Source organism: Tenebrio molitor, chromosome 1 (assembly GCF_963966145.1).
Source record: "Tenebrio molitor chromosome 1, icTenMoli1.1, whole genome shotgun sequence".
Classification (NCBI taxonomy): Eukaryota; Metazoa; Arthropoda; class Insecta; order Coleoptera; family Tenebrionidae; genus Tenebrio; species Tenebrio molitor.
Genome location: NC_091046.1, coordinates 36,762,570 through 36,987,660, shown reverse-complemented (window position 1 = coordinate 36,987,660; position 225,091 = coordinate 36,762,570). Strand labels below are relative to the sequence as shown.

General features: G+C 34.4%; 23 protein-coding genes, 1 long non-coding RNA gene and 1 pseudogene across 33 annotated transcripts; 10 read left to right on the top strand and 15 right to left on the bottom strand.

The window, feature by feature from the left end:
• Positions 1 to 3,748: 3,748 nt before the first annotated feature.
• Positions 3,749 to 6,035, bottom strand: LOC138122107 (E3 ubiquitin-protein ligase rfwd3.S-like). Its single transcript, XM_069036244.1, has 2 exons — positions 5,704 to 6,035; positions 3,749 to 5,635 (listed from the first exon to the last, which is right to left on the bottom strand). The coding sequence occupies exons 1-2, from the start codon at positions 5,729 to 5,731 to the stop codon at positions 3,894 to 3,896; spliced, it is 1,770 nt and encodes a 589-aa protein (XP_068892345.1). The 5' UTR covers positions 5,732 to 6,035; the 3' UTR covers positions 3,749 to 3,893.
• A 2,487-nt stretch (positions 6,036 to 8,522) lies between these two features.
• Positions 8,523 to 10,368, bottom strand: Ubc4 (ubiquitin conjugating enzyme 4). Its single transcript, XM_069036271.1, has 5 exons — positions 10,039 to 10,368; positions 9,605 to 9,757; positions 9,472 to 9,554; positions 9,256 to 9,419; positions 8,523 to 9,200 (listed from the first exon to the last, which is right to left on the bottom strand). The coding sequence occupies exons 1-5, from the start codon at positions 10,099 to 10,101 to the stop codon at positions 9,064 to 9,066; spliced, it is 600 nt and encodes a 199-aa protein (XP_068892372.1). The 5' UTR covers positions 10,102 to 10,368; the 3' UTR covers positions 8,523 to 9,063.
• Prps (phosphoribosyl pyrophosphate synthetase) lies at positions 9,804 to 16,641 on the top strand. 2 transcript variants are annotated; one of them, XM_069036266.1, is made up of 6 exons: positions 9,804 to 9,948; positions 10,558 to 10,762; positions 10,900 to 11,083; positions 14,325 to 14,390; positions 15,409 to 15,966; positions 16,467 to 16,641. In XM_069036266.1, the coding sequence occupies exons 1-6, from the start codon at positions 9,933 to 9,935 to the stop codon at positions 16,557 to 16,559; spliced, it is 1,122 nt and encodes a 373-aa protein (XP_068892367.1). In that variant the 5' UTR covers positions 9,804 to 9,932; the 3' UTR covers positions 16,560 to 16,641. The 2 variants fall into 2 exon arrangements, with proteins under 2 accessions (XP_068892367.1, XP_068892368.1); XM_069036267.1 differs by lacking the exon at positions 14,325 to 14,390.
• A 171-nt stretch (positions 16,642 to 16,812) lies between these two features.
• On the bottom strand, positions 16,813 to 18,325 carry LOC138122123 (metallophosphoesterase domain-containing protein 1). Its single transcript, XM_069036269.1, has 5 exons — positions 18,180 to 18,325; positions 17,752 to 18,116; positions 17,429 to 17,702; positions 17,150 to 17,376; positions 16,813 to 17,067 (listed from the first exon to the last, which is right to left on the bottom strand). Exons 2-5 carry the CDS (start codon positions 18,026 to 18,028, stop codon positions 16,940 to 16,942), a joined length of 906 nt encoding a protein of 301 aa, XP_068892370.1. The 5' UTR covers positions 18,029 to 18,116; positions 18,180 to 18,325; the 3' UTR covers positions 16,813 to 16,939.
• A 148-nt stretch (positions 18,326 to 18,473) lies between these two features.
• On the bottom strand, positions 18,474 to 19,239 carry Cypl (peptidyl-prolyl cis-trans isomerase-like 1 Cypl). Its single transcript, XM_069036273.1, has 2 exons — positions 19,032 to 19,239; positions 18,474 to 18,973 (listed from the first exon to the last, which is right to left on the bottom strand). The coding sequence occupies exons 1-2, from the start codon at positions 19,109 to 19,111 to the stop codon at positions 18,526 to 18,528; spliced, it is 528 nt and encodes a 175-aa protein (XP_068892374.1). The 5' UTR covers positions 19,112 to 19,239; the 3' UTR covers positions 18,474 to 18,525.
• Positions 19,240 to 19,313: 74 nt separating this feature from the next.
• Positions 19,314 to 22,620, top strand: alpha-Man-Ib (alpha-Mannosidase class I b). Its single transcript, XM_069036245.1, has 7 exons — positions 19,314 to 19,574; positions 19,632 to 20,121; positions 20,173 to 20,321; positions 20,372 to 20,560; positions 20,614 to 20,801; positions 20,849 to 21,140; positions 21,190 to 22,620. The coding sequence occupies exons 1-7, from the start codon at positions 19,497 to 19,499 to the stop codon at positions 21,547 to 21,549; spliced, it is 1,746 nt and encodes a 581-aa protein (XP_068892346.1). The 5' UTR covers positions 19,314 to 19,496; the 3' UTR covers positions 21,550 to 22,620.
• A 578-nt stretch (positions 22,621 to 23,198) lies between these two features.
• LOC138122127 (uncharacterized) lies at positions 23,199 to 32,833 on the bottom strand. 6 transcript variants are annotated; one of them, XM_069036276.1, is made up of 3 exons: positions 30,539 to 30,632; positions 23,896 to 24,373; positions 23,199 to 23,371 (listed from the first exon to the last, which is right to left on the bottom strand). In XM_069036276.1, exons 1-2 carry the CDS (start codon positions 30,595 to 30,597, stop codon positions 23,908 to 23,910), a joined length of 525 nt encoding a protein of 174 aa, XP_068892377.1. In that variant the 5' UTR covers positions 30,598 to 30,632; the 3' UTR covers positions 23,199 to 23,371; positions 23,896 to 23,907. The 6 variants fall into 6 exon arrangements, with proteins under 6 accessions (XP_068892377.1, XP_068892378.1, XP_068892380.1 ...); XM_069036277.1 differs by lacking the exon at positions 30,539 to 30,632 and adding an exon at positions 32,460 to 32,833 and having other exon boundaries at positions 23,199 to 24,373; XM_069036279.1 differs by lacking the exon at positions 30,539 to 30,632 and adding an exon at positions 31,364 to 31,489 and having other exon boundaries at positions 23,199 to 24,373.
• Positions 32,834 to 40,993: 8,160 nt separating this feature from the next.
• LOC138122116 (juvenile hormone epoxide hydrolase 1-like) lies at positions 40,994 to 43,819 on the bottom strand. The gene is made up of 4 exons (XM_069036259.1): positions 43,430 to 43,819; positions 41,811 to 42,555; positions 41,526 to 41,757; positions 40,994 to 41,472 (listed from the first exon to the last, which is right to left on the bottom strand). Exons 1-4 carry the CDS (start codon positions 43,604 to 43,606, stop codon positions 41,274 to 41,276), a joined length of 1,353 nt encoding a protein of 450 aa, XP_068892360.1. The 5' UTR covers positions 43,607 to 43,819; the 3' UTR covers positions 40,994 to 41,273.
• A 1,029-nt stretch (positions 43,820 to 44,848) lies between these two features.
• LOC138122115 (juvenile hormone epoxide hydrolase 1-like) lies at positions 44,849 to 47,487 on the top strand. The gene is made up of 4 exons (XM_069036258.1): positions 44,849 to 45,298; positions 45,993 to 46,731; positions 46,783 to 47,017; positions 47,225 to 47,487. The coding sequence occupies exons 1-4, from the start codon at positions 45,116 to 45,118 to the stop codon at positions 47,433 to 47,435; spliced, it is 1,368 nt and encodes a 455-aa protein (XP_068892359.1). The 5' UTR covers positions 44,849 to 45,115; the 3' UTR covers positions 47,436 to 47,487.
• Positions 47,488 to 57,098: 9,611 nt separating this feature from the next.
• On the bottom strand, positions 57,099 to 59,692 carry LOC138122410 (juvenile hormone epoxide hydrolase 1-like; annotated as a pseudogene).
• Positions 59,693 to 61,577: 1,885 nt separating this feature from the next.
• Positions 61,578 to 64,089, bottom strand: LOC138122409 (juvenile hormone epoxide hydrolase 1-like). The gene is made up of 4 exons (XM_069036672.1): positions 63,754 to 64,089; positions 62,962 to 63,703; positions 62,673 to 62,907; positions 61,578 to 61,864 (listed from the first exon to the last, which is right to left on the bottom strand). The coding sequence occupies exons 1-4, from the start codon at positions 63,937 to 63,939 to the stop codon at positions 61,648 to 61,650; spliced, it is 1,380 nt and encodes a 459-aa protein (XP_068892773.1). The 5' UTR covers positions 63,940 to 64,089; the 3' UTR covers positions 61,578 to 61,647.
• Positions 64,090 to 69,545: 5,456 nt separating this feature from the next.
• Positions 69,546 to 71,470, bottom strand: LOC138122413 (juvenile hormone epoxide hydrolase 2-like). Of its 2 annotated transcripts, XR_011156486.1 has the most exons (4): positions 70,970 to 71,470; positions 70,353 to 70,916; positions 70,175 to 70,302; positions 69,981 to 70,119 (listed from the first exon to the last, which is right to left on the bottom strand). XR_011156486.1 is itself a non-coding variant. In XM_069036675.1 (3 exons), exons 1-3 carry the CDS (start codon positions 71,153 to 71,155, stop codon positions 69,881 to 69,883), a joined length of 1,167 nt encoding a protein of 388 aa, XP_068892776.1. In that variant the 5' UTR covers positions 71,156 to 71,470; the 3' UTR covers positions 69,546 to 69,880. The 2 variants fall into 2 exon arrangements, 1 of the variants encoding a protein (XP_068892776.1); XM_069036675.1 differs by having other exon boundaries at positions 69,546 to 70,119; positions 70,175 to 70,916.
• A 192-nt stretch (positions 71,471 to 71,662) lies between these two features.
• Positions 71,663 to 73,706, bottom strand: LOC138122411 (juvenile hormone epoxide hydrolase 1-like). The gene is made up of 3 exons (XM_069036673.1): positions 73,423 to 73,706; positions 71,985 to 72,961; positions 71,663 to 71,932 (listed from the first exon to the last, which is right to left on the bottom strand). Exons 1-3 carry the CDS (start codon positions 73,597 to 73,599, stop codon positions 71,716 to 71,718), a joined length of 1,371 nt encoding a protein of 456 aa, XP_068892774.1. The 5' UTR covers positions 73,600 to 73,706; the 3' UTR covers positions 71,663 to 71,715.
• Positions 73,707 to 77,763: 4,057 nt separating this feature from the next.
• Positions 77,764 to 79,910, bottom strand: LOC138122412 (juvenile hormone epoxide hydrolase 1-like). The gene is made up of 3 exons (XM_069036674.1): positions 79,508 to 79,910; positions 78,083 to 79,059; positions 77,764 to 78,030 (listed from the first exon to the last, which is right to left on the bottom strand). The coding sequence occupies exons 1-3, from the start codon at positions 79,682 to 79,684 to the stop codon at positions 77,814 to 77,816; spliced, it is 1,371 nt and encodes a 456-aa protein (XP_068892775.1). The 5' UTR covers positions 79,685 to 79,910; the 3' UTR covers positions 77,764 to 77,813.
• Positions 79,911 to 83,761: 3,851 nt separating this feature from the next.
• Positions 83,762 to 85,941, top strand: LOC138122408 (ran GTPase-activating protein 1-like). Its single transcript, XM_069036671.1, has 7 exons — positions 83,762 to 84,067; positions 84,120 to 84,307; positions 84,358 to 84,672; positions 84,727 to 85,156; positions 85,204 to 85,412; positions 85,463 to 85,666; positions 85,725 to 85,941. Exons 1-7 carry the CDS (start codon positions 83,956 to 83,958, stop codon positions 85,869 to 85,871), a joined length of 1,605 nt encoding a protein of 534 aa, XP_068892772.1. The 5' UTR covers positions 83,762 to 83,955; the 3' UTR covers positions 85,872 to 85,941.
• A 7,943-nt stretch (positions 85,942 to 93,884) lies between these two features.
• Positions 93,885 to 97,491, top strand: LOC138140075 (uncharacterized). The gene is made up of 2 exons (XM_069060817.1): positions 93,885 to 96,510; positions 96,568 to 97,491. The coding sequence occupies exons 1-2, from the start codon at positions 96,100 to 96,102 to the stop codon at positions 97,327 to 97,329; spliced, it is 1,173 nt and encodes a 390-aa protein (XP_068916918.1). The 5' UTR covers positions 93,885 to 96,099; the 3' UTR covers positions 97,330 to 97,491.
• A 545-nt stretch (positions 97,492 to 98,036) lies between these two features.
• On the top strand, positions 98,037 to 98,791 carry LOC138140207 (uncharacterized). Its single transcript, XR_011162458.1, has 2 exons — positions 98,037 to 98,074; positions 98,637 to 98,791. It is a non-coding gene; the product is annotated as an uncharacterized lncRNA (long non-coding RNA).
• A 645-nt stretch (positions 98,792 to 99,436) lies between these two features.
• Positions 99,437 to 102,056, bottom strand: LOC138140138 (phytanoyl-CoA dioxygenase domain-containing protein 1 homolog). The gene is made up of 5 exons (XM_069060952.1): positions 101,915 to 102,056; positions 101,227 to 101,376; positions 100,230 to 100,494; positions 99,743 to 99,988; positions 99,437 to 99,689 (listed from the first exon to the last, which is right to left on the bottom strand). The coding sequence occupies exons 1-5, from the start codon at positions 101,933 to 101,935 to the stop codon at positions 99,514 to 99,516; spliced, it is 858 nt and encodes a 285-aa protein (XP_068917053.1). The 5' UTR covers positions 101,936 to 102,056; the 3' UTR covers positions 99,437 to 99,513.
• A 780-nt stretch (positions 102,057 to 102,836) lies between these two features.
• On the bottom strand, positions 102,837 to 108,026 carry Sugb (Sugar baby). Of its 2 annotated transcripts, none has more exons than XM_069060620.1 (8): positions 107,821 to 108,026; positions 107,637 to 107,730; positions 105,841 to 106,196; positions 105,370 to 105,781; positions 105,077 to 105,264; positions 104,552 to 105,022; positions 104,019 to 104,202; positions 102,837 to 103,834 (listed from the first exon to the last, which is right to left on the bottom strand). In XM_069060620.1, exons 2-8 carry the CDS (start codon positions 107,698 to 107,700, stop codon positions 103,749 to 103,751), a joined length of 1,761 nt encoding a protein of 586 aa, XP_068916721.1. In that variant the 5' UTR covers positions 107,701 to 107,730; positions 107,821 to 108,026; the 3' UTR covers positions 102,837 to 103,748. The 2 variants fall into 2 exon arrangements, with proteins under 2 accessions (XP_068916721.1, XP_068916798.1); XM_069060697.1 differs by having other exon boundaries at positions 104,034 to 104,202.
• A 133-nt stretch (positions 108,027 to 108,159) lies between these two features.
• Positions 108,160 to 110,597, bottom strand: Mys45A (SDA1 domain containing protein Mys45A). The gene is made up of 3 exons (XM_069060495.1): positions 109,824 to 110,597; positions 109,531 to 109,774; positions 108,160 to 109,481 (listed from the first exon to the last, which is right to left on the bottom strand). The coding sequence occupies exons 1-3, from the start codon at positions 110,457 to 110,459 to the stop codon at positions 108,223 to 108,225; spliced, it is 2,139 nt and encodes a 712-aa protein (XP_068916596.1). The 5' UTR covers positions 110,460 to 110,597; the 3' UTR covers positions 108,160 to 108,222.
• Positions 110,598 to 123,035: 12,438 nt separating this feature from the next.
• Positions 123,036 to 125,577, top strand: mtDNA-helicase (mitochondrial DNA helicase). Its single transcript, XM_069040067.1, has 7 exons — positions 123,036 to 123,589; positions 123,640 to 123,860; positions 123,916 to 124,343; positions 124,398 to 124,548; positions 124,597 to 124,746; positions 124,801 to 125,310; positions 125,364 to 125,577. The coding sequence occupies exons 1-7, from the start codon at positions 123,316 to 123,318 to the stop codon at positions 125,496 to 125,498; spliced, it is 1,869 nt and encodes a 622-aa protein (XP_068896168.1). The 5' UTR covers positions 123,036 to 123,315; the 3' UTR covers positions 125,499 to 125,577.
• A 30-nt stretch (positions 125,578 to 125,607) lies between these two features.
• Positions 125,608 to 148,359, top strand: LOC138124893 (glycosyltransferase 25 family member). Its single transcript, XM_069040078.1, has 7 exons — positions 125,608 to 125,923; positions 126,022 to 126,250; positions 126,586 to 127,238; positions 146,329 to 146,397; positions 146,728 to 146,785; positions 146,838 to 146,962; positions 147,768 to 148,359. The coding sequence occupies exons 1-7, from the start codon at positions 125,745 to 125,747 to the stop codon at positions 148,135 to 148,137; spliced, it is 1,683 nt and encodes a 560-aa protein (XP_068896179.1). The 5' UTR covers positions 125,608 to 125,744; the 3' UTR covers positions 148,138 to 148,359.
• Positions 134,573 to 205,298, bottom strand: LOC138124901 (melanocortin receptor 5-like). 2 transcript variants are annotated; one of them, XM_069040091.1, is made up of 3 exons: positions 205,119 to 205,298; positions 144,876 to 145,927; positions 134,573 to 137,069 (listed from the first exon to the last, which is right to left on the bottom strand). In XM_069040091.1, exons 2-3 carry the CDS (start codon positions 145,914 to 145,916, stop codon positions 136,863 to 136,865), a joined length of 1,248 nt encoding a protein of 415 aa, XP_068896192.1. In that variant the 5' UTR covers positions 145,917 to 145,927; positions 205,119 to 205,298; the 3' UTR covers positions 134,573 to 136,862. The 2 variants fall into 2 exon arrangements, with proteins under 2 accessions (XP_068896192.1, XP_068896201.1); XM_069040100.1 differs by lacking the exon at positions 205,119 to 205,298 and adding an exon at positions 148,699 to 148,795.
• Positions 183,283 to 195,560, top strand: LOC138128136 (uncharacterized). Its single transcript, XM_069044345.1, has 3 exons — positions 183,283 to 183,366; positions 191,395 to 191,518; positions 191,782 to 195,560. The coding sequence occupies exons 1-3, from the start codon at positions 183,283 to 183,285 to the stop codon at positions 195,558 to 195,560; spliced, it is 3,987 nt and encodes a 1,328-aa protein (XP_068900446.1).
• Positions 196,293 to 196,865, top strand: LOC138128039 (uncharacterized). The gene has a single exon (XM_069044267.1). The coding sequence runs from the start codon at positions 196,293 to 196,295 to the stop codon at positions 196,863 to 196,865; it is 573 nt and encodes a 190-aa protein (XP_068900368.1).
• Positions 205,299 to 225,091: the final 19,793 nt, after the last annotated feature.

Sequence of the window (225,091 nt, the reverse complement as noted above, 5' to 3'; positions counted from 1 at the left end):
ACTTATGAATCCATTTTCGGCAACACTCTCGCGATAAATTAGTGCCAGACTCGTCATTCCATTGGGCAGTGATATCCCGCAAAGTATTTCTTCGATTTTTTTTTTAAATCTTAATTAAATTTCTTTGAGAACGCTGGGTAACAATTCTCGGTCTTCCTGGACTTTTTCCTTTAACCTTCAGTTCTCCAGTTTCGGCATAATTTTTTCCTACTGTAGACTTGGGCACGTCCAAATCATTTGCAATATTTCGAACAGTTTTTCCTTGGCAGTATTTTTTAATGATAATTTCACGTATTTTAATGTTTGTTGCAAATCCACGACCCATTACAGTTCAAAATTCTCAATTTTTTACTTAAACTAAATCAAAAATATTATAATTGTTAGGTACGCAAGAGATACCAGTTACTTTAACTGTCAAAATAAGCAACTGTTTTCCAGAGCCTACTAAAAAAAATACAAATATGCATTTTGTCCGAACATTTAGTTGCCAACATTTACTTGTCAAATTTAAACATTTTGTTTTAAAATATGAGATGCATACGTAATACACAAGTAAAATTGTCTTTTTGTAACAGAAAAATATTATCTTTATCCTCTACATCAATTCGTAATGCATTATTAAATTTCTACTAACTACAGCAATACTTTTTGTGTCTTTAGTATATTTGTCCGAACATTTAGTTGTTAGGGCTCGTATGAGATGCGCAATTTGGGCGACGTAAACTACAAGATTACCGAAATTTTAAATGAAGGAGTTGATAATTTAAAATCATTAGTTGAGAAAACAATAATGACGTGACCCATAACCTAACTTTTTAAAAGCCCAAATTCGCGGTAAAATGGTGTGTTCACAAGACAAAAGTTAGGTACTAAATTTAGTAACTCTAGTTCGTCATTATAAAAATGAATTTACTATACATAGGTTGCCATAAATTTGATTAGGTTGCAGGCTATGTGGTTTCTGCTGACAAACAAAATATGTCGTAAGGCAGCGAATTCCTTGTAATTTGGCTCAATTTTTCGCTAAGTGATCGATGTTTTTTCGTTTCACAATCAATTTTGTTTTCTGGCGGCGTATTTAGTTGGACTTAGGCCCGGTTTCTGGAAACAATTTTATCGGGCCAGTTAGTTAACTCTCCCATAAATACAAAAATCACGTAATGTGATTGGTTACTTTCTAGATTTAACTAGATTTAACCGGCCAGTTAGTTATTGAGCGGTTCCGGAAACCGGGCATTAATCTCTCAATTCATAGTAACCAACCTTAGGCATTCAAAATTACTTCTGAAAATTCTAGTTACACACAACATGAAAAACGTTATTTCCCCAAAAGTTTGAATTCTAGGAAGTAATTTATTTTTGACACGATTATATGTTATGCAGTTATGCTATGCTATGCTACTAAAACATGACTAAAACGCCTGTCCGCTCTTTTTGACACACCCGATATAAGTACTGTGGCGGACAAAAAATTTTGAACGACTTGTTATTCCTTTGACATATAAATGTAAAACTGGCTTTATGGTCAACTAACCTCATTTTTTATTTTTGCCTTTCTTGTCATGTCACCAGTGACAGATTAGTCAATCATAGATTAACACAAAAATGTTGGTGTGCCTATGTCGGCTCACGAATGGTGAACGTGGATGAATCTTAATCGTTTCGTCTTTGCCGTCGAAATTGCGAAAATCGCTGCAGCCCCTAGGGTATCGAGTGGTGTAGAATGTAGATACGTACCTATCTAGTTCTTAGAGGTTTAGCATCAACACAAAATCAGGAATGTCTTCATCATTGATGAAACCAAATTTAGTTCTATTTACGTCAAGACAGAACGACCCAACAGGTTGTATTTTGGTACGCAAATATCAAAAAATTCAAAGTACAGATCAATCCACAATACTAACAAATTATAACATTTATTTATTAAACTTAAAATTAAGAGTTTAAAATAAAAAAAACTTTACAACTAAAACTGAAGAAGTCAATATTTGATCATTGCTCCATTTTGTTGTACAACCAAGAGCAATCTATTCCTCATGGTCAGGCACAGATTTCGGTGATGGTTCGGGGGTACCTCGTTCTGTTCCACGGAAGACACCCGCCTTCTTCCAGAACCTGGACGCCGAACCACCGTCCCAGTGTGTTCCCACTTCCGCATAATGGCATGGATAGTGCCCTTCGATAACCCTAAATTCGTCGAAATTTGCCCATACGACATACCCCTCTGGTGAAGGGTTACTATTTTGGCTTTAGTAAATTCAGATACGGCTGGCATTGTATCACTAAATTATTATGTATTATAAACTTGAGAGACGTTTACTTCAAACCGTCAATTTTTCGATTTAATTTATAAACGTCATAATAACAGTAAAGGGCAGCTTACATTGACATTTTTTGATATGCCAAAATTTGATCGTTCAAAATTTTTTGTCCGCCATAGTACTATTGCGGGCAAAAAAAGTGGGACATCAAATTTCTATCAGTTTTGAAAAATTCGATGTAGTTGAAGCTTTATTGTCATTTTTTTTGACACTTTTCCAGCTGACAGTTTAAAAATTTATTTTATACTCCTATTTTTCTTTTCCAAATGCCCTCTTCTTTTGATAAAGGTAGATTTTGATTGGAACTTTGCATTAAATAAATATTCACTACGTGGTTACTTACAATCATTCCCTACAACCTACAATACTTAATGACAACGTCAATCAATTCAAAGTAGGGTTAGAATCAGATAAGGGTTATTTCACATTAAAAGTCAAGACGATGACGTTGATGTCCCACTTTTTTTGCCCGCAATAGTACACGTTCTATAGTCTACCAATTCTAAATTTCCACCACCTGTTGAATTATGTTGGCAAAATAAAAATACATATTGTATTTCTAAATTGGAGATTGTTATAACCAAAATTGGCAATATAATTATTTTATAAACCTGATTCGAAGACAACATAATTTACTTGACGCTAAAATGAAAAATGCTCTTATAAAATGTTTGGAAGAGATAAAAAGTTTAGCACCTTTTTTTTCTTTACTCTAAAATTTTGAGTTGTAAAAACGGAAATTGAGACACAGAGAATGATAACCTCACAAATACAACCTGACGCTTTTTTCACCAAACAGTGTTGCCGATTGTATTTCTAACGTAGAGTCTGGTAGAGTGCAGTGTTGGTGGAAATTTAGAATCGAGACACACTATACATTTAAAAATACAAATTTGAGGATGAGGACGTAATCTAGCCTGTACAACTATCTAAGGGGGAGATTCACGAAACTTTGCAAATTTGCAAATCGTTAACGAAACGGCAAATACAATACTTCAACAATGTCGGTTGCCATAGTTTTGAATTTGCAACGCCTTATCGAGCCTTACCGAGTTTCGTGAATGACCCCCTAAGGCGTTTTGAAAATATGCATTATTGCATTTTAAGTCTAAATTGATTTTAAGGGGTTAAGGTAAATATGCGTCTGGGGGTGTATTCTTCAATCTCGATTAGTTCATGTCGCATACGACATATCTCGAACGGTTGTTGTCGCACACTACAAATGTTTTCCATTCTTGAATACCACGCGAATAGTAGTTTATTTAACGAGTTCGTGTGTAAATTGGACTTTTTTTGGCATGATTGGGCCAGTTTAAAACGCGAATGAAACGAGAATTGACAAATGTCGCATGCGACTCGAGATTGAAGAATACACCCCCTGGAACGCAATTTTTTTTGTTGGAGCACTTGAAAAAAAAATGTAGGTATATCATAAAATATAAATAATTTATTGGAAAAATCATCATCAAAATATTGAAGTGACATGCAATTATTTGAAAATCGAGGTTCACTGATCAGATACGGTAAGTACTTATTACGCTAAAACAATTAACATTGATGGCACTAAGAATATCAAACGAATTTAAAAAATTCCAGCTTTTTATCAGTCAAAGAAACCAAAAAACTTCCGTGTTGATTTTGTAAACCTTTAAGATCTAAAACACTTTCATGCGCTGCTAGCGAACAAACTTTCTGCCCTGTATTAATACTCCACAAAAATACACTTCTACAATTTTCCTGATGTGCGGCTACGTAATCGCTAGTATGAGAAAGAAAACAAGATTTTGATAATAATTTCTGCATCCCTCCACCTTGGAAAGAATGTACAATATTGCAATCAATCTTATCTTGGTCCTTTTTCTCCAAATTACAGAGAGTATGTCTGGCATACATGATTCGGCTGTTAGGCCTAGAAGACACCAATAATTGCTTTGTGTTCGGTTGGTATTTCATTGAAACAAATGGTCCCTCTAAAGAAATTGAATGTCTGTTATGTTCAGAATTCACGTTTTCATACAACCAAAGTGAATTTAATTTACATGAAACAACACCTCCTTGGGGCAGAGCATCTCCCGGAGATGACGGAATGGAAGCTACCGAAACTACCGGCGACATATCTCCTTCAATAGAAAGAGTAGAGATGGGTTCAGTCAACTGCCTGATGTCATATTTAATCACAGATCCGGACTGGGTCCCTACATAGAGGATAAAGGAGTTGTTCAAGTCCCAGCAGCAAGACCATAGCGGCATCTGGTGATTAAACTGATAAATTACTGTATTGGTGTGATTATTTATCACTTTAAAAGTTTTATCCATAGAAGCCGTGAGAACCCAGTTATTTTCTTGGTGAAAGCAAATGTCCCTGATTTGCAAGCTGTGAACTGGGATGAACGCAATTGTTCTATAACCAGATATATTTATTTTTTTTAGCCCAAAACCATTGAACAAATTTGTAGGTGACTTCATGGAAGCCATCAATAAATCCAGTTCACATTTAGCATCAAAAACGCGACTGCCCCCATATTTACATATTTCCATTGCTTTGTCCATGTAAAGTCTTACTCGCTCTGATACAGGAGGATTCATAGGAACATTAACAACTGCATGTCTAGTGAGACTATTAAGTTGCGATTTTAAATGTGCAATTTCCTGGTTTAACATGTGCTCACGGCAAGCGTATTTTGCAAGGTCAGATTGAGCTTTATTTCGCTCTTCTATGACTAACTCTAATTGCTTTTTCATATTGTCTAGTTCTGTGGTATCTATTGCTGTTAACTTCTTAGCATAAATAAATCTAATATCATCTTTGCCCACACGCTTTTTGCATGTAGGACAGGTCTTCTTCCTTTGTAAATTTAACCATCGATTAATACACTTTTGACCAAACAAGTGACCACATTTTAGAGCACAAATTCTGTGTTCACCCGTGTTAGTCCAGTCATCAAGACATATGGGGCATAAAGACCCATCATCCTCTTTCTCATCATCACTGTAGGTACGTTTCTTGGAAGATTGGTTTGGTTCATTTATATTAACATCTTCACTTTGATTGCTTTCCTCTTCAAAATTTGCAGGTGAAATTGCTCTGCTGCTTGCTGCAGATTCTGTAGGAGAGATTCTCTCACCTCCATTGTTCGAATCATCTATAACTTCTGGATTTACATGTACAAGTGGGGCTGCTTCCACAATGGTGTCAATGTTTTGTGCGTGAACGTCAACATTTATTGCTACTAATGCCAGCGGATGTATTTCTTCTACTGGCCGTGTAATAACCTGAATTGAATTTTCTTCCACTTCCATCGCATTTTCGTTGTCTGGAAAAATTGGCATGTGCCAATAAAATTTTAAATGGCATTAAGAGAAAAAAGACGCCTTCAAGTACCTGTTTCATTTTGGTCATGCTCGTTCATTATTTTATCCTCTAATAAAACCTTTCATGGCAAAAAATTAAATTTGATAACTCAGTTTCACTTAACCTCAAACCCTACTTTACTTGACAATTATCTGACAACTGTCAACATAAAAACAAAAATGACCGTAAAGTTAATCGTCACGGTCAACCAGGCGTAAGGGATGGGTGTCCAACTTTTAAACACTGCTCCATACTTTTAAGATTTTCATTTTGTTATTTAAAATATCGATTTATAATATTAGTCTGAAACGTCTACGTTCAGCTGACTGAAATATTCAATTTAAAGAAGTTGGAATACAGAGGTCGTCTTGCGGCGCTGCAGTACTATTGCATTTTTGAACGCACCCTCTCTTGCCCGCGACTTTTTTTACAAATTAGAACCACATCATAACGGTTTCTTAGTTTTTTCCCTCTACGGTTATTTTTTACTTTTCTCGCACAAACCACGCGGTATAAGTTTGTAATTTATTAAGTGGCGATGTAGAATAACTATGAATTTAAGGGAATAAGATAATAATTGTGGAAATGGGCAGTTTAGATACCCGCATCTTCAAAAAAAAAAATAGAACGGTTTAGGTCAAGGAAGTTATTTCTAACTTCCTTGGTTTAGGTATAATATACAAATCTAAATAAATGGGAAATTTACATACACATATATCTTTCCCTTGAGTATGATGAATGTAAATCTAAAAAAATCCACATATCTACAAGGACACATCTCCTAGGTATAAAAAAAAAGGTTTGTGGGATTCGTATGAACGCAATGCCAAATAAAAAAAAATTAAAGTGCACATACAGAACACATTTTAAGTAAATTATTATGGAGCGACTATTGTAAGGCAATAGACAGTTTAGTTAGATACTAAAGAAAGTAAAATGGAATAATTAATAATTAAATTTAATGATTTCGCAAATAACCGCATAGTTTTTCGATCCTTTAGTTGTTTTTTTTTAACTATACATAAGTAACAGGTGTTCAGTTAAAAAGTTCATCGAATTGGCTTTGATCTTTATCGCTATCTTTGTCTAACCAACATAATTTACGATGTTATCTTTTAAAAAATAAAATCAAAGTAAACTCGATGAACTTTTCAATTGAACACCTGTTACATAGTAAGTATAGGGTGTTATAAATATGCCATTATGGAAGAAAAGTCCAAAAAGAGTGTTTAAAAAAAAAGTCATACCAATTTGAACAATTTGGGATTTTTGATATGAAAAATTATTATCTAAAAACGTTCAATGTTTTCACAAAATGTCAATAATAATACAGGGTGTCCCCAGAAAAAAAGACGAGTCCATAGCTCCCTTATTTATTAGCGGATTTTAATTATCTATACAGCAAATTAAATGGTTGTTAATAGGCTACAAAATGGCCTAATAAATTCAAGTATAGCCCTATGGGCTTCAAGGGTAAACTGTCAAAATATTTTTTTTCAAATGGGATTACATACCTTTTATTAGTAATTCTGATAGAGATTTTAATTTTGAAAACAACAGTGTATCACAAGTATAACTTCACATTAAAAAAAATAACACTAACTTTTGAAACAAATGACGAGCATTAAGCGAAAAGCTATCAAAATGCACTGCGTTACAGTGTAATAACCAAATTAAGGTAGCTGGAAAAACAAATGATAAATAATAACATGTGGGATTGCGCAGATATACCGCCAATGTTTAGCGGAAAATGGAACATAGACGATAGTAGCGGTTTTTTACATTTTTTTTTTGTAAATTTTTGGTATTTAAGTGTATATTTGTGATACATTGTTGTTTTCAGAATATAAATCTCTATCAGAATTAGTACAAAAAAATATGTATTCCCATTTAAAAAAAAATATTTTGACAGTTTACCCTTGAAGCCCATAGGGCTATACTTGAATTTATTAGGCCATTTTGTAGCCTATTAACAACCATTTAATTTGGTGTACAGATAATTAAAATCTTCCGATAAATAACGGAGTTATGGACTCGTCTTCTTTTTTGGGGACACTCTGTATAAGTACTATTTTTTATTTATCAACATTAAATCACAAACTTCCATGCATTATCATATTTTGATTTATGCAGATAAAATATATTGTAGCTTGAACATTTTTCAAATTCTTCTTCATTAAATTTAAATTAATCTTCGCAATTTTTGGAGCTGCGCGATCAATTCTCGTTCTCGCTCTCCCGCGCAGTTTACAACTTACAGCGCTGATCTGACCGACCGTTCGTTTCACTAAAAAATTCATATTTCTAAAAGTTATGAAGATTACATGAATTCAATAAAACAGAATTTTCAGTAACGTTCAGGCTACATTTATTGTTTTGTATAAATCAAAATATGAAAATATAGTAACAACATAAGTTCGAAGGAACTTTATGATTTTACTTTTATAAATTAAAAAAATTACAACAAACTTGGATCGTTTCTAATTAAAACCTTTTATGCAGGGTTTTCGTATCTTGAATACGATGTTGCACATTGAAAAAAAAACACGAAAATCTCAAATCGTTATGACTTTTTTATGACCAATCTTACTTAAGCTCTTTATTTGAAAATCGCATATTTTAATTACCTTATGCATATGTACAATTTAAAAAAAGCAGGACTATGAACGAAAAACTTGCACTTAATGCAAATCAACTGTGCTATAAATAATAAAAAGGAGGCATTAATTAATAGGTTAAGTATGATCAGATATTACATACACGTTAGAATTAAATGTAGAATCCACAACTATGTTATATAAATTAACGTTATCTATTTTTTACTGGTTCAAGTACTTTTTGTCACATGATATAGTAAAGATTAAATTTTTATTCAACAGTGTTCAATCGCCAATTTACAAAACAAAAACTAGGTAATTAATGAAGATTTATTGTATAAAGTGTTTCATCCAATTGCAGTGATCCAAAGGTGCTAAACAATTTGACTGCACTGACAACTGGTGTTTCAAACTAGCAATGTACACACCACCGTAATTTGACGAAAAACCTTATACACAACTAACTGTAAGCAGATATTTTAACATCAATAAAGTTCAAACACCAATATGACAAAAGTATAAATCGCAATTTTTTTGTTTTATTCACTATGTTCTAAAACTGATATATTCTTCATACTTACAGAAATATCTGTTTAAATTAACAATTGTAATAAAGTAAATGCAAACACTCCTTGTTTTATTTAAAATTTAAACTGCAGTGAGTATGTACATATCAAAATAATTTAAATGAGTAAACAGCTCCTGCACAAAATTTATGTTCTGGAAATCTTAATAAATCCGTTTCGAAAAGTGTAGAGAGATTATAGTAAAATGGCAGATTAAAAATGGTTCACTAACTGAATAACTGTTCAGTTGCCCTCTCTATATCCCAGTTATACGAAGACAATGCGACCCGCGCTTGATGTTCTTCTACCCCCATATCTACTAGCCTTTTAATTTTGTCGTCACATTCTTTATTTACATGAGGACCTACAAATAAACATGGTCAAAGTATTTTAAGACCATACAGCTGTGAAATATATACCGCCTGCATAAACATTCGTCCAATGTCTGGCAGTCATTTGGAACATTTCTATATTTTCCTTAAACTGTTTTGCTACAACAGCATCTTGTGGATCATCTGGTTCTGCTGCAGATAATAAAGCTTGAAGCGATAACAGAACTGTTCTCAAAGTCATCGCTGCCGCCCTACAAGTGTTACATTAAAGACACACAAACCAAAATTATTCCGACATGTCACCATTGGTCCTTTAATATATCTAGGCAGATTGCTCCTGTTACAGATGATATATTTGGGTGCCATATTTTTGTGATGAATCTGACCTACACGAGAAATATGTAGTGAAGATTTTAATCACTATTTTCAAAATTACCTTGGGAGGATTGAAGGGGTATGTTTCAGGTACTTTGATCTCTAATACAAAAGTTCCCCCTTCGTAAGCTGTATCTGGGGGGCCCGTGATTTCTCCTTTCAGTTCTGTGTAGCTATCATTTAAAAGTTCCACTTTGATGGCACATTTTGCTACCTACATTTAAAGTATACAGCATCATGTTAGCTGGATCTGTTTGTTATTATTTGTTACGAAATGACGTTATTGTCTGATAACCCCTTCAGATTTAATTTGTGTCAGGGGGCATTTTCAATACTTGAATCAATAATCTTACTTTGAGTACTGACAATTTTAAGTGCGAAATTCGAGCATGTCTGATGAGCAAGGTAAGACTCTTTTGGGTGATCACAATTACGAAATTAATTAGTTTTAAAAATGACATAAGATAAAAATTGTATTTTAAAAGTGTTTCCTACCTCTTCACTTTTAATAACCTCTTTAAACTCTCGTCGTATTCTTTGTGCTGCTATGTTAGCCATTACCTATCAGAAGGTTTAAAAATTCAGAAGAAGGAATAAATCAACATAACAGTTAAAACTGTAACTTTAAAAAATAATAATTTTTGACAAAAGTAAAAAATACACTGACTGAAAATCGACTTTCACACTTTTAATTTCTCACTGAAGTTAGGCAAATCATGAAATGCTAAATGAAATGTCACTTGTTTTCAATGACATTATAGCCAACTTTATAAAATACTTGCACCTGTATATTGAGGCAAATTCTTCGAAATCCTTCGAGGATTCGAGATTAGCCTTCACGACAGTGACGTATGTGGCCTCCCAGGGCGATCGTTGTTGATATTGATAATTTCGAAGATATTTTGAACGGAAAGCTTCGATAACAGGGAGTATTTCGTCAGAAGGTTTATCATTCTGTAGCGTTGTTTGCCGATAACATTAGACCCCGAACCTGATTGGTCGATCGTTTTGCAGTTATGCCCGTATCCCAGCCCGTGCGTGCTAAAAGCTTGTTGCGGGCAAAACTAGAAAAGTCGTCACAACTTCTCCAGAGCAGAATGCCGAACATTAAGGTCTTCAGCGGCACCTCTCACCCCGACCTTGCCCAAAGGATCGTCGACCGGCTCGGCATCGACTTGGGCAAAGTGGTAACCAAGAAGTTTTCCAACTTGGAAACATGGTGAGTAGCGTTTGCCGATTGTTTAATTAAGTTTTGTTGTCCATTCCCGATGTTTGCCGGTTTGCTAACTGTATCGGCACCTGTTGAAACTCAGAACGCACCCTCGTATCAATCTAAGGGTCGCTATTGATTTTCAGCGTCGAAATCGGCGAATCCGTTCGTGGCGAAGATGTGTACATTGTGCAATCCGGCAGCGGTGAAGTTAACGACAACCTGATGGAACTTCTTATAATGATAAATGCGTGCAAAATTGCATCAGCAAGCCGGGTTACGGCTGTCATTCCTTGTTTTCCCTACGCACGCCAGGACAAGAAGGACAAGGTGAGTACGAATTCCGTCCTGCACATGTGCAGATAACCTACAAAAACACGTGACATTGTGTACATCTACAAGTGTTCAAGAAACTATTTTCGTTCCTTAGATCATATGATTTCGGTGTCGTTTTTGACTCGTTCAAAAATGTAGAAATCCAAATTGCATGATCAAACAAGCGATCAACTTGTGTTGACAAGTGTATTTAAGAGATTAATTTTGCACAATGTCGTTTACCGTTACGTGACTTTGACAGTTTCATCCTGCACGTGTTGGTGATGGCGCTAGTTGACGCACACGGCAGCGTTTTATGTTTAACAATTTAAATGTTGTTTGTTCTCGATAAACGTCTATAGACGATAAGGCCTTCTGAAAAATCTAGACGCACCACAAAAATTGTTTAGTTATTAATTATTAAATCTACGAAAAATGTCGTTCTTGTAATGGTGATTTATTTCAGTTGAAAGCACTGAAATCAGCAGTCATGTGACTAATAGGGATCGCGTAGATAGTGTGGTAGCAAAAGTTTCGTTAACAATAGTGATATAAAGAGTATAAAAACACATTTTTTGTAATTTGCCTCCATTTTGATTCTCTAATAGACATATTAACGAACGCGACGTCATCATCTGGGATGTCCTTATAGCCATTATTTCACGGAACATTTTACGAAAATTTTTAGGTTGGCAAAGCCTGATCCGTCATGCGTGTCAGTTTAAATTACAAAATGTGCAAAGAATTATTTATCAGGATTTATCAGGCAACAAATTTGCGACCGTATTTTTGGCAATTTCACTTATTTCAGCGGGCGTACATGAAAGATTATCTTTCATATTCGTGTTTTGTGATAAAATTTGAATAAAACAAAAGGCGACTTTGAAGACTTGATCAAATTTTCACTTTTAAAATAAGACATTACCAACCGCCACAAAAATCCCTAAATCGAGGAAAGTAAACATTTTTGTTTAAAAACGGCTTAAAAAGGGCAAATTACAAAAAATAGTATAAAAAACTCGTTTCATAAGACCATGAGGCACTCATTCTTTAAATAATTCGTGGCTAAGCCACTCGTTTTTTAATCTTGAATTCGTGCTTCAAGGCTGGTCTTATGAAACTTGTCTTTTAATATACAATTACGCCACAAATAGAACCATGTCCTGTAAACTTATTTAAATTTTCTCATAGAACTGTATAGTAGTAGGAAACGATATTTGGAACTCATTATAAAATAAGCCCATTGCCTCTTACAATAGTTTATGGCTTCTCCATAGAGATGTCGTAAATACTTCCTGATTTCGGTCGCTTCGGCACGCTCTGAACTTTTGCAGCATGATTGTCCGTACTCGAAATTTTATAATGTGTACCAGGAATTTTGACTGTTTCGATAACAGATGGATTATTGGATTTTCCGGGCCCTTCTAGGTACCTACGTAGGACCACTAATTAAAAATGACCCATAACATTTATGTTACGCGAATCTACGTTGAATACTAAACAAAAATTTTAATGTGAATTTGGTCTTTGACGAATAATTTTTAAATTATTATTATCAAAAGTGACATTTATGATGACAATCCAGATCGGTACGACCTTCAATAATTCGAGTAATTTATGACGGCCGACAGCAACGGGCTGTCCCAACCGTTCCAATCTTCATAAATATATTAGTACGTTATAAAAACCTGCATAAGCTGTTCTACATATCGTTTCCTACTACTATATCTTAGTAAGCTTCATTAAAAAGTAATTTCGTGTTCGTAGGTATATTTATATTTACAGAATTGTAACTGAGAATTTTGCGAACCGAAAGTGGGGGACGTGGAACCCCGAAAAGGTTCAAGCCAAGACCGTTCAAATTGTACCTAACTTGTGTAACATTACATTAGAACACTTGCTAAGGGCAATACAGCTGTCACAAAATTTTCGCTACTCTCTTAAATGCATACCAATACAATAGATTTAAATTTAAAAAAAAAGACAATTTATAATGTGTATTAATACATAATATTTTACACTTCTTTATCTGAATACATAATTACATAGATCGGTTAAAATGTCAAATTGAACAATTAGTAACAGTTGCTGTTTTTTGCTTAATTTTTTGGCAATTCTAAATACATAATTTAACACCACAATCTTTGTCTGAATTATTTGATGAAATTATTCCCATGTGTTCGAGTTTTTGTAATAAGTGCTGGAGTTAACTACATATTTATGTGTATTGGACAGTTAGACGCAATTTTTTTTGAAATATGTAGTTATACCGTTCTAACATAGGCTTAGTTTAGAAAAATTTGAATTTATTACTTACCCAAGTAGTCGTTGCACTTAATTTGGATTGCTTGAAAGCTTGTAATTTGAGTGCTTCCAGAAAAGCTTAACGGCTGCAGAATAAGTATTTAGGTCAACTTGATTATCAGAAAGAAGAGAAAGGAATTCGCTAACGGATTATTATTTTCTATTAAGTACATACTATTGTTAGCTTAAAATGGAATATATAGAAGCAAATCGTGACTAAATGCAGCCAACTTGCACATTACTAAAATAAAATGCGTAGATTGTATTTAAACAGTGTACGGTAAAACTTAGTTTAAATAAAAAATACCAAGATTTTGTGAATATTATGTATGTACAGTTGCGGAATTAAAATTTCGGGCAGTTTTGTCAATGTCATGATATAAATTCTAAAACAACCTTTACGTTAATAACCTTATTTTTTACTCTTGTCATGTTTTTGTCTTTTTGGCATTCAAAAATTGTCATTTGTGGCATAATAATGGGTAGGCAACATATCAAAGCGATGATTTAATTACACTCAGTGCAACTAACTGAAATCTCAAAATTCAAAATTGATTGGGTGACTGACACAGAAAAGTTTAATTTTTGAATGTTAGTCATGATGACAGTAGAGATTTTGTTGAAGTGACAGAAAAATAGTGGCCGAAATTTTAATTCCGCAACTGTACAACTGTACACGCAGAACTTTTTGTCATTATTTTAATTAACTGAAAAATGCTTAAATGTACAAAATGCAATGCTCAATTGGCGTTAAATGAACATTAATTAATCAACAAAGCGTTACTACGAAATATCTGTCGTAATTTTTAAGTTTCTTAATAAATTAATAACTCGGCAATTATTCGTAACGAAGGTCAAATACGGATCAATAGAATCACTCATTATAGTTTAGTTAGTTTTAAAAACAAGTTTTCTTCCCGAGTATATTTATTTTATTACGAAATCATTTTAGCCAGCAACTAATACCGATGTCGAACGCAACGTCGAAAAATGGAAGTCTATCGAATGGAAATTCAGGGTAAAAAAAGATACAATTATGTGAATGTTGCAGGGGCTTATTGGGAAAGTGTCGTCTGAATCTAAGAATATCGTTTTTTTAACCAGTGTGTTCAAGCATAGCATTAGATTAGTTTTCCCTTATTTATTTAACCGTAATACTCTTGAAATTTGTTGTTGAAACTTTTAATTATCAGGTGATCTCAAAATACAGTTAACTAGGTTTAATTTGGTTACGCTGATGTGAAAGTAAATTCTTTACTACTTGTTGAAATAATAGCAAGTTTAAAGGGCAAAAAGTATTTTTTTTCTATCAACCTAAATCTAGAAGTAATTTGTTCAATTTAATTATTTCACAGTTTTTGAAAATTCAGTCTCGTACCACTTAAACCTACAGGTTTTTTAGAAAAAAAAAATCGTTACATGATGAATACTTGAGTGATGACAATGAACTACGGAACAGGCCATATATCATAATAATTTAATCAATGACGAGTATGTTCGTGATAGTGCATGTAAACATTTAAAAATTGGTGGCGTTTTAATATACATTTCCAAAAAAATCTTTCACAATCAAATTGACGACATCAAAAATCATTTATCTTCTTTCATGTAACAAACATACACAAAAGTCAAATGTTAATGTCTACTACTTATCTGTTTATTGTTTTTCTCCATGGTAATCGAGTAAAAATTAGCTTATCACAAAAGTGGGTGATGAAATTATTTTAATTATAACCGAAAAATATGTTTTTCATTTAACTCATCTTGCAAATTTTTACACCGATATCTTCCGATAAGGGGCAAATAATAATACCAAGTCTTACTAACATGCCATTAATGCGATTACTAATTGGGTTCCATTTCTTTTTTGTGAAAATTTAATTGTCACTCGCTTGGGTCTTTCTTGTTTTTTTGTTCGGCTTCTAACATGTTGGTGCATTTGCAACCCCACCTCCGGTATTAATGTTTGTCCCTTACACCTACCTGCCTGTTGCAAATGAACCTGATGCATGTCGTTCGAATTTTTTCGTCAACAGAGCAGGGCGCCAATCTCGGCCAAACTGGTGGCAAACATGCTGTCAGTGGCCGGGGCGGACCACATCATCACCATGGATTTGCACGCGTCGCAGATCCAGGGCTTCTTCGACATACCAGTGGACAACCTGTATGCGGAGCCGGCGGTGTTGAAATGGATTAAAGAGAACATCGTCGAGTGGAGGAACAGCATAATCGTGTCGCCGGATGCAGGTGGTGCCAAGAGGGTCACCTCCATTGCGGACAGGCTCAACGTGGAGTTCGCCTTGATTCATAAAGAGAGGAAGAAGGCCAACGAGGTGGCCTCGATGGTGCTCGTGGGCGATGTGAAGGATAGAGTTGCTATTTTAGTGGACGATATGGCAGATACCTGCGGTACAATATGTCACGCGGCGGAAAAACTGACAGAGGCGGGGGCGACGAAAGTGTACGCCATTCTAACTCACGGGATATTTTCGGGACCCGCGATTACGAGGATAAATAATGCCTGCTTCGAAGCCGTGGTCGTCACAAATACCATACCACAGGATGGACATATGAAAGATTGTTCCAAAATACAGGTGGGTTAGATAATAGTAATTTATTATACGAGTTATATAAGACACCATTTTGTCGCACGGGTTTTTTAGAGCAAGAGGAGCGCAGCGACGAGTGCTATAAACAAATAAGTGAGACAAAATGGCTTATAAAACGAGTATAATACAATATTTTTTCTATTTTGCCCCTTAAATTTAAAAAAAGTTCAAAACATAATGCTAAGAAAATTATATTTGGCAAATATAAGGGTTGGTAACGCTGTTAAATAGACGAACAAGTTTTGAATTTAAAGTGTCGTGAAGTGCAGTGATCACGTAGCAACAATTCAGTATAAGTCACTGCCAACATTAAAAATTTAAGTAAATGTTCCTGAAACGCGTATCGAAAAGAGCTCCTTTTCGAAACCCGTTTGAGTTTTATACTGTGTTATAGGTGCAAAATAGAAAAAAATCATGCAAGGTAGATCTTTTTCACTTATTGTTTGCCCAAATTTGAGTGAAAATAACTGTGTTTTTATTTACAGTGCATAGACGTATCCATGATGTTTGCAGAGGCTGTGAGGAGGACCCACAATGGCGAATCAGTATCGTACTTGTTCTCGAATGTTCCCTATTAAATTAAATTTTTCTATTAAATCACAAAAATTATAGGTTGTATTGTAAATCTGCAACAATAATAAATAAATTCACTTTAAACTCTTGAATATTTTTAGTGAAACTTGTAATTTTGAGTTTTATATTTTTTGGAACTTTGTTTTATAAACGTTAGTATATTTTGTTAGTTTATAATGATATTGCCATATGACGGCCATGATGTCCATTTTTTTTAGAACTTTGATTTTAAAATGGTATTGCAATAAAATCTATACACACATGTTCAAGTTTTATTTCTCCAAATAAAAAATTAAATAACAGCATCACATATTTTTGCAAATAATTTTGTATAAAATGATTGATATAAATAAGAATACAAAAGCTGTGTATGCTAGAGTACAATTTAGTTTTTACTTTGTCCCTCAGGTAGTGGCACATCAAAAACTATTGGTAAATTTTTAGGAATATAATTAATATCACATGTTGAAGCGTTGATATAGATAATTTTTCCATCAGAGAATACACCATAACCTGGAGGCAAAAATCAACAATTTAATTGATCTATACTTAAAAAATAATCAAAAGATAACTTTGGGCAATTACAATTTGTTACCTTCATGTATATGCCCGAAGACATGATATTTGGGCTTAACTCTCTGTTGTACTGTTGACAAGAGCTCAGCACAGCCAGCTCTCACTCCTGAGCAAACCAAATCCCCATAGCCTAAAGGAGGGGTGTGTGTAATTAATATATCTGTATCATTTGGAATTAAGTTCCACTTTGAAAGACATTCTTCACCTCTTTCTAAATTAAATGCCCACCCTCCAAATTCTGGTTGCCTGTATAAAATGAGTTAATTTACTACTTGTTTATCCTTAATTCTTACATTACCAGGGTGTGCCATAAATTTTAATACCATAAATTTCAATACTGGAATCTTCCAAATAAATACAGTTTGTTAAATACTGTTTTATGTTGTTAGTATACACTGCATCACTAATGTTATCTTTTGTATTTCCGTAATTGGGAACTTCATCTTCCAAGTCTTCTAATGAACTTGTATGTCTTGATGTTACAGTTTTCTTAAAATATTCAGAAAATTTTTTATCAAAACTTAATTCATGATTCCCACTTATCACAATTTTATGCTTATGAGGTAAGGACACTACAACACAGAATGGTATTAATTATCCATATTTCTTGAGTTAACATACTTAGCCATTTATTAAATTGTGTAACTTCATCTTTCTGACCACATTTTGTAAAATCACCGGCATGTATGTATACATCCCCATCTGGCACATCAAATACAATATTGCGCATTAGAGAGTGTGTATCGCTCATACACACAAATCTTACTTTATTTGGTTCAACTGGTTTAGATGGTATTTTTACATTCAGTTTGATAATTTTTTGGTTCTTCGATATTTCTTTCCAGGCCGCAGTAGGGTTGTTAGTCAATGCATGGACTTTAATACAGTTATTATCCATTTGTAAAACTTTATATTACGTATCTCGTGTTACTAAAACTGTAAGAGTTGCCCAATTGCCAAGGTCTGGATATAAATACACGCTTACACTACAAAAATTTCAGTTTAAAGCTTTATTTGTGTTGCTTATGAATTACTAGTGATAAAAATACTTTACGATCGCGATATGGTGCATATTATACAATAAGAAGTAAAATCTCTGGCATCATAAAATAATTAAATTCTCGCGATCAATTGTGACAGTATTTTTGACATGTGTTTGACATACGTCACATTTATTATTTTAGGGAAATTCGTTTCTGTGATCTCACTCACCACTGATCTCGGACAAAAATATCCCTAAATGATGTCCTTTTAAAAATGTTGTTTACAAAATTAAACCAGTTTTCCAGTTTATACTAATACACAAATCACAACTACTTACTTTTCTTCTTAAATGATAACAATATTGTACTTAATATATTTTTTTTATTGAACTTTATTACAAAAAAAAAAAAATTAATTCTTTATTACTTTTCCTCTTATAATTTTCACTTCATCAACTGGTCGATCATTTTTATCTGTTTCCACTAAACCTATTCTTTTTACAACATTCATTCCAGAATGAATTCGTGCAAAAATTGCATGTTTACCATCTAACCACTGTGTAGGCGCCAATGTAATGAAAAACTGTGAACCATTGGTATCTGGACCAGAATTTGCCATAGATAAAATTCCTGCCCCACTATGTTTCAATTCAGGATGTATTTCATCTTTAAAAGTCTGCCCATAAATTGAAAGTCCTCCTTTACCTGTACCTGTTGGATCTCCACCCTGTATCATAAAATCTCTTATAATTCGATGAAATATTGTGTTATTGTAATAACCTCGTCTGGTTAATTCTGCAAAGTTTCTACATGTTTGTGGGGCATGCTTCCAATAAAGTTCGATTGTTATTTCACCCATTCTGAAAAATTACGCATTTTATGGTCAACAGTTCAAATTAAAGACCAGTTACAACTTACGTAGTTTCAAAGGCAACAAAAGGTGGTTGCCACATTTTATCTGGAATTCCAGATTGATTCATACCTTGAACCGCCAACATGTTGAAAAAATATGAACGATAGTAAACAATAAAACTCTTGATCACGGTAGAATGTAGAACCAGAGAGAACGAAAATATTTCTTTTAGGTTAGAATACGGTTCGGATTGTTGGGAAACAAATTCAGTAACTTTCGTTTTCGTTCTATTTTCAAATTTCAAAAGTTTATCTAGGGACTTTTTGATTTTCTCCAATTGAGCAATTGTATCTGAAATCTGACAGTTCTGACACTATTGACAGCAAATTAGTTCTTACACTGCATATCTTTTCAATTTTTGTAGTTCGTAATGTGTGGCAGTTAACGTGTGAAAAATTGCCCCTTACGCAGCATGAGTTCTTGTGAAAAAATTTAAAACAATAATGTTAATGTGTTAAAATCTCGGAAAGATGGACCATGTGACCCTTGATGTTTCTGGTGGCAACGAAAATATTCACGATAAAAAAAGAAGCAAAAGCTTAAGAAGGGTACATTAAGACATGGTTAACTTCAACTGAGCATTTCCACTGTGCGTTATTTTTTAGCACTGGAATCAACTTTCAAAATGTCAAAGGAGCTGTATTTACACTGTAGCCACAGTACTGACCCTCACTGTATTCTACTTAGTTTCAACAGAGTCAGAAAAAACACAGTTAAGTATAACAGAAAACTTAAGTGATAGCAAAAAGGAAGTGCTGAGCAATATAAGGAATGACCCGAGAGATGTTGACACAGTTTTTAATGAGCTTGAGCATGAGGGCCAAGTTCTGGAAGAACCTTCAGGAGTTGAAATTGAGAGTAACAGGAATCAGGTACTGCAGCCTCCTAGAGTTATAAAAAAATTCACTGGTCCTACAACACCAAGACAAGAAGCTGTGGTGAAAGCATTTAAACATGCTTGGCAAGGGTATAAACAATTTGCATGGGGTCATGACCACTTGAAACCAATCACAGAAGGATACAGTGATTGGTTTGGACTAGGCCTGACTATTGTTGATTCAATAGACACAATTTACATAATGGGACTAACAAAAGGTAATAATGGTATTTGTCAACATTCCTTTTTAAAATTAACATTTTCTGTAGAATATAACGAAGCACGAGAATGGATAGAGAAACACCTTCATTTTGATGTAAACCGTGATGTAAATTTGTTTGAAGTAACAATAAGAGTTTTAGGGGGCCTACTTAGTATATATCATCTCACTCAGGACAAAATGTTTCTTAATAAAGCTGTAAGAACTAATATTTTAGTTTGTTTGTCATACTTGTTTATGTGTTTTAGGTGGATCTAGCTGATCGTTTACTGCCAAGTTTTGACTCTGAGTCAGGTGTACCTTATTCAGATGTCAATCTATTCACGAGAAAAGCTCATGCACCAAAGTGGTCCCCAGATAGTAGCACTTCAGAAGTTACTACAATTCAGTTGGAGTTTCGAGATTTAAGTAGAGTTACAGGGAACCTTAAATATGAGGTAATGTTAAATTTTAGTATCAGCTCTATTATTAGGGTTGTACAATTTTGTAGAATGCTGTCTCTAAGGTATCACTCCATGTACATAATTTAGAGAAAAAAGATGGTTTAGTTCCTATTTTTATAAATGCCAACACTGGACAGTTTAGATCTTATGCAACAATTACCTTGGGAGCTAGAGGAGACAGTTATTATGAATATTTACTTAAACAGTGGTTGCAAACTGGTAAAACAATTGATTAGTGAGTGTAATGAGTTTTTAAAAATGTTCATTATCAACTTAAATTAGTTTAAGAGATGATTATGTAACAAGTGTTGGGGGAGTGGAAAAACATCTGATGAAAAGAACTGTACCAAATGGATTTCTTTTTATTGGTGAATTACTTGTGGGTGGGAAAGATTTTAAACCGAAAATGGACCACTTGACGTGTTATTTACCTGGAACTTTAGCACTCGGAGTACACAATGGTCTTCCAGACAATCACATGAAGTTGGCAGAAGAGCTGCTTGTCACTTGTTATCAGACATATGCCCAACAGCCTACATTTTTAGCACCAGAGATTACCTATTTTAATATTCAAGTGAGCTTTACATTCCGGTGAAACATCACACTCATACTTTTCGTTGTAGGGTGAAAATTCAAATGATATTTATGTGAAAACAAACGACGCTCATAACTTATTGAGACCTGAGTACCTGGAGAGTCTCTGGTACATGTACCAGTTCACAAGTAACAAGACTTACCAAGATTGGGGCTGGCAGATATTTCAAGGATTTGAAAATTACACAAAAGTGAAAAATGGTTATACTTCCATAGGGAACGTCAAAAACCCACTGAATGTTAGACCAAAGGACATGATGGAATCATTCTTTCTTAGTGAAACCTTAAAGTATTTATATTTGTTGTTTAGTGATGATCCAAAATTGATAGATTTGGACGCATATGTTGTAAATTCTGAAGCGCACCCATTACCTATATACTCTTCGTGATTTTTAAAATTAGGAGCATCTAAAGTGCATCTAGTCGATTTTGAAAAATAGATTATGTTAATCGTGAACTTCGATTTTTTCAAATTTTATCGGTAATTCAGACTTAGTTTTCCACAGGAACCCAATTTTTTAGAAACTTACAATGAAGACAAATGAAGATTAAATGCCATCACAGAAGCAGTTATTGTGAAGCATGGAAACATAATTAAGGACGGGCCAGTATTTTTATTAAGGGCTTATAAACGATGATTATTAGCAAATCAAGTATTGTCTATATTTACTTAGTTTATCTGTTCAAAACAAGTACTTAAGTGACATTTTGTACTATATGATTATGAATTATTACTCTACAGTGGGCTATTGATATATGTTCATTTATAAGATAACAACCATTTAATTAAACATGAAGTAAACAATCTACAAGTTGTAATTGAAGTAAACCGTTGCTTCTCTAAACCGTTAAAGACTGATTAAATTTTGTTTGTGACGGAAAATGTTATTTTTAATTTTTGTTCTTTGAAACGTGATTGCCGGAATTTGATATTAAAATCTGATTCTTGACTTACTCAAAAATGTATACTCTACATACGAAAACAGTAAATTTTGAGTATTTGTATTAATACTAATAATCTGTTTCGTCTGTACATCTGTTTGAGGGTGTGGTAAAGAATTGTCTTGCCAAATTCTCTCAAAACGCCAATTTTGATGTAACTTTTTATTGTAGAGCGCTGATTTCAAAAGTGGTTCGATTATTTTCTGTGAATATGTAGGAAACGTATATGAATATCGAGGATAGTTAATTGTTGTAAATTGTGTTATGTATTTAGTTAGGTCAGACATGTTATTTTCACTGTTGGATATGATGTAGGTACTCAATTTAGAATTGCACGCTTCTAAGTGTATGTTACTGGAGATTGTTCTGTGCTTGTCATTTTCTATTGTTTATACTTAAAGTTCAAATTCGGATTAGCTGTCTAGGAAGAATTATGTTGATTTATAACACCTATTTTTATAAGTGGGTAAATCTATTTCACATTGTAGAAGCAACAAATATACAGGTTTTTACTCACAGTTGGGATTTTCCCATTTTGAATTTGCCTCATTATTCCTCATTGAATGGTAGAACTTGAGTTAAAATGTTTTGTGAGGTCTGGAGGATATCAGTCAGTGTTGAAAATTTATTTCAGATAGTTCAGGAGTTGGCCATCAAATAGCTTTATTGACGAATTATCACTGCACCAATAAATATTTCCAGTTTACAATATAATGCACATAATATTACGTACACGGCAAATAAATTTAAGAAACTTTATTAGTAATTAATTCGCTTAAAAAGTGTTGAATACCAAATTTAAATTAACCTGGTGTTAAATTTACTAAACTGCACGTAATGTACGTAATTAATTTTAATGTTTTTACATAATGATTTGAACTAATAGGGGATGTAAAATAAGATATTTTCTTATAAATTTATTAAATACTTCACTTTAACTGTTCTATTTGATAGTTGAGAATTTTCCTATATGCACACTGCTTTTATGGAGTAATAAAAATTTTCACATCTTGCAGATGGGTACAAAATGCAAATCATGTTAATTACACAATTTAAAGAAACACTAAAATCAAGGTCTACCAAAGAACAATGCAAATTTATTTTATTAATCTAATTTATTAGTCTAAAAAATTACTTTACATTTTATTAATTTAAATAGAAAAATATTCTACACTAATAAAATACAATTATCCCTCCTATGTAATATTTAATTAATACTGCAATAAAATCCACGGTGACACTGTTTCCGTAGGTTTTACAATCACTTTTCTAGAACAATAAAAACAAATTCAAGATATTTTTATTACATTCAGTACCTAACAATAGTGACTTTTTGACAAGCTGCAAAAGCTCCAAATGAAAAATGTGAAAATTTTTATAAAGTTGCACTACGACTTTTATACAATGATTTGGCACTTATTTGCAAATGTAACGTGGTCGGAATATGACAACAAACATATCTACAAGGAAATATCTTTTAGTATCTTGTCATATTCGTCGTGCGACTTTTTGTAATTATTAATTCATTAATTATAATTGGTATTGTTATTCTCATGGCGTGGCAAATAACACGTTACGATAGTTAATTGGCTATTAATAGAAACTTTATTCCGAAATAGCTTTGTAATGGAACGCTCACATTTGCTAAGTTATACAATAAAATTTGTAGGTACCTTCCGAACGTACCTAAATGACGAAGACTTGTTTGTACACAATTTAACATTTTTCTTATTATATTAGAAATGAGGCACGGACGCATTTTACGAATACAAAATATCACAAGTATCAATTACCTATACAATGCACTAAACTATGGAACATTTGCAGCACTCCATCGTGTAATATATGCAATTGACAACGCACGTGTCGTCCTCACTCTCCTCTTCGCCGTACTCCTTCGATCGGGCGTACGGGTTGGGCAGTCGATCCAACCCACCGTTCAGCAAATTTTGATCTTCCTTCTTGTCTTTTCCCTCATCCCCGTACTTATCATCGTTCATTTCGAGGGTCTTGTCCGCGTCGGACTTGTGTCGATTTTCCTTATTCGTTTCCGGATTGAGAATCGGTGAGGAAAAATCTGGCTGGTCTTCGTCGCCCTCCTTCTCTTTTTCTTTGCCTTTTTCCTTTTGAGGTTCGACGAGGACCGATGCGGTTACGACGCTCTGGTTGTGGTCTTTGGACGTCGTCGGGGCCGGCGACGAGCGACCTTCCTTAAAATCGAATACATTTTCGTTTGTAAAAGCGTTCGGCGAATCTCCCGACATAATTGAACTGAAACAAAAATTCCACTGTAGACAATACCGCCTTTCAGAATGATTCTTTTGTGGTAGAACCTTTCACCAAACGAAAAACAAAGCCGTCCGGTGATCGGTGTGTTAACAATGTTTTTCAAGATGCAATAACCACGGAAATACTTAACGATTCATAATCATTGCGTCACGCCCGATAACTTCACGAAGCAAAGACAAAGTCTGTTGAAGACGTATTGGTTAACAATTCAAAAGATTTCGATTAACAAACGGACAGTGGTTTGCGGTATCATTGTCAAATATTTATTCTATTCTTAAAATTCCAGCACTTATCTGAACTTTTAGAACAATGTTTGTTTTTTGTAAATTATAATAAAATTTATTGACCACTTTTCTTCAAATCTGATAGAAATGACGAAAATAAACATAATACTGTCCATTACCTTTAATAGGACTACATCAGCATGTAGGTATTTTCATCTATAATATAATAAGTGATATAATTACCATCTACAATATCTATGTGTGTAGGACGAGTTAAATGTGCTCCTCCGGTTTTACAAGTCGTATCGTCGATTGTTAATCATATTACGATAAAAACAATATGCAAAACAAATTCAATGACTAAACGCTGTGCAAAAATCAAAAAACCATTGTGGTGCAAATATCACACATTTTTCATGACATTTCCTATTACAGTTGCGGAATTAAAATTTCGGGCACTATTTTTCTGTCACTTCAACAAAATCTCTGTAAAGCAGCTTCTACTGTCATCATGACTGACATTCAACTTTTCTGTGTCAGTCACCCAATCAATTTTGAATTTTGAGATTTCAGTTAGTTGCACTGAGTGTAATTAAATCATCGCTTTGATATGTTGCCTACCCGTTATTATGCCACAAATGACAATTTTTGAATGCTAAAAAGACAAAAACATGACAAGAGTAAAAAATAAGGATATTAACGTAAAGGTTGTTTTGGAGTTTATATCATGACATTGACAATACTGCCCGAAATTTTAATTCCGCAACTGTACATACTTATCACAGTGACAAATAGGTTTTTTGGTTTTTGAACAGCGTTTATGTCACAATGACACGCACAACTTTCCAGCGATTTTTTTTTTATCTGGGTTACACCTGAAATTTCAAAGAGATTACTGTATCAAAGAATTGTTATTGCTGAGTTAATAATTATCGCACAACGTTCCGTGGAAAAAGCGAACGTAACATCGGTTTTTTCGATGTGTGGAGTAGGCGTTTCATAATTTATCAGTAGTAAAAAGGAGAAATGAATAAATATATGCAAAAAGTGGTAATTTTACAATGAAATTAATTAAAATCACGTGTTATATGAAAAATCTACAATACCTAGGTATACTGCACTCTGTTTAGCAATTTACACTAACTGCTCGCACGTAACTACAACTAACTGGTTCAAACAATTGCAAATTTTCCGCTTAATTAATTTTGATACCCAACAATTTTCAATGTTGACTTCAAACAACGACCAACAATAATTTATTGTGGAATGGAAACACCATGTGTAAACGACACAGGCAGATTAAGAAGTTGAAAGTTTATGACTAACGTACGATTAAATTCCAGTTCAACACGGTGCATATTTCTTGAAAAAAATGACAGAACATTTCCACCTAAATATTTTTGATATTGTGGTGAGTCAGTGGAAGTTTGAGGCACTTACAAATAATACTGAAGCACGTATAGTAAAAGAATCACGTCAAAGATGCAACTTTCCAAAAAATCACACATTTTCAAATGTTCCTTTTCAACACAACTTTCATGCTTAACGTATAGACGTCAATTTTTTCATGCATGCGGGTCTCAGAGGTACAAATCTAACTACTCAATGCTCCCGTTATTTACAACGAAACCTTTTCAATTATCAGTATTATTATTATAAAGTGGATGAATAAAGCGACGTTTATTGTATTCTACCCGATAAGCTCGCCATCTGAACGTTTCAAATTTCAAAAGCCACGCAAACTGAAAGTAATTTTTTTTGCAAGAAATGTCTGAAACGAACAGCTGAATTGTAAATAGTGTCGTCATAAGTTACTCACTGTGAGGGCATCCATTTAGACCATTCGGATGCAGGTACAATAATTTTTAGCACCGACATTTGGAAGTTAACTTGAGTTAAAAGAAACTAAAGATTGAAAACTACTATCTTCGTTTTATCTGAATTACGTACCGAAGATTATTAATTAAAATAAGTGCAATAAATGTAAAAAACCTCCACTCAAGCGGACGGCAGACTAAACACACACCTACCTCCACTCAAAAATACCTACTTGATGAATTCACCTTCGCAAAATGAAAAATACTACTAAGACAATGTGTTGTAGGATTAATATGAATCGGAAGAAATAACTAAAAAATGACTAACCTTGATAATGCTATGGCAAAAACTGCAACAACCATAATATTTATTTAAATTAACAGCTTTTCAAAGGGTTTCTTGTGCATACATTAGTCAAAATTAAGTTTAAAATTACAATTTTATCCTATTGACAAAACTATGTATACTAGTCCTCGTCAAATCAGCCCTCATTAACCCTTTGGCCCAATGGGAAACTATAGGGTTTTTCGGACGCTATACGAGTATAGTATAATCTTATTCGACGGGGAATGATAGGTATATACGTACGAGTATATACAAGGTGTAGAATGGATTTTGGTGCATAGGCACTTTACGTGCAATGGTGAAAATTCTCTGATATTGGCTCCCCAAATTATTTTCCAACAAAATCTTCAACACAAAAGTTTTAGACTAAAATAAATTGTACCTAAATCCTTTTCTAACACCTTCTGGTTCTGTTAGACAAGAAAAATTAAATATTAAAAATCTACCGATAAAATAGTATAGCCATGACTCCCGACAGCAATATAGTTCATTTTTTGACAAACGTAACGAGTTTGCTGATTCGTCAAAGAATGAACTCTTTTAACAAAGAAGAAAAAGTTAACTTCGTAAAATGGTATTACTCCGGATTGTCTTTTAAAAACATGCAAGCAACATTTTCTGTATTCTATCCCGAGCGACCAATTCCAAGTTTGACTTGTCAAATATTCATATTAATCATAATTATTATACATTGTCATCTTTGGTTATCACCTCGGTTACACTTCCCAACTATTACTATTTTGACAAATTCTTTTTTCCATTGTTCACAATTGTACTTCCGGATTTTCCTAAAACCGTTCATATCTCCAAAACTAAGCTACCTAAAAACGTGAAACAACCAGATTCTTACGAAGTGGATTTTTTGCTATACGGGTAGATTTGTTTGAATTTCAATTTCGGCGTTAAAACACGTTTTCTGGATGAAAATGAACGCTTTTTTCATATTAGCGCTGATCTCAATTAGCCATTGCAGCATTTAGTGGCGTAGGGCTATTTTAGTGAAAAATCTCTCCAATTTTTTTTTGGAATTAAACATCGTTTTTCGGCAAAATGGTAGATATAAAAGTTGTTCCTTTTGACGAGTTCTATTACCAGTTAAAATTAATGCACCTATTTCTGTTACACCCTGTATGTATATGAAGTATAATTTCATATTACCTAAGTTATTTAACATCAATACAGGCTGATTCACGTAGCCCGTTCATTAGAAACTTTTTGATTTCCCAAAATCATATTAATATAAAAATTGGTAGTTGACTATAATCGACTACTCCAAGTTCAAATGAAATATTTTCAAAATGGCGACACTTTCGGAAATACCGGAAATCGATGCCATCTTTGTTTTTTTAAATAGAAAGGCCCCATTTTGACTTCACATTTCGATTCAACTTTAACTTTTGAGTTTAGTACGTCTTTTTGTCAATTGTACTTATCTGTCATCGTTTTTGACCTATATCATCTTTTTTGAAAAAAAGTGAGGTTGCAGGGCTTCACTAAAAAATTTATAATTCCTGAACCATCAGAAATAAATAATTTATTTTTACTTTACTGACTTGCCAAAGCTTTGGCCGCTTTTTTGCGCTAGCAACGACATTTTTTTATGTTTCATACGCCTACTGCAGTTTCTTAAAATTGATAATCAAAAAATGTCGAAAACTTTATTTTTTTAAATGGCAACTACCATTTCTGATACTAGATATAAATGTAAAATTAAATTTTAAGGCCACTTTTATTAACATTATGTATGCCTATTTGCAGCCGTTTAGGCGTAATTTCAATTTTTTGAATAAAATATTTTTTTTATAAGCAATTGTTTTATTTGAATTTTTACTCAAAAATAACATTGCAATAAATATTAGATAACAACAAAACAATAAAAAGTAAGCAAATTAACAAAAAAATATTTCAATGTAAATGATTTCATTGAAAATATGGTTTTGTTAATATGCCTATTTTTTATTATTTCGTTGTTATCTACTCTTTATTGCATGTGATTTTTGAATAAAAATTCAAATAAAACAATTGTTTGATAAAAAAAAAGAATATTTTACTGAAAAAATCGAAATTACGCCAAAATGGCTGCGAATAGGCATACACAATGTTAATAAAAGTAGGCTTAGAATTAAATTTTACATTTATATCTAGTGTCATAAATGGTGGTTGCCATTTAAAAAAAAATAAGTTTTTGACATTTTTTGATTAGCAATTTTGAAAAATTTCAGTAGGCGTATGAAACATAAAAAAATTCACTAATGGCGGAAAAGATCGGCCAGGTCTTTAGCAATTCAACTAAAAAAAATCAATTATTTATTTCCGATGGTTCAAGAGTTATAAATTTGTTAATGAAGCCCTGGAACTTCGCTTTTTTGCAAAAAAGATGACATAGGTCCAAAACGATGACAGATAAGTGTTGATAAAAAGACGTTCTAAACTCAAAATTTAACGTAGAATCGAAATGTGAAGTCAAAATGAGGCCTTTCCATTAAAAAAATAAAGATGGCGTCGATTTCCGGTATTTCAGGAAGTGCCACCAATTTGAAAATATTTCATTTGAACTTGGAGTAGTCGATTATAGTCAACTACCAATTTTCATATTAATATGATTTGGGGAAATCAGAAACTTTCTAATGAACGGGCTACGTGAATCAGCCTGTATAATATACATATTTTAAATTTGAATACCTACGTATTTGAATTAGGTATGTGATTTTCTTCTGATTGTGAAAAAATCACTTTTTGTTGAAAATAATTGATTATAGTTTTAAAGTTATATCAAAACGATTTTATTGGAGGATATGAAAACACAACCTTGTGAGACAATAGTGATTAATCAGCATTTCCCTTATTTTTGTAAAAACTATATGTATTGCTTTTATCCTTTTAACTCTGCTGTTGCAACAAATGTATAACCTGTTCAATTCACCTACTCAGCAAAAATTGACAAAGTTTATTTACTTATGTCGTTTCCGTGAAACATTACAAGACAACAGTTACAGTTAAGACATTTTGTGCTTTACATTTACTGAAGTCTCACCTTTCATTTGTTAACGTATTGGTAGTCATATCTTTAAATCACCAACAACCTGCAAGCACTGCTTTGTTCTATTTTTTATGCAAATGAAATTCCACATGTATTCTAAATTACTTTGCTGGTTTATATACTCAGTGGCAAAATTAGCCGCCCACCAAAATTGTATGAACTATTTTCAAATAAATCAAAGTTTAGCTGCGTTCTTATTTGATTTATCTCATTTATATATTACAATAGATTGAAAAACCAATATGTTTGATTTTATTTCTTTAAAACAGAGAAAAACCAAAAAAGTCATTTAAAGCGTGTGGGCGGTTAATTGTGCCGCTGAGTATATATGCAAGACCATTTACTTAGAATAGTAATAGCATTTTGTTACATTTAAACGGTTCTACTTTTATTTCAAACTAGAACTCTCTGAATACAAGTAGGTACATAATAAAACAGGAAGATATTTTAGCGAAGAGAAGGTAGGTAAATTCTTTTCGTCGAACAGTAATTGCAGAAAATTAAAAAATGGCAGGTGTTTGGGTGTTTGTTGTTTTTTATAATTACATATATCTACTTAGGGAATTTTTGAAGCGGCCTCTAATTACGTAAAAATTAATATGAATTCGTGGTCATTTTATTTAAAGTGTTTTGTGCTCCATCATGATTAAGAGTCATAATTACTATTATCAATGGAATTAATATAAAGGTGCAAATTACGATAATGAAATTCCAACATACCACACGAATTTGGGAAAGTACGGACACTCTTTTACTTTAATTTTTCGTATACACAACATTCTTACAGAACTACATAGAAGTGACAAAATTTTTGACTTACGATTTTGACTTTTGGATAGGCTGATCGATTTATCTTCAATTAATTCATGAAGTTGCGACTGTTTGATTTAATCAGAATCTCTCAAAGTCTATAAGGGCACGATGGTAAGTTGTACAATTAAATTTTTAAACGACCACATGACTGACACCAGATCCGTTCTCACTTAACAATACAGTAATTATAACTGCTTAACAAAAACTTCCTGCACTGAAGCATAACCAATATGACACTGATTTGATTGGTAAACATTTCGTTTGTTACTCGAAAACTATGGTGTCCTTGTCATTTTTAAGTTCAAGTTAGTTAAAACTAGGCTGCGAAACAACTGTGGTAACAATGTGCACATTTTTTGGATCACGTGCTAAGCAAAAACAGAAAGAACTGTTGTTGACCTGTTGCTCTTACCAGCAACAAAAAGTCTTTGTACAAAATGTATATTAAATGGTTAACTGATACGTGTAAAACTCCATGTAAATCAAAAGTCTAAATTTAGGTGCCGGAAAGTGATGTCACAATTGTTAAAAAATATTATCTTTATGTTTCATCGGTCTACCGTAAGAATAAATATTATTATATTATTCAATGAAGTTGAAGAGTGTCCAGATAGGTTCGATTTTAAGAAATGTTAAATGATTCATCTATTATTGGAAAATTACATGACGTACAGCGTACACCAAAGAACCTGCACAAGATATCGCATTCAACAATGTGAACATAAAACTTACGTTGTTTTTTAAATGTGATTTTATGAATTATTTCAAGCGACTGCGTTAACATTACTTATAGAAGTATGTATAAGATGGTTTTATTACTTCGTAAAACATTACACAGACAATATTTAACTGATGATAACATGTGATATCATTTTATTTCTGACATGAATGTCATCAACCTATATACAAAATTTAACCAATTCTTATATCGACAAAGAATGTTTGTTTTAAGTTAAAATATGTATAAATGTAAAAAGACCTGATCTTTTATAATAAACAAGTGTACCTATGCTTATGTGTAATTAAAAGCTTGTTTATTGGTAATCGATTAGATAGTTATAGGTAACAAAATTAATTACTGAAAACCTAAAAGTTTTAAGTTGAATAAAAGTTGTCAATCCACTTTTTGTCTGTACCATGATAAATATAGATATGATCTTTTTGAGTAATCTTGTTGTTAGACATTCTGTACAAATATTTGAAAAATTGTTGATGTCAAAATGGTGACATTTTGAATACCTAGGTATTTCTTAAAAAAAAAATCTCATACAGTTTTTCATTGCAACAAATAAGATTTAATAATTTGATAACATGTGATTTTTAATGTTGTTTAAAATCATCACCCTACTTATAATACTTATGTGATCTGCAGTTGCGATAGTATTTTGAGGTTATGTTATTATTTCTGTTCAAATTTCTCTAATGTACCTATTTATTGTTACAGTGGTTATTATTGTTTTTGAATTAATTAAAATATATTCATTTCAAGATGGAAACATCTGCAGATTGTCTCTTAGATGAACATAATGAAGATGATTAACCCAATAGCTGTACCTACGCACAGGTAAAGGTAGATTCTAAACCGATCAAAAGTACTTATGTCCGAGTATGTAGTTTAGAATATTCAAAGTGAAGACTAGGATGAATTAACGGTGAACTATCTATGTATTACTTTATCGAAGTTAAATGAATATTATTAGGACAAATAAGCGGCAACTATATTTACTGTAATGTACTTATGTACGTGACGCACATTTTGGACAATGACCGCAGCTGTCTGTGTAAATATTGGTGAAACAAGAAAAATTGACTTTTAATTGGCACTTACCGTGAATCCGTGTCCACGTGTGACACGTAGTATTTGTTCTTTTTCTTCTTTTGTGATCTTGGGATCCATAAGACCCGAAGGCCACGGTGGTTCTTGTGTCTTCCTGCCACTTTTGTTTCTTTGATTTTAACAGGTGGTTAGAGACATCATGGATGCTTCGCTATACGGACATTACGAACTAGCACTGCAATTTTCAACGGAATGACGTAGTCGTAATTTGTAATTTAAAACCGCGTTAAAGGAAGCAACAAAAGAATTCTGCCGCTTACATTGCACAATACGTAGGTCTGAAACGGTGCAATGATCAACATTGTACGAACACAAGATACGGATGAATGTTATTCATTTAGGTACGTCGGTTGTGTTCGCACCCAACATTTTTTACCTGCATCCGTCCTGTTGCGGTATCGCTTTCGGTTGACTTCCAATTTCCAAGAAACGAAAGAGAAAGGTAAAGCGAGACAGACGGCAGACAATGTGGCACGATTTGATTAGACGTTCGATTTGATTATAACTCAAAAAGATGGATATTCACATTCGTGATATAATAAGGAATTCGTGCGGTCGCAATATTGTTTATTATTATAAATGTCTTTCGTATCATTTTTAAGAGACAATCATGTCTACTCGAATGAATTATAATTGTTAAATTTTGTGGTAATTACTGACTACAATGAAATTGAAAATTATGAGTACCTACCTATGCATCCTAGCAAGAATGAAAAATTAAAAAATCGCTCAAGCTGATATTTTTTAAACAGATATAGGCAACCAATATTTACGTATTTTGTAGTAATTTAACTAAATAACAGTAACATAGCAACCGTCCATAAGTTAGTATTAAGTTAAATTATTATTATCACGAGAAAAATAATTAAAGACTTAACAATAAAGTTTATAGTGTGCAAGCAAGTAGATTGGTAGGTTTAGAGTTTCACAGTTTATGGTTCACAATAAGTTTACATTGCAGTTATTGCACATTTCCAATAGTAATACTAATTTTAACAATAAAATTCACAGAATTTTTGAACAAAGGAAGAAGTCGTGTTTACAATTTAATTTTAAAAATTCTCAAGAGTGGTTATCGTTACGTTATCCTCTAAAGAATACGATGGAAAAAAGAAAAGTTTATGAATCATTTGTTGAAAATCGTGAACATACATAAATCTCATCATATACAGAGTGATCACAAAAAAACGCCTCAGCTTATATCTTTCTTATTTGAAATGCAATTTCAACGAGCGCTACATCAAATTAAAGGGTTCTAAAAGTACTATAAACTGGATATAAAATATTGCCCTTAGCAACCCTACCTTGCAACTTAATTTTTTTAAATGGCAACACCTAATTTTTTTGGTGGGGTTAGATTCATTATGTTTTTCTGAGTTCAAAAATATAGCACACTCTGTATACAGGGTGGTCCCGATATAACCTGCCAGAAGAAATCCAGTAATAGGTGACGATGAGTAGAACTCATACACAAAAAAAGTTTCTAATAAAAGTCTTTTCGTTTTCGAGATAAAAATAATAGAAAATTTGGTCAAAATTTGCTGTACGCTAATGAGTTAATCGGTTTTAAAAAGGTAATTCTGGTTACTTGGCTGCGATTTCTTTAGCAACGATACCTGCAACACCTATGACATTTGTCAAGTTTAATTTTAAATTTGCGAATCCTTCAAAAAGTTACGAAATTCACGAAACAAGAATACGCCGATTTGCATTTACTCTATGGCGAAACACGTGGTAATTCAAGACCGGCAAGGCTACCATACGGCGAGCGTTTTCCTGAAGGAGTCCTTCCGTCTCGTTGTACTTTTGTGGAGCTACATCTGCATTTATGTGAGGTTGGTTCTGACTGATTCCAATACGATGGCGTCCTCGATCCTCCATTTAACCCCTCTGGATTTTAATTTTTGGGGCCACACGAAAGATTGGTATACGAAGTTGAAATAAATACAAAAAGCCAACTCCAGAAACGCGTAACAGACGCCGCGAACCAGATTCGTAAAAACCCAGAAATGCTGAATTCTGTTTATGAAAATTGGTACCAGCGTACTCAAATGTGCTTAAATGCCAACGGAAGGCAAATAATGTTTCTAGTCTAGTTTACCTTTCATTATTTAGTAGATATTCTCAGTTAGAGTTGAAAGTACGAATATGTAAAGTATAAATAAATTTATTCAATACATTATTTTGGCTATTTAACCACAATTAAGACGATACTCTTATTACACAGTTCTTCCACAATTTTGCACACACTACTTCTACATTTATTTACACATAGAGGAACACCACTTTATTTATTACTCATTCATCTCAGTCTACAAAATCAGCTTTTGTACCTAAATAAGCTGGTGAATTGTCATTAATTTGATTTAGTTTGTCAGATTTGAAATTTGTCATAAACGATACAGGTACCTATGTTGCTTAGATACTGTCATCCTTACAAACACCAACAATTAATTCCTGAGTAGGTACGTATTTTTGTTGTCAGCAGCGTCGAATGGGTGTGGATAGGGGTTAATTTATCCCCATTATTTTGGACCTAACGAAGGGGGGTTTTTTGGACTTGTTAGATCCTTCTAATGACCCAGAATTTTTTTGGCAGGTTATATCGGGACCACCTGTATTGAAATGTTATTCTAATTTAATAAGAAATAAATAAATGTCAATTACAAATTATCTGGAATAAGTAGAACTTTATTCGTAACAGGCCATTACTTGTAGCCGTGGAAACACAAAAAATAAAAATTTATTTTGAAAATAATAGTATATTATGTTATGAGAAGCAAAAATGAAGTTTTATGTGCTGCGGCTGGTAGATTGGCTGCCGAACGCAGTGAGGCAGACAAACCAGCCAAAAAAAAAAAAAAAACATAAAACCATTTTTGCTCCGAATAACATACAGGGTGTGGCACAACTCACGCCCCAGAGGAAACTGACAGCAATAACATTTTTAATAAACGTAAATTTTTAATAAAAGTTGTCATCGTATAGCCCGCAACTATTAATACAAATTTATGATTGGGCGGAAGTCGTAAAGCAAACAAATGGTGATTCTAAAAAGAAGCGAGATTAATAGAACGAAAGCAAATAATAACAAAGCGAAACACAAACAAAACTCAAAGAAAGAAGAATTAAAGGAGATGTCCACCATTCATTTCGAGACACAGTTGTGCACGCCGTAGTAATAAGTTTAATTTAGAGGCTCTGACCATTTCAGGTGTAATTGTTCCAAAAGCTTCTTGTAATCTGTTTCAAAGATCCTCCTCGTTATGAATGGGTCGATTGTAAACAACGTTTTTCACGTACCCCCCATAAGAAAAAATCCAGAGGATTGAGATCCGGAGATCGTGCAGGCCAGTGACGTAGACCACCTCGTCCGATCCAACGATTAGGATACATTCGATTCAAAATACCTTGCACATTGCGACTGAAATGGGGTGGTGCCCCGTCATGTTGGAACCACTGATTTACGAGAAAAATCAATGGAATATTTTCAAGTAAATGAGCCAGTTCCATGTTTAAAAAGTTTTTCGTACACAGCTCCTGTTAAACGCATAGGGAATTCAAAAGGTCCGATCTGAAAATAAAGAAGACCTAAACACGCTTTCTTTATTTTTTACAATCTTGACTTACCACTGAATCTTCCACTAGTCCTGACCACAAATTTACGGAAATTCGACGCTGAAGTGCACGCGGATAAGTAGTCCTTAGATTATCGTACGACCAGACATGCAAATTTCGATGGTTGAAACATCCCTGCCGACCAAAATTTGATTCGTCCGAAAACAAGATCCGTGAAATAAAATTTTCATCTTCTGCCGCTTTATTAAGCAACCAAACACAAACATTTCTTCGAGCAGGGTAATCTTCTGGTTCGAGATGTTGCACACGAGAATATTGGAAAGGATGAAGTCTGTTCTCATTCAAAACGCGATGTACCGATCTGCTGGAGATATCTACCTCTTGGACAATTTCTCTTATACTCCTAGTTCCATCTTCTTCAACGATATTCAGTATTGCCTCTTCATTAGCCAAGGTCCGTGCGGTTCGTGCACCTCCGGCAATTTCATTTCGATTCGGCAAAAGTTTCCGTGTTTCTTGAGCCCTAGCAAGTACTGTTAAAATTGTTTTGTGACCAGGAGAAGGTCGGTCAGGAAAACGATCAGAGAAAATTCTTGCTGCCTCCCTAGCGTTCCGTCCGCATTCTCCAAAGATAATCAACATCTCAACATAATCGGCAGCTGAATACATCTCGGCAGAGTTTTGCAACACGATTTCAGATCTTGAGAAAACACAATGACAAATTAAAATGTTTAAATTGTCAAGATGACACAAACATCTGTCAAAAAAAGCAGTGGACCATTTGATTATAAAAAGTTTCGCGCGGTTCGATAATATTCGATTGCGTAGCGACCAATTAAGTCCTCGATGGTATTCTCGTCTGATTGGTCAATTTCGCAATGTCTTTTCTCGCTTATTTTGAGAGTAAAAAAAAATATAGTTTTTAATTTACGTTTCAGCGTAATCCCACGAACTTGCCAGTCTTCTGTGGGGCGTCAGTCCTGACATTCCCTGTATTATGTTATGAGGAGCAAAAATGAAGTTTTATGTGCTGCGGCTGGTAGATTGGCTGCCGAACGCAGTGAGGCAGACAAACCAGCCAAAGCACATAAAACCATTTTTGCTCCGAATAACATACATATATTATTTTTTCTTCAAACCTTCATAACAAATTATTTAAGACATGTTAAGAAACCAGGTAGGAATTTCAAATGATTTAGCTAGTTTACTTTACTGCCGCTCATCAGCGGAGATAATTAAAACTCTCTATCAGAATAACTAAAAAAAAAGTATGTGTTCGTATTTGAAAAAAATATTTTGACAGTTTAACCTTGAAGCACTTTGGATTGTACGTGATTTTAGTACGCCATTTTGTAGCTTCCCAACCATTTAATTTGGTGTATAAATAATTAAAATGCTCCGATAAATAAAGGAGCTATGGATTTGTTTCTTTTTTTGGGAACGCCCTGTATATTATACATAAATTTTATCTTTCTGCACTCCTTCCCCACATAAACTTTAACTATGCCAAATCTCACACTCCTCCGTGCGCGCAATTTGCTTAAAAAGGGGTACAAAGGTTTTCCTTCACGTATTAATATATAGATTCTGCACTCCTTCCCCACATAAACTTTAACTATGCCAAATCTCACACTCCTCCGTGCGCGCAATTTGCTTAAAAAGGGGTACAAAGGTTTTCCTTCACGTATTAATATATAGATTAATAGCATAGTATATGCAGTAGCGCCATTGGCTTCAATAACAAGCTGCAGTCATGATTTAAGAACTGATTGACAAACTGCAGTCTATTTCGTTTGTTTACATTATGTAAGATAGGGCTTTTTTTTAGCAGCAGCATAATTTTTTAAACCTGCTCTTTTGATACGGCGTTGAGCTGTTCTGACGGTTCCCGGAAAATATGTGCCTTGACAAGCCATTATGGCTGTGGCAAAAGGGTTCACTCGTACAAAATTAACCAAATTGTTATCTTGTTGAACATTAGAAACTCTTTGTACCCCTGCCGCACTGGCCTTTGTACTCTATTTTATTGCCATCATCTTTTTAATTTAAATATACAGTGTGGAACAAAATTATTTTCATCTAGTTTGCTTTAGTTTGCTTTACCCCCCCAGTTTCTTTCCTGTTTGGTAAAATGTGGCCTGTCTCGATGGTTCGTGCGATAGCACTCAGAATCACTTTGTGATTGGGATGATTCCTGTTAGGAAAGTGTTGGGCATACATCCTTGCCGCTGCCCTAGCATTTCGTCCACATTCTCCGTAAATTAACAACATTTCCACATAATCCTCGGCAGAATACATAATTTAAAAAGCACAGGTGGTACTAAATCGATTTGAAGGAATTCGAACGAAATCTTGACACTGGCGTTTTTCAAAAGTTTCATAGCCAACCAGTTTATTGAAAACGTAATAAAACCAATCACCTAGCAGCAATGTTGAGAACTACACCTGGATGGCTTACAACGCTCTGATTTGTCAAATAAAAATGTTCTTATTTTGAATACCGTTCAAGCTACAAATTTTTATTTGTGTTTTGATGAGGATTTCTCCTTTTTTCTCTGGAGCGCGAGTTCTGGGACACCGTGTAAGTTTGTCCAGCGAGACACTGGTTGACATCAAAATCACTAAATTCTACGTAGAGGAAGTAGATAGTACCTAGCGCACGTAAAATTTGAAATATATTCTTCAAAAAGTAACATTATTACCCTGAAATTATGCTCTAATTAATGTATTCTAGTGCATTTTGTATGAAGGTGTAAAAATGCTGAATTTTTTTAACTCGGGGACATTTTTTTTACCAATTTTTAATGATCTGCCTTGTTTTTTGGTCATCATTTTATTTATTGTCAAATATTTTGAGGAAAACGCCGTGAAAAAACAGGCTACAATGTCTAATTTTTAGTCAAATGTCCTATATGGAGGTACATATAAGTATTACTTTGTGATAAATATTTATTAAAAAAATATAATTGCTTCACGTAATATGCATTTATTCACGCAGTAAAAAAATGTAGATATCATGGTTCAAAGTCTTTGTAAAGTTGGCAATGTTGGCATGATTTTATAAATCAGTGAAGTGCTCGACCATACTCCAAGGATTAAAATATTCGCAAAGGATGATGAATAGGCATTTTTCCAAAAACAGAAGTTAAGAAGAAAGTAATGATTATGCGAAATCCAGTGGTGGCTCGTCAGGATAGGCAAGGTAGGCGCCGCCTACCCTGACTTTTTCCAAAGGCATAAATTTATTCAAGTTTTAAATCAATTACAACTCCAATTATTGTTAAAATTAATTTAAATATCAAACTATTTTTATATATTTTTAATAACTCTGAAATGTAATTTTTAATATTTGTTTGTCTACATTAGATAATGTTTGATTAATTAGCAGCCCGCAATGTGAGAATGAGTCTCCGAAAGCATTAACTTTGCATTGCCTATACTATACCAATAAACTAACTCTCTTATAATTTATTTTTCATTCTCAATATAAGTATTTATCATTAAATAAAAAGATTGATCACAGTAGATATTAGTGAAGCATTCTTAACTTGGATACTCCATTGCAATAACCGCGTAATGTTCTGCCAAATGACTGGAATAAATCGGTCTAAATACCTAATAATTACGTTCTAGACATTTTATGCACCAAAAGATTTATTGACGAAAGTATAGTAACAATAACATTAATACCTAATTGACAATAAAAAATCGGTCAGCCTAAAATAAGTTGAAATATTTAAATGTAAATATACGTAGTTCCAGCTGAAATTTATTTTTAAATATAGTTTTTATTTTTCACTTTAACTGTACAAATAAAGCATCAAATTTCGCGATTTTGAAAATTGTTACTCATAATTTAAGCTTTTAAACATTTGATTGTTCAACATAATTTTCATATTTTACTGTGATTTACAGTGCTTAAAATACACTTTCATTTTAATTTACAAAATTCAAAGGTAACCAATGCCTGACAGACATGAAAAGATGAAATTCACCTTTTATTGCTGTTGTTAAGCAACCAGGACTACATTTCATTTCGTAACCCACTGGAAATTTTCAACAATGTTTTAGTTATTTTTATCTCGAAAACGAAAGAATTTTATTATAAACATTTTTTGTTAATGAGTTCTAACCATAGTTACTAATTACCGGTTTTTTGTAAGCGTATTTTAAAAACAATCTGTAAAAATCAATAGTAATAAATAAGGTAAGATTTAGGGTGACATCGTTTAAATTTGACAGTTTTAAAATAATAAGTGGTTACTTTATTCAAATGTTTTTAAGGAAATTGTAAATTCGTAATTACTTTCATTCCAATGTTTTATAGGTTCTTATATGTCTGTTAACTATTACTACTAAGTATACCTAATTCAGCAAAAAGTAAAACATGTACAGATTTGAAAAATTTTAATGTTAATAATAATAATAGAAGTATCAGACATTATTATTTTAAATAAACAACAAAAGCAAGCATATTTTTTAGATATAGCTGTCCCAAATTCACACAATATAACACAGACATATAATACAAAAATTAATAAATATTTAGAACTCTCCGTTGCTATGAGAAATCTTTGGTGTTTAGAAAAAATTTCGATTTTACCATTTATAATTTCAGCAACAGGAATAGTACCGCAATCTCTTTTTAAAAATTTAAAAATTTTGGACTTAGAGAACACAGGTTGAAATTCAAAAAGGTATATTACTATACTCATGTCATATCGTGAGGAAATTCCTTAACATTGACACAGAACATAAAACACAAAAAAGTCAAAATGTGGAGGCGAGACGCCGGTAATTATGTTGATAAGCACTGCACTATTACTTGATAGTATTATCCCTAATAGTGTATGTACTCCGGCAAAATTGCCGTGTCGCCGGGTGGAGGTGGGATACGAAATCAAAAAACAACTGCAGGAACTCGAAATTAAGAATGAAAAACAAAAAACAGTTAACCAGTTTTATTCAACATGTTTTCCATTTTACAAAATTTTTAGTTTAGAGTAATGAAAAATTAAAAAATCTTTTTTACATTTAAGTAAAATAACTAAAAAACAAACACCCTTCCTGATTATTTCTTAAACAACAATAAAACAAATACAACGCAACTTATATCGACTATATATTGACTACTTAAGTCTTTGTTCAGAATTATTCAAAAAATGCAAATCCTTTGAATCTTATAATTAGAACTAAATTGTCACATAGTCTTTTTTATTTTGGTGGTTACGAATTTTCAAATTTTGAAACAGCTAACCATATATCTTTAGCAAGCGTGTCAGGGACTTCAAAAGCTGCAAAATGTCCTCCATCATATGCATTAACTTGTACTAATTTTCGGTATCTATCTTTGAAGAGAGACGGAGGTTGATAGACTAGTTCACTGTCAAAAACTGCACAAGCTGCTGGGATCGTAACAACATGTCTATAAAAAAAAAGTAAAAAAAAAAAGAAATATGTATTAAACTACATACATACCTGTCATCAAAAACATTTTCATCTTTATTCATAGCTTCCGAATAAAGTCTCATAGATGTGGTAATTGAATTTGTAACCCAATAAATCATCACATTATCTAAAAGTTTCGTGTAAGTGTACCTCTCTAGTAGACCACCATCAGCTTTATTCTTCCATGCTGGGTTTGTCCAAGTGGTAAATTTTTCTAAAATGTATGCTGCCAGTCCCACCGGAGAATCGTTTAAGCCCACACCTAATAATGTAGGCACAAAATAAAAAAAATAATAAAAAATCAATTTTACTCGCCAACGGTGTCCGGTTTGGTTGCTTGAATGTGCATATATCCAAATTCTAACAGCATATTTGAAACATAATCAGATAGGGGATATACCTTATGTTTACTTTTCTCTTCAATAATCAGACTAGGCCACAGGCTACCCGCCAATAATTTTACTTTTGACAAGTGACTATTTGACATGCACATGTTCGAATGAATCCCTTTCACCTTGTCCGGGAAGAAAATTGCCATTGTCGTTGTAATAGCCGCCCCCCAGTCTCCCCCCTGAACATAATAATAGTCGAAACCTAGTCGTCTCATGAAATTTTTGAATACCACAGCCATAGGACCCACTCCTAAACCTGGTTTGACTGCCGCTTCGGAGAAACCGTATCCTGGTAGCGATGGTGCGATCACCTCAAACACAAAATCTTTATCTTTTTGTACTGTTGTCAGCAAAGGAATCATTTCATAAAATTCTCGCACAGAGCCGGGCCAGCCGTGCAAAAGTAAAAGAGGCAATATTTTTGTCCCGCTTGGGACGTTCTTCGGTTTCACGTGAATGTAATGGATGTTGAGGCCTTGTATGTTCGTTTTGAATTGGGGAAATTGATTGAGAAACTTCTCACGCTCTCTCCAGTCATACTTGGTAAGCCAGAAATTGACAATTTCTTTTAGTAGCTTGGTGTTTATGCCGTATTGTTGTTGAATTCCTTGCAGTGATGGAACAAAGTCACGCGCATTTTTCAGTCTATATTTCAGATCTGCCAAAACCTAAAATAAAAAAATTGCATTTCAATGCATAATTTTATTGTCAAACTAATTTACATAAACAGTTGGAGTAGGTACTTAGTTATATCGGGTGTTTTTTTAAATTTCACCTCGTAGCAGGCGTTAAAAAATCGATTGTGAACGCACCACTCGTGTAAAACATAATCCGTGATCGGTAATCTGTTTGGTGGTTTTTTGATTTTTGAATGGACTTTATAGAATTTGTGCTAAATTAAGGTTTGTAGGTATATTCCATCAAGTAGAAACATTTTTGAAGCAGCATATATGTATATCTGTTCTTTAACAAAGAGTGAATTAAAAAAAATTAAATTTAGTGAGTTAATTTTTTTTTAACTCACTCTACCGAATAAACAATTATTATAATTATTTACCTTGGTTGTTATGAAGTAGATAAATACGGTTTAAAACGTCAGAATTGAATAAAAACATTTTATAATAAAACGAAACATCAAAGTTTCATAATTCAAAATGATGAGTAAGAGGGAAAAGATTCGAGAATAATTCCTTGCGTGTTTTAATATTTTTCTCTATTGTTTTACTCAAAGAAAACAAGTCTTCCGTGCAGCAATAATAATAATAATAATAAATATTTGTCAAGTGAAAATTAAAAAGAACATAAGTATGTAATAATTTATAGTTTCTGATTTAACATATCGCCTACGTGTCCTTGTTTTTGTTTACGAATATTTAAATTTAATTGTAAAAACCAGTTAAAGAACACATACACGTTGCTTAAAAAGCATAGGCGTGCACTGCGATAAGTGGTCTAAACGAATCTGCGAACATAAATATGTATGTACTAAAATCTACAGCAACACCAACGTTTTAAATGAATGAATTTGTCTAATGGTCTTACCTCATTGGACACGTTGATTTTAAACGGAACGATGCTTTTGTCTTCTTTGGAAGGATCACCGGGACCCCACCAGGTCTCGGGAGGCACTTTTACTGGCTCGTTAATATTCGCCTTGTAAATAACGTTACCTATTGCCAGTGCGAGGATCAGGACGATAAATTTAACGAAGCCGTTCATGATGTTTTCACAAAATACCTTGGTTTACTTTATACACTTCTCACAGATCAACCGAATGGTGTAAATGCGTAAATTTTAACAGAAAATGTGACTATTGATTGGAAGACAAGTTTATCTGTGTGCAGTGTAGATATGTGAACAGACTGGTAGCAGCTATTGTAGCATGATAGAACGAATAATTCTCCTGCCAATCCGGCTACCACGTTCAGGGTCTTCCGATTTCGATACAGCTTGATGGATAATGAACGATAAGGCTTGGAAAGGATGCAACACACAACACAGTATTGGAACCAATACTATAGCAATAAAAAGAGTAGATCCAGTATTTTACATTTACATCATTTAAAATTTAAATAGAATTAATTTATTTAGTCGACAAGCTTGTGTTGGGTTACACAATATTTTTTTAATAAAAAAAATATTTATTAGTCTTTTCTAGATAGGTAGGTACATATTACTATGTAACTGAACGATATAATTGCATGAAATGTAGTCTCGTTATGTCTTATATTTTCAAAGTTCAAGATGACGACTTGCTGCATGAATAAAAAAAAGAAAATTGTACTCTTTTGGCGTTGATTACACTTTATTCCACCCAGTGGCGGTGCAAAGGGTAACTTATTAAATTAATTAATGCAGTTAGTTTTCGTGTTGTTGGTAAGAAACAAACAAGCACTTTTTTCGTATTTATGGACACAATAATGTCTTTTATTTCGTGATTGGTCAAAAATTCAAATTTTACAGGTAATGGAGATAATTAACTGAATCCAAATTAAAACATAACACAATAATACTCGTATCAAAACATTTTATACATTATTACATCGATGATACCTTCCGTTATGGATTATGGGCAATCATTTACCTTGTCCAATAGCAATAAAGATTTACTTATGTTATGTTACCTATTTAAACCAGTGTTAAACAAAAATTAAAGTAGGTAGGTACATACCTACTTCACAAAAGTAAAATAATATGCATTGTCATACCTAATTATCAGTTATCACACATAGTACATGATTAAAAATGTATGATGCCTATTTTAATTGGAAAGTCATCTAGATTCATCTCTGTATTGTGGGTCCAATGCTCCAATGTACACAAATATTATGCAATATGATAAAAAATAATTTTATCTAATCGAATTGATTCATTTCTTTAACCTTAACTACATAACATTAAAAAAATGCAAAGTCATGTCAAAGATAAGAATAAGGTGATTTGTTTTCTTAAATTTAGACATAACAAAACCAAAAAAGTAAGAGACTAGCCAGTTTTAATAGTGATGAGGATTGAGGACAAAAACTGGCTTTTTAATGTTATTATTAAAGAATATATCTTACTTGAGTATAAATAAATAAGGTTTAATATAAATAGGTAATGCTGCTAGTCCCCTGAGGTGTATCGTTCGACATATATCGTTGTTTTTCGTACTTCACAATCAGCGCGTTAAATTTCGAAGTTAAATGATAAGCAGTAAATTCTGTACAAAGAGTTCGACTTGTCAACATGGCTCTGCTATGGAAATTGTTAATATTCGTTGCCGGAGTAGTTGTGTTAATAGGGTACAAATTAAATAATGTGATGAAGCCTCCGCCTGTGCCTAAATTAGAAGAAACTTGGTGGGGAAGCGGAGATCCATGGAGAGAAGATAAAACAATTCGTTCGTTTCAAATTAATGTTTCTGACAAGGTTTGTACCTCCATGATTTAAATTAGTAAATAAACAAAAACAAATCTATCTGAGGAAACTCGAATTACCAATTAAGTAGGTACGGTCGGTGGACAAATAAAACTGGGACACTTAAAATTTAGTCTATGTAAATCAGACCATTGAATTGGCAATATATTTGTCAGTGTCTATATAATATGTCATACCAAAATTAACCTATTTGCGATAAAGCCATAATTAAACAATGCAAATTTGTAAAGTTTGACTTATGTAATTGTCATTTTTGTCCCAGTTTTATTTGTCCATCGACTGTACCTACATGAATTATTGGTAAATATTTTTTGGTGTCAGTATCTTTATAACACAATTTTATTTTTAATTGTCCCAATCTTTCGCTGGACGAAGTATACCTACCAGTTTATATGTATGTTATAAGTATTATTACATATTTATTAAACTGCACATTTATAGACTTCGGTATAGTGTGAGTTTGTAAACTTTGTACAATAATTGCTTATTTATCCTGTCAGACTTTGTTCGATGATAAATCAATTGTATTGCATTATATTAAACTTTACCCTAATGCATTTGACATTGATATAGTAAGCAACTTTGTAGTATTACATTTGAACTACACATATTAAATATTTTGGTATGAATTTTAACAAACCCACAATTTTTGAAATGCTTGAATTTCTGATATCTATATCTGAAGGAATTACAAGACCTCAAGTACCGCTTGGAACATGCAAGAGCTTTTACTCCACCTCTCCAAGGAATTCAACAACAATATGGCATGAACACAAATTTATTAAAGGAGATTGTAGACTTTTGGAAAACGAAGTACAACTGGCGAGAACGTGAAATATTCCTGAACAAATTTCCACAGTATTTAACTAGTATTCAAGGACTTGACATTCATTTTATTCATGTGAAACCGAAAACTACGAAGGTTAAGGTTTTGCCACTTCTTCTGCTTCACGGATGGCCCGGTTCAGTCAGAGAGTTTTACGAAACTATCCCTCTGTTGACGACACCTCAAAAAGACCGAAATTTTGTATTTGAAGTGATTGTAGCGTCCCTTCCTGGTTATGGATTTTCTCAAGCTGCTGTACGACCAGGCCTAGGGGCGGCCCAGATGGCCGTTGTTTTCAAAAACCTGATGAAACGTCTAGGTTTCGAAAAATATTATGTCCAAGGTGGAGATTTTGGCGCAATAGTTTTACAACATTTGGCGGTTTTGTACCCAGAGTCATTGTTAGGTTTTCATTCGAATATGTGTACAGTGTACACTCCTCTATCATATATAAAAACGTTGCTTGGTGTCATTCATCCAACGTGGTTTACAAGAGCAGACCACGTGAATAGAGTTTATCCCTTATTGGAAAGTATCGGGTTTAGATTACAAGAAAGTGGGTATCTTCATCTTCAAGCAACCAAACCTGATACTCTCGGTAATAATTCAGTAGAGAAGGAATTGTCATTAAGTAAATAATTAATTTTAGGAGTAGGTTTAAGAGATTCACCGGTAGGATTGGCAGCCTACATTCTTGAGAAGTTTACTACAGGAACCAACAGAACGCATCAACGTCGTGAAGATGGTGGCTTGAAAATGTATTATGATTATACTAATCTCTTGGATAATGTGATGATTTACTGGATAACCGGATCGATGCCAACTGCCATAAGATTGTACTCTGAAACGTTTAATAAGGCCCATATAGAACTGGGAATTACAAGGTAAAATTAAAGTTTGCAAAATTAGACGAGAGTTGTGTACTAAAGATCAAGGCTCACTCTTAAAGTATGAGAAACAATATAGTCAGAACAATTCATTGCAATTGATAGTTGCTCTTTATAATCGTTATAACTTAAAATTATTTTTTCTAAATTGTTTATAATTAATTCTCTTCTAAAATATGTTTTTATCGTTTGTTGTTGTTTTAGGAGTCCCGTTCAAATTCCCAGTGCATGTGCCAGATTCTCCAACGATTTCTATGCATCAGACGGTGTTCTTGGGGAAATATATCCCAAATTATTGCACTTGTCTGACTACGAGGGTGGCCACTTTGCAGCTTTCCAGCTTCCTGAAGTTTTTACAAAAGACGTTTTCATCGCCGTAGAAAAATTTGAAAAATATCACGCCAGTCAACAATAGTCCTTGTACTTTTCGTTTTGTTTATGTTTTTAATAAAATTACGATTTTTAAAGTTTTTTTTTTTAATTTGTAAGTACTTTGGAAACGCCACAAATAGACACGACTTGCTAGTCACCCCGACACACTCGTACAAACGGGGTAATAGTTATTACCGCAACAAGTTTACAAAGCACTGCACCATTGTCTCTACAAAATAAAATTACATATTACCATTCCTCTATAATTAGTTTAAGTATATTGGGTGTGTCAAAAAGGTCGGACACCAAAGAAGGTACACAATTTAGGGTAATTATGGACCATGAAGAAATTTTTATTTTGGCCTTTCGTTGACGCCCAAGAGATTTTGGAAGTTACAACTAAACTATCTACCTATAAAACTAAAATAAATGATCCTGTTATTGATGTGGGAACATAATTGCGTGTGTCAACTTTCAAAGTTGTCCTCAACAGAGATCCAAAAATTCCTTTCACGAATATGTTTGAAATGCGTTTCTTCGTCAGTGTTAAATATGATGAAACTAGCTGACCCGACAGACGTTGTCTTGTCCAAATTTCAATATCTAAATTTGTTTGTGATTATTTTGTGAATTTGTGAAAAGCTACTGGAAATGTGTAAACAAAGTAAAAATTTTACATGGGAGATAAATTCTATCGGCAGTATTCTACACTGCTGAAATGCTGGAAATGTGTGATGTGCCTGGAATGTGATAGAGTTGGAACCATGCGGTTTTGTTCCAGAATTTAAGTCACAATTTAATTAAGTCAGAATTTCATGTCCAAACAAATTATTTATTTTCTTCCATTAAATTTGAAATCACAATTAATCTCAAGCAGTTTTATTGGGTGATTCAAAATGATTGTGAATAAGTATTGCAACTATGTACGAAAATGTATGTGGAAACTGTGTGAATGGAATAGAGTTGACATTTGTATGACATTTCATAAGCGTGCATTTAATTTTTTTTCCGTTGACCGCTTGTTAATTTCAATATTAATGAATTATTTTGTCTAAAATAATATAGTGTATTAATGAACCTCATTAATACACTATTTTTCATTAATCAACGATTTTTGCGATTTTGACGTTTTGATGATATTTTGATGTATAAACAACCTTGAACATGTATTGTTTGCACTTACCAACACTGCAGCAGGTAGTGCAGCAGGGTTTTCTATATTTTATAGCTCCATAACTGCACAATTACGAATTTACTTTTTCAAAAGCCGACCTTTTTGATTGTCATGTCATATTTTTCAAAGGTAACTAGGTTTTCTCAGCAACCATGATTTTTACGTGAAATTGAATGTGAATGGAGTTGACGTCTTCTGACACTCTTTGTGGAAAAGTGATTATAAAGTGTTGAAAAATTTTTAAATGGCCTACCCTGAGGACGAAAAAAGGATGAAGGTATTTTATAACGTCCCATCTTTATCGAAAAAGATGAAATTGGTTTTGATTTGGCTTTAATTGGAAATTTTCTCACAAAAAAAAAGTTTGCGGTCAACGAAAAATTTTTGTAATCAACTCGTTTGTTAATGGGCGATTAATAATCTCAACTATTAAAGGCACTCACTCGCTACACTCGTTCGTGCTTTAAACAGTTTCGATTATTAATCGCCTTCATTAACAAACTACTTTATTAAATAACTATTAATTCCATTACACATTGATTTGACAACTTTCAAAATTGCGCGACTATGAACTGTCAAAAAAATGTCAACTCTATCCTACCCACACAGTTGCCACATAAATTTTCGTACATAGTTGCCAGATTTATCCACAATTATTCTGAATCACCCAATATTTACATTTCGATTTCGATTGCAAGATGGATGTTCAAGTAAACAATCCGATATAGGCAAATAAATTGGAATAGAAATAAAACAACTACTACTATCGCGAGCAAAAAATTCTGGTCGTCAATGTCATTTCAAAATTTGGTTCGTGTCACAAATTAAAAAATTTCCCTGTCTGATTATGCCCATGTCAACAAAGTGTCAAAATCATTGGACCGTTTTACAATAGAGCATTTTCCATTGCGTCAAAGCATGATTTTGACGACCAGTTTTTTTTGCTCGCAACAGTACATTTGTTGGACAGATCGCGAAACAACACAAAAGTAAAAGCAAATTTTATTTTAATTTACTGGATTGCGTTTTTCCAGATTTTTCCTCAAATCTTCCAGATTTTTTTTTCAATTGAAAAAAAAAGGGTCAAGCAAATATGTAGCTCCTATTGTCAGTTATGATTGAGAATGCATACAAAAATTATAATTTTTGCAGTTTGTCCGAATTTTCCGACTTTCCTTTGTAATTTTCCCGATTTTTTTTCCAAAAACTTATCCATAAAACCAAAAAAGAATTAGGTACGCAAAGCCATCGTTCGAATCCTGATTTATGGTCTTGAGTTCATACAAAAAAGCACTTTCAGTTTTTTTAATTTAGCTTTTCCAGATTTTTCTCCAAATCTTCCAGATTTTTTTTTTCTATTGAAAACATTCAATTGAGTAATTTCATCCCGGGGCATATGAACAAAAAAAAAAGAATTAATCAATCACATATGTCGTTCCTATCGTCAGTAATGATTAATGAATAATTATCGAGAATGCATACAAAAATTATAATTTTTGCAGTTTGCCCGAATTTTTCGAATTCCCTTTGTAATTTTCCCGATTTTTTTTTCCTGAAAACTTTTTCACAACTATAACGAACAAAACAAAAAAATAATTATGCATATACATCACAAAAAAGCACTTTCAGTTTTTCTCGAATTTTCCAATTTTCCGGGCAACTTTTCCAATTTTTCTTTACATAAAAACCTCATACGGATTATTACGAACATAAAAAAAAATTAGCCAAATCGTTCCAGCCGTTCCCACAGAAAAAAGCACTTTCAGTTTTTCCCGAATTTTCCAATTTTCCGGGCAACTTTTCCGATTTTTTTTTCTTTTTAAACCACCCCTGAATTAAAGCGAACAAAAGAAAAAATAAATATTCAAATCGGTCGAGCCGTTTTTGACTTTTGGCGAGACTAACGAACGGCGATTCATTTTTATACAACGTGTAACAGAAATAAGTACATTAATTTTAACCAGCAACAGAACTCGTCATGATGAACCATTTTTCTATGTACCACTTTTTCCAAATCGGCAATTTTTTTTACATTTTCCCCCCCATAAATTAACGAGCCGTTCAGCCGTTTACTTAAACCTTCTAAGCACAGCGACCAGGTAGCGTGGTCTCCAGTGGCGGGTAGCGAAATTTGTGAAAAATTTTAACTCATTAACAAGAACGTTTACAAAAAAATTGTATTTAGAAAAGTTGTTGCTCTTGATAAGTTTTATTACCAGTTAAAATTAATGTATGTACTTATTTCTGTTACACGTTGTATACACGGTGTCCCAGAACTCGCGCCCCAGAGAAAAAAGTAGAAATCTTCATAAAAGGACAAATAAATAATTCCAATGAAAAATTTTTCTATCTTGAACGGTATTCAAGAAAAGAACAGTTTAATTCGACCAATCAAAGCATTTTAAGCCATCCAGGTCTATTTCCGTAATTGTTGCTAGGTTGCATATTTTATTACGTTTTCAATAAACTGACCGGCGAGGAGACTTTTGAGAAACGTCAGTGTCAAAATTTCATTCAAATCACTTTAGTACCGCCGTCGTGGTCAACCGTGCTCTTTCATCATGTATTCTGCAGCGGATTATATGGCAATGTTGATAATTTACGGAGAATGTGGAAATGAAGTAAATCCACATGCTCTATTTTCAAGAGCATTTCAGCAACGATTTTATATAAATTTGTGGGTTGGCCTATTAGGGAATCGTGTGGTATGTCTTCAATAGAAATTAGTTTACATGTCAGCTAACTTCCCTCTTTAGGTAGGATTGATAAGTTGTGGTGGTCCACCACATTGGCCTGTGCGGTTCTGTTGCCTTATTGCTACAGGAGAACAATTCAGGAGTTGCCTTCAGGAAGCTTTTGCCACAATTACTCCTGAAATGGTTACGAATTCTAAACTGAATCTTTTGCTACTGGCACGGTTATGCTTGCAAATGAATGATGGCCACTTTGGGCACTTCCTCTGATTGTATTTTTTTTTCGTTTCATAATCCCTTCTTGCTTGTGTTATACCTTTTCTTCCTGTTTTGTACGATAAGCTCTCGTGCATTAGAATAAACAAGGTTGTTTTCAGAACCGCCATTTTTTGTTTTAATTAAAAAAATAAAAATACATATAGATTCATGTGATCAATGGCGAATGTGACATCTTGAATGACATCTGCCTTAACCTAACATGTTGATGTTGACACTTTAGCTGACATGTCATTCTGACATTATTTAATTGTGACAATTTATAAACTTAGCAACCGATTTTATTCACATTAACACCTCAGAGTTCCCTTTCTGGAATTGGTGGATCTTAGATGTCTCACAACTCTCTTATGCAAGCCATTAATTGTTGTTCGTTTGCATTTTTAGAATCGAGATTGTCGTCGGCTTTTGTCTGTTTTCTCTGGGGCGCGAGTTCTGGGACACCGTGTATACAGTCTGTGCATTCTCAAACTCGAACATATAATAGGAATTAACATTGTATTGAACGTTTTTGCTGATTCCTGCTCGCCAATTGAATTTACAGGTAAGGTAATGGTATCAATAGATAGATAAAATTATTGCGCTTGAAATGATACTAATAATAAGATTAAAGGTGCTATTTTTATTTTAAAATACTAATTTAAAACTTGGCGATTTTTAAATATGACATGCCATGATTTTCAAATTGGACAGCATTTGTCAAAAAATTTAGCAATTTGTTGGGTTAAGTCAGCGAATTTTGGTAAATTACTGTCAAAATTATTTACGGAAAAATGAATAGTTACTCCATACAGATTAAGACAAATTTCTCTTGAAGTAAGTTTATGTAAATCACGGATACTGAATATCCTCAGGAAGTATAAATATCATCCCTACAAGACACAGTGTCATCAACAGATTTTTGCTGTTGATGAAGAAAGTAAGAGTAAAATCTGTTATGAAATACAGGAGCGTGCTAATGATCGTGGCTTTCTGTCGACAATTTGCTTCACAGACGAATCTACTTTTACACTAAATGACGAACCAAATGTTCAAAACACGCGATATTGGGCTCAAGAAAACCCTCGAGTAAATATTCCTACTAGAACTCGGTATCCTCAAAAAATTCATATCTGAGCTGGAGTTTTTAATAACATTTGAAATAAAGGGAAATTTAAATTCAGCAAATTATTTAGATTTATTATTAACTAAGGTAGGAACTGCATTGTAATTTTTTCAAAGAATTTATAATAAAATCTGCTTAAACTATTAATTACTTTAATACACTCAAGAGCATAACTATAGCACCACCCCCGATTTTCCAGATTTTTTCCCTAAACCTTTAGTTAAGATAATATGGCTCTAGAGACTCATAAAAGAATCAAAAAGAATAATAATCAGCAAGTGTAGTGCCAGTTGTAAACAATTTGTGTGATTTGCAGAAAAACTGAAAATTCAAATGTGCATAACTATAGCACCACGCAATTTTAAATAACATGCCAATTTTTTTTTACAAAACGTTCTTTTAAGTCAGTAATGGTGGGTTGCCCCCCCCCCCCCATTTTTCCTAATTAGCTTAAAGATTCTAGAGTTCACGCTGTCTACCAAATTGTTATGTGTTTCAGGCTCTAAATTGGTCCAACCATTTAGAGCAATTTTGAGTTCATTTATGGTTTCGTAGTGTTTGTTATCCTGATACAGTCGACGAACCAAGGTGCCCCAAAGGTTTTTAATTGGGTTCATGTCCGGGGAACCGGAGGACTACTCTAATAAATCGATATTTTGAACTTCGAACGACCTGATCGACTTTCTGCTGACGTGTTTCTGGCCGTTATCTTGTTGGAATAGCAATTGTTGATTGTTGTTGTTGTTTAAAAAAGGTATCAAATCTTCTTCGAGAACGTCAGGATATTCCCTGCTATTCATTTGTGTTGACAGGTAAGCTAGCGTTAGAACCTCTGTTTTGGTGAACGCTCCCCACACCTTTAGAGTGCCACTACCAAAGTTTCGTTTGGAAAAGTATTGCGGTTCTTTTCTCAAATCTCTCCAATAGCAATTAAATCCGCCTGGCCCATCTAATTTAAACATTTTTTCATCAGGAAAAATTATCTGAAAAGAATATGCTTCAAAAAAACTTAAATTTTTTGAAAATTCTTAGGTTGAATTCTCCTAGTGGCAGTTCATGTTCTGATGGACAAATTCCAACCTAGCGGTTTTGTGTCTAAAAAGGAGTCTTGGAGATTATTTCAATTTTTGACGTACGATATGTTCATTTTTACTCAAAATCCTTCTTATTGTCCATCGTGAGACATTCGCTCCACATTCTTGGGCAACTTTTCAAACTGTTGCTTGCTGTGACAATTATTCTTCTCACAGTCCTAGGCGAAACCGCTTTTCCTTGGGCTGCCCTTTTTGTTTGTGCCATATTCAGCAGAGTTGCTTAAATAATTTGACACAACTTTGCGGAATCGTTCAATTAATTCTTCAAGAGATTTCGCCCTTCATTTTGAAAAACCAAAATTTTACCCTTTTCCAACTCAGAAAAATAACAACCACGAGGCATTTTGAACTTGACTCTAACGAATTAATGACTATTGTTGATAACAATTTATCGATTGTTTATGTTAGATAGTCGTGGCATGGCCCGGGCCACAGTCATCTTTCATTTTATTTACTTTTGTTATTTAAAATTGCGTGGTGCTATAGTTATGCACATTTGAATTTTCAGTTTTTCTGCAATAAATCACACAATTTGTTCACAACTGGCACTACACTTGCTGATTATTATTCTTTTTGATTGTTTAATGATTCCCTAAAGCCATATTATCTTAACTAAAGGTTTAGGGAAAAAATCTGGAAAATCGGGGGTGGTGCTATAGTTATGCTCTTGAGTTTATTATAATTTAATTCTTTAATATTATTGATGTATCGAAATAATGGCATAATATCTATAAACTGAATGCACAGTGTTAATTGCCTATGTTCGACTTTGAGAGTGGACACCCGGTATAGATTTGGTGTGGGGGAGTAGTTTTCAAACGCGGCAACATTGCTAACATATCATAGCAACAAAAAAAAAACACCTTTATAACATAATAGTATATTTCAAACCAAGGTAAGAAAGTGCTTTCTTGCAGACCGCAGGCAAAGATTATAAACCGAGCCCTAGGCGAGGTTTGTAAGTGCCTAAGGTCTGCAAGGGCACTTTCTTAACAAGGTTTGAATACTATTTTTTTCCCTACCGGCACAACTTCGTTGAAAAAAGCCAAAAAAAGATTGTTATATTGCTGATTAAAACGAAAATTTTGAGAATTGAATAGTAGGCTGGGTTATTTGTTTAATTAACTTGTCATCGCATTTGAAGATTTGACGTTTGTTCGAAAATTTGAAATAAACAGGGTAAAGTAATCTACATACCTACCTAGCTTATCTGTTTATTTTCCAGATATTATATGATTGATCTACCAACTTGCTTTATTGAATTTGCTTTGATTTATCAATAACTTATTTCACTTTTGACACTTTTGACATTTGTATTTTGGTACAGTTTTACCATAAACATTTCATGATTAACTTTCTTACCTTAGCGAGAAAGTTGAATTTTCTCACCTCAAATGAGGTATCCACAGCTTACATTTCTAACCGGTAGGGAAAAAATGAATTTTGTGATAGTTTTCAAAATGAGTTTTACCGCAGATGAATATTGTAACATACACAATGTGATCAAAAAGGACTGTTTGAGTTGGCAATACAAAACATTTAACTGTACACTTGCTTTCAAAACTTTCGCGTATACATTCAAAATCAAGTAACAACGATTTTGCAAAATTTAAGCAGTGTGAACGAGTAATTTTGAGATTAGGTTAAAGATGACATTGACAGCGTCTTCTACTCACGGTCCCTTCTTGTTCCACCTCTTCTTTACTTATTACATGTACTATCGCGGCCATCCAAAAGTGAACGTTTTTTTTTAATAGTTTGATTTTTACTTTAAATCATAGGCGTCCTAAAACGTCAAAGTTTGACACTAGCGATAAAAAAATTATTGAAACTATTTTTTTAAACGCTACATCAGCCACATCTCACTCCGATGCAGACAGCTAGGGCTATTGCAAAGCTAAAAGAAAATTGGTCGTTGGCTGCTGTGGCGAGAGAATTACATTGCAGTAAGACTTGCATCTTCAATATAAAGAGGCAAGAAAACAGGCTTGAGAGGCCAATGCGAATAGGTGTTGGAAAGGTTTCTTTACTAAAGTTTACTTTCACTTTAATAATGTATTAATTACTTCTCAGTCTCATTTTTATTATTACAACTTTTTATTATTAAAATAGTAACGCCTGCTGCACGAACGCCAATGAATACAGCCTGATTTAATCTAACGAAAAATACGGAAATTTTCTCAAGCTATCGTTCACTTTTGGATGGCCGCGATTGTACATAGAACAGTGCTTTTATTAACCCCATTATGACTAGCAACCCGATATATTTATAGGTAATAAATGCCTATTTTGTCACTTTGATATCGATAAAAACGTACGGTCTTTTTTTAACAATATCATTTGTATCAAATAGTGACCACTTCTCCGTTCTCGCTAGCAATAAGCACTATGTGTTCTATTCTCTCTTGTCACAGTTCACAGTACACGAGGCTCAGTTTATTATAGCACCATTTTTAAATCGTAATGTGCGCGCCAAAATGCTGACGACCTCACTGACCCACCTTCTGAATGTGAGCAAAATAAGCTCAAAGAGGTCGTTGTTAATGACGTCAACTTATGACGTTTTAATCATAATCATCATAAGTGGAACGCTCCATTTGCCAGTGTAGTGTAATTCGCAAGAGATAATTTTGTGATTCTGGATTATGGAACACAATATTTATTTGGTCACTCGTTGAAAGAAATGGTCAACAGATGTATTTGTCGCTGTAAAAAGTGAAGAAAGTCACAAGCTGTCACCATGTTGAACTGTTGAAGTAGGTATGCACGTAAAATTAGTGAATATGGTAATGAAAGTAATAATGAAGCACTGTCAGATATTTACAAGATATTCATTTTGTATTTTCTTTATTTCTGAAGCAAATGAAGCAAAATTTGGTCAAGTGCAAGTGTACTAAAATGTGAAATAACAAATTCAGTGGCGGCGCGTGAAGTTTTGGTATCGCGGTTCTGCAAGGGGGGATCATTCTGTCATTCTGATTGGTAACAATAATTAGATGAACTCACAGTGTTTTTTTTTTGCATGTAATAAGCTGTCGGTATATATGGAATTATTTTAACAAATTTACTTTCAACTGCGTGATTGCAGCACCGATTCTCATCACAATCGCGTTACAACGTTATATTAAAGACAATGTTTCCTTTCTCCTGATTGGCCATTTAGAAATCATGTGTTAAAAATCGGTGCACAGAACTAAAACTGAAGTAGATAACTCTAGTTTTTTCCTCTTCAGGTGGAGAACGAAATATTGTTTAATTAAATTAGATAATTGCCGATTCTGGAACAACGCCCCTTACTATAAAACGAAGTAGTTTATCTCATTTGTGATAAAAATAAAAAACGACTAAATTAGCTACATACATACTTTTCTTAATAGTGGTGCAAAAAATATATTTATGTATTTTAAGAAATGATGGTTATAATATTTATATTCATCTTATTTACTAAGAATCTAAAATCAATATGTATTTTTGTGGAATAACTCAATTTTTTCGACTCCCATGAAGATGTCGTCAGCTAAAATTTTCGGTTCTTCGAAGGCAGCAAAATGACCTGCATCGTAATCGGACTCGTGGACAATATTTTTGTACTTTTCTTTCAATATGGCCGTTGGCAAATACGTCAAATCATATGAAAATCTAGCATAAGCTGTTGGTACAGTAATTGGTATTCTGAAAACAAATAAAATAAAATATTACTTGCATAATAAAATAGCTATTTTCAATACAAGTGAGCAAAGTAGTGCATTTAATCACGAGTACGGAAGTTGGGCGTCCAAGCCGAAGGCAAGGACCCCAACCGTACGAGTGATTAAATACACGTTTGCTCATGCGTGTTGAATCATACTTTTGGACTCCGAGTTTCGTCTGAGCCATGTTGAAAGTCTCTGAATACAATCTCATGGATGTAGTGATAGAATTGGTCACCCAGTATATCATTACGTTGTCCAGAAGGTCAGTGTAAGTGTATTTTTTTGTTAAGCCTCCATCTTCCAAGTTTTTCCAAGCCGGATTAGTCCAAGTAATAAATTTCTCCAGAATACATGCTGCCAATCCAATTGGAGAATCATTGAGGGCCACACCTGAACATTTTAAAATTTGATATATTTGATTCGAGTAAAGATTAATTTCCTTACCAACAGTATCCGGTTTGGTTGCTTGTATATGCATATATCCTGATTCGAGCAATCTGTTTACAAACTTTGCAGACATGGGATAGATCTTATTAACGTGCTCTGGTTTGACAAGTAAAGTTGGATAAAAGCTGTACAAGAACAGTTTAATAGTGGACCAGAAGGAATTAACCATACACATGTTTGAATGCACACCAAGAACCTGTCTCGGAAACAGTGTAGCCATGTTTTGTAAAATAGCAGCCCCTCAGTCGCCACCCTGTATGTAATATTCTTCAAAACCCAATCTGTTCATGAAATTTTTGAAAACTACTGCCATTTGTACCGCTCCCAAACCAGGTCGTACAGCGGCTTCAGAAAATCCATAACCTGGGAGCGACGGTGCTATGACTTCAAAGACGAAACTGCGTCCAGGTTGTGCTGTCGTGAGAAGTGGGATAATTTCGTAAAATTCGCGTACAGATCCCGGCCATCCGTGAAGAAGTAACAAGGGTAGAACTTTGTGACCTTCAGGGTTTAAGGGCTGGACGTGGATGTAATGCAGCTTTAAACCTTGGACGCTGACCGTGAACTGCGGGAATTTATTGAGGAACGTCTCTCGCTCTTTCCAGTTATATTCCGTACGCCAAAAATCGACAATCTTTGACAAGAGTCTAGTGTTGAGGCCGTACTGGTGCTGTATACCTTCAAGAGGTTGGATCAGAGGTCTGGCATTTTTCAGTCTCTGGTGAAGGTCAGCTATCACCTGTAAATATTATTCAAGAAACAGATGCAAATTTTGTAAAAGTCTTTTTACCTCGTCGGGGACATTGATCGTGAAGGGCTTGATTGCGGTGTCTTCCTCCGATTTGTCTCGTGGACCCCACCAAGTGTCCTCCAAGTACGGCAATGGAGGAATTTTAAACAGTTTTCTCACTTTATCGACGAGTTTTAGAATGACGATAACGATTATGGCCGCGACCACAACGCAACCCCAACCCATCTTCGAAGTTTTATGATCGAAAAATTTTATAATAAAAATGTGGTTGTCTGATAATAACGGAACACGTTATGTTTGGTTTTATAGTGCTTGCTAGAAACAATTAGAGTGAGAATTAGGTCAAGTGATTATCACCAAAGAATAGATACCAACTAGACTTGCCACAAACCGCACCCAGTTCTCCAAAAGACTGACGAAGAAAGGTAAACAAAGATAAAGACCGGATCTCCACTACCTTTGTGACAAGCACGTAAACATGGTGGTATGAATTGTTGAAGGCCCTGCAGACACCGGATGTGGTCGGGTCGGCCTGATCAAATCAGATAGGCACTGTACTGGCTGACTCCACAAGACTTGAACTTGGCATCTGATTTTCTCAGTTCATTTTTGCTTCTTTGAACAGAACGCACACATCATGCATTCTATTAAAGATTAAAATAAATATCCCTTTATAGTTCAAATCCACATCACCAGACACCTCTACTAACAATCTGATTTAGTTAGACGATTCGGGGGTTTGATGGCACGGCCACCTGATAAACCTGACATCATCCTACAGGTGACACGACAGATCTACACAGGACCCAATTTGACCAAATCTACCCAACCGCCCGGCTAAATCGACCATCTACTCTAAGGGGTCTGTTATAGAGTTAGTTATGATCTTTTGAAAAGCTGACACGCGGCCGGTGTCAGTTTTTGTTAGTATTTATTCTTTGGTATCACTGTGCCTAATTTTAGCTAACGTGATCAAGCGTTTTGATAGGTGCTTAAGCGTTGTTTACTCAACGAATTCTATGTTATCACCGTCTACCAAATATAAAAAATTAAGGTCTTAGATAATTTTAAATTTATCTCAGTAATGTAGAACACATAAATAACACCATGTGACAACAGTATATTTTCCTTTAACTTTTTGCTATACTACTACAGTAGGTATATATACAGTGTGATCTTTAAATATTCCAAAATGCTCTATTAATTTTATTTCTTGCCTAATTTCAATAAATGATATATCAAATGAAAGGGCGTCTAAGAGACTATAAACTGACATACAACAATTTTTTGTTATATTTTTCCTTCTTTTTATATCGCAGTTTCCTTTTATAGAAAAATGAGTGATGGATGATAGTTCTTCATAAATTAAGTATCTTTGATTGAATTAAAAAAGCTAACATTATATTCCAATCGACAATAAAAAAATATATAAAAACAAATTGAAACATCATGTTTGTGTGATATTCTCGATAGCGGTGAAAATATCTTTAGTCATCACTTTCATACTGCAAAATGACCACCATCTGGTATAAATCAGTGAGACGAACAAGGTTGTGATACTTTTTTTCGGGTGACCGATACTGGCGAAGTATTTATTTCAGTTTTGCCACCTTTATAACGCAGCTGGTAATACACAATTGAGTATACTGGGTACCCCAAAATTCGCGGAACAACTTAGCAGTACGTTGTTAAGTAGTCATCGAAATATCAATCTTCTTTTTTGTAGAAGATATTGTTTAGTCTTAGGATTAAACAATTATGTTTTACCATTATGAATTAGGAAAAAAGTGAAAGCGTTCCCTCACCCTACCCGGAGCAGGGGGAGGTACCTGCGCGTACTTTACACTTTACCTGGGTCCAGAGGGTAGGTTGAGACATCAACCCTAACATCAACTACGAGCCCAGCACTCGGTCAGATCAGACGGTAGTTCACAAAATAAACAAATACCAGCGCAAAGTGAGTTTAAATTTCTCAACTCAAATAAAGTACATTCGCTGATGAAAATCCTCATCGGTGACAAAACAGATTTGGACCTACTTGTTACACTAAATGAGGCAACATTTAGTGTAACATTCTATGTATTCCAATAGTCTGCAAATATTTTATTTTTGTTGTATTCGTGGAAATGAGAGAGAAAAATCAAAGCCATGTTGCCGTACGTTATTTGAGGTAAAACGGACATCAAATTACTATTTGGAAATGCTGGAAGTAATGAAGAAAAAAATTGCAAACCTGATCGCAATCGTTCATAATGATTATGCCACTGGCTAGTAAAAGATAAATAGTCAAAATCTTTTTTTATATTTAAAATAAATGAGATCAAAGCTGCACCTTTCGAATCCCCATATCTTCAAATTTAAACGTAAGTATGTATAGAATTTTTTTATATTTTTCTCATTATTTTCTAACATGAGTTGACATTGCCCCATTGAGTTGTTCCGCGAATTTTGGGGCATCCAGTATAGATAAGTATGGAAACCAAACTGAATTTTTATCAGACAAACAATAACATTTCCTATTTTGTCTAAAAATGTATAGTTCTCCCAGAGCTGCAGCGATTTTATGGCAGGGCAATAGTAATTATTACGCCTGTTGAGATGCCGATAAGCGACATAAACAGACCCCTGTCAATCATCATTTTTGTTCTATACCTGTCAGTTTAAAGGGTAGTACTTGGACGAATTTACGATTAGGGGTTGTACTTGCGGTTTAAACCTATTGTCGGTGTTGTTAACGTTTATACAATGGTACCCTGCCATAAAATCGCTGCAGCTCTGGGAGAACTATAAGACATAATTTTCTTTTTGGAATCACCATTCTATCTTATGATCATGACCGTCGTAATTCCTAGTCCGCTTTACATTCTAATGCATAATACTTAAACCTCATAAATCTAAACTGCTAGGGTAGGGACTATCAACATTTGGTAGACACCAAGAAGTTGACACAAAAGACTGAGGAACGTATTTAATATGTATATATGTATATATTTATCTTGATTATTCACAATAAGAATCTAAAATTAAAACAATGTAGTTTTATGGAACAACTCCATTTTTTCGATTCCTATGAAAATGTCGTCAGCTAAAATTTTTGGTTCTTCGAAGGCAGCAAAATGACCTGCATCGTAATCAGACTCATGGACAATATTTTTGTACTTTTCTTGCAATATGGCCGTTGGGGAATACGCTAAGTCATATGAAAATCTAGCACAGGCTGCTGGTACAGTAATCGGTATTCTAAAACAAATAATTATGTATTAAGGGCATAATCAGGAGATTATGGGCACGAGGGAATGTTTAAAGCCCGAGGAACGAGGGCTTTTAAATTTCCGAGGGCCATAATCGACAATTATGCCCGTGGTACTATACATAGGTTTTATTCTATCTTATAATTTCTAAAGATTCAAACAAATATTTAGTATTCCTTAAAGGAAATCAACTAAAAGTTGTGTTCATGCAAATTTAGTTAGCTATTTTGATGTTGTTAGGGTTACTGTGTATATAATCTATGATTTTCTTTAATCAAATAATGTTTGATACCATTGTTTGAATAATTAAACCAACCGTTGCTTGGCAAATTTTTGACAAATCTGGGCCATAAAGGCCAATTATTTTTCACTTTAGTATAATTGCATAATAACTCCTAGGATACGAAATACGTAAACATGTCCATAACAACCGGGGAATAATAACAGGGCGTAATAAGAATAAGCGAGCGTAATGAATTCATAACGCCCTCATCAATTCATAATTGCAAAGATGCCAATTTTTTTTTTAAAGAAGACGTATAGTGAAAAATAAAATCTTGTATGCACAACGGCGTCACCGAATGATTACGCCCATCGAACGATATCCATCTCTCGGGCTAAAGCCCTCGAGCTGGATTCATCGTTCTCCGGGCGTAATCCTAATCATCGTTGTAACGCCCTTGGTACATAAATAACTATTTATGCCCTCATTTGGGGGCGTATAAAGACGATTATTGACCAAAATAGAATAAAATAAAATATTACTTCTATAACAAAATACATAATTCGTATCGTACTTGCTAATTCCAAGTTTCGTCTGAGCCTTGTTCAAAGTCTCTGAATACAATCTCATGGATGTAGTTATTGAATTGGTCACCCAATATATCATTACGTTGTCCAAAAGATCGGTGTAAGTATATTTTTTTGTTAAGCCTCCATCTTCCAAGTTTTTCCAAGCCGGATTAGTCCAAGTAATAAATTTCTCCAGAATATATGCGGCTAATCCAATTGGAGAATCATTGAGGGCCACACCTGAACATTTTAATATTTAAAGTATTTGGTTCAAACAAAGATTAATTTCCTTACCTACAGTATCCGGTTTAGTTGCTTGTAAATGCATATATCCTGTTTCGAGCAATCTATCTGCAAACTTCGAGGACATGGGATAGATCTTATTAACGTGTTCCTGTTTGACTAATAGGGTTGGATAGAAGCTGTACAAGAACAGTTTGATATTGGACAATAGCGAATTAACAGTACACATGTTTGAATGCACACCAAGGACCTGTCTCGGATATAATGTAGCCATGTTTTGTACAATAACAGCCCCCCAGTCGCCACCTTGTATATAGTATTTTTCAAAACCCAATCTGTTCATGAAATTTTTGAAAACTACAGCCATTTGTACCGCTCCCAAACCAGGTCGTACAGCAGCCTCAGAAAATCCATAACCTGGGAGGGACGGTGCTATGACTTCAAAGACGAAATTGCGCCCAGGTTGTGGCGTCGTGAGAAGTGGGATAATTTCGTAAAATTCGCGTACAGAACCCGGCCATCCGTGCAGCAGTAACAAGGGTAGCACTTTATGACCTTCTGGATTTGAAGGCTTGACGTGGATGTAATGCAACTTCAAACCTTGGATGCTGACCGTGAACTGTGGGAATTTATTGAGGAAGGCCTCGCGCTCTTTCCAATTATATTCTGTTCGCCAAAAATCGACAATTTTTGACAAGAGTTTAGTATTGAGACCGTACTGGTGTTGGATACCTTCAAGAGGCTGGATCAGCGGTCTGGCATTTTTCAGTCTCTGGTTTAGGTCGGCTATCACCTGTCAATATTATTCAAGAAGCAGATTCAAAATTTGTTTAGTTTTTTTACCTCATCGGGGATGCTGATCGTGAAGGGCTTGATTGAAGTGTCTTCCTCGGATTTGTCTCTTGGACCCCACCAAGTGTCTTCCAAGTACGGCAATGGAGGGATTTTAAACTGTTTCCTGACTTTGTCGGCAAGTTTTAGAATGATGACGACGATTATAGCCGTAACCACAACACAACCGCAACTCATGTTCGAAGTTTTATATTCGAAAAATATGACACAAATATGAATGATTGTGATTATGTATGTATTTGATGCAAACGGAGAACGTAATGTTGGTTAGATAATACCAACTGGATATAAATAGAGTGATAATTATCTGAAGTGAGTATCACTGTGCTGACCTTGGCCAACGTGACCATGCGTTTTGGTAGGTGCTTATCGGTGTTATTCGGTGTTATCATTATCACCCTCTATTAAACGTAAAAAATGTGGGATTTAAATAACTTTTGTAAGCAACCGTATGCCAAATGAGCACTTCCAATTTCTTGCCCTTAACAACGGCCGTTGAAGTAAAAGTCATTTTAATATTTGATACAAAGCAAAGCTTCCATGTTTTGTTTTGTTTTGAGTTTTAAACTGAATTCAAATAAAAACTGTTAGACGAATTTTTAGAAATAATTTATTATCACACTTACAAATTACAACATACATATAGTTGACTCAAGTTGCAAAAAATCACTTGTCATTTGCAACAGCATTTTTCTCATATTTTTGAACTAAATAAAGGCACAAAGGGACTAGAAAATGATAGTTTTGGTTGAATATTTTCCATATAAGTACAGTTTTAAAGTAATTTCAAATGACTAATGCGATCAAAGCGCTGTTGCAAATGCAAAGTGGTTTTTTGCAACTTGAGTCAACTTTATCTATCTGCTTATTTGCGGTGTAATATTACAAAATCTGGATTGGTGACAGTTAAAGTTCGATTATGCCAGTTTTTGTCTCAGGAACGATCACTATTAGTGTCTGAATGTCATCAATAGACATTTTGGTTAATTCATCTCTTCGCATGATCCCTGATGTTCCAATCCTAAAAAGAGGCAGATGATTCAACTTATCATAACAGAACTTAAGATTTACCTTCCACAATAAATAAATTACAGTAAATAAGCCAATACAACATTTTTCGATACCGTTTTCACATTCTTCTTATTACACTAGTCTCTAAAATCACTGTAACATTTTTCATACTGCCGTTTATATTTTTCAGGTATTAAATTAGACACTGCACGGTTTATAATATTTTTTAACTCTGGAGGAGTACACGGAACTAAAAATCGTAATTTTCTTCCGGCATTTTTACAATTTTTTTCAAAATGAATTATTTTATTTATGTCATTTCTATAGCGACATGCCGACATGTAAGCCTACTTTATATTTATTGAGAGTGAAGGAAATTTTACTTGTTCATTTTATATTTACAAATTTTTTGTTGCACACAAAATGTTGGCCGCGAAACCTTTTAACATCCTGGAGATTGTTTGGCTCGGCCGCAAGCGACCTCGGCGACAATTTTTCTCTCGGTACGTTAAAGAACTATTTCGCAGCCTCGATATACAAATAACTACTTCGTAGTTTTAAGGACCTTATTTTTTGTGCTGGTACGCTGAAAATTAGAATCTTGTGCTTTATCTAGACACCCACACTCCAACCTTCGCTAATCAGTATAAAGACAATTTTTAAAACTCTTGTATGTTAGACGAAATCTATCATGAACAAGATAGCAGTCAATTTTATTGTTATCTAGGTTTCATTTCAATTCATTAGGGGCAGAGAGATTAGGAGATTACTGCAAAACACTTACTTTGGTTTAATCTTATTTATAATACTACATATACAGCATGAGTCACCTAAAACAGGTCAGTCGTATAAAACAGAAACTAAAGAATAATTTGAAAATTTTTTGTGGTAAATTTAATGTGTGGTACACTCTCATTGTATGCACATTTTTTAGGATTCTATGATAACCCTGTTAGGAGATATTAATTAAAACAAGACGACAGGACAAAATTTTTTGTACAAATTTGTATCTTTTTATATTCAGTTGAAGAAGGATTTTTTTAAAATAATGTTAGTGCATTTGTTTTGGTGAAAATTAAATAGATTGCTCAAAATAATCCCTTATTCTCAAGAATTATTCTAGCCATGTTGTCGTTTGCATTCAAAACAGAGTCAAGTAGTGATCCTATTGTCTTTTGTTTTGCATAAATGAGCAACATTGCTGAAATAATTCTTGAGAATAAGGGATTATTTTGAGCAAATCTGTTTAATTTTTACCAAAACAAATGCACTAACGTTATTAAAAGAAAATCTTCTTTTAACTAAATATAAAGAGGTATAAACTTGCACAAAAAATGTTTTCTTGTCTTGTTTTAATTAATATCTCCTAAGAGGGTTATCAATTATCATAGAATCCTAAAAAATGTGCATACAATGAGAGTGTACCACACATTAAATTTACCACAAAAAATTTTCAAATTATTCTTTAGTTTCTGTTTTATACGACTGACCTGTTTTAGCTGACTCAGGCTGTATAAAAACTAACATTATATTCCAACCAATAATTTTCTATTAAAAAAATATGTATGTACAAGAAAAAAATTGGAAAATCATGTTTGTGTGGTATTAAATGAACGCATCTTCTCGGTGGCGGTGATAAACATCTTCAGCCATCAATTTGGGTAAAAATTCGGGTAAACAAAGAAGTGAACAAGATTGTGATACTTCTCCTTCAAAATCAACGGCGGAGTAACAATATCCTTTGGAAATCCTTGTCTTAGGAACAGTTACAGAAATTCTGAAAACATAATTTCAGTTACAAATGTATATTTATTTCTATTTGCAGTTATCTATCCGTCAACACATTTTAATTTAACTGGACTATGCGGCTCCGTGAAATGTTTACCCAGCTGATCGTCACAAGACTGGCAAAAATTTTTTTTTTATTTTTCTACCCCTTTCCGTTTAAACGTGCTTACATCATTAACAATATTTATAAATAGCGACACCCAATTTTTTGAATAACTAAATTTCGATATTTTAATATCAGCACAGTAATTTGGGTATCAATCTATCGATAAACTAAAACCAAGGAACGTCTAAAATGCACATTTATCAATTATCAAACTCAAAAACCCTTAAATCAGTGTATAATTTTGAATTCTGTAGAGAATTTACTAAGTGTCCTGCGCGATTTCCTGATTTTATTTCGTTGAATGTTTTATGGGGTTATATCAAATTCATGGTACTGAAAGAAAACGTCCAGAATGAAATAAAGGTAACCCACACCGAAACTCTCAAAGATGTTTGTTCTGAGTTCTAAAATGATTAATTGATTACCGATTAGCGTACTGCCAAGAGAAAAATGAGAACCCGTTTGAACTTTAATTGTTTTTCTTGAATGATTTTTTTAGTTTAAGTTATTATTAGTAGACAGGTATGCTGTCGCGGAGGTTTTTACAAGAAAAAAGTCCTGTGTAGTTTTCTTTATGTAGCTTTCTTTTGACAACGTTCTAGTCAACGATCAGAACACACGACCTTTTTAACTTTAAATAACAATTAACAACATCGCAAAATTGGCATGTATTGTACTCGTACGTTGGCGATTGAATATCTCTCTTCCAATACCACAACCATATCGTAGAAACCCAATTTGTTATATTATTATTATTAATGATGCGATCGGGCAGAGGCAATGCCTTTGGGCAATGCTTGTTATGCCCGCGCTAAATCATACGATGAATAAGGACACTAAAGCTTGTTTGACACGATGCTAAATTTTGTAGAAAATTTGTTAGAAAATGAGAGAGACCCTCGATCAGGACCAATGAACGATCAGGATCATAGTCTGTCTTTGTCAGATCCTGATCGTTCATTGGTCCTCTCTCATTTTCTAACAAATTTTCTACAAAATTTAGCATCCCGGCAAGAACGATTTCCTTCGGTAGACCATTCCAGTCTTCAAAAACTTTATTTGTAATAAATTTTTTTCTGACAGATGTGCGAAATTTATCTTTCAGTAACTTTAAAGCATGTCCTCTCGTACGCTTTGAGGTGTCAAGGGGGAACAGATGTGTAATAGGCGAATGAGCACTACGCAGGACTTGGTAAGTTATTATTAGGTCACCGCGTTTACGTCTCTCAGATAAAGAACAAAGATTCATCAAAGCAAGCCTTTCAGGGTACGGAGGTCTACATATTTCTACCAAAAGGAATTCTGGTTGCTCTACGTTGAACCGCCTCCAGGCGCAGAATGTCCCGTTGGAGGGTGGGGGTCCAGGCACTGTTCGCAAATTCTAACAGAGGCCTCACGTAAGTCTTGTAAAGCTTTGAGAAGACCGCTGGACTTGCCTTGGTGAACGCCCTGCTCAGAAGAAAAAGCATCGAGTTAGCTATTTTGGTGACACGCAGAACATGATCCGTCCAGGAAAGATCGTTAGTGATAAGAACACCCAGATCAACGCAAGAGTCAGTACTTCCCAATCTCATGTTCCCAAGTGAGTACGCATGTCCTGGATTTCTTCTACCAACGTGCAGGACGGTGCACTTGTCCACGTTTAAAGGTAGTAACCAGTCAAGGGACCATTTGTAAATGGCGTGAAAATCTTGCGTTAGCCTCTGAGTATTATTACAACTGTTGTACAATTTGATGTCATCGGCATACATGGCAAAGGGCGATGTTAAGATATCTTTAATATCAGCAGTGTAAGCTATAAAAAGTAAAGGGCCAAGCACGGAGCCCTGAGGCACCCCACTCAGAACATCAACAGACCTACTAAGCGCGCCACCAATCCTAACTCGAAAAGTTCGATCACTCAAGAACGAGTCAATCTACCGAAGCAGATGACCCCGAATACCTAGATAACTTAGCTTGAGTAAAAGACGGCATTTTGGAACCCTGTCGAACGCTTTGGAGAAGTCAAGATACACCACATCAAATGGTCGTTCAGAATCAAGACTTCTAATCCATTCGGACATACAACACATTAGATTAGATTGAACAGATTTCCCGGGCAAGAACCCGTGCTGCTCAGACGGAATAAGGTGGTGATCTGAGAGAAACTTAATTACTTGGTCGTATGCTTCGAAAACTACACTGGTCTGCTTTACAGGTCTCCATGCACCTACCTATGCATTTAACGCACAGAATCTAGCAAGTCTAGCAAGTCCCTAATACCAATTATTAAAACAAGTGCTTTAACTTCCATTTAACAAAAATCCGCAGAAGTCGGCACGAAAAATTTTGTGTATCACACGTCCAGAAACTGTTTTGCGAGCATTCCTACTTACATTACAATACTCGTCTATCGACTCGTATTGTAAACCGAACTCATGCTCGCAAACGTGCAGTTTCTGGCCTTGTGATACAAATAACTATTAAAATCAACATCGCTCTTGTTTCCTGACATTTATTGAATTTAATTAATTTGTTTTGTTTTTGACGTTTTCCTGAAACATTTGTTATTATTTGCAAACGCAAACATAGCAAATATAGTTCAATCATTTCGTCAAACTACGTGTTTAAAGGTTTAGCATTTGAAACCTTAGGCCCTTGGTGCAAAGAAGCCATCGATTTCATTAATGTCATCGGAAACCGACTTATCGCGGAATCAGGCGATTCAAAATCAAAGAAATTCCTTTTCGAGAGGATTTCCCTTGCCATTCAACGTGGAAACGCTGCAAGCATTCGGGGCACTTTTCCAGATTCCGCAATATTATCGGAAATTTTTGTATTATAAAACAAAAATGTTTATGTAATTATGTTATAATATAATATTGTTTATTTTTGTTATAATAAATACATCAGCCCATATTCAAGAAGTGGCTCGAAACGTAATTTTAATTAATTAATTTTAGTTAAATAATGCTTCTTTGTAGTTTGTACGTTGTTATAAATAGAAAAACATTTTTAACGAACTATCCACAGAACAAACATTGACGTTTGATTGAATTCTGATAACAAATGCCAACCGAAACCGATGACAACTCAAAATCCCTACTTTTAGCCGGACTAGGCCGGCAATGCATGTGTTTCTGGACGATTTCGAGATCTGTAATTTACCAAATTCCGGCCGGCGGCACGAAAATAAAATAAGGTATTACATCTGTAATAATAATTGTATCACACCTACTTGTTAATTTTAAGTTTCATCTGAGCCTTATTTAAAGTCTCTGAATACAATCTTATGGACGTAGTTATAGAATTGGTCACCCAATATATCATTATGTTGTCCAATAAATCTGTGTACGTAAATTTCTGTGTTAAGCCTCCATCTTCCAAGTTTTTCCAAGCCTGATTAGTTCCAGTAATAAATTTCTCCAGAATATATGCGGCTAATCCAATTGGAGAGTCATTGAGGGCTACGCCTAAACGTTTCAATATTTAAAGTGTTTTATTCAAGCAAAGATGGTTTTTTTTTACCAACAGTATCCGGTTTGGTTGCTTGTAAATGCAAATATCCTGATTCGAGCAATATGAACGCAAACTTTGAAGATAAGGGATAGATCTTATGAACGTGCTCTTTTTTGACCAGTAAGGTTGGATAGAAGCTGTACAAGAACACTTTAATATTGGTCAATAATGTATTAACCATACACACGTTTGAATGCACACCAAGGACCTGTTTCGGAAATAGTGTAGCCATGTTTTGTAGAATAACAGCCCCCCAATCGCCACCTTGTATATAGTATTTTTCAAAACCCAATCTGTTCATGAAATTTTTGAAAACTACAGCCATTTGTACCGCTCCCAAACCAGGTCGTACAGCGCCTTCAGAAAATCCATAACCTGGGAGGGACGGTGCTATGACTTCAAAGACGAAATTGCGCCCAGGTTGTGGCGTCGTGAGAAGTGGGATAATTTCGTAAAATTCCCGTACAGAACCCGGCCATCCGTGCAGCAGTAACAAAGGTAGAACTTTATGACCTTCCGGGTTTGAAGGCTGGACGTGGATGTAATGCAACTTCAAACCTTGGATGCCGACCGTGAACTGTGGGAATTTATTGAGGAAGGTCTCGCGCTCTTTCCAGTTATATTCCGTTTGCCAAAAATCGACAATTTTGGACAAGAGTCTAGTGTTGAAACCGTACTGTTGTTGTATACCTTCAAGAGGTTGGATCAGCGGTCGGGCATTTTTCAGTCTTTGGTAAAGGTCAGCTATCACCTGTAAATATTATTCAAGAAGCAGATGCAAATTTTATAGACTTTTTTTTTTACCTCGTCAGGGACACTGATCGTGAAGGGCTTGATCGAAGTGTCTTCCTCCGATTTGTCTGGTGGACCCCACCAAGTGTCCTCCAAGTACGGCAATGGAGGGATTTTAAACGGTTTTCTTACTTTATCGGCGAGTTTTAGAATGACGATTATAATTATTGCCGTGACCGCAAGGCAACCGCAACCCATGATTGAACCTTTAGGTATACGAGTATTCGAAAAGTTTTATAGTAAAAATGCAAATAAATGTTATCTGATGCTAAGCAGACACTTTACATATATTTGGTTTTATAACACTTGAATAATAATATTCACCTAAAGTGAGTAGCACTGTGCCGACTTTGGCTAACATGACCATGCGTTTTGGTAGCTGCTTACTCAACAAATTCACTGTTATCACCGTCTACTAGATATAAAAAATGAAGGTCTTAGATCATTTAAATTTTACCATAGTAATGTAGAACACACCACGGCATGTGGCCAACAGTATATTTTACTTTAACTTTTTGTCCTGACCTGACCTGACCTACTACACTAGTAATTATAAAAATTATTAAGAAAACTTACATTCAACCAGCAATACACATGCACAGCCAGTATTCACACTATTTAATTATAAACATTAGACATCTCTCATGTATAAAATATAATTAATAAGTGTCTTTTGATTGGAATTTAAAAAAAGTTAACACTATATTCCAACTAACTTTTTTTTATTTAAAAAAAACATACAAAAACAAATTGAAACATCACGTTTGTGTGGTATTAAATGAACGCATCTTTTCGGTGGCGGTGAAAATATCTTCAGCCATTACTTTGGGCAACTCGAATGATGCAAAATGACCGCCATCCTGGTAATCAGAGACGTGAACAAGGTTATGATACTTCTCCTTCAAGATTATTGTCGGTGAGTAAGCAAGTTCGTTTGGAAATCGCGCACATGCGCTAGGAACAGTTACAGGAATTCTAAAAACATAATTTCAGTTACAAATGTAAATTTTCAATATCAATTACCTACCCGTCAACGCCCAGTGCCATTTGAGCTTTGTTTACTGTTTCTGAATACAACCTCACAGAAGTTGTGATTGATCCCGTGACCCAATAAATCATAACATTGTCCAAGAGATCGGTGTAGGTGAATTTCTTCGTCAGCCCTCCATCTTCTAAATTTTTCCACTCGCTGTTAGTCCACGTAATAAATTTCTCCAAAATATAAGCTGCCAGACCCACCGGAGAATCATTTAATCCCACTCCCACTGTGTCCGGTTTAGTTGCTTGTAAATGCATGTAGCCCATTTCCAGCATCAAATTCGAGAAGAATGTAGACAAGGGGTACACTTTGTTCTCATATTCTTTGGACACGATAAGAGGAGGGTAAATACTGCCCACGAGCAACTTGACGTTAGCTAGAAAAGAGTTGACTGAACACATACTGGAATGCACCCCTTCAATTTGTTCTGGGAACAACGCCGCCATGTGCTGCACAATAATAGCACCCCAATCGCCTCCGTGAATGTAATATTTCTCAAAACCTAATCTTTTCATGAAGTTCTTGAACACCACTGACATTTCGATGGCCCCCAAACCCGGTCGCACGGCACCTTCAGAAAATCCATATCCTGGGAGAGAGGGAACGATCACTTCGAAAACGAAATCTTGACCGGCTCTTGGTTTGGTTAACAGTGGGATTAGTCCGTAGAATTCGCGAACGGAACCTGGCCAACCGTGTAGTAACAAAAGAGGGAGCACTTTGAGACCTCCTGGATTTGAGGGCTTCACGTGTATGTAATGGATCCGCAGACCTTGAACGCTAACTTTAAATTGTGGGAACTGATTTAAGAATTTTTCTCTCTCTCTCCAATTGTATTTGGTCCGCCAGAAGTCTATTATGTTATTTAGCAGTCTTGTATTTATGCCGTATTGATGCTGAACTCCTTCTAAAGGAGGTGTTAGCGGCCTTGCATTAGCTAAGCGATGTTGCAGATCTTTTAGAACCTTGAAGAAATGGAATTCAGTCAAATTATTTACATTTCCAAATGATATAGAAACACAACAATTTAAATGCTCTACTTAGCACTTTTACAAATATTTTGAATACTTAAATCAGAATCAAAATGGCCATATTTTCAAAAATTATAGTATGTAGAGGGATTCACTTAAAAGAATGGATTTCAAAACATGGTCATTTAGCAATTTAATAATTTTGCTTTTTATACATATTTTTTATATTTCAGAATGGTAAGAAAACAATCAGATAAACTCAAGCAGCCTTGAAACATGTACCTAACCGTTATTTTTACTTATCAATTTTTTAGCAGTTAGCCAGCCGTGCACATTTTGTGGTATCAATACCTCGTATTTATAAAAATTTGACCTTGACCAATGCTCTGAGATACTGCGTGCCGTGTTCTTAGTGGGACAAAATAATTATTCCCTGGTCGGTTGTTAATACTTACAGTATCCGATACATCAATTTTAAATGGTTGAATCGAGGTGTCTTCTTTGGAGGAATCACGGGGGCCCCACCATGTATCTTCTAAATTGGGAATAGGCGGAGTTTCATATAGTTTACTAATTTGGTAAGCTATGAAAACTGTTATAATTGCAAGAACAAGTTTTAAAATAAGTCCCATTGTATAAATGATAATCACCGGCCTTGAATTTAATATATCTACACGCGGTGAGTGATGTTTGATCTACGAATGATAGGACTCGACTGAAATTTGTTCCGACTGCCGATAGTCTTTTATAAGCTATTTCTTGTTTATATGAGTATCTATTTAAACTCACACATACTTCTAAAATAGATACATAATCTGATTTACAGCCCACATACTTTATTGTGAAATACCTACTGGTTGATTGCAATGCAATTATATAATTTATAAACAATGATCTAATTATTTTAATGAACTACATATTAGTAGTGAAGCGCTCTGCACCACCTTGTCCGTTTGAGCCACTTGTCACCCTCGCTGGGATGGGGTATGCACCCCTTGTCAACCACTTAACTAGCGCATCCAAGGGATCCTAGAATTGGACTGTCACCAGTGTCACCAGAGATGAAGTTATCTTGCTCTGTCGAGTTGCTAGTGCATATCCCTACTTCATTATTTTTTATTATTTTGTAGGTATACTTGTAAATAAACTGTTAAAATACTACACGGCAGACTGCCTACCTTGACACTAGCCTTGTTAGATCTAGGCTTGTTAGTATGTACTGAACTCTACAGAGAGTTATGCGAACAAAGATAAAAGTTCAAAGCACAAGACTTAGAGCGCGGCGTTGTCTCGGGCATCACAACAACTATGTTGCTTCTGCCATTTCTGCAATTCCGAAAGTACTTTAATTAAACGGCCCACAATATATAGCAAGTGGGAATTGAGTCAATGTCGCCGGAAAAGACTCATTTGTATATCTAAACCTTCAGTTTGTTGAACGTGGTGCATGCAACCTGTGACGCTTCGACCGACAAGCGAAGGCTTACACCTTTCCACAATGCAGCGAGACATGTTAAAAATGATCTTCTGGAAAATAACGTCGACTTATTTATCCTAGAAGGCCGCCACCAAAAACTACTACAAGCGGATGTCACCCGCCTATTGAAAGGCGAAATAATAGAAGAACGAGAGAGCTCCTGGACCACTCCTGTGGTTCTCGTCCCGAAGCCAGATAGGTCCATCCACCTGTGTGTCGACCATTGCCAACTCAACGAAGTCACCACATCTATCCACTTGGGAAAAGATCTGTTATACGCGATCTACAACGCGCAAGACATCTCCACCATGGGTCTGTAGGCAGATTAATGTCAAATCCAGATATACAAGAAAGACTGATTCAGATTACGCTACGCTTCCTCCACTTTCCAGAGACTCATGGATTGATTCCAGTTAGAGATGGGCCAAGTAAGAATTTTAGCTTGCTTGGACGATCATCAACGTTTCAGAAACATGTCGAAGATCTACGATCACACTTTGCTCGTCTGCGTCAGACTAAGAATGCATCGACAAATTCGTTGTTTCGGATGAGATATGGTGAAATAATTAGGACACATCATCACCCGTCAAGGGTGTCCATGTTCCTGCAGATGTGCAACTGGTACCGCAGGTACGTACCAATTTCGCCGGAGTTGTAAAACCTCTTATCCACTTGACAAAGAAGAACAATACGAATAAGTCTGACAAGCTCAGAACGGACGGCGACTCGTATGTACTCGGAGTTGACTTGCTTCAGGGAGAGGGACCAGAAGAACACCCCATTGAATACACAAGACCCCTCGTAAAGCCTCCAGAAAAAAAAACTACTACACTACGGAGCGAGAACCCCTTGTCTTTGTAAGGGTTGTTTACGAATTCAGAAGATAGTACCCGGAAGAAGCTACAGCTATCAGGGTCACCAATCATCAGCCTCTTAGCTGGTTGATGACACTTAAATCTTATGTACCTAATAAGCAATTCGCTCATCCAAAGCTGAAGAAGATAATCGACGCCTTGGAGCATGGTAATCTGGAAGATTCCAGCCGATGAACCGGAAGAGGATATGTCCTCACTCGGGGAGTTCTATATCGATACACTGCCGACAATGACTGGAAGAAACACAACTGGCAGTACCACTAAATAACAGAGAAAGGAGAGTCTACGCGTATCACGACTCGCCCATCGCCTAAAGCAATAGGATGGACCGTATCTATGACAAATTAGCATCACAGTTCTCTTAGTCGGAAATGCATGACCAAATGGTACCTAAAGAAGTCCAAGTTCGAGAATTCTTCGAGATCCTTCATACACTTGTTCAGCCCGCTAATCAAAGGCGAACGAGGAAAAGCATAGATTTTAATCATTATTTTAGAATGACTATAACCATTGTAGCCGTGAGTGCAACTCATGATGGAAGTTTTAAATTTGAAAAATTTCATGGCATAATTGTGATTATCTGATATTAACGCCGCACATCTTTGATTGGATAATAGTCGCTCAAAATAAACAGAGTGATAATTCAATAAAGTGAATATCACTGTTCCGAACCTTGGTCACCATGACGAAGCGTTTTGCTAAGGTGCTTACTCAACAAATTCTATGTTATGTTATACAGGGTTATTCACCGTAGAGTTCCCGTGAAAATTTAATGTTATGCAATACAACATACAGGATTATTCTAAATGATTGTAGTCGAAGTAGGCGTGAAAACTGAATGTAAAATTTATGGTTGCCGCTCCACATAAAAAAACATCGAAAAGATGTGAATAAGTGAGTACTATCGCGGCCAAAATACTTTGGTCGTCACTTTTTGACACTTCAAATGTAAATAAACTATTAATGTCAATATACATGAAAATTTCAAATTATTCTTGTCAAAAATATGGCATATTCAGTTTTTGATAAATATAGAATCGTCTTACTTGCTTCTTTCTGAATGTTGTCTAAACGGCGACCATGTTGATCTTTTGCTTTTGAACCCTGCCTCCGCAGCTGGGATTTACCCCACCCGTATGACACTGATGGAATAAAATAATTTTGACAACAGTAAAAAATAAGGTTAAACATCCTAAAGCTTGCTTTACAATTGAATGTCATTTATGTCACATTGACGACCAAAGTATTTTGGCCGCGATAGTACACACCATTCACACACGAGAGTTAAACTGGGTGCAAAACAACTCCATATTTTTAAAATTGATTGCAAAACAATTCAATATTTCTGGATTCAATCGTTAATTTAACAAAAATAAATAAAAATCTCATCACCGCAATTTTCACCTAAAAAATGACAGTGACAGCGACAAAATTGACAGTTCACATGAAAGCGGCAAAAATGTAATAACATGGGCATGGCCTGTTTCGACTACAATAATTTCGAATAACCCTGTACTAAAAGCTCAGATTGGTAGATACCATGTTTAACGTTTTACAAATAAGGAATCAAAGTACGGTGCGATCAATTAAAAAATAAATCGAGTCGGCGTGTTACCTATGGCAACCCATGCTATAGCATAGGCTCCAAAGCAAACTCGATTTATTTTTTAAATGATCGCTCGGTACATAGTTTCATTTAAAAGTCAAAATGTCATTTTGTTCTCTATGTAAGGTTATATGAAAAAATATTGGACGAAATCAACATTAGACAAAAACGTTAGAAATAGACCTATGTATTTGGATACCTCTCTTTGAGAGTAAACATGTGGAGGTTGAACAGCATTTTTACGGCATTCACTAAAAATGAGAATCATGTCTGTTTTTTATCGTTTGAATACATGATAAAATCGTGTAAAACGTGCGAATTTTTTTATTATGTCAGACTATAAAATGATTCATCTTATAACATTACATAGAGAACTAAAACGTTAAACATGGTATCTAGCAATCTGAGCTTTTGGTATTTTGTGTTGCATAACATTAAATTTTCGCTGGAACTCTACGGTGAATGGTGAATAACCCTGTAGTTTTCTTTTTATTTTATTACAATTTATTATTAGTTTATAAAAACCATGGTTTTTCAGAATAAAATTTAAAAAGCTAACATTGTAACACCACGCGTTACCGGGGTGTTTAAAACCGAAACACTCTATGTTTTTTTTTTACAAAACCTAATTAATGAATAAATTGGTTTAATAAACGGAACAATAAGCTAACCAAAATATTGAAAACTAATTGATTGTATCTGTATACTTTTCTGTTCCACGGAGGAAGAGCGCGAGTTAGAGGGGGTGGTTGTCTGAGCCAGGGTGGATGGTGGCTTTGGTCTAAAATTTCCTTGGGGTTGACCTGGTCCAGCAATGGTTCCGCATTATAACACTATATTCCAATCAACAACTTTTATTTTAAAAAAATACAAAAACAAATTAAGAAATCACGTTTGTGTGATGTTAAATGAACGCATCTTCTCGGTGGCGGTGAAAATATCTTCAGCCATCACTTTGGGCAACTCGAATGCTGCAAAATGACCGCCATCCGGGTAATCAGAGAGGTGAACAAGATTGTGATACTTCTCCTTCAAAATTATTGACGGCTGAATAGCAATCTCGTTTGGAAACCTCGCACATGCACTAGGAACAGTTACAGGAATTCTAAACAGATAATTTCAGTTATAAATGTAAATTTTTAGTACCAGTTACCTACCCGTCAACACCTAGAGACATTTGAGCTTTGTTAAACGTTTCTGAATACAGCCTCGCAGAAGTTGTGATTGATCCCGTGACCCAATAAATCATAACATTGTCCAAGAGATCGGTGTAGGTGAATTTCTTCGTCAGCCCTCCATCTTCTAAATTTTTCCACTCGCTGTTAGTCCACGTAATAAATTTCTCCAAAATATAAGCTGCCAGACCCACCGGAGAATCATTTAATCCCACTCCCACTGTGTCCGGTTTAGTTGCTTGTAAATGCATGTAGCCCATTTCCAGCATCAAATTCGAGAAGAACGAAGACAAGGGATAGATTTTCTTTTCACATTCTTTGGATATGATAAGAGGAGGGTAAATACTGCCCACGAGCAGCTTGACATTAGCTAGAAAAGAGTTGACTGAACACATACTGGAATGCACCCCTTCAATTTGTTCTGGGAACAACGCCGCCATGTGCTGCACAATAATAGCACCCCAATCGCCTCCGTGAATGTAATATTTCTCCAAACCTAATCTCTTCATGAAGTTCTTGAAGACCACTGACATTTCGATGGCCCCCAATCCCGGTCGCACAGCAGCTTCTGAAAATCCATATCCCGGGAGAGAGGGAACGATCACTTCGAAAACGAAATCTTGACCGGCTCTTGGTTTGGTTAACAGTGGGATTAGTCCGTAGAATTCGCGAACGGATCCTGGCCAACCGTGTAGTAACAAAAGAGGGAGCACTTTGAGACCTCCTGGATTTGAGGGCTTCACGTGTATATAATGGATCCGCAGACCTTGGACGCTAACTTTAAATTGTGGGAATTGATTTAAGAATTTTTCTCGCTCTCTCCAATTGTATTTGGTCCGCCAGAAGTCTATTATGTTATTTAGCAGCTTTGTATTTATGCCGTATTGATGCTGGACTCCTTCTAAAGGAGGTGTCAGTGGCCTTGCATTAGCTAAGCGGTGTTGCAGATCTTTTAGAACCTTAAAGGAATGGAGTTCAGTCAAATTGTTTACATTTCATCAAATGAGATGATAATAACAATTTAGGTGCTACAATAGTTTCACAAATATTTTGAATAAATAATTAGATTCTCAAAGTGTCATATTTTCAAACACCCTGTAGAGGAATTCACTTAATAGAATAAATTGCATTCAAAACATAGTAATTTGGTAATTTACTAATTTAACATTACTTTTCATATTTCTTTCAAAATTGTAAGAAGAAAATAACATACGCTCAAATACCTCTTGAAACCGTCATTCTTGCTTATCAATTTTTAGCCATCAGCTGTGAAAAAAATCGGTGATATCAATACCGAGTATGTATTTATAAAAATTTCACCTTGACCGATGCTCGACTTATTGCATGCCGTAGGTACTCGTATACTGGGATAAAATAAATTTTCTCTCATCGGTTGTCAATACTTACCGAGTCCGATATATCAATTATAAATGGTTGAATCGAAATGTCTTCCTTGGAAGGATCACGAGGGCCCCACCATGTATCTTCTAATTTGGGAATAGGTGGAGTTTCATATAGTTTACTAATTTGGTAAGCAATGAAAACTGTTATAATTACAAAAGCAAGTTTTAAAATATGTCCCATCGTATAAATGAAAAACACCGGCCTTGAATTTAATTTGTCTACGGGCGGTAAGTGTTGTTTAATCTACGAATGACAGCACTCGACTGAAATTTGTTCCGACTACGATAGTCTTTTATAAGTTTTTTTATTTCGATTCACACATACTTCTGGAGATATAATCCGATTTCCAGCTTACATACTTCATCCTATAATTTATAACTAATGACTATGTGTCATTATTGATTTTGAATAGGTACATACAAATATGTAGGTACATATTTTATTGTTGAGTGTCCACATAAATTTTAATATTTCAATCTTCTAAAATAATTAAAACTAACAATTTAGTTTTATCAACATATATCGATAGTACCTACCTACTAGTTTGAAATTTATTTTACTCGTAAACTATTAATGTTTTGGACTAAACACAAAGGTATTTTATCCAATTATCCTCTAAATTTTAATACGCACGTATTAAATGACATGGGTAAAGTTCGTTCGAAACTTGTTTATTAGCATAATGGGTGTAGTTGCGTTTATTTTAATGTAAGACAAAATAATTTCAAAAATTCATGCCAAAATATGTAGTAAGTTTTAGTCATACTCAAGGGATTATCTTAAGTAATTAAAAAAAATAATAACAAGTTTGAACACAACGCTTTGAACTAGTTAGTAGGTAAATTTTCCAAACTTGTAAGTTGCGACATTGCACATTGACAAGTCTAAACACGTTCGCGGTCGTTCCTGGGCCTTCTCATAGCTTATCGTTATCGTCGATATTTTTGTGTTTTCATTTTTTTTACTAACAGTATTTTACGAGACTACAAAAGAAAAAACAGTAATAAAAAAACCAGTGCACTTACCTAGTATTATCGCGTCACTTTTTACAACCACACAACCAGTGGTAAAAAAAGAACTACATATGTACTTACTTCCGCTGTTTTTTCTTATCAGGATTAATTTTTCGATGAGAAGATATTCAGGGTTGCATGAATTTTGTCAGGATTACATAAAAATTAAACACATAGGTACTTTGGATAATATGTCCCGTATGATAGACAAAATTTGTAATTGAGTTAAACTTGGGGATAACATTAATTATTTTTTCTTTACTATACAACATTTACTCTTCTTCTGTTACAAGTTTAGATAAATACTTCTTATCATCATAACCTTCTTGGAATTGTCAACTTCGTGGCACTTCATTCTTAATAGAGATATTTTGCATAATGTCCTTGCAGAGAAACCCCGGATCCAATTTTAATTGATCATAGGGTTTTTTTATTTTGTTTCGAATTCGTTAATTAAAGTTGTGTTTGTCTGGTAGATTGATGAAATAATTCACCCTTTACTAAACCAGTTGTTTTGTTTTGTTAAATAATCAACCAGCACCATGAATCTTATGGCAATAAGTTTAAAAAATAGGCATTTTGTCAAATATTGATCATAAAACCAGCATTACTTCTAATGGCAAGACGCTCAAGACAGATAAAAGATTCAACACAGAAACACGTAATTTTATAATAAAACATGTATCTACATATATTTGACTAGATGGTTGTGATAGTCCAGAACAGCATACCTTCTTAACATTAGATGTACATACCTACATATTGTCGGCGACACAAAATTCCCGTACGCTAATTTTTGCAGGATACAACTTTTTGTCATCGACTTGTTTATTATTAATAATCGGATGAAAGTAACAACTAGTAAACATAAAAGGTAATGTAAGTAATTGATAATAAATTTATTTTCAAGTTGAATTATTTACATTTTACATATTCGTACTTTTCTTTTTTAACTCAGAATAACAACTAATAAAAGGTAACTGTAAACTAGGTTAGAAAAATTATTTTATAATAAATATTCTATGTCCCTTCCCTTGGCACCTTTGAGTACGCCGGTACCAATTTTCATAAACAGAATTCAGCATTCTGGATTATTACGAATCTGGTTCGCAGCGTCTGCTATGCGTTTCCGGAGTTGGTTTTCTGTATTTATTTCAACTTCGTATACCAAATCTTTCGTATCGTGTGGCCCCAAAAATAAAAATCCAAAGGGGTTAAATCGAGGGATCCGGGACGCCAACCTATTGGACCAGTCAGAACCAGTCTCACATAAACACAACGGGACGGAAGGACTCCTTCAGGAAAACGCTCGCTGTATAGTCGCCTTGCCGCTCTTGATATAAGTGTTACAGATAGGTACCGTTACTAAAGAAATTGGTGCCAAGCAACCAGAATTACCTTTTTAAACTTGATTACCTCATTAGCGTACGGCAAATTTCGACCAAATTTTCAATTATTTTTACCTCGAAAACGAAAAGACTTTTATTAGAAATACTTTTTGTGTATATGAGTTCTACCGTAGCCAACGTTAAATGAACTAGCCGTGCTCAAGTAAATTTGGCAACAATGCCCGCAGACCTAGGACCGAGTCAGTTTGTGCAGATTTGCATGTGTGTACACAGTGATCTTAACGTTTTAACTTCAGAAAACTGTGTTTATTTCCAAAATTTTAAGCTACCAAGTTGTTTAAAAGTTGAAGGGAATTTAGTATAGAGTTTATGAAATAAATTGTGGCATTTTCTTCTGGAATTAAAGCCGTCAACTTGGTGGAAGTTAAACCGAGACAAACCTAACCTAACTTTTGTGTGTTAAACGAAATATCGTTGGTTCTAACTTGTATTGACTATCCCTTTGACCGCGACGGTAATACAGGGTTATTCACGAGAGGAGTACTTCTGAATTTTTATTTAATCGCAACCAACAATACCAATGGCAGTAACTACTAAATCAAATGTGTTATTTCTTTTAAATTAGAAATCAAAGTAAGTTGGATAGATTTGTTAGAAATGTCAGATTGGCAGATAACCTGTATTTAATCAAAATTCAACAAATAAATTAACAAATTAATTTAGTCTAAAAGTTGTTCGAAGTGTCTACCATCGGCTTGTAAACATCCGCAGCGGCGACAGAATTCTTTCCACACTCTCCATAAATGATGAGCATGTCAGTCTTTTCGTCGTTATTGTAAAAACACATTTTTCAAATTGACAAAGATTTTTTGCTTTAACGTCAAAGAGACAGAACTAAGAGCCATCGTGGATTCAGTTATAATTATTTTCAAAATTTGAAATCAAGATATTGTTGCAATGTGTATAATGGGTTGCCGTAAAAAGAAATTCAGAAATACCACTCTCGTGAATAACCCTGTATTAAGGTCACTAAATCAACACACTACGTGTTAAGGTAGCGCCATTAGTGATTTTATATATCTATCCTTGTCGCACAATAAACTCAATCTGGGGATAAACACAACAGAGTCACGTTTGAAAATGTATAGTGTCACTAAAGACTGTTGTCATTTTGCCAAACTAAATTCCCTGAAACTGATGTCTTCCTCGTCGCACTTACGACATTTGCATTTATTATCTTTGTTCCACAATAAACTCTCGCCAGGAATGTAATGGCGCTACCTTAACACGTAGTGTGTTGATTTAGTGACCTTATGTATGGGTGCGCCCAATGAGCCAAACAGTGATTTTTATGATAATATGATTTGTCACACTGACTGTCAATATTTTTTTAAAGTACTATCGAATTCATGAAAAACTAGGACAGCAAAGCGTCGTAAAGTCGATTCAAAAATCAAAAACGCACCACCTGCTGCTTTATGTTGGTAAAATTTAAAAATAGATATTTTTTCATACTACGTTGGTAACTATAAATTATGACATTTATTTGATTCAAAATAAAATTCAATTGCTTTGAATTTCGTTCATATTGTTTTATTAGCAGCAGGTTTCATTTATTTATTGATTCTTATTATTTTTACTTAAACATGTCCAGGAAAACAAGACACTTAATAAACATTTAACCTCAAAATTACAAGTCTCACCAAATTTCACACTATATAGCGTTGCCGATAGTAATTATCGAAGAAAATGTGACGTTGGTTGATGTTTATTGTATACTTCATCACATCACCTCGTATATTGTACTAATTTTTTTTTCATAAATTTAGCAACTTGCGCTCCACTTGTTGGTAACCATGCTTGTAGACATATTGTAGAGCAGTTTGACCAGTTTGACTTTTAATGACAGATGTAATAAAGACGCTAGTCGGAAATTATCTAGTGTTACTTTCAGACAAGACATACTTTAAAAATTTAACGGCTGCGCGTGGTTACTACTACCGATTTACGATATCTTCTATTTGCTTGGCAGATAACAATTTTGGCTTAATGTTGAAATAAATCATTTAAGGAAATAGTTTTAACGAAAATGGCAAATGCAAATGTTGAAGACATAACCAGTGTTCTGGAAAGCACCCGAGTTAGCCCAAGTGGGGTTAGTTTTGCTGGACAGTCTTTGAAATTGGACTCAGTTGAAGATGGTAAGGTTATAGTTGTTGCACATGTAATTTTGCAAAATTAATAAAATTTCAGCTAAACCGGTAATTGACGAAATTAATAAATGCACCAGCCTCCAATATTTAAATCTAGAAGGAAACACTTTGGGAGTTGATGCTTGTAAAGGCATTGCAATTGCTTTAGAGAAACATCCAGAATTCAAAAGAGCATTATGGAAAGACATGTTCACTGGCAGAATGAAAACAGAAATACCAAAAGCTTTAGTACTAAATGCTTTCTTTAGGTAACATCAAAGTAAGTTTAGTAATTTTAGGAATTCCTTGGACATGGTTTAGTAACAGCAGATGCACGATTAACAGAATTAGACATGAGTGACAATGCTTTTGGTCCTATTGGAGTTGAAGGGCTTGCTGCTCTTCTTCGAAGTTCTTCCTGCTATGCTTTAGATGAGCTACGTTTAAATAATAATGGATTAGGAATTACAGGTGGGAAGTTACTAGCATCAGCTCTCACAGACTGTTACAATTCTAGCAAAAAAATTGGAAAGCCATTGGCCTTAAAAGTTTTTGTAGCAGGAAGAAATCGTCTTGAAAATGATGGTGCTCAGGCTCTTGCAGAAGTTTTTAAAGTATTTATTAAAAACTAGTAATAGTTTTAGATTAACTTCTCATTTTTTTATTAGATGATTGGTACTCTTGAAGAAATTACAATGCCACAAAATGGTATTTATCATGAAGGTGTGTCTGCCTTGTCTGATGCTTTTATTCATAATAAAAACTTGCAAAAGTTGAATTTAAATGACAATACTATTGGGGAGAAAGGTGCTAAAGCGATAGCTAAAGTGTTACCACACTTGCAAAATTTGAAAGAGATCAATTTTGGTGACTGTTTATTAAAAACTGCCGGAGCTATTTTATTAGCAAATGTTTTGGCAAGTGGACACAGTAACTTGGAAAAATTAAATCTGGGGCACAATGAAATTCGTATAAAAGGTGGAATTCAATTAATTAAAGCATTATCAAACAAGCTTAAGCTAAAAGTGTTGAATATAAATGGAAATCAGTTTGGAGAAGGTGGAAGAATGCAAATCGAAGATGAAATCAAGAACATTGGTAAAGAAAATTATTTTTATTTTTCCTATTGTAACTATAACTTTTAGGAAAATTAAATACCCTTGACAGTTTAAGTGAAGATGAAAGTGATGACAGTGAGGATGAAAGCAGTGAAGAGGCTTGTGTCATTGAGAGTGACATGGAAGAAGAAATTATAGAAACCAAGACTGTAGATGACTTCTTAAATTCACCATCTGCCGACAATTTTATTGCACTGGGAGAGTCCAGGGATGAACTAATTTTAAGAGAGGCTAAGGTAGTATATTTTTCATTCAAGTTACCACAGTTCTCATGAGAACATTTCAGAAAGGGGGAAGTATAGATGTAAATATATTTATTCCAATCTTGATGAAAGTATCATCATTGGCAGTCAGTTCTAAAGAAAATGTTTCCAAATTAGCTTTGGACTGCTCAGAAAAGTTATTTAAGGAACTCTTTACCTGGTCAGAAAATTCCAATAATTCTTCTGTGGTCAGCAACACCATTTTAGTTCATTTAGGGTTGATAAAGGTATATAATTATGAAGGAGTAAAGCTTAGAATGAAAACATATTTTTTCTTTATTTCAGAGTGAAGATAAAAAGTTTAAACCAGCAGCAAATGTGGATGGATGCCTAAAGGTTTTAAAAAATGTTGTTGATAAAAATTATGTTGCAGAAATTACAAAGAGTACATTGACACTGTTTTTACAGAGGGAGAAAAATGGAAGCAGATAATTTATTAATGTAATTTAATTACCTTTACAAATTTTATAAAATATTAAAAATAAAAATGTTTTGATATTTTTGTCAAAAGTTTTATTATAAAAAAAATCTAGAACCTAAATAAGAAAACATTTTTTAAATTTATTTATACAGCTAAAAATCCATCATTTTGAATGAAATAAACTATGTAGGTACACATCTTTGACTAAGAAAAATAAATGATTATTATTAAACATATGCTAAATGAAGACTTTCATGGTGGAATTGATAGGTTTTCTACACACAGGACATTTAGCACCATAACGCATCAGTCTTGTGGTGCAGTCACTGCACAAACATAAATGTTTACAAGGCAATATTAAAATGCATTTAATATTTTCTTGACATATGATGCAACATCTGTCATCATTTATCTTGGTCTCCCTATTATTACAACTTGTTGAGGCTTTATGTTCAAGCAATGACCTCGATCTGGTATAACTTCTGGGCTGAGATAATACTCGGTTCACAGATCTTTTCAACTGATGATACATGAGTCTCAGACCAGTTATACATGAAGACATTTTTTCTCTAAAGTACATATACAAAACGCCATAAAACTGCAAAAAAATATACAGAAAACATAGTGCAATTAATATTCCAATAACTGATTCTAATGGAACATCCGTTATAAAATTGTAACAGTTACACAGAGATTCCAGCAGAAAATTATATGTTAATTTTATATTGTTATAAATGTTGTTACACATATAAACACTTGTTTTTTTCAAATGATGTAAAATGAATGAGCCTAGTGATAACAATGATTTTGGGATATAAACAATGATAAACCAGACTCCATCACCAAATAAAATCAGTATCTGTTTCACAAACACAAATATATTTCTCACAGCTATCACACCAGTGATGATTTGGTGATGTGTACTGTTTAATGCGGCATTTATTGATGTAAAAATAAATTGTTGCAAGTCCTGTATCTTCTCAACTATTCCACATACACGACCATTCACATATTCAAAAATATAAACAACACCACTAACAAAATTATGAAGGTATTGTACAACGTCTCGTAAAAATACGGTAAAGTCTTCTAAAATTATAATTAACAACGTTAAGAATTTGTTGTGCAGGTACATGTAGTTGGTCCACAGCGAAGATAAACTCGTAACGATAAACTGGCCAATTTTAAAGCTGACGTAAAAGGCATAGGATAATGCCGTTTTTAAAGTAAAAATAACCGACCACATTGTCGTTTTAAATTCAAAATTCTTTACATTCTTAAGTCTTGCACCTCCAACTATAGCCGAATTTTAGGTTATGAATTTGAATTTTGCAAGGTACAAACCACTAAACCAGTAAAGCACGTACAAACACAGAAATGAAAGTTCCTAACGTCCTAAATGTACGAGGATCTCTGGTGGAGGTGAGTCGGTGGTGGCCCTGACCACGTAAAAATGCAAAGTGCAACCCGCAAGACAATTCACAAAGCAATGTCGATCCCTATTCCTATTACATTATCCAGCATTATTATAATGCACATAAAACATAATAGTTATTTACATAATTAGTGGGATAAAAGCAATATTACAGGACTCGAGTGTGAAGATTGCAGATGACGAGGGCGTTAGCCCGAGTTCATCTGTAACACAAGAGTTTCCTGTAATATGCTTTAGCCCACGTGTTATGTACAACATTTTATCTACGGCTGCGAATTATTAATTAAAAAAATCAATTTTTGGCAAAAACGTCAAATTTAACATTTACAAAAATATATTTTGATCATTGTTAAATGTCAGTTTCAATTGTTTTAATTCAAAATCAAAGCGACAAGACTGAAACAATTTGCTCAATACCAGGACAACCAGCTAAGTAATTCTGTTTGTAAACAACGCGTTGTTTTTAATTTTTCATAATTGAGAGCCGGGTCGTTTACGTCTTATCGCGGCTCTCGGAAGTGAAGTGACTTCGAAAAATGTACATTGGGGTTACCCCGACGTCAAGTGAGAAAAGTACCAGAACCTGGAACGGAAACGTGTATGATCCTGTTTCGAGGACGACCTGGAGTGCAAGAAACGAGCGTCTCTGGAGGTGTCACTGCAGTTTGCGTCGTTTTTCCAGTGTGGCGTGTATTACAAAGTGGTCTCTTGTGCGAGCAACCCAAAAAAGAATAGTAGATGATATCATTAAAAGTGGAAGTGAGTCTTTTTGTGCCAAGCCCAGAGATTGAAGACCAAAACGAAGTCGATGCCGGCAACTGGGCGAACAAAATGCAAGAACTGTGTTATGTATTTACAATAAGTATCTAACTTTTCTTTTGTATTATTGTCTTTCAATAAATTTTGTCTGTTTGCTTCTAAATAAAAATGCGTTACGTAATGAAACCAGTGCGGTAATGAACTACATTACGCAACTCAAATGACTGTAAGTGAATGTGGTTATAAGGTCTTATCCAAGCAGTGGCGGCTGGTCAGGGGCGGCAGATACGGCAGTGCCGACCCAGAAATTTATTTGAAAAGAACACAATTTAAAACAGTTCATTTATACTTTTTTTTTAAACAAGTTTCTTCATTCATATTTCTCTAATATGCATATATTTTTCAAATTTTATGACATTAGCCCTTACTGGAGATTTAAAGGTTCATTAATTCATGGTCCCAGTATCCCGTAAAAGTGAGCGCATTAAAATAAATATACGCGTGAGCATGTCCGATGAAATTGCACGCTGTTTGGGTTTGGGTCGGCAAGTAGTACCGGACCTAGATCAGCGACAGCGAGAGTTGCACCGATGCTTGCTTGCCAGATGTGCAGAACGTCGAGATTATTGCAATGCGGTTCCCTAGTTGGTATAGTCCTACAGAAACTCTAGTGGAATTCGACTTTGGTTGTAAATTTACCAACAACAACCGAAGAATAAGATTTTATTATTAAGTAATAACCTTTGTCATAAATACAACTACCACTACCTGTAACATCCCTGCTTGAAGCGAACATTGCGACCCCAAACTGACAACCCTCATTAGCATTTATTAGTAGGATTACTGCTGCAGCATAAAATTCTATTTTTCAAGTGACAAACATAAATTTACGACCAAAGTCGGGTTCCACTAGAGTTTCTGTAGGACTATACTGCATGCCGTACCGCACCGCTTTTCAGTCTTTAGATTCATAGATTCGAATTGTTTTTTTTTAACGAATCTCTTAATTCTCATTGATCTTATTAATTAAAAAGTAACATTTTTAGTTGTTAATAAAATAATAGAAATTTGTATTTATTGAGAAAACAGCTGTGGGTTTTTGTGAACATTTTCAATAAAGCACTACATAATTAATACCTCCTAGCTCCTATTTTTTTTTATACCTTTAAATATCAATTTAACATTTACAGACCATAAGAAGCTTTAATATTATGTTTAAGTTTTCTTCTTCTTCACTAAGTTCGATGAAGAAGAAATATTTAATAAAATTATTGCTCTTAAATTAAATGTTACATTTAGAAATTAAAAAAAAATCTATAGAAAAATAATGAAACTGAAATAATATAATTTAACTGAAAATGTAAGTTGATTGGCATTTGGCTTTGGCATAAAAATAGGAATTTGTTAGGAAGTATTGGGTGGCGACAGCGATTCAGTTTCTGGGTACGGCAGCGCCGTACCTCATTAACGCAGAGTAAGTGTTTTTGTTTATTTCGTTTCGAACCACAATAGCACTCAACGGTTTGACGTTTAAATTGTGTTACTTTAATTTTTATTGTTCCGTGTTAATAATGGCAAATGTTCGACAAGTGGTGAGCAATAATAATTCAGATACTCTAGATTTTTTACTGAGAAATAAATTCTCTTCATTATTTTACGATGACAAACTGTTTGTTAAGGATTTGAAACGGCCTCGTCCTGCCATGTCAAATTTAGTAATTAGTAACAAAAAAAAAAGTTTTTTTTTTAAATTTCCATTATATTATTATTATTATTAAACATTATTTTAAATAAATATGGAACAAATACGGCGACAACTTAGAGCATTTAAAAAAAAATACCAACGAATCTGCCGTACCAGTTGAAATTGTTACGAGCCGCCACTGTATCCAAGCAGACGTAGATAATAGCTATTTATGCACCAAGGGCGTTATATACGACGATGATTACGCCCGGAGAACGATGAATCCAGCTCGAGGGCTTTAGCACGAGAGATGGATATCGTTCGATGGGCGTAATCATTCGGTGACGCCGTGGTGCATACAAGATTTTATTTTTCACTATACGTGTTCTTAAAAAAAAAATGGCATCTTTGCTATTATGAATTCATGAGGGCGTTATGAATTCATTACGCCCGCTTATTCTTATTACGCTCCGGTTATTATGGGCATGTTTACGTATTGCGTATCCTAGGAGTTATAGTCTGTTTTTTAATCCTCAATTTTTATATGATGAGATTTTTCGTCCTATGTCAAAAGTGTACAATGTTGTCAGCTGTATTTTGGGTGTAAATTGCGATGTTGTGGTTCTTTGATTAAAAAATAGACTATATATAAAACTTTAGTTATAGTGGCGGCCGGGGAAAATGAGAATGACTTAAATCACTCTGGGCTGTATTCAAATAAAACTGTAATGGTTATCATTATAAAGATTTACGATAGGGCCAAATTTTTGCCTGTCACCACCTGCAAACAAAACCCTTCTTAAATCGTTCCTTCTAAGAACACAGGTATTCAAAGAAATCGGCCCCTGTCGTAAATCTTTATAATGATAACCATTACAGATTTATTTAAATACAGCCCATAGTAATTTAAGTCATTCCCATTTTTTTAGTTGCGTGTTTAACGCAGATCTCTTGACACTGTTATAACAATTAACAACTACATGTGAAGCAGCTTTCATGCAATACCATAATCAATTGAAGCCGTTAAAATGTTTGTTATTACTGTGCAATTAGTTTGGAGTGGGAATGTTAATAAGCAGTTTATGACAGGAGTGCAAAGGTACATAAACTACCAATATAATAAATAAAAGACCTACAGGACGTAAGTTTTAAAGTCGCGTTAAACTTGAAGACGTGTTCTTCAACATTCTTTTCAATCCTTGCGAATCAAATCTTTAGTAGCGAGCATTTTAATTGTATTATAAATCGATAAAGATTATAGCCTTTCAAACTCTCATACTTGCATACTTACTCGACATACAATTTTCTTACGCTAAAGTTACATTATTTCTGTTTGGTCGGAGCTTTGAATTTTTTTTTTTTGGTAAAATCAAATAACGTGCTGAATTAGGACTAAAATGTTTTTACCAAAACACAAAATGTTTTTGGTTCTTATATTATTGTTTTTGAGATCTAGATACGTATTTAGGTTCATATCTTGTTCAAAGTGATTACGAAAAAGTAGAAGAAAAAAATGGTTTTTTGTTCGACACTGTCAGAATTTGAGAATTTTCTCCTGTGTGAACGGATTTTGATGAATTTGACAACTTGTCAAAACGAAACGTCAAGCTAATTTTAAAGATTTTCAGTCATTTGGAGCCTTTGGGGGGCTCGTCGAACAAAAAAACGTTGTATTCAACTCGTTCTTGTGTAATTTGCGCTTTTTTGGCACTCGTGGACCTTTAAAACTCTCGTTTCACTCGAGTTTTAAACTGGCCCACTCATGCCAAAAAAAGCCCAAATTACACACGAACTCGTTAAATAAATAACTATTCCTCTTTTATTTACGTTAAATCAGTTTCGTTACATTAGTTTCAAATGCTGTGAAGATTTTATTCGTTCAAATAAAATTTCGAATATTACATCTACATGTTTCAGTGAAAAAAAGACGTACACGTGCCAAGTCTGTCGCACAAAAGAAACCTTTTAGGTACTGGCAACACCAGTAAGACGTAATACTGCTTTGCTCCTTCTTTAAAAAATATGAAACCTTTCTCATTTAAGGCAAATCGTGCGAAATACGTTTCAAATTGACCTTCCAAGTTTGTAAAAAACTTTTTCCACGTTGTTGTTGATATTTCATGCTTAAATAGGCAGACATACACAACTTTTTTAGAAAGTTTTATAATTATTTCTGAATTTAATTTTTCTCGCCCGACTTGTTGACACTTTGGTGTTAAAAATATCTTTACACACCAATTTTCACATTCGATAAATAATGATGTATTCAATTCTTGTTCATCATACTTTTTTTCACATTTCTACGACAGAAATTGATTCACCGAAAGTTGTCAGTTAAATGAGAACTTGTATACAGGTGTCCGAAAATCATCGAGGGAACTCGTAATGGCGGATTATTTACAATAATCTGAATACAATTATGCCGAGTCTCCAATAGTTTTGCACCGGGACACTATTAAAGTTTAACAAAAAAGTTATCTGTGTGCCAGAGTGATTTATTAAATTTACAGGTAGGTAGGATATTAGGTTCCTTAGGTTTCTTGGTTTATATTGGTTGAGAAACTGTTCTGTCAAAAAGAAAATTCATGCTTAATAGTGACTTTAGAAAAGTATGTTACGTTATATAACTATAATTATTTTTAATATGAAAGTAAATTTGGTAACATATTAAATCATATCTCAATATCTCAATAATGCATAGGTGATTGAGTTTTTTCCAAGGCAATAATAAAGACAGTTAAGCAAAATAATTATCTAAATGTCCATAACACAGTCAATAATAATACAGAAATGTCAAAACTTTAGAAAAAATTAACGAAACATAAAAATTAGAGCAATTGTCCAAAAGTTTGTCCATACAGATAACTGTAAACTAATAATATTAGTTTATACTCTTTCAAGCATTCCTCCGTATGAAGAACAAATTGCTTCGAAAATTCTATTTATTAATCAATCCTTGGAAGACCTCCATTCCGATAGAATGCACTCCTTAGTACTATGCTTCGTACTTTTATCATTGTTCGTTCTAATATTTTGAAAATCTCACTGCTCGGACTGCTATGTGTTCTTACTGAGTACCTGTCACGGCTAATTCTAACACCAACAACATCAAATTTCTATACGGGGTATTTCACGAGTGATAATGAGCCCGGCGGAATTGAAAATGCAACCCACAATACATTTCCAAAGTTAACATGCCTATTTTAAATATCCATGAATTATGATATGAATCCTTGATGGCTTTGCTTCCAATAAATTTATGTCACAATTGACATTTACGAAAAAGTTAAAATACGACAATTAAAATGTATTCGAACGATGAGAAAACAGATCCTGATTTATGGCGAATGTAACAAAAATGCTTCTGCCGTTGCGTGTTTATGCCGACAATAAACATTTTCCCAAAAATTCTTCGTTTTTTCATAATTTCATTTAACCAAGCGAATGACGTTTATGTCAAAATTTACGAAACTGCACAGGTAACTATGTTTTATATTTTTTAAATTAAAAAAAAAGCATCCACGTTAACTTTGTAAATGTATTGTGGGTTGCATTTTCAATTCCCTCGGGCTAATTATCACTCTTGAAATACCCTGTATTTTATCAGCACCACTACATGTTCACATACTCATTGTTTGGGTTTACAGTTTAATCTAAACCAAAAAAAAAAGGACTCCGAATCGGAAAACTCGAACAAAATCAAAAATAAGAATGGAAAAACTGAAAACACCTAAATAATAAAGAAGAAATTAAAATGAAAAAGGCAACGAAAATTTGGCTAAATTATGAAATGAACAGGACAATATTGAGAGCTATTTTTTTGACACAGTGACATTCTAAGCAGTTTTCATTTTGATTCGTTTATGTCGAAATAATTTAAGTCAATTCTGATACTTTGTTGTTTCAGGTAAAACCAAAAAGGCTATTTCTTGGAAATGTTGCAAATGACAGTGAATAAATGCAAACCGGATTCAAATTCTTCAAAATTGTGATTCTATAAAATCGTCAAATTCTTTCCGAAAATCAAAAGTGTGACTTTTGATGGACTTTTGGGCCCTTATAACGTCGAAACTAAAAGAGATGGGCTCTTCTAACAGTAGGTATTGTGGGGCAGCTGTACATTTTATACAACATGTTTCTCAGGTATGAAGAAACAAAGCGTTTTCAGCATTGCGTTATCTTTCGTATTTTGTATTTACCTTGTACATACACGCGCCTTGAGCTCTAACAAATCTCGGCTTGTTACCGAAATCGAGAAAGAAATGTGACAAAATACATAGACACCCACTTTGGATCAAACACATTTAATTGTAAGTCACGAAGCAGTGGGTTTGTTCGTCGTCTCTTGTAGAATAGTTTAGGGAAGGTCAAGCGTCGTTGACGAAGGAAATGTGACAGCTTCTACGCCCTTTATCCAATCAATCTCTTGTTGTTTATTTGTAAGTATCCTCGTGCCAAAAATATCGAATTACGTCTCAATTTCAGATAATCACGCGACAGTATAACACTCAAAAACTAGTTTCGCTTGCAACTTGCTAATGAGTAATGATAATGACAATTGGTGTTGGCCTCTTTGGGGCAAAACTTTGATCGTTTTCGTTGAAAGCAGTGAACAACGACTGTTACGTCAAATTTAATTTTGCAAAGTAGTAGATGGTGCGGGAGGAACGGTTGCCGAACTGACTGCTGCCGGTTCTGCTTGTAATTCCCCCAGCCGGCGGGAGTAAGTTATATATTTTGCGTATATCACATAACGTCAGCAAATTGGGACGAGCGTGTTATTTTATTGGGAACAATATTTCCCCCAAGAACCAAATCAATATGTGAACCCCGATAGCTGTAGCAGCAATATTTTTTTCAATAAGCACCATAAATAAGAAGCAACAAAAGGCGACGCTTGTAGTCGCCGAAATCGGCATCGGAGGGCGTTAAATAGGGCCTTTCTGGCGAGCGATACTGTATCTGGGAGACCGCGGTCGGCTCTTTGTCGTGGCGTCTCGTATACGGTCCAAACAACCGAAGGCTTCCCCATCGTCATGACAACGTGGGGGAAGTCCGCCAGCGCCACCTTAATAAAGTCGCTGCCGGGAGATGACTCGACTCCTCGACTATAATGTCAACTCCAAGTCAATTGTTACGGTAAATATTAGGTGAAATATTTATATCCCCGTCGCCGCCGCCGCCTCACAACACCCTCGCAAATTAAATCCAATCATTATCCATCTTTAATGCGGACGCCTCAATCTAGATTCGCGCACAATCGACACGTTGTTCCGTTCTACTGCACCTCGTCTAAGCCGATTTGCGAGGATTTGCTCCAGACATCGTGCTCAATTTTTTAACGGAAGGCTAATTTAAACCTATAGTAATGCCGCTGAAACCTTGGGATAATGCCGCCGGTCGACAGTTTCTGCAAGAAAAAAGCGTTTCGCGTACCTGCTTCGGTTCTCTGCGGGTCAACATCGCAGAGAAATCTCTCGAGCATTTTTTGCAACTGATACTTTTCCAGGCAAATATGTCATCGTGTTTTCCTAGTGTAAACCCGAAGCGACATCCGTGTTATTAAATAAGAACGAGTCTTTGTGAGTGACGCGTAACGACAACTGATTCTAATTGATAAAATGAAAGAAACTGACACAGTTTCTCTAAGAATGTTGTTAATGTTAAGTGTGCACAACTTTAATATCTCAGTTTAAAGTAAACTAGTCCCAGTTGTGCATATACATATGTAGGTGCTTAGATTAATTCGCATAGTTGTTAGTGAGTCATGAGTCTGTACGGGGAGAGGATCCCGTAACTGTGTCTAATTAAATGGCCAGGTGAATGCGACTTGTGCGTGTACATTCGCCACATTCAGTGTGACTTATGATATTGTATATAATACGCATAGCAATATTAGATGAATTGGAAAATAATTTTATTAGCTAAACGACTCGGATCTTCTCTTAATTAACTTGGCCATTCCGGAAATATTTTAGTCGCAAACGATCTAGCATTGTCAAGATCGCTACAAGCAAATTGAAAAAATATTGCTTTAATTGTTTTATAGCTATTTATGTAGTTAGTTGCAAAATGAGAGTGTTTTTCGCATGAGACGTGAAAATTGTCCCAACGAACAAAGTGAGCAACACGTCGAATGCGAAAAACACTCGGTTTTGCAACGAATCACATACAAGATTTTTTCTAATTCCTCATAAAATTGTTAAAAAAAAACAAGAAATATTTAAATTTTAGTAAGTACCTAATTAAATCATTCTACCATTGAATTTGTCAAGGAATTTATGTTTCGCTTTACTATGACAATATGTAAACAGAAAAAAAATCCACAAAATCACAATTTGGTATCAATTTGGTCCCTCAAATGAGTGATTCCGAAGAAAGTGTGGGTGCAGATATTGAAGCTGCAGCGGAAGCTGCTATTTCGACCTTGTTACCAGCGAAGTCGCGAACTGTTTATGAGTTAAGTTATCAACGCTTCGACCAGTGGTTGGGTTTGAGGAAGTTGGAATGCATATCCGAAAAAGTAATGTTAGCTTATTTCATGCAAAGGTCTAAATTGCTGAAACCATCAACAATGTGGAGCGAGTATTCAAAACTAAGAACAACCATTTATTTGAATAAAAAGGTAGATATTAGCAAATTGAACAATTTGATTGCATTCTTGAAGAGACAGAGTGAAGGCTATCGCGGGAAGAAATCGAAGGTTTTTACCAAGGATGAAGTCCATGCATTTTTAAAAGAAGCCAACGATGAAACATATTTAATGTTAAAGGTACAAGAAAAAAATTATTAGAGAAGAATTACATTACAAAATAATCATCTTTTTCAGGTTTTACTAATTGTCGGTATATCAGGAGCCTGCCGTAGGCAAGAACTACTTCAGTTGTCTATAAAAGACATAGAAGATATGGGAGAATTCCTGAAGATTCAGATCCTTGAAACTAAAACAAAAGTACCACGAGAATTTACCATAACTCCGGGAAATGTTAGTGGATTAAATTTATTAGAAGTCTTTCGAAGATATTCTTCATTGCGATCTAAAAATACACGGCACCAGAGATTTTTTGTTGGTTATAGACTTGGAAAATGCATTGCCCACCCTGTTGGAATAAATACTATTGGCGGCGCTGCAAAACAAATAGCCACTTTCCTTGGTTTGAAGAATCCCGAAGAATACACCGGTCACGCTTTCCGCCGTAGTTCGGCTACATTATTAGCTGAATCCGGAGCAGATACGTCGATTTTGAAACGTCTTGGGGGGTGGAAATCGACCAATGTTGCCGAGGGTTACGTTGACGCATCAATACAAAATAAGAAGAAGATCGCTCAAATGATTTTAGGCAAAGACAACACTACCAGTAAAGCCTTATCTTTCAAAAAATTGAAAACACATGATGCTACGTCTTCAAGTGGTCAAATCCCAGAGAAAAATAATTACTTATCGGTTGATAGTTATCATGAGATGTCTGCTGTATCGTCAAACAATCAAATTTCAGACGAACTTAACTTGTCATCATCATTAACAGAAGGTTTCCATATTTCACATTTACATAATTGTACTGTAAATATATATAATAAATCATCCGCTTAATTATTCTTAATTGAATTTGACACTTTTTTTTCGCATTAATGCAAAAAAGTGACAATCAAAACGCATTAGTGCAAAAAAGAACGTCATTTTGACATTCAAAACGACAACATAAAATTCGACATTTTACAACGGAATTAGAAAAAATCTATTTCATATAGATAAACAGATATAAGATTAATAATTAATTAGTAGTCTTGTATTTAATTGTAAATGTCCTATAAAAATAACATTATATTTGTATATTATAAAAAAAAGTATTTCCTCATCTCATTTTATAATCCCTGATATATTCTCGCAAGAACTCTAGTCACTGGTTGCGATATTAAAGAGGGACTGTCCCAGGTAGACAGTGCCGAGTTGGCTTGACCGCGGTGCCGAGTTGGCCGGTTATCCATGGGCTACCGGTGCCGAGATGGCCTGTTGTACTTTATTGCAAATTTTACCTAGGTATAATAAAGTGCCGAGTTGGCGTCCGCCCTCCGTAACATGTAGACAATAACTACATAGACATAAATAAAAGCGACACTCTTTGAAAAGGGTGTGGAGACGTCGAGGGTCCGAGAGAGTGAGGCTGGAAGAAGAGTCGAGGGAGTCCAAACCCAGACGTCGAGGAGCGGATTTGCGAATCCCCGACGGAAGATTCGCGGAGAACTAAACGCAGAGTGCGGAGTCAGATTCCACGCCCGGATTTCGTCGTCCACCGTGGGCCCGAGACGTCGACCGCCCCGTGACGATCAAGGCCAGGGTCGTTTCAGGCAAAACGTTTTTTTTTTTGTTCGGGTTTGAGTTATCGGTCTGCTGGTGACTTCGCCTGCAAACGGCCGGTCAGACCGATAACACTTTTTTGTTCTTATTATACTATTTATCTTTTGTGTCCTCGTCCGCCGCGCCGCCGCGCGACTTCTTTTTCTATTTCAAATGTTTCTTTTCTTTTGGGAAATGAGATGAAGCCCAAGGGAACGGTGCCGCCGATCGTGGGCGGCGTAGAAGATTAGCGTCGAAGACGATATCGGACTTCGTTTTCGGTTCCTCCCTTTTTTTAAATTTTGTTTTTGAATTCAATTTACTTTTCCAGGTTTTTTTTTCTTTTTTTTTTATCGCGGCGACGGCACAACCCTTCAGTTTGTACATAATTACGTGCGATCAATTAAAAAAAAATCGAGTTACCTGGATTGTACTATTCTGATGCTTTGATTGGTTCAAACCATTTTCGCCTACTCTGATTTTTTTTATTTGATCGCACGGTATTTAGTGTGAGAGACGTTTTGTTATTTTTGTTGAAAATAATCAGATTTGTACATGTGCAGGACTGAGGGAGGTTTCCTTTCTCCCGGTTATCACCATCCACCCCCACATTTTGGTTGTACCCTCGAGCAGTCTCCAGTGGATCTCGACCCGAAGTCTGTTAAATTGTTATATTGGGACAATTTCACCAAAAGGGAAAATAAATAACGTAACAGTACCCCATACATGAGAAACATGTCCACTTTCTCATCGTTTGAGTCATAATACGAGTATGTAGTTCATAACCAAGTTTTAGCAAAACTGTCAAGACAAAGTTGACAACTCTCATGGATCTAGTGAATGCTGGAATTAGTATTTTTGGTTGCATCAAAGACCATTTCAGAAATAAGCCACAATTGACTCATACTGTACACTGTGCCCATTTTATCGGTTCCCGCCTTAAAACTACAAAATAGGCAACACAATTTACTTTTCGGAGATTGCTGTTTAAAAAAAAATGTTTTTGAAAATTTTCAAAAGGTTGCATTGAATATGACCGTCATGGATGACATCAGCCATCAAATACTTCAAAAATTAAATTATGCGTTATGTCACTTTGTGGCATATTAAATGTTTCCCTTTGGCTAACTACATATAATTTCTTATTTTTAAAAATAAATAATTTTCCACCAAGATATCTGTGCAATGTATTATGTGTTGCCTATTGCTAAACCGTAAGGCGAGGGAACGGGAGGAGATAAAATGAGCACCTGTATTAACGATTTTAACATTTCCAGGAATTTCTTAGACAGTATAAAGTGTTAAACTATCAATTATCTTAATTCAAACATTTCTACAGTAGTTGTAATGACATAGAGAAGAGTTCTAAGCAGGTCCTTTATATATTTAACAAAAATAACGTAAAAATCTGGAGTAGGCAGGTATATGACTTAATTAACATTAATTTTTGTATAAACTTAAAAATGGTGTGTCTTCAGACTGTTGAAGCCAATTCTCTTCTGAATACTTCGTGTTTTTCTGCTCTACAACATGGAAAGCATAGGCGTGTCTCGATTTATTTGACTTATTAGCATCACTGTAATGTACCACTTGACCATGAATTAGAATACAGGTACCTACAATATCATAATATTAAAATAAAACAACAAAATTAACAAAAAATCATAACCTTTTCTGACTGGTACTGCCGTAAATCCATTTTTTTGATAATGAGGAGATTGTGAGGTGTAAATTAACAAATTACTGGAATCTTTATCCGGATTTCTAATATATCGCCGATGTACACCGCTTTTGTGAGATCCTTTAGAAAACCAAAGACAACCATTTTCTACAGTTGCGTCCTCTAAAGCTAACCAAAATCCAACAATTTTTACTGGTTCTGTATATAGATATGATGCATCCTGGTGAGCGATGACTGCGAAAAAGTGTCGATCAATGTATAATACCTAATTGCCAATAATACGACGTTTTGCGTATATAATGTATTATACATCTATTTTTACCCACAAGTAAACTAAAAATGATTCATATTTGGCAAACGTACAAGAACTTTTCATTTTAAAATTGCCTAATAAAAGTTGTTCTGCCAAATATTCATCGCTAAAAAAATGTGCACCCAATGCAGGTGTTACATCGCCGCAATAATAAATAAATACCTTCACTTCCTAATTCAGGATTTTTAAATATGTACATGCTCTGAACCACGACAGGATCTTCGTATCCTAGTTGGAAACAACATTCTTTTACTCTTTCGTCCAGAGTAATTTTCCTAAAAACTGGATTCAGTTCATGAAGTGCGTGACCAATTTTGTTGAGAGATAATTGTGGATCAACTTTTAATTCACCATTTGGGCCTAAAGCATCTTTTTCATAAAAATAACTAATTTTATCTGCACTTTCTAAAAAATATGTGTCTTTGTCCTGAAATTAAAAAAAATGTGATGTCATCGTTCTAAATATTATTTATTTCTTTAATCTTTAAAATTCCACAGTTATTACGTTATTCATTCAGTTACTTAGTGTTTAATTAGAGAAACCGGAACTTAATTAATGAACAAACTGAACGTGAACTAATATGTGCACAACTCATACATTTTCACAAACTTTTATCGCTCTTATTTACTCCAATTAAGATCAAAGCTGATGATATCCCTGTTGTCCTTATTGCAGCATTTACTTTAGATGAGATAAATTTTCATACTCCATTTAATAAACGACGAAATGTAAAAATGTCGTTTATTTAGAATCTCGAGAAGATTTTATTTTAAAAGGTGATTATGTATAGGTATATTTTTTATTCCTACCACGGAAAAAAATAAAATCTACTTAAATCTACTTCCAAACATTAACAATAAGTGTAAGTATGCGCAAATTTTCATTTAAAATTTTTTTGATTTTGTATTCTTATTTTGGCTAACGAATATAAATAACACTTTACAAGTATGTTTTTCTAGCATGTATCTATTTCGTAACTAAAGTTCAAATGTCAAACGTTACTTTTGTACGTTCTGGAGTTGCTATGTGTGCTGTTATTCTAATTTTCGTGGTCATCCTTAAATTAGTTCTAAAGAAATATTTACAAAAGCTGTAAACCACTTAGAAACTACAAAAATGACTGAATGATTCACGTAATACCTATTTATGTCCTCTTACCTGTTGAACATTTGAGTCAACGGTACTAAAAACAGTTCTTTTAGACTCTTGTGGCATATTTTTAATTAAATTGTCACATTCTGATCTTAGTTCTTGTACTTCGGCTTCTGATAAGAAATCTTCAAGAACTACGTAACCGTCGCTTTCAAACTGAAATATAAAAAGAAATGTAATACAATTGACAGATTGAAACATACAACTGATTTCAATTAATTATGATGTTGACTAAAAATAGAAAATAGGTTCTATATTCATTAATATTTATGAATAGGGAAAATATGCTATCTAGAGCGGTTGGCAAAGGTCAAATAAACCAACTATATTTATTTAGAAATAACAATTTAGGTATTCTCCTTCAAATTATTTGTGATAATTTTTTTGTTCTAAAGGCTTGAAATATTAAAATGCAATGCACGAGTCATTAAAAATACGAGGCGTTAAAGAATTTTATTTATCTTCACCTCCCACGTGGTGTCATCTCTGGTATTTTCAGCTGCAATTACACGTCGTTTAAAAAATGGAATTTTCTACCAAACCACCGTTTGAAAATAATAACTACGACGTTAACCAAAATAGTCTATTGTTTAATTGAGTGTACACTCTTGACTCTTCTTAACGCATATTTTATGCGGAGGAAATAAATTGTTAAACAAAGATGTTCATGTAAGCAAGAACAAAAGCAACTTACTTGCTGTTTTATATTCCACATCTTGAAACAAATACCGTAAGTAATTCTCACTTCTTAGTAACAGTAGCACGGAGTGGTCTTAATCTTTTCGAAGCAATAAGTAAACTAGTTAGCGATATCTTTGAATAATTAAATAGCGGTGGTAGGTATGTGGTGGTCTCGTTTTGAATTGTAAACCGCTAAGCCGATTACTGAGATACATGGCGCATGCGTCGTGTGGATTTATGTATCATTCATGAATAATAAAAATGCTATAGTGGGAAATTCGGGGGATGATGTTTTTCTACAGCTGCAACGCTCATTTTTAGCTTTTGTGGTACAAGTAGATTTCTGATATCTTTCTCTCATGTCAAATAAGAGGAATATTAATTTATCACAAGAAAATGCGACAGTAGAATCTCTTGTATTTTAACAGCGCATTGCCAATGTGATCATCTCCCTGATGATGTTGTCTCGGCTGGCGAAACCTGTCGATACTGACATCGGGGTGTTTCAGTTCAGCGATAATTTAAAACGGTAAAAATTAAACAAGGTCATCAGTAAGTTACATGCGTTAGTGACACAATATGTGAAACCTAGACGGTAAAACTTATCTTTCCAAGTATTTTAAGCTGTTAATTAATCTTTGTCTGATAGTTCAAGACTTAAATCAGTACAAACCAAGCTGTCACCTAATAAAGATGGTTAAAAATATCGATGATTCTCCGTGGGTGACTGTACAATAATGCAGTTGCGGAAATCTGTGAAACAGAAACCGTTGTTTTCCATCGATTCACCGTCGATGGCAATTTTATTTCGCAGTTTGGAATTTAGCCAACTCTTGTCACTACAGCTTAAATCGTAAGAATGAAAATTGTTAAATAACAATTTAATTTAATTTATTTCAATGGGGTTTTATGGTAGGTATAAAATGAAATACATGTTTTAACAACACAAATTTATTGCCATCCCGTATAAACTTCGTTTACTAAACACCAGTGTATAAGAATTAGAATACAATATTTTCAAGAACAATTTTCTTAACAGGTAAGTAAACAACTTCTCTATACATACTTCTGAAGGTAAGTAACAAAATTATTAACTACAAACCGAGAAAACATAAAAAACATAACAAAAGAGACCTCTTATAATAAATGCAAATAAACCAATAAAAGGAACTACCTACATAATCTAATGACTCAAAAATCTAAATACTGAGACAACTTAATTATAGTTAGATCTAAGTTATACTTAAGAGATAGGTACTCATTTTAAAAATTATCACAATGAATGGACAATTCTATCAATTTAAAAATGTGCACGGTATAAACCGCAACAATTTCAAATCTATAAATTGCCTATAAACCAACAGAGATAACGTTTCGAGGGCATGTCATTTAGCCGTTTTATATTAGTTAATTGTGTCAGTTACATCGACCAGTGTAAATGTCGATTTAAATAAATAACCTTTCGTAGTGGCAAGGACAAAAGAAGCGAAACTTACATAATACTTAAGAGATAAAAAGGATTAAATTCGTATGTTATGTTCCTGAGCTTTAATTTTCACTATTTCTAAAATTTTGTTCGGGAAACAAAAGCAGATCAGACAAGCTGAGCAACTTTTGGGCGTTTTAGAACACCAGTGACTTAATTAAAAAAAAAAAAAATAGAGTAAAATAAAGATAACGTCATATTAGTGCTTTAAGAATTCGATTGAAGGAAAAAGAGTATCACTGGTGTTGGAAATGACTAAATTAACTATCACATGAGGAATACGCCTGGTTGTCTATCACATTACGAGACATCCTAAATTTTTTGGTAAATTCCAATCCAATCTATATTCGATTCAGTTTCATCAGTCAACTAGTGTCAATTCTTGTTGATCATCATAATATACAGTCTTTAGGGCTTCTCCAGGTGACGTGTAATGATTCTCAAAATCTAATAGGGCAACGAGAAAAGGAATAAGAAACAAATTTATTTGTAAGTCAGTTAATTAATAAAAATAACAATAAGAACTTGTATAAAATGCAATACAATTATATAATACTTTCGTAAAATGGTACTTAAGTACCCACTGTTAAGTAAAGAGGTTTATAAAAAGAAGTTTTTTATTTCAACCCACCTGAACCCTTATTACCTGATCGTTTAATCAAATATTGAACACCAGCATGCAACAAACATACGATAAGGGCCCCAATGCCAAATAATCTAAAGGTCCAAGGTCCACCGTAGACGTCGTACAGAACTCCACCTACGAAACTTCCCAAAGAAACGCCCACGCCTTCAAAAACAGCTCCGACCAAACCCTTGCAAACAAACAAAAACATACGTTTTTAACATCAAAAAATAAAGACCGTTTTTTTTTCGTCTTTCAGCGAATAGTAATTGGAAGTTATCAGTTACTTGAAGGTTGTAAAAAGATAGTAAAGTTATTTATTGTGGTTCGAATTTTGTAACGTTTAAAACAATGAAACGAAAATCAATAAATGAAAAAATGCAGTCAACTGTGTCTTTGTTTCTAGTAATGATAATAATTTACTGACTCTTACTTGTCACCGATTATAATTTTTATGAATAAAGCGTAGTGGGTCTCTCCATTCAATTGGCATTATGACACTACACACGGTAACAAGAATGATAAAACAATCAACTTACCTGCATTGTTGCTTCTGTTCCCGGTGGCGCTACAATACTGGCGTAAGAAGCCATGCACGCGTAAAACAGTCCAAAAGTGAGACCATTCAACAATTCCACAGGCAGAAACCACCAAGGATTTGGGATAATTGAATACAAAATGTACCTTACGCCGATGACCAGAACTACTAGCGACATCGAATTTATGTGTCCAATCCTCTTTAAGATCTTTCCCGACCAGAAAAAGAAGGGCATTTCTCCTGCTAAAGTTTGAATAGCCATCACTATCCCTTCGAGCGTCTTGATCCATTGTTGCGAGTCGCACCCCTGATCTTTGGCAAGATCTTCGATTAAAAAGAACAAAAACTGCCAAATCAGTCCGGTACACATCCCTACGGCAACACACCAGACCAAAAATACGATGATTCGAATGTCAACTAACAGTCGGCCAACGTCTTTGAGAATATTGGACGACTGTTGTTTCTGTACATTCTGAAAATTAAAACGGTTGACAAAATTTGCGTAAAGCCATGACAACGTGCTTACTTTTATTCTGCTGGAGACTGCAAAGTCAAACAGTAGGAATACAAATGATAAGTAAAATGCCGATTCGAAGTTTTTTGTCGAAGAACCTTCGCTTAAAGAATCTACCATGATGCCTGCTATGACGGAAAATATTCCCCATCCCAAAGCTCCAAACATTCGTTGATATCCGTATCTGTTATGTTTGTCGCCTAAAAGTTAGAAACGTTTTTACCGACTTGAATAAATTGAATGATATTCGAAATGAGAATATTTCAGTTAATTTTTTTTTTTAATGAAAACAATTAAACACTAACCTAATAACTCAAAGCAGATGGCATCTCCAATGCTTACGGCAACTGCTTGTCCGACCCAACCAAAGATCATGAGAATAAGAAAAATCCAAAATTGAGATTTTTGGTAAACTTCATTGTCACTCACGGTGGTTTGTGTTACGAGATTATTCAAATTGTAGTCGTTACAATTTATTTGACAAATCGTTGAGATGTGACAGTCTTTCCCGCATGGACAGAGGGCTTGGTGAATTTTGCCATTGCTCAATTTAACATCTTTGAACGAGAAATAGGTGATATTATTCATTTTAATTGTCTTTGATTTGTTGACAAAAGCGGTAAATTCCAAGTTTTCGGAATGATGGTCTCGATATTCTGAAGCATTCCAGTATTTGGTTACTACGTTCCAAAACTGATCTTCCATTACACAGTTTAACTAAAGACGGCGACACACGATTAAAACTTTACATGTGTTGGTAACTTTTGCATACGTACTTGACAATCGACAATTCCTGGTTCCTTTTGAAACTGGTCTATTAGACAATCGTCAACAGTAGATTTAGCATTTGGTGAGGTGTCAAATACAGCATCACCTTCACATGAGAAGTGCACTTTTTGATCTTTGGGTATTTCAGGTGAAAAATTGATCGCTAAAAATGCAGCTGCCGTTAAAAGTTGTCCAGCCAAGAACATGATTTTCTGGCACCTAAAGCGATCGGATATAGCTCCGACTAGTGGTTTGGCAAGCATTCCGCATATTGGTAAAATAGTGTAAATTACACCTACTACTACTGACGAAAAACCTAGCTGCCTTGCGTACGTAGAAAGAAAAGGTTGAACTGGTCCAGTTCCTGCAAACGTTAAATACTTTTTTGCACATATCTGTCAATCATAAACATTTATCTCATTTCAAGTTACAACAACATTTCAATAAATCATGTAATGTCAAGTTCTAGATATAACTTTCAGGTAGAAATATTCATTCCAATTTATTATATTTTTTTTGCTGCTTCGTAAAGTATAGCTTGACAAACCTAACGTGGCTGATTAGGGTGAGATGCGCATGCAGTTCCGGATGTTTCTCTTTCTTTGTTTCTCCTATTTTAACATAATTCGTCTTTGTATAACAGCTACTTCCTCCTTTCCCCGTCTGCGCACTTGACCGGCCACGCCAAGTTTGTCGAACTGTAATTTGTTGCTGCACGCCTGCAGAATCATATTTAATTTGCTATATTGAAAAAAAAAAGATAACGAGGCACACACAGCTTTGTTACATAATATTCGGTTCATTATCAACAGTTCAAGGAATTCTGGTGGATTTCGAAATTATTTTTTTTTAACTAGGTATTTCATGAACCAGGTAATCCTAGCTGTTAAAAAAAAAAACAAATTGAGTTACTCTTCTAATGGTAAAACGGATGCTTGTTATCCAATATGTTCAGCTTTAAATTTCAGAACTAAATAATTTTATTAACACCATTGCACGACAATGGGCCGTATCACGACACCGTTATTAAAGTTGCCGTTAACTAAAATCGTGATTAAAGTAAACATAAAACGATATCCAGGGGTATTCATTAGTTTTTTTTTTTTTTTTAATAAATATAAAAATCCATTAAGGCTGGTTGTGTTTCAATCACAGGTTTCAATGTTTGTAAGGGCCATTATTACTCGTGAATAACCCTGTCGTAGATTATGACCAATTATAACCTGCCAGAAAGAGATGAATTCGTCACCATGGTAATTAAAGTCATGGTTAAATTTAATAAGGGTGTTGTGATTGTATTTAAAATGATTTAAAAACTGTAGAAACTAGGATTTGTAAGAATTTTTGGTCAAACATGTTTTAAGAAACAGTTTTCTTGGAATTGTTTATATGTGCATGAATCAGTGGGCTGTAAACTCTTGGTTGAAATATGAAATTTAAATGTGCAATTTTAATTAAATTTATGGAGTAGGTATTGGATTAATATATAGAGGACATTTAAATCTACAGTACAATAAATGTTATACAGTAGAAATGATAAGCAGCAGCAACAGTTGTAATTAAGAGTAATAATGGTTAAGTATTGTGCAATCAGGCAGTGAAAATGTGTTTGGTTGGAAAAAATTAAGACTTAATTAAACAAAATTGAGAGTCTTGAAGGTCAATATGCTTCACTTAGAATTCTAATTCTTCTAATTGATGTTACTGTGATTAGAGATGGAATACAATTTTCTTCCTTACATTCTTGTCTTTTTTAATTAATTACCTCAATATTTAAATCAAAATGAATGAATAAAAAACTTACCTGCATTGAAAAAGAAATAATGCCCTTTCATAGGAAGCAATTCTTTATTTACTTGCCAACCCATTTTTGTGAAGGTATTGCACTCTAATATAACCTAAAAAATAAATATATGCATTTTTTAACAAAAATCACTGAATTAATATGTAATATTTCATCGGTGTGTAAGTATAAAGGTTATAATTACAATTTAAATTTTCTTTCAAATATTCAAAAAGGCTCACACAAACGGTCCCGTATATTCACTATCACTTATTGACTACCGAAAATTGGCATTTACTTATTGTCGTTTGAGTTAGCTTTACTTATCTTAATGACAGTATTAATTTCGTGCATTACGTGCATGTGTATTCACTTTGAAACTTGTAACTTGAGATGGGGGAAGTTAGGTTATAATTTGACCGTCACACTCATCACGTGTCAAAGATTTGACATTTAATATAACTTTAGACGATTAGACGAGTTTTTTGCCATTCAATTGGCAACACCTGTTATATTAAATTTGTCGGATTAGAGATAACAAAAATCAATTTTCCGGATAAATTTATTTCTTTGTCAATGAAAAGTAACAAACAGATTCATGCATTTTTTATTTCATCTTTTTTAATTTGAGCAAATGATTTCTAAGTGCGATTTGCTTGTCCTTGAAACTTCTTTTTCCTTTACTTTGCATTTTGTGTCGCAGCATTTGAAAATTTTTATTTTTCCTTTTTTCTCTGTTTGTTTTTGAACAATGGATGTTCATTCTTCCATCCTTGTACCCAAATTTCTCTCTGTCTACCTGACCTGCCCTTACAGTTTCAATTCTAGTTTGTTTATCATGTTTCCTCTTCTTATAAATATTTTCAATATCTCCTAATTTTACAAGTTCAGGTCGCTCAGTATGAGTTAGCGGCGCTTCTTCAATTTTTCTTTTTGCGCCCTTCTTAGGACCTTGAACTTGTTTTTTAATGTTGGCCGTATCAATTTTTTTGAAGTCTTCATCTGTTAAAATTCGATCAAGTGTAACTTTATGTGCTAATTCTTTTTTGGATGCTTTATCATTTTTTGTTCGTTTAGCTTTTAATATTTTTCTTTTCTCTTGATTATTTTCTGACTCATCATTTTCTTCTTCCTCTACATCACCACCTCCTTCTTCTTCATCTTCACTGTTAACTTCATCTGAACCATTATCTTCTTCACCTGAACCACCATCTTCATCAGAAGAATGCTTTATATCAATCCACTCCTCATCATCAGAACCTGAATCTGAATTAACTTCTACTTGTTCATTATCCTCTCTTAAGAGAACTTCTGCCCCAGGAACATAATTTTTAGCATCAATTTGCCCATAGTTTAGAGAAACCAGTTCTTGTGTGGCTTCAGTTGGACGTCCTCTATCTTTTTTGTGAAGAAATTCTGGTCTTGTGTTTCTAAATAGATGAATAAGAGATTTGGCTGCCATCATTACTGAACGATCTCTGTACGTTTTATACATAGCCAAATCTCTCAATAAATCTTCACTCATTGCCAAAGGACATCTTGAACAGATTTCACGCACTGCATTTAATCCTATAGCCATCACATCTGAAGAATTTCTTTCAGTAATAAAATTGTTTGCTAATGTCTTCAAGATTGGTTCAATAACATCTGGTGGAACTAGTTCATGACTGGCTTGAGCAGCAAACTGTAAAACTCTAGTAACTTCACGTTGATGTGGTTGAAGAAATCTTTGTATGTAAGGATAATAACTAAACAAGAATAATTGGTGCAGACCAATAAGTCGAGAAATAACATCCAGTGTTATTATTTTTATTTCAAACCTCCTGTTTGTTGACTCCAGCTGTTGGAAAAGCTTTTCTGCCATGCCTACAAATTTACCCATATTAATTAAAAATCAATTTTTATTTTATTTTACCTTGAGGGTCATGAATTAAATGGAGAGCAGAAAAGTTAAATGTGGGAGCTGCTGATTTCTTTTTATATGCTTTTGATGCTAATTTCTTTACTTTACTCAATTGTTTTTCTCTTTTCCTTGTCTTTTTGTTTACTTTATTGGCCATCATAACTTCCTTTGGATCAATTTCATCATCCGAATCTGAATCAGAATCTTTCTCTTCTGTATCTTTACCCAAGAAAAATTTCATGCAAGCTACCATAACCTACAATCACAAAGGGTCTAGTTTACCTAAAAAACAAAAGAATGCTTACTTTTGTAAATTTACTGAAACATCCTGTGGCAATAACATTAACAGTTTTAGCATCATTCCAAACATTCTTTTTATATAGTTCAATCATGATATCTACGGACATTTTTGCAGCTCGAGTATTTGTGTCTTTTAACATGGTAAACATAAAATTCTGAAGAGTTGTGTTCAATTTGGCATTCTTATGCTTAGAATTCATATTCTTAATATCGGTGATTATATGAGTTTCTAGAAAAGATCGCAAAGCCTTATCTTGACATTTTAGAAGTTTAAAGAATAATTCCAATAAATCTGTAGGCGCCAATAAATTTTTGTTCCGTAACAGAATAAGAGCACGGCAAAATGTCATTCGCATGGTACTGTTCAACACAGTAGAATTCTTTTCCAGCAGATCAATTAGTTGCTGAGGAAGTGTCAACAGTTCTTTGGGATAACAATGTGATACTTGTGCCATGAACATTACGAGATCGTCCAAAGTTTTATTCGTCTGATCGGGGCTCAACTGAAATACTTGAATTGTGTTTTGGAAGTGCTGGTACTGCTGCATGAATTCTTCATGGTAAGAGGCGGCATCACGCTTTATCAGATTTTGTAGCTGTGGCAAATTTTCTGGTAATTGATTGTTATGTCGACGCACCATTGTTTTAGTTTAGTTTTAATAATTAACACATGTACACAAAAAATAAACACGTGCAAGTTAGGTTATATTGTGGTAACCTAAAAAGATAACTTCGTACGATTCGCAGTTCGCACTCTTCGCAGTAATGCCAACAAAACGATTATTTAAAAAATAACATTTTTCTACAACCGTCAAAAAAACGTGACATTTAGGTAATGAGGGACATGGAATCCTGGGCAGTCTGTTATTGTCATTTCAAAAAGTATCAATGTAAATGCACCTTTACCGTCAAGTATGCATCGTTATCAAGTCGCAAAGTATGTTATTTTTGATAGTGACAATTTAATTCATACACTAAAAATCCAGCAGCGATTTTAATTTTACATTTATATCTAGTATCAGAAATGGTAGTTACCATTTAAAAAAATGAAGTTTTCGACATTTTTTTATTATCAATTTTAAAAAATTGCAGTAGGCGTATAAAACATAAAAAAAATTTCATTGATAGCGCAAAAAAGCGGCCAAATCTTTGGCAAGTCAGTATGTATGTATGTATGTGTATTTGATACCTATACAGGTTTTCAAAGTAATCCGATTTTTATACATTTCCACTAACTTAATATAATATATAATAACTAAAAACTAATCTAAGTAAATAACTAAAACAGTGATTCAAAATCAATAACAATAACCAATTAACAAATTAGCAATTATCCCTCCCCACATATTGTCCTTCTCCTCCACTCAACATTCTTCATCCATTCGATCCCTCTTCCATCCTCATTCAACATTTCTTCTCTACTTTCATCTCTCTCTCTCAATTCTACGCATTCATTCAACAAATGTTCTATCGTCTCCTTTTTTTCTCCACACATCCTGCACACTCTAATCCTATCCTCATTCCAATATTTATTCTCTCTCTCCTCATTTCCACACCTAAATCTTGCTATTATCACTCTCTCCTTTCTACTCTCTCTTCCTAGGTACTTTGGTAGTTCATCCGTTATTATTTTTTCATACTTCCCATTGTACCTAGATTCCCTAATTCTCGTTCTTCTTTCCTGCACTTGCGCATCTCTGTCTCTCTGCACCAATTCATCTGTCATTGCTCTGCCTCCCTCTCGCATTCTTTCTATCTCCGCTCCTGCATACCCATTTCTTTCGAAATATGCCTCCCTCTCTTTCCATACCCCTTTTCCTATTTCTTTCCTTTTTTCTTTCAGACACTCTTGCAAAATTCTACACTCTCCTCTCTCTATCAACCTCTCCTCAAATCTTATTGCTCTCTTTCCTGCTTCTATTCTTATTCCATCCCTTTTTGTTTCCTCCATCACTATATAGCCCGGTGTCTCTCTATCTACTCCTAGCACCCATTTCAAATGGCAAGTCAGTAGATAAAGTAAAAATAAATTATTTATTTCTAATGGTTCAGGAATTATAAATTTTTTAATGAAGCCCTCCAACCTCACTTTTTTGCAAAAAAGATGATGTAGGTCAAAAACGATGACAGATAAGTATTGACAAAAGGACATCATGAACTCAAAATTTAACGTAGAATCCAAATTTGAAACTAAAATGGGGCTTTTCTATTTAAAAAAATAAAGATGGCATCGATTTCCGGTATTTCCGGAAGTGCCGCCATTTTGAAAATATTTTATTTGAACTTAGAGTAGTCGATTATAGTCAACTACCAATTTTCATACTAATATGATTTTGGGAAATCAAAAAGTTTCTAATGAACGGGCTACGTGAATTAGCCTGTATACCTATTATTCATTAAATTATCTCATCGAACTACGCTCGAGGTTTTTTCGTCCAGGATAAAATTTCATTTTTTAAACTCTGATTTGGTTTCTTTTTGGTAAATTGACTTCACAAACCACCAGATAAAAAAAACTCGTCCTTTGTTTTTTTATCGGGTGGTTTGTGTCGTCAATTTACCAAGCAGCCAAATTATCGTAAAAAAATTCACATATACAATAAAATAAAATATATTATCAATTAATAACATAATTACATAAACATTTTTGTTTTATAATACAAAAATTTCCGATAATATTGCGGAATCTGGAAAAGTGCCCCGAATGCTTGCAGCGTTTCCACGTTGAATGGCAAGGGAAATCCTCTCGAAAAGGAATTTCTTTGATTTTGAATCGCCTGATTCCGCGATAAGTCGGTTTCCGATGACATTAATGAAATCGATGGCTTCTTTGCACCAAGGGCCTAAGGTTTCAAATGCTAAACCTTTAAACACGTAGTTTGACGAAATGATTGAACTATATTTGCTATGTTTGCGTTTGCAAGCCATTTCAGCGGCAAAACCTGAGACTTCAGATGATTTCAATACGTAACTGTCTGCAAGTGTATCTACAACAGTAACGTCCCAAACCAAAGGTTGACCTTTAATCCACGGTACTAAAGTCATCCCATCTGGGCGTTTTCCGTCATCCCGAGACAGTCCGTTTGGTTCTAAAGTTGAATTCACATGAATTGAAGTTAAAGACCGGTTGATAATGGAATTAATTTCAGTGTGTCTTGAAAATCTACCACTGCTTTTGAAACAACTTAGACCGTGGGTGCCAATTTCGTCAACTTTCGCATTGCATTTGCAAATATGAGGTGTACAAAGATTACAACCCAATCTTAAACCAATACAAACTTGGAAGGAAGTGTTATCTAAAAGAGTACCAATATTAGGAGAAGGTATTGCATGTAACCAAGATCCTGATTCTCTGCATTGCAAAGCTTTAAAACGAGCCAAGTCTCTAGGTGAATTAAAGATTAAGTCATTGGCAATTATTCCTTTGATATTAATATTATCCCAATTCTTCTGAAATTGTGGAATTGTTGGTATTTCGTTCTCATTTGCTACACCCCAGACTGCTAAAGCTTCATCATAATGGTGAATATTAAGCTCATTATCCTTTGAGTTTAGTAATAAAGAAACAAGCTTTTTAACCCCATTAATTGAAGATAGGAAAGCAGGGAGGCAAATATCGGAAATGCGACGAATTCCCAGACCACCAAATCTAATCGGTAAAGTGGACTGACGCCATTGTAAATCAGTTAAACGTAAATTAAGTATTCTCTCTAAACATGACTTTAAAGAAGAATCAATTGAATTAACATAATTAGAAAATTTCCAAAATGGAGTTGTTCTTAATAAAAAATTAAATTTTGGTATGAAAAGACAGTTTTTGATTAAAGTATAAGCCACGTGTCTGTTAAGGAGTTCAGCTTTGTTTAAAAGATTTTCAACTGTAATTATAGTTTTTTCGACGGTGTTTTTGAAACCTTGGTCAAAGATTGGAGAGCCTAAAAGAGATAAACTTTCCCGGTCACAGATTTTAATTCCTGGTGCTAAATTTTGAAATTCCTTTATGACTTTTAAATCTGTGTCTCCAGAACAGCAAAAGATCTCGCATTTGTTAAAGTTTAATTCAAGGCCAATTTCCTGAGATAAATTTATAACTTTCTTAAAGTCGGATAAAACTACTTCTGGGTAATCAGCTAAGGTTCCATCATCTAAATACCATATATGTTATCACTGAGGTGATTAAGAAAACACTTTTTGATCTTATTGCCGCTTTGGCTTTATTAGTTTTTTAAACACAGAGGTTGGACCTTGTCTCTCTATGATTCAAAATGGACTTTGTCGGACTGCCGGGACTGTCCCCTCTCGTCCCATTCGCGCCTTCATCACTCCTCTTCCTCCTTTCCAGTCTCTTCTGCGCCTGCGCCCTTGAGGTGCCCCATTCGCGGGAAATACGAAATACGGCGGACTTGCTAACACGGCCATTCTGCATTCAGGGCGTCCTCGCACTGGTAAGACAGTGATGAACTACTGGAATCATACCAAACAGCAGTACTGCGAAATAACGAAACATACGGAGGCTCTTAAGAGTCTTCGTAACTTTTCTCTCGCACTCTGACAGAGCGCCGTGGATTTCGCAATGTCAGTGGTGTAGGATCGCTACTGACTGCCAATCGCTTAACTCTGGATAGTATGGGATTGCCATGCTCTCAACTCAGTTTTAATGTACCCCCTTATTGTGGGATCGCCACAATTCTTACGATAAAGTCATGCGGGATTGCCACATACTCACATCCCTCGATCTGTGGGAACGCCACAGACGCTATAATTAAGTCATGTGGGATTGCCACATACTCGTATCCCTTGGTCTGTGGGAGCGCCACAAGAATACAGTAATCAAATGTACCTTCAACTTAATTTCGTGGAGTGGCGGTGTGTATCATGGTGGGAGCGCCACCAGTTGTTCTTTGTAAGGAGCTCAACATTGTGGGGTTGCCACACTTTGGTTCTCTAACATTGTGAAAGTTCAACTTGTGGGGTTGCCACAATTTTGTACTTTGGTTTTATGGGGACTCAGCATCGTGGGGTTGCCACAATCTGATCTTTTGATTTTATGACTTGTGAGAGCGTCACACGGGCAACTGATTGAAAGTCTTATTACTGTTGTTGCATGATAGGATCGCCAACAATGTCATTCTGTTACTAACAAAATGAGTCATTCATTCTGATTTTGTTGTGTCTAATGTCAGAAAAGATAGTCGTGTTACCATGTGTAGGGGCGCTACATACTTGAAACTCAGTCTGACACGGGACAAGAGCGCTGATGTCAGCTGTTGAAACGGTGCGTCGAAACGTGAACGCAGCAATTGAAAACTATTTTAAGAACAAAGCCAAATATGGGTCAAGACCAATTCTTCAAACCCAAACAGGTGGTTTAGAAAAATCTGTTTTGTAGGAGTTTGTAATGTGGCTACAACAATTGAAAAAGCAAATACTCACGAGTGTCGTGGGTTTTAATTGTGTATTGTTTACATGGTACTTGTGTTGTTGTTCGTGGGCTGCCACTGTAGTGCGTTTCCCTTTCTTCCAGAGAAGATACCGCTCGTTCATCAGGACTTTACGGACAGTGTAGGGTCCGCTATATTTGGGTTTAAGTTTGTCTCCTCCTGCTACCTGAGAGTCTTCAACGGCAACTAAATCGCCAACTTGAAATGGCTTTGCTGCGAATCGGGAACTATCAAATTTCACAGCCCGCGCTCTTCCGATCCGGGTGATTTGTTCACGTGCTTGAGTCAAGGTCGCGTCTGGATCGCCGACCACATTTTCTGTCGAAACTGCATCTCCCAGGAACTGCTGAGTCGCTGGTAGTCTCGGATTCGTACCGAACTGTAAGGTCATGGGCGAAAAGCCCGTTGACGAATGCACAGTGGTGTTGATATTATTTTCAATATCGGGTAAGGTGTCTACCCATGTTTTCTTTTTTTTCCGCCGTGAGGGTGGCGCGAAGTAAATTGAAGACGGTTCTCATGACACGTTCAACTTTTCCATTTCCTCGAGGTACACCAGTCGCAATGTGATGTAGTTGCACATTTTGTTCACTCATAAAATTTTGAAACATAATCGAGGTGAATGCAGCCGCTCTGTCTGCAATGATGCGCCGGGGTTTTCCTAATTTTTGAAAGGCTGAATGCAGTGCCACAAGGTGTCTCAGTCAGTTTTTTAATAATTAATTGTCTCGCACTTTCGCAGTCCTCGGACCACTCAAACGCGTTGTTTTTCTTGAGTAAAGCAGAAATTGGTGCGGTGAGCATCGAGAAGTTTTTGATAAAACGGCGGAAGTAACTGGCTAGTCCCAGCATCTGGTGTACCCCTTTTACACTTGTGGGAGCAGCAGTTTGGGTGAGTGCAGCGACCTTCCGAGCACTAGGACGCACTGTTCCAGCACTAATAACTACACCAAGATATTCAGTCTCTGTGGTGAAGAAAGTGCACTTTTGGTAGTTTAGACGGAAGCCCGCTGAAGACAAAGCCGTTAACACCTTTTCTAAATTTTGAAATCCTTCTTCTATTGTTTTGGATGGTATGATGACGTCATCAATGTAAACGAGGGCTTGTTTCCCTTTCAGTTCTCCGAGTGCTTTATCGATAGCTCGCTGGTACACGGAGGGTGAGTTGACATATCCAAAAGGCATCCGGTTATACTCGTACAAACCGTCTGGGGTTATGAAGGCGGTGATGTGTTTAGACTCTTCTTCGATTTCCATTTGGTGGAAACCAGACTTCATATCCAAAGTTGTGAAATATTTGGCCTCACTCAATTGATCAATTTGGTCGTGTATCAAAGGTAATGGGTAGCGTTCTTTGATAGCTTTTTTATTTATGTCACGGTAATCGACACACATCCGCGATTCGCCGTTCTTCTTTTTGACGAGAACTATCGGACTAGCATATTCTGAATGGCTTTCGCGCACGATACCAGCTTGCAGTAACTCACGGACAATTTGTTGCACTTTGAGTCTTTCCGCGTAAGCAAGACGTCGCGGTCGGTACGCCACTGGAACACTGTCTTTAAGTCTTATTTGTAGTTTTCCTGTCAGAACGTGGTCAGGTGTTTTCTCACTCGAGTCTCTCAATAATTGAATCAGTCTGGCTACACTTTGTTCGTCCAGTCCTGACACGTTTATGTTATCTAGGTCATCTTTTTTGATAGTCAGCACCTTGTTTGGGTTGAGCAGGTCATGGTGGAGTTCCAGGCCGTCGTCGGTTTTTACGAGTTTTAAATGCGGTAACCCAATAATGTCCCAACCGATAATAGCGTCTAAAGTTGCTGGCATGACATCATCGGCCACGACCGTGAACAGCACTTCAATAGTTGCACTGGGCCTCCAGTTACAATAGTAATGATGGGCGCGACCTTTTAAGGCTTCTCCAGCTTTAACGATCATGAGGATGTCGCCCACATGCAGCTCGTTCTTCAATTTTGTGGCATCATCCAGCCACTCTTCTATTGCATAGCTGCTGGTATCAGGATTGAATTCTGCCAATTTAAACATTTGGGAGTTCGGGACATCTGCGACGCATGTAGCCATGTTGGGCGTTGGCTTCGTCGCCATGTTGGATTGGCGCGCTAATTGTGCCAACTGCTCTTGTTGCGACGCAATCAGGGTTATCAGGCTTTCTTGCCAACCGACCTTTGGTCGCTTTGGTGGATTCGTCTCACCCTCGGACTCGCTGCCTTTCAATGCAGGACTGGGGTTGTCCTCTTCTATTTGGTCTGTGGGTTGGTCCGCCATGTTTAGCAGGATTCGTCGCGTTCTATCAAGCAAGGCTGTTGTGGTTGTCATTGTTATTGTTGTTGGGGTTGAATCCCACTTCTGATGTTATCACTGAGGTGATTAAGAAAACACTTTTTGATCTTATTGCCGCTTTGGCTTTATTAGTTTTTTAAACACAGAGGTTGGACCTTGTCTCTCTATGATTCAAAATGGACTTTGTCGGACTGCCGGGACTGTCTCCTCTCGTCCCATTCGCGCCTTCATCACTCCTCTTCCTCCTTTCCAGTCTCTTCTGCGCCTGCGCCCTTGAGGTGCCCCATTCGCGGGAAATACGAAATACGGCGGACTTGCTAACATATATTCATTTGAGAATCCAAAGATAAAATAATTGGTTGAATGGCAAGACTAAAAATCATGGGACCGCAGGGATCTCCTTGCTGGGCTCCAACAGAAGAAGAAATTAAATGATTACCGAAAAATAAAGTTGAAGGATTTCTATAGCATTGATAAAGATAAGGGTACAGAAGTGGGGTATGACATTGGACTTCTTTCAGAATACAATCCCGTTCGACTGAGTTAAAAGCATTTTTGAAATCTAATTTAAGAAGAACTTTGCCACGGTTTTGATCGTTATTAACAAAGGTTCGTGTGGTATGAATTGCTGCTTCGCATCCTAGTTTAGTTGCAACTCCAAGTTGGTGTGGAGATAAATACGAATTTACAATATTTCGACTTTGAAAACAGGCTAGCTTTGAGGTCAATCTTCGCAAACAGTTTCCGATAGCGATCGGTCTAATTCCTCCATCTTTTTTGTTAAGGGCACATAAAGACGCACCATACAATAAATGGCAGATTTCTGAAGGAAGTTGCCCAGATAATAAAAAATTGCACAGTTTGGTTAAAGCTCTTAGTGCCTTCTGACCTGCTTCACCCGCTGACAAAGATATGATATCTTTCAAGTATTGTGGTCTCATGCCATCTAAACCTGGTGAAGAACCGGCAGGAAATGAATTGATAGCTTCTCGAACGTTTTGCTCATTGACTATTAAACTAATGTCTCCTGGTTTGGAAGGGTCTGGAAAAAAAAGTTCGCGAGATGGTAAAGGATGTTTTTTTTTAAGTTCTTCAGCAACATCTTCGTTGAATGAAGCTAATGAGTCATCCGAGGACAATAATTTAACAGCTCCTCTGATATCAAAATCGGCTACTTTTGCTTCTACTTTCTTAGCTAATGATAAATTTGTACGTTTCTTAGAACCAGTTCGTATTTGAGGTACTTTAAAATTAGAAAGATTTTCTTTTATATGCTTATTCAACGACTTATCAGATTTCTCTGCTACATTGAAAGCTCTATACGAAAAAAGCAAAAGATTCTCAAAGGATGACAATGATTTGGTCGAAACACAATTATTAATAATGGAACTTAATTTATCTGCAGCTAAATGTCTACAAGCTTTTGGAATTCTTCTAATAGTTGGTAACTGAAGTTTCAAATTAATTAGCAATTTTGTTATTGAATCGGTTGAAGAAGAAGTAGAAGAAGTTGATAGATTATTACCGACATGATACTTATCTACGTGAATTTTCAATCTGTTGTTATCCTTAAATGATTTTCCAGGACATACAGTACAACGTAATCGTTGAGATCCATCAGGTTGACTATCTTCTGATCCGGATTGTTTCTCATAATCCATGGAAGTAGGTGGAGTTTGATGGATTGTTTCATTTTTCCTTCTTGTTTTCTCAATTTTTGAGGAAAATGATTCACACAAAAAAGATTGTCCCATTAGTCCATGGATTCTTGTTCTATGAATTTTAAGACCCTTTTCATTTTTAAAGTTCCTGTTGCACCCTTCACATTGAAAAACTAATTTATCTTCATAAATTTTATTTTGACATTTCTTGACATTTCCGAATTTTTGGTCAAGATTTATATTAACGTTCGAAGGACCTGCGTCGGTTAAATCTTTATCACTAATTTTCCAGTGGGTAGTTCGTAAACGAAATCTTGAGTCTTGAGGATATTTAAATTCAAAAAAACTATCATTTTCGTCAAGAGAAATATTAGATGATGTTGACATAGGCATGGCATACTTTTTTTTTATTTCCATATACTATTTTTTCTTCAAACCTTCATAACAAATTATTTAAGACATGTTAAGAAACCAGGTAGGAAGTTCAAATGATTTAGCTACATTTAGTTTACTTTACTGCCGCTCATCAGCGGAGATAATAACTTCACGGACGCCCTCAGCGGAGATATACCTAATAGTATATTATGTTATGAGGAGCAAAAATGAAGTTTTATGTGTTGCGGCTGGTAGATTGGCTGCCGAACGCAGTGAGGCAGACAAACCAGCCAAAGCCAAAGTTCTTCTTATTTATTAAATGAAATAAACGTGTATCATGCGCTATTTTTTATTATACCTGCACTACAATCTGAAAATTATAACAAAAAAAGTAAATTGAAATACCTTTTGCGAAGTAATCTGTGTCATTAATCGTTGATATAGAAACGGTCAATTGTTGTTTTTCGTTGCTATCATAAATTGTGTATAAATGCCTATTTATCATGGTTCAAAATGTAGGTGAATTTGTTGTTACCTAAGCAACCCTTAAAGCTTTAGTGTTTTAAAGGCCCTTTTTCGCACGCATTTTAGTGTCAAAAACAGGGATTATGATTCAGGTATAATAAAAAACTATTTATAAAGATATTAAATTTGACCCCCATCCCATTTAAAAAAATCAAATTAACCTTGTAACTTCAAAATAAACGATGTTAGAAAACTGAAAAAAAAATTCAGATGATAGAATTTAAACATTTCTAACTATGTGCCAAATTTCAACGAGTTCTGCTAAACCATTCTGAAAATATTTATCTGTGTTCATACTTTTTATCGACCTGTATGTATAGTCTTTCTAACTAACTCAGGTTGAGCCAGCAATAAAAATAAACTGCGCATTACCGCAAGTGCCACCTCCTCTTAGCTTTACAATGAAGATGAATTTATGGTTTAAATGACAGATGTTTTTCTTGCTCTTTCTCGATGGTTTCCAGGTACACCGGGCCCAACAGGCCAGGCTTTTTTTCGATATAAATCCATCTTTATTTAAAAGTTAAGAGGATGGTGGCACTTGCGGTAATGAGGGTACGCAGTTTATTTTTATTGCTGGCTCAACGTGAGTTAGAAAGACTATATCTACATTCTATAGCCGAAAACATTGTACTAAAAAAAAGATCCAAAACATTCATTCCCTTTTCAAAGTTGTACCGAATCCGACGACGATGACCATTGTCGGTCATAAATCTACCCTAATTTATTTTATGATATCCAACCCATCTGGGACTTTTCTCTTGCTGACGCGTTGTTGTCGATTTCCGTAGCAACTTATTTATATAATTTATAATTTGTTTTAAAAGCACGATCGGCCGGGCGCCCCTAGGCAATTGCCTATGATACCTAGTGGTAAAACCAGCACTGACTGTCCCCTAAAAGAATCCCCTTTTTCTGATTCTTCTGTAAAAGAAGTTTTCTTTCTAAAGTCGACTCAAGTTGCAAAAAACCACTTTGCCTTTGCAACAGCACTTTTATGGCATTAGTCATTTGAAATTACTTTAAAACTGTACTTATATGCAAAATATTCAATCCAAACTATCATTTTCTGGTCTTTTTGTGCCTTTATTTTGTTCAAAAATATCGAAAAAATGCTGTTGCAAATGACAAATGGTTTTTTGCAACTTGAGTCAACTATACAGTCGACTCAAGTTGTAAAAAACCACTTGTCATTTGCAACAGCATTTTTTCAATATTTTTGAACCAAATAAAGGCACAAAGGGACCTGAAAATCATAGTTTGGATTGAATATTTTCCATATAAGTACCGTTTCAAAGTAATTTCAAACGACTAATGCCATAAAACTGCTGTTGCAAATCCAAATTGGTTTTTTGCAACTTGAGTCAACTTTATGTATCAATAGCTGCTTTCCAGGTATCTACGCGAGTAGTTCCGAACTACTCCAGGAGTACAAGTGTTCCATGTAATTTGTGGAACTACTCCAGAACTACTCCGTTATACCCTTCCCCTGCCCCCTGAAGTACCTACCTAAATTTTGGTACTCGGAGTTTTTTTGTGGTGGGGATGTTAAGAAATGTCAAATATACGGCGGGAATCGGACTCAGATGACACTAATGACAGTGTACAGTAGCTGCTTTCCATTCGGTCAAAAGAAGTAAAAGAACCGTTCGGAGCTGCTCCTGAGCTTGAAACCCCACGTTCCATTTGCTAGAAACGGTGGGCATCACGCTCATTGGTTTTACCGTTCCCTTTCCCCTCAAGGACCACCTTTCGTGCAGGGGCGTGTGGCCCAAACGTACATTTTAACCATGGGCATTTCAACTCAAAGTTCGCACATTTTAACGGTTCCCTTCATAACTGCTCTCGAGCAGCTCCGAGAAGTACGAGGCTTCAAGCACCAGGGGCGTAAGGATATTGAATGGAAAGCAGCTAGTGCAGGAGTAAATTCAGCGTTCCAAGCGGCACAAACCAATGAACAGTTCGGCGTAGAACTGGTCGGAGTAAATTACTCCCACTTGGAAAGCAGCTAATGTATCATGGCTTGCACCTACAACCTACAACTTTATTGTGGAGTTGATGTAACAATGGTTACTAATGAAGTGAACAAATTCGGATACATTTTCCCTATTCATAGGCGTTGAAAATACAAGGATATAGGGTAATTTCGATCCTTTTGATTTCACCTCCAAAAGTCATTTACGCAGAATTAATTTGTGTCAAGGATTCTCCACATTTTTTTTCCAAACTTATTTCAGAATCATTCTGTATATATTGGGTATGCAGCACAAAGCCAGTAGATACATATAAAGTACCGACACGGGTGACAGGGGTGACAGCTTCGGATGACAGCACCACTAACGATTAGAATTCCGCTCGAGGCGCTACAATCGCGAATTTATCACATTGACGCTCGAAATTTAAAAAGTTCATTTGAAAATTATTCAGCAATAATGCCGTCTTGTTGTGCCTTTAATTGCAAAAGCTTTTCTGGAGTAAGCATTTACCGGATAAAAGCCGATATAAGGCTTGGATTCTAAATATTGGACGAAGAAAATTATCTGAAAACGTTCGACTTTGCGAAGTTAGTATTTTCATACAAGAGCATTCATATCTTTAAATTTCGTACATACATAGTTTAATAAATTTCGTCTATTTTTAGAAACATTTTACCTCTGATCAGTTTGAAGGGAGATCTGACAAAAAGGTGCTGAGATGGAATGCGATTCCAACATATGTATTTTTTTAATATGTGAATCTGTCTTTTTCAATCATCGTTCCGTTTTGCAACAAAAAGACATTAAAATACTCCGCGAAAATCAAAGGCAAAATTTAAAAATAGCTTAAGTAGCGACATCTGTTGTCGGACCCATCGCTACTGGTGCTGTCAGTGGGCCGTATGATTTCCCATTCGTTAGGCCTTTCATTAGCTAAATAATTAATTAGACAAAGTGAGAGTATATGCCAAGCACTATGTTAGACAGAGACAAAACAATTTAACGACGTTCTTTAACTTTAATGAAAGGGAAATCATACGGACCAGTGTCACTAAATGTCACCCGTGTCGGTACTTTATATTATCTACTGGCTTTGATGCAGCACAGAACACAGCGCCAGAGAGCAGAGAATAGTGAGAGTACAGTCTTACTACTCTTACTTACTATGGTTTAATTGTAGTCGTTTAGGTTAGGTGTTTTATTTAAGAATTTGAAAAGATGTCATTGCTGAAAACGTTTAAATTAAATTCAATAATACTCTCCACACCGAAGATACTTACACCAAATTTATTTACAAGGAATTATAATGATATACCATTTGAAGATGTTCCAGAAGTGTCGCCAGCTTTAATTAAAAAAACTTTAAACAATCAAAAAGTTAGTTTTGAGGAAGGTTTTACCAGTTTTATAATTGCCTGTCCTTTATGCAGTGGAAATGCAATCAAAAACACCAAAGGAAATTTGCAAAATGTTTATATAAACAAAACTACAGGTTGGCTTAGATAGGTATTTTTTTTTAAATCATTATATAAATATTTTAAGGGATGTTTATGTGTGCATCTTGTAAATATACTGGAGAATGGAATTTTCTGGACTATTATTTAAATGCTAAGAAAAGAAAAAATAAAAAAATGGAAGATTTTGAGAAGGTTCACAATAACCAAGAGAAATTAACAGAATCTCTAAAACAAATCAGGGACAACACTGAAGTATTAATAAATAGTGATAAGTTTGAAACTGTATTAAATAAGTTTAAGTTTCCAGTAAGTTATTACAATATTTGCAGCCTGTAAATTTGTTTAATTTTTTATTTTGCAGAAAATCTCAATTCATTCTCTTAAGAATATAGATATAAGAGTTGATAAGTCGTTACAGAATCTCTTTTTACCACTTGAAAATGTTGAATCTGAAATAGTAGGTTACAGAAAAATAGATTCCCAAACTGGTAATGATGTAGTTATTCCTCATACATTGTATGGTGGTTTGTTAATTGGAAAGGCTTTAAAAAATAGAGACACAGCAATTTTAGTACCAAACATATCAGACTTTTTAATTCTTTTAAATAGTAAAATTACACAAAATGTTGTTTGTTTGCCAAATGGTGTAAATAATTTATCTCAATATGTATTACCTACTTTGGAAAGGTTTAAAAAGTTAGTTCTTTGGTTTGGCAATGATATAAAGTCATGGGATTCGGCAAGACATTTTGCAAAAAAATTAGGGGAAAAACGCTGCAATTTTATTAGGTGATCTTTAATACTTATTCAGTATTATGGATTTATTATCTGTGGTTACTTTAGGCCCAATGAGAAGCAGCTATTGCCACATCTTGTTGAAAATGAAGATTTTAAGTCTATTATCAATTCTGCTCAACCAGTATGGCATAAGTCCATAACAAGTTTTGCTAGTTTAAGGCAAGATGTGTTTTCAGATTTACAAAACATTGACAAGGTATGTCGTCACAGTCTTGTAATGTCTAACTTAGCATTTTAACTGTAGGTTCAAGGTGTGAAGTGGAAGCGATTTCCTACTTTGAATAAAATTTTAAAAGGTCACCGTAGAGGAGAATTGACTGTGATAACTGGACCAACAGGATGCGGTAAAACGACGTTTATAAGTGAATATTCCTTAGATTTGGCAACTCAAGGTGTATGTGTGAATTTTGTAAATTTATTATTTGAACCAACATTGTTTTTCCACTAGGTTAATACTTTGTGGGGCAGTTTTGAAATAAGAAATGTCCGATTAGCAAGAACGATGTTGCAACAATATGCTGGTCTACCTCTTGATGAAAATTTAAGTTTGTTTGACATGTGGGCTGATAAATTTGAAAAATTACCAATATATTTTATGACGTTTCATGGACAGCAAACCATTAAGATAGTAATGGATGCAGTAGAACATGCTACTTATGTTCATGATATATCTCATGTAATTATCGATAACGTTCAATTTATGATGGGAATAACCGAAGACAATAGGCATATTGATCGATTTTGGATGCAAGATGTTATAATTGCAGCTTTTAGAAATTTTGCTACAAGAAAGAATTGTCACGTGACTTTGGTAATTCATCCAAGAAAAGAGCGAGAAGATGAAGATTTAACGACGAGTTCCATATTTGGAGGAGCTAAAGCTTCACAGGAGGCAGATAATGTACTCATTATTCAAGATAAGAGGCTCGTATCTGTGAGGGGGAAGAAATATCTTCAAGTATATTGATAAGATACATTTTATACGCCGAGATTTTACTTTGAAATTTGTAGGTCTGCAAAAATCGTTACAGCGGCGATTTAGGGGTGATGCCTTTAGATTTTGACAAGGCGAGTTTAAGTTACGCTGTGAAAAAGAGGAAGGAGGACAAGAAAGATAAAGATTTAACAGATGTACCTTTAAGTTAAGTCCAAAAATTTGCTTACGACCTCACGATTAAAACGATATTTTTGTTATGGTAATTGGAATAAAAGGAATTTTGTAGTATGTACTTGATTTACTTTGAATTTCCCGCCCAAGTGTACGGAAAATGGCAACGTTTCAATCAGCTGAACTCTAGTTAAATTTGAAAAGTGTGGTTGGAAATTTTGTTTAATGTAAAATTTTCATAAGTTTTACGTTCTCCGATGATTTTCCGTTAAGATACTGGCAAGATGGTGCCGAAGTTTGTTTCATTTTGTGTTATATTGTGTTTCGGAAGTGCGGTTTTGTCCGAGTGGAAAAAACCAACTGTATTTATTGCCATTTTAGCAAGAAATAAGGCCCACACGTTACCATATTTTTTAGCAACGTTAGAAAATCTCGACTATCCGAAAGATCGGATTTCTTTGTGGTAAGCGGAACAGTTGTTTATGTTTACACCGGCTCAGGTGTTCTTTCATCGCACCCATTGGTTGTCAGCGGCGCCAAGTTTAAAAATCCCTTTTCTAGGATTAGAAGTGACCACAATACCGACAGAACGATAGAACTTCTAGAAAAATGGATTGCCCAAGTTAAAGATCAGTATCATATGATTAGCACGGAATTTGTTAAGGACCAAGAACTTTATCCAGATGAACGCGGTCCAGCCCACTGGACTAAAGAAAGATTTGATCATGTAATAAGTTTGAGAGAGTCTGCATTAAACTTTGCAAGGAAAATTTGGGCAGATTATTTTTTGGTATGTGAATTCTTTGATTAATTTTTCTAATTATTTATCAAACCATCTTTAATATTGCGGCCTAGATTTTTTTTTCAATTATGTAAGATGCAAATTACTCCGTGTGCTATAATTTTTTAAACTTTGCACTAATAATTTCTGTAAGTATGTTGTTCGTCATAAAGTTTGAAACGTCTTTTTGATTGTACTCAAGAGGAAAAGGTTCTGCACAATTTAACATTTTCACAAATCATTAAAGAAATGAGGTTCAAGCGTCAGGGATGAATAAGAATTAATCCGGCCTCGCTTGTTAATATTCCTGAAAGCGTAAATGTCAAGACTTCGTTTGTTTTCAGACGGTGGACTGCGATGTTTTTTTAACGAATCCAAATACCCTGAATTTCTTGATATCGAAAAATTACACAATAGTAGCCCCAATGTTAAAATCCGACGGACTGTACTCGAATTTTTGGCACGGAATGACTGACGACTACTATTACTTGAGAACTGATGACTACAAACCTGTACTAAACAGAGAAAGAATCGGTTGTTTTAACGTACCGATGGTGCATTCTTGCGTCCTGGTAGATCTCAGAAGACACGTGTCAGATCGTCTAACTTATTACCCTGAAAATGTATCTAATTTCGACGGACCTGTGGATGATATAATTACATTTGCAATAGCCGCTAATCGGAGTGGAGTTTCGTTGAATTTATGTAATGAGGAGCAATTTGGTTTTGTTATGGTCCCGCTGGAACAGGACGATAAATTATCGCTTGATTATGAACAAATGAGAAACATTAAGCTGGAAGTTTTAACGGACGAAAAACCACTACTCCCTACTAAATCTCTCGAACAATATACGTCTCTTCCTGAAAAGGATCAATTAGGATTCGATAAAATTTTTATGATCAATTTAGTGCGACGCCCGGAGAGAAGAAAACGTATGAAAATGTGTTTCGATGAGCTTGGACTTCTTGTCACGATTGTTGATGCAGTGGACGGAAAGTAAGATATTTGTTTTTACCACATTTTCCTCAAAGTTTGCTGGGCATGTTGATATGTTTCGTAGATACTGGAACCTTTTTTATTTCACATTTTTTATGCTGTTATTTTATCTGTTCAAGAGTGGGTTGTTTTTATGCAAATTTCAAATGGTAAAGCGGTGAATGAATTGTCGGATCTTGAAAGGTTTCCTTTTATGCGGTAATGTGAAACGACGAGGAACTTTTAAAATTTCACTTTTATGTGTTCGGCTTATCTTTAGAGCTTAATTAAATGGAAGAGATTTTGTATTAGTGGTAATAGTCAGGATTTATAGAGCTCATACTAAAATTTCCAATTTTGGTAATTGGTCTAAGAAGGTGAATAACTGCTTTGCTTTTTGAAAATAACGAACCATTTATTTGTTTACATTGTTGTTATATTTCAAGAACGAAACCATTAAAATTATTTTCAAAATAAATTTATTCCAAGGCGTAACATCATACGATGTGTTTTAGAATAATTAGAAATACCCTACAACACTTTGGCTGCTATCCACAATTTCGATACCAAAATATTTGAGTAATTCTCCTATTGATTTGAACCCAACCAGTAATTCCTTTTTTGTTTGTCCAGATAAATCGACACTTTTGGAGCAAACAGTGATGATGTTTTTAAATATGTAACTACTCAAACGCACAAACAACAGATTTTTTTTTTAATCCAACGGCAAGAAAGCAATTCAGTATCGTTACACCAAATACGCAGAATACCTTATTTTAATAAGAAATAAAATTCTTTAAATTGTTCTATTTATCTGTTTCTACACAGTAAATGATGAACCCGTCCTGCTGTTTACATCTAATTCGTCGTGTCGCTGTTAACATTTTAGTGATGCGCTTTAAATTTTAAATTTTGTAAGCTTTGCGAAATGAGAGTGTTGGTTCGTGTTTCGTAACCGTCAATATTGTGTTAATCAAAAGCATTCCAAAATTGACGTAACTTAAAATTCATTTTGTAGCCAATTTGTTATCTCACATTTCAGATTGGGAGTAAATCAATGAAAATGTTGGTAGATTCTAGTAATTACGTAACGTTATAGATAGGAATTTGATAAGGCACATCGGAACGGGAGTATTAAAATTAATATTGTGACTACGTCTCAAATTACTCAAACGTGTTACATACGCTGTGGGTTCATGGTTTTACATATTGCAGCGTATTTGAAAGTACGGATAAAATTAACAAGTTGCTCTGGTCTTGTGGCTAGTGGCTAATAATATGCCGGCAATATTTGAAAGTATAAAAAATATCTACTTATTATGCCTAATGTTTACGTAGAGAATATTATATGGAATTCGATTTTTTTAATCGACAAATTCTTAAGATTTAGTTTCACACTTTTTTGTTTATACAGGATGTCCCAAAAGAACCGCCTCTCCTTAAAGGTACGTCATTTAGGAATGTGATAGTGCTGGAAATTTTTTTAAAAAATCCTGACTCCATTTAGGAAATATACGCAATTTAAAAATATAGAAAAGGCAATGCTGTAACCTGAGAATTACCTCTACCTAGAAATACGTAATAGCATTGTATTATTGAATACCTAGGCAAAAATTATTTTATTAAAATAAATGTTCAAAATTTTGCCCATTTGCGTCTAAACATGCGTTGGCTTTTTTAACGATGTTGCCGTGAACGCGCTCAAGCATTTCAGGACTTCAGGAGTCACCGTAGAAGTAGATATTGAATTTTTTAAATTATTTTTTCTACTTTGCGTTCGTACTGATTATATTACGATACTGTTTTACGTATCGTAATAGGAAAAGGCGTGATATAATAATAATACTAAAAATAGTGCAATTTAATTTTTTAATTTTGACGGATACTGTGGTGTCGCGGCAGACCGCAGACGTGACCTTGGGTGGAATCCTTCAACTTTAACGGTTTTAAATTTTAAATTATTTTTTTTCATTGAAAAAGTGGCAAAGTAGAAAAAATACTGTATGACATTTCGTTTATAAGGCATTTTATCGCACTTACTCCTTTAGGGCAGTCCTCGCTACGCTCGTCGTGCTCTAAAACCGTGCGTGCGATAAAATGCTTCTCGTATCATAATACACTATTTTAGAATTTGCGTTTATAATACGTCTATAAACGTCAGTCAGTAGGAGTCGTTTATGGCTTTATAAAAATACACTGTACTTTAATGAAATTTTTATCACTATTTCAGTGTATTACACCAAAAAACTTCCACTATTAATGTTCAAACTCTACTTTTTAACATCTGTTGCAGATGTAGTTGTATCCGTTACCTTGAATTACCAATTAATATGAAATTCCCTAGAATTTGAAAATTTATTTTTTTTATTTAAAAATCAAAACAAGGGTGCAAATTCTAAAATAACATAGAAAACTCCCCTACGGGTCGTTTTCTACACCTGGGACTCGTGCGCCAAATCAACCCTTATAAAACTCGTTCTTTAATATACTAATTTCATTACTCCATAACACTTTTAGGTGACACACCTTCAAGGAAAGGCGATACTTTTGGGACACCTGTATAGCGTAATAATTTAAAAAGTAACATTAGCCTATATGGTGTGGAAACTTTAACTGGAATAAATAAAATTCATAGGCGATTTTTGTAAAAAATCCCGAAACAGGTCGATTTTTGTTTTTCCTTGCTCACATTTTGGCGCATATGGTTTTTGCATATCTCCTCCCGGAAGTGTCCAACCACCCCTAACTTTTTTTTTGTCTACAATCGACATATAACGTTAATATTTAGATTGTCACTATGGTTTCGAAGTGACATACTTTTAGGTTCGATTGCCTAAAAGTAATGTCATTTTAGGCAAGAGTGCCTAAAAGAAATGTCATGTAATGCCAAAATTTCAAATTTGTCGCTTGATACGCTGATTTTGATTTCTCTGGTATAAGGCGGTATTCATGGCGGCTTCTGCATAGCAGAAATCACTTCGGAATCACTCATTTTTCCAAATATGTATTGCGGAAAAACTTTCCGATAATTTTTCGCAAATTATTGTTTGTAAACAATAACTCGGCAACAAGACGTCAAGAAAATTTTGACAATGTCACATTTTCCATTTATTATAAAAATTTGATGATTGTAGAAAAAATCATGTATGAAACACATTGCGAAAGAAGTGTTTAGGCACTTGACGTGTTGACAACTCGGCATTCGCCTCGTTGGTCAATTTCACGTCGCGTGCTTAAAAGACTTCCATTTCGCAACTTATTTCATAAATAGCTACATATTTTCAAATGTAAGGGTATGCCAAGTTTGAAAGGCCACTTCGCAAGGAATACAAGGCACTATTTGTTTTCTGAATATTTTCAAAACCCATATGCTAAAAAATGAAAACCAGTTTTATAAGTTGAATTCTATGTATTTAATGCGTAGATTTAATGCAACAAATGTTCAAAATGGCCACCGTTTCTTTTTTGGCAAATTGCAAATCCATAGTAACATGCATCCCTTACGTTTTGTATGTAATATTTCCGGTGTGATTTGCGTAATTTCATGCCTAATACGTTGCTTAAGGTTTCAATACCGTGCAGTTTTAGGCATGAAATTAGGCAAATCACAGCGGAAATGTTACAAAACGTAAGAGATTTTTCGTGTTCGTTTCCTGGGATATATAACCGGGAAAGTGGTATATGTATAACTAAATATATAAACTTTCCCGGTTATATATCTAACTTGACATCTGTCAAAGATAACCTCAAAATTTACAATAAATTAATGTTTTTTAAGACTTTGCCTAAACGAACACGAAAAATGTTATTCAATATTCGTGCGCTGTCAGTTTTCAGGTATTCGGCCTGTTTTGCAGCACTTGGCTGACGCCGCGTGCTTCAAATTTCGGCCTCATACCTGAAAAGTGATCTGACAGCGCTAGTCATATGAAAATAACTATTGAACATTTGTTGCATTAAATAGTATTGAACTTATAAAATTGGTTTTTATTTTTGAGCACATAGGCTTTGAAAATATTCAGCAAACAAGTTGCATTCTTTGCGAAGTGGGCTTTCAACGAGGTGTCACTTGGCATACCCTTTCAAAAAAAAAGTTAGAGGTGGTTACTCATTTCCGGAAGGAGATTGTGCAAAAACCATATGCGCAAAATATGGGCAAGGAAAAACAAAAATTGACCTGTTTCGGGATTTTTTACAAAAATCACATACGTCCAAGTTATAGATTTTATTCGAGTTAAAGTTTCCACACTGTCAATAAACTTTGGACGCTAGTGTCATCGTGTTGTCATACATTCTAAAACGACCTTTATGTATTTATAATTTCAATTTTGATTGTTGTATAGGTACTCATGTCAAAAATGGATTATTCCCTAGGATTTAGGGATATTCGTTACTAGGTTGCCATAAATTTGGTTAGGTTGGAGGCTATGTTGTTTCTGGTGACAAACAAAAGATATCCCAAAAATGTAAGACAGCAAATTAATTGTAACAGTTGCAAATGAATAATTTCTCGCTAAGTGATAGATGATTTTTCGTTTCACAATCAATTTTGGTTACTGGCGGCATATTTATTTGGATTTAATCTCTCAATTCAAAGTAACCAACCTTAGGCATTCAAAATAACTTTTAAAAATTCTAGTTACACACAACATGAAAAACGTTATTTCCCTAAAAGTTCGAATTCTAGGGAGTAATCCATTTTTGACACGAGAGTATCAATTTTGAAAATGTGAATGTCAGATTTACCGACAAAACATTCAAGAAGTTTTTAAAAGTCAGCAAAATGGAATAGAACGAGGTTTTAATTAATAAAAAATTTAAAATAAATAAATAAAAATTAAAATCTTAATATTTTATCATTTGACAATTGTGACAATTTCAATAAAGCATGATTATTTAGACTATGTAATTTTTTTTTATGTGACAGAACAATGATGTTCAAAATGTAATGATCGTAATATAGTTGTACGTTGAGATATCTTTCTTTAAAAACTTGCTTATTACCTAGGTAGTCAGAAAGAATATAAAGTCGAATATATATAATTACATTCGTCACATTTTAATTTTTATTACCAAGACATATTAATTCTGTAAAGTATGTTGAAAATGTTATGGATATTCAGCTAATTCCTACTCATTAGTTACAATCTTACATTTTCTTATTCAATACGGACTATTCCGGACACGGAATCTTGGCCAGAACTGACATTTAACTGACAAATATGTGTGAACCGGTCCTTATTGAATATAACCCAACTTTTGACTCAATAATGCCATTTCCTTGCTTTTTTGACGTCACAAGGAAAACTTCAAAGTGATTTTTAATAATTGTCATTTATTAATGACACTAATGTCTAAAAAATGTTGGCCAAGATTCCGTGTTCGGAATAGTACGTACAGTCGATGGACAAATAAAACTGGGACAAAAATGACAATCACATAAGTCAAAATTTACAAATTTGCATCGTTTAATTACAGCTTTATCATAAATAGGTTAGCTTTGGTATGACATATTATATAGACACTGAGAAATAGATTGACAATTCAATAGTCTGATTTACATAGATTAAATTGTGTCCCAGTTTTATTTGTCCATCGACCGTACCTAATAGACGGAATCGTGATTTTTACCATTGCCCTACTACATACTCAGCGTTTGACTATTTTTTTTTAATGTAAATAAAGGGTGATTCAAAATGATTGTGGATAAGTATGGCAACTATGTACGAAAGTTTATGTGGCATTTCTTTGACAGTTCATAGTCGTGCGATTTTGAAAATTGTCAAATCAATGTGCTATGGTGTAAAAAAATCAAATGCACGCTTATGACATGTCATACAAATGTCAACTCTTACCCCACCTACACAGTGTGCCACATAAATTTTCGTACGTAGTTGCCATACTTGTCCACAATCATTTTGAATCACCCAATATGTGTATAGGTATTTCTATGAAAAATACTAAACTATCAACTAAAAACGGTCGCATCTTCAAAAAATTACTCTCTTTTAAATCTCAAATAAGTATGTATATTTTCAAAGTATGTACTATTGCGGCCAAAAAATTTCGTCCGTCACTTTCAAGGCCCTGACATGAAGTGTAAACTACCCTTAAGCACCAATAACCTCGCTTTGTTATCGTTAGTCATTTTGACAGTCTGTCATTCAGTCCATCAGTTCAAATTTTGTGAATACAAAGGACAAGTTCCACTCTTACACAATTACCACACGACCGCTAGTCGCTCGTGGCACTAGAGACTAGAGGCAGACTTGCGGCTATTTTTGGATTAAAGTACCAAACAGAGAACCGTGGAAATTACACGAGTATGTCGTAGTTTTTAAAAAATCAAACGAAAAACATTAAGGCAAAGACAAGGAAATGAAACGTTTATTTTTGTTTAAGTACTTAGCTAAATCAAAAGATAAAATGAATGAAGTTTAAAATCAATACTTGGTCATTGCTCCATTGGCGTCAATAACTCGTCTTACACGACGCGAGATGGAGAGGCATAAATCTCTGTGATAATTCCTATGTAATGATTGCCATGCATTAGTAATCGCAGTTAAAAGTTCTGCCCTATTCCGAATTACTTGTCGTTGTTGCAAATTACGAACCAAAAATCTGCACTGCGACTTGGCCAATCAAGAACGTTTATGCTACCATTCTGCTACCCTATGTGCTGAATGCATTGAACAATTGTCTTGTTGAAATATGAAGTTAAAATTCGGAAAAATTCTTGAAACTAAAGGCATCATCACGTCTTCGAGAATCCTAACATAAACATCACTGTTGAGCCGATCTTCTAGAGAAAACACCCAGGCCTATCTACTAAAATCCATGTCCATATGTTTGCCGAAAATCGACCGCTCCTTTCCGTTGTATTTGCTTGTATTTACCCCTTCAACAGCCGTCATAAAAGGGCTATTGCGTAATCTATTGAGAAGCATATTATCTTCTTCTGCAGTAAATATGCTAGGCCTCCCTGAGCCTTGGCGTCTTTCAATAGTTCCATTCCATTTTGTCTCCATTTCTGAAGAATGGACGAAATTGTACTTTTAGGTATACGAAGGTCCATCGAAATCTGAGCTTGGGACATTCCTCTTTGTGCAAGAGTTACTATTTTGATTTTATTAAAATTTGATACCGATGGCATTTTGCTTGACTTTCAAAAGTGACAAGTAAAAACATCAATCATAATGACAATAAGGAATGGACTACACCGATTTTTTTGAAATGACGGAAAAATGACGGCCGAAATTTTTTGTCCGCCATAGTACATAGTTCCGTAAATCCTTTAAGTTCATGCTTAGTTCAAAATCAAAGTAAAAAATTAATAAAAGACGAACAAACAGATCTCTAAACAAGAAAATACATTTATTTGTGTAACATTTATACTGTCAATAACATTTAATATTATATTAATTAACAGACGTTTAAAGCAAGGAGTATTCTATCGATCATCGGATTCTGTCATGCATGTTGCGGCTGAGATATGACTTTATAGAACCAATCTAAACTTTCCCTCTTTAAAAGTTATTTTACGTAAGGACCCAATCACTGTCAGCAGTGTCAGCTCTGCCGATCAAGTGTCATTTAAAAAATGGGTTTACGTTTGCACTGGAGTGGTTTATTCATGAGCTTTAGGTTATTTTGTTTCCATTATTTTGCAAATCTTATAAATTATGCTGGGTGCCAAAATTCGCGGAACAACTCAATGGGCCAATGTCAACTCGTGTTAGAAAATTATGAGGAAAATAATAAATTAATTCTATATCTCTTAGATTTAAAGATATGGGGGCTTTGATCTCATTTATTTTAAATATTAAAAAAGATTTTGACTATTTGTTTTTTACTATAGGTACACTGTTTAACAATTGTGAATTAATTTAATCAGGTTTGCAAGTATTTACTTCATTATTTATGAAATATTTGCAGATTATTGAAATAGATGGAATGTTGCCACATTTAGTGTAACACAAAGGTCTATATTTTCTACAAAAAAGAAGATAGATTTTTTAACATTTTTACCTGTTATTTTAATGACGTACTGCTAAGTTGTTCCACGAATTTTGGGGCACTCTGTATATATTATACAGTGTCCCCCACCAAAAAAAAGACGAGTCCATAGCTCCCTTATTTATCGGAGGATTTTAATTATCTATTTTATACACCAAATTAAATGGTTGTGAATAGGCTACAAAATGGCCTGTTAAATTCACGTAAAGCCCAAAGGGCTTCAAGGTTAAATTGTCAAAAAATTTTATTCAAATGCGAACAAATAATACTTTTATTTTGAAAACAACAATAATGTGTCACAAGTATAACGTCAAATAAAAATAATATAAAAATAACACTACTTTTTGAAACAAATGACGAGGACCAAGCTATCAAAATGCATTTCGTTACAATGTAATAACTAATAACCACATTAAGTTAGCTGGAAAAGTAAATGACAAATGTGGGATAGCGAATAGTTAGTTTGAGCATAGATGATAGTAGCGTTTGTTTTTTTCCTTTTTTCTGTATTTTTGGTATGTAAGTGTATACTTGTGATAAAGAGTGTTTTTTTAAATTTGGCGTCGAAGTAGGCGTTGGAGAGTCGATTTAGATCGCACCACTCGTGTAAAAGCGTAAGATTTAAACAGCTGATCGGTGATCCGTAACCTGTATAGTCCGTTCACAATCGACAGTTCAACGCCTACTTCGATGCCAAATTTAAAAAAACACCCGTTACATTGTTGTTTTCAGAATAAAAGTCAATCAGAATTACAAAAAAAATATGTTCGCATTTGAAAAAAAATATTTTGACAGTCAAGCCTTTGGGGCTATACGTAAATTTATTAGACCCTTTGATAGCTTATCCACAACCATTTAATTTGTTGTATAAAGAATTAAAATCCTCCAATAACTAAGGGAGTTATGGACTCGTTTTCTTTTTAGGGGACACCTGTATATGTTTATAAAGGCAAGAATTTTGCTTGACAGCTTTCTTAAAAACTTCAAAATTATTTATATTAAAAACACATATTTAGACAAAATTTATTACTTACAAAGTGACTGATAAAATTACATAATTATATTAAAATAATTGACATTATGGATTGACGATGAAAACACAAGAGTGAATAAAATATTGAGTATTCTGTTTTGCTTTGTCATTCTTCACCTTGTGGAATGATAAACCGAGCAAAGTTTGTTGGTTCTTGTTTAATTAGCAAAATTTCTTGAAAGTTGAGGTGATAATTTTCAATGAAAAATATGCCTATTATACGTACATACAGATATGTGACAGGTACACGTAATATTTGTTGGAATTACATACAAATCAAATTTGAGCACACGATATTACAGATAAGTTGTATACTTAATGGTGCTGTCGAAACGTTACAATTGTGTTGCGTTTTTGAAAGTTATCTTGTCATTGTTTGTAAAAGAATCTTTAAGCCAAAGCCAGCTTCAGTGTTTTTCGGTACATCATGAAAAATCACAACCTTTATTGGGGACACGTAATGATGAAAAAATATCATTGTTAAATGGGCAACATTCAATTCATCTTGAATCCACACTTTTTTGCGCCGCCCCGCGTTCTACTCCTCCATTCAGATGTTTTTTCAATTGCTTCGTCGAAATACGCCATTTAAATCTTTACAGAAGCGTATTGACCAATTCTGCTCGGCCGATGCTAACATGGCTCGTGTGTCCACCGTTATTTATTGATGTCGTCATTTGGGTGCGTAATGAACTGCTGTATGCATTTGGCGACCGCCGCGGCGCCAGAGTATAATTGTGACTGTCAGGTCTGGACGGACAAAAAAATCTCAGCAGCGTCGACTGCATCCGTTTAGTTCCTTCCTGAAACAAAAAAGTAGCATTTAATTTGTCGCGTAAAGCAACGACAGTTTGCGATTATCGGTTTTATTCTAGTCGGTCGACTGTAACTCCACCGATTGTAACTGCGATTAAAGTTATTTGCACGAGACTAGTAAACCGGAAATAATTGATTGAAGTTGAAAACTAGGATTTGTTAAGTGAGACAAAAGTGATCATTTTCCATTGCAACAAATCGTTTAAAAATAATTGTCGATAACGAATTTTTCAAATTCCGGAAGGTCGGAGCGGCACGATATCGATTGGGACATCAAATCAAACAGGGACGTCGGAAAACTAGCAAATTAACGCCCCAGGGTACCACTAAATAATACATTAATGCCAGTAAAGTAACGTGTAAACCTCTTTTTAAGCCTAATTCGTTTCCGATTTATTGCGAATACCACCACAATGTGGAACATCCCGCTTTATTGGGATTTTCAAATAATTGCTTACGTGGTGTTCATAAAAGACGCGTTTATATTCTTTTTCTTTATTGTGTGTCGTAACATAAAATTACGACAGACGTCAATTTCTAATCTTTGGATGGAGGAAATGTTTCATTTTTCAGCTTTGACACCAATTTGTTGAAAGCTGTAGGTATTCAACTCTGTCGCAAATTACCCAAATTAAAGATCAGCAAGGAAAGTATCGTGTGTAGCCATATAAAAAAGTTTCACATTCACAACGATATAATTGATCCAATCAAGTCTTAAAGTTGCTTTGAACATTGAAAAACTCGCCTTGTGAAAAAACAACTTTACCAATAGGAGATAGAATGCTGTACGAACAAACGGTTTTTTGCTTGTACATTAAATTTCGTATTTGAAATAAAATATTATTAATTTAATTGGTGGTGAAAATTCGCGCAACGCTGATTTTTTACAAATCATGAACGAGTTGGGCCAGAAAAATCTAACTCGAATTCAGATGTGCGCAAAAGAGGACAACGAGGGGATTATGCGATTGACCGTTGGAAGTACATTCTTTGATAAAGCGTGATTATTTTACTTGACCCGCATTAGATTCTTAATCAAAAAGGATTTGGATAACATTTGGAGATTATGGTTCATGCTGGCAGTGAAATAAAAAATCTCGGAGGAATAGTGTTTTTCGCTAATTTGTTGGAAAAAAGGTGTAGGTATAGGTAAGATAAAATGTCGAACAGGAAAGATCACCAGAAATTTAATAAAATCCAAGAACTAGAAGAGTTTGAACGTTTCTTGTTACTCCCGTTGTGTTTATTTTTCTTTAGAGATGGAATTAAAAAAAAACTAAAATAGGTGCCTCATTTTCGTTTGGAAAAAAGCAAAAATCTCAAAATGGCAATGGATTTAGAATAATCATATTAAAAAAAATGTGTTAATATCAAAATACTTACTCTTATTTTTAACTAAATAATGTTTTTTTTTTCACCAGATAACTGTTAATTGAACCGTGGTAATTATCTTCAGAGAGAATGTTAACCGTTAATAATAAAAAAAATATTTTTGTTGGTGATAGTAAGTGCAAACATCACGCTTTATTTAACAAATGATTAACGAATTAAGTACGATGTATTAACCAGAAAATGCTGTGTAGTTTTCCATTTTATATTTATTAATACTTCAACTGCCATTGTTATCATTTGTTGTATAGTACTGTCCTTGGAAATATATTTGAGTTTGTGTAACATATACCGGGTGTCTTTTAATGATTGATTTTTGGTAGGTACAGTCGTTGACCAAAATAAAATAAGACAAAGTGTTACCTTAGACAGTTTCACAATTCAAAAATTTGTGTAGTGTAACTGAGGCGTATGTGTCTCAGATTACAACTTGATTTGATTTGACGATTGATTTACAAAAAGTTAGGTTGTGTTTTTTCACTTGTCATCTCGTCACTGTCACTTTGTTCAATTGAATGATTCTGAGTTTTTGAAATATTGTCGAATGATGACAATTATCAGAATTGTTTTTTTATTTTTGACACTTGTGTTTCCTAAGAGTTGGATTTCGCAAAAATATCGAATTACACAATCGAAATTTACTTTGTCCTATTTTATTTTGGTGAACGACTGTACACTTGACTGTCAAATTCAAATATGACAGTTCAAAAATCAAAATAAATCATTATCACGATTTATTAATTTGTAAAAATCTTAACCTAGAAAGCGAGTTAACAGACAACTCTTTGACAAATGACTAGGTATACCAATAATTAGAGTGCCAACCCATTAAATTTGTCTCAATCATTATTAAAAGTTAGTCGGTAGATACGGCCTTTGAAAATTACGACACATACATCCAAAATTTTGGCATTATAAATCAGTATCGAAATTAATTTTTCTAAACACTCACGAATCAGTGACGTAGAATACAAAAAATATTGCAAAAATAACTCACGAAAATAGCAGAAATTCCCTAGTATATCTAGTAATTTAAACGCTATAGGAATGATAGTTAATATTTTATTGTAGCGTCATCAGAATCTTACCCGCCCCTCTACATCTAAAATCGAGTTCATTTTTGTCCGTCGACTAGATAAAAAAAAGTTTGGTATAATCTGTTTCAAAATCAAAAATCCACCACCTGTTGAATTATCTTGGCAGAAAAAAAGAAAAGAAAAATGAATAAGTTTCATTTTGCTGGGTTGGCCCAACCTCTCGCCAAAATTTAACATTGAACTGTTGAGTTTTTTACGAAGGTAATTAAGTGTGTGTTCTGTGGGTAATACAAAATAATTATTATGTACAAAAACGTGGTAAATAGCTATCATATCATAACTTTTGAGTGATATAATAAAATGAGAATAAAAAACACGATGAATTATAGTATTGCCGTTATAACTTTTTATCTGCTCCGCCCACTAAAATTGACCAATCACAATCAAAGCCAGATTCAATCTGTACAACTTTTCATCACATTTGCCACGTAAAAAAGATAAGGTTAGAATTTTGCTGTCAAGTCCACAATTATTGTTTTAGGTTCTAAAAAATAAAATGTCATTAAGACAATTCGAATGTCAGAAATTTTTACTGTGTAAATCAGATCGTCTTAACAACCTATTTGATTGGTAACTAAGAAAATGAAATGGGCGGGGCAGATAAAATGTTACGTTGTCCTTAGTATAGGACTTAAACGACCGTCAACAGTTTTCTTTCGTAACCCCACTTTTTTCTGACACTTGCAAACACACTAAAAACAAAAGTTGGCGTTGTTGTCGGTTGTATTTTCGAGGTAAAATGCAGTGTTGGTGGATTTTTGTTTTGAAACAGATTATAGTTACTTTCTATTGATTTTCTGATTTATAAGGTTGAGGGCTTTGATCTTTGTCGCCCCGGACATTCAACCAATTTTTGTACGTTTGAGAACCACTGTATTTATACGGGTGGCCCAACACTTACCATTTTTGTGATTACACATATAATAATTGTCGAAAAAAATTGACGCTTGGCTACGAAGAGACACACATATGGAGCTATTAGCCTGTCCCATTATTTTATTTATTATCAATTGGGTTTCGCGTCAAGACCAGGAGGCGATTAAGTGAAATTAATCAGAGTTCGATTTTTTTTTTTAATCTAAATAGGTTAAAACTAATACAGAAAACAGATATCTGAAAATAAAACAAATTAAAATGCATCACATTGCCGATTATTTGCAATTAATTAAGGTGCCACACAACTGACAGGAATTTATGACGTAGTTACACTAGCGTCTAATCATAAACCAAACCAGAAGTAGGATTTACGACACCCCGTCTCCAAACTGCTGGTATACTAAAAGTGCACTTTACACCATGTGATTTATCACATGATTTATCACACAGAATTCGTATGATATGGCGTTCTGTGTGATTTTGGCCAGTTTAAGTTTACACTATGTGACTTGCTTCCTTGCTTTCTCTGTGACTGAAAATAACAAACGTCAAAACTTTAAGGGTTTGAGGTTAGATTGCTAGTTTTTTGTTACTGTTCCAAACTACTCTTTATTGATTACCATGTCAATCTGCATAATATTGGTTCAAACTGGACAATTACAGAGTAATAAATTACAGTCGTTTTCAACGACATCCGTGCTGTCAGTGTCATTTTTAATATCTTGCTGCAGATTGTACACACAAATTCATAACCAGTATTCAGAGTATAAGAAAATCCTAGTTAAAAAAATGTCAAACAAGAAATTGAGGTTATAATAAAAGAAAATTTATATTTCGTGAAACGTCAACAACAAACGATAAAACTCAATCTTCAATATGGTGTAAAATAGGATTAAACGAAGTCATTCTCGGAATCCGAATCAGACTACATTTTTTATCGGAAATGATAAATAATAATTTGAATTTGTCAATTTGCCGCGTCAAGGTAAATTGCCAAATTAGGAAATTCAAAATTACTAAACTGAAACAGCAAGTGGTGCCAACATACTGTCATACTGACAGCACGGATATCATTGAAAACGACTATAGATTTTTCTAATTTATCAAGAAAAAAAAATCTGTTTATTTGAAAATAATAGGCAGAATATAGCCTAAGGGAATCCGTTTCGGCTCAGGGACGCGAGGGTCGCGGGTTCGATTCCGACCCAGGGCGAAAAAAAAAGAGGCTATATTCTATCTCGTGATTCGGAAGTCACGTTAAGCCATTGGTCCCGGTTTATTGAGTTGGTCATCACGCCCCTCATAGATTTGTAAACCAGTCCTAGACTGTGTAACAACATTTTATAATTAATATTGCTGCGAAGTGTATTTACCTTTCTATAGCCATTTTTCGCCACACTTCACACTTGATATAAGTATAACCTCAAAACTCAAATGTCGGTTAAGCAGATTCATGATATTATCGGCAATCATTCGGAAACTCACATGGAAATAGACACCGTTCTATTCTGAATGATGACCTATGATTTGATATGATTTTCTTTGTGACTGGCGTTATGACTAACTTTGTGTGTTAAAACACATAGTGTAAACACCAAGATTCTTGCTTGTGATAAAATCATGTGATAAATCACATAGTGTAAAGCGCACTTTACTCTTTACTTTGTCAGGGCCGAACTCAACTGTTTTACGCCTAGCAATTTCGGCAAACATTCTGAAGAAATTTTAAAATAAATTATGTAATGAAGTTGAAATGATTCAATATTCAGTTTTCTAAAATATCCATTCTTCATTTAAAGAAAAATCCTTTACGGATGAGAAGTTGCTGCGAATCGTTTCTATAATACAGTAGACAGAATTTTACCAGTAGGTACAGTTAATTTAAAAATTATAGAGTACACCTAATTTTCTACAGTGTGAAATACACTTACATTTTTTGTTAATGATCAATGTCAATTTTGACAAACAAAATGCGTGATCTAACCGAAAATGCGAAAGTGCTCATTCTTTCCAAATTAGAAGAAGGGTGGTGGATCCGGAGGGTATAACATCGCGAAGAGCACCGTGCAGAGGATAAAACAGACACTGCGTTAAAACGATTTATTGGAGGCCATATCATTATATGCTGTCCTATTCAGCCCTACTATAAACGGTCTTGGATTCCAGCTTTCTATAACTTGATATTTGATCGCAATTTTCACGATTACCTAATTTTAATTCATTCATTTTAATTCATAAAGTCGGAAGTGGATCAATCATAAAGGTGAGGAGCTCTGTAACCAGTAGAGAAAAAAAAAAACTTTCAATATTTGGACCAATTTGATATTAAATCGTTATAAAGTTAGCTCCATCACAAAAAATTAATTGAAAAAAGTTGACCGTGCTCAATCATAGAATAGTAATAATTGTAGATTGTGCTTACCGAGTTTCAGAATTTTTGGACAATTAAGTATTAAATGTGTATGTAATCGCAAAAAGGGTAAGTGTTGGGCCACCCGGTATACGTAAGGTACTACGGGGTCATTATAAATGTTTGTAACAACAACTACTGGGCGTAGCGGTGCACCTAAAGCATAGCGCACAACCACCTACGATGGTACAATCATTTATAATGATCCTGTATATCTTTAGAAGGTAGTGTTATTCTGCTCAAAATTAAAAGAGAGGACATATCGATAAATCCCGTGAGTGTGACAAAGATAGAAGAACAATATTTTTAGGGATTTTTGTGACTTGAAATTTTACGTGTCAAACAGATTAACTTATTCTAAGATTACTCCAAATTAAGTGAGATGGAAATATTGGTCGCAACCGTTGTCGTTACCTTTTATAATCGAGAACCTTAGGTATACGGGGTGATCAAGAAAGACTGTGTGAGTTGGCAATACAATTAAAAACATTTTTTTGTTCGACTCTGTCAGAATTTGAGAATTTTCTTTCTCCTGTGTGAACGGATTTTGATAAATTTCACAACTTGTCAAAACGAAACGTCAAGCTAATTTTAAAGATTTTAAGCGATTTGGAACTTTTAAGGGCTCGTCGAACAAGAAAACGTATTCAACTCGTTCGTGTGTAAATTGGGCTCTTTATGGTATGAGTGGACCAGTTTAAAACGCAACTTATACCAGAAAAAGTTAAATAAATTACTATTATGATATTAATTTTTATTACTAACCCTCCTTTATCAAATTTTATTGATGAAATGAAACGTAAAGTAAGATATGTACATATTAACAAAATTAATTACATATTTTATTATAATAACTTTTTATCTGCTCCGCCCACACAAATTAACCAATAAGAATCAAAGCCAGATTCAATCTGTATAATTTTTCATCACATTTGCCACGTAAAAAAGTTAAGGTTAGAATTTTGTTGTCAAGTCTACAATTATGTATTGTTTTAGTTCCTAAAAAAGAAAATGTCATTAAGACAATTAATTTTTACTGTTAAATCAGATCGTCTTAATTAACAATCAATTTGATTGGTAACTAAGAAAATGTAATGGGCGGGGCCGATAAAATGTGATATTAGGCCATAATTTTGAACAATTTTCAAAACAACCTTTGACAATTCAATTTATTATTGACATTGGAAATAATAAAGCAAGGCAATTTTTAATTTGTGACAATACCACGGATTTTTAAAATGACATTGGCTGCCAAAATGTATTGATATTGTAGATATTATTGAGTGATTCAAAATGATTGTGGATAAGTATAGAGAGTTTTCGACTTTTCGCGTTACGTTTTTCAGATAACCGTGTACGCTAACGCCGGTGTTGCTAGGCAATAGCGTAACCGATTCATTATTACAATAAGCGATTACGGTAATTTCTCGCCGAATAGCGTACCGTTTATTTTAACGGAACGTAACGCGAAAACTCTCTTATGGCAACTATGTTCGAAAATTTATATGTCAACTATACGGATGGGGTAGAGTATGACATTTCATAAGCGTGCATTTGATTTTTTTATATCATTGCACATTGATTTGACAATCTTCAAAATTGCGCGACTATGAACTGTCAAAGAAATGTCAACTCTATCTTACCCACAAAAATTTTCGTACATAGTTGCCATACTTATCCACAATCATTTTGAATCACCCAATAGATGCATATAACAATAAGTAAAAATAACTAAAGCAATGCGGTGACAACGATAGAACGAAATTAAAAAAGAAATCCTTATAAAATGTATCACTAAGGAACCTGAGCTAAAGTGCTGTACCTACTACGTTTGTTCATTATGTTTGGTTCATAAACTCCGAATAATGAATCAGTGCAACAGACAACGTTGACGTAATGTTAAGCTATTATTATTCGCCTCGTACATAAATCTACTCGTACAGCGACTAAGCGTAATCGAGTTATGAAGCTGCATTTAGCAGCACTTTGTTTTATTATGAGAGTCGTAGTTGAATTCTCACCTGAATTTCTTTCATTCGAATGCTGTATATGATGGGGTTGGCCAACATTTTCAGTACGATTAGCATGTTCTCGAGTAACCTCATCGACATCACTTCGATCAAATAGTTCTGGTTTAAGCTGTCCAACTCCGATCCGTGTATGTAGCAATCCTCTTTACACATCAGCACGAATATAAGAAGGGCAGGCATCCAGCCTATGAGGCAAGAACCGAGAATGAGTAATGTAGTGTAGATTGCTCGAATGTTTCCTTCCAGTTGTTTTTGTTCTTTATTTGCTTTGCTGCACGGGCAGAGCTTAATAGTCCTCCCGGACCACTTTGTGCTGCCAACTCGTGACAGGTTCTTCCATATGTTTTGTTGTCGTCTCACTATTATTAAAATGTGCATGTAGCAAATGGCCATGAGGAATATGGAGATGATGAAGTAGGCGGAATAGCCCATTCTGAATTTGAAGGTGTCGGTGAAGGTGGTCTTGTTCTGTTCGGTGTCGGTGCCGTTGCCAAAGTTCTCGGTCCAGTAGGTCTCTTCCGCTTGGGACGTGAACAAGAAAATGACGAATACCGTAGGGAATATCCATAACAGTATCGTTACCGCGTTCACTTTCCTGCGAGTCACTATGGAGTTGTAGTGCAGGGGTTTGAGTATCCCTATGTAGTGGTTTAAGCTGAGGGCCAGTAAATGCGTCACGGTGACGAGAATTCCGCTCAGTTTCATCATCTCCATGATGATTTCGAGCCATCTCAAGTTAATTCCGATGGTTGGGAGATACGTGTTTATGAGGAGAGTTACGGCGAATATCGATGAACTCAATGCATCTGCTGCGGCCAAACTTATGCTCATTTTCAGAATTGGCGGCATTGGACGTCGGATCCAGTGCACACTCACAAACACCACTACATTCACGATCATCGCAATTAGGGCCGTTATTACTAATATCGCTATGAAGACGTTCGCTATTACCACGATGTTCAAGTCGTCATCGATCGAGGATGTGAGGTTCCTGTGATGTGAAGTATTTTCGGTCAGAGTCAAGTTGTCCATTGTTGATCAGTCTGAAACGAGAGGAAAACTTTTTTTAATAATCAAGTGCAAACGTCGGTGTCTGAAAAGTTTTAATCTGGTTCAAAATTTAAGGAAAATATCATAAATAAAAAAAGTTCCAGATTTGCTCGGTTTAGAAACGAAGTTTAATCAACTGTCTATACAACACTTCGGTGTTTATTAACGCTTTTGCTTTGCAAACATTAAAGGTTTCTTTGCAACCCCGTTCAAATATACACGCATCATTTACTCAGAAGACAGTGCCATAAAGTAGCTGTTTTCCATTACGTTTAACGTGCACATTTCATTCCTTCGTCTTTATATCGTGGAAGTCCTTCTAGAGGGTTGTTTGAAATATTGAGAAATATTGGCAATTGGTTGCGCGACTCTCTAAAATAAATCTTCTTTCTAGAGCATTGAACACGAGCGTTCTACAGCAAATATCGCCTTTGCCGGAGTATGCAGATCCTTATCACAAAAGGTACGTTTTTTAAAAATTTTATTTAATTATGTAGACTTTGTCATAGTTCAATTGGTATTTTTTAAGTCATTAACAACGAGCACGCATGTACGTTGGTAATATTTTTAACCAAATAAGATCGATTTTCCAGAAATGGCAGTGTAAAAATTGACAGTAAAAATTGACAAACTAAAATTGGAATTTCTGCTAAAGCGCTGTGACCTCATCGCATTTCTAATTTCATGGATGAAGGACATTGCGCAGATAAGACGTCAGATTTTCTTGACTTTTCTATGTGAAAATCCTATTTTGTTAAACTTCAACATTAATAATTAATTTTTTTATTTATAGACCGATGACGCTGGGCGAAATCGGATGCTTTCTCAGTCACTACAATATCTGGAGAGAGGTGAATATCTTGCGAATGAAACTATGCCATTTTAATTTTTACACGTTTCTAGATTGTTCGCAACGGATATGAAACCACTCTTGTTTTAGAAGACGATATTAGATTTGAATCTTTTTTCAGGAGTAAAGTGCTAAACGTAATGACGGAGGTTAAGCGTGTTTCCGGATGGGACTTAGTGTAAGTGTAATTGAGTTTTAAGTGAAAAATACTTTAAAGTTGACAGAACGGATGCGCTTTGCGGTAACGATGCAGTAATAAAAAGTTAATAAAATTTCACCCAGCGATGTACATTGCTCACCAAAAGTTTGGGATAATGAAAACATTTTCTCTCGCATTGAGCTTTTCCAAAAGAACTTCAAATAGGTTGATGTAAACTTTTCATATATTTTAGTTTTTCCACCATTTTCAGTTTCCGGGCAATGACGTCATCGCCGTTCTTTTAAATGGCGGCTTGTGTATGACCTTCGGACTTTTTTTTCTGGAAATTGCACTGCTACCCTGGGTTTTCACCTTTAAAAATCGATAGATCTCAGGAACTTACATTTCGAGAGTCATACATAAGAATTTCATAATGTACACAAATTGCAAAAAATGGTGGGATTGCAATTTAAAAAAACAGCGATGTATTCCACTGTGAGAAATCACTTTTCAGAACTGGTTGAAAGCAAAATTCTTCAGCGCTTGAATTTTTCAGTTTGGATTTGTAGTTTTGTTAAACAAATGACTCCTGAAAATTGGGTCTGCGTTACGATACCGAGTACTGGGAGGTGAACTAATTTGTTTTTACTGAAATTACTGTCGGTTTCAAAGCATAACTGGATTACATTAATGCGTAAATTCAGTGTTTAGTGAAATTATCGGTGGATAAAAATATTCACATAGCAACTTGCGTTTGTTAAACGAATGAAGTACGCAAATTCAATTTTTAGTTTGTTAACACAGTTTCTAGTATTTTGTGCACTTGGTCAATTATTGATTTCAGTTATTTTGGTCGAAAGCGTTTGCAAGAGAATGACGAACCGTGGGTTGATGGATCTAACTTGCTGGTGGAGGCTGGTTATTCTTATTGGACTTTGGGTTACGTTCTCAGTTTGAACGGGGCCAAGAAACTTTTGAAAGCCGAACCTCTCTCTAGACTTGTGCCCGTCGACGAGTATTTACCCATATTATTCGATAAACATCCCCAGACTAGTTGGAAAGGATATTTCCCACAGAGGAATTTGGTTGCGTTGTCAGCTGCTCCGTTATTAGTCTACCCCACACACTACACGGGTGAACAGGGTTACATCAGTGATACAGAGGATTCGATCGTGATTAAGGACAGCACCAGTTCATCTCACGATGATCTTTGATTTAATATGTAAACTTCTTATTTTGTTCTAATGTTCCTATTAACCTAACCTCACGTTTTCCATTACGTGTTGATAGTGCAATCTCACATTTTATGTGCCATTTTGTTAATGCCATAACGACACTTAATTTTTATGATAAGCTGTAAGTCGCTTATAAGTGCCTTATAACATAATATCTTATGCCCAACGTTTTTATAATGTGCAATAAAATAAAAAGTAAAATGTGCTTTTTTATTGTGGGTTTTTCGTTACCTAATTTAATTAGGTAACATATAAAGGCGAGAAAATAACTATAATAAAAACATATCTAATAGAAGGTTTTCTTTTGAACCGTTGTCCGCCACTCGCAATTTATTTTGTACGAGAAAGATTACACATTACGTATGTAGAGTAGATGCATACAACATGGGGAGTGTGACCTATATAATAGATAAAAAGAATAATTTTGAGAAATATTTGTCAACGTTGTGAGTCTAGAACTTTTCGGTGTAGAGAATAAATACAGTAGATTTAACTTGTTAGTACTGTGACAGTTCCAGGAATTAACGTTAAATAACTTACCAAGCGATGTGAATGATGTATTCGAATTTGTTATGGTGATCCTATCTTGACTTGAACTAACTTATGAATTATCATCCATTGACAGGAAGCTATTAATACTAATGTCGATGAGAAATCCTTGTTTGACGTTATAATTTGAGAAATATATTTTATCATTAAAAAAATGGTAATAGCACAGATTAGATTACTTACTTAATTGTACAAAAAAGAAGTGAAAATTACAGATTTGCAAAACTTAACTTTGTTGACGCCTATTTAGAGAGGGTGGTAACCACCCTCATCGCTCACCCCCGACTTGTAAGCAGTCGCTTGAGTCCTAAAATAAACGTCTGCATCTTAAATAGTTGCATTTTATATTACTGGTCCTTCGAAAATAACGCCACAAACTTACTGAAAATGCTAAATCGCTATTGATGTGTGAAAGATTATTTTTGTACTGTGACTGAAAATTAGTCTTCTAAAGATGCGTACGCGAATTGCAGTGCCCAAAAATGGACGAAGTAAAGTGATCAGTCAGTAGAGGTAATCACATTTGCTTCAGCAGATGATCACATTTTTGTATATAGGATCCCGAGATTTTGTAACAGATTAAAGTTGATACAGACACTAGCACTGGTTTAAAACGAACCTCGGTAACGCGTTTAGGTACTACAGATCGCATCGCCCGGAAATTTTTAAATTTAACTATAATATGATGGGTGACATTCGGCTGACATTCAGTCCAATCGGAATTTGGTAGTTTGTAGATCTCGAAATCGTCGAGAAACACATGTCTTCTAGGCCTAGTCCGGCAAAAAGTAAGGATTTTGAGTTTCGGTTGGTTGTTGGCATTATCAGGCACTATCAGGATTCCGTCAAGCGTAAATATCAATTCTGTGTATGGCTCGTTAAAAATGTTTTTCTATTTACAATAACGTACATACAAACTACAAAGAAGCAATATGTAACTAAAATTAATCAATAAAAATTACGTTTTGAACGACTTCCTGAATATGGGCTGGTGTATCCATTATACCAAATGTTTCAGGGACATGTCAAAAAAAAAACAAATTTATTAAATGCCAGGAAACAAGAACGATGTTAATGTTAAGTGTCGGAGTGTCGCCAACACAAAAAAAGTCCCTAATACCAATGATTAAAACAAGTGCTTTAATTTTTATTTAACAAAAATCTGCAGAAGTCGGCACAAAAATGGTTTTGGGAGTAGGTACTCGCATTTGTAAACCTCGGCTATCGCCTCGGCCCGCAAATCTTACTCGCACTCGCAAACGTGCCGTTTCTGGCTTAGTGATACGAATAGAAATAAGTATTAGGTTCGTTTTGGACATGCTAAGAGAAATATTTAATAATATTCTGGTGGGTATTAAAAATATTGGAATTGAAAGTGTAATCTTGAGTTTCCCAATTGTCACCTCTGAAAAGATGCAGCATTGCTCACTTAAAACTAGAAGTTGTGATCATTTCTGAAATTGCCAGTTTTTGTTCGTACCTTCCACGATAAATCCTGAAATAGAAGTCTAAATGTAAAATATTTATATTCGATCGCTAGACTAAATTTGTTAATTTTGTCGGGTTAATTTATTTTTAAAACAATGTATCGAGTGAAAAACATGAAATGGTAGTGTTAAAATTTTGGTTACGGGAAGTTGAATTTTTCAAGTTGTTACGTGGCATATTTGCATACTTCTTGAAATATTATTGCCTGTGTAGTTGTCCATTTTTACTGAAATGTTTTAAAATGCGTTGAATCTAAGAAAAGACAATATTATATTTATTTTTCTATAATTGATTCAAAAAGTTGATATTCACGCGTAGTTATCCATGCGTGAAGTGGGTCATTTTCTTACATGTATTTTTTTCGGCCTCCATCTAGAAACACTGATTTTCCATTCGTCTAAATCGTCTGGAAACTATATAGCATTTCTCTGCCTAGGCAAGAAAATCTAAACAGGAATTTTTAATGAAAGATTTTAGGTTGGCAGTACAAAATGTCAATGTCATGTGAATTCTTGTACAATTTTTTAAGTGTAAAATATTGATGTCGGGTAAATTTGTATCCTTTATCACAAGCTGTACAGTTGATTGCAAAAAAAACGAGAACTGTCAGAATAAAATTGACATATTTTTACGATTATTTCATAGTGTGAAACCTTCTAACGAATTAGAATTATGGTCAAAATTCAATGACATTTTTAAAAATTATTTGATAGGTATTGTCAAGTAGACAAATTGACAAATGGACGAAACCAAGTTTACATTAGAAACATTTTCTTTTCCTGTTTTTTTTTTGCAACCAACTGTACATTGTACTTACCGGGTGATCAAGAAGGACTGTTTAAGTTGGCAATTCAATTAAGAACATTTTTTTATTCGGCTATTTACAACACTGCAACCGGATATGTTTTGTGGGTTTATTTGACAGATTTCTGACGTAGCATTGATAACGACAAAATGGTAGGTAAAAATTAACGACAAAAAGAAATCAAAGTTGGAATTCGGAATAATAATCTAAAAATTAACTAAAGGAAATTCTCGAAGTGCTCCCCATTTTGCTCTAAACATAAATTAACTCTTCTCTCGAACGATTCACCAGCATGTTTAATTTAATTTGAAATGTCAAATTTGACTTGTCACTGATGCGGCTGTCAGTGTGAAGCCGTCAACAACCGGAAGTTACTCCAGGTGTACCATTTAAAAATAAAATTCAGCATTACCAACTTAAACAGTCCGTCTTGATCACCCCGTATATAGCAGCAGAGGCCGAAGGGGTATCAAGCGACGACTTAGTAATAGCAGAGAGGACGACGACGGTTTTGAATATTTGAGGAATTGTTTGATTTTGGTCGTGACTGTCGCTTCTTGGATCCTTTATCTTGCCAATGAAAGAAAAATAAATTCCCTCTCCGTAATTTTTTAACAAAAATCGTTATATTTTGCTTCAATTAAATTGTCGACCGAAAATTGTTTGTGTATTACACGGCTAGAAAAGGTTTTGAAACGGCTGACGCCTCTGCCCCACAAACCGTGCTTGCACTTGTAAAATGGCATTTTCTAGTCTTGTGACACACATAACTCTTTTTGCATTTTTTACCTTTTCTGTTTTCACTTCACGCACTGTTTTTTTATTAGTTACCTAGCAACATGGTGACTGCGTTGATACTGCAGATTTCCTTCAAAATTTTGAATTTTAAAATTTAGTTTTGAAACCAATTATTATAGAAAAAATATTGTTTATATTTCGTGCGTGAAGATGTTTTTTGTGCATTCAAAAGCCTTACTGCCTCGACCTGCGTCTCGGCGTAAAAGACCACTTCACGCACTTAATAAAAAATAACTATTAATATATTGTATTTAATCTAATTAAAATTTTTATGAGCAAATTTATACTTTTTGATGAAAGCGGGTAATGAATATTTGCATTTCAAATACGTACAATCCGGTTTAATTAAATAAGTTTATTCGTATTTTAAGATGGAAATCATCTCAGAATAAAATCACAGAAGCAGTGGCAAAGAAATTATAAAGTGTTCTGATATGTAGGTACAAGCAAGTCAAAAGTGTTTTTTGCAAAAAAATTTTGTGTTTGTTATGATATGAACTTTATTTTTCAATTTGGACAAAATTCGACTAGTAGGTAGAAGCTGTAGAAGTTTGATAGTTGCTGTATCTGTCAAATACATGTTTTATCATTTTTTTTATTTTTTCATAATAATAATTTATTCTTGCTAAAAATTACTTTTTTGCGTAATGAAAGTGGCACTTTTTTACACGCAAAATCGTAGTGAAAGTAGCACCTTTTTACACGAAAAATCGTAGTGAAAGAAGTACTTTTTTGCATCATTTTATTCCATCTCCTTGGAGATGATTGTCAAAGCATACCAATTTTTTTTGTAATTTTTCATAAATCCTTTTAGACCAAATTTCTCAACTTACATCGATATGCAAAAAAATAGTGTGTATAACACGTTATGAAAGTCTCTTTTTTTCACTTATTTGCTTGATTAACTCGGGGTACGCCCTCGTTAATCAATCTGCAAATTCGTAAAAAAAAGCATGACTTTCATAACTAGTTGTACAATTAACTAAACATAACTAGTTTCACATTAATCAAAGTAAATAAAAATTAAAGTTTCATGAATTCATCTACTGAATAAAACGCATTTTGAATCAAGACCTTTTTTATTTTCTTCCTTTTTATTACTGTGTAATTAATTTACAGTGAATTGTTTTTAGTTGAGATTGAATAATTTTGTTGGAAGCAAGAATTTTTTCAAACAAATCCTCTTCCTGTTATTTCCTTGTAACACATTAATCTCTTTTTCCCTAAAAGGAAGTTACACCTGATTGGATTAGTTGTCTAGATGTCTTACCAAAAACTTTTAACAAACGAATTAGAGATTAGAACGGAGATAATGATAAATAATATCGTACAAGCATTATCCATTATCGTTGTCAGTTCAATCCTAGTTTAAAGTGATTCGACTAATCAGAGATCAATGGAATCTTCCTGTGATTTGCGGTTTAGGACACTTTAAAACTACATTCGTAATTGTCCGAACGTAAATAATAGAATGTTTATTTATTTTTAAACCAAAATGGATCCAGTATTTGCTTAATTTATAGATTGTAACCCATCAAATGAATTTAATTAGCCTGAAGGATGTTTTTATATGCAGTATAACCGTCTTTAAGGATCGATGATTTATGATGCGTCAAAGTGAACCAAATAAATATGTAGTGGAGAAATGTACGAAGGGGGTCTCGAAACATAATAGATGACAATTTAAAGAGAAACATACTGAATTAAAAGCACGGATTTGTATTCAAAGTGTTGCAGCGGTTTAAAAAAACTGAAAAAAATCACAGAATCAGTTTTCATCATAAACTTTGTGTGAACCGGTGGAAGGTACAAGTTTATTGAGTTGAATGCAACAATAGGTATAGCATTAGTCGTTGAAAAATTTAATACCGGAGCACAAAATAACAAAAAGCGTCGTCGTATTTTTTTAATTTTTTTCTTGTTATTTTCTAAAAAAATGTTGATGACGTCAAGGTGTGAAAAGAAGAAACGATTGAAAAAAAATGGCAATGATCTGAAAAGTGAGGTACTGTTAAAAAATAAGGCTCATCTCTTCGAGGAATTTAATTTTTTTCTACAGTTCCTATTTTATAGAATTAATTCCAGACTTTATTTCGCACTGTTTTCTAAAACTGTATTAAGTTTTCGGGTCAATAAAAATATCTGCATTTAGTGATTCTCAAGGGCTTTAGCTCTTCCAATCTTCTCTAATGAAAACCGTCTAAAGATGTCTCAAGTAAACTTAGAATTAAATGTAAAATTAAATGTTAAAAACAAAGCAACCTGTTACGTATGATGTCGATATTGAAGTTCTCGAAGGACCGTTTTAGTTTGTTTAAGGTATAAACGTTTGCCAAAGGGCCGTGAATTGAAACGACGTGTTGTTTCGTGAGATGTTTAATGTTATCTGTTCCTTATCTGTTTGTTCTTACAAAAAACTTACTAGCAAAAAAGGAGCTGACCTGCTGCAGGTAGGAACGATACCGGCTAATAAAGTCGATATGAAAAATTTAACATGAGCTCAACCATGCCGCCCCCGTTGAACTATTTAGAATAGTTTAACAAAAATTGAAATTCTATTGTTACATGGTGTAAACAATTTTTGTTAAACTATTCTAAATAGTTCAACGGGGGCGGCATGGTTGAGCTCATGTTAAATTTTTCATATCGACTTTATTAGCCGGTATCGTTCCTACCTGCAGCAGGTCAGCTCCTTTTTTGCTAGTAAGTTTTTTGTAAGAACAAACAGATAAGGAACAGATAACATTAAACATCTCACGAAACAACACGTCGTTTCAATTCACGGCCCTTTGGCAAACGTTTATACCTTAAACAAACTAAAACGGTCCTTCGAGAACTTCAATATCGACATCATACGTAACATTGGTCTATCTCCGAGCCGGATTACGAAAAAACCCACCCGAATCAGGATACCAAGAACCCGCAAAAACAGAAATCGAAGAAGTCATTCAATCAAAAAGGAAAAAGCAGTTCATCACCAAGACGTAGGAGACGGCACAAGGTCAGTGGTTCTTCCCCCTTCAACCCTCCAAATTACCCCCTGGATTCTTGCGTTGTACCGTATAATTTGAAGTCAATCAATCAATTAGTATTTTCTTCGTATAAAAAATTGCGACAATGCCGGACTTAGCGGAGTTAACCGTCGAGCGTGATAGAATAAAAGCCAAATTGAATCGAATGAAAGAAATAATAAACAATTTCAAGGAAGGTGATGATTTGGATCAACTAAGATTACGTAGACCCGACTTAATATCGGCGTACAAAGAGTTCGATAAAATTCAATCGGAAATCGAACCTCTCAGTACCTCTCGCGATCAAAGCAAAGCAGTTGCAACCGAATGGATCAATTTTGAAACTCTTTATTACAATTTATTAGCAAAAATAGCTAAATTTGTAGATAAACAATCCATCGCGTCGGAAAACGGATCGCAACCAGTAGTAACGCCATCAGAAGTATCGGTAAAACTACCGGATCTAAATCTACCAAGCTTTTCCGGAAACTATTCAAACTGGACTAGTTTCCACGACACGTTTCAAACTTTAATACATACGAGAACGGATTTAAATAATTGTCAAAAATTCCATTATTTGAAATCATGTTTAAAGGGAGATGCTTTCAGTACAGTAGAAGCATTATCAATTTCGTTAGGTAACTACCAAGTAGCGTGGGAGCTTCTCGAAAAACGATACAACAATCTTCGATTAATCGTTCAAGAACATGTCAATTCAATTTTATCAATTCACAAAATTTCGAAAGCCTCAAATACGGCATTGAGACAATTAATCAATGATGTCAACACTAATATAGAAGCGTTAAAAATTTTGAAACAACCAACGGACAAATGGGACGCCTTATTAGTGCCGATAATAATCGAAAAATTAGATTACGGAACAAATCGGGAATGGCAGTCCAAATTAAAAACTGAAGTTCCAGCATTAACTAGCTTAATCGAATTTTTAGAACAAAGATGTCTAACTCTAGAAGCTCTAGAAAATTTAAACAAATTCAATGTGAGTAAACAGCCCACTTCATCAAAATGCAATCCCAACGCGAGTAAAGACACCAAAGCATGCTCAGCGACTCAGATTCAGGTAGATAACAAACAGTTTTCATGTTATTACTGCAAAAATCCTACCCATACAATTTACAAATGTGCAGAATTTTTGAATCTTTCGCACCATGACAAAATTCAAAATGTTAATAACAGAAATTTGTGTAAAAATTGTTTAAGACCGAATCATTCAACAGCGGATTGTAAGTCTAAATTCAAATGCAAATATTGCCATCAAAACCATAACAGTCTTCTTCACCAACAAGACGTTGTCCTAAATTCAATTGAACAAGGAACGTGTAATTTAGCAACTCCTCGAGTGAACGAACTGAAAAAGGGTAACGGACCACAGAAGGTCGTTTTGCTTTCGACGGCATTAATTTATGTCAAAAACGATAAAAACAATTTCCATGAATGTCGTGCCTTGCTGGACGTAGGTTCGCAAAGCAACATAATAACGGAATCTTTAGCGAAAAAATTAAAGTTGAACTTGAGTAACAATAATATTTCCATACAAGGAATAAATCAAAAAATTATCACTTCAAAGCAATCAACTACGGTAACAATCAAATCGCGAGTAAATACGTTTTCGTCAGAAATTTCGTGTTTAGTTTTACCAAAAATCACTGGAAATATTCCTGAGTATTCTGTAAAGAATTTAAACATTAACATTCCGGAAGATATTCAGTTAGCGGACCCTAATTTCTATAAACCATTTCCAATAGACTTATTACTTGGGGCCGGACTCTTCTGGAAATTATTAGGTTCAGGAAAAATATCAGTACCGGGACAACCCCACCTGATAGAAACATCTCTCGGCTGGTTGGTTGGCGGCGAAATCTCGAAAAACTCGCTAACAAACGTCAGTAACATAACCTTGATTACGAACAACACAGTCGAAAACCAACTTCAAAAATTTTGGGAAATTGAAGAATACAAATCAAAAAGTAACTGGTCACCACAAGAAGATTTGTGCGAAACACACTTCTTAAGTAACCACAAACGTGATTGTCAGGGAAGGTTTATTGTCAATTTGCCGTTCGTTAAAGAAAATTACGAACTCGGTTCTTCAAAAGAAATAGCAACAAAACGGTTACATTCCCTCGAGCACAAATTTAAAAACCAACCATTATTGAAACTCGAGTACTCCAAGTTCATAAACGAATACCTCTGGTTAAACCATATGGAATTAGTTCCAAACGATTACGCAAACAATAATTTCGGTTGCTATTTGCCGCATCACGAAGTATTCAAACAATCGTCAGGTAAACTCAGAGTAGTTTTTGACGCGAGTGCAAAAACATCCAACGGCAAAAGCTTAAATAATATTCTTTGTACGGGACCCACAATCCAACAAGACTTGTTCTCAATATTAACTCGATTCCGTACATTTGAAGTAGCGTTTACCGGTGATATAGTTAAAATGTATCGACAAATTAAAGTTGATCCCGAGCACTGCGAGTATCAAAGAATTCTATGGCGAGAAAATCCGGAAGATCCTATTTTAACTTATCGCTTATTAACAGTAACGTACGGTACGACCTGTGCACCATTTTTAGCGGTACGCTGTCTGCAGCAAGCCGCGCTCGAAGAAAAGAATCATTTTCCAACGGCGAGTGAAATCATATTGCGTGACTTTTACATGGATGATTTGCTTACTGGAGCATCTTCTGTGCAAGAAGCCACCAAATTAAAACAAGAAATCAATCACATTTTAAACAAAGCTGGGTTTGAAATGTCCAAATGGGCGTCAACCAGTGTAAACTTAATGTCTTCAGCACAAAACAATGAAAAACCAATTGATCTAAGTGATGACCAACAAACAAAAACCCTAGGTGTTGTTTGGGATTACAATAAGGATTTGCTTACATATCAAGTCAATCTAAAGTACAAAAACGAAACCGCAACAAAAAGATTAATGTTATCAGTCATTGCGCAATTATGGGACCCATTGGGTTTAATTTCACCAATTATAATTAAAGCTAAACTCATATTGCAAAAAATGTGGAGTTTGAGACTTTCTTGGGATGAGAGAGTACCAGACGAGTTGCATCAAATGTGGACTCAATTTATTTCAGATTTAATGAATGTAAACAATATTAAAGTTAACAGAAAAATTTTAACCCTTTTTCCTGCAGTAAAGTTTGAAATACACGGTTTTTGCGACAGCTCACAAGCAGCTTACGGAGCGACTATTTTTATAAGAAGCGTCGATTCGTATGGTAACGGTTCAACAAATCTTTTGTGCAGTAAATCAAGAGTAGCCCCATTAAAGACATTAACAATACCACGTCTAGAATTATGTGGCAGTTTACTTTTAGTACGTTTAATGCAAAAGGTTTTACCAATTTTAAATTTAAATATTGATCAACGATATTTTTGGACGGACTCTTCCATAGTTTTATCCTGGATTGCGGCACCTCCAAACACATGGAACGTTTTTGTAGCTAATCGCGTAAGCGAAATACAGTCCTTGTCAGAATTAAATGAGTGGAGGCACATTAGCACAAAATATAACCCCGCAGACATTGTCTCTAGAGGTATGTCATCTAATCAATTAAAGACAAACGATCTTTGGTGGCACGGCCCCGAGTGGTTAAGGTTGCCGGAAAATAAATGGCCTAAATCCTCGGTTAATTTCGATTCGGAAAATATACCGGAAAAACGAAAATCAACAAACAAAATTTTGTTTACGAACGTCAAAGAGGATGAATTTTTAACAAATTTTTCAAAATTTATAAAATTACAGAGAGTAGTGGCATTTATAAAAAGAGTTGCACATAACTGTCGAAACAAAAACTCTAAACTCACTGGTCCTCTAACGGCGTCGGAACTAAATGATGCTCAAATAGCAATTATCAAATTAATTCAACGTGATTCATTCAAACCAGAGTTAAAGGCTTTGAGCGAAAATAAGTACGTCAAAAGACAAAGCTGTCTATATTTGTTAAACCCGATCCTAGATGAAGACGGCCTTATTAGAGTAGGTGGACGTATCAAACATTCATCAGTCACCTATGATAAAAAATATCCTTTAATTTTACCAGCCAAACACCACGTAACACAACCTAAATGGTGTATGGGTCCATACATTAAATATAAATTCCTTAAAGTTGCAGATAGTAGACCATACATATAAATATAATCGCGTCTAGGATTGAGCATTAACGACATATACCTAATTTAAAAAAATGAAATTGTTTATCTTGAGATGTTTTTTATTGTCACTTGCTTTGTACGTTTTGTTGAAATTTTTCCTTAAATTTATATCAACCAAATAAAACAATATTCGTTAAAAGCACATCAAGATCTGATTTTGAACCACATTTAAGTAACGCAGAACACGAACTCCGTTGTCTAATGGGTATATAATATTAAATCAATCAAAGTGGTTCGAAGAAATATGGCTTTCCTGCCTAATCACATAATAATGTTTTTTCTGAGTCATATTTTTGAATTAATAGTACACGAGTACTTCCATTTCTATACTTTGCATTAAATTATTATAATTCTAAAAGTAAAATAGAGATTACACAGCTAATGAAATACTCGGCTTTGGACATGAAAGCGGCAAAAAATTGGTGGAAGGGAAGCAATGCGGTGGTTGGAAAGGCTTAAGGGGGAGACTGAGGAGATCAGCACATGGTGTTGCGAATAGGGTTGAAACAAGCAGGAATAAATACTAAATTGCACAGCATAGCACAGACGGCAGAGGCGCCGATCTGAAGGCGGGTGGTGTTGCTTTTTGCAATCTATTTATAGCCAAACTAGCCAGTGGCGTGCTGCGAGTGAGGGTATTTCAGGAGTGATAACGAGCTCAAGGGAATTGAAAGTGCAACCCACAATACATTTACAAAGTTACGTAGATAATGTTTTTTGGTTTAAAATTACATAAAATATAGTTAACTGTGCAGTTTCCTAAATTTTGATTTATCTGTGCAGATCTATAACTTCAGGATTGTTAATGCGTGTGAAAAGGTCGAGAGGTCCATTTGGACACGAATTCAAGCTTATGAAAGAAATGCGGGACGACATTTTATTCTATAAAACATTGTAAATTTATACATTATACATTAATTGAATAATAGTAGTTTATTTAATGAGTTCGTGTGTAAATTGGGCCCTTTTTTGCACAAGTGGACCATTTTAAAACGCGAGTGAAACGAGCGTTTTAAAGGCCCACGTTTTTTTGTTCGACGAGCCCCTTAAAGGCTCCAAATCGCTTAAAATATTTAAAATTAGCTTGACGTTTCATTTTGACAAGTTGTGACATTTATCAAAATCCATTCACACAGGAGAAAATTTTCAAATTCTGATAGTGTCGAACAAAAAACATGTTTTTACAATTTCATTTAACCAAGTGAATGACAATTATGTCAAAATTTACGAAACTGCACAGCTAACTATGTTTTATGTTTTTTTAAACAAAAAGACAATATCCACGTTAACTTTGCAAATGTATTGTGGGTTGCATCTTCAATTCCGTCGGGTTCATTATCACTCGTGAGATACCCTGAAGAGGCAATATAAGATAAGACTTAAATTAAATATTAAGTTTAAATCAGTTTTTAACGTTTGGAAAAATTTAATTAGCATTTGTTTCCTAAACATTAAAACGTCATCCATTTTGTTTGATTATCTGTAGTGAATATGATACTTTAACTAGACCATTTATTTGGAATTAGGTATGTCTACGTTATCATTATAATGTGACATTGATAAATACAGTGAAAAAAAATGCTTTAAAGAATAACGTAATCTGAAATTTATTGAAACTAAAAGAGAATACAAAGATTGTTTTTTTACGTGTAACTTCAAGATATTAATCCAAATGTGTGATTTTTAAAACAGAAAATGGTCTGAATAGTTGTGGTTTTGATGAAATGTTGAATTTAGCCGTAAATGACTGCTATAGATCAAAGAAAATACAAGGGTGCTCTAATGAAAATATTCCAGCTTTTAAAATACATAAACATAGAACATTGTATGGCTAATCTGTTGGATACTGCTCACACATTCCAATTTTATTCCAACTATTTTTCTAATTGATTCACCCCACTGTCTCCCCGACTCTTTCTGCTTTAAATTGTATCACTTCTTTTCCTCATTCTCCTCAACGTTTTACATGTACAATGACTGTTCTTTATGATAATGTTTTCTTATCTTACCCTAATCCTTATTTATCTTTATAGGTTGCGTTGTTCGAAAACAAACACCTTAGTTATAAAAGTGTAACGTATTTAATACCTTTCTGGAGAATGAAGGAATATTTTTACTAACTTTTCGAAAATAAAACAAGAATACATTGTAATGTTGTTTGACATGGCACTTATTCTGTTCATTCATGTATCGTCAGATATTGTGCTATAAGGGAACTTCCTCCACTTAACCCAGAACTGTCGCACACACCCCAAGAATTACTCTGCACAGACAGCTGAAAACGCTATTGAAGTCCTCCACATCAATTTCGATTCTGCTTAATATTTATTGTTTTCAAAATTAAAACCGCGCAAAATGAAAATATGATGGCATTGATTGAAAAAATAATTTATTTAAATCTGAAATATGGCAACGCCTCATTCACTATGGTGGATGCGCCGGGTTTGTAATTTTTGTTCTTTGCCTGCAACATGCTGACAATCAAAGAAGACCAAACAATATGTCATTTTTCCATACGGATCAAATATGTGGTTTCAAGAAGCTAAAAACGTTAGAAAATATTTGAAATTTTTTTCTTAAAAATGTGTGCTTATTTGCAGAAATTTGCCCAGCTATTGGTATATAAATACTGCTAAGATTAAGTCGCAGTCTATTTTTAACGCCTATTATCGTAATAACGGTAATGTGCACTGTAATTTATCTATTGTAATAAAATGGTAGCGTCTCAATTTGTCATACTTTGTAAGACCGAAACCACCTGAAAATTTTATGATAACTTAAAATCTTCTTAAGTTGAGAACTGTAATATTTATGAGGCCTTTAGAACAAATTTGTTTTGTGCTTCTCTAAACAAAAGTTATGAACACTGCTCGAGGATAATCACTGCGTCCAGATGGGTGACAGTCTTAGATTAAATAATGGTTAGTAACCCCAGCTGGTGTCGTTCAACTATTACAGAGATTAATTGTTTTTCCGCTACTGCAGCATTTTTATTTTATTTTCTATTGTATTCTGTTCGGTTGGCGCTTTTTGTATTTTTCCAGCCGAAGGGAATCAAATTATAATGCACAATAAATAATACAGTTGAATTTATTGATTTGGAAAAGCAACCAAAAGCAATAAAATCCGTTTAACCAGAAGCTTGTAGCTTCCCAACATTTTCCGGTCATAAATTTTGAAATATGAAGATGTGTGTGTCCGTGACTGTATTAAATTTACTTTGTGTACCACAAGATCAGTAGGAAAATTAGTTATGTTTTGCTTTCAGGTCCTGCTCCAGGTCCAGATCCTATTATCCTCCCATCTTAATTTCCAGGTTTCCTGAACCACATTTAGCAAATGTCAGACGTAATATTCGTCAGACGAGCAGACAAATAAATAACAGACTTATTAATTTTAACTGAAATTCCGTATGGACGCAGTTATTACTTGCGCTAATGTGGTGGATGTTTGAAGTAATGAAGTAAATATCTCTCGGAGGAGTTTTTGTTTTATCAAATGAAACTTTGAAGTACGACAATGAAACTTGTGTAGAAGAATTCATTTGTAGCAATTTCTCTTAACACCTCGTGAAAAGTTAAGTACCAATTAGACAAAGTCTTGAATTGTTCATCTTTTAAATTACAGTGTGAAATATTCTAATTATTCAAAATTACATCAGAAATGATTAAAATGCGAATACAAATTCATTAGTTCCAGTTTGAAATTAGCTAATTAATTTTAAAATGAGGGTCACAATAAAGAATCTACAAATATGCAATCTAATTCGACACTGTTTATTTCACAACATCAAAGTACTAAATTGTAATTACGAAGCGAAAGTGAAAAGTATCAAAAAAGAGTAATAATGGATGCGCAAATCCATCTAAAAATGTGTGTGAAATCTTGCACGGATACTTGAAATGTCATATAAGAGGATTTTGGTAGATCAATAAAGAATTATTTTAAAAGCGTTTACTGTATCTGTACATCTTTTTCCTTATGGATAATAACCGATATTTCAGATAAACACGAAGCCGTCACTGGTGGACCCATGTTTCTGTTCGTCCTGATAAAGATGATAGAGTCACGACTTTAAATCCACTTTTCGTAGTAGAATCCATAACTGAAGACTTAAATCGCCACTTCAGTATCGATAGAGAAACAATCTAGTCCACAAAAACATTTTAACCAATAGAATAATAAGAGCAAAATCTCTTAAGGCTTTAGATATCGGTGTATCGGTTAACTGAGGACTGCAAAGAAAAAAATTAAAACAAATAATGCAGGAAAAAGCCTTCCACGTCTATTGATTCGTATGAATTGGAAATGACTGTAATCCAGGCTGATCTGATTAATGTTCAGTCCTCATTTTTATTCAACTGCTTTTGTTCTTTTATGAAGTAACGAGAATGCGCAACTGTTTTGAATTACAAAAGTGCAATAAGTTAAACCTAAAAAATTCAGTTTGTCACAAAGTCCTCTTCAAGTCTTCTCCTAAAATGTGGAAGATGTTCAAAGGATCTGTTTTATGGTGTGTACACGCTATATGACTGGCTCACATAAATAAAAGGCTTGCATGTTTTATTTAAAACAGTCACTTGCGATTCAAGGCACGAGGTTCGTGCCTTCAACAAGAGCAATGTAATATTACAAGAGTTCTTACGACCAAGACGACACCTTTGTGATAATAATACAGGTGAGGTAGACGTGATTTGATAGTGAACAAGTTGAAAATGATTCTGTGTCCTTAATTCAGATGGAAATGTGAGCAGCTGTATTTTAAAGATTATCCCGTATGCCATCTGGAGGGCTACCGCTAATGAAAATTTTATTCAACTTCGATATTCGCACAAACTTGATATGCAGATTTAATACATTCTCAACTTTTCTGAAACCGTAATAATGTTGCATGTGCTGAGTTTCCCTATTCACTTGGGGTTTTATTCATTTAAGAAGTTCTGACGGTTGATACTTTTTAGTAGCAAATCACGCCATTGTAAAAGTACGCGTAACTTTATTTTTTAATACAAAACTAAGATCTCAAACTACAAAACAAGAAAAACGTGACCACGTACTTCTCTTGGAACACTTTAAAAGTTGCATCGTGGATTCGTGGAACACAATCAATTATACCCTCCGAGAGCACGACTGGGAGCAAAATAAAAAGTTGGATTAACACCACTAAAACGGTCAATTTGTAATTAAAAAGCGAGAGCTTCGATTTTATGTGGGGTGAACATTTGTACTTGTACTCAAGGTGTTTTGAAAAATGTATTGTAAAAATAAACGGAACCGAGGAGCGATTGATTACTTTCATTGAATGAGAGAGCTTCTTCGAACCTAACGGTATTGCGTAGAAGTATGAATTTCGCGAAAAGCAAATGAATTATTTATTAATTCCTTTTCATTTCAGAATTGTGAGAATGGCACTCTTTCAGTCAATACATTTCACAATCGACTGATCTGTAATAATTCAGTTGACGCTTTAATTGTAAAATCTCGATGTTACATTTTGTGTAAAAATCCAACCAGCGTTCACTTTTTAATTGAGGGAAAGGATCGCTTAATTTACATTTTACATAAATGAATGTCAATATAAATAGGACACGAACCGAAATACTTTCTTTCGCATCATATTTAATATTTTGAATTAAAACGGGCAGGTATTATAGAAATAAACTATTCAAATTTGATAGAGATTTCACCGGAAAAAATCTTATTTTCAGCAGAATCCTTACAAAATGAAAATCTTTCCTGGAGCTTTTGTTAAACGACCTCGTGATATTCATAACAAAATTGTGTTATATAATAGACATTCATTTTTCGTACAGCAAACTCTAGTACGTGGGTCAGTGAATATATTGTTAAAATATTTTTGAACGGGGTATTAAATCGTCGTAGGTTATGCTGATAATAAAACTTTTTTTTTAACATTTTTTTGCTTAAAGATTTATCGGTCAATATGAAAATGAGATACCAATTAGTGTGTAAACGGTAAGGAAATAAGAATCTTATTCAATTTATGGTATTATTGTTCTGTAATTGGATTAATTTGTTTCTTTTTTCGCAAAGCGAGGGGCCACGCAAAAATAATTCAACATTTATTAAGCGCAAAAGCCTTGCAATATGTCAACAAGTGTCTTATCAAGTAAAACGAACAACAAAACTTTTTAAAAAGGGCTAAAATAAATGGGGCTGGCCAGCAATGACGTGGAGATTCGTTGACATCAATCATTGTCGGTAACCTAAATAAGATTAATGAGGTGTTCCTGGTGGCATAGAATTTGCAGATAATATTTTCCTTGGCAAGTTATGAAAGTGTCCTGGAAGGAATTCATGGTAATAGTCCTGGTATAAAATTGTCGTACGTAATTGACAAATAGTCAACAATAGAGAAGTCATTGTTTTCGTTATTAACAAGTTTATTCCAACTGTGATTGCTTTATTACTATTATTAGATATTTATCTCTATTGTGATGCCATAATTAATTTTTTATAATTATTGATGGGAAAAGTTTTCCATGGACACGTCTATATTGATGGATTTATAAACTCGTTCTTTTCTTGTCATTTATCTTAGGTGTGTCTTGAAAAATGATGAAATTATTATAGGTTATATACCTACAATGCCTCCGGAAAGTTTTCATAAATTTCCCTTTTCATGACGTTATTCTTTAAAAACACAACATTATTTTAATGTCCTATCCCACCTCCACCCGGCGGCACGGCAATTTTGCCGGAGTACATACACTATTACGGATAATACTATCAAGTAATAGTGCAGTGCTTATCAACATAATTACCGGCGTCTCGCCTCCGCATTTTGACTTTTTTGTGTTTTATGTTCTGTGTCAATGTTAAGGAATTTCCTCACGATGTGACATGAGTATAATAATATACCTTTTTGAATTTCAACCACCAATGTGTTCTCTAAGTCCAAAATTTTTAAATTTTTAAAAAGAGATTGGGGTACTATTCCTGTTGCTGAAATTATAAATGGTAAAATCAAAATTTTTTCTAAACACCAAAGATTTCTCATAGCAACGGAAAGTTCTAAATATTTATTAATTTTTGTATTATATGTCTGTGTTATATTGTGTGAATTTGGAACAGCTATATCTAAAAGATATGCTTGCTTTTGTTGTTTATTTAAAATAATAATGTCTGGTCTGTTATGCTGAATGTGAATGTCAGTTAAAACTGTCCGATCAAAATATAATTTGTAATTGTCATTTTCTAAACAACTTTCTGGTTTATAAATGTAATGTGGTTGTGTATCCTTTAATAAATTGAATTTAACTGCTAAATTCATGTGTATAATTTTTGCGAATATATCATGACGTTTTTTATATTCGCTTTGAGCCAAAACGGTGCAAGAAGAAATGATATGTTCAATGGTTTCCCCTTCAGTTCCGCAAATCCTACATTTATCAATGATCGATTGTAAACCGCATATGTGTTTTTTATAATTTCTTGTATTTATAACACGATCTTGTATTGCAAATATAAAACCCTCAGTCTCAGGATGAATATTGGATTTTTTAAGCCATGCATGAGAAGCTTGAATATTAATTTCTGGCTGTTCTAGCTCTTTAAAATATCTCCCATGTAAAGACTTTTGTTTTATATTTGCTATAGTGTCAGGTATATTTGGCTCAACAATATCTGAAATTATATTATCACTTAAATTTAAAGGTGTGTAGCCTTTATCCGCTGAAACCAAAGCATTAAAAAAAGTGTTATCACGAGCTCTATTAAGAAAATAATTTTTTAGTGAAGCAATTTGATTATGTTGTAGAATTTCTAGATTTGAAAAACCCCTGCCACCATTTTCGCGTGGTAAATTAAATCTTTCAATAGCAGATTTGGGGTGATGTTTACAAAATTTTGTAAAGAGACCTCTAGTTTGAATATTTATATTCTGTATATTAGTTTTGGACCATTTTATAATACCAAAAGAATAGGTCAACAATGGAACAGCATATGTATTAACTGCTTTAATTAAATTATTACCGTTTAATTTTGATTTTAAAATAGATTTAATTCTTAAATAAAATTGTTTTTCTAAATTTTCTTTTATAATTGAATGTTGAATATGATTTGATTGATTAATACCTAAATATTTATAAAATTCTCCTTTATTTAAATTTTTAATGATTTCTCCTTCTTTAGTTATATATTCTAAATTTTCGTAATGACCGCGACATATTGATTGCGTTTTACACTTATCAATACCAAAACTCATGCTAATATCATTTGTTATATTATTATAATTTATTTCTTATTAACATTATTATATGCATTATTAATTGTACCTAAAATTGGATAAAGGAAAATTTACTCTATTAATTTCATTTCCATTTTATTTCAATCATTTTGGTCAGTCAGATCTTCATTTGTTACGACAAAATGAGGTTCTTAGTAAAACTGTATCACGATACTACGGGATCATTGTAAATGATTGTCTCATCGCAGTAGGCGTTGATGACGTATTTGAATGTGCTGCAAGCTTTATAACATGAGAGAGACTACCATCGCCGATAGGTAGCGCTGCTGGCGCTAGTGTAAATTTGTCTACTAGTTTGTCTAACGTTGTAAAGCTAGCGGCACATCCAAAATTTGTGTGGGTTTTCAACGCCAACTGCGATGGGACAATCATTTATAATGACCCTGTACTAGTAGGTATCTTTACAAAAAGTTGCCTTTCAGTATTACAGCTTTTGTGTTAGTCGTATTAATTTAAATTGAGTTTAATTCCTTACTACCAATTACATAATATCAAGTATACAGGGTGGTCCCGATATAACCTGCCAAAAAAATTCTGGGTCATTAGAAGGATCTAACAAGTCCAAAAAACCCCTTTTCGTTAGGTCCAAAATAATGGGGATAAATTAACCCCTATCCACACCCATTCGACGCTGCTGACCACAAAAATACGTATCTACTCAGGAATTAATTGTTGATGTTTGTAACGATGACAGTATCTAAGCAACATAGGTACCTGAATCGTTTATGACAAATCTCAAATCTGACAAACTAAATCAAATTAATGACATTTATTGAAAACGCTGTATCTACACTGTGTGCGTTAATTCACCAGCTTATTTAGGTACAAAGCTGATTTTGTAGACTGAGATGAATGAGTAATAAATAAAGTGGTGTTCCTCAATGTGTAAATAAACGTAGAGGTAGTGTGTGCAAAATTGTGGAAGAACTGTGTAATAAGAGTATCGTCTTAATTGTGGTTAAATAGCCAAAATAATGTATTGAATAAATGTATTTACACTTTACATATTCGTACTTTCAGCTCTAACTGAGAATGTCTACTAACTAATGAAAGGTAAACTAGACTTATAATAAATGTTCTGTGTGCCTTCCGTTGGCATTTAAGCAAATTTGAGTACGCTGGTACCAATTTTAATAAACAGAATTCAGCATTTCTGGGTTTTTACGAATCTGGTTCGCGGCGTCTGTTACGCGTTTCTGGAGTTGGCCTTTTGTATTTATTTCAACTTCGTATACCAAATCTTTCGTGTGGCCCCAAAAATTAAAATCCAGAGGGGTTAAATGGAGGATCGGGGACGCCATCGTATTGGAATCAGTCAGAACCAACCTCACATAAATGCAGATGTAGCTCCACAAAAGTACAACGGGACGGAAGGACTCCTTCAGGAAAACGCTCGTCGTATGGTCGCCTTGCCGGTCTTGAATTACCACGTGTTTCGCCATAGAGTAAATGCAAATCGGCGTATTCTTGTTTTGTAAATTTCATAATTTTTTGAAGGATTCGCAAATTTAAAATTAAACTTGACAAATGTCATAGGTGTTGCAGGTACCGTTGCTAAAGAAATTGCAGCCAAGTAACCAGAATTACCTTTTTAAAACCGATTAACTCATTAGCGTACAGCAAATTTTGACCAAATTTTCAATTATTTTTATCTCGAAAACGAAAAGACTTTTATTAGAAACTTTTTTTGTGTATGAGTTCTACTCATCGTCACCTATTACTGGATTTCTTTTGGCAGGTTATATCGGGACCACCCTGTATTATTACATGAGCAAGTAAAGAAGGTTTTTATCCACGAAAATGAAGGTTGCAGCACAAGCCGCAGGCGCATGCTGTAATCATTTAAGTGGATAAAAACCTTTACTTGCGAGTATAATACTACACTTTATCTACGATCAAATATAAAAAAAATAATAAAACAAAATCTTAGTTCAATACTTTGAAATTTTTAAATTTTAATGTTCCTTTTGTTACCATGGTTACGTTCTTATATGTATTTGGGTAGGTTGCTGCAGTTACTGCAATCTCTAAATTTGATTGGTCCAAGTCCGATGGATAAAAGATCTTGTCAATTTTATCCATGGCTAGGACCACAAAGAGCTTTATTTTAATTTATCGGTGGATAAAATAACAATTTACACTAGAGCTTTCACATCAATAAAGTTGCTTTTATCCGATGATTGTAGATAAAACATATTAATTATTATTTAATAAACTAGTTTGTTAATGAAGGCGATTAATAATCGAAACTGTTTAAAGCACGAACGAGTGTAGCGAGTGAGTGCCTTTAATAGTTGAGATTATTAATCGCCCATTAACAAACGAGTTGATTACAAAATTTTTTCGTTCACCGCAAACTTTTTTTTTGCGACAAAATTTCAAATTAAAACCAAATGAAAACCAATTTTATCTTTTTCGATAACGATGAGACCTTATAAAATACCTTCATCTTTTTTTTGTCCTCAGAGTAGGCCATTTTAAAATTTTTCAACACGTCAACTCCATTCCCATTCAATTTCACGTAAAAATCACGGTTGCTAAGAAAACCTAGTTACCTTTGAAAAATATGACATGCGAATTATAACCAAAAAGGTCGGCTTTTGAAAAAGTGAATTCGTAATTGTGTAGTTATGGAGCTATACAATATAGAAAACCCTGCTGCAGTGTTGGTAAGTGGAAACTCTGCATGTTCGAGGTTGTTTATACATCAAAATATCATCAAAACGTCAAAATCGCAAAAATCGTTGATTAATGAAAAATAGTGTATTAATGAGGTCCATTAATACACTATATTTTAGACAAAATAATTCATTAATATTGAAATTAACAAAAGGTCAACGGAAAAACAACTAAAGGTGTAATCTGCGTCGACTTTAGCAAATCCAAAGTTGAAATATAGCTGTGTCCGTTTTTACCTTCTTAACTTATGTAATCTTGCTACAACTCTGACAACTGATATTAATGGATGAACCTATTTTTCTGTTTGTATTTCTATCAGTATCAGTTCCGCTGAATTTCTTTATGAGTCGTTTATCACAACATCGTATAAAATGATGAGAAATGAAAGAAGAAATATTTGGTTGGCTAAATCTCAGGTGCATACCTACGACGTTTTTGCAAATTTTTTTAATGTGATTATAAAACATAATTATAGATTATGTTAGTCTATCGGCCAATGACAATAATTTAGATGGACGGTAATAGCAACAAATTTGATGAGAAGTTTTACATGTTACGTCACAAATTTGTGGCCACCGGGAAAAGAGAATACAATACAGAGAGGACAATTTAATAATCGCTCTTCACTGTTACAGTTTAACATGTGTTCGACTAGTTTAAATTATCATTTTATGTTAAATACACGCAGTACGTGTAGAATAGTATATTATGATACAAGTTTATAAGGAAGCCTTTAAAGCACGCGCGACGAGTTTAAGAGCACGACGCGTAGCGGAGTGCTTTTAACGTCGCATTTCTGTAATCCATAAATGCAAAACTAAAAAATCAGTATAATTTCAAGTTGCCTAAAGTATGTTTTTTGGGATTAATTTTTTGCAAATGTCATGCTGCGCAGTAGTAAAATACCTACAAACGCCCTTAGCGACTCTCGATTCCAGATTCACTAACATTCAAATAGAACATTTTTTTAAATTTCTGATTGCCTAAAATACCTTTCCAAAATTCGTCAACAGCTCGCAGACTATAATGACACAGATTACTTCGGAAAAGATATTTCAATTTACTTTTTTTGTTATAATTTTCACATTGTAGTGCAGGAATAATAAAAAATAGCGTATGATACACGTTTATAAGGGCCTTTAAAGCACTTGCGACGTTAAAAGCACTCCGCTACGCGTCGTGCTCTTAAACTCGTCGTGCGTGCTTTAAAAGCTTCCTTATAAACTTGTATCATAATATACTTAACCCTCCACCACCCGGCGGCACGGTAATTTTGCCGGAGAACATAAACTATTATGGATAATACTATCAAGTAATAGTGCAGTGCTTATCAACATAATTACCGGCGTTTCGCCTCCACATTTTGACTGTTTTCTGTTTTATGTTCTGTGTCAATGTTAAGGAATTTCCTCACGATATGACATGAGGATAATAATATACCTTTTTGAATTTCAACCACCAATGTGTTCTCTAAGTCCAAAATTTTAAAATTTTTAAAAAGAGATTGCGGTACTATTCCCGTTGCTGAAATTATAAGTGGTAAAATCGAAATTTTTTCTAGACACCAAAGATTTCTCATAGCAACGGAGAGTTCTAAATATTTATTAATTTTTGTGTTATATGTTTGTGTTATATTGTGTGAATTTGGAACAGCTATATCTAAAAGATATGTTTCCTTTTGTTGTTTATTTAAAATAATAATGTCTGGTCTATTATGCTGAATATGAATGTCAGTTAAAACTGTACGATGAAAATATAATTTGTAATTGTCATTTTCCAAACAACTTTCTGGTTTATAAATGTAATGTGGTTGTGTATCCTTTAATAAGTTGAATTTAACTGCTAAATTCATGTGTATAATTTTTGCGAATATGTCATGACGTTTTTTATATTCGCTTTGAGCCAAAACGGTGCAAGAAGAAATGATGTGTTCAATGGTTTCCCCTTCAGTTCCGCAAATCCTACATTTATCAATGATCGATTGTAAACCGCATATGTGTTTTTTATAATTTCTTGTATTAATAACCCTCCGTCTCAGGGTGAATATCTGATTTCTTAAGCCATGCATGAGAGGCCTGAATATTAACTTCTGGTTGTTCCAGTTCTTTAAAGTATCTCCCATGTAAAGACTTCTGTTTTATATTTGCTATAGTGTCAGGTATATTTGGCTTAACAATATCTGAAATTATATTATCACTTAATTTTAAAGGTGTGTAACCTTTATCCGCTGAAACCAAAGCATTAAAAAAAGTGTTATCACGAGCTCTATTGAGAAAATAATTTTTTAGTGAAGCAATTTGATTGTGTTGTAGAATTTCTAGATTTGAAAAACCCCTACCACCATTTTCGCGTGGTAAATTAAATCTTTCAATAGCAGATTTGGGGTGATGTTTACAAAATTTTGTAAAGAGAACTCAGGTTTGAATGTTTATATTTTGTAAATTAGTTTTGGACCATTTTATAACACCAAAAGAATAGGTCAACAATGGAACAGCTTATGTATTAACTGCTTTAATTAAATTATTACCGTTTAATTTTGATTTTAAAATAGATTTAATTTTTAAATAAAATTGTTTTTCTAAATTTTCTTTTATAATTGAATGTTGAATATGATTTGATATGATATGATATGATTTGATATGATTAATCAAATACCTAAATATTTATAAAATTCTCCTTTATTTAAATTTTTAATGATTTCTCCTTATTTAGTTATATACTATTCTTTAATATTTATTACAATACAACTTAACATTTCTCAGAAAAAAGGAAACATACAAAATTATAAAAGATGTTCGAAATTCCCCCTACTTTGTAGATAACAAGTTCTTACACGTCTAATGAAGTCTAAGAAATTTCAGGATTATTTCGTATAGTATCCATCGCTGCTTGAATTCTGTTCCACAATTCATTTACATTCGCAGGTTCCGGGTTGTTAACGAGTGATTGAATGTGCCTCCAAAAATAAAAATCTAGTGAATGAAGATCCGGAGAGCGTGGAGCGTGGAGGCCATGGAATTGGTCCATTTCTGCCGATCCAACGATGTTCGAACTCAGCATTCAAAAAATTTACAAAATTGTGAATGTGGGACGCAGCTCCATCAAGTATTAACCACGTATGCCTTCCTATTTCCAATGGAATTTCATCTAATTAATTTTCGAAGTCATTACGCAAAAGTGTAAATAACCATTTCTATAGTAAAAACGTTTTAGATATGGATTGTCAAACTCCAGGTCGCTTAAAACTTATGATTGAACTGTACGTTAGTTAGTTTATAAGCGTGCCTAGTTACTTTTCCTGGTAGTGCCAACTTAACGACAAGTTCCCAATCCAGATCCATAACGTTCCGGCTATAGTTAATCGATTAGGGAGTATAAATGGACCAACGACCTCGTTTTGAAAAAAAACAGTCCACACATTGATTGAAAGTCTGATGATGCACTGATCTGTACAGATGTGGATTTTCGATGGCCCAGTAATGTAGATTTCTTAAATTTAACCTACTATTCCGAAAAAAAATTATTTCATGGTAATAGTAGATTACATACCGAGGTGGGAAGTGTTTCATTCCTGTCGAGAGCTAAGATAGATTACCAAGGCGTAGCCGAGGTGAACTAATGCTCGAGACAGGAATGAAACACATTCTCACCGAGGTTTGTATACTATTTTATTCGGAATCATTACATTTTTAGCAAATAAACAATTAATTTGATGCAGCTTCATTTCTACTGTTTTTCGACTTTCAGTAAGTACGCCACTGGAAAAACCTTATAATAGGGCGGAAAGTGACCTATTACTGACCAAGAGAGGGAAGTAAAAATAAAAAGGAATGGTTAACTTTCCGCCCTCGTATAAGGTTAGGAATGTGCATATTCCAATACGATTCCGAATAAACATAATTTTTTCAATAAAAATGGGATCTTGTGCATTCATGTGTAAAATCCACTCACAGAAGTTAACTCTTCGCGGGTAATTTTCGGAAAGCAAAGCTTGCACTCGGGTATAATGAAACGGATGTGTATTTTCCTCTTTTAACATCTTCCACACTATAAACGTTGACGTTTGGACCTGCTGACTAATTCGTCGAATGCTGAAGGTTGGGTCGGCATTAGCAATATCTAAAATTGCTTCATCACGGTCAACAGCATTATCATCAACCGATCTTCCTCTCTCTGCTGTAGTGCTGTATTTAGCCTAACTTGACCAGTTTCCCGAAATCTTCTATCGACAGCGACAAAAACGCTTTTATGTGGAACACGTCTGTTTGGAAATCTTCCCTGACAAACCCTGCCAAGCTGTTCCCATGAACTTCCCTGTATATCAAATGCATGTCAGCGTACTCTTGGAAGGTATATGTTCCAGCCATTTTAAAAAGATTACGCTGACAAAACGCGGAATTTCGTAAATTACAATACGCCACTGATTTAGTTGTCAGATTTAATGACAACTACTGATTTAATATTTTGACATTTAACATTATGAGACACTGGATTTTTCTAATTTTAAATTAATTCGGCAGAAGTTCTCTCATTGGTCGACTATTCTGTCCTCTACTTCTTAAATGAAGACACTTAACACAACAGTATAAAACAATTATTATGACTTGTCTTACCAATAACCATCAGCCATTAAAAGATTGCCGTCGAATTACATAACACCCTGTGTACTGTCGCGAGCAATAAATTTTGGTCGTCAATGTCATTTCAAAATTTGGTTAGATTGTCACAAATTTAAAAATTTTCCCTGCCTGATTATGCCCATGTCAACAAAGTGTCAAAAAATGAGCAAAAAATGACAATTAATGTCATACAACATGATGAAAGGTTATGAGGTTATGACTTATGATATTTACGACTGTTTTACAATGGAGCATTTTTAATTGCGTCAAAGAATGACCTTGACGATCAAAATTTATTGCTCGCGACTGTACGTTGTTGTAATTTTAGTTCAACAAGTACAAACAACTGCTTGTCAGAAATTTTACTACAGTAACTGCACCCCTGGCACACAGAAGTTACTTTACTGTGTATTCAGAACAATCGGAGGAGAATTTATCTCCAAATTACTAAGTGTGAAGATTGTAGATTAAATATTTTACTTCAAGTAGTTTTTAAAAGAACATGCAGCATAGCTTAAATATACTGCTGCACGTAATGGAGTGTATTTAAATTAGGATAATTAAAAAAATATTAATCTACTGACCTTCTGTTTTCAGGAGTAAATAGTTTAAGAACTTTTATTATACTCGTAATACTTTATAAGTGTAGCTTAACGAGTGTTTTTTTTAAATTTGGGGTCGAAATTGGCATTGAAGAGTCGATTGTGAATGCACTCTATGGATAACAGATCTCAGATCACGGATCAGCTGTTTAAATCTTACGCTTTTACACGAGTGGTGCGTTCTCAATCGACTTTCCAACGCCAACTTCGACGCCAAATAAAAAAAAAACACCCTTTACTTGACGGCAATTTTGTGCTAACAAACTTTATCACAACGAGGCAATTATGTTTCGGTGAAACGTGTTTACCATAGAGAAGCTTAAATGAAAGACAAGCTCATCAAAACGCCACCAAAGTAAATTATTATGATTTTTTTTATACTGAGAGCTTTGCTTTATCCTATTTAGTATTTACTGTATGTTTGAGATAAATTGTTTGACCCGTAGGTCGAATTTTGTGATTAAAACAAGTTGTAACTTAACAACAACTTTACTCTTCGAATTTCTAATACAGATTGTTCAAAATATGGTTAAAATGAAGGCAAGAAACTACCTCAGGTAAGCGGACCGGTGTTTCTTGTGCCTGTGCAATTGGTTGCAAAAAAAACGGGAACTGTCAGAATAAAATTGATGCATTTTTACAATTTTTTCATAGTGTGAAACCTTCTTACGAGAGATGGGTTAGAATTATGGTCAAAATTCAATGACATTTAAAAAATTATTTGACAGGTATTGTCAAGTAGACAATTAATTGACAAATGAACTAAACCAAATTTACATTAGGAAAATATCCTTTTCCCGTTTTTTTTTTGCAACCAACTGTACATAGGATTGTGCATAAATGTTTAATTTTTTTTATTTAAAGTGTTCTCCCAAAATGAGCTAGGTAAGAACTTAACGCACTCTATAATTTATTGGTGGTTCATAATTAATTATCACCGTCAAAAGTGCGTCAAAAGTTCTTGTACAAAATTCTTTGATTTGTATCTCGAACCTATCGTTTATCCTGTCATTACTGCTTATACCTACAGTGTGGAATAAAATGATTTACATCTAGTTACCTTTGGAATTTTTGCACATGTAAATTTTCCTGTACCGCTCTACTTTTTTTCGAAGTCCGAACTATTAGTTCTGTCAATAAATGTCATCAATCGAATTGACAATTGTAACAATTTACTAAATTGAATTAACAATCACATTTGGAATTTGGATATAACGGGTGACTATTAAAATTTTCACTTGGAGTTGGCTTTGAACGAGTTTTTTTTTTGTGTTACTTTAGACACACGCAAGAACGAACGACAAATGTCAGTCAGTACAATTGAAACATAGTTTTGAAATGTCAAACTTGTCAGTGTCTAAGGTGCAACGGAAAACAAAGAATGATCCATAGTCAATCCTAAGTGAAAATTTTAATAGTCACCCGTTATATTTTGAGGTTAGGTTTTCTTTTTTTTGTAGAGCGGCATTTCGTATTTTTACAAGGGTAATGCAAAGGTAACTAGATGTAAATCATTTTATTCCACACTGTACTACGGCAGTTTTTATTAATTTTGAGATAACCACTTTCTTGTTGCATTTGCGAGGAGTTGTTGAATCCATCTACCTCCACTCTGTACGGGGTGATTCAAGTTTTACCGCTCGAGCGAAAACACCCACTTCTAATCGATTTAAAATTCTCAAAAAATGCAGGAACGATTGGGTATCGCTGTAGAACATTCGGCAAAAATTTCATTTTTTTTTATAAGGGAAACGAGTAAATATTTTCAAACATTTAGGAAAAATTTGATGTCATTGAAATCATGAAAGCATCACCGGTTTTTGAAATAAATAGAATTCGATATTAAAGTGCAAAATTTAGTTAAATAAAATTGGGCGGTCACTTCCACAAAAGAGGTTGACATGGGTTATTTATGGTACCCAATAGGGACTAAAGAATTACTAGAAACTCAACAGTGAGGTATTTATTTATGACACTGCAGTTGTAAATCTTGATCATTTTTCGCTGTTAATGTTAAAATTGGAATCATTCAAAAACTAATCCTTTTCTATTGATGCGAATTTCATAAATATGTTCTTTGAATTTATTGTGAATTATGAGCGTCCATGGAAAAAACATTTTTTTTGCTCAAAATCAATGTTTTTAATTTTATGGGTCTGAGTGAGTGATACGCAAAAATTGATTGCACACGTTTGAAGCCTTATATGAAGGGAATGTAACCGTAAAGTTTCGTAATTTTTGCTAATTTTTTAATAGGGTTAATCGTGCGGGAGGTAAAACTTGAATCATCCTGTACACACTTTTTGACTCTGGACTAAAATAATGAACTAAGTTTTAGCCATCATAATAAGTCTTTATTGGTAAATATACAGAGTGATCAACAAGAAAGCAAATCAAGAGTGCTACCGCATTTTTTGTTTTATCGAAACGTCTCTCTTAGCTTAATCGTACACATTTGTATACTTGCTATACACAGTCGTTTTATTGGTTGCCTACCTGTTGAAAAATCTATTATTAATTAATTCATTTATTATTAATAATTAATACTTTTACCGGTTTCAGTATAGTAAGTCTTGGTTTACATTCACAAAAGTTGGATGGTTAGTGAGTCATAACTGTACTAGTACAGTTATGCTGTATTGTAATATTGCCATAGTGACATGTGACATGTCAACAACAATCAACAAATATCTAACTTTATTCATTATTAATTTAAACAGGCGGAAATAAAAACAATAATTACTTAAATAGACGGAACTCTGCTATAGTAAAAATGAATTGCAATTCGTAGCATCGGGCATCGGGTACATAATGATGAGGGGCTATATTTCTTCGACTATATAAACAAAAAGATAAATACGCTACGGAACTATGAGCACTTACCTTTACCAGTTCATGAAAATACGCCAACATCACTTTCATTTACAGTTGTAACCTTGTTGTTTGAATGTCTCTATGATTTCAGATAAGTACCTGCCTTTTGATTTTCCGGTATTAAGCTATTTAAAGCTTGTTCTGCTTCATTTAAGATGTTTTCCGGTAAAACAATCAAATGTAACTATGACACCTGAACATATCATGCAAACGCGATCAACTCAATCTATTTTAAAACGAGTTTTTGGATTTAATTGTTTTAAATTCTCTCTAATTACTCTGAAACCGGTAAACTATTGAACAAACCACGGATGTTATTAATCATAACAACCTCAGATGTCTTAAAATCCTCGCTCTGCTTATGATAGTCATAACATCGCTAGGTATGTTAATAGCTATAACTTCAATGATAAAACTCATTTTACCACTTATTCTGGGGTAGTTGTTGCTTACAGGAAACGTCCGTACACTTTGCTGAAATCGAAAACTATTTTCAAGGTTAATTTTATGTTACTTCAAAACTGACGTTTTGTTGACATTTCACCGAGAAATCTGCTTCGCGTTTGGCAATAAAACTGGTAAATTACCCATTCTTACGAATGTAAAATGTTGCGCTCTTGTTTATTTTGAAAAAAATTTCAGATAATAATAATAAAATGCACAATTAATTATAATTCCAACGTCTCAAATTCATCAGATATGATTTATTATAAAGTAGCGTTTGAGACCACAAATTGTCCACGCCCATGTATTGAACGCTTATTTGCATATGATTCCGCTACGACGTGACCGATAATTTGCAACGCCTGCTCTGATTTGTTTTCTTTTTGATCACTTTGCATAGTTTTTTACATGGTAGGCAACTTTTTTTAGGACAGGAAAAATTAATAGTGTTTCAATTCGTGATCTATATACTGCAACCTGTTGTTTTAAGATGAATAATAATAAAATGTTCTTCTGACGACCTGACGAGCTGCAGTGTAAGAAATACAGTCTAATGGTGCTATTCTCTAAGCAAAAGTCGCCCACTGTAACTCTATAACTCTATAAGCTACAGTCTGTAACACAAAATGGTATTCTCTAAGGGAAATTGTCTCTGTAACATACATTCTATAGCTTACAGTCGCTGTAAATTTAATAAATTTATGGTGAGACAAATCGTCACCATAAGCACTGTAAAGCCTCTGTAAGTCATCAATTCATCATAACTGTAAGTACATGTAATCTTGACGTTTGGTTTCATGTTAATTCTGCCTGGTTCTACCGATTATACCTAAGGTCACTAAATCAACATACTACGTGTTAAGGTAGCGCCATTAGTGATTTTCTATATCTATCCTTGTCGCACAATAAACTCAATCTGGGGATAAACAAAACAGAGTCACGTTTGAAAATGTATAGTGTCACTAAAGACTGTTGTCATTTTGCCAAACTAAATTCCCTGAAACTGATGTCTTCCTCGTCGCACTTACGACATTTGCATTTATTATCTTTGTTCCACAATAAACTCACGCCAGGAATGTAATGGCGCTACCTTAACACGTAGTGTGTTGATTTAGTGACCTTAATTATACCAACTCACTATCACAAAGATAAACATGAACAACGCCCATTCTTTTGACGATAAAAAGGGACCAGTACCAATTGCATTTAATTCCTTGGACAACTTATACCAAAACTTCTGTTCGCGTTATCTCAAAGGTCCAGATTTATTGCGATATCATTTTGCGCTTCTAAAATTAGTAAAGTAAAGACTTCTTTGCCATTAGCCCACCAGTGGTAGGGCTAATGGCCTGAACAACTTCCAAATGTAATTTGAGGAAATATTTGGATTTAATTCGCCAGAACGAAAAATATCATCCGTTTCCATTAAGTTCGAATATTCTTCGTACTGCTCGGAAATTGTATTTTTACACCTTTTTCGTTTTGTAATTGTTCATTTTGACACTTTCCATTTTTGAAAGGTACGAAATTTGCATTGTTCATTTGGGAAAAGCTTGCTCCACTAATTTTCAAATGTATTAAATAGCTCTGTAAGGCAAATGCTTACAGAGGTATTTAGAGAATACGAATTTTATGTATCTCTGTAAGGACGTTTCTTACATTGCTCTGTTAGCTACATACTGTAACTTTTTACATTATGTAGTGAAATTTTAGAGAATAGCACTATAAATTTCCAAAACTAGCGTTTATTCACATAACGTACAAATCGTTCGACAACTCTCAATCGACTGACTTCTCTACCCTTCACCTGATTACGTCTCACATTTTTTGCCAAGCATGCAAAACATATCGATACTAAAAACTATAAAATGTTCATATTCCTTGGACCAGAGTCATTTATGTGTCATCATCCACTTTTTCTCACACTCGGCCATCCTGTTCGGCGGTCTGTCCTCAGGCCGCAACTTCCACTCCAAGCCTACAACTGGGCAAACCTCGCCCGCGTGGCAACTACCACCTCATAAACCAAGATGGTACTCGGTATCTACCAAACAATCGTATCTAGTGGCTACAACCACTCCGCTCTAGGGGAAAAAGCTGGACCAACGAGATCCGTGTGGCTACTGCCACTGCTTAAACTTAACTATTACCTGGACATCAGGTCCGTGTGGCTACAACCACTTCGTCAACTTAATCATTACCTGGACATCGGGTCCGTGTGGCTACAACCACTGCTCGCCGTGTTTATCGACTGGACTGACTGTCCGTGTGGCGGCAACCACTACTTGATCATGCAGATTGTAGATTAAACTTGGACAGATGTCCAGGGCCGCAACTTTTCGACTGCTACAACAGTCCTCGATTTGTAACGCCCTTCACGCAGATCTTCCACCACGTAGCGATCATTAAACAAAGCCGCTACTACTCTGAACGGTCCCCGAAACTTGGGAAGAAGTTTCTTGCTTGAACCGGAATTCTGTGTACTGGTAATCAGCACCAGGACCAAATCGTCCTTGCTGTATTTGTCGGCTTCCCTGCGGTGTTTATCGTAATACTGTTTTTGTCGAGCTTGGTCAGTAGTGATGTGCTCTTGTATTTCGGGTCGCAGTTCGGCCAGGTTGAGGTGTTCAAGGTCTACCTCAATTTCTGCTAACAACTGTGCTTGTGCTGCAGGCCTCGGTTGGTAACCCATCAATGCTTCCGAAGGGGTCGTCTTAATACCTTTATTGAAAGTGGTATTCATGGCACTTTGTACTTCTTTCACATGCGTGTCCCATTCGTTGCTTCTTGTATCTGCACTAAGAGTGGTCAGCGCCGCAACAATTGTTCTGTTATAGCGTTCACACTGCCCGTTGGCTCTCGGTGTCGCGACGGCATTTAACACGTGTCTAATATTGTACGTTTCGCAGAACAACTTAAAAGAGTGCGAAGTGAAGGCACTTCCCCTGTCACTAATGATTCGCGTCGGAACCCCGAACAAGCACATAACTTGCTGAAACACCCGCGCGACAGGTTGGGTCTTCTGCGACTTCACAGGTTCCATGATAACGAATTTGGTGAAGGCATCAACAATCACTAATAGAAACTTGTTTCCTTGGGCACTAGTCTCGAAGGGCCCCACGTGGTCTACGTGAACCGTATGAAACGGTACACTCACTTTTTCAATGGGGTGTAACTTCCCCTGCTTCTTCCTAGCACATTGCTTGTAATACGCGCAATTCAAACAGGCTCGGACATATTTCGTCACGAAACTACGCATCCTCGCAAACCAATAATGTTTCTGCATCCTTTTCAACGTATTCTCTATTCCTGTGTGACCCGCCTGGTCATGGCATAACCGACAAACTTGCCACCGGACATCTTTCGGCACCACCCAAGACGTTTTATCATTCTCCAATTTTCTGTAAACACGGTCATTCTTTAAGACATAGTCGTCGAAATAGCTCTTGGTGTCACGACTCTTTTCTTCACTGCTCAGGATCGTTCGAATCCGGACAATCTGCTCGTCATGCAGTTGAGCAGCCAATATCCAATCTCCCTCGGTTAAATCGGCTTGGTTAACTTCTGGTTCCTCCAAGGGCTGCCTACTAAGGGTATCAACGTGACTCATCTTGGTTCCGGCCCTTTAGGTAATCTCGAAGGTATAATCTTGTACCTCGAGCCACCATCTTGCCATGCTCGGTAGCAAGTCCTTTTTTGCGAAAGTCGTTCTCAAGGCACTACAGTCTGTAACTACCCGAAATTTGATACCAATCAAATACACCCGAAAGTATCTGAGAGCGGACACAACGGCCAATGTCTCTAACTCGTAGGAATGATAGTACTTCTGTTCACGTGTACTTTGTTTGCTGTAGTACGCCACTACACGGGAAAGTTCTCCCCGCCGTTGCATCAGAATCGCGCCATACCCTAATGAGCTGGCATCGGTGTGTAACTCTGTCTCTAACTTAGGGTCGAAAACGGCCAGTACTGGTCTTTCCGTTAGAATCGTCTTGATATTGTCAAAGGCACTTTGTTGCTCTGACCCCCAACACCAGGGCGTATCTTTTCGTAATAAACGTGTCAGCGGCTCCACGATCCTGGCATTGTTCTCTACGTGTCGACGGAAGTAGCCCGACAAACCCAAGAACTGTCGTACTCCTTTTATGTTCTGGGGTTCCTTCATTTCTCGAACAGCTTGTACCTTTCGGCCACCTGGTTTCACCCCTTCGGCGGTAACTTCTCTTCCTAAGTACTCAATGTTTTTTTAGGTCTTGTCCAGGCGTCGCCTTGTACGTCGCAGCGTCGAGCAGCAACTTTGCAAATGGAAGTGGTTTTTGAAACTGCTTCACCAGTACCAGCTTAAGTTTGCGCCATTCCACATTCAGGTGTTGTTGACTGTCATACCATCGTCTCGCCATTCCTCGGAGTCGATTTGCGACAATTCTGGCTACCACCTTGCCGCTCCAGTTGTACGTTTTTGCCACATCGTTCACTCGCGACACCCAAGCTTCAATAGTTAAATCGTCCTTTTGGGGGTCGAATATCGGTATAAGCGCCTCATCATTCTGGCCCGGTCCACCAAACCTTGGTGCAATCTCGATTGTTGCTAAACGCCTTTTTAGTTTCTTTAACTGACGCTTCGCGTCGCCAGACGAACTCGAAGACGTACTTGTAGATGACGAACTCGACGATGAGCTTGAAGATTGCTTCCGCCGACGCTTTGTGCCCGCACGATGGGTTTCATCACTTTTACCCGATCGATTCATGATTAATTACAAGTGTAATAGTTTTTGCCGCGTAAACTATGCGTTCGCTTCGCAGCGGTTCGGTCTTTTTCAAATCGCGTAACACTACTCGTTACACAGGAATTCAAACACCAACTTCACAGGTAACGCAGATAGCGCGAGTAATCCCACTTCTGAATTTTGTAAGAAATACAGTCTAAATTTCCAAAACTAGCGTTTATTCACACAACGTACAAATCGTTCGACAACTCTCAATCGACTGACTTCTCTACCCTTCACCTGATTACGTCTCACATTTTTTGCCAAGCACATATCGATACTAAAAACTATAAAATGTTCATATTCCTCGGACCAGAGTCATTTATATGTCATCATCCATTTTTCCAACAGCAGATAAAGCTATTATCTCCGCTGAGAGCGGCAGATAAACTTATTATCTCCGCTGAGGGCGTCCGTGAAGTTATTATCTCCGCTGATGAGCGGCAGTAAAGTAAACTAGCTAAATCATTTGAAATTCCTACCTGGTTTCTTAACATGTCTTAAATAATTTGTTATGAAGGTTTGAAGAAAAAATAGTATATGTTATCCAACCAATCTCTCGCTGGACAAACTATAGTAAGTTGGATGTTAACGAAGTTATAATGTTTGATTAATACGAGTATACTCGTATCTATAAATTTCTTCATAACTCATGAAACAAGGTAGACGGCATCTGTGGTTTCGTTAAGACATATGCATGTACGCGTTGCAGATCTGTAAAGAGCTAATTGATATGGAGAAATAATTCGCTTGAGGGGTTAAATTAACTCAATTAACTCACTAACGAAAACTAGAGCAAACGTTAATATCGTAGGCTTTTCAAAAATAAAGTAAATGTTTCATAAAATATAAAATATGTCCGTACAAACAGAAGCCTTATCATAAATAAGTCTCTGACAAAATGTTTGATATTGATTATAATTTCAGATATTTGTATATCTAATTTAAAATGACTTTACATTTTCAATATTTTGCAAATTAGACTTTGAATTTTAGACTACATTCAGATTGTTCTTTTTGATTTTTTGGGTATAGTTGTTAATTGAAAAAATATTATTCTTATTTGACATTGACATTGCAACACTAATTTGTGCGAAGTGCGATTGTTGGTAATTGCTTGTAATCCATTAGTGGTTGTTTGTACTAACACTAGCCACATTAGATATGCAACTGTTTGTTAATTAGAGAGTTAATTTCAGGGTATTAACACGAAATTATCAGGAGGAGGTGAGATATTATTATTTATTATTATTATTTTATTTAAAATTATTACACAGGAAAATTGTTTAGAAGTTACATTCTTATAATTTAACACTACCACAATTCAACGTTGCTGTTCATAACGTGAAGTCTAAATCAGAAAACTGCAGGAAAACTAAATCCGTTACATACATACAGATGTCCCAGAGTTGCGAAAAAGCTCCATAACTTGTTTGTTATTAAAGATATCAACTTTTCCTTTTTTCTAAAAAAAATCTTTCTATCAGTGCAATAATAAATACGGGGTGCCATTTGAAAAAAAAATGGGTTTTTGACGTTTTTTATTTGTTGTGTTTAAAAAATCGCAGTAGACCTATGCGACTGAGCAGGTTGTTGAGTAAGAGGCCGATTTCAAGTTGACTTGCGATGGTTGCACTTGTTGTTGTCATGGTAACGGCGCAAGAGAGAAAGATGATGCATATTGGTAATTAATGTGTATGACAAAGATAGCTACACATTTGCGTTCTACCACCTATTTGCGACCATGACTTGAAAACGGGCCCCAAGTCATGGTCGCAAATAGGTGGTATAGTCCAATTTTTACCCTTTTGCGATGACGTCATTATCTAGTAACTTTACGTATGTTTGAGCTAGGATCAGAAACAAATTTGAATTGATCATAAATAACTATAAATGTGTCAAATTTGTTGACAGCTGCTTCGAAAGGTTATGTTTGTAATCAATGTAATAAGTGAAAGAAATTAAAAATTGTCAAATTGACAGGAGCATAAAATAACCTCAAAGTGACCATCAATAAATAAACGTGCCTTTTTTTTGTTTTTTTCTGTTTCTGTCGTTTCAATAAAGAGAAAGCGAGGAAGGAAATCGTGACGTCACCTCAAAAGGGTAAAAATTGGACTTTAGAGCGCAAATGTGTAGCACTCTTTGTCTTGCACATTAATCACCAATATCCGTCATCTTTCTCTCTTGAGCCGTTAACATGACAACAAGTGCGACCGTCGCAAGTCAACTTGAAATCGGCCTCTAAGCACTCAACAGATGCGGCAAACATTCAGGAGTCAATCATTTTAATGTATGTGCAACGATTTGGAAGGTACGAATTTTCGAATGGACCGTTGCAATTCGAACTTCTGGTAAAAAAAAGCTGTATACCTACTTATATTAGTTATATAGGTATTGCAATATTTTGCGAATGTGCAGTAGAAACGCAGCTATTTATCTAAAAAAATAAAAAGTTGATATGATTAATAACAAATAAGTTATGGAGCTTTTTCGCAATTCTGGGATACCTGTATGTATATCCTAACTTTGCTAATGCTTCCATAAAAGGGTCATACTTTATACATATAAATCAGCTTGTTGAAGTTTCTTTCACCCAGAATCGGAATTTATAATGGAATGAGGTACAATATAAATTAAATAAGAATAAAAAAAATAATTGCATTTTGATGAAAGTTGGCGTTAATAGCAACACTAACTTAAAATGAGTTCAGGAAAAGACATAATAAGTGACTATACTTCGTCCAGGGAGAGATTGGGAGATTTTAAATTAAATTAACCTAACACTACAAAATGCACTAGAATGCATTCATCAGGATGTATATACATATTTCAAATTTTACGTGTGCTAGGCACTACTTTCTCTACGTAGAATTTAGTGATTTTTATGTCAACCAATCTCTCGCTGGAGAAACTATACCTATTCTACTGGAGAGTAGAGACTATTGGGGGTATTCCGGTATTGGGATAGAATTATGCTTGCCAAGCTTTGCTCGTATGTATACAGGGTGTGTCAAAAGTCGCGGATACGCTCTTGGAACTAGGAAGTATTCACTTTCGAGTATCCACTACGGTTGTTAGTTTTATTTTATCTAAATTCGTTGAGACACAGTGAGCTTTCAAATGTTAGAATAAGAACCTATCATAACTGAAATTATCTGTGTTATAAACAAAATAGGTGTTCGAAACGAATCAAAAATAAGTTAAGAACAACTCCTAGTGGTTATAGCGATAAGTATGTTAAAATTAGTCTTCTTGTTTGATGTTAAAGTTTGAGGAAAAATGTCCGAAAACCATTTGGAAACATGCTTATATCACTTGGTAGGCATCACTGAACCCGTGTTTAAAAGGCTGTCCGCGACTTACGACACACCCTGTACGGTAAGAGTGCAAAAAGGGTCAATGTGCACATCCACCGGCTTATGTGTACAATGACCAACAGAACCGGCCAATGTGCGTAAATTACCTGTTATACGCACTTTCACCGGTCAATGTGTAAAGTGTCCTACTATGTACTTCTAGAAAATGTTTATTCCACTACTTAAATAAAAATGCAATTGATACCAAGATGTTCATAGGTATATTATAGGTCTGTACGATGTATGTAATTAACTAATTAGATATAAAATATGGTTTATTAAAAAACGACAAAATAACCTATTAAAATAGAAATAAACTAATTACAATTTTTTTTAAGAAAACCAAATTGCTATTTAGTAATTTTATTTTTGCGACAGGGCTACCGTGGCATTTAGAATTGCGCAGTACCAATGAAGCTTCACAGTGGCACTTTTTGGTTTGGCATTTTCCCCTGCGTCCGTATTTCTTAAAACCTGCACGTTAAATTTGTCCTTCATTGTTATTCAAACTAAAACACCCACCAATTACACTGTTATGTCGTTTCAACCTAAACCTAACCTCACACCGGCCGGTATCCACATTCGCCGGTTATTCTGCGTGTTGGCTTCAGTCGTAGTAAATTTATATCCACATTTACCATCCGCCTCCGGTAAATGTGCACATAATCCATGTTTGAAAGGTGAATGTGCCAAAACGATGACCGAAAATGATTGCTATGTACATTTGCCAACGTAACAGGACATTATGAACATTTACCGGTAAATGTGGACATTCACCTTCCCACCGCAGTTTTCCGTAACATATATGTATAATAATCGATTGAGGATGAATGTGGATAAGGGGTGATTATGACATCTGGTGACATTACTGGTAGTAGCTACAGAACAAATAAAATTCCCTAATAGAAATTGATAGCTTTCGTGTTAGGTTAGGTTGATTTCAATTAAGGTTACATTATGTGACGGAAATGGTAACATCGTTGCCAGCTTGAATGTATTTCGAGTTGAATCATAATTTGAGTATGAATGCCTCTGAAATTCAAATTTGAATATTTATAAAAACAAATACAAACATATCGCAAGGTTTATTAATGATATATGCATAACATATGTACTAATGGAAAACTGTATACAGGTGCGTCCTAAAAAACGCTGCAAGCCATATCTCCGTAATTTATAGCTTGATTTAAATAAAACAAAAACTGGAATAAATCACTTCAAAAGCACTATAAGCACAACATAGACTTTTTTTCAAAAAGTAATTCAAGGTCAAATGATAATCAACTTTGTTTTTTTAAATTAAATTTTTTTATACCCATTTTGAATTACTTTTTGAAAAAACATTAGTCTATATTGTGCTTATAGTGCTTTTAAAGTGATTTATTCCAGTTTTTGTTTTATTTAAGTCAAGCCATAAATAACGGAGATACCTATGGCTTGCGGCGTTTTTTAGGACGCACCCTGTATATCCGTTTTCTATCCTTAATTTTTTAATCAAATTAAATTAGACAACATTGTTCAAATTTGAATGTCGGAATAATCACAGCCACCCCTTATCCACATTTAATATATCTGAAAAATATTCGCAATAATCGCATTCCCTTCTAGTGCAGAAGTTATAATATTAATGCTATTCCTTGAAGCTTCGGTTAGAAGGGTGCACACTTTAGAGATTTGCGGTTAGCAAACAGAACTAAAAGTTGTATACAGTACCCAACGCTCAAAGCAAAATAGTGTTTAACCATGGGTAGGTAGATACATATTGTGTTTATTGACATTGCCAAATTCTTTTAAACTCGTGTAAGGAAATATACATCTTGTTTTTATTAATATTTTGAGCTACCTATTTTCACTCGTCTTTCGATTAGCTAGCAGGCACACAAAATCAATTTATCAAATCCACGTTGGTTGTTATGGAAACAACAAAATAACAACTGTTATGAATGACAGCAGACCTATTACGGTTTATAACGGTACAAGGTGCTGTTATGAACAAGAAATAAGTTTAACATTCAACCAATAGTGTTTCGTATGTTTAAGTAAAATCCATAGCACAACAATTATTATACGATACTCGCTAGTTAAGTGCTTAAGATCTCAAAACTCTTCTTTTTCTCGATCTGCTATAAAACACTTACCCACGTTGTAGCCTGATATACTATTATGCGTTCAAGCTGAGTGAGCGGTGAAAAAAGCAAACCATTTGGAAGAGTGTAAAGTTTGAATTTTCCGCCGTTTGACACGAATGACATTTGTTTATGTTAAATCTGCACATAATTGAACATGTTTGATTTCAGCAAAGGGTGCCCTTAGATATTTGCTTTGAGAATAGGAATCGCTAGTTATTCTACTTTTAATGTAAAACATTGCAAAGAAAGAAAAAACAGGAAGATTTTTTGTTTATAAATTTTAGGTTAGCTGTTCTTAATACAACTGTCAATTTACACTTTAAAGAAGCAAAACAATTGACGGTTTCCAATGCCTTCCCAGCCCAGGATTTCATTTGAACGTTCTATACAATTTTATTATAACATTAATGTCTGGTCAAGTTGTATATTTTTCTTTCAACACAACATTGTCGTAAAGGTATAATAATCATTATCCATTCCATTTCTTCTTTCACGGTAGTTGGCGCAAAGAAACTTGTTACTTGTTACATTTATTTCAGCTCTCTAAAATATCATTGTTTTTCGTTATTGCCAAGTGATCAGTTGATCACGAATAGTTTTCTGTCTCGGTATCCGTTACTTTGGATCTGGTCGAGTATCGAATACATACTTCAGTAGGGAATAGTTACTTTTTCTGCATCACTATTGTCAACTAGAACAGAACCCATATCTCGAATACTAAAATTTAAGCATAATTTATAATAATAATTAAATAATATTACATTTAGCGCAAATTTTTGATTACATTGGAAATAAGTATGTCACGAGACAATATAATTCATGTATCACGTGATCATGAATGATCCAATCAAAACGCGTAAAGTCCTTAGTTGCATGGCTATCACAGCGATAATAAAAAACAAAAAAATTATCATCTTGTTTACTTTCGTCGTTACGATTTTTGATTGAAATAAATTTGTCAGTTTGACAAATACATGAAAAATTTTGTATTTCATTCATTAGGTATATTGTCTCATCGAATATAACACGTGGTATGATTAATCATCGATGATATTAAATTCGTGAAATTGAAGCAGGACATTTCATAATGTCATCGATAATAATCATACCACTAGTTATATTATAGCCGAATATATTTTAATTTCGCTAAGCTTTCTTAACTTTTTAGTTTTTGGTTATTGTTAACAGTTTAAAGTCTTTGTTCGTTAGATATTTCGCGCGTCATTAAAGTCAATAAAATCAAAATTACACCATTTTTGAAAACTGTTTACTAACTAGAGTATAATATTGTTCAATTAATATTTGCGTTGTGATAATACTAACCAATACGTACACTCGTAAATACACAAATTGTTTACAATAAACTTGTCAAAAACAGTGCTAATGTTGCATGTGCATTCAAACAAATTACTGAACGTAATTTAACTTTTCTGAATGTTTTAACACTCACATTATGGCCACAAAAGTATTAATTACATATGTTTGGTTCTATGCAGGACTCTACCAGTATTTACTCCTAGAAATTTGTTTCTGACAGTTGATACAATGTTTAATTAATAATTGAGATTGCACATTTTAGTGCATTTTCTTTATAATTATAGTATTGAGTTATATACAGGGTGATTCACGTAGTCCGTTCGTTAGAAACTTTCTGATTTCCCAAAATCGTAGTAATATGAAAATTGGTAGTCGACTATAATCAACTGCTCCAAGTTCAAATAAAATATTTTCAAAATGGTGACACTTCCGGAAATACCGGGAATCGACGCCATCTTTGTTTTTTTAAATGGAAAGACCCCATTTTGATTTCAAATTTCGATTCTACGTTAAATTTTAAGTTTAAAACGTTCTTTTGTCAACACTTACCTGTCACCGTTTTTTCGCAAAAAAGCGGGGTTGCAGGGCTTCATTAAAAAAATATGACTATTGGAAATAAATAATTGATTTTTCTTTTATTGAATTGCTAAAGGTTTGGCCGATCTTTTGCGCTACTAGTGACTTTTTTTTTGTTTCATACGCCTACTGCAATTTTTCAAATTTGATAATTAAAAAATGTCAAAAATTTAATTTTTTTAATGCCAACTACCATTTCTGACACTAGATATAAATGTAAAATTTAATTTTAAGGCCAGTTTTATTAACATTGTGTATGGCTATTTATAGCCGTTTTGGCGTAATTTCTATTTTTTGAATAAAATATTCTTTTTCTTTATCAAGCAATTGTTTTATTCGAATTTTTATTCAAAAATCACATTGCAATAAATAGAAGATATGTACAACAAAATTGTACAAAATAATGTAATTTTGAACGTTATTGTTAGAAACAGGTACTGTAGCAGGTAGTCCTGCCTACTTTCTTTGTGAGAGGGGTGAAATCACCCACCCTTATTTAAGTCGAGATATAGCGGTAAAAACAAGAGTCTACCACTATCCTTGGTACTTAACACTTGTACATCAACATTTTGTCATACAATAAAGTTTTTAAGTAGTTATACAAAGACGACTATATCATTTGAACGGCTAATATCACCACCCAACAGTGATTAATCGTTCATAATTTTGGTCCTTCGAGCCGGATGATTAAATCCATATCACACGACGGTCGTCTAGTGTAATAACAAGTGTAATACAACAACAATTCAAGAAACAGTTTCGACACCCAGAGGGCAGCAACGATTTCGTCACCTTCAGCAAGGGCAAAAGGGCAGCACGAATAGTCACCGAATTGGGTAGCAGCGAAGCGATCATCACTCAAGACATCAACAAAGGTTAGTGGCTCTCAATCCTTTCAATTTCCCTTCCAAACTGCATCACTACGTACGACTTTTTCTATTGTTCCTAATTTCGCAAATTTTCATCTCGACCACGTAAATCAAATCAATCATTATGCCCGAGACATCCTTATTAGATGAATCAATTGCCAAATTAGAGGCTCTAAAAAGGAAAAGAACCTCATTAAAAGCTAGAATTACGCGTATTCAGAACTTTGTGTCTAATTTTCAATCAAATGATAATGATGTGTCTCCACTAGAAACTAGAAAAACATTCATCGAACAAATATTCAAAGAATATGACGAGGTACAGACTGAAATTGAATCACTCGATCTTTCATCAGAGGCGATTGAGACACAGACTCAGGACCGCGACGAAATTGATTTAAAGTATCTCGATGTATTATCATCAATTCAAACAAAAATTAGACAAACGACGCCTCCACCGCACACTGCGGCCACAGCGAATCCTAACGGTAGTTGTTCCAGCGCTAATTCACATTGCTCTAATCGTGATCAATCAATCAAATTGAATCTGCCAACTTTAAATTTAAAATCTTTCACTGGTTGCTATAAGGAATGGTTGTCATTTCAAAATTCATTTAAATCCATTATTGAAGACGAAAACAACATGCTAAACAACTGTCAACGTTTCCAATATTTGCGATCATGTTTATCTGGTGAAGCTTTGCGAGCAGTCGAGTCATTAACGGTGTCATCAGAAAATTATAATGTAGCGTGGGATATCTTAAAGAAACGGTTCTGCAACAAACGGCTGATCGTTCACGATCACATAATAGCCATCACAAAGGCACCCCAAGTAATTAAAGCCTCGCATTCGTCACTTAGGTGTTTTTTAGATACGTTGAATTCAAATGTTGCCGCGTTAAGACAGCTAGAAGTACCGATTGATACTTGGCACGCTCTTCTAGTCGTAATAATTGTGGACAAATTAGACGACAATCTTGCAAGAGAATGGCAGGCTACATTAACCGACGAGGTTCCAACTTACGGTCAAACGATCGAATTTTTAGAAAAGAAATGTCAGTTGTTGGAATCCTTAAATCTATTGCACCCCAAATCGAACGTCAATCCGAATCACAATAATGCAAAAAACAATATGTCACAAAAACGAAGCACTACATCTTATGTTGCCACAAACAAACTACATTGTACATTTTGTAAAAATGACGATCATACAATCTTTCAGTGCAATGAATTTACAAAATTAAATGTAGAGGAAAGAAACGCTCAAGCTCGAAACCTGAAGTTATGTCTTAATTGTCTAAGAACCAATCATTTTGTTAACAACTGTCAGTCCAAATTCAAATGCCGTAAATGCAATCAAAGCCACAATACGCTGCTTCACAAAGAAAGACAAATCACGCAAACCAATGAAACACCAGCACAGGTAGAAAGTTTAAACGCTCATTCTATGAGGTCCCAATCATCAATTATTTTGTTATCAACCGCGATCGTTCTCATAGAAGATCGTAATAATAAGTCACATAAATGTAGAGCTCTCCTGGATGCAGGGTCCATGAACAGTTATATTACGTCATCATTTTCCAAAAAATTACGTCTACAGCAGAAAGCCGTAAATATAACCGTTGGCGGAATTGGTCAAATTTCGACGAACATCAAACAGGCCGTCCAGGTAAACATCAAGTCTCAGTACAATAAGTTTTCGGCGAACTTAAGTTGTTTTGTTCTGGAAAAAATAACCGAAAATCTTCCCCTGGTGACCATAAACATGTCTGCAATAAATATTCCAAAGGAATTACAGCTAGCCGATCCGAAATTCTTAGAAACTGCACCAGTAGACTTACTTATCGGGGCTGATTTGTTTTGGAACCTTTTATGTCAAGACCGCAAGGAAATAACAATGAAGAACCATAACAAACTAATGCTGCAAAATACCCATTTAGGTTTCATTGCGGGTGGGTCACTAAATATGAACAATAACAATAGCTCAAGCACCTGCTCGCTTTCTCTAACGTCGGTAACCGACATTTTAGAGAACCAGGTGCAGAAATTCTTCGAACTAGAACAATGCAGCAACCCTTCCGAACAAAAATGCTTTTCAAATGAAGAGATTATGTGCGAGCAACATTTTATTCGAAATACGTGCAGACAAACAAACGGAAAGTTTCTTGTTAAACTGCCATTAAAAAATGATCCTCCAATTCTCAAGTCAAACCGCGATAGTGCTGTAAAGTTTTTTAACAATCTGGAACGAAACCTAAACAAAAGGCCTACACTAAAATCAGATTATGTGCAATTCATGCGGGATTACATCTCTTTGGGTCACATGGAGGAAGTTCCGGGTTGCGAATTAAATAAACCGAACTGTACATATTTGCCCCATCACGCGGTACTCAAGGATTCTACATCGACCAAGTTAAGAGTTGTTTTTAACGCGTCATTTCGCTCAGCTGATGCATTAAGTCTAAATGACAATCTTATGGCAGGACCTACAATCCAGCCAGAGCTTTTTGCAATTTTGTTGAGATTCAGAACTTTTAAATACGTCGTAAACGGGGACATAGCTAAAATGTACCGTATGATAGAAATACATCCCGATCACAGTGACTATCAACGAATTGTTTGGCGCGAGAACACCGAAGATCCGCTAAAAACGTATAGATTAACCACTCTAACCTACGGTACAAAACCGGCCAGTTTTCTAGCAACAAGATGTCTTAAAGAACTAGCTCTTCAAAACGTAAATCAGTACCCGGAAGCCGCTAAAGCAATTCAACAGGATTTTTACGTAGACGATCTTCTGACGGGAGGAGACTCACTTGAAAACCTAATCACTTTACGAGATCAAATAATTCAAATTTTAGCTCATGGTGGTTTCTTATTACGTAAATGGGCCGCCAATCATCCTGCATTAATTCCAGATAGTCACGAGCCTAATCTCAACGTCAGTTTCGATAAGGATGCTTACACTAAAACGTTAGGGCTTTTTTGGAATCCTAATCACGATTCGTTACGCTATCAGGTAAAACAGTGCGACATTCCGAAAAGACTAACAAAACGCGAAATCCTGTCTAAAACTGCCCAGGTATTCGATCCATTGGGTCTTGTGGCGCCAGTAGTAGTAAAAGCAAAAATAATCCTTCAACAATGCTGGAGTTTGAAAATTGGATGGGACGATCTATTACCTGAAACTATTTATTGTGCATGGGTTAAGATCTTGCAAGAACTCGCTCACTTAAACGAAATCGAAATTCCCAGAAACATAATAAAATCAAGCCCCGTACAGGTGCAACTACATGGTTTTGGTGACGCATCACAAATCGCATATGGCGCTGCTGTCTATCTAAGAACAACTGATCATAGTGGCAATCATCAAGTTCACTTAATTTGCGCTAAATCTCGTGTGGCTCCTCTTCGCGCTGTTACGTTACCACGCTTGGAGCTGTGTGCCGCCTTAACGTTGTCGCGATTATTTAATACAGTTTTACGAACGATAAATGTCAAAATTGATCAGCAATTTCTCTGGACAGATTCCACAGTCGTTCTGGCATGGATAAACGCTACATCTTCAAACTTACAAACATTTGTAGGAAATCGAGTTTCCGAAATTCAAACGCTAACGGATGCGAAAGATTGGTATCATGTCAAAAGCGAAAGTAACCCTGCGGATGTACTAAGCCGAGGTGCTTTACCTGGTCAACTCAAAACTAATAAACTGTGGTGGAACGGTCCTGATTGGCTGTCAGAAAACAACGACACTTGGCCCGTATCTAACGTAAATCTTTCGGATATTGAAATTCCAGAACGGCGAACTGTCACTCTGACCAATATTCATTCTCGCGAAAGACAACTACCGCTTCTTACAAAATTTTCAAATTACAAAAAAACTGAACGCGTAATGTCATGGGTATTACGGTTCATCAACAATTGTAGGAAGCCAAACCAAAGGCAAATCTCTAGTTCTTTAACATGTGAAGAATTAAAAGATTCCATGAAGGCCATCATGCGTTTAATTCAAGAAGTTGCATTCAACGATGAATTAGCTTGCCTTTAACAAAACAAACCGATTAACAAGAAATCACGTTTACTGTGCTTAAATATTTTTCTCGACAAGAATGATAATTTAATTCGCGCGGGAGGTAGGTTGCAAAACTCATCCTTAACTTACGATGTCAAACATCCCATCGTGCTACCAAACGATCACCATTTGATTAAGGCATTAGTCAAACACGTGCACATTGAGCAACTGCACGCTGGTGTTCAGGGAACTTTAGCCGCGTTACGTCAAAATTTTTGGATAATTTCTCCACGCAGTGTGGTACGCAAGATTTTGCACCAGTGTTTGCAATGTTTTAAAGTCAAACCAAGCGTTATGTATCCTATTATGGGCAATTTGCCCAAATCCCGTGTCGAACCAACCAGACCATTTTCAATCAGTGGCGTAGATTATGCCGGGCCTATTTACATCAAGGAATGTCGTGGTCGCAGTAAGCGTACTGTGAAGGCATATATTTGCGTCTTTGTCTGTTTTTCAACTAAAGCCGTTCATTTAGAACTAGTTGGTGACTTAACGACTCAAACCTTTTTGAATGCGCTAAAACGCTTCATATCAAGACGTGGTCATGTGTACCATCTTTATTCGGACAATGCTACAAATTTCGTTGGCGCCAATAGAGAATTACTGGAACTAAGAACATTTCTAAAGTCAGCTTCATTTAGTCAAATTACAGAAAATCTGGCTAATAAGGGTATCTCGTGGCATTTCATTCCCCCCAGATCCCCGCACATGGGCGGTATTTGGGAAATAAACGTAAAATCCATTAAAGGTCATTTAAAGAGAACAATTGGAGAAGTCGTGCTTTCCTACGAAGAATTGTATACCCTGTTAACAAGAATTGAAGCAGTCCTAAACTCCAGACCTTTGTGTCCCTTGAGTAACGATCCTAATGACCTTAATCCCATAACCCCTGGTCACTTCCTCATCGGAGAGCCATTAACTTCTATAAGCGAAAGAGATCTTACGACGACGAGGATCAACCGATTGACGCAATGGCAAAGAGTGGAACAGATGAGGCAGCACTTTTGGCACCGCTGGCAAAGGGAGTACCTTGTTCAAAACATCAATCGTTCCAAGCAGCTCCGTGGTTCCGGTTCCAGACCGTCCACCCCCGCCTTGGAAGTTGGTTCCATGGTGATTCTAGTTGAGGACAACACGCCGCCACTACAATGGAAATTGGGACGCATCGTAGAACTTCATCCCGGAAGTGACGGTGTTGTGCGCGCAGTGTCCGTAAAGACTGTCAATGGCATCTTCAAAAGAGCCACGCGAAAGGTGTGCGTTCTGCCAGCGAATGAATAGACTATGTTTGTATCGTGTAAATATTTGTTATAATTATGCATTAACCCTTTTTTACAATTGACTTCAATGTTTGTATTTTTTAATGTTTTTTGTCATGTTTATTATGTAACAATCCTTTTTCTAATAACCATGTTCGATCTTTGCTAATTCCAATAATTTTGAAGTCCGTGCCTTCAAGGGGGGCGGTATATGTACAAAATAATGTAATTTTGAACGTTATTGTTAGAAACAGGTACTGTAGCAGGTAGTCCTGCCTACTTTCTTTGTGAGAGGGGTGAAATCACCCACCCTTATTTAAGTCGAGATATAGCGGTAAAAACAAGAGTCTACCACTATCCTTGGTACTTAACACTTGTACATCAACATTTTGTCATACAATAAAGTTTTTAAGTAGTTATACAAAGACGACTATATCATTTGAACGGCTAATATCACCACCCAACAGTGATTAATCGTTCAAAAATAATAAAAAATAACCAAATTAAGAAAACAATATTTTAACGAAAATGCTCGATGTATTTTTTTGTTGCACACAAAATATACATATTTTAGCCAAAATTACGAGTAACAATTCAATGGTTGCTATTTTATTTTACCATTAGGCATTTTGCGGTAAAATTGCTTTGAAAAGTCCAATATTCAGCTCACATTATCCTCGAAAAATAAAATTGTTCCAAATTTATCTGAACATGACTGTACATTCAATTCGGGTTTATTCTGAAAAATTATTTTTTTAATATTAGAACAAAATTTACGTGCAAGTTTTTTTTATAAAATTTGAGCATTTAAGAAATAATTTTTATTTTGAAAGTAATATTATTAGTTTTTTTATTAAATTAGTTCTGTGACTTATTTTCAACTTACAACTTTACCATGTATGCAAGGGTTAGATGAATCCCTACAGGTGAACAAATTATTAAATTTAATTAGCCAGGTAAGTTTCCGCAAAATGACATTGTAAATTAAATTAATTTACATAGAAACGTCGTGTTGGCAGTGCTTAACATTTTTAATCTCATCCTAATTTTGATCCAAATGGTTTGATAAACTTAATATTTTTTTGATACTTTTTGAACATTAAAGTGACACGTAATAAATACATCACTGAATCTGAACTCATTCCGATTTAATAAGAGAAAACATACGCGTACATTTAAAAGTAATCGCTGCCAAAATCTAGTAACCCCTGAAAATGTTTTTAATTAGTCCAAAATATAGTATTTTAAGTACGGTGCGATCAATTAAAAAATAAATCGAGTCGGCGTGTTACCTGTGGCAACCCATGCTATAGCATAGGCTCCAAAGCAAACTCGATTTATTTTTTAAATGATCGCTCGGTATTTAATAAAAGCACTACAGCTCGGGGCGAATTTTGTCATCGACCTTGTATTATTTATAATTACAAAGTATGTATGTACTTGATTTAAACCTTAACTTTAGAGTAGGTAATATAAAAATAATTATTATCATAATTATGACCAGTGTTATTGTTATTGTGGCTTTGTTCAGGTTGAGTTGGTACAGATCTATAAAATTTTATTATTATTACGTCGTTCGTTTTATTAAATTTTATTTTTACTTATTTTTTTTAGAGTCTTCAATTAGTTCGATATTTTACATTATAGGTAAATGAATTTCAACTTCCTCTGAGGATTTATGTTGAGATTCTTTATTATTTCATTATTATTTAGTACCAATTGTGTTATTTTCTCGTTTTTATGTGCGTGGTAGACAACTTGAAATGTTGAGCATTTATGCGAATGAACATAAATATTCTAGTAGACACAATTATATTTACTTTCCATTTTTGTATATTTATGGCTTCGTCATTTTCAACGTTCTCGGCAAGATTTATATATTGAGAAGACAGATTGTTGAACCGCTTTAACCTTATTTTTCTTACATGTTGAAAATCATAAAAACTCACTATTATCTTAGTAAAGTAAGTTGTCATAGCAATGACCAATCAGGGCTTGAAATTTTAAGAGACGCTAAAATTTTAACGGCCTTTAAAAATTACAGAATATATTGTGAGTTGAAAGTGTGTTGATCAATTTGCATAATAATTTTTTTCTGGAAAAATAAACACCTTGTTTTCGCTCATATATGCTTTTAGAGTGGCCGCAGAGCGATGATTTTTGATTCAATGGAATCCTTTCGTCGAATTCTATCTCGGAGACCACTTTTTAATTTGGGCGGATTCACAATGGAGATGATTGATAATTTTCGAATTTTGCACCGGCCCAAGTCAGTTTCGGGTTGCACACGATCTCGCTTATTATTGTTGAACAATGATTTGTACACCGTTGGATTCCGCTCGTTCTCTTGATTAACTTTCTGCAAAGTAATTGATCCTAGGGCATATAGTTGTCGTCGGGTAATGTAGCCTTAAATTTGACTTGGAGGTTTCCATTTCTTCAGTTCACAGAACACAAAACTGGGTCTGTGAGCGGAACTTTTCCTATACATTAAGTAGATATAAATGTAGCAAAGAATGTGAATAGAGTTTAGCAATCTACATTTTACGTTAATTTGTTGTTATAAAATTCTCCAATGAACAGCATTTCGTACTTTTTACCACATAAATGTTTGTTAATGGGTTTTCAATATTATATATTTTCATATCTTACCGAATAATAAATCACACTAAACTGGATGAACTTTTGTGTAAGTAATATTTTCGACGACATTACATTTGCATTTGAAAGATTGCTAGTTTATGGGGAAAAGTTTTAGAGCCACCGACTCAGAACTTCAGCATTTTTCCAGGGTTTTACCAAGTTTTTTATTCGCTTTTTTGAATCACACATTTGTTTAAAGGAGTATTCACTTATGTATTTATCTTGAATGTAATATAATAACTTCTGCAATTTTTTATAAATGTGTTTTTTTTTTAACTTGTAACCGGTAATTTTTTATTACCAATTATTAGTGAAAAGAATATGTACATAACATAAAATACAGATACAGTTTCGTTTATCCAAATATTGCATAATGTGCTAATTAGATGGTTACCTAATCACGAAACCTTTCAGTTCGTTTCTAATAATTAATCACAGACGTACAGATGAAACCTTATTGAACTAATATGCACATAAAATAAATTGAACTGTAAGAAAACACGTCAGGTTTCTCGAGGATTCCTTCTTTTATTTTTGTTTTTTTATTATAATGATCCCAAACAAAATACAGTAAGTTGATTAAAAAATATTTGATTCATTATCACTTCTGTTGAACACTGATGAAACTTTTTCAAATTATCAGTTTATTTAAATTTGTTTAACTTAAATACGCACATTTAAGCAAATATGCGCCAGTTTTAATCTTCTGATCACTAATTTCCTGCACACTGCAAACAAACTTAATTACGTAGTATGAACAGAGTATCGCAATATTAATTTTGCTAATTAAGCTTTAAGTGCAATCTAAATGTCTATAAATTTACCGTGTCATTATATCTTATTTTATTTTATAAATTAAATTTCATTGTACTCGCATATTTAATCGTCTGTTTAACGTCCTTATTTACACACTACGATAGACTTAAACTGTAAACTGTCAGTTTCCAATATTTCACCATAAGACGAGTATATTTCACACTGATCTTTTCTCAGCAAGACATCGAACATGGGTAATTCTATCACCGTCCAATAGGAGGAACTTCAAAATCAATTTTTTCAACACGTAATAAACTCGATCTATCAAACTCTGCTTCTTGTATGCCTTTTTTAGCGTGTCGATGAACATCCACAATCAACTAACTTTCCTCGAATAGTTTCCGAACTTAATGAATTTTCTTTCACTCTGTTTCCAATATTTTTGGCCCACAAAAATTAATTTTATTATGAATATGTTTCTATTGCCTTGTCGAACCTCCCCGAGCCTAGATATACAAAGTGATAAAAAATGAAACAAATCAGAGCAGGGGTTGCAAATCATCGGTCAGGTCGTAGTTCAATGCATGGGCGCAGACAATTCATGGTCTCAAATTACTACTCTACTGGTTGCCCCAAAGTTCGCGGAACAACTTAGCAGTACGTTGTTAAATAGTCATTAAAATATCAGGTAAAAATGTTTAAAAAAATCAATCTTCTTTTTTGTAGAAGATATGTACCTATTTTTTACACTAAATGTGGCAACATTTGAAAACATTCTATGTATCCCAATAGTCCGCAAATATTTCATTTTTGTTCTATCCATGGAAATAAGAAAGAAAAATCAAAGCCATTTTGCCGTACGTTATTTGAGGCAAAACCGACATAAAATTTCTACTTGGAAATGTTGGAAATAATGAAGAATTAAAGAATATAATTGCAAACATGATCATAATTATCGAGAATTATTATAGCATTGGCTAGTAAAAAACAAATTGTCAAAGTCTTTCTTAATATTTAAAATTAACGAGATCAAAGCTGCACCTTTTGAGCCTCCATATCTTCAAATCTAAAAGACATAGAATTTTTTTATTATTTTCCTCATAATTCTCTAACATAATTTAACGTTGCCCCTCTGAGTTGTTCTGCGAATTTTGGGGCACCCAGTATAATAAACCATACCTCATGAACTTTAGAATTATAATTGTGCATTTTATTATTATTATATGATAATGGAGAAAATGTATAAAATAAACAAGAGCAACATTTTACATTCGTAAGAAGCTTTATTCCCAATCGCGACGCCACTGGTAAGCCGATTTTTCAGTGAACGTCAATTTAAAGCAACGGTGTTGTCGTTAACCTTGAAAAATAGTTTCCGATTTCCGCAAAATTTACGGACATTTAGGAATTGTCAACAATTATTCCAGAATAAGCGATAAAATCTGTGTTATCATTGATTATTAATAGTCGATTAATTAATTATAATAATTAAGACAGTCGTTTCGATAAAACAAAAGGTGAGGCAGCACTCTTGATGTATTTTCTTGTTGATCACCTTGCGTCTATCATATTAATGTCGGAAGCATTTAAAGATTATTATTTAAGGCTTTCAGACTTAATTCCAGTTAACATGTTCGCGTTATAAAACTGTTACACGAAATTATAATTTCCCGTCCAATCGACATTTATGATTTTGCTGTTGTTAATCAAAATTGTTGAAAGTGTTTCTGCCTATTTACTGTTTTTGACAGTTTTTTGCTACTGTATATTTAAGATGTAAGTAATATATTGCGGAGGAAGGTTAAATCTGGATTAAAAAAATTACACTGCAATTTTTTATCATTGAGTATAAGTTAATAAAATCACTTAATATCTATCTTCTCCTTTGTCAAGGAACTATGGCAGATTCAATATTGTAACATCTGTTTTGTAACGATGTGTTATAGAAATTCGATACACTTAAAAAATTTATAGTATAAAGAAGAAACGGTTTTAATTTGAAATTAATTTGGATCTCTTAAAAAGATGGAAATTGTATTCTGCCAGGCTTTTAATTAAAAATGTGAGATTTTTATCACCTCCTCATTTCAAGTTTATTTGCGGCCAATTAAAAAATATCTTGAAAATGAAAATGAACCACTTGGTGTTCGCAACTAACTATAACACTTTATTGATTCTCTTCCACCAGACACACTTTATTGCTAAATTAAAGCTGGCGCGTTTCGACAGTATCACATCTCTTGATAACACCTTTGCTGCATCAGCATTAGTTTAATAATAATTATTGAAGAATTTAAGAGATTAAATTTCGAAGGTAAAGTCTTAAATCTTTGTATCTATAAACTTTACAGCGTCCGATCAACAATTACTTAGATAAGGGGCGGCTTTGACAGTGTGAGATTTTTCGTATCTTTGCTAAATTAGCTGTCAAACAACTGTCACTATTAATCAAATTTTAACGCAAAAATCGTTTTTACTTCAGAACATAAAAAATTCATCATTGAATTACTTTCGTAATGGTGTTTTCAGTAACGGAGAATGGACATATACAGTGCTGTTGCCTGTTTGGCCCAGTTTCAGCAAAAAATTTCCAAATATAAGTTGAAAAAAGTATATGCAACCAAAAATACTTCCATGCATCCCGAGCACCTGAACGTCTAGATTTGGACATATGTACGTCTAAATAATTGTCGATCGCACGGTATTATGTTGCGTTGAATAAGCTCCTAGTTAGGTGTATAATTTGAAAAACTAGTCATTTGTACTGAAAATTTGATATTTTAATTTTCAGTGTTCCATTTAAATTTCACATTAAATAAGTTTCAGTGGTGCATATTTTAAATGGGTGGGTAATTCATCTTTTTGATTTGTATTATCCTGTTATGATATTATCGGAAAACCATATTAAGTGAAAATTGACATTGGTAGAAGTATTAATCATCACACATTGATCAGATAATAAAGTCAGTAGTTAATAATCCTGTCTCAAAGTCTATGCCTCAAAGATATGAATGACCTTTGTCAATATTTATTGATTTCGATTTTTTTTAAACAAATTCTGCTTGTTTGGAAAACTGACAAATTATGTTGTAGTTTTTTTTACAACATGAACAAACTTTGCACTGTAACTAGTTTTCTTTCTTTCGAATCTAATAATTTTTGTCACAGTCTCTACAACCATCTGAACTTAAATCTTTATCGGAGCAGCTGTTTGATACAATAAAAACATATTCCATTTTTTGTATTTTCGATTTTTGCTTCCCCGTATCCTAACAGGTTTGTGAATTTATTTGAAATTAATCCAGTGAAGCTTATGCAAGTAGATATACCTACGTGGAAATAATTTTAAATGAAAACAGTTCAACTCTAGGATACTTTGATGTAGAAAAATTAAAATTATTCAAAAATTCAAGGATCTCTTTCTAAAAGAAGGTGGCCACTGTAAATCTTTACTTATACAATTTTAGATGACTATCACTAAAAAACAAATACAATTTTTGGGCATGCTTAAAAATGAAAAAATATTCCCCTTTTTTATATTTATTATTTTCAATGAAATTTAAAACCTGGGCATAAGTCAATGTGAATCTGCTGTGTGGCTATAGGAAAAAGAAATATAAAAACACAGAAAAATGGGACCGTCTATCAGGTTCTAGGTTAACACAGAGGGGCATTTGTTTATCTTACGACAAAGTCGAAGCTTGGATTGGCAAAATCATACAGTTTCGTGATAAAACAAGTCAGAATTTTCTTTCATCTTTTCTGATGTGGATATTCAATGCATCAAAATTTTACGTTTCACAAATGGAGAATATGAGAGTTCTATTCAACCCTGATAGCAAACGCGTCCCAGTGGAAAACATGAAATAATTTGAAGACGAAATCTTGATTATACGAGCATTTTGCGTGGGGTCGACTTAAGACTGCGCGCCCAGCGTCCACAAAATGAAGTACATACTCCTACATATCAATATCAGTGCAAAAATGTTAACTCAGTCTTACTTCATTTAAATTATGTTTATAAGGAACACTTTTAAAAGAAATTAGTACTTCTTCGAGGCTTTGAATGTACATTCATTGGAATTGCAAAAAAAAAAAAAATTGAAATACCAAAAAATAGATATTGTGTATCCACGTATCTTGATTTAGGATTTGACATTCAACAGAATGAGTTTCATTGTGTATAACATGTTACACAAATAAGAAAAGAATATTTGTATTAAATGTGAGTGGAATCCATAAATGAAAATCTAGGTTTGCAGATTTAAATCAGTTTTTAGAAATTATTTTTGGAATTGTTAACAGGATTCATTTCGTTGTCTCTTAATATTTAGGTAATACCTATTTTATTACACGATTTATGTTTAATAATATTTAATGTGATTTGAAACAATAACCTGAAGTTTTGTTTGGAAAATTTATTTGATTTAACAAGAATAAGTGCGAGCTGGCTTACACTTTCACATTTTTCCTACACTTATAAATCCGGGTCTTGGTCCTTTGCTAAAAGCGTAAATCTTTGTAAATAAAGTCTCAGTTTACTCATAAACCACATTGGAACTAGTGTTAACATACCCCTGAGGTAAATTCATTTACCCTTAGAAATGTACATATTTACGAGTACCTTGCTTGGAATTTATTTGATAAAAAACCTAATTTAGTTATTCGTTCAAAATTTCTTTATAACAAGGCGAATAATGTGAAATATGAAATAAAACTGTATTTCTATTTGAAGTTTATTCAGATTTAGTGCTCTGGAGCCCAAAACGAAAGAATGCAGAAATTGTTTCTGAAGTGGATTTTGTTTGAAAAAGGTGAAGAGTGAATTGTTGAAGATTTTACACCGACAAAACAAAATCACATAAAAAATACTTACATGATTGTTTAATAATATGCTGGCATAACTTTACCATCGACTAAATGACGCGCGAACCAACGGGAAAACAAGAGAACGCTCCGGAGTAACAAGTGAATAACGCGAAATTGCTGTCCTGACGCTTTAACGACGCTCAGCGTCCGATTCATTCCTTGTCGTCCGCTTCGTCCTTGCGCACGCCCAACGTTTCTAAATACGTTGAAAATAACCCACAATATCTGTGCGAATGTTATCTGACTTTTTACATACTTCAAATTTGTTTATCGATTCACCCGCACATTATGCAAATTTATGAAAAGATGGAAATGCGAGTTTTAATGTAATCTTCCGATCGTTTTCTTTCCAGTTTCAGCACTAATCGCGTTTAGTTCGCAAGAACAACTCCGTCACAGAACGAAAGATGTGGAGAAATTTGGACGAATTCCTGACGTACCAGGTGTTGTTTGTGTAAAACTTTTTGGACGGATATTGTAATCGTGATCCAAAAAATATGAAAAAAGCAGAGATAGTACTATGGCGGACAATAAATTTAGGCCGGCCTGTCATTGAGTTGACATCAAAATGTGAAGCTGGCATTATGTTCAACTAACCCCAGCGTAATCAAAATTAAAATTGGGAAAAGAAGCGTGCACCAGAGAGAAGTGCTACTACAAATCAGTTATGCTAGTGCGTCATGGTTTGTAAGTTACGAAAAAGGCAAAGGAAACGCCAAACAGCTTGAAAACCTTCAGTTTGAGAAACTGACACATCAGTCATAATGACAATAAATGGTCGCTTGCATTGACTTTTTTGAAATGTCAGAAATTTGCCGGCCTAAATTTATTGTCCGCCATAGTACTATGCCAGCCAAAAAATTTTGGCCGTCATTGGCTGTCAATTAAAAAAAAATATTGTAATCCGTACTTTATTGTCATCATGTTTACCGTCTTGATTATGAACGTTATTTTTTGGGTGGTAGATTTTAAAACTCAAAATTATTTTGTCATTTCTACTACACAGAACGTTTACCTCAGATTATTTATGTACGATTGTTCTAATTTTGTTTATTCATGTCGGATTTTTGGAATATCTGAGCTTCAAACAGTTTAAATTAATTGTCAAAATGACAAGAATCGAAAGTGGGGTTACGATTCCTTAAGGTTTATTTACACTTTACTTGAATGTCAAGAAAGTGACGGCCAAAATTTTTTGGCCGCCATAGTACATGATCGGCCATTTGTTATTCTAAGTTAAAAATAGAAATAGATTAGTTGCTCTGAAATATTCGGTAGCTTCCTAAACGCCATAATTTTATTTGATAAATGTACATATGTAAATGCTTAAGTGTGTAATGGTTCGGATAGGTTTGCTACATTTTCTTTATAATTGCAACGAAAATATTTTCTTGAATTATTAGCGGCTATGGCAACCAACTTTGGTTTTTTAAATAGCACTCATACATTTTTTGTGTGATTTTCAAACAAGCGCGTCTTTCTGTATTGATAAATACAGTTTTGCCATTATGGGGAAAAAGAATAAAATTAAAAAAAAAACAAAGGTGATAAAATTAACTTACTAAGTAATAAAATGTAATATCAAGAATACCATGGAAATTTGACAATTTTTGTTGAACGTCATGCATGATAATAAACCAGACAATTTTTATATTAAACATTTTTTCATAATTTTAAAAATTAAATATAAAAATTGTTTATTATCATGCATGACGTTCAACAAAAATTGTCAAATTTCCATGACATTCTTGATATTGTATTTTATTACTTAGTAAGTTAATTTTATCACCTTTGTTTTTTTTTTTTTAATTTTATTCTTTTTCCCGATAATGGCAAAACTGTATTTATGAATACAGAAAGATACGCTTGTTTGAAAATCATACAAAAAATGTATGGGTGCTATTTAAAAAACCAAAGTTGGTTGCCATAGCAGCGAAACAAAAGAAGATAGGAACAAACTAGAAAGACCAGATGATGCAGGGTAATACACCAATCAACTTTTATATTAAACATTTTTTCATAAATTGTCAAATTAAAAAGTTACAGCCAATATTTGATACTTTTGTTCCACCCTGTATATTTTTTTTAATTTGCCTACCTTTTTCGAAATCTTTGCAATTCAGGCTGCAGCAAAACACCTGTTCTACATTTTAATTTTTCAGTTTTTTTTTTAGTTAAATTAGAAAATAATTAATAATTAATTAATTTGATGATAATAATTTCAAATTTAGAGAAACAACAAATTAATATTCATTGGGTTGAGTGACTTTGTTATCACTTATCATGCTCAAATTTTTGTCAAATGAAAAACAGTCAAAGGGGCGTATTCTGTAACTGCTCCGCTAAATTTTAAAGGGCCTTAAATTAAGTTGTCAGAGCAATGACCAATCAGGGCTTGAAATTCAAAATTTTAAAAGACGCTAAAATTTTAACGCCCCTTTAAAAATTACAGAATACGCCCCAATGGTTGCTAATTAGGATCAAATCATTTCATCGTAGAAAATCTGTCGTCAAAAAAGCGGAAAAAGAAAATTTCAGTAATAATGGAAAGGTGATTTCTAAAAGAACGAATTTTGAATTTAACAGATCTGACTGGCCGTTTGGTCAAGTAGGGGGTGCAAAAGTGTGATACCATTTCAAGTTAAATTATTTCTCTAATTACATATTTAGTTTAATTTCCATTGAAACGTTTAATTTGATAATAATAATAATTATTTTTTTCTTTCCATAAAATAAAGAAAAAAAAACATTCTTTTTTCAATTTTTTCATTTATTTGTTTTAAATTTACTGCAGCGAAATATGCATTTTATTTGCATTGAAGAATTGAAGAAACGTGTTCTCGCCAAGGCTAACTTTTCAAAAATTAACTTTAAAAAGCTTTTTTTGTACATTATTTGTTCCTGTGAACAAATTGGTTGTGCAGTGCACGTCATATTCAATGTGACAATACCCCGACAGAGAGCGCGAAAGCCATCGTCAAATTAAGGTGGATCCAGCTGACAACAACAAAATTAGTGTTCCACCCTGTTCCACACTTCACCGTGTTGTCCCATGAGGATATTCTCCGGGGGATAAACTTAAGAAGGAAGACAAGTTAAACCTTAACGGGATCGTACTTCAAAATTTAGTTTAAAGTCCTTGTCTGTTTTACAAAGTGATTAATTTTCAATTTATTGCAAAATTTTTATCAGAGGAAAATTTAAGCCAAAAATCCACCAAAAAATTATTTATTAAATATTCTCATTTAGTGATAACTTTTTTTTGGACCAAACTCAACCAAAACAGGTTTTCCTTGTTTTTTCCTTGTTAAGTAAAATAAATGTAAGTGAAGTATGCTCAATCGTTTCATTTAAATAGATTTTTCAACGGTGTGGCCTATTGTAGAACAACAACAATTAAAATATTGATATAATATTAACACAACATAGGATCAATTAGTTTTTCTTTCCTTACAAATTATTGTTCCGTTTTTTCCCCGCAAAAAATTCTCCGAGGGAAAATGAGCAACCCTAAATCATGAAACGTTACCCTACATTGTTTATTTTAAATTTTTTCCATAATATTTTATAACATTTGAGCAGAGTAAGTCGTGTAATTACTTGCCATTTCAATTGAAATTCAAGAGCTGCTAAATCGACCAATCTATTTTTATGTGGCTGCGCGAAAGAAATGGAACGATTATGATTTAATTGGTTCTTTTAAGACTTTCTATTTTTATTTTATTTCCCCTTGAGATATTATTAAGCTGCTTAAAATGGTTATATTACTACTATTGAACAGTACTGTTTATGTTCAATCTTACAAAGTAACTATGCAGTTACATTTTAACAAAACAGAGACGTTGGAAACTATTCCTACTTTATTACAAATAAAACAAGGTGTAGCATGTTCCAAAATTCAATAGCCGGTCAACAAAGTTCTTGTTAGTAATGCTAAATAGAAAAAGTTTAACCTTTATTGCAGTACTTTAAATAAATGTATTTAATTAAGACTTATGAAGGATTAAGAATGTATAATACGTTGCCCATAGAAAATTAAAATTGTACAATTATGTTAAAATTTAAGCAGTCGTTACGTGTCTGGTGGTAATTTTTGAACTAACGAAATAGGGAAAACAAATGTTTACGTATTGGTCGTAATACATTTCAATCGCCAAAAAATAGCCAAATTCGTTTATTTTTCATAATAAATTGTGCATGAAGTGATAACGAGTACCTCAAGGTGTTATTGTTCCGTGTCGCAGTGTGATACAGTGTGATATTTAGTGAGCAAAGACATTTCTCTGCACGATTTCCATGATGTTATTTCCCAATGAAACATTCTAAAAAATACCAAGCAGGAAGTTTTAAAAATCGGAAAACCTATTAAAGAGCTTCTAGAAAAAAGTGAGAATAGAGTCAATTGCTTTATTGGCCCCTAAGAGTTGGGTATCAATCCCTAATAATAAACTGTTTAAAACCCCTTGCAACAGGTCAAGATGTTGCGATTTTTTGCAAGCAGACTCAGGGACTCAGGCTAAATTCGGAGATATTTTTATTGGGGGTTACAAAGCACTTTCTACCAACCGATTTTATACCTTTGGGCAAGTTTGGGAAGCTTTGATGATTAGGTATAGCTTTTTACACAACAGCAAAAGCTGTCAAGTGAGACAATTGAAACTCACAGCCATTCCCTCTCACAATTTACCAGTGAGTACTCACAATAAAACCGTAAAATGTCGACAAACTACTAATAGGTAACGCTTCTTAGGTACTATAATAACATTAATAACAAATTTTGGTAATCTTGTAGTTTACGTCGCCCAAACTGCGCATCTCATACGCGCAGCCCCATAGACTCTGCATTGTTGCCAGATGTTAATTAGAATTGAATGCATCTTTTAGTTGGATGTGTACGACTCCAATACGTTTGTTAATTGATCTGTTTCCCTGGTTTAGTTTGTGTTTGGTACTTTTTTAACTTTGTTTCGAAACAATGGGTGGTAGAGGGGCTCCTGCACAGAATATAATTGTATAATTAAAATCACCGTCACGTGATGTTAATTGTGAATTTTCTCTTATTCGATACAAATAAATAAGTCTGGCAACGCTGTACACATTCAGCACGGTGCGCGAAGCGATACACAGTTTGGGCGACGTAAACTACAAGATTACCCAAATTTTATTGACCGAACTAGTGTTGTTTTTTTGTAGTTCTTGAAGGTTAAATTTTGGTGTAAAAGAAGCAGGAAATGATCTGGGTAACGCTGCTGATGCTGACAAATTTTCTCCAACTGTTGATGTTAATGAAGAAACAGCACAACAGACAAACATAAATGTTGAAGAGCCAGTTCAGAAAGTTGCAATGACAAAGGTCTTGGTAGACAAATCAACGCAAACTGATGATCTTGGTGGTTCTTATAACTTGCAATTTGTTTTAAACCATTTATTATAATGTATAATGTAAAAAATTGTTACCGGCAAATTAAATCCAAATACAAATGAAATCAGCTGTTCTTTGTTTTCCCTATTTCGTTCAATTTGCAGCGCCATCTTGCGGTTGCTGATTTTCTCCAATACGTGAGGGGAAATTTTTGAAATGATACTTTGAACACTCCAAGAAGAAGCGCTTATTTTTTTTTTTAATGTAACAAACAATATAGTCGGGCAATCAAAATCAATTAAAGGGTAAAAGAAATTGAAAGATGTGTGGAATGAGTGACGCGAATGAGATGAGTTTTATCGTCAGCACGATTAACCCTATTAAAAAATTAGTAAAAATTAAGAAATTTTAGGGTTACATTCCCTTGATATAAGACTTCAAATGTGTGCAATCAATTTTCACTTATCACTAAATTCAGAGCCATAAAATTTTAAAAATCCCTAAAGGGTATCATAAATAACCTACGTCAACTTCTTTTGTGGTACTGACCGCCCAATTTAATAATAAATCATAGCTAAATTTTAGACTTTAATATCAAATTCCGTTTATTTCAAAAACCGGTGATGTTTTCATGATTTCAATGACACCAAATTTTTCCTGAATGTTTGAAAGGACTCTCAGTGAAAAATTATGTAAATTAATGTAGCAGTTATTGAATTAAAACAAAATCTTTACCTGTTTTATTAAAAATTTTGAAATTTTTACAGACTGTTCTAGAGTAATACACAATCATTCTTGAATTTTTTGAGAATTTTAAATTGATTAGAAGTGGATGTTTTCGCACTGACGGTAAAACTCATCTCACCCGGTAGGTACATTTATGCAGTTTATACAGTACATCTTTTGAGTCTGTATATTGAAAAATATTTCCTTAGAGAGTTAAGCTACTCGAGGGATGACTCCATAGGTTACGTTAAAAAGTGATGTTTTGTCGTACAAAAATATTGAAAGTAAACTAAGTTTTGCTTGTTCGAGAGAAACTGATTCCAAAGAACGAAAGGAATATTTATTCCTATCTTTTCAAGAAATTTATTTCGATCCGGTAAGTATTACTTTCTTCAAATTTTCTTTGTAGAGTATGTTGTGTGAATCAGTCTGCATGTATAGATTATATTGGGTGTTCATTTAAATGTATCCTCAAAGTTGGCGTCGAAGAGTCGATTATTAACACACCACTCCTCAGTCTGCAGAGTAAAAACACAAACAATGCAAAAAGTGAGGTTAGATTTAAACAGCTGATCCGTGATCTGTACCTAATCTCTGGTGCGTTCACAATCGACTCTTCAACACCTACTTTAGTGATTAGTGAATCAGATGAAGTAATAGAGCTAGAACAAGAATCGGTGACAACAAGCATTGTATGAGAATTATTGTCATATATGTCAATTAATGTCATTTGTAAATACAAGAAATAGTAAGGAGACCAAGGTTCTGTTTTGCCATTCACCAGTCAACATTTTTAGAACTAAATACGGAAAACAATCATGGCCATTGTATTTTTTATCACACATATTTTATCACTGCGATCACCTCAGCGGTTTTAACACCTTCTTCGCAGAATGTTTCTTTACTTTTGTATTGAATTTAAATTATTAATTTTAAAATTTACATCTAATTTTTATTAAGTATAGAGTTGTCATACAAAAAAATTATCTGATGTCTCTGATAAGTAATAATAACTTTAGCAGACCATTTATAACCCCACACAATACTGCATCGATCAATAAAATTATTACAGTTTGTCAAGATTTATTTTTACATTGGTTCTTTTGTTTCATACAGTCACATTCACGGTCTCAAAGGGTTCAGTTTATTGAACAAACAAAAATTCAGTCTTGCAGATGGATCCAATATGAGGAGACAACGTGCTTGTGAGAAAGGGAGTACAAATACTCCGCATTAAACATGTGGTGTTTAATTGGTACTTTTAAAGTTGATTATTGATCAGTAGGTAATTGCAGTTTATCTATCTAATCGCAGTTTTAAGCTATAAATTAAAGAATGATCTTTTTAAACAAATTGTGGAAATAAGGTAAAATAGTCTTTTATCTTGATGATCGGAAAGTGGTTTCTGTTTTTATGCCTATCCAAAACAGATGAAATTGTTACCAAGAAAACTTAAAATCTAATTCTGTGTCGGCGCTTTTCCTGTCTCTAACTACCACAACACCGACAGAACAGCAAACCAAAAGTTTCTCTTTGTTGCATTATCTACGCCCTTCTGTCGACTTGCACTTGTGTTTTGCACGTACACATAACTTTTTGCTAATTAACTTAAAATTTTGTTCTATGTAAATGCCTACATTAGAGTGAGCGGAGTTAAATTTCCAGGGATTTATAATTTACGTCAGATTAAAATTAAAAAAAGTACGAGTATAACGTATCTGAAACCAAGAGACAATTTTTACAATAAAATAAAGACAGAAATGAATCATATTTAATATTGTTGGAGCAAAATAAATCGTACTGATTACTGATTCGTACATAATTAAGAGAGATGATACTAAGTCATCTTGTTTATTAAGTACACAGAATGAATTTAATTTTCAACTTATTATTCACCAAATCTTTATCAACTAAAACTTACCGAGGAAAATCAATTTAACATTCTAACATCACAATTTTACATTACAATCTAAACCTAACTTCGGACCAATTTAAATGATAATCAAGAAAATTTCACTAAAATAATCAGCATGCAAATAACATTTTTGGTAAATGGGAAGATATAATTTAATTTTTTTAGGATATAAAACTAGGTAATTTAAATAACAAACAATTCTTTATAATTGGTTGCGATATTATGCTCATTCAATTTTTAAATTCAACACAATGGTGTATTATTTTTAGCGCTTAATATGATACGAAAATTAAATACAGTCTCAAAAAAGAACTAATTTTCTACATTAAAGGATTAAATTGAATTTTAGGTTACTAAAAAAATATTCTTTTAAAAAAACCGTACATTGTAACCAGTTTCGGTAACAAAATTTGTGCCGAATACCGCACCGCATCCCCGGATCCTATAACATAACACCTATTCATTTATTTTTACATTTTTCCCATTCGCCAGTCATCTTTATTCTATGCTAACAGAGAATTTTTGTATAGCTAGTATGGCAAAAATGTGGTTGAGCTTCAAGTGTTCCAACCGATTTTTTTCCGTTTTTATTTTAGAATCGGTTATGTAGGGACAATACTAAAACATTATGTAACTAACCTAACATTTTCTTTTATGTAAATATTTATGTTTTATTTTATTTCGATCTGGTGGAGTCCGGCGAAATTTACCGGGTCCAGATCCGGTTCCGGCAAGATGGCCAGATAAATCGGATAAGTATGGGAATTGAGTCCAATTTCAAACTACTATAAATTTTTAACTGCCGGAACATCATCAACTAATTTACATTTTCCTTCAGTTATAAAAGATCTGATAAATTAAATTTCTTTGAATTATTTTAACAATTTTCTGCAGTCATACCCAACAAGCATCTACCTACAAGTACAAGTACCTACTGTTAAGCCGTTCTGCACTTCTGCCCTTTTCCATGCGGAGTCATGAGTGCGTGGGACGCTCTGCACGGACTCCACACACACACACATATACACATTAGCATACAGAACTTCTACTTGTACAGATCTCTGTTCAATATTTTGTAACAAAACGCATTTTTAATTTTCATTAACTAAAAATTTCCAACTGTGCCCTAATACTACATATATTACTTTTCTGAATAACGAGGTGAATGTTTAAACATACTACACTCGAAGAAATTCTGAGAATTAATTTCAATCGAAAGGAATTACATTTAAAAATATATACGATTATATTATACTTAAAAAGAATGTTCGCAAAGGATCTTCTTGTTTACAACCGGAGCATCTTTTTTTTAATTAGTAGGTTGCTTATATCTTTTTTATTCTTCTTAATACAGTTCACTTCTTGTTTCATTAAAACCAGATATTTTAAAAACTAAAGTCAAATACTAAGTTTTAAAAAATTCAACAAACAATTTATAAAATTGCCAAGTGTATAACCCACAAGTTTATAAGTGAATTATAAAATATCGGTCAGTCGCCGAGGGAAATCTCAAGACACGAAATTACGACAAGAATAAAATTACGTCGCTTATATCTTTGTGTTAAAGTGATAGTTATTAGTCCACCATTCAAAAATTGAAAAATTTGTAATTCGCAAAGCAACATACATACTTACTACTTACAAACACAAATTCTAACATAAATGTGCTATCAAGTCATTCTACGTAATAATAACTGAATAATATTGCCTTGTTTATTCGTATAAAATATAAATGAGTTATTAATTTGAAGTAAAAAAAAGTTATTAGATTAGGGAAAGATGAAACATGCTTCACAACATAACGAATGGGATTGCTTACCTCGATAAAAGTCGAATTCATCGATTATTCATAATCAATCATCTTTAATAATTTCCAAGATGCGTATAAGTAATACTATTTATTAATTATTTATTTGTTTATTTATAAAGAGGATGTGCACCTCGGTATATTATTTTATGTTCGATAGTATTATAATTCATGATTTATGATATCGTTTGTTGTCCATAAACTACCTCTTTAGTCACTTTAGGGTCCGTAATGATAAAGTAAAACGGACGCTTGTCAATTTTAGGTATAACTTCAAAATAAACGTCAAAATAATTAAATTTCATAATTTTATTTAAATCAGGAAAGAATAGAATTAATAGAAAACTTTGCAGTAAAGATTCTTTGGCCTTTGCCGCAATTTCACTTACTTTGCTCATTATTATTATAACCAGAAATAAAGACGATTTCAGCTCGTATTTCAAACACAAACACTGTTCGTTTTCAAATAAATAGTAATAAACAACTTCGTAACAACAAAAACAGAACAGATTTGAAATTATCGTAATTTTTAGAATCTATTAATTTTGTATCTGAAATAAACTTGCCCTATTTATTAGCCTTGCTCGCAAGCTCGCTCTGCCATAAAGTATAGGGCTCGTCCACAAAGACCTATATTTTGTACTTATTACATAAATAGATATTTTAAATCTTAAATGCCCTGTACGAAAAATGTGCAGAGTACTCAAAAACGATAAATTGCATAGTTTTAATGGTATTATGTTAACATCATTTTTTAGCATTTTATAAACGGAGCTTTTATCTGTCTATTTATACAGGGTGTTTCTGAAATAAGTACATTAATTTTAACTGGTAATAGAACTCATCAAAAGGAACAACTTTTCTCTGCCATTTTGGCGAAAAACGTTGCGTAGTGGCTTAAAAAAATAGGAAAGATTTTCCTAAAACCGTTCATATTTCCAAAACTAAGCTACCTAAAAACGTGAAACAACCAGATTCTTACGAAGTGGATTTTTTGCTATACGGGTAGATTTCTTTGAATTTCGATTTCTGCGTTAAAACACGTTTTCTGGATGAAAATGGATGTTTTTTTCATATTAGCGCTGATCTCAATTAGCCATTGCAGTATTTAGTGGCGTAGGGTTATTTTAGTGAAAAATCTCTCCAATTTTTTTTTGGAATTAAACATCGTTTTTCGGCAAAATGGTAGATAGAAAAGTTGTTCCTTTTGACGAGTTCCATTACCAGTTAAAATTAATGTACTTATTTCTGTTACACGTTGTATACATTTAAATTTACTTTTTCACAACTAGGTATGTAATACAATATTTTTTCCCGTGTACTAATATTAACACTTCCGAATGGTTTACGAAATTGGTTGAATCGATTTGATTTGTGTTTTTCTTTTTACATAAAATTTTTAGGCAATATCCGGAATTTGACATATTTTTTATTTTTATTTATTGTATTTCAGGAAAAAAGTTTTAAGAAAACATGTTTATAATTAAGATATTATAACATATTATAACATCGGAAACCGACTTATCGCGGATTCAGGCGATTCAAAATCAAAGAAATTCCTTTTCGAGAGGATTTCCCTTGCCATTCAACGTGGAAACGCTGCAAGCATTAGGGACACTTTTCCAGATTCCGCAATATTATCGGAAATTTTTGTATTATAAAACAAAAATGTTATGTAATTATGTTATTAATATAAAGTTATTGTATTTTTTTTAATAACACAAATGATGTTATTTCCTAAGGTTTTTTAAATACGAAATAATAGTTTTTCAATGTTTCAAAAATACCGTGTTTCAAAAAATTTCTGGTCAAGTAGGTCCTGCAAAACAAAAGCATTAAAAACGTATGGCGCAGCTTGTCAAATAATAACTGAACTGTCAAAAACGTCAAAATAATTTTGTTCGCAAAATATTATCTATGAGAATGATTTTCACTCCTGAACAACACATATTCATGATTGAACCTTATTTTTCCAATGGTCACACACTTCACACATTTCGAGAAAGTGACGGTGTTCAGCAGAAGTGCTCGACCCAAAGTTGGTACTGAGGAAAATATTGAGACTGTCAAACGTGAAAGACGAACCCCAATTATCTCTCTCAGGCAACTGTCGCAGCAGACTGAGTTATCAGTGTCAACTTGTGAAAGAATTGTTCGAAAGGATCTTGAAGATTCAGTAACAGCTGAAAGGTACCGGAACAACATTCTTGATGTTTTCACAATGAACTCCAACTGGCTCAAGGGTATTTCCAATAAGACGGGCCTACAGCACGCGAGACTTCGTAATTTGTGTCAATTTTTTGCACCTATGCTACTTGATGTAGAGGACAGAGGAAACTTCCAATGTGAATCGAAGCTCAAGGCTATCATTTTTAACACTTGCTCTAGAGTAATTTAAAACACATTATTGTTAATTGTTGTTTATTTATTTATTGTTGTTACATTACTTGTTTACACATATTGCCTGGGTTTATTTGCTTTTGTTGATGTTGTCGCGCGGCCGCGCCGGGTACATAACCTAACTTTAATCCGAATTCCGATTCCGAAGCAAATAAGCGATCGTCCGCGCCTCCGCGGTACTGCAATATAAAATCTTGGCGCCAACGCCAACGGCCAACCCCAATTCTCGTAGAATCGTAGGGGAAAAGAACCGTTCTCAAGCTTTTTTTGAAATTGTCATTTTGTGACAGTTCATTCAAAACAATTATTGTGATAATTTAATTCATGTATAAAAAATCCCATAAGCCGCGATGGATTTGTCACTTTGACATCGGATAAAGTTAGCCCTAACTTTGCATCTGGATAAAATGTACTTAAACTTCCATGGTAAACTTTTTCGAATCTGATTATTGTTTGTTGTTATGATAACGAACCAACAATCTTAAACATTGACACAGCTTGTAATAAATTGACGTGCAAAATGGCCAATTCAATTTTTCATAATTAGGTACCTACGTATCATTATTCATTAAATTATCTCATCGAATTACGCTCGAGATTTTTTTCGTCCAGGATAAAATTTCATTTTTTAAACTCTAATTTGGTTTCTTTTTGGTAAATTGACTCCACAAACCACCAGATAAAAAAACTCGTCCTTCGGACTCGTTTTTTTATCGGGTGGTTGTGTCGTCAATTTACCAAGCAACCAAATTATCGTGAAAAAATTCAATTTTATCCGGACAAAAAAAGACCTCTCGTATAATTACAGTCGATAAACACATTTCTACCTGAATATTCAAGTTACGCCATACGTTTTTAATGCTTTTGTTTTTGAGAACCTACTTGACCAGAAATTTTTTGAAACATACGGTATTTACCATTTGGAGAAGACCATCCTGAAATATTTTTCGGATAAAACCAATACTTAATTGTTCCAAAGAAAAGAAAAAGTAGGCATAATTATCCACCTTGGTTTTCGTATGAGCTTATTAAGAAAATTAAGTTGAAACACAGAATATTGAAGAAATTTAGGGTATCTGGCAAACTGTGTGATCTGGAGAAATATAGAATGTTACGTCGAGATATTAAAGGTTACATTAAAAGGCAGTATGATCAATACGTTGCTAAAGCTCAGGCTGACATAAAGAGAGATCCTAATAAGTTCTGGCAGTTTGTCAAATTCAAACAGAACGGTACTGGTATTCCTCTTAATATGACTTTTTCGGGAGCGGAAGTTTCTGGCGCTGATGAGATTACGGGAGCTTTTGCTAATTATTTTGAGTCTGCTTATTGTGAAAAAGCTTCAGTCATCTGTTGAAGAATGGAGTACATCTTGTAATTTCTTCTTAAATGCTGTTAACGAACAAGATGTTTTGAATGCAATATCCAAACTTAAGTTAATTCACAGCTGGTCCTGATATGATCCCATCATTTCTAATCCGTGAATGTGTTGAGGCTTTCGTTTCTCCTTTGGTAGTGATTTTCAACTTGTGTTTTGTAGTGACCCAGTTTAAAATTTAAATTTAAATTTCCGGTACCGCCACAACAGCGCGCCAAATGTGAAGGTACTAGCGGCTAGACTAGGAACTGCAAGCGGAAATATAGCGGGGGTTGAGGCTCTCTCGCGCGGGTGGTTGAAGGGGGTAGGTCACTTTTGTTTAGTTTTTCGAAACGAACACACCTTGCGAAGAGCGATCCAAGTTTCTCAAATTTGTAAGTTAAATCCGAACCAATTACACTACCGTCCCGAGTAGATATTTTGTGTCCCCGTGAAGAATCCGGCAGTTTCATTTTTTATCCACACGGGTAATTATTTATCTCACGTTCGTTGTCCGTTGTTTTTGTTTTTGGGACCAGGACCACGTGGTAAGGGTATGTTGTAGATTTCATTTTGTTGCATGCTGTTTCTTTAAGAAGTGCCCATTTGTTAATTTTAAGCGTTATCCCTAAGTTTTTCCCGGGAGGTTCATTTTTTTGTAATCTCGTAATTTCGGAAATTAGGAGCCGTCGTCCGAACCGCGAGCGTCCATTTTGTTTTTTTTTTTACTAGCATTTTCTAACGGCACTCGACCCGCCATTTTCTTTTTGTTTAACATTACCAACGATTATTGTATTCGTTATTTATGCTGCTTACCGATATTTGTGCCAGTAAGGGCCGGTTGCACCATCGCCAGTTAAAGTTAACTGTAGGTTAAAATGCTTCGTTACTTTGGTTACCTATTGTTATAACAATGTTTTCGTATATTTTAAACTGTAGTTAAATTTAACTTACGTTGGTGCAACCGGTCCTTAAAGCGTTTTTTATTTTATCGTTATTTTACTTCGCGTTTTGTCCCCTTTTATTTGCGCATGGTTTAATGTTGCGTTTTGTTTTGTTTATTTATCATTGTTTAATGTTGCGCTTTGTTTTGCTGAATTTTCTCATCGTTTAAATGTTACGCTTGTTCGATTGAATTAAACTCGGTTTTTTTCTTTGTGTTGTTGCTAGATTTCGGAAAGGTTAAAGTAAAATGTTGTAAGTGCGCCCCTATGGGAGCTAGGTGACAATCAGGAAGTCGTGGGGTTTGTTTAGTAAATTTCTGTGGAAGCTACGGTTATTTAAAGCCGTTAGCGGAGGCGGACCTAGGTCTTCGCATATGCGGCGGCGGGATGTTTTCGTGAAGCTTCCGTCGAGGTTATAGAGATTTCGGGGGCTTGTCGGGAAACGGTTGGTTGGGGACGGTGGCGCTAAATATTCGCTGATGCTGTTTAGTGATACTAATCGTACGACCCCGAAGCGCTCTGTCACTCTTGTTTGGTCGGTGAAATAGTCTGACGTTCATTAATACCCCGAATATCTATAAACGTCGCTTGATTTCAAGATGATTCAGATTATTCTTCTGAGTCCCCTCGCGGCCGAAAGTTTGTTACCTCCAGCTCTAAGCTCCCGTTGGCGTACCTTGACCGCGTAGTTCCAAATTAAACATTGTTTTGTCATTAATCGCATTGTAAAATATGAGTAATACCTGGGATACGGTTTTTGAAGAGGGCTTTTCATCTGTCCCTGTCTGTAATAACTGCACCATAATTTGTTTACTTGTTTTGCAAGCTTTAACTGTCATTTTGTCTGTCATGTGCCCGTTTTTCTGTTATGTTAAATATTGTTACATTCATCTTGTCGTTTATCTTTGTGATGTACTCAACTAGTTAATTTCTTGTACTTCGTTAAACTTAATTTCTGACCTTTGTATTCGTTTCAATTTCTTTTTCATCAAAGTTATTACAGACATTTTTAATAAAAGGTATTTTGCGTCCCTCACATGTGTGTTTTACTTGCGGCACTCTTCCAACTGGAACCCTCACCGTTTGCATTCCGAACCTTTTTCCGCCAAAAGAAAATCACAACGTAGGGCTCCTCCGATTCGATGACGATCACGACCACATTTGCTACCGTTTTGCGCAGGTTCAAATATTTGGCGGAAAAAGTAATGTTTTCAAATCATTACAGTTTGAAGACTAATGCGTTTCCTGCAATTTGGAAAACTGCAAGGGTTGTGCCGGTTTTTAAGAAGGGTGATCGCAGTTGTATTGAAAATTATCGGCCTGTTTTGATCTGTAGCAATTTTTCTAAAGTATTTGAATTCATAATATCAGATACCTTGTCTTTTCATTTTAAAAGTTATATCTCAGAGTCAGAACATGGCTTTGTGAGAGGTAGGTCAACGATATCCAATTTATGTAGGTACTTTCACACAGTATGTAGCTAATTCAATGGATCTGGGCCTTCAAACTGATGTGATATATACTGATTTTTCAAAAGTTTTTGATAGGCTGGACCATGAAATCCTTGTCAGAAAGCTGGAGACATTGGGTTGCTCTTCTAACTTTGTAAATTTTTTGTATTCTTACCTGAGTGGTCGTAAACAGTTTGTTAGCGTTCATGGACACCGTTCTAATGTTTTTGATTGCTCCTCTGGTGTGCCTCAAGGATCTGTGTTGGGACCGCTTCTCTTCAATATTTTTATTAATGACATAATTAAGGATCTTTCAGTATCCTGTTTGCTGTACGCAGATGATATGAAGATTTTTACGTCTATTAAAGAATTTGGTGATTGTGTCAGCTTGCAGGATAATATTGATTTAATCTCCACTTGGTGCATACGAAATAGCCTTCAGTTAAATATAACCAAATGTGTTGTAATGTCTCTTAGTAATAAAAAACAAAAGATTGAATTTGATTATATTGATGGTGCTGTTTTGGAGAGACCTGAATTGGTTTCTGACTTGGGAGTGCTGTTTGATAATAAGCTGTCTTTTACAGGCCACATCAACTCTGTTATAAAAAATTCCTGGAAGACCTATGGCTATATTATTATTTATTAGGAATACCAGAGATTTCTCTAATATCTCCACATTAATACACTTATTTCAATCATTTGTCAGAAGTAAACTTGAATATGCGTCGATTGTTTGGTTTCCTCATCATGCTGTTCACATTCCTAGTATTGAACATTTGCAGCGTAGATTCTTAAAATACTTGTGTTTCAGAGAGGATGGACGCTATCCTCCTATTGGATATTCACAGACCATTTTATTAGAACGTTTGTCGTTTAAAACTTTATCTGAACGCAATAAATTAATGAATTTATTGTTCTTGTACAAAATCCTTCATAACTTGATTAACTGCTTCGATTGTAACATAATCAAGTCGCTGAAGTTGAAGGATGCTGCCAGGAAAAGATACAAAACTTCTGGGTCAACTGTCGATTGTGAATCATTTAAAGCCATAAGATGTAAACTCAAGACCGACATCAGAACTGCTTACAGCAGTTACATCAAACGGATGAACAGCGATATAAGATCTAACCCCCGACAGTTTTGGGCGTTCATTGAGAATAAAAGAAAATCGAATTTTATTCCGTCTGTCATGACTTACCAGTCTGAGACCATTACAGGTCCGCAAGAGATTGTTAACGGTTTTGCGGATCACTTTTCTAAGTTTTTTACTCCTGCTAAAAATAACACCTACGTACCTCCCGCGTCCAACAACACATTTAGTCTAGCTTCGGTGACTGAGGAGCAAGTGCTGACTGCTATTAGGAAGCTGAAGCCGAATATGACCCAGGGTCACGATCAAATCCCGGCGTTCCTGGTTCGGGACTGTGCCTGTGTTTTCGTGGAGCCGTTGGCAATCATTTTTAATCTGATTCTGAAGTCTTGTCAATTTCCGGAAAAATGGAAATATTCTAAAATTTGTCCTGTCTACAAGAAGGGTGTAAAAAAGGATATATGCAACTACCGGCCTATCTCAATTATCCCCAACTTGGCGAAGGTCTTTGAATATTTACTTTTTAATTTTTTTAGCTTCAATGTTCATCCAATGATATCCAGCTGTCAGCATGGATTTGTCGGGGGTCGTTCCACTGTAACGAATTTGTGTACCATCACTGAATTTCTAAGTGGTGCTCTGGACGAACGGCGGCAGGTGGATGTGATTTATACGGACTTCTCTAGTGCATTTGATAGCATAGATCACGATATATTGTTCAAAAAACTTGATTCCTTTGGTTTCTCCGACAATCTGCGGTTACTCCTTCGGTCATACTTACATGACCGGTATTTATATGTATATTTGAATGGTTTCAAATCCTACTTTTTTAGACAGGATTCCGGAGTCCCCCAGGGATTAGTTCTGGGTCCGCTGTTTTTCAACATCTACATAAATGACATCGTGGAATCCTTGGACTTGCCATGTTTGCTTTTTGCCGATGACATGAAGGTTTACTCGTTGATTGGTTGCTACGATGATGCCCTACGCGTGCAGGATGGTATCGACAGCATCGTTCGGTGGTGCGTTAACAATAATTTACATTTGAACTGCGCCAAATGCAAGGTGGTCAGTTTCACCAAGAAAACTAAACCTCTTCTGTTTAATTATAACATCAACGGCAGAATACTTTCGCGTAGTAATTTAGTTCGAGATCTTGGTGTTATTTTTGACTCCAGGCTGTCGTTCACTGACCATATTGAGTCCATCGTCAACTCGTCATTTAAGTCTCTCGGCTTTGTTTTGAGGAACGGCAAAGAATTCTCGGATGTTGACACGTTAAAGCTGCTCTACTTCACCTGCGTTCGATCTCGCTTGGAGTATGCATCATTAGTTTGGTCGCCTATGTACAACAATCACATAGCCTCTCTAGAACGTGTTCAACGCAGGTTTTTGAAGAATGGGGTACATATGTTAACTGGTAGTTACCCACCCAGAGGCCATCCAAACGATCTTCTTTTGGGACAGCTTGGAATGTCATCACTACTTTCAAGACGTGCTGAGCACTCATTGGTTTTCCTGTTCAAATTGATCCATGGTCTTGTCAACTGTTCAGATTTATTATCGCAAGTTACCTTTAAGGTTAATCGTCCGGCTTGTCGCACGAAAAGCACATTCTCTCTTCCGACTAGACGGACAAATACTGGACTCTCGTCGCCCGTCGTCCGGATGATGATCAATTACGGAAACATTGAGGATAGGGTTGACATATTTTGTTGTGGCATTGACGCTCTCAGGAAGTGCTATCTCAACCCTCTTGTTCGAGACCAGCAATAGAATGCTAGTTGCTTGGTATGGCTTGAGATGGTTTTGTTAATTCTCAATGGTGGTTCCATCGTTTCCTTTGGTTTCTGCTTTAGCTTTGTCTCTTAATTCATCAGTGCTTAGTTGACCTATAATTGGGACATCCTGTTGGTCAACTTATCAAACATAATAATAATAATAATAATAATAATAATAACTGCTGTTCTCTGCTCAGTCAGATTAATTTTTGTGTTGGTAAGCATTCTATTACTACTCGTAGTAAAAACTTATGTTGAGCATGAAATTAATAATAATAATAATAATAATAATACTAAATTGGTTCGAACAAAGTATGCTTAAATGTCTAACTCGATTTGAGCTGTCATGAGTTTAGAATTTGGTTGCAAACAGACAAAGAAGAGACATTTTTACGACAACACTTTTATCTATTTAAATATTATATTAGATACAATTTTTAGTATCTTCTGTAAGACCCTTTATATTATTATTTTTTAAACAATGGAAACTGCAGTCCACAAAGATTTTGTTAATCTGGATCGTTCTTTTTTAATTACCTTCCAACTCCGCACAAACGTTTAGAATTTGCTAATTGTGAGGTTGGAATAAAATTAAACCACATTTCTTAATACCTATTTTTATCAACTTAAATGAAAAAAAACCCTGCTATTTGGTACAAATAGCCCAGAATTCGCCTAATGCCTAATGATTACTAATTAAGTTACAACAAAAAATCACCACCCGGTTAAAATATTATTTTATTCAGAAAATATTCATTTTTATATTAATAAATTTAAATTACATAAATCTTCATAGAGTGAATTGTGTATACGTTGAAAATCTCATATATGTAGGTATTACGTAAATTACAGGTTTCTTTCGGAAGGATTTATAACAGATTTTATTGCATGTTTGGCCTCAAAGGTTTCAAAATATTATTAAATTTAAATATTAAAGCAGTCGAGGGATGTGAATAGATTTATTTTACAATAGTGTCCCCGCTCGAGAAGTTTTGGAAACTTTGCCAGTATCTGTAGCCATTAAAAATGGCATTTTTTCAGCTTTGACAGTGATGGTATATACTTTATGAAAATGAACACTTTTAATATGCTAAAATATGTTTTTAATTACTTTACCAATCAATCTTCATTAATGATAAAATA

What these genes read in the sequence shown, in the direction of transcription:
- LOC138122123 (XM_069036269.1), bottom strand. Translation starts at nt 18,028, where the DNA reads ATGGATAATAACTGTATTAAAGTCCATGCATTGACTAACAACCCTACT. An exon ending in AAAATTTATGGCACACCCTG is followed by an intron (nt 17,377 to 17,428) that starts GTAATGTAAGAA and finishes CATTTTATACAG; the next exon opens with GCAACCAGAATTTGGAGGGT. An exon ending in CTTCGGGCATATACATGAAG is followed by an intron (nt 17,068 to 17,149) that starts GTAACAAATTGT and finishes TTTTGCCTCCAG; the next exon opens with GTTATGGTGTATTCTCTGAT.
- LOC138122408 (XM_069036671.1), top strand. Translation starts at nt 83,956, where the DNA reads ATGGCAAATGCAAATGTTGAAGACATAACCAGTGTTCTGGAAAGCACC. An exon ending in CAGAAATACCAAAAGCTTTA is followed by an intron (nt 84,308 to 84,357) that starts GTACTAAATGCT and finishes TAGTAATTTTAG; the next exon opens with GAATTCCTTGGACATGGTTT. An exon ending in TAATTTTAAGAGAGGCTAAG is followed by an intron (nt 85,413 to 85,462) that starts GTAGTATATTTT and finishes AGAACATTTCAG; the next exon opens with AAAGGGGGAAGTATAGATGT.
- LOC138122412 (XM_069036674.1), bottom strand. Translation starts at nt 79,684, where the DNA reads ATGGGACATATTTTAAAACTTGCTTTTGTAATTATAACAGTTTTCATT. An exon ending in TAATTGATATATCGGACTCG is followed by an intron (nt 79,060 to 79,507) that starts GTAAGTATTGAC and finishes CATTCCTTTAAG; the next exon opens with GTTCTAAAAGATCTGCAACA. An exon ending in ATGTCTCTAGGTGTTGACGG is followed by an intron (nt 78,031 to 78,082) that starts GTAGGTAACTGG and finishes TTATCTGTTTAG; the next exon opens with AATTCCTGTAACTGTTCCTA.
- LOC138122413 (XM_069036675.1), bottom strand. Translation starts at nt 71,155, where the DNA reads ATGGGTTGCGGTTGCCTTGCGGTCACGGCAATAATTATAATCGTCATT. An exon ending in CGATCAGTGTCCCTGACGAG is followed by an intron (nt 70,917 to 70,969) that starts GTAAAAAAAAAA and finishes TAATATTTACAG; the next exon opens with GTGATAGCTGACCTTTACCA. An exon ending in AACCAAACCGGATACTGTTG is followed by an intron (nt 70,120 to 70,174) that starts GTAAAAAAAAAC and finishes TGAAACGTTTAG; the next exon opens with GCGTAGCCCTCAATGACTCT.
- Prps (XM_069036266.1), top strand. An exon ending in CTATCGAATGGAAATTCAGG is followed by an intron (nt 14,391 to 15,408) that starts GTAAAAAAAGAT and finishes TTTCGTCAACAG; the next exon opens with AGCAGGGCGCCAATCTCGGC. An exon ending in AAGATTGTTCCAAAATACAG is followed by an intron (nt 15,967 to 16,466) that starts GTGGGTTAGATA and finishes TTTTATTTACAG; the next exon opens with TGCATAGACGTATCCATGAT.
- LOC138122116 (XM_069036259.1), bottom strand. Translation starts at nt 43,606, where the DNA reads ATGAACGGCTTCGTTAAATTTATCGTCCTGATCCTCGCACTGGCAATA. An exon ending in AACCAAACCGGACACCGTTG is followed by an intron (nt 41,758 to 41,810) that starts GCGAGTAAAATT and finishes CTACATTATTAG; the next exon opens with GTGTGGGCTTAAACGATTCT. An exon ending in GAAAATGTTTTTGATGACAG is followed by an intron (nt 41,473 to 41,525) that starts GTATGTATGTAG and finishes TTTTTTTTATAG; the next exon opens with ACATGTTGTTACGATCCCAG.
- LOC138122115 (XM_069036258.1), top strand. Translation starts at nt 45,116, where the DNA reads ATGGCTCTGCTATGGAAATTGTTAATATTCGTTGCCGGAGTAGTTGTG. An exon ending in AAATTAATGTTTCTGACAAG is followed by an intron (nt 45,299 to 45,992) that starts GTTTGTACCTCC and finishes CTATATCTGAAG; the next exon opens with GAATTACAAGACCTCAAGTA. An exon ending in ATAGAACTGGGAATTACAAG is followed by an intron (nt 47,018 to 47,224) that starts GTAAAATTAAAG and finishes TTGTTGTTTTAG; the next exon opens with GAGTCCCGTTCAAATTCCCA.
- LOC138128039 (XM_069044267.1), top strand. Translation starts at nt 196,293, where the DNA reads ATGGGCGGTATTTGGGAAATAAACGTAAAATCCATTAAAGGTCATTTA.
- LOC138122411 (XM_069036673.1), bottom strand. Translation starts at nt 73,599, where the DNA reads ATGGGACTTATTTTAAAACTTGTTCTTGCAATTATAACAGTTTTCATA. An exon ending in AAATTGATGTATCGGATACT is followed by an intron (nt 72,962 to 73,422) that starts GTAAGTATTAAC and finishes CATTTCTTCAAG; the next exon opens with GTTCTAAAAGATCTGCAACA. An exon ending in ATGGCACTGGGCGTTGACGG is followed by an intron (nt 71,933 to 71,984) that starts GTAGGTAATTGA and finishes TTATGTTTTTAG; the next exon opens with AATTCCTGTAACTGTTCCTA.
- LOC138128136 (XM_069044345.1), top strand. Translation starts at nt 183,283, where the DNA reads ATGCGTTCGCTTCGCAGCGGTTCGGTCTTTTTCAAATCGCGTAACACT. An exon ending in TTCAAACACCAACTTCACAG is followed by an intron (nt 183,367 to 191,394) that starts GTAACGCAGATA and finishes CAACAATTCAAG; the next exon opens with AAACAGTTTCGACACCCAGA. An exon ending in CACTCAAGACATCAACAAAG is followed by an intron (nt 191,519 to 191,781) that starts GTTAGTGGCTCT and finishes TGTCTCCACTAG; the next exon opens with AAACTAGAAAAACATTCATC.
- LOC138122107 (XM_069036244.1), bottom strand. Translation starts at nt 5,731, where the DNA reads ATGAACGAGCATGACCAAAATGAAACAG. An exon ending in GCATGACCAAAATGAAACAG is followed by an intron (nt 5,636 to 5,703) that starts GTACTTGAAGGC and finishes CAATTTTTCCAG; the next exon opens with ACAACGAAAATGCGATGGAA.
- LOC138140075 (XM_069060817.1), top strand. Translation starts at nt 96,100, where the DNA reads ATGAGTGATTCCGAAGAAAGTGTGGGTGCAGATATTGAAGCTGCAGCG. An exon ending in AAACATATTTAATGTTAAAG is followed by an intron (nt 96,511 to 96,567) that starts GTACAAGAAAAA and finishes CATCTTTTTCAG; the next exon opens with GTTTTACTAATTGTCGGTAT.
- LOC138140138 (XM_069060952.1), bottom strand. Translation starts at nt 101,935, where the DNA reads ATGTGGAATATAAAACAGCAA. An exon ending in TTGACTCAAATGTTCAACAG is followed by an intron (nt 100,495 to 101,226) that starts GTAAGAGGACAT and finishes TTTTAATTTCAG; the next exon opens with GACAAAGACACATATTTTTT. An exon ending in TCCTGAATTAGGAAGTGAAG is followed by an intron (nt 99,989 to 100,229) that starts GTATTTATTTAT and finishes ACTTTTTCGCAG; the next exon opens with TCATCGCTCACCAGGATGCA.
- alpha-Man-Ib (XM_069036245.1), top strand. Translation starts at nt 19,497, where the DNA reads ATGGACCATGTGACCCTTGATGTTTCTGGTGGCAACGAAAATATTCAC. An exon ending in GAAGCAAAAGCTTAAGAAGG is followed by an intron (nt 19,575 to 19,631) that starts GTACATTAAGAC and finishes GTTATTTTTTAG; the next exon opens with CACTGGAATCAACTTTCAAA. An exon ending in CATAATGGGACTAACAAAAG is followed by an intron (nt 20,122 to 20,172) that starts GTAATAATGGTA and finishes CATTTTCTGTAG; the next exon opens with AATATAACGAAGCACGAGAA.
- Ubc4 (XM_069036271.1), bottom strand. Translation starts at nt 10,101, where the DNA reads ATGGCTAACATAGCAGCACAAAGAATACGACGAGAGTTTAAAGAGGTT. An exon ending in AGGTTATTAAAAGTGAAGAG is followed by an intron (nt 9,758 to 10,038) that starts GTAGGAAACACT and finishes CTTTAAATGTAG; the next exon opens with GTAGCAAAATGTGCCATCAA. An exon ending in GACGAATGTTTATGCAGGCG is followed by an intron (nt 9,201 to 9,255) that starts GTATATATTTCA and finishes GTTTATTTGTAG; the next exon opens with GTCCTCATGTAAATAAAGAA.
- Sugb (XM_069060620.1), bottom strand. Translation starts at nt 107,700, where the DNA reads ATGGGTTGGCAAGTAAATAAAGAATTGCTTCCTATGAAAGGGCATTAT. An exon ending in CAGGAATTGTCGATTGTCAA is followed by an intron (nt 105,782 to 105,840) that starts GTACGTATGCAA and finishes CGCCGTCTTTAG; the next exon opens with TTAAACTGTGTAATGGAAGA. An exon ending in CATCTGCTTTGAGTTATTAG is followed by an intron (nt 105,265 to 105,369) that starts GTTAGTGTTTAA and finishes TCTAACTTTTAG; the next exon opens with GCGACAAACATAACAGATAC.
- Mys45A (XM_069060495.1), bottom strand. Translation starts at nt 110,459, where the DNA reads ATGGTGCGTCGACATAACAATCAATTACCAGAAAATTTGCCACAGCTA. An exon ending in GTTTCAGTAAATTTACAAAA is followed by an intron (nt 109,775 to 109,823) that starts GTAAGCATTCTT and finishes TTGTGATTGTAG; the next exon opens with GTTATGGTAGCTTGCATGAA. An exon ending in TTTAATTCATGACCCTCAAG is followed by an intron (nt 109,482 to 109,530) that starts GTAAAATAAAAT and finishes GTAAATTTGTAG; the next exon opens with GCATGGCAGAAAAGCTTTTC.
- LOC138122409 (XM_069036672.1), bottom strand. Translation starts at nt 63,939, where the DNA reads ATGAGTTGCGGTTGTGTTGTGGTTACGGCTATAATCGTCGTCATCATT. An exon ending in CGATCAGCATCCCCGATGAG is followed by an intron (nt 63,704 to 63,753) that starts GTAAAAAAACTA and finishes TAATATTGACAG; the next exon opens with GTGATAGCCGACCTAAACCA. An exon ending in ACGAAACTTGGAATTAGCAA is followed by an intron (nt 61,865 to 62,672) that starts GTACGATACGAA and finishes TATTTGTTTTAG; the next exon opens with AATACCGATTACTGTACCAG.
- mtDNA-helicase (XM_069040067.1), top strand. Translation starts at nt 123,316, where the DNA reads ATGTCATTGCTGAAAACGTTTAAATTAAATTCAATAATACTCTCCACA. An exon ending in AAACGCTGCAATTTTATTAG is followed by an intron (nt 124,344 to 124,397) that starts GTGATCTTTAAT and finishes TGGTTACTTTAG; the next exon opens with GCCCAATGAGAAGCAGCTAT. An exon ending in ATTTACAAAACATTGACAAG is followed by an intron (nt 124,549 to 124,596) that starts GTATGTCGTCAC and finishes TTTTAACTGTAG; the next exon opens with GTTCAAGGTGTGAAGTGGAA.
- LOC138124901 (XM_069040091.1), bottom strand. Translation starts at nt 145,916, where the DNA reads ATGGACAACTTGACTCTGACCGAAAATACTTCACATCACAGGAACCTC. An exon ending in TTCGAATGAAAGAAATTCAG is followed by an intron (nt 137,070 to 144,875) that starts GTGAGAATTCAA and finishes TTTTTGTTTCAG; the next exon opens with GAAGGAACTAAACGGATGCA.
- Cypl (XM_069036273.1), bottom strand. Translation starts at nt 19,111, where the DNA reads ATGTTGGCGGTTCAAGGTATGAATCAATCTGGAATTCCAGATAAAATG. An exon ending in TTTGTTGCCTTTGAAACTAC is followed by an intron (nt 18,974 to 19,031) that starts GTAAGTTGTAAC and finishes GTAATTTTTCAG; the next exon opens with AATGGGTGAAATAACAATCG.
- LOC138122127 (XM_069036274.1), bottom strand. Translation starts at nt 30,597, where the DNA reads ATGTTGTGTATACGAAAAATTAAAGTAAAAGAGTGTCCGTACTTTCCC. An exon ending in TACTTTCCCAAATTCGTGTG is followed by an intron (nt 24,374 to 30,538) that starts GTATGTTGGAAT and finishes TTTTTGTTTCAG; the next exon opens with TTCAATTATGTCGGGAGATT.
- LOC138124893 (XM_069040078.1), top strand. Translation starts at nt 125,745, where the DNA reads ATGGTGCCGAAGTTTGTTTCATTTTGTGTTATATTGTGTTTCGGAAGT. An exon ending in GTTGATGCAGTGGACGGAAA is followed by an intron (nt 127,239 to 146,328) that starts GTAAGATATTTG and finishes TCTTCTTTCTAG; the next exon opens with AGCATTGAACACGAGCGTTC. An exon ending in GCAGATCCTTATCACAAAAG is followed by an intron (nt 146,398 to 146,727) that starts GTACGTTTTTTA and finishes TTTTATTTATAG; the next exon opens with ACCGATGACGCTGGGCGAAA.